The 210,957-nt window shown below is 45.9% G+C and overlaps 1 protein-coding gene, 2 long non-coding RNA genes and 5 gene segments (V, D, J or C); 3 read left to right on the top strand and 5 right to left on the bottom strand.

The window, feature by feature from the left end:
• Window positions 1-16,304: 16,304 nt before the first annotated feature.
• Window positions 16,305-17,405, top strand: LOC125160512 (T cell receptor beta variable 30-like). The segment is given in 2 exon segments: window positions 16,305-16,500; window positions 16,873-17,405. Coding segments are annotated over 2 exon segments (357 nt in total).
• A 10,246-nt stretch (window positions 17,406-27,651) lies between these two features.
• Window positions 27,652-209,641, bottom strand: LOC125160503 (T cell receptor beta constant 2-like). The segment is given in 7 exon segments: window positions 27,652-27,886; window positions 28,152-28,258; window positions 28,393-28,410; window positions 28,982-29,368; window positions 33,343-33,399; window positions 209,104-209,397; window positions 209,501-209,641. Coding segments are annotated over 7 exon segments (933 nt in total).
• Window positions 36,451-78,823, bottom strand: LOC125160504 (T cell receptor beta constant 2-like). The segment is given in 7 exon segments: window positions 36,451-36,712; window positions 36,978-37,084; window positions 37,219-37,236; window positions 37,801-38,187; window positions 42,073-42,124; window positions 78,370-78,659; window positions 78,775-78,823. Coding segments are annotated over 7 exon segments (924 nt in total).
• LOC125160511 (anionic trypsin-like) lies at window positions 48,931-50,343 on the bottom strand. Its single transcript, XM_047849506.1, has 3 exons — window positions 49,877-50,343; window positions 49,378-49,514; window positions 48,931-49,084 (listed from the first exon to the last, which is right to left on the bottom strand). The coding sequence occupies exons 1-3, from the start codon at window positions 50,004-50,006 to the stop codon at window positions 48,932-48,934; spliced, it is 420 nt and encodes a 139-aa protein (XP_047705462.1). The 5' UTR covers window positions 50,007-50,343; the 3' UTR covers window position 48,931.
• Window positions 96,058-100,868, bottom strand: LOC125160513 (T cell receptor beta variable 24-1-like). The segment is given in 4 exon segments: window positions 96,058-96,156; window positions 100,256-100,414; window positions 100,541-100,633; window positions 100,757-100,868. Coding segments are annotated over 3 exon segments (225 nt in total).
• LOC125160514 (uncharacterized) lies at window positions 117,204-125,581 on the top strand. The gene is made up of 4 exons (XR_007150269.1): window positions 117,204-117,344; window positions 117,460-117,821; window positions 118,783-120,269; window positions 125,418-125,581. It is a non-coding gene; the product is annotated as an uncharacterized LOC125160514 (long non-coding RNA).
• On the top strand, window positions 130,267-136,631 carry LOC125160515 (uncharacterized). Its single transcript, XR_007150270.1, has 3 exons — window positions 130,267-130,597; window positions 132,027-132,654; window positions 135,220-136,631. It is a non-coding gene; the product is annotated as an uncharacterized LOC125160515 (long non-coding RNA).
• Window positions 131,619-132,479, bottom strand: LOC125160509 (T cell receptor beta variable 18-like). The segment is given in 2 exon segments: window positions 131,619-132,064; window positions 132,362-132,479. Coding segments are annotated over 2 exon segments (477 nt in total).
• Window positions 209,642-210,957: the final 1,316 nt, after the last annotated feature.

Genomic DNA, 210,957 nt, shown 5'->3' with positions numbered 1-210,957 from the left:
AAACTGTGGATATTTAAAGAGATAGTCTTGGATATGGAAAGGTGAATATAGAATTATTAGACAGGTAGGTCCAGAAATTATAGAATGAAGAGAGCTTGAGTTGAACAGGTGAAATGACTATCCAGATGTGCTTCTGCCTTGAGCTTTTCTGTAAATTTAAGGTCTTTGGGATGAAAAATTGCCTGAATGGAACATTTTATTTTAAAAGCCTTATTTTCTTCTTCCTCTTTTCTTCCTTTTCCCTCTGCTTTCCTGTCTGGGGTGCATCCTAGTCAGTGAAATGACACCATTGTTTTGCATCAACGGTCAGCTCTAAAATACATTTGACTAGGAATGAATGCCACTAGACTTACTCACGTGATCCTCATGTCCTGCTTTGTTTCCTACATCTGTGCCTGGAAATCAACTCTGAGCATCTATCTTCCAAGTGTTGTCTTGTGAAGTAAATGAGGTAGGCAGGTGTCAAAAACAGGAGTGTCCTTTTTGAGTTTATATCAATTAGGTTGTGCATTCTTCTGCCTGTAGGAGATGTTCAATAATCAAACAAAACTTCCTTTGTTTTAATTTACATAGAAGAAGCCCAGAGTGAGGCAGCAGAGAGCTGGTAAAAAGACTGCGGGGGTGGTTTGGGCAAGAAAGAAGTTTATTCTCTTTTGCATGAAAGCCTGAATGTCAGTAGTTCCGGGCAGTTGTAGAAGCTGCGCAGAGCCTAGGACCTGGAACAACTTTCTGCTTTGTGTCCCCAGAGCACTCACTCGTGGTCCAAACGTGAGTGAAGGCATCCCGCTCCGTCACCAAGGAGCAGAACAAAGAAAGGGATCAACTTCCTTTTAGGACTGTCAGTGGAAGTTGCCTACCACACCAGAGCTTACATCCCTGTCACATGATTCGCTATAAGCAAATCTGGAAAAAGTGCTTTTTTAATTCCAAATTTCCATCTGCCCAACTAAATTTAATTTTGGTTTGTTAGAGAAGAAAAGTGGAGAACAGATACTGGGGGACAACCCGCAGTTTTTGCCACAACGGAATCATTTACTGGTAGACCGCAAGGAGAAATAAAGGGAAAATATGACAGTTAGTCAACCCGCCTAAAGAAAGGAGAATTCTGATTCCAGTAAAACCAATAAAAGTTATACAAGAGAGTAACTGTAATTATGCCTGTATGACTTTGCAGTAAACAATTATTTATGAATTCATGACAACAAACACTATTTTAACTTTTCAGCTTTGAGAGTTAAGTTTATAGACAAAATACATAATACTTGACCATGCTACAGAATAGAATGTGGATGGTGTCAGCCTTCGCAATGTGACGGTGAAATTATAGATGACAAAGGTAGTGCATGGGAGGAAGGAGAAGAAACAAAGATGAAATTTAGGGTACCAGGGATATCACATTATGAAGTGAGGAGTCTAGGGATAGTATGGATTTTTAAGGGATAAAGGAATACAGATTATAAGGATGTGCCAAGTGCGAGTATTGTTTACAGGTGCAAAAGTAATTAATAGAGAATTTATGGAAACAATAATGTAATTATGTGAGGGTATTAGGCTCAGTTAAGAGAAGGGATAAGTAAACTAAATATTCATCTACGAAGACTGTACCACCACACTCTGGTTAGGTCTCCCTTCCCAGGTGAGGATGTCCATTGTTTAATATGACTGCAAGGGGGCCATTCTGCGGACTGAGGAGATAGAAAGCAGGGTGTCACCGTGATCTGAATGGATAAGATAAAAGTTATATGCCGGATGATGAACAGATGAAGGAATGCAGAAATGAGTGAGCGGTTCCTAATGCAGGAGAATTCCTCTTGTTCAAGTGGATGCGTCAGATTAACCAGTGGGATATAATAAACCGTCTGAGCCACCTGTACTCCTCCTATGACTTTCCAGTTATCGTCTGCCTTCCTACAATGCCTTCTCCCAAGGAAACTAAGTGCTGCCTAAAGAGCAGTTCCCCGGAACCCACAACTATTTTATTTTTCATTATTGAATTTTAAATTCACAGGTTGGCATTCTAGCTTATCGAGCAACCTTTGAACTTGAATAGCCCATGAGAGACTGATCCACCTTTTCTGTGCTGGTATGAATTTACGAGCCTGGAAAACTTGGGATTGCAACTTGGGCCACAAGGACTTCACTGAGGGTATGGTGGCACCACAGAGAGATCGTTTGGTGGTCACCAAAGCAGATCTCCTGGAGATGTCCTTACCCTATTACTTCCTTCCTGTCATCTACCTAGTGTTTTTTTTAAGGGAGTTAAACCATTACTCTCATAAAACTGGGGAAAGCTGGCTTCTTTGAAGTTGTCTTCTGCCATTGACCAGATGATCCCTTTCTCTGTCCTTCTTGGACATTCTGAGTCCCTTCATATGTCTGTTTGGAGCCAAAGCCTCCTTACAGGGGGGAATGCTTTTCTTTCCTCGTTGCCAGCCACTCCTGTCTCAACTACCCCTTATCTTAGGTTCTCAGGCCCTAATTTCTCACTCCATGAATGCTTGGGTTCAAGTCCTGGCTTCACCACTACCAAGCTATGGGTGTCAAGAGACAAAAATTACTTAACAACTTTAGGACTCCTTATTTTCATCCATAAATATAATGGATTGACCTTAATGAACTATGAGGACCTCGCCATTGTGGGAATTAATGAATCTATGGGCTCATAGACAGACTTAGCTAGACAAACAGTTCCCAATGTAATCAACTAAAGACATGATTTTATTTTCGCATACATTTAATTCAAGGGTTCAAAAATGACAGTAATTGTTTTGTTTATTTATTCTAGAGACAATAGCTAATACTCGGTGATAATTTCCCATGTTAGGAGCCAAGTGCTCTCCCTCTTACAGGCCCTGGTGACCACTGCCACTCCTTTAACAAGATCCTCGCAATCACATCCTCCCCAGATCTTCTCTTAGGTGCCTGTGTTTGCTGCCCTGCCTTTAGTTGGAAACTGCTCTGAAGGCCTGGCCCTCTGCCCTCTGCTGATGTGGTTAGCATCACTTGCACCAGCTGCTTTCTTGCTTCCTCCCTCCCTCCCTCCCTTACTCCTTCCCTTCCTTCCTTCCTTCTCCTTCCTTCCTTCCTTCCTTCCATCCTTCCCTCTCCTTCCTTCCTTCCTTCCTTCCTTCCTTCCTTCCTTCTCCTTCCTTCCTTCCTTCCTTCCATCCTTCCCTCTCCTTCCTTCCTTCCTTCCTTCCTTCCTTCTCCTTCCTTCCTTCCTTCCTTCCTTCCTTCTCCTTCCTTCCTTCCTTCCTTCCTTCTCCTTCCTTCCTTCCTTCCTTCCTTCCTTCCTTCTCCTTCCTTCCTTCTCCTTCCTTCTCCTTCCTTCCTTCTCCTTCCTTCCTTCCTTCCTTCTCCTTCCTTCTCCTTCCTTCCTTCCTTCCTTCCTTCCTTCTCCTTCCTTCCTTCTCCTTTCTTCTCCTTCCTTCTCCTTCCTTCCTTCCTTCCTTCCTTCCTTCCTTCTCCTTCCTTCCTTCCTTCCTTCTCCTTCCTTCCTTCCTTCCTTCCTTCCTTCTCCTTCCTTCCTTCCTTCCTTCCTTCCTTCCTTCCTTCTCCTTCCTTATTTCCTTCTTTCCTTCCTTCCTTTCTTCCTTCCTTCCTTCCTTTTTTCCTTTTTTATCCTTCCTTTCTTCCTTCCCCTTCCTTCCTTCCTTTTTTATCCTTCCTTTCTTCCTTCCCCTTCCTTCCTTCCTTCCTTCCTTCCTTTCTTCCTTCCCCTTCCTTCCCCTTCCTTCCTTCCTTCCCCTCCCCCCCATCCCTTTCTATCTATATTCGGCACATTTGGGTTACATTTTATCTAGTCATATATATGCCAGAAGTCACTAACTTATTTATCTATATTGAGCACATCTTATGAATACTGCCAATGTCTCGCAAACTACTTACCTCTACACTTAATTTCTCTGCTTGCTTTCTTGTCTCTCTAACAGATTCTAATGTTCCCATAGTGTTAGATATAAAACGTATGGAAGTGTTAGATATGTGCCATTTGTAGGTAGTATGGCACATGCACATTACAAATTGTGTTTTAATGCCTTCTCCCTTGGTTTTTCATTCCACTGATATTTTTGAAGTCTAGACCAGTTGTTCTACACCACCTTCTTTCTTTATCTTCTTATCCTTTACTTTCCTTGGACTTGGGACATTGTTCAGAAGAAATATGGGAGTTCACCTGATCTAGACCAGCCTCTGCTATTAGTAAAAATGCCACAACAGGGGCTTCTTCTTCATGTTTTTTTTCTTCTCTAATTATTGTTTCATTAAGCCTAGAGGTAGTGGCCACACCTAGGGCTTTTATGAAATATGCAGAAGCCAGCTCTCCTTTTCTCTCTCAGGGTGTGTGTGTGTGTGTGTGTGTGTGTGTGTGCGTGCACGCTTGTCTTGTTTTATATATAATCAGCAGACTGTTTCTGTGCTATGTCCTTAGAATCTTGTTTTGTATCTAGGATCATAGACTCTGAATCATTCAAAGAATAGGCATGATGTACTTAATAACATTTTTAATGAATTGCAGTTAAGGAGATATTATTGGTCATTTAATCAAATCTTCCGTCCATTGTTTGTTGACTCTATCTTCTGGAGGTGGTTCTGAGCATGTTGGCTGATCGCTCTCATCCAGGGGAACATGCTGTCTATAACAATGCCCTCTGCATATAAATGTTTAGGAGGAGGAGGAGAAGGAGTATTTTTGTAGTCTGATTCAACTCACTTTGAACTTTTTTCTCTTTCTCATATTCCCTGATCTCTTCACAACTCTTCCTTTGAGACTATTTGGCTTCGCTGAGAGACCCTTAGTCCACAAAGTCATTTAGTAATCCTGGAATTCTCAATTTCTGTGAGATACCCCTGTCTTTCAAATACCTGACATTCTTAACGCTACAAACGTATACGTCAGCAGAAAAGTCAATCTTGTTGCTTTGTCTTTTGGCTGTCCAACACTCTTGTGAAGAGGAGAATTAAAAGTATTTCATCGCTTGCTTCCAATCCGAGCTTTTTCTTGATTCTCTATCCTCGGGGGAAGCAAAAGCAAGCATTTACCCCATGTGGCTCTTTGGAGTCAGACTACCTCGGGTTGGCCTCTTCGTTCAACTACCCGCTCATCTGGTGGCCGTGGGCAGAATTGTGTAAGTCCGCTGTGCCTCAGCTTTCTTACCTGTGGAGTGGGGTTGATAAGAAAAGCCCCTGGAACGCAGGGTCTTTGTCGGGATAGAGTCCTTAAACATCTCAATGATGAGAACGGTGCCCGACGAAGCGTAAACACTAACAGGCAGCCGGGGAGGCCTCCGTGCCTCTGCTCAGTGGCAGTGTTGAGTCCCTGCTGTTCTCGCTCCATAATGAGGATTAATGCAGTGGAGTGAATTGAACACACGAGCTTTGTAGTCAGTCGGCGTTAGACCAGCCCAGATGATGCCTGTGTTGTGTGACCTTGGGCAAGGGATTTAGTCCCCTGCTAGTTTTTTTTTTTAAATATATGAAATTTATTGTCACATTGGTTTCCATACAACACCCAGTGCTCATCCCAAAAGATGCCCTCTTCGAAAAAAAAAAAAGATGCCCTCTTCAATACCCATCACCCACCACCCCCCTCCCACCCCCCCATCAGCCCTCAGTTTGTTCTCAGTTTTTAAGAGTCCCCTGCTAGTTAAATGGAACACCAACTACCCCTCGGGATGACTCAGCTTTACTTTCGGGGCAATAATACGTGAAAACAACTAGCTCGCACCTGAGGCCAGCAACTCCTCACTCTGTGTTATCTGTTAGAAAAAAGAAATTGCCCATGCCCTATACTCTTTAATCCAGCAACAAAAACACTTGTTTGGGGGATTTCTTTGTCCTTTATTTTCAGTGTGCTTAGGCAGCTTCTTGTACTTCCTAAGACGTTTTCTTTAGTAAGTCTTTACTTTCCGGAATTGTTTCCAACTCGCCTCCGTCTCAACTTGCGTCAGTGAGAGAAACCCCATTATCACGGAGGACCTAACTTTCAACAGAGCGCAGTGAGGGCTGAAGCCGAGGCGTAAGCGCGGCTTTGTCACATCCTCCCAGCTCCCAGGGATGCAGTCAGGGATAAACATCCCTGACGGGTCACGTAATCGTTGCTACTGACGTGACTCATCACAAGTCTGGAGTCTCAGGGTGTGCGGAGAGATGGGGTGCCCTGGCCTCTCCCATCCTGAGCTCGAGTTTTCCACTTTGGGGCACCTGGCTCTGGGAGGGACAGCAGCCGGGCGCCCAGCTTCTCCTTCTGCCTTTCCTCTGAACGGCCGTCCTTTGTGCCTCCTGCCCAGCTTTCCGTGACCCAGGGAAGCCACTCCTGGAGCCCAGGGCACCCTCTTCCACCGCGGCATGACTCGATTGTCACCCTCCATCCCCTTGGTAGCACACAGGCTCATCCCTGTCGCTGTTGACTCTATGCGGCTGGTGTCTGCTCTGTTGTATATAGTTTTCTCTTTCTGTCGACCGTGTCTTGACATTGGCACCTTTGCCCCATCTCGCCGTCCTCTTTGGCCACGCTCCCTCCCGCCTTTCTGTCCCCTGGCGAGCTCTCAACAGCAGCATGGCAGGAGTGGCCCCGGAGGGTGGCGGGCGCGTCTCCCACCCTGCCTCCGCTCATCATCATCTCAAGTCCACACTCCTCTCGAAATGGTGCTCTGCTGACCCCTTTCCATTCTAGAGATTTGGTGGCTATTCGTGTTCTTTTCTCCAGTGCCCCTCCCCGCCCCCACGTCCATGTAGGAGCTCAGTCTCTCTAGTGCGGAACCCCTCAAGGTCTTAAATCTCACACCTCTTGGGCCAAGCACGGATGCCTTTATTTTACAAGACAGTTCGTCCTCAGCATCTTTTCTCTCAGCACTTCCCATCCACCTATCGTCTCTCCCTGCCTTGGATCATTCGCTCATGCCATCCCTGGCGCCTTTCCCCTAGGGACCTCCAGCTGGACCACCCCACGTCCTGTGAGTGTGAACTATTCTGGCACCTTTTTTAAGATGCTTTTCTCAACAGGTTTTACTATGGACTGAAAAAAAGAAGATGGGGTTCGAGCCTAATGACCTTAATTCATTTAGTTCCCTGCTCAAAATAAGCGGAGTGAGACTCGGGCTCAGTCAATGGTACTCGGTAAGTGTTACATAAATCCCTCTACCTCCAAAAACACAAACCCTGCAAATCAAAGTCTCTCTCGACATTTCCCTCCCCTGCTTTATTTTTCAGAAGCGACTATCATTACCAGTCTGGTGTGCATTTTTCCAGCCCTTTATCTCTCTCTTTATTTGCATCCCTTCCTAACATATAAGCCACAGGGGAATGTATAGCAAGCAATCCATTATTACTGGTTGAATGAATGTGTCTGTGTGCATATGCATACACACGTACAGAGAAGAAGCTGCTTTGTGTATGTTTGTGAGTGTGTTTTGATATAATTCATATTGCTTTATATATATTATTCGGCAACTTGGTGTTTTTTTCTTTTTTTTCACTTAACAGCCTATCTTGGGACAATTTCCATGGTACAACACATTGCTTTATTTCATTCAACAATACTGCTGCATAGTATGGTATGTTATGGATAGTTATTTCCCATTCCTTTACGGATGGATACTTATGTGTTTCCTACGCCTTGCCACTTATAAGCAACGCCGTAACGTAAATCCTAGCAAAACTTACTGCCTGCAAGTACGTGTGTTTTTACGGAACAGTTTCTTTGAAGTGAATGGTTCCGTCAGTGTTATGTGCATTTTTAGTAAACATTGCCAAATTACCCTCCACAAAGACTACTGCAGTTTACTTTCCAGCTGTGAAAACTGAGTGCATTTCCCCACATGCCCACCAGAGTCAGATATTACTGATTCTTTTCATTTTGCCACTTTGCTGAGTGAAATGGTGTTTCTTCGTTTTTTTAAAGCTTCACATTTCACCGATCATTAGATTAGGCATCTATCTGTACGTCTATTGACCATCCTCGTTGCACGTCTATCCGTTAGACATTTTGTGGTTTTTTTTTTCGTATTTCTTGGGCCTCTCCTGGGGCTCAAGAATTAATTGCCTCGTGCTTGCCTTGTGTCTCAGTGACCTTCTCTCTTCAGCCTCTTCCATTTTCCTGTCTTCTCAGATTTCCTCCTCTTGGCTTTCGAACATACCCAGATTGCAATTTCCTTGGGATAAAAGACTTGCCTCAACGCTTCTGCCCCCTTTAACCTCTCCCTGTTCTCTCCGCCCGCCTGCTATCGTTCGGGAATGTTCACATCCACCGCCCTGCCCTCAGCACCTCTCATCAATGATACCAGTGGTTTGACTCCAGATTTTATTGACCTTTTTATGGCCTTTTAAATATTCTCACCCTCTCTTTCTGGCCACCATCTCCTCCTGGCTCCCAGGTGCCATCCATTTTTCTTCTTACTTCTAAGACTACCTGCTTCCTTTCTCAAGCTTTTTTTTTTTTTTTTTCCTTTCCTTTGTCAAAAAGTCTGGATTTTCAGCAATTCCTGTTTTTGGAATTGTGTTTGTTCTTTTCTCTCACTTGTTACTTTGGCGATCTCACCTGTTCCAGACCTTTCAATTATTATCTCTATGTAAGTACTCCCCAGTCAGTCCTGATATCTCACTAAAACTCTGGTCTTTCACTTGGACTTTTCCCTGATGAATTGGGCCACTGTAACTTCAAGATCCGAGCACTAAATTACACTTATCACCCTCCCCAACGATCCTTGTAATTTTACCAATTTTTGTGGGTAACAACAAGGAGAAAAACCTTATTTTCTAACCAGCAGAATTCTCCCTAGATGGAGACTTAACTTTGTCTACTAGAAGTTTGATGAATCACTTTCAGTGAAGGGGGACAGGGGAGTGGTTAATGCCAGAAACCATGAAGCGTGTGTAAAATGAAGTGATGATGGAACTGCTTTCCAAGGCAAGCTGACCCACGGTTCCACTTTTACAGGCTACCTCTCTTCATGACCTGAACTGTCTGGGACAGTAATGAGGATGGCTGTGGACAGAAGAGGGAAAAGGTAGCTGGCATCCAGAATGGAGATCTGGCAAAAGAACAAGCACATTTAAGAAGAATTTTATGAAGCTTTTCACTTGGTATGGAATTATAGATTTACACTATTTTTCCTTTTTTTAAAAAAATTATTTATTTAAAAAAATTTTAATGTTTTTATTTTATTTTTGAGAGAGAGAGAGAGAGAGAGAGAGAGAGAGACACCAAGCATGAGCAAGGGAGGGGCAGAGAGAGGGAGACACAGAATCTGAAACAGGCTCCAAGCTCTGAGCTGTCAGCACAGAGCCTGATGTGGGGCTCAAAAGCACAAACCGTGAGGTCATGACCTGAGCTGAAGTTGGACGCTTAACTGACTGAGCCACCCAGTCTCCCCTTGTAATTTTTTTCCCTTCTTTCCATCACTCTTCTTTTGTAGGGGGGACTCTAATTACAAGTATATTAGGACATTTGAAGTTGTCCTATACCTCACTGTTTATTTTTCAAAAATTCTTTTTCTCTATTCCATTTTGGTTTGTGTTTAATGCTATGTTAGTTCATTAATAGTTTTTTTTGTCTGCACCGTCTGATAGGCCATTCATCTATACCAGTGTATTTGTTTTTCATTTCAGATGTTGTAGTTTTCCTCTCGAAGAGTTTGATTTGGGGCTTTAAAAAAAAGATCTTCTATGTCTGTCCTTAACATGCTACATTTTCCCTATAGGCTCTTGAACATATGGGATAACTTGTAATAGCCGTGCTAATATCTTTGTCTTTTAATTCTCGTATCCGTGTCATTTCTGGGTTAGTTCTTGTTGATTCATTTTTCTCCTCATCGTGAATTATATTTTTCCTCTTCATTGCGTGCCTGGTAATTTTTTTATGGCATACCACGCGTTGAATTCTACTTTTGTATTGGGATTTTTATATTCCTATAAATATTCTTGGGCTCTATTTTAGAACACAGTTAACTCACTTGGAAACAACTTGGAAACACTTGATTCTTTTGTGTCTGGCTTTAAATATTTGTCAGGTGGGACCAGACCAGCATTTAGGCTAGGGATAATTATTCTCCACCCCTGAGGCAAAACACTTCTGAGTTCTCTACACAATGCTCCGTGAATTTTAAGGTTTTCTGATCTGGCTGGTGAGAATATGCACTATTTCTGGCCCCATGTGAAATCCAGTCACTGTTCTCTTTAATCCTTTTGGATGGTGGTGTTTCCCGTCTCAGATAGTTTCTTTGCATCTGTGCTCTGATCAGCACTCTGCTAAATACTAACGATGTGAAGATCTCTCAAATTCTCTTTCTAGGTGGCTCTCCCTTCGCAGCTCAAAGGGGTTGCTGGTCTCCGCCTGGGTTTCCCCCCTGTTTGCAACAGCCCGGAAATTCTCTCAAAGGAGCAGCTCCAGCAATTATAAAATTCACCTGACTTTTCCTGTTCTTCCTTGCCTGATGTCTAATGTCTTAACCACTATTGTTTTTTTTTTTAATTTTTAAAAATTTATTTATTTATTTTGAGAGACAGAGAGAATGAGTGGGGTAAGGGCAGAGAGAGGGAGAGAGAATTCCGAGTAGGTTCTGCACTGTCAGCACAGAGCCCGACATGGGACTTGAACTGATAAACCTTGAGATCATGACCTGAGCTGAAATCAAGAATCTGACACTTAACCAACTGAGTCATCTAGGTGCCCCTAACCACTATTGTTTGTTTGTTTGTTTATTTATTTATGTATTTGAGAGAGCGTGCAAGTGGGGGAGGAGAGAGAGAGGGGGACAGAGGATCCAAAGCGGGCTCTGTGCTGACATCAGAGAGCCTGATGTGTGGCTTGAACTCACAAACCATGAGATCATGACCTGAGCAGAAGTCGAATGATTCACTGACAGCCACCCGGGGACCCCCTAGCCACTATTGGTTTTTATATTTTGTCCCTTACTTCATTTTGGTTGGCAGTAGAAAATCAGTTATTTTTTAAAATATTTAAAAAATAAAAATGTCATTTTTACATTTATCACATATTTAGTATTGACATTTCGTCAGTCATATTTGTAGCTGGCTTGCAGTTTATGAGACCCAAATGTTAAATATTCGCAAATATCATGTGCTAGTTGTTAAACCATAGACGGAGTGACTTTGGCCCTGGAGAAAATATTTGTGTTCATGATATTAGTGCTGTACATGTAAGCTTTTTCCCTCCTTTTTCATCCTAGCCCCCAGCCTTCCCTGACAGCTGCCTTACCGACTCCATCTGGACTTTTCTATTTTTTTCATTCTGCCTGAAAGATATCCTTTAACATTTCTTGTAGTGTGTGTCTCCTAGTACTGAATTGTTTTCGTTCTTGCAAGGCTTTTGCAAGATCTTTTCACCGGCTCCAGGGTCATTGCGGGTGCGATCAGTTGAGTTAGGATGAGGTCCTAGTGGAGCAGCGTGGGCTCCTGATCCGAGAGGACTGGTGTTCTGAAAAGAAGACCGCCATGTAAGGGGGGATGTGCAGGGACAGCACCATGTGATGACAGGGGCAGAGTTGGAATTTCGGAGGTAGCTACCAACCAAAGGAGCACCAAACATTGCCAGTAAGCCAACAGAGGTAGGAACGGGCAAGAGAGAATTTCCCTCCACGTTTCAGAGGGAGCATGGCCCTGCCGTCATCTTGATTTTGGACTTCTAAACTCCAGAATTGTGAGACAATAAATTTCTGGTGTTCTAAGCCACACAGTGTGCAGGACTTGGTTACAGTGGCCCAAGGAAACTCATACAGGGGACTAATTGGATACTAGTTTCTTCATCATAGAGGGAAGCAGAACTCTCCAAACTCCTTTACCATTTGCCGTCTGAATGACTTTTCCACCTCTTACCTTCCTCGGTGGATATAAGTTATCGGAAGGCAAGTATCACATCTTATTTATTTTTTTTGTTTTCCATAGCACCTCTTTAATGTTGAAGTTAACATGCATGTAAGTTGGCAATGAAATCTGGGACCCCAAGTATGGGTAGGCAAAATAATTTCATTTTCTAAAGTTAATATCATTTTATTTTATTTTTATTAAAAAATTGTTTTAACATTTATTATTTTTGGGGGGGAGAGAGAGACAGAGAGACCCTGTGAGTGGGGAGAGGCAGAGAGAGGGAGACACAGAAATGAAAGCAGGTTCCAGGCACTGACTGCCAGCACGGAGCCTGACATGGGGCTCGAACCCACGAACTATGAGATCATGACCTGAGTCGAAGTCAGATGCTTAACCAACTGAGCCACCCAGATATCCCAATACAATTTTATTTTTAAGTCCCCATTCCATCGGGATACGCCTGGTTTATTTGGGGGTTTGTCAGGTAGGCCATGCTTTTCTCCTCATCCTTCTTCCTGGTGGTATCTAAGTTATGGAGAACTTACAAAGTGTCAAGGAATTGGAGTGCCTGGGTGGCTTGGTCGGTTAAGCGTTCCACTTCCGCTCAGGTCCTGATCTCAACAGTTGGTGAATTTGAGCCTCGCGTCAGACTCTGTGCTGACAGCTCACAGTCTGGAGCCTGCTTCGGATTCTGTGTGTCCCTCTCTCTCTGCCCCTCCCCTGCTCGTGCTCTGTCTCTCTCTGTCTCTTAAAAATGAATAAACGTGGGGCGCCTGGGTGGCGCAGTCGGTTAAGCGTCCGACTTCAGCCAGGTCACGATCTCGCAGTCCGGGAGTTCGAGCCCCGCGTCAGGCTCTGGGCTGATGGCTCAGAGCCTGGAGCCAGTTTCCGATTCTGTGTCTCCCTCTCTCTCTGCCCCTCCCCCGTTCATGCTCTGTCTCTCTCTGTCCCAAAAATAAATAAACGTTAAAAAAATTAAAAAAAAAAATGAATAAACGTTAAAAAAATGAATCGAGAGATGTGTTCTTTAAAAAGTAAAACAAACAACAAAGTGTCAAGGCATTGTCAGGCAGGGTACTCGGTCTTTGGTCATTGTTCATCTTTTCTGCAGAATTCTCATTCATACTGGGTGTTCACCATCTGTCTCCACCTATGTCTGCTCCTCTTTGGTGTGTCTGTTCCTCAACCTCTGCTGATCCATGCAGGACGCTCTATGTCTTTCCTATTTCAACCAGGAGGTCTCTCCAGTCTTGGTGGCTTCTCCCAGTTCATCTGTTCTGACACGAGTGAGAGCATGGCTATACTGGATCTATCCTGAGTTCCTGGGGGTCCTTAGAGACTGTTTTGGGTCTCTCTGTCAAGAAGCATTGTGGAGACATGTCTTTGTTTTCCATTGCTGCCGTAATAAATTGCCACAAACTTAGTGGCCCAAAACAACGCACATTTATTATCTTACAGTTCCATAATTCAAAAGTTTGACGCAGGTTTTGCTGAGCTAACACCAAGGTGTCAGCTGGGCTGAGTTCCTTTCTGAAGATTCTAGAAGAGAATCCATTTCCTGGCCTTTTGCCGTTTCTAGAGGCCATCTGCATTCCTTGGCTCGTGGCCCCCGTCGGCCTTCAAGGCCAGAAACATAGCATCTCTCCGACCCTGTTTCCATCAGCAAACCTCTTTCTCTTCTGTTTTCCCCTTCCACGTTTACGATTCTCGTGCTTACTTTGGGCACACCTGGATAATCCAAGATAATGTCCCTATTTTACACAAAGCTGATTAGGAACCTTAATTCCCCTTTGCTGTGTAACCCAACATATTCACAGGTTCTGGGAATGAGGACGTTGACAACTTGGCAGGAGCATTACTCTGCTTACCACAAGCCATTTCTACTTCCCAGTCTGTGACACAGGGGGACCGGGGACCTTGTAGTCCTCACCCTGGAAATTAGAATCACTGTCATCTGCAAGAAACTTTGAGCTTCTGATTCTGCACCTGTCTCTCATTTCTTTTCCTGATCAGGATGTAGAGGCCAGGGCACAGAGAGAGAGAGATCAGAGACGTTCAGGAACATCTCCTTTGTTGACTCGCCTCCCTTTCCATTAGCCCAAGTAATTTTTCACTCCTTTATAGAGGAACAAATAGATCCTGTAAGAATCTTTCAAATCCATCATTTAGGGAGAGATTTCAGTTTTAAAATGAAAAAGAGAAGAGTTCTATTTATTGTCATTCTCCTCACGCATAAAGCTATATCCTGTCAGTAGTGATTCATTAAGAATCTAGCATGGAGAAAGAAACCCAATATGGTAGCAAGAGGATTTGAGGCGAGGCTTGCCAGAGAGGCGGGCGCCCACCTAAGAAAGTGCCCAGAAGGGCAAGGAGACAGTGTAGTTCAAGCCAGCCTTCAGTTCAGCTTGTCTGGTTGACACCTCCTCGTCTGGGCCGGAGATATGGCTGGTTCCTCCCGCTCGGAGATGGGCGGAAACAGAGCAGAGGACTTGTATTCTCATGCACATTTCAATATATGAATGAATTGGATGAACAAGGAATATTGCAGATGGGGATGGAGAGTGAGGGATATTTTTCTAAGGCATGAACCATATGGAAGGAGCTCCAAGCTACTGAGTTGTGACAGTGATCAGGGAGTCACGCACGAGCCAGCTGGCTGCCCTGATCTGGAGGACACGTCTCTTCGCCCTCCAGTCTGTGGTGCCGTCTCTAGGGAGGAAGGCGGCATTGCTCTCGTGCGTGGTGCTGACACTGAGCCAATGCGGGCGATGAGTTACGTCCGCTCTCACGGGCGTGCGGGGCCCACACGGCCTTAGCTGGTGTGAAAGCCTGCCAGCCAAATGAAAAGATGATGCAGCCTCATCAAGAGGGAGAACAGTTCCCTTCTCCCTGTATCTGCGGCCCCTCTCTGTCTCCCTCCCTTCACTCAAGCAGTACAAATGCTGGGAGCAGACAGGAAGGAGGACAGGAAGGGAAAGAAAAGGAGAAAAGAGGCTGTGGGTATGCCTGGGGGCACGTGTCCATCTTGGGCTTACTCCCTGCAGTCCTGACTTGCATACGTGTCATACTGAGTCCTGTCAACAGACATAAAAATGGAGATTGAACAACTAATTGGCTACAGCAATTTTTCATGTGTTCTAAATGTTCACAGGATGCATGCTATGCTTACCACTTGCTTTACCATTATTTAAATAAATACTATAAAAGGATTCATTCAACTGAAAAGGATTTTTTAAAAAAACCCAGAATACAGTCCCACAAATACAGTGTGGCAGCTGAAACTCTGTTAGAAGCCAGAACCCCAGCGTGAACTTTGAATTGTGTTACTCGACCCTGATGAAATGGGACGCATCACAAATGCCCAATGTGCTGCAGGCTCACTCTCCCTGTTGGGTCACTTCTACTGCCTCCTTTCCTAGGTGCTCACCTTAAACCACTCCATCACATGCAACCCAAAGTGATCATTGTTTTGAAAACGAATCGTTCAGGGGACAGAGCACGGCAAAGGAAGAGGGCAGAGGAGGTTCTGAGGCACTCGTCGGCCGTCTTCCCGCCATCTTGGGGTCTTACGACTCATTTCAGCAGAATGAGGTTCTACCAGCTGCCTAGCAGATTCTCAGCCTTAGCTATTATGAACTGATGGTCTGGCATTGCTTCTTGCGTCTCTGTCATTCCCTCAGCCCCCCACCCCCATCCCACCCCACTGTAAATCTTCTCGTCTACTGCAGGCACAGGCTTTCCCTGGACTTCAAAAAACAGCCAACCCTTGTAAGAGTTGCCTGTACCCGGCAACATGCATCTGTCAACCAGTTTGTAAGTATTATACTCCTTTTACTTTTATAGATGACAGAATTGAAGATCAGGACTTTCTAAGAGTTCCTAAACCAGAAAGAGGTAGGGCTGTGATTTGAACCCCAATCTGTTTGATCCTAAGTCCCCATGACGTTTTCACTACTCGTGTTGCATTTTGGAGCATAAATTAGATCTAGTGAGGTCCTTAGAGGCACACAGAACCCAGGTTCTAACTTTGATGGGTTCAGTAGTTGACTCTGCCTGTCCAGGTCTCAGATTCTGTCTGCCAGGGACGAGGAGGTTGCAGATCCCTCGGTTGGCTGTCAGAACAGCTTCCTTCCCTCAGAACTGAGCCTTTTTTTGCTTTGAATACCCTGAAGACCTAAATCTCTTGAGCTGTGATCCGCTTTGGTCTCCTTTCCAGCCACCCAGGTGACATGTCCTAAAGCCGGTTTCCAGCTTCAGAGACTGAGATCTCTTTTCATCATCCTGCCAGGGTCACACTTTCTCTGACGGTTTCGAAGCTTCTCGATGGTCTCTAGGGGGAGCCAGAGAGTCATCTGTTGTTTACAGGGAAATAATGAGTCATTAAATATATTTACATACTAGGACTTGCAGGATTTCAATAAAGATAACCAGTGCAGGGTAAAGCTGGTTCCCAGGGAGGATGGGGTGATTCATCACACACTTAAGAAAAGACCAGCCTCATTTCCGCCCCAGCTTGAGGGGAAATGAGGGCTCTGTTCTGTGGCAACAGGTCTGCGAGAGGGAGGGGCCCCACAGCCACAGCTCTGGCCCAGATGAGCCCACCCGTACCAGATGAGCCGAGGCTGGCTTGAACTATGTCCTGCTGCCTCCTTGCCCTTCTCCTGGGCACTTTCTTAGGTGGGTACCACTCTCTCTGGCAAGCCTCCCCTCAAGCCCTCACGCCAACCCCATGCATCCAGAGCCTCAGCTGTCAGATTGACCTCTTTGGTACATTCCTTCCATTTTCTGGAATAAATATGGGACTTGAATCCCAGGGGCTGGCGTGCTGAATCTTAGTTTTCTCTATCCTCTGGGAAGGAGTTTGCTCTCGTGGTCTCCCCTTGTCCGGTGTCCCTCTGCGCCCTTGGCCAGAGAGAGGGTGCAGTCTACTCTTTTTGATGGATCCCACGTGCCCGAGCCATGGGAGGGCCTGAGCCTCCCCTATGTCAGGCAGGAAGGCAAGCTTGGCTGGGATCCTCCACTCTAAGTGGCCTTTCACATTTCCCTCAGGTGTCAGCGCTCAGACCATCCACCAATGGCCACCTGTCAGCGTGCGGCTTGTGGGCAGCCCGCTCTCCCTGGAGTGCATAGTGAAGGGGGAATCAAACCCTTATCTGTATTGGTACCGGCAGGCCGAGGGAGGGCCCCCCCAGCTGCTCTTCTACTCCCTAAATATTCACCAGGTAGACCCTGAGGCACCACGGAACTTCACAGCCTCCAGGCCCCAGGACGGCCAGTTCATCTTGAGTTCTCAGAAGCTCCTCCTCAGTGACTCTGGCTTCTACCTCTGCGCCTGGAGTCTCACACCGAGCCGGGCAAGGTAGACATCTGTGCAAATACCCCACCCTCTCCGGGAGCCCTCCCTCTGGGGTTGGGCGGAGGATATTTGGGTTTCTGGTTGTCAGCCAATGTGAGAACAACAGAATCCAGCCAGATTCTCCTAAAGAACTTCACTAAGTTCTCAGGGAGAAGAGAAACGTATTCACGTGCGGGTCCCGCGAATCGCACACACACGGTCAAGTCCCCAGTGTACGGATGCCTAAGCCTAGGCTGTTACCCTCCAGCCCTCAAAGTGAGCTGGACCCTGCCTCACACCCTGTTGTCTCAAAGTCCCGTCTGTCCACACTGGGGAGTGAGAGAGTCGGGAAACACCTGCAGCAGGATGTGGTGTGGTGGCGGACAGGTGGACAATTACGAAGATGCCGACTCAGGTGACTTACTTGGTTAATTTCAGTCACCTGGAGAGTCTCCTTTTGTTGATCTTTCTGTGGTAAATAGACATCTTGGGGGAGCTTGGGTGAGGCTCTGCGGCGGGGAGGAGCCGAGGCGTTCAGCCGACTGTTCTCGTGTCGGCTAGAAGTGCGCATTTGTTAGTGGCAGAAACCACACTGAGGGATTTTGACTATTGATTTGGATTTTAGGCTTTTTAATTCGTGTTCCACTGTGGCTCATCCCTTGAAGCGAAAGAGGGAGCAGAGAAGCAGATGGTGACCAAAGAGATACAAGAGACAGGAAAAGGATGAGGGCACGCGTGTATGATGCTAAAACCCTAAAAAGAGAAATTATTTGGATGAGCATGAAGGAGAGGAAAAGGCTTCTGGGGGTGGCTGGGAAGAGATGCCACGGTTTCCCTGGCAACCAAACTTCCTTCCTCATCCCTGAGTCCCTCATTCGTCCCTCGTCCTCCTTATTCTTAACAAGGTTTTCTTTTCTAATGTCCCTTGTGCTCCACGAGGGGGCACAAGAATCTTAAAATACTCTGTCCCTGGGATCACTTCATCTGGGACAATTCAGACATTTGTTTTTATTTTCAGCATCATTCGATCTGCAGAGGGAAGTCTGAGACAGAGACGCGTAGTGTTGGAGATGGTATTTAATAATGCCCCGGGGCTCCTATCGCCCCTTCAGTATCTACTTACGTATTAAGCAGCTATTATGTGCTGGGCACTCTGAGCCATCACAGGGATCAAAAAAGAAAAAAATGGAGTGCACTCAAGACGGTGCTGGGCCTAGTCACAGCATGGTTTTAATCAAGGCTCTTGGTTTGCTTTTTTCCCCATGTGTGAGAATATTAATTGACGAAAGCAATCAGTAATGCCATGACCACAAAAGGAAAGATGCTTTTACGGCACAAGTTTGGTTCACAATGAAGAGTAAACGATGTTTCAAGCCAATGTTTATTTGTTAACTGATTATTGAGCGTTGGTGGAATTGGATCTCTCCCCGAAACAGTGCTGTCTGATAACTTGGAGTTAATAGACTTTAGAACAGGCTTAGTTTCACATAAAAACTGAGCAGATAACAGAGAAAGTTCTCACATTTGTTCCTCTGATCCCCCTGTTTCCTGTTATTAACATCTGACATTGGTGTGGTATATTTGTTACGTTTTTAAAAAAATTTATTTATTTTTGAGAGAGCGCGAGAGAGAAACAGAGTGAGAGTGGGGCAGGGGCAGAGAGAGGGAGACACAGAATCCGAAGCAGGCTCCAGGCTCTGAGCTGTCGGCATAGAGCCCGATGCAGGGCTTGAACCCATCAACCATGAAATCACGACCTGAGCCGAAGTTGGACACTCAACTGACTGAGCCACCCAGGCGCCCCTGTTACATTTTATGTCTTACCTGTCTATGGTTTTTGACAAATATGCTGTGTCCTGTATTCCCCATGGCAGCGTCCTGTAAACAGTCTTACTGTCCCAGATCTCCTGCACTTCACCTGTTGACTTCTCCCCTCTTTCCCTGATCTTTTCACTGTCTGTATATTTTTAAGGCATTTAGTTTTTGAGGCTAAATTTACTAGTTGTCTTAACCTTGGGCGAATTATATCATTTCTCTTTCCTCAACTGTCAAACTGATTGGATTAAGTATATTAAATGAGGTGATGTCATGTTATAAAGCCCTATTACAGGGTCTGATTTTCAACGGATATTATTTTCCTCTTTTAGCTTACAAGATATTTTGATTCCAACTCACCCAAAAGAAAGACTTATTTAAAAAAAAAAAAACATTAAATTTTAAGCTATGTATTAAATATTTTAAAATGCTGAGCACACTCAGATGGCAAGCCCGCGAAATTTTCATCCTGTGTGGTACCCATTCTGATAGGGGTGCTTTCTGGTGGGGTTTTATGCAGCTTCAGAATCCTTCCTAACTGAAAGGGTTCCAGGTAATCACCACTCATCAGGTGGAGTTGGTAGGAGGGTTAAGACAGATTTTTCATTCCTATAAGATATTCAGAAGTTCTGGAAAACCTCATGAGGGGGATAGAATTTTAGCGAGTGTTAGGTTTTTAGGAGTCTAGTATTTAGATAAACAGAATGTCATTCTCAGCCAGAGTCTGTTTCAGTAGAAATGTGGAGGTCCCAGTGGATATCGTGAGTTCCAGGAAAGCCGTGAGTGAACAGCTCTGATCATTGCACCGAGCGACAGAGAGACGAGAGGACATTAGTAGGTCAGGGGAGGCTAGTCGAGGAGAGACTCGAAAACCATCCAAATTCATCAAGACAAATTCCTATCCTCCATGTTCCTGCCCTAGTCATGACTATGAGTCCTCGTCCCTAACGGTTTCCCCATGTCTAAGGGCTCAGAGATCTACAGTCGCCTTAATTTCAGGGGACAGAGGAAAGCAGCCCAGACACCATCTCCTGCCACGAAGTCACCAGTCTCACTTACGCCTGGGGCAGAGGAAGCTGCCTCCTCTCTAGGAGAGGTGCCAGGACCCCGTTCTTGGCGGACTCTGGAGGTGTGTCAGGAAAACCATTCCCACGCTTGTCATTCCTAGGCCACCGACGTGTGGAAGACCCCAAGCTACACGCTGGTGGCCAGCAAACCCCCACGCACTCCTGGGACCGATAGGGAGAAAGCCGGGGCCTCTCTCTAGTCAAGGAAGATGGGGAAGGCCCAGGTTTGGGGAGCTGGTGACACTGAAATTGGGCTGCTTCGTCTTTTTGTCCAGGATTATATGCTTTGGGTTGAGCGTGTCCCAGCCCTGTGAGCTGCTGCAAAGCCGGCTTGGCCTGTTGTAGAGCCTGTCATTTCCTAGTCCCTCCTTCAGGGTATTGTCTCTCTCTGGTTTTCTGTTGTCTCTGCACTCAGGTCTCCCTCCTCCTCTTTCCCAGATGGGGTAGAAAATATCTGTCACGCAGACCTCGCAGACCTTAGCAGTAGGGGACGATGCTTCGAGAAACCCAGGGAGTCAGGCACACAGACACCTGCCCAGATACCCAGGGACCGTCCATTTTCAGTCTGTTGATTATCTAGGGCTTTTTTTCCTGTGACTCATTAGCCCCTCTCATTAGATGACTGGAAGGAAGTTGGGGGGGGCACAAGCGGGGGTGGGGGGCCCATTTAGGGGACAGGTGGGAGGAGGGAGTTGCCTGAGGGATGTGGGGCCAGAAGGGACCCCAGTTGGGTCAGAGCAGTTTTGCAAGCTGTTTTCATTCCTCACTATCTCCAAGGTGCCCCCTGCGGCCTCTGCTGGGGCGGGGGGTCGGAGGGGGGGGGTCCGCCTCCAGCAGGTGTAGATGCCGGGTTGGGGGCGGGGAGGGCTGCATGGGACGCTCAGGTGCCTAGATTCCCCCTCCAGAGGGGTTTTCCTCTCCTCTCTGTAGCTGTATTTTCCACCGCCAGGGTGCTCGTCTGAGGCCCAGGTAGAAAGAGTGGCAGGGAAGGGGTGGGGGCGGGATGGGGATGTGGTGAGTGTGGTTCTCGTGGTCCTCAGAGGGCGGGTGGTGGGGGGAAGGACTTTCACAGGCCCCCAGATGCAGGACCTGGTAAATGTCAAACCACATCCTGTTGTGAGTCCCTGAGATGCTCCAGGGGCAGGTGGGTGTCTGTTGTTACTTGGGCTGATGTTGCTCAGAGATAAACAGCTCAGCAGCCCGCACTGGGCTCAGACACCCCCAAACCTGCCCCAGTTGTCTCCTCAAAGACCCCAACCTGCATCTCTTTACTTCCTGCCTTTGATTCCAGGCCACTGTCCTTTCAACACTAGTTTCTTCTCCTCCTTCGGGGCCTGGCCTCTTTCCTGGAGAAGGGCCAGGGAACAGGTGTCAGGCTCCAGGTGCCGGTTGTTAGCACGGGGTTCCCGGGTCAGCCCATCCCCCTCACACCAGAGGCAGCCTCTGAGGCTCGGTGGCTCAGTGAGTGATTTGGGTCTGGGGAGAACTTAGATCCCCTGAGTTATCTCCCTCATGGTGATTCGGGGCCTGAAGACCTCGGATCACCGAATCAGAAGAGCAGAGTTTGAAGATTATTTAGACATCACTCTACCCCATCTCGTTACTTCACAGCCGAGGAGATGGAGGCACAGGAAGCGACATGAGCTGTCCAGGGCCACGCGGCTGCGGACGGAGGGGGACCAGAAGCGAATGCTCTGCGTCAGAGCAGCTCCTGGATCTCAGACGAAGCTCAGAGGAACGTGGGCTCCATACTGAGCTGTGATCTCGCTATGAACGTCATGAGCCACTTGTGTAAGGACGAGAAAGGCGCAACGGTCAGACCTGAGTGGCAGTTGGAGGGAGGGGTGAATACGATGACCACAGCTTTAGACTCCTCAGAAACTAGACCGGTTGGAGAGATGAGCTGACGAACTGCGATAAAATGAAACAAGTCTTCCTGTTTCCCCTCCTCCGCCTGCCTCCCTGCCCCAGAAAGAGAAGAGCAAAGGTCTGCACACAGGAAAGCAGCATATGGCTCCTTTGCAAGACCTGTGAGAAAGACCCAGGGTCTGAGTCAAAAGTGAGCTCTGCGAGCGGGTACAGGATGTTGAACATTGCTCTAACGGACCCAGTGTGGACGGCATCGAAACTGAGGAGGCAGAGCTCTCTCTCTCCCCTATGTAGGTCAGAGCCCACCTGGTGCTGCCTTCCGGGCCGAGCACCACGCTTTTAGAAAAGTGGGAGGGTAAAAACAAACATAAATGTTTTCAGAAGAGGGTGGCTGGGCTGGGGAGAGTCGGAAGTGCTCCAAACTGGGCCACCTGAGGAAAACATCCTGTGCATTGCATAGCGTGTGCGTTAATAAGATGAAGCCACCTTATGAAGTCAGGGTTGTGATTCAGCCCATTTTATAGGAAGGGAAGCTGAGTGTCCAACGTGATCGTATAGCTGATAAGAGCAGAGCTGAGGCTGGAACCTCGGTGTCTTTGGCTTAAAAGTCTATATTCTTTGTTGTCATCCTGTTCTCTCTCTGCTGTATGCTTTCCCTCCGCTGCACGCTCAAGCTTTTAAGGGTTCTGTTCATTCTGTCTCTCACAGACGTGTGGACTCAGCTGGGGTGGGCTTGCTAGCTGTCAGAGGAAGTGTTCTCATGGGAGCACCATGATGGCCAACGAGGGGCACTACAATGGGATGGATGGATCCGCGAACAGGATAGAATTCTTCATGAGAGCCATCCGGTGATGAAATGGCCTGCTCAGATAGGGGGTTCTCTGTTCCCAGGACAGGTCAAACATAACTGGGGGGGGGGGTGGGGTGCAAGACTGCAATGCATGCTCCCTTACCACACAGAGTGTATATGATTCCCAGCCCCAGTCAAGAAGAAGTCTTACCGTGGGAGTGAGGGTTCCAGAGGACCGAGCTGGAATCGCTGGAGTGGCCCAGGACTTGGGCAGGAGTGGTCATGCCCAGGACCACCCTCAAGCCACTATCTTAAAAACCGCTTCTTTATGTCAATGAGTTTGATCGGGAAGCAGTAGGGCACTGGGTCCACAGGAAGCCCTGGGGTTCAGTCTCCTGTGAAGACCACACTTCATGCTCACGGAGGACAGCTGAGATAAGTTAGAGCTGGCTGATGACACTATCCTGGGGAGATAGTCACAGCCGTGGGCTCATTTTCAGGTCCTTCTTGTTGACATACAGATCCACTCACTGATCTCTGGGACCCCATGTTTCCCAAGGAGGGAACCCTATTAGGAGTGAAGTACAAAAAAGTAAAGATAGTGGGTGGAAATGGAGGAGAGTCCCAATGTAATTGGGACTGTGGGCATGTGGTGAGCAGAGACTATGTCCTCTGTTGGAAGGACATGATTCAGGACATGGTTCGGTGCTGTCACAGTAAACCCTAAAGAGAAACAGACAGGTATATTATGTTAAGGAACCCGGGGACCTCAGCTCCATAAACACAGCTCGAGAGAAGAAAGTCTCCAAGATGGGAGGGGAGGATATCCAACTGTGGACTGAGGCAGGAAACATTTTGTTTGGTTAACATCTCAGATTATGGGGTTATCGAGGCCAAGCAGTCACCCTTCTGGTAACTATGGGAGTCTGCCACAAGCAATGGGAATGAACCATAATTAAAATTGTTGCCCAGGCTTGATGGCCTTCCAGGCTCTGTGTCTTATACGGGCATAGAGTAATTTCCATGGACGGGGCAAAAGTGAACCGGGTGATGACAGTTTGAGAAGAGGTCAGTGGGTGAGCAGAAGAGCAATCCATCCATATGTCAGGCGTCATGCTGAGAATTGATATGGGTGTTGTAGCCATTTGTGATCTCCACCAGCATCTGCTAGCACCCCTAAATGAAAATATGTGTAGGCAGGAGCGTGTTTTTGTGGTACACGTATAGTTTCAAGAGAGGGCTCAAGTACCAGTCCTCCGTTCTCACATCCATGATCTCACGAATGCTCCTCCTACATAGGACATTTAGGGCTGTGTGTCACACTGACTGTTAGGGGCTGAGATCAGTCAGGCTGCCCTTCCCTGGGTCCCTATGGAAGAAGAAAAATAAGGAAACGTCTTATGGCAGGAAATGGATATATTAGTATCTATCAGGATCTTCCCCCCACCTTGTTCTACAATCCTATTCTCTTTCTTCTCCCCCCTCCCTCCTCCCTAGTTATTTACTTAAGAGAGAAAAAACATCTTTGTCTCTTGGATGGTCCCAGCACCTTCTTCCCCCATCCCCGTTGCCCAGCCTGTGTAGCTTGGCCATGAGCCATGCAGTAGGAAGGTGTGTGGGTCTTTGCCGGATACTTGTGCTGATAGAAAAATTCTTCTGGGCAAGTGACGGTGGCTTGAGCAGCACTTCTCCATAGGAATCTCATCCCCCACCAGGATGTTCTTCTGATTACATGACCAGTTGGATGCTCCCTTTTCCCTCTTAATTTCTAAGTAAATCTCTAAAGGTCACAGGGTTGAGGTTCTTCTCCTGGGGAGCTGCCCATGACGAGTCCGGCTGTGTCCCAGCGATGGTGAGAACTTGGGGGCCCTAGACATCCTCCTAGAGATGTTTTGCTTCTAAGTTTCTTCATTCAGTAAGCATGTTTTGCCCCTGTACTGGTCTCACTTGTGGAGTTTGTCCCTAGATTACCTTCTGCCCACAGGTTTCTTCAATGGGATGAAGTTTAAGTGAACCTTGAGTTGGAACAGGCAGACAGGCCTGGGCCAATGATGAGTTGCTTCAGTGGTGTCCCATTACAGGGATAACTCTGAACCCAGAAACTCTTTGGGGGCCCCTTTATTTTTATTTTTTAAAAAATTAAAAAAATGATTTATTTTTGTGAAAGAGAGAACACAAACTGGGGAGGGACAGAGAGAGAGGGAGACACAATCTGAAGCAGGCTCCAGGCTCCGAGCTGTCAGCACAGAGCCCGACGCAGGGCTCAAACTCACAGACCACGAGATCATGACCTGAGCCGAAGTCGGATGCTTAACCGACTGAGCCACCAGGCACCCCACTTGGGAGCCCCTTTAATTGGAAAGGCCACATATCCTACTTTGCTGGGACAATCCTTATTCACCTCCTTTGTCCCAGAATCCCGTCTCTCGCTCTCAGTAGTGTCCCCGTTCATGCAATAAATGTTAGGATTGCCTTACATCTAACCTGTCTTTGCTCAGTTTCACCTGGGGAAGGATGGATGGGATGCGCAGTATTGGTTCCGAAAGACCTACTTAGAAACCAGAGAGAGGGACAGAGGCAGAAGAAGTTAACTTCCTAGTGCTGGGAGTTGAATACTGGGGAGCTGGGGGTGTTGTCTGAGGGAGACAAGGAAGCAGCTGTAAAGATTTGGGGAAGGAGGCTCTCCTTGGGTCAAGCGGGCTGTGGGGTGGGGACTAGATGACATTTGTAACTTTCTCCATCTCTATTACGTCTCCTGGAGCGGGCAGGTAGAGGCTCATTCATCTCCAGAGGACATTCCTTGGGTCCTCACCTCCGCCCACATCCTCCCAGCTGCCAGTGCCCCTGCTCAGCAGGCCCCTTATGAGGATCACCAAGCCTGCAGGCCCCATTTCCTATGGGGGGGGTCTCCTCTTCCCACCTCCCCTCCATCTCTGTCCTGCTCTTGCTCAGTCCCCCTCACTTCTCTGCACTCACAAATGCCTGTCCTCGATGCCCTGTCCCCGGCCACCCCCTCTGGCCCACACAACACCCTCCTCTCTCTGAGGCACGTTCTTGTCCCTTCTGTGCCTACTGTCCCTGGCCCACCTTTGTGAGGAAGAGCCATGCCTGTCTAAAGCATGGGAGGTGCTGCTCTTGTAGGTACTGGTCTAGGACCTAAACCCCCCCATTTGGGGACTTCTTAGTCATTATAAAAACAAATGAACAACAACTAAAAAACTGCTGCTGTTTGAGAAATCTAGAAATAATTACAACTGATGGGAAATTGCAGGCGTGTGAGGCATTCCCAGGGTCACCCCCGCCCTGGGCCATGTCCTTTCCCGGCCTGTGTGAGCTGGGTCTAGAGAACCCTTAACCACCCCCCTCCCCGGTTCCTAGACACTCAGTGCAGTGGGATGAATAGCATCCCCCCAGAATTCATGGCCACCCAGAACCCCAGAATGTGACCCAATTTGTAAACAAGGTCTTTGCAGATGTAAACTTTTCATCTCGGGATAAAATCCTTCTGAATTCAGGGTGTGTCCTAAATCCAACGACTCATGCTGTAATAGGAAAAAATAAGGGGAAAATCCAGGCCCAAGAACATGGGAAGAAGGTGATGTGCAGACAGGCCTAAAGTTGGAAGGATGCTGTCACAGCCAAGGGCCACCAAGAATGCCAGAGGTGGGAAGAAGAAGAGAAGATTCTCCCCCTGGAGCTTCTAAAAAGGGATGCGGCACTGCCCACGCGTTGGTTTTGGCCTTCTGGCCTCCAGAACAGCGAGAGAATAAATTTCTACTGTTAAAACCATCAAGTTTGTGGTTCTTTGTTACTGCAATGCTAAGGAACAAATAAACCCAGGGATCAAGGTCCCTTTACTCTGTTACTGTGGGTCCTGGGCTGGAGGTTGGGGGCAGCTACTCCAACGTCACCCGGGAACAGTCACACCCCTCTGGCCACTACTTGGAAAAGCTTCCTGAATTTCCATCTTCAAAAGAATGTGCCGCAGTTTCCCGGCTTACCAGCCATTTGATCTGCGAACGGTGGCTTCCTTACCAGTGGAGTAGGGAGAATGACACCTGTTTCTAGGGTCACCGTGGGGATGAACTGGGGCACCTTTGTGCCTCGTCCAGCCCCAAGTCTGGAACCAAGCAGGCTACCAAAAAGGGATGCCACCTTCCTCAATCTTTCTCAGCTTTCAGACTTCCTTCTCACCCCTGACTTTCTGCCTAAGCCAGCTTATCTCTGGTCTCTCTCACCAGTCTGTGCCTTCTTTCCCCTGGTGCATCCCTCCCTTCCCCTGGTGCAATGTTCTACCACAGTGACTGTGATTTGCTTGTGAACCCAGAGTTTGCCCCAGGAAGATAACTGTCTCTGCCCAGGCGGATGTGCTTGACAGGCTGCATTTGGAGTGGCCTGCTCTCCATCCCACCGAGCGAAGGGTCACTCAGGTGTCACACCTCAGCCCCTACCGGACCCCACCTCCCCCCCCCCCCCCCCCCAGGGCCTGCCTCCACATGCCCCACTTCTGTGAGATCTCTGGACTTCACTTATCAGGGGTTTCAACTCTGTGCCTTCTTCGGGATTCTTCTAGATAGGCAGACTGGAACTAGGTCTGAAGGAGGCATTAAGAACAGACGTGGATAAAACCTAAATGCATAATAAATGAAACTTGAGTCTCGAATTGAGAAATGACCAAGCATTCCAACACACAGGTTGCCCTGCCCTATGCCCCATGCCAAGGTGGGGTTAGGGCTCTCTTGTGCCCAGCCCCTTACCCTGCAGACCAACCCCACACACCGGGAGCCTGGGATGGCTGGTGTGGATCAGGGAGCCCATCCTCCCTCAGGATGAACGGGAGGAAGCAGCATCGCTTAGGAAGAAGGGTCAGTGGTTTCATGTGCCAGAGGGCTGGTGCCTTCGCTAGGTCTTTGGAGGGCAGAACTTCACAGACACTTCTGAGACACAGCCAGGCCTGGCACGATGCTTTTTATTGTTTTAGTCTCTTTCAGTGTCAGGGCTGAGGAGCTCAATCCACAGGGAAGTGGGGCGAAGGGACAGATAACCCGGCAGGAAGGAGATAAGAGGCGGAGAGAGAATCACGCTTTTAGAAACACAGGCTGGAAGCATGGAAAGGAGAATCCGGGGTGAGGATTATGAACTCAGGATACGCTTTTGGAGCTGGCCTCAGGAATCCTTTCTCTTGACCTGAGGAAGAGAGGGCATTGTCAGGGTCCCAGGGGCCACGAACAGTAGGAGAACCTGACTCTGCGCCCGGCTTGGGGTACAGCCGCTGGCTCTCCCCATCCTCTGGTGCCGCATCCTGTAACGTTCTCCCCAGTCTGGCAGCCACCTTATAATTTCTTTGAGATGCAGGAAATATCAGGCCCGGGTCGGGCTCTGCGGTCCCCTCACATTCCAGGTTCTACCCTCTCCCTCCAGCCTGCCCGCCCCATCCTGCCCGCCTCTGTACCTTGGCCATCAGCGCGAGGATGCCGACCAGGATGGCATATAGGGTGGCCTTCCCCAGCAGGATCTCATAGAGGATGGTGGCTGACAGGACCCCCTGCTGGTAGGACGCTGTGGGCGGGAAAGGACAGCACAGAGCTCCCTGTGAGCCAGTGCCCCTGGCTCCCCCTCGCCCCCAGGGTCCAGGGGTGCCCCAGCTCTGGTGCCAGGGAGGCAGAGAGGAAGTGGGGGAGAGGGTCACTCACCCGAAGTGAAGCCACAGTCTGCAAGAGAAAAGGGGGAGGGAAATGGATGAGAGACCCCACCTCCTAAGGCAGAGGAAGAGCTGCTAAGTCGGGCACACCTGAAACTAACCCGGTGTCACCTGTCAACTGTACTCCAGTTAAGAACGACACGAAGGTCACTAACATGACAGGCGGAGTCCGCCTCGCAGGTGGGCACGGACTCCCAGGCTCAGACCAGCCCGCTCTCAGGCTGGACGGTCCCTCCTGTGCTGAGCCAGCGCAGCCTCGTCATCCCTGAAACCCGTGGAACGTGGTGGCACGGGGGTGGGGGCACCCCGCTCGGAGCTGAGCCCCACGGGCTGGGACACTGAGGGGCCCCAGCGGCAAGGCCTTGCGGGGCTGAGGATGCGGGGGGGGGGGGAGGGGGAGAGGGGGGGAATGAGCCCGAGGGGCCCACTCACCCTCAAAGTGGGCTTTGGTCTTCCCTCTCTGCCCCACCCCACCCACCCCCCGTTTTCTGCATCCAGTCTTTCTGGTCTCCTGCCTGCCTGCACCCCCCCTTTCTGTGCCCCAACTCACCCCCTGCCCATCCCCCCGGCCCCCCACTCACCTGCTCTGCCCCAGGTGTCGGCACTGACGTTCTGGGTGACGGGTTTGGCCTCGGGGTAGTCCCACTGGTCATCCTTCCCGAGCCCGTGGAACTGGACCTGGCAGCGGAAGTGGTTCCGAGGGTTGTGCCAGAAGGTGGCGGAGACCCTCAGCCGGCTGCTCAGACAGTAGCTGGACACATTCGCGCCGGACTGTTCCTTGTAGGGCTCAGGGTCCGTGCTGACCCCGTCGCGCACCTCCTTCCCGTTCACCCACCAGCTCAGCTCCACGTGGTCGGGGTAGAAGCCTGTGGCCAGGCACACGAGCGTGGCCTTCAGGGTCCGGGAGATCTCTGCTTCTGATGGTTCGAACACTGTGACCTTGGGAGGGCTCACCTTTTTCAGATCCTCTGCAAGGGAAGAGGGGTTGGGGCCAGGCCTGGTCTGAGAGCTGTCTGGGTTTGGAAGGACAGTGTGTGTGTGTGTGTGTGTGTGTGTGTGTGTGATGGAGAGGGAGACAGAGAGAGACAGAGAGACAGAGACAGAGAGAGCTGGAAATGGGGTCATCCTAAAGCAAAATTATGGAGTTGTAGGTCCTGTGTGTTTGGGGGTCACTGTCCCATTCCTCTGTCATTGTTCTCCTGCCTTTCCTGTCCTTTGTAGTTACCCTACAGACATTTTGAGTAATGTCCCTTCTTTAATGTTATTTGATTTCTTCTCCATCAGTAAAAGCTCACCTGTCTACATTTCACCATATTATGTAGTAGTTATTTCAGGGGATGAGCACAGGATTGGAATCAGAATAATAGGATCCAAATCCTAAAACTTGACGTTGCCCACCACTGTGACTTTGGGATGATGTCTTAATTTCCCTGCATCATTCTTCCTTCTTGTGAAGGGAGGATTAGGACATTGACTCTCCAGAGGGGCTGGGGGGTTTACGTGATGTAAACATTCAGAAGGCTCCCGTCCTGAGCCGGTGAATTGCATCTGAATCTAAGAGGCTCAGGTGTAATGGGGAACTGGGGATAAGGGGGGCATTTGGGGGCTGGGGATTTTCTTCAGATGACAATATACAGATGGCATAGGGTCGTGCACCTGTGTGAGGGTACACTTTTGTTTTATGGTGTGCTCATGAGAATGTGAGATTTTCTGCCTTTTTTTTTTTTTTTTGCGGTTCATGAGGTCATCCTGGCCATTCGTCTGCCTTCGGGTACCCCCCAAGGTTCCTAAGCTCAGACGGAGAGCAATGTCTCCTTATGTCAAATTCAAGGATTCCTCAACCTTCTTTGCTCTTTTGCTTCCAAATGTTATCCTTTTTTTTCTACCAGTCAGCTCCCTAAATAAGCATCTGAGATCCTCAGAGCAAATTCTTGCTAGCAGTTGCTTTGAGACAAGTTTTGTCCTGAGCGTCTCCTCTGCAGAGTCGTGGGTAAAGGCCCAGGCCACCTTCTCATCAGCCTGGCTCACTTCTCCTGGGCCTGCTCTCCATTCATTGTATCCCACTCCTTTGCTTTCTGCTGATTTTTTCGTTTGTTTCTTGGCAATTCTGTTAAAATGCAAAATCTCATTCTTATGAGAATCTAGTTTAGCTTGGAAGATGGAGAAAATGTTCTTCTAGGGGATGCTTCACATTTCTAGGGCTCTGACCTAACTTCCAGGGCCAGCCTCATGGGTGTGTGACCCGTGTTCAGGACCCCACGTTTACAAAGGCCCCACTCTTGGCTTCCCGGCTGCTGTCACCGTCTTGAAATTCTTAACAAGAGCCTGGCATTTTCCTTTTGAGCTGATCTGGCCTCCCAACCTGTCAGCTTCCTCTCCCTGCAAACGTCTACTTGCTAACTGCCCCTATGTCCCTAGGTTTTTCCTGGCTGACCCAGCCTGAAGTACTAACAGGCTAACTAATAGCTATACTGCCCGGCTCCATCAACCTCCCTGCTCAGCCTGGCGTCTTCAGTCTTGTCTCAAAGACCCTGGCTCTGGAATTGTACCAGCTTTCCTGGGGCACCCCTCTGACCCCCTCATTGGCAAACACTCAGTCCTTCCTGCAAAATTAATGATGTCCTTTGAGCCACGTGTGATGTTTACTGGCAGGACAAACAGGACCTGGACGGCACTCTAGGGCGCTGTCTACACAGCTCCTTGTGAGGCCGGGTCACTTTATCCTTCCATGTTTGTGAGTCCCTGCGGGGTGTGGGTGAGCTTGCCTAGGTGGGTGTAAGTTTGGTACCAGTGAGCCTCTGTTTGTATCCGCTCTGTGGGTTGGACTAGCCTCAGGCAGATTTGTGAAGTTTCTTTCTTGTTCCCAGTCCACCGTCACATATAGCCAGCCCTCCTCTCCATTATCCACAGGTCAAATCCTGTCCCTCCTCTGGCACTGGGCTCACCCTCTGCCCTCACCCCCCAGGGACCACCTAGGGGAAGGGTGGGGAAGAGAAGGGCTGAATGATAACAATCCGCCATTGCCGAGTACTTGACATACAGGGTCCTATGTCATCTGCACAGCAATAGTAAGTGGTAGGTATTGGTGATGACATTGTAGAGGGGACCCAGCTTCACACAGATTCATCTGCCCAAGGTCACCCGCTCACTAGTGAGCCAGGGATTGGGACCCAGTTTTCTCTGGCTCTAAAGCCTGGTCTTTTCCTCACCCCTGCTGATTGCAGGAATCTGGCCTTTCCTTGGGACAAAGTTTAGCCAAGCCCCACTGGCTCCAGCTTAATGACAGTCTAACTCCAAATGGTGCCTGCTGTCATCAGAATAGTCCAGGTTCCTGTACCAGTCTTGTGAGTTTCTTCCCCTCTGTGGCCTCAACATTCTCAGCACCAGGGGATGTTCCATCCAGGTGCTTTCCAGATCTAGGAGCTTGGGATCCCCCTGGGAAGTTTTCTCAACCCACAAACACCAAGTCTGCATTTCAATGTATGTTTGGGACAAATGAACTCCTGCCCACCTGGGCTGTTGAACTTGGTGTGAGGTCTGAGATTTCAGGCTGGGGTGGGGGTGGGGGCAGAGGGAGACATGGGGGGGGGGTGAATGCACCCCCTGGGGCTGAGGTTCCAGTCCAGCCCAAGGCAGGACTGGTGCTGTAGGCACACCTCAGGGGCCTCTCGCTTAGGAGAGAAAGGCAGGGGGTTAAATCTAATTTTAAATGCTGAACAGTAAATCAGGGAACCCTGCTTGTTTGATGCCTTCCTTCACTATTTTTCTGGCCTCTCTCTTCCTCTCGCGCTTTTCATCCCTTTCCCCCTCTGTCCAGCGGCCTCCCTCCATCGACCCCTCCCAGGAGCCGGCTAGGCCGGGTGCCCGCCATCGCTTGCTGGCCCTGCTTCTCCCCCCTACTCCCCTCCGGCTCCTAGCTCTGCGTAGCAGCTACACCTGCGCCTCCCCCAGCCCGGGGTTTCCCTTCTCTGTCTGGTCCTCTAATCCCGTGGCCCTGAGTCCTAATCAACCCTCTCGTCCCCCACTCACCCTGGCCCTAAGTACCTCCGGAGCAGGAAAAGAGACCTAAAGCCCGCTTTGCCCTCCGCCTGGTTCGCGGCGCGGGAGGACCCGGTCCCCGCCCCCCTTGCAGGGCTGACCCCGCCGATGGACAGCGCGCCCCGGCCCACCCGCCCCTTCCACGGGGACAGAGGGGCTGGGACGGGGACGCCGGGGGGGGGGGGAGCAGACTCCCCAACCTTACCTAAGACGGTGAGCCTGGTGCCGGGGCCGAAATAGAGCTCGTAGGAGCACAGAGGTCCAGCCCCGCACGCAAACCCAGCAGCCCCCACCCCGCCTCGCAGCCCGGGCCGGCGCGGGGAGCCCGGCGGGCGCCCAGCGGGTGCCCAGGGGGTGCCCAGGTGGTGCGCAGGCGGGACCGGCCCCGGGACCCGCCGCCTTCCCTCCCGACCCCGCGACCACTCACCCACGACGCTCAGCCGGCTGCCGGCCGAAGGTCGGGGCGGAGGCTGCACAGCCCCGGCCCCCCCTGCCGCGCACCCGGCCGCCCCCCGCCGCGCTCACCTAGCACTGACAGCCGGGTTCCGGGGCCGAAGTACAGAGGATTTTGGCTCACAGCCCCCGGGCGCGGCACAAAAACAGGCCCGCCCCCCCTACCCCGCCCCGTCGCGTTCCCCGGCGCCCCCGGGCACTCCCGCTTACCTAGCACGGTCAGCCGGGTACCTGTGCCGAAATACTGAGTTTCTGTGCTCACGGCCCAGAGCCCCAGGACAAAAACCCGGCGCTGCCCTCTCCCGCCAGCCCAGCTCCCTTGCGCGCCCCGCACCCCCGGACCCAGGAGTCCCGGCCCTGGCGCTGAGCCCCGCCTCTGAGCGGGACCCCCAAACGGAGCCGGGCAGCTGCCCACCTCTCCATCCCACCCCGCGGAGCGCTCGGTCCTTACCCAGCACGATCAGCTTGGAACCAGCCCCAAAATACAGCTGCCCGGTGTTTGCACGGCCTTGGGAACCCAGACTCAAACCTGCCTTCCCGGACTAGGGCCCAGGAGGGGCCAGCACCCACTCCTTGAGAGCCAGGGTCGGTGGGGGAGGTGTCCAGGCTGGGCAACGCACCCTCCCTCCCACCTGGAGCTTTCTTACCTAGGACAGTGAGCCGGGTCCCTGGCCCAAAGTGCTGCTCATTATTGTAGCACAGTGGGCAGGGGCTGCCAAAAATTTCTGCTTCTTCCTACTTCCTTTGGCACGAGCTGAGGGCGCGCTCTTCTCCTTCCCGGGCTTCTGTCTCCCCACTTACGGAACTAGCCTGACATAGTAACCTGGATACTGCAGGAGGTCATGGCCAATTTGCAGAGGAGAATCAGCTTGGCTTGGGGACAAAACAGTGGAGGTGGAAAATGAATGGGGATTGGTGAAGGGTGGTTTGGGCTGGAGTTGGGAAGTGTTCCAGGCTAGACCCGCGTCTCTTAGTACTTATAGGGCCTGCAACCTCTCTGGCCTTAGTCCCTTCATCTGAAAAATGGGATAACATCTCTCCCACGGTGTTGTTGTGAGTTCTTCACAAGTAACTCATGTGCAAATACTCTGTCAAGGGCGAGGTTTGTGAAAAGTGCTGTGTGATGATTCCACTTTGACACTTCCTGGGAAGCTGTCTGCAACAGGGAGATACAGAGGCGTTCCCTGAGTCCAGGTCCACGCAAGCGCCCGTCAGGGACCAGCTCCAGAGACCTCTCCCAGCCACGCCCCATCCAGGAGTGTTCCCTGGGCTGGGTGGGGATATTTGCTGAGGCAGAGCTTTTTGTAAAAGCACCTCCTCTACCTGAATCATCGTGTGCTACTCCCACCCCCACAATGTTACAGCGCGATACAAAAATATTTCCTTCCCTCTGGCCCCCTCCCCCAACCACCGGGCAGAGACAGGAAGCACAGGTGGCAGAGGGCTGGTGGGGCAGAGAGGCCCCTTCACGGAGGCACACACCACTCTGAGGAGACCTATGTCGCCGGGTCTCCCCTCTGGGACTCACTGTGCCCACCTGCACAGACTGGCATTTATAGTGAGGCGGGTGGGAGGGGCCAGGAGTGGAATCCACAGAACAGGTGATGGCAGCTTGCGGCATGGGGACAGACAGCTGGGAAACCTCTGTAACCCCCAGTGCTCCCTGCACAAAGTCCAAGCTCCTCGTCCTTGGTGTATTCCACACACAACACGAGCACCTACTATGTGCCAGGCCTCGTGCTGTTTGCAAGGACCTGAGCCTGCCCTCAGATGAGCCTGCACCGACCTCCCTAATGTCTTTTCCCTGCATTCCCTGAACCTCACCTCTGGCTAAGCACCCACGAGCACCTGGCCCTGTTGTTTCGGCTCTGGTTCATGCCTCTGACTGCCCACCACTACCCACCCACGCAGACGATCAGACCGACTCTTCTCTGAAGGGTTTGCCACCTTCCCAGACTCCTCCCTGATGATCCCAGTGGGAAACCAAGAGCTAGCCTCTGGCTGCATGTTAGCAGACAGCTCACGTTGCCATTTCAAAGCATCGCTTTGTATTTCAACGCTTTCTATACATGAGTTCCCCCCTCATGGTCAGGGAAGTGACTTGGATATCTTTATTTTCTTGGGGGTTAATAGCAGAACATTGCAGTGATATGGGCTTAATGAGTGAGTTAGTGCATTTGCACTATTAGTGCACTATTAGTGCATTCATACATATCAGCATATATATATACAATATATATTATATATGTGTTGTAGATACTAAAGGTCCCTAAAACCAAGTATCAGCCCTATCGCTATTTCTAGAAATCCTTTAAGAGGTCTTTGTTGTCTCATATATATGTATATATAATTGTATGTACATGCGTGTGTGTGTGTGTGTTGTATATGTGCACACACACATCTGAGTACCTCATGTGTTGCAACACAGAGAGAAGGCTGTATGTCACAGCCCTGTGAGTGTGGCTACTTCAGACAGGCCTTATGGTGATGTCTTCTCCTGAACTGGGTCACTTGGGGCCCACTCCTTTATGCACTCACTTACTCAAAGATCGTTTGTTGTGTACTCACACTGAACCAAAGTGCTATGCCATATCCCAGGGACACTGTAATAAAACATGTCCTTGTTCTCAAGGAGCCGAGTGTCAGACGGAGACGCTTGAAGGGGTGAAGGGGCAGTGCCCTTCAAGTGTGGCATGTGTCTCATGAAGGCATGTGCACTATGGTAGCCAGGTATAGGATGCATGTGGGCCACCCTCAGGGAGTAAGGGGCAAGGAAGCTCCTGAGAAGGCTTCTTGGGGGGCAGATGTTGGAGCTAAAGCTTTAAGAATAAGTAGGAGTCAGAGTACTAGGTCACTCCTGGTAAAGGAGGGCAAAACAGTCCGAGAGCACGTGGCTCAGGGATGCAGGGGGAGACGAGTGAGGTATGCGTGGAGCAAGGAGGCAGAGGACCACTGCCGGGTCCCCTGTGCCATCCTCAGGACAGTGGGCCGTGTCACCATGGTGACAATGAGACCACCAACAGCTCTTAAAGGATTTCTAGAAATAGCAATAGGGCCGATTCTTGGTTTTAGGGCCTTTATTTTCTACCCTCCCAGGAGGGATCAGGGGACATTTTCACACCGCTCTGCTACTGAGAATACATCTCCAAGTCAGCGTGTTCTCTTCGCGGCCGGGAAGCCTGCTTGTCAAGTGAAGACGGTCATGTCCTCAGTGAGAGGGCGGAAAGGGAGCTGGCCGATATGTGTGAAAGCAAGCTGCATTAGCCGGGGCGACCTGACCAGTCGCGGGTGGACACGCCTGTGGGCGTGGGCTCTTTCTCCGAACACCTTTGTCCAGGGGGGACACGAAGTTCCTGTAGGAAACGTCACCATTTTTCTGGGCTGTTCCCGAGTAAGCCTCTTTTCATCTCATCGCTACCATTCACATTTACTAAAGTTCTCCTGGCAAGGGAGGAGGATTGCCGACCACAGGTTGGGTCCCTCACTTTCCTCGAATACCTGACACGAGTCACATGGGAAGTCAGAGATGGGCAGAAGAGATATCCCGACGCTCACAAGGCAGAGTCAAGCCAGAACAGGCCATTTTTATTGATTCAGTCAATTTTGTCACGCGAGGCCCCCCGGGTTAAGGCAAGTTGAGTCGTGAGCGACCGCGTGTGCATGCACATAAGGGGTAGCTACTGGGGTGAGCAGAGGGATGAAAACAGCTCTTCAGAAGCACTGGCTATAAGTGGGAAAAGGAGGATCCATATTGGGGCAATGGCAGACTGGAAGCTCAGGACTCTTCCTCCGAGCTGGCTTCAGGAATCCTTTCTCTTGATCTGAGGAAGAGAGGGCATTGTCAGGGTCCCAGGGGCCACGAACAGTAGGAGAACCTGACTCTGCGCCCGGCTTGGGGTACAGCCGCTGGCTCTCCTCATCCTCTGGTGCCGCATCCTGTAACGTTCTCCCCAGTCTGGCAGCCACCTTATAATTTCTTTGAGACGCAGGAAATATCAGGCCCGGGTCGGGCTCTGCGGTCCCCTCACATTCCAGGTTCTACCCTCTCCCTCCAGCCTGCCCGCCCCGTCCTGCCCGCCTCCGTACCTTGGCCATCAGCGCGAGGACAATGACCAGGATGGCATATAGGGTGGCCTTCCCCAGCAGGATCTCATAGAGGATGGTGGCCGACAGGACCCCCTGCTGGTAGGACGCTGTGGGCAGGAAGGGACAGCACAGAGCTCCCTGTGAGCCAGCGCCCCTGGCTCCCCCTCGCCCCCAGGGTCCAGGGGTGCCCCAGCTCTGGTGCCAGGGAGGCAGAGAGGAAGTGGGGGAGAGGGTCACTCACCCGAAGTGAAGCCACAGTCTGCAAGAGAAAAGGGGGAGGGAAATGGATGAGAGACCCCACCTCCTAAGGCAGAGGAAGAGCTGCTAAGTCGGGCACACCTGAAACTAACCCGGTGTCACCTGTCAACTGTACTCCAGTTAAGAACGACACGAAGGTCACTAACATGACAGGCGGAGTCCGCCTCGCAGGTGGGCACGGACTCCCAGGCTCAGACCAGCCCGCTCTCAGGCTGGACGGTCCCTCCTGTGCTGAGCCAGCACAGCCTCGTCATCCCTGAAACCCGTGGAACGTGGTGGCACGGGGGTGGGGGCACCCCGCTCGGAGCTGAGCCCCACGGGCTGGGACACTGAGGGGCCCCAGCGGCAAGGCCCTGCGGGGCTGAGGATGCCGGGGGGGGGGATGGGGGGGCAATGAGCCCGAGGGGCCCGCTCACCCTCAGAGTGGGCTTTGGTCTTCCCGCTCTGCCCCACCCCACCCACCTCCCGTTTTCTGCATCCAGTCTTTCTGGTCTCCTGCCTGCCTGCACCCCCCCTTTCTGTGCCCCAACTCACCCCCTGCCCATCTCCCCGGCCCCCCACTCACCTGCTCTGCCCCAGGTGTCGGCACTGACGTTCTGGGTGACGGGTTTGGCCTCGGGGTAGTCCCACTGGTCATCCTTCCCGAGCCCGTGGAACTGGACCTGGCAGCGGAAGTGGTTCCGAGGGTTGTGCCAGAAGGTGGCGGAGACCCTCAGCCGGCTGCTCAGACAGTAGCTGGACACATTCGCGCCGGACTGTTCCTTGTAGGGCTCAGGGTCCGTGCTGACCCCGTCACGCACCTCCTTCCCGTTCACCCACCAGCTCAGCTCCACGTGGTCGGGGTAGAAGCCTGTGGCCAGGCACACGAGCGTGGCCTTCAGGGTCCGGGAGATCTCTGCTTCTGATGGTTCGAACACTGTGACCTTGGGAGGGCTCACCTTTTTCAGATCCTCTGCAAGGGAAGAGGGGTTGGGGCCAGGCCTGGTCTGAGAGCTGTCTGGGTTTGGAAGGACAGTGTGTGTGTGTGTGTGTGTGTGTGTGTGTGTGTGATGGAGAGGGAGACAGAGAGAGACAGAGAGAGACAGAGACAGAGAGAGCTGGAAATGGGGTCATCCTAAAGCAAAATTATGGAGTTGTAGGTCCTGTGTGTTTGGGGGTCACTGTCCTCTGTTGTTATTCTCCCACAACTTCACGATTTCTTTTCTGGGTTCCTCCATGGATGCACACACTTAGACTCCCTGGGCTAAGGTAGCAATGGGTCCTGATTCTCTTGGCTGTCTTTGCAGAGTCTCTTAAACAAGGCCTTGTTCCATATCTATCAAAAGAGTATATGTGTCTCTTTTTCTTCCCCATTCAAAGTCCTCTTCGCCGTGTGACTGTCTCTTGTTTTAGATGGAGAAGCAGCTTTAGTAGAGCTGAATGAGACCGGATTGTGAGGCAGAGGGTTCTCTTGCTAGCAACATGATCCTGGAAACTGAGCTGACTTTTCCTAATTGTCATTGTTCTCTTGTACAAGGTGTTGAGTGTCCGTTTAGGGAGGGGGAGCAGGTACTAGAATTAGCCTTTGTTGTCTAGAAGACTCACTGTCCTGTTGCGTCTGACTATACTTTTTCCTAAATGCTTCTTTTCCCAACTCACTTTTTTTCCTTTTCTTCCTTCCCTTTTCTCTTGCTTTCTTTCTTTAGCATAGAACCTGCTTGAGGAGCCATGAAGTCTCTGGCTATTATCAGATGCTCCACATTCGCTGCACTTATACTGGGGCACATGGGGTATGTGCTAGCTTGCCCGGGTTGGCTATAATCCCATGAAAGATATTGCTCATGGATTGAACCCTTTTTTCCTTCCAATGCCCAGCAAGCCTCCCTGCCAGCTTTGGAAATCCTAGTTCACAGCCAAGCTTCACATTTTTAAAAGCAGCAAAACCTTGCTGGGTATGAACAAATTCCAAAGTCCAAGGGCCATTTCATCTGAGCATTCATGTTGTAAAGTCCTGGGCCCTTTTACATGCCTGACAGATAGGGGAGAATTTCTGGAGTTGTTGGAAGCCATGACCTCATGTAAAGACACACAGGGATCAAAGAAAACACATCCATCTATTAAGCTTCCTTTTTTTTTTTTTTTTTTAAACCAGAATGGACTCTGCCATCTATGGCTCTATATTGACCAGAGGAATGATTTTTTTGGAGCGGAAATGTGGGGAACCCGGATGTTTCCACTTTATCCAAATTTGAAAAATGTTTCTAATGGGAAAATTGAGACAGAGGTTGGAAAAAGGCCAAACTCTGACACGTGATGATGACCGCCAGGAGCAGAAAGGATTATCACGATGAGGTGAGCCTTTTATAAAGGTGTCCGTAGAAGTTAGTCCCTAACAACTTAACACCCCCAGAGGCTGACGCTATTACCCCCATTTTATAGATCTCAGAGATTCTGAGATTTCCACTTTCCGATTGTTCAACCTCCCTCCGCCTCCCCCCCCCCCCCCCCCCCCCGCCAACTATCCCTTGAGCCCAGGCATTTTGAACCTCAGTAATTTGTACTTTCTAATTATTACACTCACCGGCATGTGCCTCTGTCTCTGCAGGACAGAGTCTGCTGGAGCCAACCAATCTGGTAGGACCAACTCTCCCGTTCTTCCCGCCTTGTCTCTGTTCCCAGCCCAGACTCATCCCATCCCTGCCCTCCCCTCCGCCTGCCCCCCTCCTCCGGAGCATGCCAATGGTGTGTTAGCGTTTTGTGATGGGCCCCTTACCTTACCATCCCAGCACAGGTCCTGAGGTTTGAAAAATGGGGCCTCAGCCTCTTTTCTCTTCTTTGTACCTTATCTGTTACTAACGTGGCCTAAGTTTCCAGTTGTATCAGAAAGTTTATTCACACCTATCTCCTCGGATCCTGCCAAGCACTATGTCCCTCAGACACCCCTTGCAGCTTTCATGACACTGCGACGCGCCTTCTGTCCCCGGGGCTCAGAAATATCTCTTAAACCCCAGCCTCGCCAGTCTATACACCACCCCCTGTGCCTCCAAAGCCCTAGATCCCTTCAGGAAGACACACATGGGTCTTTGGAGACTGGTGGAGATGGAGAAGGAGGACAGGGAAGGCAAGGGTGGAGTTCTGAGCAGGTGGATGGTGTTAGAAGGATTTTAACATAGAAAACAGACCCATTCGCCCAAATGGAGTCAACCATGAAGGACTGGAGTTAGCTCAGGAGGGAAAATGGAGAAGATCTGACTCAGATAAAGAAGGGAAAGTAAAACAACCACCCCTGAAAAAGAAGAGAGTGAAAGAAGGCGGCCCAGAGAATGAGAAAACAGCAAGAAAACACAAAGCCCCCAAGACCAAGTCTACCCCCGAGGGTCTGAGACAAGCACAGCAGAGCAGCCAGAGAAACTCCCGGAGGGAGGGGGCGGCTCAGACTCCTGTCCGTCACCCCCGTCTCCTTCCTGGACTGATGGGTCATGCATGGGCACCCTCCCGCCCGGAGCGTGGCCCCCAACCTGTCACGGTGAGCCTGGTGCCCATCCCAAAGTGGAGGGGTAAGTTATAGGAGCACAGCTGCAGGGAGCTGTGGTAAAACCTGGGGCAGGGGTCTCCTGCCAGAGGGCAGGTCCTAGCTCCCAGGGAACGGGCTCTGCCACCTTCTCCGCCTGGGTGCGTGGCTCTGGACCAGAGAAGACCTGGAGAAAGGTCCAGGCATATGATGGGGAAAGAGGAGAAGGCTCAGGGTGGGAAGAGGCACACACATGAGAAGGAAGGATGAACCGAGGAAAGAGCGAGGAGGTCACATCAAGGACTGAAGACCCAGGGAGGACAAATAGAGGGTCCAGGTGAGCCACACCAAGAGCAATGGCAGCCACAGCTCCCCGGAGAAGGTCCCCAGGATAAGAGAGTTTACCTGACCCCTGACAACCAGCCGTGGGAAGAGACAGGGCCCCGGGTCCCAGGGACCACAGCTCTCCCACCCTGGTCCTGCTCCTTACCTGAGACAGAGTTGAGTCCTGTCTCCAAAGTACTGTGCCTGGTTGCTCCACAGCACAGCAAGATTGTGACAAACCCAGAATTGCTGCTCTGGGGCCTTTCCTTCCAGAAGCTACCATCCACCCAAACTTCTGGGGGCTCTAGCACCTACTCTGTTCCCCACACTCTCTGTGCCTTTTCCCGCTGTGCCCCCGTCCCCACCCTGTCTCCGGAGTCCTTCTGGGACTGTACTTTTCCAACACACTACCCCCCCAGGGAGGCTGCTTGCTTCCCCAAGACAGAGAGCTTGGCTCCACTTGTGAAAAATTGTCATTGTTACACAACACTGCAGGCTGGTAGGAAAACTGCCCACCTGCGTCCAATTCCTGCCCTTCCCAAGTGTACCTGCCTGCTCTCTTCTCCCTTTCCGTAGCAGAATTTTGGCACTGGGAGGGGGAGAGGGGGCACGCATATGGCCTGAAATGTCAGGGGACCAATGTGGCCATGTGACCCCCACCCCTTTCTCCCGTGTCCCTCTCTTTTCTGGACGAGGGGGGAAAACAGCAGGACGAAGCTAGCTCTAAGGCTAGAGGCTTCCCATCTACCGCGGCCATGATGGGGTGCGCTCCAAGGAGATGGGAGATGGACACGGTGACCCCAAGACGAGACTACTTGCCTCCCAGCACGGGAACCCAGACTTGGCACGGCCAGTCTGTGAAATTACCAGGGATGGAGGCCGTCCCCTCCCGATCGCCTCAAGGCAAGAATTCAGATCTTTCTGATAAAAATGTGCTTTAAGCTAAGCCCCCAGAACAGAGGCTCCATCTGGAGCCCTGCCCCTCCTTGTAGGTTCCCAGCCCTCCAGCCTCGATGAGCTTACCTACAACAGTGAGCCGGCTCCCTTCCCCAAAATAGAGGGTCTCGCCATAGCACAGCCTCTCAGATCTGCTTCAGAACCTCCCCTTGTCTGCTGAGCTCAGCTGGGATTCAGGGACAGATCGGGGTGTTCGTGGATCTCTTCGCTCACAGAGACACCAGCCCTACTTTGCATATCCCCGTGCATATCCCCGTTCATGGACAGTCAGAAAAAAGGAGACAGCATGGCCTCCTGTGAAATCCAGAGCAAGGGAAGATATGAAACCCCTGCAGAGAGTTCCAGTCAGTGAGGAAGGTGGGCCCGTGTCAGGGCTCATTGATTGCCTTCTGGGCTCTCTCTAGGTTTTCTCTGGCAGGTAACTATTCAGAGGGGGCAGTGCTATCTCCTCTCCCTCCTCTGCCGGAACCACCAAGGCTCAGCTCTGAGTTTACAGAGGACCACCGGTGGCTACGTGGATTTACCCTGACCGGGACCCTCCCAGGTACTGGTTCCCAGATGCCCGCATGACATCTCCTTGCCCAGGACCCAGGGGCTGGGTGATCCCTTCCCTCCCACACTTTCTGGGATAGAATCCTCCCGGTCATGCCCTGCCCGGAGTCCCCACCGCCTTACCGACGACTGTCAGCTTGGTCCCTGGGCCGAAGGTATAATCATAGCACATCAGAATATGGCCACTCTAAAATGGACCTGGCATTTTGGACCTGCTTCCCCTATGAGGGGCTTGGAAAGACCCAGAGTCTAGCTTACCTATAACTGTGAGCCTGGTGCCTGCTCCAAAGAAAAGTTCAGTGTTCACACAGTGACTCCAGGCCAGGAGGCAAACAAATTTGAGGCGTGGAAAGAAACAGAGGCTGTAGTTGGTGTCTGAGGATGCTGGGGTCAGAAATCCCTGCCTGTGTTTTACCGATATTGCATAAAACATTTTCAACTCTGACTCCTGGGGCCACAGAGCATGGCCAGAGTGTATCCAGAGTAGAGTATCCACACTACTTTCTTGATTTTTTTCTGAGGGTCCATTAAAAGGACGTGGATCTGGAGAGAAAGGCAGGGTCCTAGAGCCAGTGACCATATCCACAGAGAGTGGGGATATCTCTGGCTTCTTCCTCTGTGGAGTGGGTCACCTCCCATGCACCTTCCCACTGACCTTGTCCTTGGTTCTGTGGGGCTTGGAGTGAAGGAGTCTCCTGAGTCCTTCACCCAAGGGGCCACTGAGACATTCTTCTCGCATCTGGGCTCTCTGCCTGGAAGATTCAGTCCCGATCCAAGCCTGTCCTTATCCATGGTCTTGGCTTGACAGGTGAACAGGGGTGAGGCAGAGGCATTCTGACCTGAACCACCCTCAGGCCGGTGACCCAGGACAAAAGTGGAGAGACTGTGGGTTGGGAAAGGCAGAAAGGTTTTTGTAAAGCTTTCCCGTAGAGTTGAATCACCGTGGCCCCCCCTGTCCCCACAATGTTACAGCTTTGTACAAAAAACGACCCCTCCCATGGTTCTGCCCATCAGAGCTTGGGAGAAACCACCAAAGCAGCTGCTCCTTCAAGGGCATTGGAGGGCAGGTCAGTGACATCACTCCCCCTCGTGCGAGGCGGTGGCAGGGGTGCAGACCGGGCCGGGGAGGGGCTCCTCCCCACCCCCATGCCCTTCCTTCAGGATGTTCTTGGCTTCTCAGAGCTGTGTGTCTTTGCAAGGCTGGCTGCTGCAGGGCTGGTTTTCCCTGGTTTCCGCCCCTCTGCAAGATGTCGTCACTGTAGGGACCCACCCTCCCCACCCCCCAACCCAGCAAGAAGCAGCAGCCCCCTTTCAGCCTCAGGCCTGCCTGTGGCTCTGTCACTCAGAGGCCACACCTTTCATCTGGGAATGGGATCCCGCAATACTCAGACCCTTTGGCCCAACTTCGAACCCCTAGGGTGGTCTGGAGGGGAAGTGACCTTGAGCTACACTGCAGGGACGGGGTGGAGGACAGGGGCGTGTAGGGGTCCCTAGGTAGAGACAAATAACAGCTGAGAGCTCCAGCATATTTTCAAGTGGGTTTGGACATGGGAGGGCTCCTGTGTGCATCAGCCCCCCTTCTTGTGGACTTCAGACGTCAGGTTAGGAAAAGGGAGTTGGGGACATGGAAGTGAATAGTCAGATGCATAAAGTCGCAGGAACGCTCAAATGCAGTCATGGACACAGCCTTCTCCTTTTTATCCCTGAGGGGCAGATGCATTTAAGTTGCTGGTAGATGTTTTACTTTCCTGCACAAGAAGACCTTGAAATTCAACCTCCAGTTGAGTGGCCTGGATCTTATTTCACTCGATGGTGTTTCCTTTTATTGCCTTTCAAACTGTGAAGTTTCAAACTCTTAAAATCTGGAAGAAAAAAAAAAAGACAAACTTCACTCCTTAACGATGACACACTTCCGTGGAAAAATAAACGCAGAATCCAAAGAGAAATGACAATATGGGGAGAACATTTGCAATCTTCCTCATAAGGGCTGATCTCCCCAGTATATAATGAACTCCTAGAAATCAGTAAGAAAATAATCCAGCAGCACAATAAAAATGGCAAAGAACAGATGGTTCAGAGAAAAAGTAACGCAAATGGTGCTTCACCGTAGGAAAAAAATCTTGCAAAGAAAAAGCTGCATTGAAATATCTTTGTTCACCAATGTGACTGACAAAGTTGAATTAGGGAAGACATTCTATTAGCTTGTGCGTCGTGGGATATGCATTTCTACACGTGAAAGGATACCCATCTAAGTGGGGACCAATTTGGAAATATCTATGAAAGCTACAAATGCATTTACTTTTTCACCTGGACATCTCACATCTGGGCATTTATCCTGTAGTTATTCTTGCAGACAAATAAAAAATGTTTGTAAAATATTTGCGTTATCTGGGGGTAGCAAAGAGATTGGGGAAAGTCCAGTGCCCATCAGGAAGGGACTGGATAAATGATCTGTGATACATCCACAAAATGGAATATTGCTCGATGCTAAAAAAAAAAAAATACAAATGTTTCATGATACTACAGAAAGCTCTCTAAGATACATTGTTAAGTGGAAAAAAAGCAAGCTGCAGATTAGCATTGCTGTACATTGCCTTTTGTCCCGCAAAGGAGGGGAATAAGAACTGCTTGCTTGGTTCTGCATAAAGATACACCAGAATGATACAAAAGAAACTGATCAAAGTAACTGCCTACTAAGAATGACCAGAGGAGACAGAAACAAGGTAGAAGTAAAAGTAACATTTTTCGGTCTCAACTTTATTGTATTGTTTCAGTTTTTGAGCCAGGTGGCTATATGATCTATTTAAAATAAAACTTTAAAATTCTAAAGAAAATACAAAGAAAACATTGCTTTAAGTAATATTTTGAAATGTGCTACTTAAAAAAGAAACCTACTTGTGTAATTTACAAACTCATTATTTTCTCCAAAGAAGATCAGTTTACCTAAGAAGATATGTTATGGTCCTGACTTGACATACTGGGTCCCCAATCACTCAGGAAGCTTGTGAAAAATGCATATTTCTCAGTAGTCCTTAGGATACGTTGTGTTAAAAATCTCTAGTATTGGAGTTATTATGTATTTAAATAAACAAAACAAGCACAAAGTTACCCTGGGTATTTCCATTTCAGCACGGCGCTTGGGATGCACTGCTTGCCCCCTGACCAGGAAAAGCACAGGTGCGAGCCATGAAGAATGTCAGAGTGCTATCTGGTGGTGTCACAAGCTGGGTACAATAGTGTGGCTCTGAGAATTTAGGGAAAAAAGGAAAAGACAGTCTGTGCCTTTTACTCACGAACAGTGCTGGATCTCACAACACTCTGCCAATAACCTGAATAAAAGGTCACGGATGGCCTTTATCGAGTGGAAAGTGGCAAGCTTCCTTCTTTATTCCTTTCCTACACTGAGGATCTCTTTCGTCGATGTAATGATTTATTTTGATCTATTTCCATTTTCCTGCCTTATTGCATATCAGTAATATACCCTCTAGGTAAGTTTCCTTTCGGCCATTTAGCTGGGGACTCTCCACCACACCGGCCTTACAAAGAATACCGCTCTGCCTACTTCCAATCCTGATGGAGTTTGCCCCCCATTTGCTACTCAGTCACACTGCCAGTGTGCGTAAATGCCTGTGAAGTTTTTTTTTTTTTAAGGTTTATTTATTATTTTTGAGAGAATAAGAGACAGTGTGAGCCAGTGGGGAAGGAACAGAGAGGGAGACAGGGAATCTTAAGCGGGCTCTGCTCTGTCAGTGCAGATCCTGATGCAGAGTTTGATCTCACAAACCGTAAGAAGCAACCTGAGCTGAAATCAAGAGTCCAACACTTGCTTAACCAACTGAGTCACCAAGGTGTCCCAAAGCTTCCCCCCCCCTCCCCCCCCCCCCTGCTGTGAGAGGAGTTTAGCTGGTTAGGCAGGTGTCCAGTGGGGTCATTCATCATCTTGGGCAGCAGGGGGCAGCCTGTCCTTATTTATTTTAGACGGAAGTCCTTGCCATCTCAGCGTGGCCACTTGAGGGCGTGAGAAGAATGTGGTTCCTGCTGGAGGGGAGCCCCCCCCCCCCCCCCCCCGCCCCCAGCGGGAAACTGGGTTACCTGCCTGCCTTTCTCAAGGCTGAGATGTGGGAAGCAGATAAACAAATTGCATCTCACATGTGTGTAATTCTTGAAACTTTTCAAGTGAGTTCTAGATTCATCTAAACCCCAAATGTGTCTCCTGATTTCCTCAGATGAAACTGAAATCTGAAGAGGCTAAATGAGTCGCCCCAAGTCATACATAATGAAGTGACAGCTGGCACTGACACCCAGCCCTCCCTAAGTTCTAGGGCTCTGCTGGGGCCACTGCAGGGCACTGAGGCCTCCACCCCTCAAGGAAGCCCGCCTCCTGGAGCCAGACTGCCCGAACTCCCACCCACCCAGGCCCTCTTCTTATGTCTGTGAGGCCCTGGGCCAGTTACCAAGCCCTTTTAACAATAATACCACCTACCTTATGGAGTTCTTGAGAGATCTGAATCAGATAATACACATAAAGCTTCATTATGGTGGCTGAATATAGTCAGCAAACACGTTAGGGACTACTGCTTTCACGGAGAGCACTGGCCTAGGGATACCTTTGCTGCATTGGTTCTCACGCTTTAGCGTGCGTCACAAGGACTTGGAAGTCTTGTAAAAATGCAAGAGGCCAAGTTCCATCGCAGAATTTCTGACTCAGGAGATGGGGGAGGGGCGCCAGAATTTGTATGTCTCCTAAATTCCCAGGGGATGCTGGTGCCGCTGGTCTCCCGGTCTGCACTTGGAAAACCATTGTTCTGGAAGGCGCTTTCTTTCTTCTGTACATTTCCCTCCAGTCCTAGCTCATACTTGAGTCATTCAACCACTGGGTGCCTATTCTATTGTAGATGTTGTGTAATCACTAAATGTGCCAGGATGAGTAAGACAAGATTACTTGCCTAAGGAGCTCACCGTTGAAGGCCAAGTAGATACAACCACAATTATTAGGCAGCAGGAGCAGGACTGACTGCTGTAAGCATGTGGCAGGAGGAGGAGGAGGACTCCTCGCTCAGACCACAGGGCCAACGGGGCCAACACAGGGCTGGGGGAGGAGGATCCCGGAGCAGGAGGCGTCAGAAATGACTTTCCTAAAGAAGGCGAGGGGGCAGGTAGGAAGGCATCAAGCCAGCTGGACCAGTAACACGCAGAGCTAGAGGTGAGAGGTCCATGGCGTGTCGGAGGAGCCACCAGGATCTCTGAGCACAGGAACAGAGACAGAGAGGAGAGGAGAGGAGTGGAGAGAGACCGAGGAAGGAAATACAGGCGGGGCAGAGAAGGAAGACCCTCCCATCTGCAGGGTAAAGAGCTCAGGGTGTATTTTAGAGGTTGTGGGAGGTCGGGAGCCGATGTCACATGCAGGACCTCTGTGACTGCAGTGCTGGGAGATGGTCAGGGACCAGAGCCCCCGTGAAGCACAGGGAGGCAGGGAATGGCCCGCAAGTCTGTGAAAGAGCAGAGCCCACGGCCAGGTAGCGTCTCAGACCCCAGCAGCAGCAGGAGAGACAGTGAGGTGGGTAGAGAGAGCACAGGCTTCGGGGCCAGGCTAACGAGGAGCCCAAGTCCAGATTTACTATCTGCTGGAGGAGGGGCCTGATAAGCCAACAACCTTCTCTGAGCCTTTGCTTTCTTGTCTGTACCACTGGAATAGTAACCACTTCAGAGTCAAGAAGGGACTAGATATAAAAATGTCTGTAATGTGCCCAGTGTGGTAGACACGTGTGGGTCTCATTACATGGGATGAGTAAGAGGCAGATTTCTGCAGAGTGTGGGGGCTGTTGTCTCCCTTAGACACAGGAGCACGTTGTGGGGGAAGGGTCCAGTGTGGCCTTCTGCTGCCGGGAGGCAGTACGACCTGGGCTAGAAAGAGTGTGTGTACAGGGGGCTCAGCAGAGGCCAAGGAGATTGGTGCAAGGGTCTCCGAGGTGATTAGCTCTGGGTCCCAGTGAAAGGAGGTAGTGAGACCCTGCAAACTAGGACCTGTGTGGCCCCACACGAGCCCTGTAGTCCAGACCTGGGGGAGTCCCAAGATCAAGGAACCTCTTTAGCACAGCCTTCTGCAAGGTATTGTTCTCTAGTAAATAGCCCCCCATTGCCCCCTACTTGTAGGTTTTTAGATTCCTTCTCTTCACATGCTGCTAAACCAGTATTCCATGGAACATATCTCGGGAGCTGGGGAATTCTGTTCGTCTCTAAGGGGTAGAGCCCTGTCTGGCCTCAGATGGGAGGATGTCCACAGAGCGAGGGGGCAGGAGGGAGCAGGTGCAGACACAGGCAGTTGTGAGAGGCTCACTTTATTAGGATATGGATGGCAGGGGGCCTGGGGGCTTTAGCTGTTGGCAGCTATCGTCTCCTTAATCCAGTTTGTAAAGTTGCACACCTTGGTGTAGACGCCAGGCTTGTCCTTCTGGGCACAGCCATAGCCCCAGGAGACGATGCCCTGGAGCTCTCCTCCGCAGACCACAGGGCCACCAGAGTCACCCTGGGGAGGAGGCAGACGGGACAAGGGTTAGAAAGGAAAAAAGGGTAAATAGAGCCACACACACAGTCTGAACCTTAAAAGACTGTGTTCTGGTCAGATCTGTGGTTCTGCACCCCTCCCATGGTGGCCCGTTCTCTGTTCTCACTCGAAGATGACTGTCACACAGACAAGACTTCCTCGCTTCTTTACAAGTCCACTGCACGGAGCCCTCCTCCACCAACCCCACAGCCCTGGCCGGGTGTTCCAATCCTGCTGCTGGGCAAAGGTCTCAGCGTGGGAAGGGGTCGAGTCACCTGGCAGGAGTCCTTGCCTCCCTCAAGGAAGCCAGCGCAAACCATGTTCTCCGTGATCTGCCCGGGGTAGGCGGCTTTACACTGGTCCTGGCTCAGCAGTGGGGCGTCCAGGCACTGTAGCAGCTCGGGGTAGTTGGCTTTGAGGAGCAGGAAGAGATCAAGGAAAGGAAAAATGGGAGTCAGGCCAGGAAAGGGGACAGCCATCCAGTGTTGAACATGGAGGGCGGCCAGGGGAGGACTCCAGGCACGTAAGCCCCAGTGAGGGACAATGGGGTTCGGTTCCCAGAATGATCGCTGCTGACCCCCTCCCTGGACGCGACAGTAGAAAGGGCTATATTTGTTCTATATTTCGATTCTAGGGAGTCAACTCCTTAAAGCTTTGCCTCTTTCTAGCACCCAGCCCTGAGCTTGGAGTGTAGAGGGGTTCAAGCTCAGGGGCATGCTTGGTTCTGGGAAATGCGGGGAAGTCAGAGGGTGAAGCAGTGGGGGTTCCACTCACTGCCAGAGCTCAGGGTGTTGCCCCAGCCAGAGATGAGGCACTGGGTGCCGGCGGGGGCACAGGCGGAGGGCAGCGATATGGTGGACACCCGGCCAGTGAGGGCTGCAGGTGAGGAGAGCTTGATAAGCATGATGTCATAGTCCAGGGTCCAGCTGTTAAATCTGGGGTGGCGGATGACCTTGGCCGAGTTGATGAACTGCTCATCCCCCTCCAGGACTTCGATGTTGTGCTCTCCGAGCCTCACTTGGATGCGACTGTTGGGAAGAGAAGCGTGGGGAAACCCTCTTGTCCATATGCCCACTTTTCCCCAGGGTTCTCCAGGTTCCTGCTCATGGGTAGGACTGTAGCAATATCACCAGGCAGGAGAGGGGTGGTGGGTCAGTGCAGGTGTGAGACCAAGAACTTTCTGCTTGAGAGGTGGGTGGTCATGGAGCAGGGATGAGGTGAAGGGACCCAGTGGGGACTGCTCCTCAGCCTGCTTTCCCCAACAAACCCCCATGCACCTGGCACCACAGGCACAAATGACCTGCTAGAAGCTTCCCATGCATCCCTCAGCCTCTGTCATTTCGCTACCTACACGCAGCGACCTTATTCCCTCCCTTCTCGGTCTGGTAAGTGCCATCATCCTGTATGAGCTCACCCAGTGGTTCTCAAACTGTTGCCCTGGGACCTGCAGCCTCAGCATCACCTGGAAACTTACTAGAAGTACAGAGGGTTGGTCCCCACCCCCGCCCCCACCCCCGGATCTGCTGAATCAGAAGCTCTGGTGTGGGACCCAGCGGTCCATGGTTTAGCAAGCCTTTCAGGTGATTCTGATGGAGAACCCTTGGTCCAGGCAATGATCCTCAGCTCTGCCACAGGGTAGAGTCACCAGAGGTGGAGAGCATTAAAAACTCACCAGTGTTCAAACCCCTCTTCCTGAAAATTCTGAGTTAAGTGCCCTGGGATGGGACCCAGGCGTCACTATTTTTTGAACAGATCTTAGGTGGTTTCAATGGGTAGTCAACTGGCAGAGGAGACTCGTGCAAGGTCCTTGCTGCTTTCCCATTGGACCTCACCACCCCCAAAAGAGTCCCTCCCTACTTTTCTGACCCAGAGCCTTTGCTGTGTCATCCGTTTGTTTTGGATGGGAGAGGCTTTCTATCCAGTGCCCCTCTTTGCCCCCTCACTTCTGTGAGTGGGTGGCTGGTGACAACCTTGCCTCTCCATCCACCCATCTTCTCCAACCTCTGCACTCCCGGGCTGACCCAGCACCCGAGAGGGCTCTGGGTGTGAGGGGACCCAGCACTCACGACTTGTAGCAGTGAGCCGCAGACACCACCCACTGGTCACTGATGAGGGAGCCGCCGCAGAAGTGGTAGCCCGAGTTCAGGGACACCTGGTAGGGGATGGAGTTCTCCTCACAGGTATAGCCCCCAACGATCTTGTCATCGTCGTCAGTGGGGAAAGCAACTTGAACGGAGAAAGGAAGGGAGAAGCCAATTCAGCGGATGTGGGCAGGGGGAGCCTGGAGCCCTGTGGTTGGATCATGCTAATCAGGAGTCCTCAACAGGCGCAGAGATGACAGACTGGCAGGCAGGGGGCGTTACATCCCCAGTAGGTGCCCCAAGCGTGTAGCTCTCTCCTGAGCCTCTCCGTGTGTCTGCAGGGCACATAGCCCGGTGCCTGCTGGGGCTCAGGCCCAGACCTCTGCCAGGGGCACCGGGCGAGAACACAGGACATGCCTCACACTGCACTCGGTGTGACACAGGTCTGAATGTGGTTTTCTCATCCACTGAATGCTTCTCATCCATCATTACTCTACTCCTCATGGCTGTTTGAGCTCCAGATTGTCAGGATGGGTTGGCCTAGAGAGGAAAATCTGGCTAAGTAGCCCTGGCTGTACCCAGCTTTTCCCATAGCTAAAAATCTATAGGAGCCCCCAGGCCCATTAGGCAGGACAAAGGTAGACCAGCTGTTATTGCCTAATAGAACAGTGATTCCCAACCTTGGCTACACACTTGGGAATCCTAAAGTCTTTTAGGAAATTAAAAAATTCAATACACAGGGCTACTGGGTGACTCAGTCACGTAAGTGTCTGATTCTTGATCTCGGCTCAGGTCATGATCTCACAGTTGTGGGATCGAGCCCTGCAGAGGGCTCTGTGCTCACAGCACAGAGCCTGCTTGGGATGCTCTCTCTCCTTCTGTCTCTGCCCCTTCCCTGCTCACTCTTGCTCTCTTGCTCGCTCTCAAAGATAAATAAACTTAAAAAAATAAAAAATAAAAAAATTCAATGCACAGGCCACACACCAGGCCAACTAAACCAGAATTTCTAAGGATAGGACTCTGGCATGAGTATTCTTTCAACTTGTCTAGGCATACCTGAGGTTGAGGACAGCTATAGGAGAGCTATCCCAGAGTTGCCAGAATTAAGCCTCAAGACCCCCGGTTCATTTCATGGATGACTGACACCTGGTCTCCCTTTCCAGCCCCTCCCAACAAAGTCCTAAATGGGTCGATGATGGGGTTGGGAGTGAGGTCAGCACAAGGCGGGAGAGTCTTACAGAGAGCCCAAGAATGAGGAGGAGGGCTCCCTGGCAGGGGAGAGAGACTATCAGAACCCAGGTAAACACACAAGAGCGGGAAAGGTAGAGCAGGTGTCTCTGCCAGGAGAGGGGCGAGTGGAGCCCAAGTCCACGCGTGGGACTCACCAGCAGCTCCCACGAAAGCAAGGATCAGGAGTGGAGTCATGGCGGCAGAAGTAGAACTGAGTGAGTAGTGGGGACGCTTTTATACCTCCCCAAATGAGGGCGAGGGGTGTGTGTGAGGGTGGAGGGTCACCGCTCCTCCCGGGACAAACACACCTGTAACTTTCCCTTCCCGGGGCCTTGCCTCAGCTCTGTGTTTGGCCATCTGTGGATTCGTGACCCGCTGGTGATAAGAAAGCTTACCTTGTGAGGGGAGAGAGGAAGAGCAGCTGACTCCTGGGAAGGTTCTGGGGTGAGGGGAAGAAGCCAAACCCCCATATGTCACAGCTGGACCTTCTTGAGATGAGAGGAGGAGGAAGAATGGCCTGGGCCCTCTGACCTCATGGAGATTTATTGAACTCTAAGCAAGAGCTGGTATTGGAAGCAAACTTGGCTGCTGGTAACCTGAAGCCCCCACAAGGGGAGAGAAGTCTTGTCTAAGTCTTGTTATCTGTAAGCATGACCACCCTTCTCCCAAGTCTAAACCACTGGGTAGGAAGGCCACACTCAAGGGAACCAGCATCCCAATGTCAAGAGCTGATGAGAAGGGAGAGGCAGAGTTTCTTGGGAATCTGGGCTTTCAGCTGGCTTTCCTTCCTACCTAGGCTTGTGGACAGGAGCGTTTGGAGGGAGAAATGAAGTAGGCATTTGCCTGATGTATTTGGAGGACAGAAGGTCAACACCATATCCCTCCTTGTCGGCCCTATCACGATGCCGATCTTTCTCATCACTCACACTGTCTTGGGTTTTCTCTAAGCAACCTCTTGGTTGCCCTGGGAAGCTGCTCCCGTGTGATGAAAACTTCCCCCGCCTGCTGGGGGCTGGCAGCCTGAGGTCCAATTGTGTGCTCCAGATCAGATACTAAAAAGGGGTTTGAAAGTGGTAAACGTGGGTTCTGATCAGAGAACCAGCAGTAGGTAGAGAGATTAGCACATAGTGAAGGGGTCAAGTATTTGATCATCGGGAACAACAAAGGAATGGGGGAATTCTGGAATTTTCTATTTTAGATGCAGTGGGACTATTGTACTGGCCTCAGCCCAGAGTTCATTTTCCCAGGAATGACTTCAGTTTGGGACCTGCCACCACCCACCAAGACACAACCTTGTAACCTATTGAGGCATAACCTGACCAGAGGGGACTAGAGGTGGAGCCGGTGTCTGTGCTCAAGTGTAATTATGTGAACCAGGTGGAGAAGCCGTCTGGTGAAGACACTTCTCCTTCTCAGCCCCTCTGAGCTCCAGGGTGGTGAAGAGCTGGAGCGGGCATGGTCCATGTTCAAATTCTCTGAAAGGTGGAAGCGAGGAAAGTTTCTGGCGTTGGTGAGCAAGGTGAAAAAGGCCGAGGAGTCTGGTGGTGAGACAGGAAGTAGGCTGGGGGAATGGAGTAAATGGAAACTGGCAGAAGTTGGGGAAAACACTATCGTGGGACTCGTGGTGTTGGGAGTGGCCCATAGGCCGGTCCGGTGCCTGACATGGCTGGAGGCCAGCTTCCCCACAATAGGGGAGCCGCTGCTCAGAGCTCTGGCCTTGCCTGTGGCACCCCCTCTCATCCTGGTGGGCTCACACCTCTGGGGGAAGGTGCTATATTTGTACAGTGCCTGACAGCTTTTAACGAGCTTTCACACACAAACAGCAGTGGCATGCTGAGCTTCGTTTGTGTTGAGTTTCAAATTTGGCTTTTCACAAATGTTTTAATTGTGAAATGTGCAGAAAGAAATTATTTCCATTCCTAGAGGAAGAGACTGAGAATCAGCAAGGTTCAGTGTTGCCCAAGAACGTACATCTAAAAATGGCAGAGCTGGCCTCAAGGCTACTGGAAGATGTGGAAAGCATTGGAAGTCTGGGAATTGCTGCAGGTGCCATCTAAGGGAATGTCGATTTGGGATCGAGCCAGAGGCTCCCAGAGGACAAAACGTACCTCCTGATCCCTCCTGATGCTTGGCTCCCTGGCAGAAATAGAAGATTAATTAGTCCTCTACCTGGCACCCGGTCTCAGAGCCTTACCTTGCCACGTCCAAGGCATGGATGGCATATCTCTCTGTGCTCCTGGGTGGCTGCCCCCGGCTGTGGAACCTTGACAGTAGGGGCTTTCCCCGTAACGTCACCAAATATGCTATTTTATCCCTTTGTTGTGGGGTGTTCGTAGGAAGCCCTGCTGTAGTGGATAAAGAGGAACACGTCCAGTGTTCCCTGGAGAGGTGCACTAGGAAAAGGGGATCCTTGGTAGGAAACTGGGGAGGAGGGAGAACATTTCTGGATAGGTGCTTGTGGCTTTGACTCTGTCTGAAAGGGAACACCCAAGAGCTTGAGGACTTTCTGTGTTTAAAGCCTCAAGACCAGCTTTTTCCTGATATTTTGTGCTCTTCCTCAGAATAAACTATTACACCCACAACACAGCACGAAGTCAGTTTTCTTGAACGTAGCAGGAATCACCTTCTAGGCAGAGAAAATAGCTGTAAGTGACACTATTACCTTATGCTTTAGGCTCAGGCATGTAGGATGGATTCAGGTGCCCCTTTGCCCAAATTCAATATGGATAAGTCTGTGCAGCTCTTACACTCTTCATTCTGAGCATTTCTCTAAGACATTCTCCTAGTTCGTATTTCACGATTAGCGTATCAAACCACCGGCTTTTAATTACGGTAACAGTGAATAGCTTCCTCGTGCTTACTATCCCAAACATTGTCTCAGTCTTTCATGGACCTTTTTGTTTCACTTTATTATAACAACTACCCATGAGGTTGCCCATTTTGTAGATGATGAAATGAGCCATGTAGAGGTGGAGTAACTTGCTCAAGGTCACACAGCCAGTAAGTTGTAGAGATGGGATTTAAGCACGATAGTTGACTCTAGAACCCGCCTGCTCTACCATAGAATATTCGCTTCCCTTCTTTATTTGATCCGCAGTGCAGCCTCATGAGTTAGGCAACAGACACCGTTTTCTCTGTTTTACCATAAAGAATCTAAAGCTCAGAGGTCAGTGACTTCTCCAGGGTCACTTGGCTGATGAATGTAGAGTTGACACCAGAGGCTTTCCCTACACAAGCTAAGTTATTTCCCATTGTGTTGCTACACACTGGGGTCTTTGGGACATCTCAGTGGTCTGAAAAGTAGATTTTGGTCAGATTCCAAGTCACTAGTTGTGGGTTTTTTTTTTTTTTTAACACTTTTCTCCCAAGCCCACCCCTACCCCCCACCAGGCTCAGGTATTTCTCCTCTGCTTGTAGTCAAGTCCCCCTTCGGCCCAGTGTCTTTTACTGATCTCCAACCACATTGTCCAATTCCGAGCTGTCTTCTCTTTAAACTTCCAGCTTTTTTCTTCCTCCATTATTTTTTTCTAAACCACATATTTTCACCATGGCACAATTTCTCATCCGGTAAGAACTGCTTTCTTGAATATCTGAGCCTGGGAATCACTGACTCTTGATAGTGAAGGGGGGCACTTTGTGTGGCCCAGAAAAACATGAAGGCTGAGACACAGGTGTGGAGGCATAGGCTGGCCATAGCTGATTGGCTAAATGGGGGTATCCACCCTTTCTCTCCCCCTTGTCCTTCTCCCCACCTTGAAGCCAAGGAAGATCAAGTTTTGTGCCCAGAGCAAGGTTCCATTTGCATATTTTATCTATTCTTCAGGTTTCTTTAGAGGGGTAAGTGGGAAAAGTCTCTGGCAATTAAGGCTTTAACACTAGCTAATGAAAGACTGGTTCCTGTAATGTTACGGCCTTCCTGTTCACATTCCCACCCCTCCTTGTCTCGTCCCTGAGCCTATTAGAGCTGCTTAAGTGGCTCCAGCATCTATTGGAGGGTAGTAAGCAGAAGAAAGGCAGGAGAGAGTCCAAAAGGAGTAGGCATGTGGGCTGTTATTATTGTAGCAGTCATGACTTGTCCCATGATACTCAGATTTAATTAATGGCATGTGTATTTATCTTTCTAAGTCATATTAGATCCCGATTGAGCTCCACAAGCAAAGTTCAGTGATAAGCCCAATCAGTCAGTTGGGCTCTGTCCACTCATTTGGATTATAAAAACTCTAGAATGTGTTGTCCATTTGGAAGGCAGCCGCTAATTTGTCCACTTCTTATTGGCCAACCTGCCCAGAGGATCTCCAAGGCTCAGCACGGAGTGCTCACTTCACACAGGCACCTGTACAGTTCCAGTTTGAGGACAATCCACTTCAGAGCCACTGTGTTTGAGCAGGTTCTGGGCTTAGGTCTCTAGAACCCATCACATCTGTTCCCTTTCCCCGCCTTGGGAATGCAGCAGAGGGGGCTGGCACGTTGTGGGGCCGCCTTTCTCTTCAAACATAAAAGTCAAAGCATCAGTTCGTCCCTGTTAGAACAATTCAGTTCATTTGCTTATGGGATTACATTGTTTAAGCTCTTTTTCTCCTGGGAAATCCATACTGCCTGGCAAAATTTCCTCTTTTCTTTTGAATCATATTTATTTACTCAATATATTCGTTTGCTAGGGCCACCAAAGCAAAATAATACAGACTAGGTGTCTTAAGCAACAGAAATCTACTTTCTCACAGTTCTGGGAACTGAAAGTCTAAGATCAAGGCATCAGAAGGATTGGTTTCTCCTGAGGCCTCTCTCCTTGGCTTGTAGATGGCCTTCTCCTCACTGTGTCCTCATGTGGCCTTTCCTCTGTGGGTACAATCCTCGTGTCTCTTCTAGGATGTCCTAATCTCTTCTGATAAGGATACCAGCCAGATTGGATTAGGGCCATCCTCATGGCCCCGCTTTTAAGTTAATTAGATCTTTAAAGACCAAATCTCCAAATATAATCACATTCTAAAATACCGGGACTTAGGGCTGTACTTGTACGAATTTTGGAGCGCAATTCAGTCTGTAACACTCAGTAAATATTGGCTGAATTCCTGAAGCATTCCTGCAGTTTTTCTAAGCTGTAGGGAAATAGCAATGAAGAAGATAGGAAATGTCTTTTCATGGCATTTATGTGCATTTCTGGGTGTGGCTACACATATGTGAGGAGGTATATTTATATCAGATTATGGTACTTAGGTATTGTTAAAATAGGATAGAGTGGTAATAAATGTGAGCGGCTTCTGGGTTCGCAAGTGCTATATTAGGTAAGGGGGTCAGGAAAGACCTCTTTGGGGGAGATGAGATTTGAACTTGAGACCTCACATAAGAAGGAGCCAGTCATGGGGTGCCTGGGTGACACAGTCGGTTAGGCGTCTGACTCTCGATCTTGGCTTGGGTCACGATCTCACGTTTCATGAGTTTCAGCCCCGCATCGGGCTCTGTGCTAAAGGTGCAGAGTCCGCTTGGGATTCTGTCTCTTCTTTTCTCTGGACCTTCCCTGATTGTGCGCTCGTGTTCTCTCTCTCAAAATAAATAAATCAACTTTAGAAAAATAAAAAAGAAGGGGCCAATCATGTAAAGGAAGAGTAGGGAGGGCTTTCATTATTCCCTGCTGAGTCTGTAACAGAAATAAATCAACACACACACCATTGCTTTTTAAATTAAACAACCCTGTCATCTAGCATATGATATTTACCTTGCCATTGGTTTTAATTGTAAAAATTGACCATCAACATATTGAAATGGTCTTACAAAACTTAATGTAGATTTTTTGACATGAAATGGTATTTGTGGAATATTAAGAGAGTAAGTTATAAAGCAGTATGTGTTGTATGATCTAACTTTATTTAAATGAGTGAGTTTATGTTTTGCAAAAATATGCATGGATTTTGTGATTAAAACAGCTAAAAGAAAGAGAAACAATGGCAATAATAAATAAAATGTTCCCAGCGAGGGCAATACCTAACCTTGAGGAAAGAATTACTAGTGGTAAAATTTCATATATTATAGTGAGAAAGAAATTTTAGGCAGGACTAAATTAATTGTCTGTTTTGTCTCTATCAGGCATAGTCTTCTGTGTTTTATGTGGATGATTTCATCTCATTCTCAATTTCTACAATCATAAGCCCAGGGTCGTGGGATCAAGCCGTGTGTCCGGCTCTGCACTGAGTGTAGGGCCTGCTTAAGATTCTCTCTCTCTCTCTCTCTCTCTCTCTCTCTGCCCCTCTCCCCCCTTGCATGCTCTCTATCTCTAAAATTAAAGAAAACATAAATAATAAAAATAAAAATATACAAGGGCAAGATGCTTTCAAAAATGACCGCTCATATTTGTAAAAGATCCAAGTAGAATTTCTAGAAACAAAAATATAGTTTAACTAGACAAGGTCAACTGAAGAGTTAAATGGCTTATTGGAACTGAGGAGTGAATTAGTAAACTGGATGCTGGTTCCAAAGAAATGACCCAGAATGCACCACAGGGAAGCAAATAGAAGGAAAATGTGAGTGAACAGTTAAAAGGTCTAAATGACAGTGTGAAAGAAATGTGAACACAGGTTAGAACTACGCCTCAGGCCATCTTTCCTCCCATAAAATGGGAACACCTAGATTTAGAGGCTGAAGTTCTGGCCCCTTGAGATGATCATCGTCACCACTCCCTTTCCGACCACACTTGTGTGGCACTGTACTGATGATTCCAGGGAAACGTGTCACCCGGGCCAGAACACGGGCCCAGGGTTTTTCAGCTGGAACTAGGAAACTCCCATGCAGCCTTGGGTGTGGATTGATGGTAAAGACGGGTGGGGTCGGAGCAACCCTGAGACTCACGCTTGTTTTTGAGAGTGAATTGAGACTGGGCTTGTGTATCTACTCTGTGCACGTCTAGCTTTACAGATCCAAGGGGCAGCTAACACACAGTTCTGACTGCCATGATGCGACGTGACACAAAGATCTAGGGTGCTCTCCAAAGGAAAAACAGCTGTTGGCAGATAGAAGAGTGTGGCTTCACGCTAAAACTCCTTGCATCTGCTCAGTGCGTCTCTTACTGGGGAAGGCTGGGGCATTCCCGTCCTGCCACAGGGACTTGGAGAATGATGGACCTGCCTGGTATATGGCCCTAGGCAGCTTTAATCACCGCCTTGTTCTGTGGAACCCCCTCTCGCACTTCCCTCACCTTACAGATTACACAACAAATGGACAAGACTGGCACACCCAACTGTGGTATATGGTAACTCCCAAGTCTAGAGAGGCCCTCTCAGCATCACGCCTCTCTCCTTGGCAGACAGTATAAGGTTTAGCAGCTAAGAGGGTATAATCAAACACGTCCCAGACCTTGGACCACTCAAAAGCTCATCAATGTGGCAGGTCCCTGAACTTTTGCAGATTTTACGTTGGTCTGGCATGCATATGGCATACTGAGGCATCTCGAGGGCTTTATGAATCCAGGTCACCAAGAACAACCAGCAAAATGCCATCAGTCTAATGGACCAGTATGATAGCAAGATGGCTAAGAGCCTTCTGAAGTATATCAATAGAAAACGAGCCAAATAGAGCTTTGAGATAAAATAGTTGAAGGGGATTTCTGACCCTGCCCCTTGAAGGCAAACTGTGTCCAATGGTCTTTCCCGAGTACTTCTAAATACTCTTACGAAGGAAATTTTATCCTTAGCCTCCTGACACACTTCCTGTGTCTGGCTGGAGTCCCCCTCCCCCACCCCACCCCCAGTTCGTCCTGCAGATTCTCTCCCTGTGGCCAGTCTTCCCCTTCACACCCAGACCTACCCACAAGCACAGGAACAACCAGAGCTGTGGTTTCCCCCTCCCACCTGCCTTGGCTGGGGCCTTGGGTTCATCCGGTGGGAGCCAGACAGGAGGGAGCTGGCTGAGGTTCTTGCTCAGACCTCTGATCCGTGCTGAGTACTGTGTCTCCGGCACTACAGAAGTAAAAGCTGCTATCTTCAAGGCTCACGTTGCTTACGGTCATAGTTGAGAACACTAGGGTTGGGCGGCTGATGGGAAACTTGTCCTTGGTAAATCCACGTTCGTAAGTGGCCTCCAGACCCTGGTTTGTGGTTGCCATCAGCACCAAGCTCTGTCCTGGGAGCTGATGGTACCAGAACATTAAGGTGAACTGGATATCGACCTCACAGTGGATTGTCACGGAGGTCCCGCGTTGACAGATGTCTCTGTGTGGCTTCTGAGAGAGGAGAGCGCTGAACACAGTGTCTAGTTTCAGTGAGAGAGAGAGAGAAAGCTGACAAGCTCGTCCCCAGGCAGGAAGGTCTTTTCACTATTTGCTTTAATGTCACTTTGGATCCCTGGCACGGCCTCCATTTTGTTCTTCCAACTGTTATACCATCAGAATCCACTAATCCACTAATCCAGTTCCCTCCTCCTCTGATGGGTGGCCTCAGACCCTCTGCTCCTCCACTGGGCATCAACATTAACCCCAAACTTCCCAGTGGGATCAGACTCATACCTTGTCCCAGGAGAAGTAGCAGGCAAGTCAGCATTTTAGGTGATAACCTCTCACCTTCCCTGAGAAAAGGCACTGAGAAGGCAAACTCAAGTTCATCTCTCCTCCCCAGCGTGGTCTTCCTTTCCTACTGCATCTGTTTCCCTTCTGTAGTAGTAGGAGGAGCCTCTGCACAATGTGCTGAAAATCCATCTGCCCCCTAGTGGAGCTGTGTGGCTCTTCACTTAGGATGGATCTTCACTCCCAAGGCGTAACATTCACCTGCCATCCATCCGCCACGTATCCACCGCGTCCCCACCTGTCATTATGGAGCACCACATAGGTGCTACCCTTTGGGTAATTGCCACTGGTGAAGCCTGAAAGATCACACATAGGCTTTCAACCATTTCTCACCTTCTCACAGAACCTTTGCATTTCCATATACATTTTAGAATAAGCTTTCTAGTTAAACAAACAAACCCCACCAAAACTCAGTTGGTTCAAGAATTAGGATTTTGTTGAATCCATGGATGAATTTGAGGAGAACGCTCATTTTAACAACATCCAGACTTCCAATTTGTGAACATGATCTATCCCACGTTGCAAAGTTGTCTTTCGGGGCACCTGGGTGGTTCAGTAGGTTGAGCCTCCAACCCTTGATTTCAGCCTCTGCACCTCCCCCACTCATGTGCTCTCTCACTCTCAAGATAAATGAAGAAAACCTAAAAAAAATAATAATAAAGTTGTCTCCCATTTCTCTGAGTAACACTTTTTGCTTCTCAGTATACGTGTCTTGCATGTCTTTTGTTAAATTTGTTCTTAAATACTTTGGGCTTGTTTATATTCTTTTAAATTCAAATTTTAAAACTCATTTATCCCATTGTTTGCCATAGCATATAAACTGCAGTTGATTTTTGCATGTTAATATTATAGCCCATGCCCTTAATAAATTCACTTATTAATTTCATAATTTTGTAGTTTCTTTTGATATTTTAATATAAATGGTGATTTCATCTCTTAAAAGATTTTACCTTATCATTTACTCTTCAGCCTTTTCGTCTTTTTCTTGCCTGGATGTGCTGCCTAGTACCTCCAGTAATGTGGGACAGAAGTGCTGTGCGTGAACGTTATTGACTCGTCTATCATGTTGGGGCTAAAGTGTTGAATATTTCTGCCATTCATTATGCTTTTAATTGTTGGCTGCTTGCAGATGTCCTTCGTTAGACTGAGGAAGTTTGTCCTGTTCCCACTTCTCTGAGTGTTCCTATCAACAATGGATATGGAATTTTATTAAGTGTTTTTTCTATCTCTAGTGATAACTGTTGTAGTTTTTATACATGTGCTAATAAGGTAAATGATAATGACTTATTTTTTTAATTTTTTAATTTATTAAAAAATGTTTTTTAACGTTTATTTATTATTGAGAGACAGAGAGAGACAGAGCATGAGCAGGAGACGGGTAGAAAGAGGGAGAGACACAGAATCCGAAGCAGGTTCCAGGCTCTGGGATGTCAGCACAGAGCCTGACATGGGACTCGAACCTGCAAACCACAGGATCATGACCTGAGCCGAAGCCGGACGCTTAACCGAAGAAGAAACCCAGATGCCCCTAATTTTTTAATTTCTATTTTATTTTTTTTAATGTTTATTTATTTTTGAGACAGAGACAGAGCATGAACAGGGGAGGGTCAGAGAGAGGGAGACACAGAATCAGAAGCAGGCTCCAGGCTCTGAGCTGTCAGCACAGAGCCCGATGCTGGCCTCGAACTCACGAACCATGAGACCATGACCTGAGCCAAAGTTGGAGACTCAACCGACTGAGCCACCCAGGCACCCCTTTAATTTCTATTTTAGAGAGAGAGACTGAGAGTGCGTGTACAAGTGGAGGAGGGGCAGAGGGAGAGAGATCATCTCAAGCAGGGCATCCCATGCTCAGTGCAGAGCCAAACCTGGGGATGGACCCCACGACCCTGGGATCATGACCTGAGCTGAAATCAAGAGTCAGACACTTAACCAACGGAGGCACCCAGGCGCCTCTGCAGTGACTGATTTTTGAGTATTGAGCAAGCTTGTTCCTGGGATAGACCCTATTTAATTATTTGAAAACAATCTATTTTGACTTGTTAACTATTGACATTTCAGGTATCTCTCTATTTTTTTCTTTTAGTGATTGGCTGAAAATTATCATACTCATTTTAAACTTTTTACAGTATACTTATGATTAATATCGTAAAGATTCATTGAAAATATAAAACTTTGCGACTACGTGGGCCTGTTCTCTCCAACCTCATCTTTTGTGGTATTGTTGTCATCTTTATTGTGTCTATCTGCCACATGCCCGGCAATGCAGTGCTGAAATTTTTGCTTTCACCGGTTGTGTGTACTACAAGGAATTAAGAAAAATCTCTAATATGTATCTACACTTCACTATTTCTTGTGCTCTACATTTCTACCTCAAAATCCAAGTTTCCGACAGCTATTGTCTTTTGATATTTATCTATAGACCACTGGAATCTGTTATTCTTTTTGCACATCCCCCCCTGCCCCATTCGCTAGACACTAAAATTTCTATTGCCATAAATTCAAATTTACTGAATTTTTCTTCTGTTATCTCTAATCTGCTCCAAGCTCATTCAGTGAGGTTTTTTTTTAAATTTCAAATATTGCCATTTTAATTCTCAAATTTCCATTTATTTCTTATAGTTTCCATTATTGTGTTGTGAATTCCCATTTGTTTTCTTCATTACAGTAATATTTTCTTTTATGTCCTTGAACATGCTTTAAGTCCCTGTTCATGAATTCTATCATCCAGGTAAGCTCAAAATATGGCTTCACATCAGGAGTTCAGAGCTTGGAGCCAGGCAGCTGCCATACTGATGTTCTTTTGACTATAGGTCATGTTATTTATTTTCTTTGTATACCTAGTAATTTTTTCATTGCGTCTTAGACACTGTCAAGGGTATGTCTGGATTTTGGTTATCTCTCTGAGGGGTGATTGGGTTTTTGTTTTCACTGGCATTTAACTTGCTAAATTCAACCTCTGAATTCTGTTCTCTTCTGTTTGACAAAAATGGAAATTTCTGTTCAGTTCTTTTACCCTTAGCATGGCTGATTGGAGTGTTTCTCTCATGCATAGTTCAGGCATTAACCAGAGACTGGGACAGATTTGCATGCAGAATTTTGGATTGCCATTTTGTGGATATCATTTTTCTGAGACATCCTCGCTAACTTTTTGGTCAATTCTTCATGGGTTTCTACTTGACTGCGATCTATTTTTTGGCAAAAATCTATAGAAACAGAAAACTTACCTTTCATCCAAGTGTTTACTTCCCCGTAGATTCTGCCTTCTTTTGGTTGCTTTTCAGCCCATTAAAGATAAACTTTAAACTTTTTTTTTTTTTTGGTCCAGAGTTCATATTTGTGATTTGTGAAGGATGAGTCTTACAGGAGTTATCATGGCATTACAAGAACTGCCTCATTCTTTTGAATGGCTCTTAGGTAATCAGCAGACTTTTATCGTTTGGTTGGTACCTATATCTGAAACCTCTGAGTCATCTAGATTATTTTAAAGGAGGTCATCTTCTCCAGGCTGGATCTGGGTTTCTGATCGTGTGAACTGACGCTAGATGATGTTCTGGATGAGTTTCTCATTTAGTGTAGCCAACAGTCTGTGTTTTGGCAGTAGCTGAAAATTAACCTTGGAGTCTTCCTGCTTCAGTCTGGCCTGGTTGCTAACTCGTTGCTCCATACAGTTGTTATCCTGATGCTTTTTTTGGTTGTTGTTATTCTGAGTCAGATTCCCTATTTTCTGAATCCTGCCGTTCCTTCCCTTTTCGACTTTCTCCTGTCGTTTGCTGATACACATTATCCAGGAACTTCCTTAGGAAGAGTGAAATGGAAATAAAGGGTTTAGATCCTGGCAGAAATGAAAACTGCATTTGACTGGTAGCTTGGGTTGGTTGAGAAACATAGGCTGAAAATTGTTTTCTATCAGAGTTTTGCAATTATCTCTTACACCGCCGTGTTCTAGCATTCAGTGTTGCTACTGAGAAATGTGAATCATTCTGTTTCTCATTTCTTTATTTATAACTTGTTTTGACTTTTAACATTTTTCTTTGTCTTGCATCACTTTAGATAATTTTGTCCGCACTGTTCTGAAACTGAATGAAGATATACCTTAGTTTCAGTTGTTTATATTCATCAAACATATCATTGGCCTTTTTTAATGGCCATCTTTACTTGTCCATCACTAGGGTGATACCGTTTCTTCTGTCAACACTTCATCGTTCTACTTCAAGGTGGAGGTGTTGAAAGTATATGCTACATCATGGAAGACGTCTTTGGTGCTGGCTATGCTGCTGGCACAGAGGTAGGAGTCCCAGATATTTGGCTGTGTGAATTATATCTTTCTACTAATGGTTGGATTTGAGACCCATTGAGCTGAGCTTGGAAATTTACCCACATTGGACTCCATTATCTGATCATTTCAAAAGCAGTATAGGAACACTTATCTCTGCCATTAACTTTCCAGCTGTGTGGCTTTGGGCAAGCTACTTAGATTTAGGTTTTTCATTTATAATTAGTAGGCAATAATACTTGTATTTCACAGCTGTATGTTACAATAAACTGCTTGGGATATCTCACGCTTGTCTAGGAAAAAGGGGAGATGTTCTCTTCTCTTTCATTGCCTCTGTTTATTAAGAGGCTATCCCCTGGGGCGCCTGGGTGGCGCAGTCGGTTAAGCGTCCGACTTCAGCCAGGTCACGATCTCGCGGTCCGTGAGTTCGAGCCCCGCGTCGGGCTCTGGGCTGATGGCTCGGAGCCTGGAGCCTGTTTCCAATTCTGTGTCTCCCTCTCTCTCTGCCCCTCCCCTGTTCATGCTCTGTCTCTCTCTGTCCCAAAAATAAATAAACGTTGAAAAAAAAAATTTAAGAGGCTATCCCCACTTTTCCATCATGTCCTAGCAAAGCCTGTTTATATTTTCATTTAACACAGAACAATTTGCTGTATTTACCCAAGTCACAGAATTTTAAACCTCTCTTTCTTGGAGATTTAGGATGGCATCATTCCTTCTATGAATTTTTCAGTATCTTAATGTGATGTACCTTTATCCAAAATCATGGTTTACATTTTCCGAATGCTTCCTTGTACTCTTATGGTAAACATTAGTAATATTTTATGTGCTTTTAAGAGTGTATTCTGTGAACTCTCTTTGGGACACTTTTTTTTTTCAATTTATTTCTAAACTCAAGCCTCTTATCCGAATCTACAATCCTTTCAACCTCTTTAGATGTCTTGTATAATTCATTTGATGTATGATATTCAATCTCTGCATATTTTTCATTTAAGTCATGTGTTCTACCTCTCTGCTTGGGCGACAGCTCCTTAGCAAGGTAAGATGCCTTTGAAGGAGCAAGTGGCAGCGTGTAAGGACTGAAACCTGGTCTGGGGTGGCGCTCTTTCCACCAGGGTCTCAGTTTAGTTGGGGATGGTTCCAGAAAGCACTGGGAATGCTCATATCTGTTCCCCTCTCTTGAGGTTGATCTTCTGGGTTGGTGCAATGCTTGCTGTGGGAAGTTAATACTTTATGAGAAATTATAGGACTCCCAGACACCCTGAAGGCCCACCGAAAATAGATGTTTGCAGATGTGTTCTGTCGTTTCACACTATTCTGCGAAGAGGTGCTTTCTCTGTTCTAGATGTCGACCTCCATTGGGAGACCTATGATCCCTATCTTTTTTTAGAGAAAGAATGCCACCTTTTCATTCCAGCAGGATCTCTCACAAGAATGTTGCAGGATATTTCTTACTTTTAATACTTCCTCTTGCCTTTACTTTTTATCTAAAATCAGCTCAAACTGGGTGCTATATGTAAGTGATGAATCACTAAATTCTACTCCTGAAACCAATACTACACTATATGTTAACTAACTTGACTTTAAATAGAAACTCCGAAGAGAAAAAAAAAATCAGCTCAAGTCTTAGCTCTCATGTGAACTTAATACTGAATATTGTAATGTGATCGATTTACTTTTTTCTCTGAGTTCTACACCGTAAAAACTTAGCACTGAATCGAAGCATCTAATATGCCTGTTTTGTCTCGTTAATACTTTTGCACTGACATTTGGATTTCCAATATCCTTTACGTTTCTTTTTTATTCCCAAAGCAGAATAGGCTCAATTCATATTTTCTGACAGGATAGTGTATGTTTCATTCCTAAAACAAACAGATATTTTCTCCAGAGGATTGTGAGTACAGATATAGCATGACTAATTCTTTTTTTTTTAAGTTTTTTAATTTTTATTTTGAGAGAGCTCTAGAGAGCAAGAAGGGGAGGGGCGGAGAGAGAGGGGGAGAGAGAATCCCAAGCAGGCTCTGTGCTGTCCACACAGAGCCCAACGCAGGGCTCAAACTTACAAACCATGAAATCATGACCTCAGCCAAAACCAACAGTCCAGACATTTAACCGACTGAGGCACCAGGGTGCCCTTAGCCTAATTCTTACCACCTTCTGCATCAAAGTGTATTCCTTCCCTGATCAGAAATTTCCAATCAAATATCATCGCACACTTAGAGAAACTTAAAAAGATCCATTTTTGTCGGTTTTTCTCTTTCTCAACTGAGTAAACAGAAGTCAAACTCCACAAGCTTTCTCTTGAATCAGCACAAAGACAAGAGCATTTAGCTAAAAAGTTTAGACTATGTGAGCGCCCTCTAGCGAAATGTCAATTAAGAGCATAAGGTGATCCAAGTAGCAAACAGTATGAGGGAGGAGGAAAGATTGATAAACGGTCATAGGGCAGGGCCGCTCCAGTGTGAATAAGTGAGAGACTTCTCCTCCTGGTTGGGGTGGGGGTCTCATGAATTTAGGTTGGGGATGACACATACGGTGGGGCGGGTTAAGTAAGTTCAGAAGGGGCCCCGACTTGGGAAACGGTGATGAGTGGGGCCTGAAAAACATCCATGCCCTCCTAGCCAAGATGCGTGTCTATGGCCTTGGTTCCCCTTAGAGGCTGCCTTACTTCTAATTGGCACAAATGTGCCGTGGGAGCCAGTGCAGCTCAGCCCTGAGTTGGGGTCACTTCCCCCTGATATCTGCCCTTTTTGAGCAGAGAGGATGTGGCTGTGAGGCACTGTGGCTTTGCTGCTGGCACAGAGGTACACAGATGTCTAGTTGGTGCTGGCAGAGTCCAGGGCCCGGAGGAAGGCGTTCTTCTTCCTGGAGACCCTGTACCTGTCAGGGGCATCTCCTTTCTCAGTACTGTCAATATTATATGACCGATGGAGGAGCTGCAGCCCCAGACCTGGGTCTTGTCGATACCAGTACATTCTTTCGTGGTCCATATTCTGCAAACATTCCATCAAAACTTTCGTTCCCACTTTCTCGATGAGATATCTCGGAGTTTGGGTTCCTTGTGTGTCCACAAAGCCTAAGAGGAAAGGACAGATGAGGCGAGAAAAGAGGCCAGGAAGCCTGCTGAGGGATAAATCTTGTACTCAGGGCCTAGGAATAATGGCACAGGGGTCTGCTGCCAACTCCCCAGACTCACCGACTCCCAGGAAACAAAAGGCCACAGCACAGAGGAGCCTGGGCCCCATGGCAGGCTCGAGGCAGGAGTGGCTCTTCTCTCAGGCTCCAGGTTGGTTGTCTGTGATGTCGCTGTCCCTGCCCACGCTCACGATCCCTTAGTCATCTTCTAGATGCTGGAGACTTTAGAGGTGCCAGAGTGAAAGCCGTCTCTGTTCTGCAGTGTGTGTGTGTGTGTGTGTGTGCACGTGTGCATGTGCTTGTGGGTGCTTGTGTGTGCATGCATGTGTATGTGTGTGCACGAATGTGTGTGCATGCATGTGTATGTGTGTGCACGAATGTGTGCGCATGTGTGTATGTGCATGCACGTGTGCATGTGCTTGTGGGTGCTTGTGTGTGCATGCATGTGTATGTGTGTGCACGAATGTGTGCATGCATGTGTATGTGTGTGCGTGCATGTGTGCGCATGTGTGTGTGTGCATGCACGTGTGCATGTGCTTGTGGGTGCTTGTGTGTGCATGCATGTGTATGTGTGCGCGCGAATGTGTGTGTGCATGCATGTGTGTGCACGCATGTCTGTGTGTGCATGTGTGCGCATGCATGTGTGTGTGTGCATGCACATGTGTGTGTGCACATGTGCGTGTGTAGAAAACAGCTGGCAAGGTAGGCCTGAGATGGCCATCCTTAGAAAGACCGGCTTGCAAGGCAGGCATCTGGGCGCTGGGACTTCAGGAGCGTTCCCACCACCTAGTAACTGGTAAGTGTAGATCGTTTTGCCTGGACTGCTTGCACAAACAATGTAATATGTGCTGAACACCTGCTTTGTTTCTTTGGGTGTGGAATTTGGGTACGTATTAGGTAGAGAGTGCCTGTATGGTCAGCCGGATTACTTTTCCTGGACTGCCAGGGTGTTCCACAGACTGAGTGACTCTCCCTACGGAAATGGGTTTTCTCGATGTTCTGGAAGCCAGAAGTCCAAGATCAAGGTGTGGCCGGGCTGGTTTCCTCAGACGCCTCACTCCTCGACCAGCAGGTGGCCTTCTTCTCCCTCTGTCTTCAGTCTTTCCTCTGTGTGTGTCTGTGTCCTAATTCCCTCTTCTTATGAGGACACCAGTCAGATCTAGAAGGGGCCGCACCAGTAACCTCATTTAATCATCTCAATTAATTACATTAATTACCTCTCTAAAGAGCTCATCTGCAAATATGGTCACATTCGGAGGTCCTGAGGGCGGGGATGTCAACACAGGAAATTTGAGGGGACACAGTTCAGCCCATAACACCAGCTGCCCCACACGGCTGGGATGCTGTGTCTCTAACGGGCCCCCCCTGGGCAGAACCCTTGCTCGTAGGCTCTGCGTTTTCCTTGCAGGGGAAGGTATGCATCTTCCTGGGAGGGAGAGAGCATGAGGATGTCTGCATGGATGTGTCCAGACTCCACCTTGTCTCTTTCCGCCACCGCCTGCCTGTGTATCCTAACTCGGTCTGTATGGTAGAGCTCAGCCAGGGGTCCTGATGTGCCGGGACCTCCTAGTGAGTCTCAGGAAGTGAGTCTCCAAGATGGGGACTTTTTTTCCCTGACTAACTCTGATGGGGGAAAACATTATGTTCTCCCTCCCTCTCTCTCCCCACCCCCTCTTTCTCTCCTCTCCATCTCTCAACATACATTTCCTTCACAACAATTTTAGTTTTTCATACGATCTTACTGAGTAACAATAGTTACCACAATTAGCGCACTGGTTACAAAGGCAGGCTGTGGAGCTAACTGTCTGGTTTGAAATCCGCTTTGTCGTTCATGTTACTGGCTGTGACCACAGGCAAATTCTGGACCTCAGTGTCCTTATATGTCAAATGGGACTAATAACAGCACCAACCACACAGGGTGAATGCAGGAAGGAACAAGTTGGTACCTATGGACCGATCATAAACTGGCAGGGCTCCGTAAGTGTGGCTGGTCAAAGCACTGACTCATCACCACACCGTTGTTTACTGAATACTGATTCTGTGTCAGACAGCATGTTAAAATTCTTCACCCACATGATTTCTTGGACTCATCTTTATGTTCCCCTTTTGGGATAAATCTTTGTCTAAAAAGACTTGCTTTCCAAAATATTTCTCCAGGAATTGTTTTCCCAAGAATTCAAATCGACAAAACCAAAACCGCACTTGCTGTTGAACTCTTGATATTATACTCTGGTTCATTACCAAGTGTCCTACACCAGCCCTGCTGTTTCTTCTTTAAGCTTCATGATACTTCTGTAATAGGGACTTCGCCCAGGCAGTGTCCGATCCTGCTTATCTGCTAGGAAGGAAAAGCTTCAAACTCCAGAGTAATTCTGACTCAACCGTCAGTATCTTTCCCCTGAATTCCCATAACCAGAAGCGGCCAGAAGAAATACGTCTGACTTCGTGTTCTGGTTCAAATTCCATCTTCCTGTTGTGCTGTTCTCTGCTTTTGAAATGATTAGCTTTAGTGTTTAGGGGATTTTATCAGATCCCTAGTAGCTCCTTGCCATCCTGGGCACATCCTTATATCCAGGTGGCATCTCAAATTGCAAAGGATCACCAGTCCCCGAGTCCTCATTTCTACATGTCCATCCTTAAGGACACATGTAGTACGCTGAAAGTATTTAGTTGTAGATATTTCTTTTATCTTTTTAATGTTTATTTATTTCTTATTTTTGAGAGAGACACAGAGCGTGCGCGGGAGATGGGCAGAGAGAGAGGGAGACCCAGAGTCCAAAACAGGCTCCAGGCTCTGAGCAATCAGCACAGAGCCCAACGCGGGGCTGGAACTTAACAAATTGCGGATCATGACCTGAGCTGAAGTTGGATGCTTACCTGACTGAGCCACCCAGGTGCCCCTAGTTGTAGACATATCTGTTCTAATTGTTATGATTTGCTTCCATAGATGTAGGGACATACAGAGATGTGATTCTTCCCATGAGTAATAGGCTAATTCCTTCATAAAACACTTGCCTTTTCTGTCCTCTGTGTTGGTGGTGGAGACACAGTGGTGCCAGTGCCCACACGTGCAGGTCCACCTGGCAGTGTAGTGGACACCATGGGCGACCAATGGTGGAGTTCAGGTGTGGCTGGTTCCAGGTGCAAGCACTAGTGTTACCGGAGGGTGGGAGAGACGCTGGCCCCTGTCTCACGGAGTCAAAGGATGAATCTTGCAGACAACAGAGAGTGAGCAAAGCGGTAGAGTTTATTGAGAGAGCATATAAAGCTCTCAAGAGTGACAGGGTCCCGACTGTGTAGCCACCAAGGATTTTTGTCCCTGACTTTTTATTGGGACCTTGTCAGAAAGTTCGTGAGACTCCACGCATGGCACCTAGCCCAGGCGGGTCTGGAATACCTTCATCTTTTTTCTCTCCAAACCCCTCCGTTTCTTCAGCCTCCCACTTGTCGCTGCAACCTGCCTCCCCGAGCCCCCCTTCTCTCTCCCTGCCTAGTGTCGCCCTTCCCCATTCACTAGGAGTGCACTGTCTGCAGAGAAGTAGAAAAGGACAAAGAAGAAGGGGAGTGGGAGGGAGGGAAAAGGGAAGGAAGAAGAACTTCAGAGACATCACAAGCAAATGCATAAGCAGGTATTTAAAAAGGGCATTTTCAAGGTAATAGGAGAAATGTGAATATAATTCTGGCAGTATATAATAGTAAGGAATTACAAATAATTTTGTTAGGTAGGTAATATGATATAACAAAGTGTTATTCTTTTTTAGAGCTTACTAAAATCTGGAATAAAATACTGTGATGTCTGGGAAATTGCTTCAAAATGTATCAGCCCAAAATGCTGGGGAAATGGACGATGTGGTGGGGGGAGGGGAGTAGCAAAATGTTAATTATTGAATCTGGGCGATAGGGCTCATTGTATTATTCCTCTCTATTCTTGTGATTAAAATTTTTCATCATAAAAAGCTTGAAAATGTAATACGAGGGGAAACATGGAAAGCACAAATTATTTTCATCTAACACTTCACCTCCAACATGCTTTACCACAGTACTAAATTAAGTACCGTTTTCTGTACAGTAACTGTTTATATTCCTCCAAAGTATTGACTTACAAAGGACAGCCTGAGGAGAGGTCCAGAGTAAAGAGTACAGGGAAATAGCTAAATACAGAATGTAATTCTGGATTGGAATTACATGGGCCTGAATCTGTTTTCCTGTTTGTTATAAAGGAATCATTTGGACAATTGCCAAATATGAATAATGAAGCAGATACTGATGTAAAAAAAAAAGACAATAATAAAATCCAATTAAAAGTTGTTCTGCTTGTGTTCCCACCATGTGCCAGAAATTCTAAACAACTTTGGTGATAAAAGACTCCTTTTGTGTAATATCTGCCCTTCGGCGACTGCCTTATTTCACTTAGCCCAGTGTCAAATACCTAGAAACAGAAAACAAGCAGTTGCCGGGGCCTGGGGGAGGGGAAGTGGGGAGTCGCTGTACAGCAGGTACAAAGTTCCAGTCTTGCAAGATGGTTACCTTCTAGAGATCTGTCTACAACCTTGTGCCTGTAGTTAACAGGACTGGATTGTACATTTTTTAATGTTTATTTATTTTTGAGAGAGAGAGAGAGAGAGAGAGAGAGCAAGGGAGGGGCGGAGAGAGAGGCAGACACAGAATCTGAAGCAGGGCTTTGGGCAAATCCAGGGCTATCAGCACAGAGCCCGACACGGGGCTCGAACCCACAAACTGCAAGATCATGACCTAAATGACTGAGCCATTCAGGCGCCCCCAGACTGGATTGTACACTTAAATAGTTGTTAAAAGGGATTCGTGTTAAGTGCCCTTATCACAGATATGCACACACACACACACACACACACACACACACAATTTTAAAAAATAACCCTACAGAACAAAACAAATCCTCAACAGGTGATTTTGGGGCATGTTAAGATTTGTAATTATTACATGACTGTTAACAAAAAAAATATTGTGTAGAGGAGGGAATGCTAAAATATTATTTGCTCTGGCCGTTGAATAGGCTTGATACGCCGTGGGCAGGAGGCAAAGGATTATAGGACATTTCTGTTACTCATTATGAAGAAGAGAAATCCCAAACTGAGACATACTCCAGTAAAGCTTACTTCCACAGTGCGTCTTTGTCACAGTCTTCTTCCTGAACTCACAATAGCAATTTGGGGCAGAGGGTCAACACGTCGGCTCTGAGCTCAGTGACCCCTGCAGTTCCCATGAAGGGTCTTTTCTCGGGAGAGCTTGCCTCCACCCTCCCGCCCCCCCCCTCCCCCCCATGTCACCATAGCTCCTCTCTGAGGCTGGAGGTGATTATGGAGTCTGTGGCTAGAAAATTCTGTCCCTGAATCTTTAATGGTGAAGCTGTTGCAGAAATGGGGCATGGCTAGCTCAGAGATCAGCAGCATCTATGCTTAATAAGAAAAGCTTGTCTCAGAGAATTTATCCATAAGATTTGTCATCTAAGCTGCTTATTAAAAGGGTGCTTAGCTGGAAAGAGAGATCAGGAAGACAGATCCTGATTAGAATTCTCGAAGGCCTCTTAGAATCCTTGTATTGATATTTCTCGAACGCTTGCTATGTTCCTGGCCCCGGGAAGGCCCTCATGGACCACAGAAGCATGCTCCATGCCTCACGGAGCTTCGATTGGATCCATGGATCCATCGTGCAGTGCTTCAGGCACAAACTGGAAAGGTACATTACCTTAAATCAAAGAACAGATGGCCCTAAGGAAAGATTTAGAGCAAACAGTAACAACACGGTGAGACGATTGCAGAACTGAGATGTGTAGAAGGTGTGTGTGTCCAGGAAGTGACCAGGGACATTTGGGGGAGCGTGGGAAGCAATCAGGAGATCAGGAGAGCAAGAGGGAGCTTGCCAGGCAGGCCTGGCAGAGGAAACGTCGTGTGCAATTGGATGTTATCCTGGCAGAGAGGTGGCGGTGGCAGCTGAAATGCAGTTATAAAATAACGCCGAATACAATGTTGAGCCTTGGAGAAATGAAGTCTAGAGGCCGACACCTGAAATTAGAAAGGCAGTTTGTCTAGAGATGGAGTGGAGCTGGAAAACGAAATGTGGGTGATGGGGGAGGTAACGGGGCAGTGCAAAGGGCCGGACAGCCGGGGGTCCTGGAAGGAGTCCCTGAAGCCCCGCGTGTCTAGGTGGAAAGAAGCTCCCTCTAGCAGGTGCTTGGAGGGAAGCCGAACTGACCGCAGGGGGATCTTCTCAGGTTGCCTGGGCTGCGGAAGCTATGTACAAACCCCGAGGAGGAGGGAGGGAGAGAGGACTGTGACAGCTCATTCCCAGGTGCTGTCCCCCCTTACTGTCTCCCATGTGGGTGCCACCTCCCTGATGTGACAACCCTTCTGGAGCAGAACGGAAGTGGCTGGGCAGTGCTGTGGGTTAACCGCTGGCAGGCGTGTCTGAGAAGGGCTGGACGTCTGAAGGTTGGGGAGAATGCTCGGTCTTATTTATAAGACACCCTGTCTCTTAGACTTCCCATTTGTTGGTACCCCTGGCACTGAGTAAAAGATTAATTGTAGCCTCACTCCCAGCTCTTGTCTGAATCAGCATATATGGGTCATGGTATGTATTTTGGTCACATCACAGAGTCACCCTTCGTTTCTGACCCTGGGATTTCAGTGGTGCTGGCATTCATGGGCACTGTGGATTGAAAGAGAGGGTACCTGAAGAGAGAGAGCTTAGGAAGGACGCCAATGTATGACCACCAGAGAAAGGCCTAATGTAGTGGTCTGGCCAACCAAGTTCAAAGACACCTACTGTGCCCATGAACCATCTATCCCAAGGAGGATATCATGGCAGGTGAATTCATGGTAGGGTGTCTGTGTTGGCTCTGCTGTTAGTGTAATGATACCTGGGTACCCCACTTTTAAGGGAAGAACATAGAAATAGTAGTCCACCAAGGACATTGACCATTAGTGAACAAAAATTAATGTAAAAAAAAAAACGTGACTAGGATTCTAAATCTGAAAATTCTCGAACTCTTGTAGATATTTCTTTAGCATGAGTGAGATTGATTGAGGTGTGATTTATGCATCAGAAATAGATTCCATAAAGCAGGCTGTGGGTGCATCCTCTAAGGAATGGTTTAGAACCAGAAATCTCCTGGTCCTAGAATTAAGGGTAACAGAGTAACCTGGTGCCTAAGGCAGGTCCAAGTTAAGAATAAGGGCATCCTAGCTCAGATCCCTAGGTCCTATAATAGAGGGCTAGGTGTGTGGGACTCTGTATAAGTATGAAGGGGTCTGTCTACATCCTTGTCCCATGGGTTCGCATGGGATAAGGGGTCACTTGAGATGACTTCCAGGAAAGAGGTCATTAGATGGCAGAACCATTTACAGGAAACAGTCTCTCGTCTTATAATCTCCATTTACATCTCCGATTTAATTAATATAATTGTATTTATACTGAGGATGTGATCAAAGGTATAATGGAAACTCAGCTTAGACTGGAGAAGGAACAAGTTTTGTAGTTTAGAAATGTCTGGACAAGTCTTTCAAAAAGGAGGGATTGGTCCACTGGAAGCCTATGTGAATAACAGCGTAAGATGCCTCCTTGAGAGAGCTCATCCTTCCGTAAGGGGTGGGGGATTGGCAGGGTGGACCAACCCAGCAATGCAGCCGTAGTTCTTGGAGGGATGAGTGGATTCTGAGCTCAGCTGTTGTATTTTGTCTTGTTTTGTCTTGCCAGATTCTGCATCCTGGATGAGGTTCTCTGTGTTCCATTGTTCCAGGGTGTAACTACTATTTTGCTGGTTGGTGAGGAATGTATGTCATTGAACGAGCCTTTGTGCTAAAGTCTGTGTAAGAGATTGGGGATCAAGGGGCGCCTGGGTGGCGCAGTCGGTTAAGCATCCGACTTCAGCCAGGTCACGATCTCGCGGTCCGTGAGTTCGAGCCCCGCGTCGGGCTCTGGGCTGATGGCTCGGAGCCCGGAGCCTGTTTCCGATTCTGTGTCTCCCTCTCTCTCTGCCCCTCCCCCGTTCATGCTCTGTCTCTCTCTGTCCCAAAAATAAATTAAAAACGTTGAAAAAAAAAATTTAAAAAAAAAAAAATAAAAAAAAAAAAGAGATTGGGGATCGAGATACAGAACTGTAATTTTGCCCTCCAACACAGAGAAGGGAAGGGAAAAGCCCGGGCAAAATGTTTCCTCTTGTGCTTCATTAATAGAGGTGTCACTCTGCAGGAAACTACCTGGGAGGGATGACGGAGCCCGCTGGCCCCGTCTGGCATATCGTACCGCTTGGCAAATGTAATGGTTCGGAGCAGAAGCAGCAGCGGTGGTGGGCAGGTGTTTTAGGGCCCATCAGAAGAAGAAAAGGATCCTGTGGACACAGTGGTACCCGGAGAGGCAACATCCTTGTCAGGCTGACATATAGTACAGAGTCAACAAGGGGCCGGAATATAATAAAAAACTCTATTAGAGCACATGAGTTGTCTGGCTTGTCTACAGATGTGAAAAACCCTGGAATCTCCCCAAACTATGTGTAGGAGAGAAATTTGCAAGGGGTCTAGATACTGGACTAGTCAGAGAGGCTTTAGAAAGAAGGTCTGAGAGAGGACGGAGTCACTCATTTACTTAACAAGTCAATGGCAAGTATGGAGATAAAAAAGGTAAACAATATAGGCATGATCCTTGTTCTCATTAACCTTAATATTTATTAGCATAAACTTAAAAAAAAAGTTTATTTTGAGAGAGAGCACGCATGAGCGAACTGGGGAAGGGCAGTGAGAGGGGGGCGGAGAGAGAGAGAATCCCAAGCAGGCTCCTCTGCTGTCAGTGCAGAGCTTGACGTGGGGCTCGATCCCATGAAACACGAGATCATGACCTGAGTCAAAATCAAGAGTTAGACGCTCAACCGACTGACCCACCCCGGTGCCCCAATTGTGTAAACTTTAAACAGTAAACAGTTGAGCACGTTGATTGCCTTGAGGCTAGTGTGTCAGGCTGTCATAAGAGCAGGGGGCAGAGGCCTCACCCAGCCAGGGCTTCCAGGAAATCTTTCTGGAGGAAATGACTTCTGAATTAGCATGCAGAGGAACGATTGGTCAGCTCTCCGGGTAGGTGGGGAGAGGAAGGGGGCTCTAGGTAGAGTGAACGTTACTGGTAAAGACCCAGCAGTGAAGCAGCAAAGGGCATGTGTGGGGACCTGTAAGAGATGGAAATGCCCCGTAGTTGTGAGTGAAAGAAAGGGGACTTTCACGTTAGGAAGGTAGAGACAGGTATGCAAAGACCACATCATGGAGAGGCTTGGAAGTCTCCAGTTTATACCGGCGACTTTGGCCAGGTTAAGAAAAGACACTGATGGGTTTCAAGCTGGAGACAGTGGCTTCTGGATGGGGGCAGGTGGCAACCGGGAAGTGGGGGGTGACTACTTGGAAGGTGGTTGAGGAATCCAGGTGAGAGGCATTTGGTGGGCCACACTATCATCGGTGAGGTCAGAAACATTGGTAGAATTGGTGAGGGATGGAACATCTAGAAATCTGCGGGGGGTGCGACGGATGGGGGGGTGGAAGGATGGGATGTGAGAGAGGGTGAGGCTGACTCCTGCATTTCTGGCTTGGCCGTCTGGGTGGATGGCGGGACCATGTGCTGAGATGAGGAAAATGGGAGACGGCAGATTTTGTAAACAACCCAGAACGTGCTCTTCCTTCCAGTGGCCAACATCCGGGAACAGGACCTGGAATGTGGGACAAAAGTTTGCGGAGCCACTGGAGTGAAGATGGAGGGCTCGGGTTGGGCAGCCCTGAAGCCCGGTGAGGACAAAGGGCTGCAGCCTGAGCTTGGGAGGAGCTTGTTTAGGGTCCCCGGATGTGGGGAGTCAGGGAAGGACTTCTGCCCACACTGATGGTGGAGGGAATTTTCCTCCTGCTTGTGTGTGTGTGTGTGTGGGGGGGGGGGGCTCCCCAGGAAGGAGCCTCCTTGATCTTGTGGTCCTCTTTTTGTGCAGAGAGGATTTACTGCTGGCACAGAGATACAGAGGCATCTGACTGGTGCTGGTGGACTCCAGGGTCAGGGGGAAATTCCTCTCCTCCTTCCGGGAGACAGCGTACCCGTCGGGGACGTCTCCCTTTTCAATAAAGTCAACATTCCTCGAATAATAGATCAGCTTCAGACCCACCCCTGGGTCTTGTCGATACCAGTACAAAGCATCATGGTTCATGTCCTGAGAACAACGCACTGTCAACCGCTTTCCAGTCCCTGTGATGAGGTGTCTTGGGGTTTGGGTCACCCTGGCTACCACGGGGACTGTGAGGGAGGGAAACAGAGCTAGAGACAGCCAAGGAGGGCATCTGCGGCTCTAGAAAGGACTTGAGCTGAGACCTGCAAGCTATGGCCAGGTTGTGCACGTCCCGAAACTCACCTGCTCTCAGGAGACAAAGCACGACCCAGCCCAGGGGCCGGAAACCCATGATGGCTTCACACAGGTGTCTCCTAGTCCCCGGGGCTCTAGTCGGTCTCTGTAATGTCTCCATCTCTGCAGCTTCTTGGCCCTCATTTTCAGGGGTGAAACCACTCGCCTTTCCTCCTAGGGCTGGAGTGAAACCCAGGCAGTCAGTACCGGCCGCTGCGGTCGCTCTCCTTTGAGACTGTGTATTTCTGCGCACCGGACAACGTCTCATCAGTATCCTCTTGCCCAGCTTGCAAATATTGGTGTATTTTAAATCTTTATGATGAAAACTGGTATAACATGTTGGTCACTCAGATATGCAAGAGCGTGAAACGCTGTCATCAAAATTGCACTTTAGAAGTCTTCACTTCTACTCTGCAGAGAAAATTCCAAGTGTTTTCCTGTCCTTGTGTACCCACCGACTAGCCTCCACCGTTTACAAGAGGCTCACGCGTAAAAATCCCGTCAGGTCCCCAGGGCGGATTATTTCACCCATCTGTATCCAGTTCAACATGTTAGATGCAGGACCCTTTCCCCGTTAGCACAGTACACGTAGTTGTGGGCGCGAGTGGCTGCTTTCCTCAAGGTTGGTGTTAGGCATACCTTTCTTCCTTTCCCTCTTCTCTCTCTCCCTAAAGGCAGGGGCGACGTCTGCTGACTTCAGTGACCTCACATACTTACCAGCCCACATGGTTTCTTTGTCTGCTATAGACTTACAACCTCTTTCTTGCGGTCTCCTCGTGCCGCTCCGCACGGAAGCATGGATATGTCCCGGATCCTGGCTGCGACTGGCTGTCTATCTGAGTCATGGAAGTTCTGTCTGTGGCTGGGGCCATCGTGGTGTCTCTTCTGAGTTCCTGCCACACATACTGCTCCCTTTTCCGGGTCACTGTGTCCTTCCTGCATTGAGGTGACTTGCCTGGGGTTGTCCCGAAAACTTCCCCTCTTGGACACCTTTGAGTTCGTTTGTGCTTTGTTGGAGCCAGAGTATTCTTGAGGGGCCCAGGGGAGGAAGAGTGAGAAGAGACTGCCTCATCTCCCCGAAATGCTTCCATCCATTCCGTCCATCTCTGGGAGGCTTCCAACCATCCATCTCTGGAAGGCTAGGGCTTCCCAGAGATTTTGCCAAATCATTGTCATCCCCAGGCAAGACGTGGGCCCTCATCCCTGTTTGGGGGCAGTGCCCAAAACTCAGAGATGGCTTTCTTGCCTGAAGTCGCCCTCAAGCTGGGGCTCCAAACTGTCACCATTCTAGGCCAGCGAGAGAGGCGTGCTTGCTCTCAGGACGGTAACTCTTCTCTAAGGAGGCGTGTTCTGTCTTCGTATGTCGCTACCAGTTCTGTTCCTTCCAGGAAAAGCATGGCAGGGAGCAGGTTTGGCTCCACTTCAGCCCTTGGTGTTTTCCATTGTCCTGAGAGTACTCAATATCCTAGCTGGGAGACAGGTGTTCTCCAGGAAGGGAAAGCAGTTTTCATTCTCAGGAGCCCTCCTCAAGCCAACAATTTCCTTGTTACTTAGTAAACCTTGTCGTCCTGAATTTCATCTTTAGAAACCTTTCACAGTTTACCCACCTCCACAAAACTAAACCCACTATTTACCTCCCATCCAGTGGGTTTTCCCAGGTTCCATGGTGCTGCCCACATCATAGAGGTGGATAATTACAATTGAAAGATTTATAGTTCATCCCAAGCATTCTCCATGTTAGATTAACCCAAGATTCAGGAGGTATCTGATTCATTTTCTTAAAAATGTTTATTTATGAGAGAGAGAGAAAGAGCAGGGGAGGGGCAGAGAGAGAGGGAGACAGAGGATCTGCACGGATAGTAGAGAGCCCGATGTGGGGCTCGAACTCATGAGCCATGAAATCACAACTTGAGCTGAAGTTAGATGCTTAACCAACTGAGCCACCCAGGCACCCCCAGGAGGCCTCTGATTCTGTCGTCCTTTCCCCCAGTAGCTAATTCACTCTCCTCAGACACAAGCCGCTCCCCTCCACCACACCCCATGGCCAGTGATCTGGTCTCTCTTTTCTTTCTCTACATCAACCCAAGACTCTAAAGCAATGCCACTAACCTGAGTTCCTGATACCCTTAGATCACGAGCCAGTTCCTATACCTTCCCACCTTTCCTTCTTGAGGCTTCCTGTGACCTTTCCTTCCCAAAGGCCACCACTTTCAAGAGTTTGGGAGCTTTCTCCCAGTGTGGGGCAAACTTCTATGTCCCTAACAAAGAGACTGGAAGAAAAGAGAATCCTGTAGATGGCCAGGAGCCCTGAAATATCTCCCTCGTCTTTTGTACTTTAATGTAATGCATCTTGCTCTGTGCTGTCCATCTGTCCATGGACTTCTTCGGTGTCTGCTCTCAGCCCCCTCCTCGGGCACACTACTTAGGAAATCTGCATTTCCCATGCATTCCTTCTGGGGTAACAGTCTCGGGACAATAATACTTATGCCTGCCTCTGCCACTGAGGAGCCATTTCTTAAAAAGCCCTGTAAGGGAACACGTTTATCCCTTTAAGTGCATGGCAATATTTTTTCTATGGGTGATCCTGAGCCCACATATAGGCTGTAGAATGGTTACCACACTTCAAATCCTATTTTACTTATGCTGCAGCCATTTTAGTTCTGAGGAATTTGCTCTGCCCTATATCTTTCCCTATTATATGATTAACCTTTGAAAGACCTCATGAGAGATATTTGTATACTGGTTCTCTTTAACTGGTGATACAGTGTTCAGTTTTATCAGATTTTCTCATTTATCATTATTTGAAATGTAGTGTTCGTAATAAGGAATACGCTAGTGCCCTCTAGTGGAATCTTACTGCAATTGCCAGAAAAATAGGCTCAGAAGTTCACACCCCATAAAATGAAAATGTTCAGAGTAGATTACAACAGGGAATTAAGGTTGTAGATACAATGAAGGTTACTAATCAGCAAGCCTTGATCGAGGAGACTATCCTGGGTTATCTGGGAAGCTCAGTCTAATCACATGGGTCTTTAAAAACAGGGAAACTTGGGGCGCCTGGGTGGCATCTGACTTTTGACTTTGGCTTAGGTCATGATCTCGTGGTTCTGAGATCAAGCCCCATGTGGGGTTCTGAGCTGATGGTGCGGAGCCTGCTTGGGATTCTCTCTCTCCCTCTCTCTCTTTGCCCCTCCCTCTCCCTCTTTCTCTCAAGATAAATAAACAAACTTTAAAAGCAGGGAATCTTTTGCAGCTGTGTTTAGAGGGAGACGTGAATGTGTAAGAAGGGTCAGGGAGATAGATAAAGATAAAGTGGGGAGTAAAGGTAGAAGCGTGGAGTCACAAGGCAAGGGTGCTTGATTTTCTCCTAGAGCCTTCAGAAAGAAATCAAACTCACAAACCGCAAGATCATGACCTGAGCCGAAGTCGGACGCTTAACCGACTGAGCCACCCAGGCACCCCAGGTATTGGACTTCTAACCTCCAGAACTGTAAGATAACAAATTTGTGTGTGTGTATTAAAAAATATATGTACTTATTTATTTTGAGAGAGAGAGAAAAAGAGAGAGAGCGAGTGAGTGTGGGCAGGGGAGGGGCAGAGAGAATTCTAAGCAGGGCTGCTGGGCCACCTTGTGGGTGGGGGTGGGGCTCACGAGGGCAGAGTCACCATGTACCTTGGGTTTGCCATTTTTTTTGTTCAGAGGATGTGGCCGCATTGATAAACTGCTGGTGCGGAGGGACTTGGGTGTCTCGGTTACTGCTGGAACATTCCAGGGACGGGGGAGCTCATTCTTTTCCTCCTTTCCCTCTCTCTCCTCTTTCTGTCTCCTTTTCCCTCCCTCTTTCCATCTGCATGCTTGAGTGTGTTTGTGTGGTCACCTTGCAAGTGGGTGGAAGCTTCAAAGCCAAGGGACTTCTGCTGAGATTCACCATAACAGCACATTCTAATCTCCTGCTGTTTGGAATGTGACTTCCTGTGTCCCATGTCACAACCTCCCTGCCTTCTGGGCAGCAGCACCTTGGTGGCTCTGAGCTACTCCGTGCTGGCTGCTGACTGTTCACACCAAAGGCAGAATTCTTTCCAAGAGAATAGGCCCCTGAGGCTGGCAGTGACTCTCTTCTGGAACATTCTGGTCCAAAGCCTGTGCAGAGGAGGCATTTGCAAACATGGAGCGCGCCAAGAGCAGGAACTGGCAGCATCTGCCTTTAAAAATGGCATCATCTGATTCAACCTCCTGTCCTTATTATCCCTCTGCCTCTTCTTAGGCTTCTCCCGGAGTGACTTTCTTCAATAGCAGCCTTCTTTTAGGGGCTCAGGAGTGGGGCTCTCTCTGTGTTAGTTTCCTGTCACTGCTATACCAAAGTATCACAAACTCAGTGGCTTGAAACAACGTATGTTTAGAAGTTTGGGTTCTCAATGGGTTGAAATCAAGGTGTAGCAGGACCCTATGCTCTTCTGGAGCCTCTAGGTGAGAATCCGTTTCTTTGTCTTTTCTGGCTTCTGGAGGCTACCTGAGCTCCATGGCCCCTTCCTTCCTCTTCATTAAAAAAAAATTATTTAATGTTTATTTATTTTTGAGAGAGAGAGAGAGGGAGCAAGCATGAGCAGGGAAGGGGCAGAGAGAGAGGGAGACACAGAATCCAAAGCAGGCTCCAGGCTCCGAGCTGTCAGCACAGAGCCTGATGTGGGGCTCAAACCCACAAACCATGAGATCATGATCTGAGCCGAAGTCAGATGCTCAACCCACTGAGCCACTCTGGCGCCCCCTCCATCTTCAAACTCAGTCACAGAAGGTGGAGTCCTTCCCACATCACTCTGTAAGGACCCATGGAACTGCGCCCACCTGGATAATCCAGAATAATCTCACCATCTATCTCAAGGTCAATTGGTGTGCAAATTTAACTGCATCTACAGATGTAATTCTCTTTTGTCATGGAAGGCAATATATTCAGATTCTGAGCATAAGGAAATGAATACTTTGGTGGGGGGGGCATTATTGGGCCCACTAGGAACCCTTAACCAGAAAAGGAAGGTAAGGTTGGGAACTGTTTAAACTTAAGGAATGTAATTTTCAGGGGGAGAAGAGGAAGCAAGCCCAGGACCCAGTCACTGTGGACACTGCTGAACCATTTATCCTTTCCTTTAATGGACATAGAATGAATACCAATTGGGTAGCAGGTTTTAGACTATCTTTTAGACTATGGGAATCCAGGCACGAACAAAAAGGACAATGTTTCTGTCTCTAGGCTGATAATATTTAATATTGATTGTTCACGGTACTTGTATCCCAAGCACAGAGGAAAATTCTGGGGAAGGACTGATGCAATACGTGTCTTCTTACATTGAAGATTTTGTAGTCCAGTGGGAAGTTAGCCATACCAATAATCATTTTAACTTGGCATCTGCAGGAAGGAAGAATTGTGTAAGTAAGGTGTAGTGAGAGTACAGAGGAAGGAGCTCACGATCTTGGGAAAACAAAGCACATTTTAGATAGTGCTATTGTAAGTGAGATTTTGAAGAGCAAAATGAGTTGAGGTCATTCAAGGGAAATGCTATGTGCTGCATGTTTGGAAATAGCTGGAGTTCGATGTTGCTAGAGTCAAGTGTGTGAGAACATGAGTGCCGGGAGCTGTGGGTGGATTTTCTAGAAGGGCTGTGATCACACCTTATATATGCAGGAAGTTTTGTCCACCGCCACACATCTCTGTCCTGGGGATTCACTTCTGTGTCTTCCGAAACCCACCACCATACCCAGGACTCTCTTGACCCTTATCAAGCTTGAGAACTAGAAAAAGTTTTAGTAGATGGAAGGAAAAAGAGCACTTGTCAGCATAGTACACATGTGCTTTAAGAACTGGTAAACCTAGGAAGACAGAAGGGCGGGAAATATCTCGAGTGTCATTTGGAGGCCGGATCTGGTCAGGTCACTTGGTTTCCTCCTCCTGTGAGAAGACCTGAAGATTCTGAAGCACGGACCTCTTCCAGGTACATACAGCACATGGGTAGGTCTTCCCTAATGCCCAACTGTGATGGACCTAATGGAAAAAGAGATCCATAACTCAAGAGGGAAAAATAAAGAGCTTTTTATCATTATTCTAGACTCTAATGAGAACTTGACATTCTAATGCAAGGATATCTTTCTTGTAAGGTATTTAGTTTCCTTCCTTTCAAATTGTTTAAAAGGATTGTCATACATTTTTTTCCCCATGCTAATATATTTAGCTTTTATGTCTGATAGACCACAGAGAGCCACGGACGGATGCAGTGGAAGGGAGTGACATGGCCGGGTTCTTGCAGTCAGGACGATGGCACTTGGTACTGGGAGGCTTATACCGCATTAGATGGGGGAGGCTGGAGCTGGAGAAATAGCTAAAGAGGCTACTAAATTTACCTGTGGAGCTGATTAGAAGAGCATGAACATGGCAGTGGTTGCACTGAGAGAATGGATGAAGAGAAAGGTTATGTAGGAGTTAGAAATCAAAGCACTTGGAGACGGATTGGGTGTCCAGGGTAAAGGAGAACGAGAAATGTAGGACAACTTCAATCTCATGCAAGCAAATGCCTCACGAGTCAATTCACCAAATCGGCAAACCAGAAGGGTGGCTGTGGGTCAAAGGTGACACGTTGTGTTTAAACTCCAGGAGGGAGTAGTCAGTTGGTGTCCTGAATGGACTTGAGTTGAAATTAGTAATTGGGGTGGAGGGGACAGATCTAGAACTCATTAATTACAGAGTGGGATTCTTTATGCTCCCAGCCCCCATCTTGGGATGGTGGAAGGCAGCCACCTTGTAGAGAAAGACAAAAGACTGATAACTTCTCAGAAAGTAGCTTTTCTGTCTAAGAAAGTAACTTTTCTCTCCTCTTCCAATGATCACTCTCCATCTATGGCAGCAGGTGGAATTCAGTCCTGCTTGACTCATTAGTACTTGGGTTGCCCTGACAAGAGCTCTGTTGTCTGATCATGGAAGAGTAGGTCAAGTCAGGAGAAAAACAATTTGCTGCCCGAGACACTGATCAGTATCCAGATGATGCTCCAATTTCTTCTCCAGGAAACTTTCACAAAGTGGCTGATAACAAAACTAAAATCACATCCAATAATGTCCTGCTAACTGGATCCTGATATCTGTTGTTTCCCCGAGGCCCCACATCAAGGATGTTCACTTTCTGACTCATTGGAATTTCAAGAGATTATACTACCTCCCCCAAATAATCAATGAACTGTTAAGTTATTTCCATGTCAGGTTACCTCAAAATTCTTAGTAACGAAGCTTATTACAGATCGCTTTCCCTCTGCCTACCGAGTTTATTCTCTTCAAAAAAGTTCTCTCAACTCTCACTCCATCCTTTTCATGGGCAGCTCTTCTGGTCTCATCTCTTGTCTCTTTTCTCAACCCAGAGACTGAAACGATATGGTTCTTTAGCCTGAGGCTTTGGTGTCCTTCCAGTAGGAACTAGATCTTTCTTCTTCCCCATTCCTTCCTGTAACTTCTCTTTGCTCCCTTTACCAAGGGCCACTCCGTTCTACTTTTATTCTGTGTCCTTGATAAAACAATAGGAAGAAAAATTGATCTATTGTGTGTCCAAGACTCAGAAACATCTTTCAAGTAGTTCTGAATTCTAATTTAGTGTATTTGGTTGCATGCTCTCTGAATTTCCTGTCCGGATACTTTTGGTATTTGTTCTCCTTTGGTGTGGTAGACGGAATGCTAAGAACAACGCCCAGGGTCCCTTGCCCACGTATTAGCCCCTCCTCTTTGGGCATAGGTGGTACCTACAGATATGACAACTTGTCGCTCCTATGATTGTTTTACAGTATTTGGCAAAAGGGATATTATCCAGATGACCCCATCTTACTCTAATCACATGAGACCTTTCAAGGCACAGTTTTCTCCAGCTGGTAGCAGAACAAGGGGGTCAAAGAGCTTTCTGGGGGCATAAGTAGGATTTGATGTGCATTTCCGTCCTTGAAGTTGAAGGGGACCAGAGAGAGAATGCAAGGAACTGAGGGCGACCCCAAGTGACCACCAACAAGGAAACAGGATCTTATTCCTACTACCGAAAGTAAGTGAATTTTGCCAATAATAAGAATGAGCAGGGAGGAGGAGTGGGCTCCAGAAGGGAGTGCAGCCAGATGACATGGTGGTTTCAGCTGACCTTGAGCAGAGAGCCCAGCCCCACCACCCTCACCTTCCCACATGCCGAGGTGTGGGATGATGAATCGGTACTGTTGCAACCCGTCTAATTTGCAGTGATTTGTTACACCGCAACAGAAAACGAATACAGTTGATTATCACCCAACATTTGCCTTTGGGGAACTGCGCAATGAGCCTGCTGCGTCTCTGATCTACCTACTCAGCACCACACGTTTTCGTTTTCAACATGACACCTGCATCTACCCAAGTGAGGTTCTGCTCCCTAACTATCCCTGTGAACAAACACATTTTGTGTCTCTTATTACCTACTGCTCTCCCTTCCACTAACTTTTTCTCCTTCTCGGTAATCCTGAGTTCACGAGTTGTCTGAGAACTTGTCATCACCCTCTGCATCTACATTACTCACGCTCAGGAGTTCACATCGGAGGAAGCCCCCCTCCCGACTTATTTTCCTGTATGACTCAATTATTGAGAGACGCCATCGTAGAATCTTTGAAGGATCTTTGCAAATCTGAGGGTCTTTTTCTTTACTTGATCAGGCTTCAGTTTTATCAAAATTCCCCTACATCTGTATCTGAAAATTGAAGTTCGCATTAGGAAATATTCACTTTGGGTTAATGCCCTCTGGTCTAGTGTAATATCAACCAGGGGTAAAGATTTTGATTATGACAGGAAAGATGTCTTAGAGGGACAAGAATGGGGGAAAAAAAAGGAAGCAAGGAATATTAAAGTCAAGGCAGGGATTCCATACAATCTCGTGTGATAACTTTCCCTAATTTGGGTTGGGAATCTTTTTTTTTTTAAATTTTACAATTTTTATTCATTTTTGACAGAGAGAGAGAGGGAGAGAACGAGTGGGGGAGGGGCAGAGAGAGAGAGAGAGAGAGAGAATCCGAAGCAGGTTGGACGCAGGGCTGGAATTCACAAACCACGAGATCACGACCTGAGCCAAAGTCAGAGGCTTCACGGGCTTAGCCACCCAGGTGCCCCACGGTTGGGGAATCTTGAAGGCAGCGTCCCCTCCCTCCTTGGTTCGCCTCTTTCTTGTGCAGAGAGGATGTGGCTGTGCAGCGCTGTGGATAAACTGCTCGCGCAGAAATACACAGATGTCTGATTGGTGCTGGCAGAGTCCAGGGTCAGGGGAAAATATGGCAACTCATTTCGAGAGACGTGATACCCCTCAGGGACGTCTCCTTTTTCAAAGGCTTCAGTACCAGTTGAGTAGTAGATCATCAGCTGCAGGCCAGATCCAGGGTCTTGGCGATACCAGTACATTGAAAAGTGATTCATATCCTGTGTGCACTGGAGGGTTAATTTCTTTCCTGTCCCCAAGATCTTATGTCTTGGGAACTGTGTGACTACAGCATCCTTGAGGCCTGTGGCAGAAAAAAAAAAGTGGTCAAATAAAGGCAGAGCCTGGGGAGGGGAGACTGATGCTACCGTCCTGAAAACATGTTCTCTGGGTGGAGCCTGGGAAGACGGTGACAGGTGCCCAGGACTCACCTGCTCTGACGAGACAAGGGACAGCACAGCAGAGGAACCTGGTGCTCATAGCAGGACCTGATGAACGGTGCCGTCTGGTGCTGTGATGAACTTAGTCTCTGAGGCCCACACTTTTTCAGCTGCTTCCTGGCCAGAGACCACACCCTCCTCCCTCACTGCTTCAGAGGAGAATCAAAAGCCCCTTAGGCTTAATAGAATGTGGTTGGTTTCCTTCATTTAGGTCACACAATCATGTATGATGTTCTCTTAAAGCATTAGCATGGCAGGTTTTTTTTGTTTTTTTTCAGTTTTTTTACCTCTATGAATTCTAATTTCCCTTATACGATATATCCTTTCTGATATGGTGGGTTCGTGTTTTTAGAATTTTTACCAGACCCGGGGAACCTGGGTGGCTCAGTCAGTTGAACGTCCAACTTTGGCTCAGGTTGTGATCTCATGGTTCATGAGTTCAAGCCCCACATCAGGCTTGCTGGGTGTCCCCCTGTCTCTCTGCACCTCCCCCAGTAGTGCGCGCGCTCTCTCTCTCTCTCAAATAAAAAATAAAATCAAAGCATTAGAATTTTTACCAGACCATTATTGTGAGTTGAGCAGTGTTGCATGAACCCTTGAGGATTTTCTCCAAACACTTCTCTGGAAACTCACTTTCTCATGGGAAACCATGGTACCTCTCTCCGCAGCTTGAAATTTTACTGTAAAAGTACTCTGATTTTAGCCAGGCTTAATGTCTTCATTTCCATGAATTTCCACTATATAATCTCGGCATGCTTTCCCCATAACGCCTGTGTTTCCTGGGCTGTGAGCAGGTTGTGGTGGAAGGAACGGAACAGGAAAAGGTGCACAAACACAGGAAAGTCTGGTAGGTGCCTGGAACATGCTCAGAGGTGGTCTGGATCTGTTGTAGGAACCCGTTTTACCGGAGGTTTACCAGTGGGGACAAACACTTTGCAGGCACTGGTAGTTGTTGATCCCTTTGGGTGACCTCGTAACTGCTCTCAAAACTGCTTGCCTGGGGAAAAAAATTTTAGGGAAATTGTGGGATGTGAGTCACCACAGATGAACTGAAGTTCCAATGTCATAGATGTGGCTTTCCGCCGTTTAACGCTATTTCTAGGAAGATTTTTTTTTTTCTCAAATTCTGGGCCACCTGTGGAGGTGGCTGTGGATCATCATAGAATGCTAGCACAGAGCGCAAAGATGGGTCCAGGGCCTGAAGAAACCTCCTCCTTCTTCCAGGAGGCACTGCACGCATCAGGGAATCTTCTTCGGTGCAGCCAGCAGCAAGTGAGCTGTGGATCAGCTGTAGCCGCAACCCTGGGACTTGGTCACTCCAGAACATTCTGTTACAAGCAAAGTCCTAAAGACATTCAAACAAAAGCTTCCCCTCCCCCCCCCCCCCCCATTCTGGATTTCCTGAATATTCAAGTGACCTGGGAGAGAAGGAGGCAGAAGTGATAGGCAGGGTCCACCAGGAAGGTCGTTTTGGCCATGAAAAAAAAAATAAGGTTTATGCCAGAGCCTAGAAATCCCAGTGTGTGAGTTTTCCTTGCGCTGCATGACCTCACCCGCTCCCAGGAGACAAAAAGCTGGTTCCTCAGAGAAGCCCGCTTCCCAAGGCATGATAAAAGAAGGGACGTGTCGTCTTCCAGCTCTCATCAGCCTGTAGGTGGTTTGCCTGTGATGTCACTGTCCCACCGACGCCCATGGTCCCAGATCCTGCAGAAATGGAGTCCTTCCTTCTCATCACAGAGCATCACCCAGCTAGGCTCCACTCCTCTGGGCAATTCAGATGGGGAGACGTGGTTGTTCTTTTGGGTTTATACATGCTATTCCTTTGCGTTCTTTCTGCCACAGACATAGTTTTTCATCGCCAGCATTCTTTGACGACCACTACTGCCTCTAGGTTAGCGGTTACTATGGAAGGCTCTAGAGGGAAACTGCCTGGATTCGAATACTGGCTCCGCCGCTTACTTTCATCGTAGGTGAGCAAACGAACCGTTTTGTGCCTTAATTTTACTGTCACTAATTCGTGCCAATGAAAGCGTGTGCCTCGTGGAGATGCTGTGAAGATCGAATGGGTTAAAATTCAAACGTTAAGAGGTTGTAACAAAGCCCCGTATAAAGTACCCACTCATTAAGATCGAGCTCGCAAAATGGTTAACTAGAAGCGCTGCTACTGATGTTACCGCTACTAACATCATCATTTATTATTGAGTCAAATTTTTGTGCTGGGGGTTGCGTTAGGCAGTCCATGCACGTTTTCTCGACTAAATAAAAACTCTGGGAGATACATATTACTGACTCCATTCTATAGACTAGGAAATGTCTTTAGAGAGGCTCAGTACCTTGGTAAAACTAGCAAGTGGCCAGGTAAGTCGAATTCCAAAACCTGTATTTTCAACTATTAATAATGAATTTCTCAAGGTTTCTCTCTCTCTCTCTCTCTCTTTCTCTCTCCTTCTCTTTCTCTCTTAAGAGTTTGACTGGAGTCTTATGCCTTCAGGAATTATTTTTCAATTTACTCTAACTTCTAAAACTAAAAGCACACTTAGTATGCTATCTCCATCTGCCTGAAATGCAAAATATTCTTTACTCTCTGGTGTCCTAGGCTAACTCTGTCTATTCTTGCTGCAAACCTTGAGCATACTTTCGGCAGATGGCTTGCTCAAGCCCATTTTTTTCTTTCTAAATTCTTGGTGGATCTCTTTTCTTTCTTTCTTTCTTTCTTTCTTTCTTTCTTTCTAAATATATTTTTTAATTTTTTAATTTATTTTTGAGAGAGAGAGACAGCATGTGAACAGGGGAGGGGCAGAGAGACAGGGAGACACAGCATCTGAAGCAGGCTCCAGGCTCTGAGCTGTCAGCAACGGAGCCCAACGCGGGGCTTGAACTCATGAACCTGCGAGGTCGTGACCTGAGCCGAAGTTGGTTGCTTAACTGATTGATCCACCCACGTGCCTCCTATTTCTTATTTCTAAACAAATATCTTCAGCCTTTAGCAAGTCTGAAGTGATTCCAAGTACTTTCTTATCATGCCGAGGCATCCTTGTTAACCAGGTTGGGCTCTTATTATGAGAATTAGGATAGAATTCTGAAGAATTTTGTCTTCATGTAAACATTTCTGTTTATAGTAAATACTTCATCCAACTGATATTTCTGTTGTAGCGATTTCTGTTCCGTTGGCTACCAGTTTGCTTCCAGTAAAGGAGAAAGTTGCAGGGAATGTGATTCTGGGAATGTGCATGCTGCTAAATGCCCCATAAACTCTCTTCCTACCTTTCATTTTTATTGGGGCTGCTTTGTTGCTGGGATGGTGATGGTGCATGTATTTCTCTTAGGACCATTAGCCACTGTTCTGCTTAGACTTTCTATCTGCATTAGAGTCAGTTTTGTTAGACTGCATTTTCCTAAAATGTGATCCATTTCATTTAGGCTTTGAAGTTATTTGTGGAGAATTGTACAAAATACTGTTTTTAAAAATGTACTCTATTTTGATGATTTCCCCTTGTCATTCCTTATTTAGTATATTTGTTCTCCCTGTCTTTTAGTTGACAAGCAATTTTCTATTTTTCCCAAGAACTTATTATGTATTTCTTAGTTCTACTGTTTCAAAATTTTCTACCACATTAGCTTCTGCTTTTGTGTTTATCTATCAATCTATATCTATCTATCTATCTATCTATCTATCTATCTACCTACATACCTACCATTCCCTTTATATTGACTTTTTCAGGTGCTTTTTATTTCTTCCTGTGGATTCAAGGTACTGTCAGTGTGTCATTTTCTTTCAGCCTGATGGCCCTAAGATTTTTCTGTAAGGCAAGCCTGCTAACTAGTAATCTCCTATTTTTTGCTTATCTGGGAATGTCTTTATTTCACCTTTGTTTCCAAAGGGTATCTTTGTTGGGTATAGAATTCTTAGCGACTTTTGTTTGTTTCTTGCTACATGTCACACTATCTTCTGACCTCCATCATTTCAGTCATATTGCTGGTCTCCTACACATGATGAGTCATTTTTCTCTGGTTGATTTCAATATTTTCTCTGTGTATTTTGGCTTTCTCAAGTTTGACTATAATGTCTAGATGAGTATCTCTGTGTTTATTGTACTTAAGAGTCATTAAGTTTCTAGATTCTCTTGATTAATGTTTTCAATAACTAGAGAAATTTTTGGCCATGAATTCTTTGCTCCTCTTTCTCTTGCTCCTCTCTTTCTGAGATTCCCACTTTGCGTATATTAGTAAAGTTGGTGGCATCCAATAAATTTCTAAATTTAGTCCATTTTTGTGTAAAGAGCATTTGCATGGGCAACACTGGGGTGTCTCCTGACACATAGCAACAGAGTTCCAAAATGCATGAAGTAAAAACTGACAGAAATGACAGAAGACATGAACATATCAAAACTATAGTTGGTGGTTTCAATACCCTACCTTCAAAAGATTAAAAAAATTTTTTTTTTAATGTTTATTCATTTTTGAGAGACAGAGAGAGACGGAGCATGAGTGGGGAAGGGGCATAGAGAGAGGGAAACACAGAATCCGAAGCAGGCTCCAGGCTTTGAGCCGTCGGCACAGAGCCTGATGCGGGGCTCGAACTCACGTACTGCGAGATCATGACCTGAGCTGAAGTCGGACGCTCAACCGACTGAGCCACCCAGGTGCCCCTCTACCTTCAAAAATTGATTGCACCAACTAGACAGAGAACAAGTCAGGGTAAAGAGACTGAACAACACTATCAACCAAGTTGATCTAACTGATGGTTTTAGAACACTCTACTCAACGACCAAAGAATATGCATTCTTTTCAAGAATGTATAGAATGTTTTCCAATATAGACCACATATTATGCCATAAAATAATCTCAGCATGTATAAAAGGATCGAGAGAATGCAAAGTATCTTCTCAGATCAAATTACTTAGAAATAAACAACAGAAAGAAATTTGGAAAATTCCCAAATACTTGGAAATTTAACAACATACTCTTAAATGAATCATGGATTACAGAAGAAATCTCAAAGAAAATTATATTTTTTTAAAAATTTTTTTTTAACTTTTTTTTTTTTGGGGGGGGGGGACAGAGAGAGACAGAGCATGAACGGGGTAGGGGCACAGAGAGAGGGAGACACAGAATCGGAAACAGGCTCCAGGCTCCGAGCCATCAGCCCAGAGCCTGATGTGGGGCTCGAACTCACGGACCGCGAGATCGTGACCTGGCTGAAGTCGGACGCTCAGCCGACTGCGCCACCCAGGCGCCCCTTATATTTTTTAACTGAAGAAAGAAATATAAAATATGAAATCACATGGAATGAAGTAGTGATTAAAAGAATATTTATAGCATTAAATGGCTACATTAGAGAATAAAAAAAAAAACAAAGGTCTGCATTCTAAGCTAAATTTCTTCCTTCAGAAACTGTAAAGAGAAGCAAAAAGTATACCAAAAGTAAGAATAGGGAAGGAATAATAAAGATCCCATTTGGGGTCAAATAAACAGAAAACAGAAAAACAATGAGGAAATCCATGGAACTAAAAGTTTGTTTCTTGAAACAATCCACAGAAGTAATGAACCTCTAGTTAGACTGAATAAAAACGCAGGGGACAAGTCAGTCCTCGAATGCGGAATTGGCCATTCTCCATCTTCGTAGAGACTCACCCAGGTTTAGTTTTCTACCCACACCGTCATTCAGACCGCACTGTCTTCTCAGGGCCAAGGAGTCTGGGAAAATCTTCGGTGGCTTTTGTAGTTTCAGATGAGGTTAAGGTGGGGCTTCCTCACTTTTTTATGCAGGCTGTAGGTGCCTGTGTAGCACTGTGGATTCACTGCTGGCACAGAAGTACAGAGATGTCTGTGAGGGGCTGGTGGACTCTAGTGTTAGGGGAAAATTCTCCTTCCTTATTCTAGAGACGGTTGATCCAGAGGAGGCCTCTACTTCCTCCGTGGTATTAATACCATATGAATAATGGATAAGCTGTAGTGCCTTTCCTGGGTCTTGACGATACCAGTACATGTTCTCATGGCCCATAGTTTGAGAACATTCCAGAGTAATCTTCTTTCCTGTTCCTGAAACATAGTGTCTTGGGGTCTGGGAGACACTAGCATCCACGAGACCTGAGAAAAGGAGACACAAATTGATGACAGGGTCCCGGGTGGACCTTGATGCTGGAACCAGGTTCAAAGCCAGAACAGGGGAAAATGATTCTTTCTGATTTTAAAGAAATCTGTGTCAGTGACTTACCAGCGCCCAGAAGGTAAAGGGCCACGTAATAGAAGAGCCTGACAGCCATGGCACAGTTAGAGCAGGAAGGGTGTCTCCCAGTTCTGGGGAAGAGGGGTAGGCTCTTGATGAAGTCACCACGTGACAACACAGTCCCTGCAGATCGTCTGGGCCCCACAGCCATCCTGTTGACATAGCGGTGTCATCTGTCTCCCTTTACCTATCAAAGGACTGATATTTCTGTTTACTTTTCTCATGCCAAGTAGGCTTGATGCTTTGCTGGTTTATCTTAAGTCTCTACTCTTTTTGCAAAACATTAGATTGCAATCATATCACAAGCTACGAAAGGGAGGACTGCAGAGCTTTGAAAGACCACAACAGGAAGATGTGATCTAGTTGGGAAGGTCGGGAAAGGAAGGGCTGTTTGGGGTGAGCTGAAGGATGAGCTGGAATGGATGCTGCAAAGCTGAGAGAAGAGCTCAAAACCAGGGCCCAGGGAACAGGGCGGCTGGATCAGACAGGGCACAAGAGACCGTGTTGGGAGGATTACACGAGGGAACACATTTAGGTCACACGTGGGAAGGGCTTAGGGCGGCAAGCAACATGTGCTGAGTTCTCCAAAAAATGTACGGTCATTGTCAGGTGCTAATTACATTGCTTTCTTGGTCTTGTTTCTCATGGACTTGGGGTCCAGATTTTGCTGACTTTATCAACTTAGGCTCCATTTTATCAAGTCCATCTTTCTCTTCACTGCACCATCAATCATGATAGAATAGAAAATTCAGACCTGCAGTTCTTTCTAATACATGCTTTGGTAACACTGGCTAAAATATTTTGGGTGCTGTCGCAGTAAACAGCATCCACACCAAGTACTGTCCTCTTTCCCCCATTTGTTTTCAACAGAAAAGTCTGTAGCTTCAGTCATGAGTCACAAAGATTAATCCCAGGACCCCTTCCCCCTTCCTCTGCCTCTTTTTGCCCTGGTTCACTGGGATTCACAGGTGACAGTCACTCAAAATCTTGCTTAGCTGCTGCTGACCCAGGATTTGGAGCTGACGGATGACCTCTTCAGACTTTATGCATTTTTTTGAGTTTATATATTTATTTTGAGATAGAGAGAGAGAGAGAGAGAGAGCTTGAGCATGATCAGGGGAGGGGCAGGGAGAAAGGAAGAGAAGGCGAATCCCAAGCAGGCTCCACACTGTCAGCGAGAGCCTGATGTGGGGCTTGAACTCATGAATTGTGATATTGTGAGATCATGACCTGAGCTGAAATCAAGAGTCAGATGCTTAACCAACTGAGCCACCCAGGTGCCCCTGGTCTTTATGTATTTTATGTATGACACTGCACACTCGTGTTCACTCTTGGTCTCTCATACATCCCAAAAGAATATACCAATTTTGACTTACCAAACCCTGACATCTTCTTGTCCGTGAAAGCCTTCCTTTAGACAAGGGTGATCATTAAAATTGAACAACATTCGGTCTTTGCTTTTACTTTGAAAGCTGGTCTTGCCTTAATAGGTAGCATCTAGGAAGAAAAAAGTAATAATGCAATTTTACTGCCCCCTGCTGAAAAAAAATGTGAAAAGGATGAATAAACACTTAGAGATTTGGGAAGGGTTTTCTGATGAATTTTAAAGAAATAGGAAGGGGGGAGGCCCCAAGTTGTTCTAAGTGTGAAGATTTAAGAATGAGTGATGAACGGATGAAGACGCCAGCAGTAACTGGGTGTAAAATCTGATTCTCACAGAAGGAATTAAAGAAAGACAGAAGAACTTGGGGCAGGTCTTGGGCTGGGGCAGATATGAGAGGCTCGGGTCCTACTCGGATGAAGGAGTATTTGAAGGCAGAGATGACTCTCCAGCCCTCATTTCCAGGGCAGGAATAATCCATGCATGGCCCACCTTCCTGGCATAGTTCAGGAAGTGTCTGGAGCAGCTGCTGAGAATTTCTCAGTGTCAACAAGGAAGGCCACAGCAACGATCAAAGACAATTGTTATGTATGCCTCCATACTTTGGGTCCAGTAAAGCACCTTCTTTCATTTTCCAATGTTCTTAGTCTTCCTCTAGCATTATGTTTAACCAAACTTATTCTCTTTCTTTTGAGAGGACTTGTAGGTGGGGAGTGTGGTGGACTTAAGTAAACATGCCCCAGAACTCAGAAAACGTGCTGCTTGCAAGAAAATCCCAAAGAACGACTTGGAAGACGTATATGAGTCTATTTTTCTTTCCTTCCTCCCTCCCTTCTTTTCTTCCATCTTTCCTTTGCTAAGTCAGACATTATACACAGTTCTAGGGATATAAAATTGGAGGGACATCAGTCTTCTTTCAAAAAAAAATTTAAGTTGATTTATGTATTTTTGAGGGAGACAAGAGTGTGAACAGGGGAGGGGCAGAGAGAGGGGAGAGAGAGAGAATCCCAAGCAGTTCCTGTGCTGTCAGTACAGAGGCCAATGCGGGGCTCGAGCTCACAAACCATGAGATGATGACCTGAGCCAAAAATGAGAGACTCTGAAACCAACTGAGTACGCAGGCACTCCTGGAGGGACATCACTCTTAAACTAGAGAATATATAGACTCGGTGAGAGTCAGTCTAGAATACAATAAGTATAGTATCTGGAAGGGATAAGAGCTGAATCTTCTCTGTCCACGGGAATCACAATAGCCGTTACAGATTAAGCTCATCTCTGAGCTAAGAATTAAAAGCTGTGCAGGAGTGAGCCAGCAGTGAAGAAGTAAGTCCATCTCGGATGAGAGGGAACATTTGCAAAGGTACAGTTGTCCAACTGGCCTTGGCCTCGTCAGGGAAATGTAAGGTGTTTCAGCTGAGCTAGAGTCTAAAGGGCTGAAGGGAACGTGGATGATTTGGCTGCATTTTCAGACACAGATCTTTTCATGAAAGGCTTTGTGTACCGTGTGAAGAATGCCACATGCAATCAGGCTGGTGGCAACATCTAAGACCGAGTAAAGCAGAGGAAGTAAGAGGCTGATAGACCGTCAAGAAGGGCACCGAGGTTTTTTTCTGGGGAGTGGATGATCAAAGTCTGCACTGGAGTAGAAGCGCCAAGGAAGGAAAGGAGCAGCTGAATCAGATAAACATGTGTATTGAAGACTGACGTGTCCCCTGTATCTCCCTTCAGGTGTGAAGGACAGTTTCCCCATCCATTAGGGGTGCTGCTGGCTGACGGCCCTCCTTATGAATGGTCTCAGCCGTCCCCACCACCTGCGGGCGTGCCCTTTCTCAGGGCAACACATTCACACTGACATTGTTGCAAGGAGAGTGGGGTATAAGACCTGGCCCCCTCACCTCCACCTCGGGTGGTTCTCAGGGCCACCCTATGGCTCAGCTAAGGCTTTTGCTAAGGTTGCAGAACAGCCCGGCTTCTCAGTCCATCCTTCCTTCTTTCCCTTCTTATGTTGATCACAACGGCATTTTTTTTCAATATATGAAATTTATTGTCAAGTTGGTTGCCATACAACACCCAGTGCTCATCCCAAAAGGTGCCCTCCTCAATACCCATCACCCACCCTCCTCTCCCTCCCACCCCCCATCAATCAACGACATTTTCTAATAACCCACCGAACACTGATCTCCCCTAACGAAGTCTGCTTTCTAGAAAACCAAACCTATGACAATATGAAATACAGAAGTAATAGATTTGCAAATGGATTTAATGAGAGCTTATGGAAGGAGGAATCTAGAATGGTGGTTTAAGACTGAGAAGAAACACAGGGTTTGGGCCAGAATGGGTGCATGTGGGGGAGAGGGGATGATACATTCAGCAGTAAATCACTTGAGTTTGAACTGTAGAGCAGGTCCAGGAGACAGTTGAGTCTACCAGTTTGGAACTTGTGAAGAAGTTGGCATGATCATGAGTGGGAAGGTTAAGGATGCATATCTATACTAAGAGGAAAAGAAGGCAGAAGAAAAAGTCCTAGGAAAATCTACTAGACATATCTAGTAAATAATTAAAGGGTACAGTTAATAGTTTATGAGAGAAGAATTATTATTACAGAATGAGGCTTCGATGAAGTGTGCATAGAAAGCAGAGAACAAAACTCTAGCAAACTGACCTTTTAAAGGGAAAGCAGATGAGCTAGAACTCATACAGGAGATTTTTTTTTAAAAAAAGGTGTGACATTCTTCTCAGATCAGAACATGTAGAAAATGAAATAACTTGGGTTCTTTGAGTGAACTGTCACTGAGTCATGGATTCTTTTGCCAAAATAATTGAGGCTCGTGGAGTACAGAGACAAAGCACATAAGAAAGTCCTCAATTTGATTCTTAGGCAGGTTTTATGCTATGGAGCCCTTGATTGAGTATTTTTGTGCCAGGAGTTCGCTGGCTCCCAGGAGGGTCCCCTCCGCAGGGGGCTGGAGGCTTATTCCAGGGCCTTTGAGAGAAAGAGGAATCTCCAAGCTCCGAGATTTGGCTCGGGAGCCAAAATGTGCTGGGGAGAAGGCACATTTTGGGGGGATCCAGTACATCCAGATAATGACACGGTCTATCTGCTCCTGCAGGTTAAGATTATTCTCAGCAGAGATCCACATGTGGGGCAGTGGATGAAAGATAACTTTTCTAGATCCCAGTCCTGGTACTTGACAAACTTCACCTTCTGAGTCAGATTTAAATAGTAATGAAATTTATTTAGGATGAAGTTTTAGACAACAAGGTAGTCGGTTTGTTCCTGGTCTAAAGGCACTCAAATACAGAGCTGAAGAATGGCTGGCACTTGGAGGAACCAGGACAGAGAAGGGGACAGCAGGAGGAAGGGGCAGTCGGTAGGAACAGAGTGGAGAGGGGCACAGTGCAAAGTGGGCAGAGACAAAGGCAAAAGAACCATGAAAAACCACGTTGTGTTTGAGCTAATAAGAGATGTTCTTATTGAAAATCATGGTGGGGGCACCTGGGTGGCTCAGTTGGTTGAGCGTACAACTCTTGATTTCAGCTCAGGTTATGATCCCAGGGTCGTGGGATTGAACCCTGCATCAGGCTCCTTGCTAAGCATGGAGCTTGCCTAGGGTTCTCTCTCTCTCTCTCTCTCTCTCTCTCTCTCTCTCTCCCTCCCTCCCTCCCTCCCTCCCTTCCTCCCTCCCTCTCCTTCTCCCTCTCCCTCTTCTTCTCCCTCTCCCTCTTCCTCTCCCCACCACACCCCAAAGTAAAAGAAAAAGAAAAACAGAAAATCATGGTGGTATTGACAAATGTCAGGTTCATTCTAGAATGACACTATCGGGCTAGCCCCACTAGAATACATAAAGAGTGTCAGTGGGCAGGGAGATAGGTTCAGTCCAGCCTGTGGTTTCAGTTACCCCATGGCCTAGGGACATTGATCTAATGTGCCCTCAAGCTTAGATTGAGGCACATGGAGCATAGAACTACTGAGACCTCTAAAGATCCCCACATCTCACACGGGGGAAGCCTTCTGTGCCCCTCTGAGCAAATGTGCCTGTCTTTCTGTATAGAAAGCAGGTAGCCAAGAAGCACTGTGAAAGTCTCTGGTGGCACAGAAGTAAAGAGCTGTCTGTTTGGGAATGGCAGTCTCTAGGAACAGGGAGAATTTCTCTCGCTCCTTTCGAGAGGCACTGTACCCATCGGAGACCTCTCCTTTGTTAATATTGTCGGTACCGTAGGATAAGTAGACCAGCTGTAACCCCAGTTCTGGGTCTTGTCGATACCAGTACATATAGGCATGATCCATAGTCTGAGAACACTCCAGTACAATGCTCTTTCCTGTCTCTATAATCCCATTCCTTGGGGTCTGGGTAATGCCAGCATCCACGGAGCCTGTGAGAAAACAAGACAGAAACTGGAGCCAGAGCTCAGGAAGGGTCCTCTTGCCACAGGCTCAAGGGAAAAGCTTCAGCCAGGACCTGGGAGATGTAAGGACTTCCCTATGTTTCCCAAACTCACCTGTTCCCAAGAGACGAAAGGCCACACAGCACAGGAGCAAGAAGAGGTCCATGGTGGGGAGAGAAAAGACGGAGGTGTTTCCAACTTGGAGTGCTGGGGAAACAGGGCACGGAGATAGGAAATGGGAAAAATTCAGTCAGTGATGTCCTTGCCCCTCACAGCTTATCTGGCCTTGGAGAAAGATGCAGCCACACCCCTTTCCCCACCGGGCCTTACCTTCGCTCCCTTATTACTCAGACAGGTGGTGCCTTGGTTTACTTACTGGGGGTCCTACCAGAGGATGTTGAAACTCTTCAACTCCCCCCTCTTCTCTTCCTCCTTCTTCTCTGCCACCGACCAGAGACTAGTCTCTTCCTCTTCCCACGCCTTAGCTATTTCAGTAGCTCAAGGGCGTGCCCTCATCCCCGTTGAACAGGCTATGGAGTAAATCCAGATTGCTTTCACATAAAGAGAAACTAGTTCCTGTGGAGGTTGTGACACTGTAACATTTCTTTCTTTCTTTCTTTTCTGCATTTATTCATTTTTTTTTCTCACTCAGGTCTAGGTAGGCTATGCAATTTGAACATATTCACCATAAAGTTTGAGAGTTTTGTCTTTTCCTAGGGGACCAGCACTATTAACTTGGTTCCAAATTTACATTGCTCTTCAATGATGCTCTTGTTCTGGTCAATGTTTCCTGGGCACAGATCTTTATGGAAAATACAGGCTAATTGTAGGAAGATATTCTCTTAATGTGGGTATACGCTTTAGAGAATACTTAGCACCTTCCCTCACATTTGAATGATCTGAAAAGAGTTCCGTGAAGAGGTAATTTTAGCTCAACGTAAATTGTTCCTGACTTTAGGAGGAAAGTCTTCAGTATTTCATTACGACAAAGTACAAAGACAGCACAACCACGGGCATTGAGGACGGCGCCCGTTGGGATGAGCACTGGGTGTTGTACGGAAACCAATTTGACAATAAATTTCATACTAAAAAAAACAAAACAAAACAAAGATAGCGGAACCACAAAGATCATGTGAAATATTGATGTGATCAGTTAATCTTCTTTGCCCCTCCAGGTCTGTGCCTCTCCTTGTTCCTTATCCAGGGATATACCAGAGCCTCCTACACTAATCGGTTCGGCTGTATATCACATCAGGAACGTCTCCTTTTTAATAGCTTCTCTTTTGATTATGAAAATTTATAACATGTATAAAACAGATGCTGTCATGATACAATGAGCCTCCCCGTACCCCCACGTTACCTGGCTTCAATAATTACCAACTCATGGCCTCTCTTGTTCATTTGCCACCATTTCTCTCTCTCGCCTGTTATTTTGAATACTCATTGCTTTATTCAGAAGTATGCAGGCACATTTTGCAGCCAGAGTACACGTTCTCTATGACATATTCCAGTGTTCTCTCCCTTCTCTCTCTTTCTGGATAGAGTTCTTCATTAATCATATTCGTAGAAACTGGGTTTCCCCCCCAATAAATTGCTTATCCAGGGGCTTGATTAAAAGAAACAGGACAATTGTAAGAATGATTGTCATTTGGGTTTGTCCTTAGTGGGAAAATCATCACCCGAATCTGCAATTCTTAACATAAACATGCTGCTTTGCTGCTCCCCCTCCCCGCCTGCTGTGGGCAGTGACTGGAGTGGGAGAGATTTGGGAGGTGAATGTAAACTGTTTTCAGGGGTCCTGTCCGTTGAGGGCTAGTGGAGTCTGACGGGAGAAGTGTGCAGACGCGTGGCAAAGAGAAGAGAAACATACATCGTACTGGGAGCAGAATCTGTGCCAGAGGAGGAGTGAACGACCATCATCAGAGGAAGGAACACAGGAGACACATAACTGGGTGGGAACAGAATTAAAAAAGACACTCCAATTTCTGCACACCCCAGATGGTCCTTGATGGCATGGACCAGTATTCCCCCTCCTCTGGGATGGCTCTTATGGCTCTTAAATCTTATTCACAACCCACTTCTCCTCTGACCCATCCCTCACCACAGGCAGAGCACACATCTCTCAATCTCCGCCCATACCCTGCTTTTCACAACGTGCTGTGTGTTCCTGGGTGTGATCCTAGGGACACTGGAAGCTCTTTTCTCATTTGTGAATTATTGATCTGTAGACACATCCTTGGGCACAAAGAATTTTTACTACTGGTTAGTGCTTTCTGTGTTGTAAGAAAACTCACAAAGATGTTTTCCTGTTTTCTCCCAGAAGGTGTGTAATTACAGCTTTTATACTAGGTCTATGACCCATCTCAAATTGACTTTTGTTTATGGGATGAGGTATCAGTCAAGTGTATTTCATTTTACATGATCATCCAATTGTTCCAATGTTATTTGTTGCAAAAACTGCTATCTTAATGCACTGAAATTTCCAATCCATAGACATGATACATCTTTCCATTTTTAATATTTTCTTTAATTTCACTTTGTGATGTTTTGTAGTTGTTCACTGAACATCTTTTGTTAAATTTATTCCTGTTATTCTTACTATCGTATATGGTATTGTCTCCTAACATTTCTTTTTCAATTGTTTGCGATTAGCATAAAAACACTTGATTTTTTTTATATTGACGATGTGTCTTGTCTTGCTACATTCACTAATTATTTCTAGCTGTTGTTTATTGAGTTCCTAATGTTTTTAATATACACAACCATGTGAACTGAAAATAATCATAATTTTATTTATTCCTTTACAATAGTTAGGACTTTTTATTTTTTTTCTCTTATTTTTTTTTTCACTTGTCACAGGCCTGGTTAAGACCCCCAATCTAATGTTGAAGAAAAGTGGTGAGAGTAAACATCGTAGCTTAATCCAACCACAAGAGGAAAGTGTTCAATATTAACCATTAAACAGGACGTTCGCTGTGTGTTCTTTGTTGATCACTTCCAACAGACTGGGAAAATTCTGTTTACCAGTTTGATAAGAGTGCTTACTTTGAACGAGTACTGGATTTTGTCAGATTTTTCTCAGCATCTATTAAGATGATCAAATGAAGGGCGCCTGGGTGACTCGGTGGGTTAAGCGTTGACTTTGACTCAGGTCATGATCTCACAGTTTGTGAGTTTGAGCCCCGCGACAGGCTCCGTGCTGACAGCTCAGAGCCTGGAGCCTGTTTCAGCTTCAGTGTCTCCCTCTCTTTCTGCCTCTCCCCCATTCATGCTCTGTCTCTCTCAAAAATAAACATTAAAAATAATTTAAAAAAGATGATCAAATGATTATTCTTCATGATTCTGCTAATAATTCTCCTACAATAAACCTACTTGGTCATGATGTATTACCACTATATATGGATATACACATATGCACACACATCCATATGTATATGCATTTGGATTTGATTTGTTAATATGTTGAAAAGGATTTTTTTTTCATCTACAGTCATAAAAATATTGTTCTGCGATATCTTTGCCAGATTTTGGCATCAGGTTTTTGCTAGCTTCACATAATGAGTTGTGAAGTAGTTCTAAACTAGTAGTTCTAGTTTCTTTTCTTTTCTTTTTTTTTTTTTAAATGTTTTTATTTATTTCTGAGACAGAGAGAGACAGAGCATGAGTAAGGGAGGGGCAGAGAGAGAGGGAGACACAGAATTGGAAGCAGGCTTCAGGCTCTGAGCTGTCAGCACAGAGCCCGACGCGGGGCTTGAACTCACGTACCGTGAGATCATGACCTGAGCTGAAGTCGGACGCTCAACCGACGGAGCCACCCAGGTGCCCCTAGTTTAGTTTATTTTCTAAAAAAAGTTTCTGTAAAGTTGGTATGATTTTTTTTCCCCCTTAAATGTTTGCCAGAGTTCACCAAGAAATGAATCTGAGTCTGTAGTTTCCTTTGAGGGGATGTTTTTGATAAGTAATTCAATTTCTTTACATTTCTAATTCCACCCTGAATCAGTTTGGTAAGTTTGTGTTTTTCAGGTAATTTCGTCTAGTTGTAATACTTATATATGATATTCTATCATTTTAAGGTCTGTTGTGTTTATGGAGATATTCTCTTTTTCATCATTCATATGGGAATTTGTGTCTTTCCCCCTTTTGTCTTGACTGCTATGGGTTAATCACTTTTATCAATTGATCAAATTATGAACACAGTTTCATGTAAATCCTGGAACATATTTCTATAATAATAATTATTTAAAATCTCTTGTCTGAAATTTCTGTGTTATTTCAGGGTTGGTTTCCATTGCCCATTTCCCTTTATGGGGGATATTTTCCCATTTCTTTCCATGTCTAGTACTTTTTCGTTGCATGACTGAAATTGTGCATGCTGCATGGTTGAGAGTCTAGATTTTTCTTTCTTTCTTTCTTTCTTCCTTTCTTACTGCCTTTACTTAGCGAGTGCTATGCAATTTTTCTCTAGAAGCCATTTAATTTATTGACAGATCAGCTAGCTCCCAGGGAGGCTTGTTGAAGTTTGTTAGGGCAGTTGTAGAATGGCTCTTGCTCTTGGACCTGGGTGGCCTCCTTCTTGAAGTGTGACCCCCAGACTTGAGGTGCCAAGTGTATTCCCAGGGGATTCAGTGGGATCGCTCCTCTCTGGCTGGTCAGGATTCACATGGACCCCTGGACTGTGTGGCAGCCGGAATCTCCAGCCCTGCTCTCTGTCAGGCTTCACTGAGGCTCTCTAAGTGTCTGCTATTTGATGTTTGACCCCTGGGCAATATTGGAGCCCTCTGTCTGCCATTTTCCTTCCCTACAGCAGCTCAGCCCTGAACTCTGCTCTCTGTCTCCCTGATGTTGCTCTGCTTGGGTTCCATGCTCTCGTGCTGCAGTTTAGAAGCTGTTCCAATGCACAGACCTGGGGCAATCATGACACCCCCTTTCATTTTCCCTCCTCTCTGTGATGATGGCCCTTCACTGCCTGCTGTCTGATGCCTGAGAGCTGCCTTAAAAAATTCCATCAAGCTTTACAGTAGCTTCTAGATGTAGGCAAGTATGGTAACAACTGTCTGTTCTGACTTGAAGCCAAATTCCTGTTATTCTCATTAAGGTCATATAATTATGACATTGTTTATTGCACTTTTAAGGTTCTGATCCTCTTGTCAAGCTGACACTATTATAAGAAGTTTATAAGAGTAACCCTCTGATAGGGTTCTTGATCAAACTGGATAATACAATTCATCGTTTAAGGGTTCTTAAACACTTTTCACAAGTATTATTTATTTCCAAATTTACATGAGACTTTTTATATTTATATTTTCTCACTCCTTGTTTTTTTTTTTTTTTTTAAATTTTTTTTTTTGACATTTATTTATTTTTTTTGGGACAGAGAGAGACAGAGCATGAACGGGGGAGGGGCAGAGAGAGAGGGAGACACAGAATCGGAAACAGGCTCCAGGCTCTGAGCCATCAGCCCAGAGCCTGACGCGGGGCTCGAACTCATGGACAGTGAGATCATGACCTGGCTGAAGTCGGACGCTTAACCGACTGCGCCACCCAGGCGCCCCTCTCATTCCTTGTTAAATTGTTGGTTTGATCCTTTTCTTAAGTTATTATTATTTTTAATATTTTCCTTTGTGTGATTTTTTTAATGTGTTTTTTGAGGGGCGGGGCACAAGTGGGGTAGGGGCAGAAAGAGAGAGGGAGACACAGAATCCAAAGCAGGTTCCAGGCTCTGAGCTGTCAGCACCGAGCCCAGTGCGGGGCTTGAACCCACAAACTGTAAGATCGTGACATGAGCCGAAGTCAGATGCTTAATCGACTGAGCCACCCAGGTGTCCCCTTTTCTTAAATGATTATATCCATCTTTATAGTAAATGCTAATAGTTTTCTGGGTATCACTTAAAATTTGTTTCCCTAAGTTTATTCCTCAGGAATTTGTTTTAATTTGTCCAAAGAAAAAGTTCTCCCCACAGAGCATATAACATTCTCATGTTTTTGGTAAAAAAAAAAATCTATTTGCCAGAACTATACATGTTATTTGAAATACACGTATCGTGGCTCTCTTTTTACGCTTCTCTCTTCCCCAGAGACTAAAATTCCACGCAATGTAACTAAAAAATTCCCAGTCTTTTTATGTCTCAGTGACTTAAAATGGTGAAATTAATGTGAATCAGCTATCATATCAAGAGCTCAATGAAATTGGTGATTGCCCTGGATGGCATTTGGTCCTGAAATAGACAATCTGAGGACAAATGTTAAGTCTTTAAGAAAAATGTGTGAGTTTTTACTGCTCCTTGCTGTAACCAGCCAGCAGAATCCGGTTAGAAAAAAGAGGGAGAAAAATTCATTTGGTTTACTCCAGGGGGCAAAAAGCATAGCCGAATGGAGTGAAGCATTTTCTTTTCATTTCTGGATGAAAGGAGGTTGTTGATGGGTGGTAAGCAGTGTGGGGGGCAGCAGTGGTTGGAAATGTTTGTGTGATACCCAATGATGGGAGTAACAATGGGGGAGAAATAGTGGTGTCTTTCATGTAATGGAGGTAACGTGCACCTGCTCAGAGGAGACCCACCTGTTTCTCTCCATACCTACTGGCTCTTTGAAGTTTGAGACAGTGGTGCACCATATAGGGAGGCGATATTTCAGCTTTATTCTAAAATAAAAAAGGGACTGATATCTACAATCCTTTGAGAAAAATACAGAACTCTCAGTAGAGAAATGGCCTAAGAATACAAATAGACCATTTCGAGAACAGAAATCCAGGACCACCATCTAATGAGGAAGGGCTCAAATTCATTAGCAGTCAGAAAAAATGCAAATGGGAGAAGTGGGGAGGGAGAGACCACCATCCAGCTTTCTAGATTGTTGCCAGTTGATAGTATAGGAGTGTAAAGTAACTTCTCTCTCTCTTCCTATTAAATTATGGTTTTATTTATTTTTCTTAAATTGTCATCTGCATTTTTAAGGTAAGCACTGATGGTGTTCTAGGAGAAGGGGGGTGGATGAGAGATTGGAATCTCTTTACCTTCTTAGACCAATAATCTAGACAACTGGATAACGCCATAAGAGGGTAGGGGATATGGGAAGCTTTATGTACTTTTAAGTGAGATTTGAGACTCATACACCAACCTGCAGGGCCCTCTGATGGTATCTAGATACAGAAAATAATGTACACAAATGGTACTCGGTGTCTCAGCAGTCATGATTCTGGGTGTACAATCCTATAAAATGATCCTACAGGTCCAGGAAGGGTTGTATACAAGCATACTCAAAGCTGGCATGACATCAGAGGAAAACTGGGTCTATTCCCGGAGAAACAGGCATGGAGCGCTGTAACTCACTTAGAAGCAACAGACTACAAGTACATACAGAAGAATGAAGCGTTTCACTCACCTGAGCTGAGTGGGGAAAATCTAAAAGGCAGAATTGCATGCATAATAAAGATTTACATGATTTTAAATACATGCGTGCATGCACACGTGGTAAAGGTTGAATGCTCTAGGAGAAGGCTCGTGGTTGGATCATGACCAGGCTATTGTTCCTCCTGGATTTGACCCCAGGTTTAGAACGAGGTGAGCTGGTCGGTAGCATTGCGGTGGAATGATGGCAACTGAACTCGTGACCTTCAGTTACCATCTCATCCTCACCTTCCACCGTGAGGACTGGAAGAAAAGAGAAAGACAGAACACAGGGAGAGAAGAACATGAAGTGGACGAAACAAGAAGAAAAGTGAGCCCCGAGAGGCAGTCATTCCAGCCCCTGGCCCAAGTGGTGTTTTTTTCCAGAATTGTCCATCACTCCTTGATGGCTGCTGAACATCCTTTAGCCTCGTATTAAAGCCACTGTGGCTTAGGCTAGCTCCAGCTGACTTGTTGCTTCCTTTCAACCAAATTCGCCACCCGCTTCCTGAGTGGGGTCCACGACGAGTTTGTGCACTAAGAGGAGCTAACACTTCCACGCTCTGCGATAGCCGCAGAAGTACAGCGCTGAGCCTCCTGGTTCAGAGGACCGGCTTTCCAGGCTGCAGGGTGAGTCTGGGGGACATTTAGCTGAGAATCGCTCCTTGAGCAAGTCGATTTGAGTAAGCACTTGATTGTTCTGAAAGTAAATTAAAAAACTTAAATTTTTTTTTCTGGGTCTGTTGATATCGGGAAACAAAAGTATGTCCTTTTTCGGGGATACAATCCATCCTTGTTTTCTGTCCTTTGCCTTTGACCAGATGTCCTGGAGTCTGGGTGACTTTGGCATCAAGACAGCCTTTAAGAAAAAGACACAGAAGCTGTAGACAAAGCCCAGGAGGGATCCTGTGAGGGAAGAGCTTGGGGCTGGGAGTCGACAAGCGGGAACTGGATTTTTCTTTTGTGCTCAGGACTCACTGGCTCCCAGGTGACAAAGGGCTGCACAGCAGAGGAGCCCTGAGCCCATGGTGGCATCAGAGTAGCAAAAGGATGAGGCTTTTTAAGGCTCCATCAACAACCTTCCTGTGACGTGATTGCTTTGCGGACTCATAATCATCATGAAACTGCTTTGTGTCAATGAGCAAAAACACATCATGGCATCGGAAGGAAAGCTTTTATCCCAGCTCAGTAAATACACCCGGTTTGTGTTTTATTCATTTAGAAATATTCATTTTATTTACTCTTTGTCTTTTTTTCTTTTTTGAGAGAGAGAGAGTGCAAGCAGGGGAAGAGGGGCACAGGGGGAAAGAGAGAGAATCCCAAGCAGGTTCTGGCTCAGCACAGAGCCCGACGAGGGGCTCGATCCCACTACTGTGGGATCATGATCTGAGCTGAAATCAAGAGTTGGATGCTCTACTGACTGAGCCACCCAGGATCCCCTAGAAATATTCACTTTAAAAAAAATTTTATATCTAGTTTTGCCAACAGAAACAACATCTATTTTTTAGAAAGTTAGAAAATAAAGATAAAACCACATGACTGCCAAAGATGATGCCTGTTAACACCTTAGTGATGGTCTTTCCAGATCTCTCCTTTCCTCCCCCACTCTGCGTGCATGTGTACATTCTCTTTGATAAAAAGTATATCATTCTGTAAATGCTGTTGTATAACCTTTTAAAAAATTGTATTAACTTAATATAATTTTCATAATCTTTCACTATCGATGCATTTTAATTTTATCTACTACCCAATTTTTATTCAGAGTTTAGGAGCTGTTTGAAAAAACCCTTTTACATGGATTTAAACACAGTTTCTAACCCAAGACTGGGCATTGCTTTTGATGATTAATTATCTAATTATCTTTCCACTTAATACAGGCCCCTTTTGTTACTGTTGTTTTTGTGATTCTGAGACTAAACACTGCTTTGCAGAATATTTCACCTTCTTGATATTTTTGGTATGTTTTGGCTTGTTCATTTATTGTGAGATAATCTCTCATTTTCTTCTCTGATTTTTCTATCAACCTTTAATTTAAGTAGTACACTTCTTTTCTTGTGATCTATTTTTGCTTACTTTCTTCCTTCCTCCCCATCCCCATTCTAGGGAAGTAATGTTAACAGCTTAATGTATACCTTTCCATAGGCTTCTCCTTTCCCCTTCAATTGTTCAATGAGGTAGTTTTCTCCACATTAAAACACTGATATTGAATATATATCCAATAATTTGATAACATATCAATACAATAAGCACTTGAACAAATAACCCCACTCCGGAAATAAAATATTGCCAGCGTCTTTGAAATCTCTTGGTTTTCCCTCCCAGACCTCATGACCTCCCAATACCACCGCTCTATTCTATTCTATTCTATTCTAATTACTCTCTTCCTAGACTATTAGCTCCTGGCAGAAAGGATGTGTTTCCATTCAATTTTGTATCCTTTGCATTCAGAAAGGGGACCAGACACAGTAACATCTCAAGAAAAGACAGATAAATGTAAAAGGAGTGATTAAAACCCGGGAGGCACACAGAATTAAGTGTATCCCCTGGGTCTGTTCTCTTGAGTGCTTGATTAAGAATCCAGAGAGAGGGTGCCTGGGTGTTTCAGTCAGTTAAGTGTCTGACTTTGGCTCAGGTCATGACCTCACGGTTTGTGAGTTCAAGCCCTGAGTCTAGGCTGACAGCTCAGAGCCTGGATCCTGCTTCGGGTTCTGTGTCTCCCTCTCTCTCTGTCCCTCCCCCACTTGTGCTCTGTCTCCCTGTCTCTCAACGATAAATAAGGATTAAGAAAAATTTTTTTAAAAATTGCAAAAAAAAAAAAAAAAATCCAGAGAGTGCAGGAAGGCTACTCGGCAGAGGGGGAGTTTAGAAAGATTACAACAGTGGGGCCGCAGGGCTGGAGCAGGTGTGCGTGCAGGTGGCCAGTGGCCGTGCTCCACTGTGGTGCGCTTCCAGAACAGAGGTACAAGCCTGTTTGGCTGGTGTGTGCCAGCTTCACAGTGAGAGGAAGTGAGAGGAAGTAGCACCTTCTCCTCTCTAGAGACACTGTGGCCTTCAGTTACGTCTCCCCTCTGAACATCTTTTTCAACCGTTGAGTAGTAAATCAGCCTCAGACCTCGGCCTGGGTCCTGCCAGTACCAGTCCATTGCATTGTATCGCAAGTTCTGTTTACGCTCCAGGGTCACATGGCGCCCAGCCCTGCTGAGCAGGACTGCCGGCGTCTGGTAGATTTCAGCATGCGTGAGTCCTGTGGGGGAAAGGCTACAAAGGCTGAGGATAATGTCCAGAAGGGGGGCCCAATGCTGTCGTAAGAAGAAGGTAGCCGAGGGGCGCCTGGGTGGCACAGTCGGTTAAGCGTCCGACTTCAGCCAGGTCACGATCTCGCGCTCCGTGAGTTCGAGCCCCGCGTCGGGCTCTGGGCTGACGGCTCGGAGCCTGGAGCCTGTTTCCCATTCTGTGTCTCCCTCTCTCTCTTCCCCTCCCCCGTTCATGCTCTGTCTCTCTCTGTCCCAAAAATAAATAAACGTTGAAAAAAAAAATTAAAAAAAAAAAAAAAGAAGAAGGTAGCCGAGTGGGGGACTGCACACCCAGGATAGGAATTTGCTGACTGGGTGTTGGGCTCACCTCTTCCCAGGAGAAACAGGGCCACGTAGCAGAGGGCGCAGCTGCCCATGACAGGGGTAGAGTCTTTGTGAAGGTCTAGACACGGACTGAGAGAGCCCAAGGGAGGGGACTAGAACGTAGGGCTCCCCCTGACTTAGTATGCAGAAGTTATCACCGCTAGAAGATGAATGACTGTCAAAGCTCATTTTGCAGATGGGTACAGTAAGGCTCAGAGATCAAGTCGCTTGCGTCTTCTGCCTACGCAGCTCTTTATATCCCTTCTAAAGGGACAAGGTCCTGAGTGGTGAGAGGACCAGGTTCCCCGTTTCCCGGTCAGTCACACCCGATACACCCCGTGCCTCTGTGCTCACTGTGACAAGAGCTTGGAAAAGAAATGCCTGCAATTTTCAGAGTCTATTGCTTGTCTATCAACTGCCCTGTTCCTGTCAATACTGTTGCAGATACAAGAACATGTTCGAATTGTTCGTGCTTATAAGATAGAGCCAATTCTGCCCATCCTCTGTATTTCTTATAATTGATACGGTAGATGGAGCACAGACTCCTCGAGTGATTTTGGCCATAGCAAAGGGTCCTAAGCCCACCCTCCCCTGGGGCCCGGACTAGGGCCTGGGCTTGCGTCCCGGTCCGGGCATTTAGTAGTTACCTAAAGGTGGACAAGTCTCGTGCTTCCCTGTAATTTTATTTTCTTATTGGTAAGATGGGTATCATGAGTACCTACTTCAAAAGTTGTTGTGAACTTTATATAAATAAGGAATTTAGGATAGTTCTTCATACAGAATAAGCACCATATTTGCGTTTGCTATTATTATTCTCTGTACCTGGTGTTGTAATCCATGGGATTTGTGGAATTAGTACTATGTCAGAGAAAATCAGACATTTACTGACACAGAATTGTGCTAGCTAACTAAAATATCAGTTTCCAGTATTGAGTTGAAATGTATGCAATTAATGTAAATTCATTGCATAGCATAGTTTCTTTTTGAGAGTTTTAGATAAATGAAAATAAATAATTGCAGGTTAATTATTTCTTAAATGCTATTATTTTGGTAGATTAATGGTTTCTTTATTTTTATGTCTGAGGTCATCTGTAATAAAAGACAATTTCATGGGCACCTGGGTGGCTCAGTCAGTTAAGCGTCCAACTCTTGGTTTTGCCTCATGATCTCGCTGTTCTGGGTTCGAGGCCCTCACCAGACTCTGCGCTGACAGTGTGGGGCTTGCTTGGGATTCTCTCTCTCTCTCTCTCTCTCTCTCTGCCCCTCCCCTACTCATGCACTCGCTCTCTCTCTCTCCATAGAAATAAATAAACTTAAACTTTAAACTTAAACTTTAAAAAAAGTTATTTCCATAGAAATAAATAAACTCAAACTTTAAACTTAAACTTAAACTTAAACTTTAAAAAAAGACACTTTAGGGTGCATGGGTGGCTCAGTCAACTAAGCGCCCAACTCTTGATCTCAGCTAAGGTTAATGATCTCACAGTTTGTGAGTCTGAGTCCCACATGTGGCTCAACATTGATGCCTCGGTGCCTGCTTTGGATTCTGTTGCTCATTCTCTCTGCCCCTTCTCCCCTTATGTGTGCCCTCTCTCTCAAAATAAATAAATAAACTTTAAAAAAATTTTAAAAAGACACTTTTATGATGAAGCTTAGAAATGGTTGCTGCCTGCTCCTAGAAGAAAGGGGCCTGTGTGTTTGTCCGTGTGTGTGTGTGTGTGTGTGTGTGTGAGAGAGAGAGAGAGAGAGAGAGAGAGAGAGAAGGGGAAAGGCAGTGGTATAATGATATAGAATTAGGACCATCAGAAAGTGCAGCAGTGAGTGTAGAACTCGGAGAAAGAATTGCCTCCAATGACCAGGTCTAGGCTTCAAGTTCTCAATCACATCTGCAAAGCTGAGGATCTCATTCCTCATGCAGGGACTCTTAACCTTATTCATACATGGACCCCTTTGGACATCCGGTGAATCCTAAGGACCATAATGTATTAAACCCACGAAATAGAATATATTGTATTATGAAGGAAGCCAGTTATTCTGAAATGTAGTTATCAAAATATTTTAAAATAAATTTATGATATGTTAATATGACATCTTTAAAAGTTATTAAAAAATATATTCTGGTGAATTGAAAACTACCCTTATTCAAAGTAGTAATAAGAGTAAATGATATTTATTTTATGTAGTGAGGTATAAAAATATCTATGACTTTCATACCAACTGTAATATATGCAAAATATCTTTGATTTCTATTATTGCCTTTGTCCAGGTACTGTGAATAGTGCTATGTTTATTAGTTGTATCTATCATGAACTAAGGTCTATAGTTTAGTTAGAGGTTAGTGAAGATAAAGATAACATTTATCCCATTCAAATTCATGGATTCCCTGAATTCCATCTATGCACACTTTGGAGGTCCATGGGTCACAGATTAGGATTGCTGCTTTTTTAAATTTTTTAATTTATTTTTGAGAGAGAGAGCGAGCATGAGCAGGAGAGGGCCACAGAGAGAGGGAGACACAGAATCCGAAGCAGGCTCCAGGCTCTGAGCTGTTAGCACAGAGCCCGATGTGGGGCTCAAACTTGTGAACAGCAAGATCATAACCTGAGCTGAAGTCAGATGCTTAACCCACTGAGCCATCCAGGTGCCCCAGGATGATTGCTTTGAAAGAGGATATGATTCGCATTGCAATATGTGGAAGGAAGCATTAGGAAGCTCATATATTCCCAGAAATAGTTGGCCCACAAGCTCAGATTTGTCAAAAATGTCCTGATTTTTTTTTTTAAAAAAAGAAGAAAAAATGTAAAGCACTTTAGACTGATTTGCAGACCTAAATTTGACCATCATGGGTACTTAGTGTAGTTGTATTCTAGTCCTGAGAATGTGATACAATTTCTATAATCTAGCTTTCTATGTACCATATTCAATATCAGCTACCTTCCACCTCCCCTTCCTCCTCCTCCTCTTCCTCATCTTCTTTATCACGACGTATATGTGATTCTTGATGGAACTTACCGGAATAGAGAGTGACAGTGACACAGTGTGATAGAGATATAGTTTCTTGCATGGAAGAGTGAGGCTTTATGCAAAGGAACTCTGCAACTGGAAATAATATCTCCAAAATGGAATAGCAAAAAATCTACACAGTATAAACTTTAATATAACCTCTTACAATAGCAAACATAACTAATTCTGAGACACGTCAGATCCCAATGAATGGTAATATATGTGTGTGCATGTGTGTGTGTGTGTATATATATAGTCTTCTTGTTGACCAAATTTAGACCATTCTGGTGCACTGAAGATCCTTGTCACATTCATTGCTAAGCTGTGTCAGGTTTCAGAGGCAGCTCAAAGGAGTAAATAATGAAAAGTCGTATTATTAAACGTCTTTTCCCATATTGCAAAAGATTCCATGACCTGTTCCCATTCCATGCCTTTGGTGAGGTACTTCACCATCTGGGATGTTTATATATTTTCTTATTTAAAATTTTTTTCTTTATTCTTATAATTTTTTTTAATTAAAAAAAATTTTAAATTTATTTTTTATTTAAATCTAAGTTAACATATAGTGTAATAATGGTTTCAGGAGTAGAACTGAGTAATTCATCACTTACATATAACACCCAGTGCTCATCCCGACAAGTGCCCTCCTTAATGCCCATGCCCATTTAGCCCATCTGTCCACCTACTTCCCCTCCAACAACCCTCAGTTTGTTCTCTGTATTTAAGAGTCTTTTAGAGTTTGTCTCTCTCTCTGTTTTTATCTTATTTTTCCTTCCCTTCCCCTACATTCATCTGTTTTATTTCTTAAATTCCACATATGAGTGAAATCATGTATTTGTCTTTCTCCAACTGACTTATTTCACTTAGCATAATAGATTCTAGTTCCATACGCATTGTTACAAGATTTCATTCTTTTTTGATCACTGAGTAATATTCCATTGTGTGTTGTATCTATCATCTATCTATCTATCTATCTACCACATATTCTTTATCCATTCATCCATCGATGGACATTTGGGCTCTTTCCGTACTTTGGCTATTGTTGATAGTGCTGCTATAAACATGGGAGTGAATGTGTCCCTTTGAAACAGCACACCTGTATCCCTTGGATAAATGCCTAGTATTGCAATTTCTGGGTCGTAGGGTAGTTCTATTTTTAGTTTTTTGGGGAACCTCCCTACTGTTTTCCAGAGTGGCTGCACCCATTTGCCTTGGGATGTTTATATATTTTCAAAACAAACAGTGAAAGAATAAGCCAGGAGAAAAATAAAAATGGTTACCTAGAAGGGGAAAGAAGAAATAGGGTAAATGGAACACATAGGAAACAATAGCAAGATGTGGCATTTTCACTCAAATATATTAATTCTATTAAAAGTAAGGGGTCTAAACAATCCAATCAAAAGGAAGAGATTGCTGATCTGGATACTGAAAGCCAGGAACACTGAACTGATTGGGTAGGAAGGAGAGGAGAAAGGTGACCCTGTGCTGCAGGACCAAGGACCTGACAAAATGGCCCCTGAGGGGAACAAGAAGAGGGTTCCCGGCGGGACCAGCAGGGCTGCGGCGCCCCAGCTCCACTCCAAGTCACGTGCTGCAGGTAGAACACACCCTTCTATTATTCTTAACTCCCGGCTTATTTCCACCACCAAACCTCATCTTAGAGGGCACTCTGCAGAAGTTTCGCAACTTTTACCAGTATGTTTGAACTAGTATGTTTTACCTGACAGCAGAGCAGACTGATACTTAAGTGGTTCACAGAGGAGGTGAGGTTGACATTGTGAGCTCACATACACCTGCTGGTGATCGACCGTCTTCTCGAGAAGGTCTGTCTTTTACGTAATGTACTTACGGCGAGGCATCAGCTGAAAATGCAAAGACTAAACTGAATTGGGCTAATGTGAAATCTTGGTGGAAAATATTTGAATAAAGTTCTTATGAATATTAAAAAGCACATTCACAGTACATTTCTTTAAAATGAATAGGAAAAATTCAACAAAATACGTGCAAGGCGTGTCTGATAAAAAAAATTCATAGTGGTGCTGACAGAAATTAGCAAAGGCCTCAATGAAAGAGTTTGGGGGAATGTTTTGGGGAGTAGGAAATGTTCTGTATCTTGAATGTCGTGCTGGTCACATGGGTGTCAAAATTGGTCAGAAAGTTTTGAAATCCATACTTAAAATGGATACATTTTATGGTGTGTATGTTATGCCCCAAGAAAGTTGCTTTTAAAAGTTGCATAATTGTAGTATTCTGGAAGGAGGGGGTTACTGAGTTTCCTACCAAGTTTCTAGGGAAGGGGCAGCTGTGAGGAGTTATGAACCCTAACAAGTCTCTGGGTCTGGTTCAAAGAAATGTGTTGGCCCAGGTGGTCAGGGTTCGCATGAAAGATGGGTGACCTACCCATTATCCTTTGCCAGGTAAAAGCACAGAATTACATTATTTTCATAGAGACTGTTAAAACTCCACCAGATTCATGGGGAAAAAAAGGTATCTTGGGTCTTTCCTTCTTTTCTTTGCCAGATATCCTGCAAAGTGGGGAACCTGAGCCCCTTTTTTACACTTTCCTTCTCTCTCCTTGGGTTTCTGTCCCCATCAGCTGTTTTAAACATCCCTTTCTGCTCACCTAGAGTTGCTGTCTACTGTTTTTACCTTCTGGTTTATGCTCCTCCACACTGGGTTTCTGTTAGTTCCTACCTACCTAATATACCACATATTTCCTGGGCTGGGTCCATGATGTGTTTGTGTTCTAAGAAAAGCTGACATTCAGCACTGTGGATTCGCTGCTCGCACAGAAATACAGGGCTGAATCCCCTGGCTCAGTGGAGTTGATTTCCAGGCTGCAGGGTGAGTTTTTGGGGCATTGAGCCGAAAACTGATCTTCAAACTTCTCTATCTTATCAAGAATATCTTCATTCTGTAAGTAAACCAAAAACTTGAACTCTTCCAGCTTTCGTCGATACCAATAAACATAACTGTGTCCTTTTATAGGGATACAACTCATCTTTGCTGACTGTTTCTTCCCTCTGACCAGGTATCTAGGACTCTGGGTGACCTGGGTGTCCATGGAGCCTGTGGAGGAAAGAGACAGAAACTGGAGAAAAAGCCCAGGAGGCAGACTGATACGACAGCCACGGGAGAAAGTCCAGAAACGGAATCCAAGAAGCTTACCTGCTCCCCAGAAAAAAAGGGCCACACAGCAGAGAAGTCTGAAGCACATGGTGGGGTCAGGGGAAAAGCAATGGCACACAGCCTTTGCTTTAAGGCTTCCCCGTCCCCATCAGAACCTCCCTGTGACGCGATCGCTTGCCGTTGCCTTCACAGCCACTGTGTGTACGAGTCCAAAATATTTCACAGGATGTGGGAGGGCAGGGAGAGCTGCTGAAAACCACTAGGGTGAGTTTCAACCTGCTTTCATTTTCTTTTTCCCAGACTCTGTTCTTTTGCTACTTTTTATAAAGTCACTTACACATTATTCACTTCTTTGCTTTTTAACTTGTCAATTTGCCTTCTCCCTTTCATCTCAGGCAATGAATCACATAGCGTCGTGTATATCAATCATAGTTTTGCCACACTTACACAATCGCTGAGCAGTTACTTTATATGAAAAAATGTTGAACTATACAAAACAATATTTATGACAAACGCGTGATGCATCTAGGGAAACAATAGAATGACTACTCTCGCCTGAGGCAATCAGCTTAGGAAATGGGTTACGAAAGCATAAGAGACTGTTAAAAACTGAGAACAAACTGAGGGTTGATGGGGGGTGGGAGGGAGGAGAGGGTGGGTGATGGGTATTGAGGAGGGCACCTTTTGGGATGAGCACTGGGTGTTGTATGGAAACCAATTTGTCAATAAATTTCATAAAAAAAAAAATTAAAAAAAAAATTAAAAAAATAATCAAAAAAAAAAAAAAAAGGAAATGGGTTACGATTAAGAATTTATATTCTTCCAGTTGTCATTGTTTTTCTCACCATGTCCAGGTCTCCATTGCCCTTTAGTTTATATTTTTATTCTCTGGCCTTTTGTTATATTTGTAGTACTTAAGTAAACATCTATACGTTACAGATTATTTAATGTTGTATGTCTTTGAAATTTATCTCAGGGGGATCATTTTGTTCATATTTTCTCTGTGACATGTTCTTTTTTCCTTCAACATTAAGTCTGTGATATTAATCTATGTTGATGCATATGATTTTAGATAATCCGTTTTCACTAATATGTAGCATTCTACTCTACTCCACTCATTTGCTAAAATTCATTATCCATTCTTGAATAAGCGTTTGTTCTATGGTTTAATGCTACTACAAACAGTGCTGCATTTTCGTACATTTTCCTACATATCTCGGTGCAGGATTTCCTCTACACCTGGGAATTGAAGACTGAGCTTTAAAGTGTCCATGTCACTTACATAATGTGGCAAGATGCTTTCCACATTAGTCAAGCCACATAAATGGTCCCATCAACAGTTCGTGAGTGTTTTCAAGTTCTCCACATCCAAGACTTAAAGAGTAGCTAATATCCTTTTAATGTTGTCAGGTTAAAATGGATCCCGCTACACTTCCATTTGGCATCTTTCTGATTGCTAAGGAAGTTGAGTATATTTTTCATATTTCTAGACCATGAGTGTTTTCTGTAAATGGCTCTTTGCTCATATTTCTTTGTGGTTGACTAGCTATTATTTATTTGTAACAGTTCTTTGTATATTCTGGGAACCAAACCTTTGTCAGTTGTATATGTCATTAATATCTCAATCTGTGGCTTGTGTTTTCATTCTCTTTGTGATTTTTTTTGGTTGAATTTCTTCATTTGGTAGAGTCTATCATTCTTTTTTTGGGGGGGGCATACATTTTTTAATTTTTTATTAAAATTGCTCCCATAACCTAAGTTCATAAAGATACACTCCCATTTTATGTACCAAAACAATGAGCATTTAGAATTTTTCATTTAAGTGTTTAATTCATCTAGAACTTATTTTTGCTTATGTTGTAAAGAAGGGTTTCAATTCATCTTCCCTTCTATGGATAACCACTTATTCTAGAATAACTTACTGTCTCTTCCATCATTCCCTTATATTCCCACAATGATGGCTGTCATATATTAAGTGCTTTATAGGCATTTAATCTTCATATTATTTTCTTTTTTTTAAATGTTAATTTTGAGAGAGAGAGCACGAGTGGGGGAGGGGCAGAGAGAGACAGAGACACAGAATCCAAAGCAGGCTCCAGGCTCTGAACTGTTGGCACAGAGCCTGACATGGGGCTTGAACCCACAAGCCATGAGATCATGACCTCAGCTGAAGTCCAACGCTTAACTGACTGAGCCACCCAGGTGCCCCAAGTCTTCCTGTTATTTTCAATTTGTCTATTTATTCATGCCTTTCCCATTATATTAAGTTATAAAATAATTGGGTGATTGGTGGGGCAATCTTTTGTAAAAAGCAAGAGAGTTATATGATCTGAAGAGAAACCAGAGTATTGGTAGGGCAATCTTGTGATTTTAATTAGTGCTGCATTGATGATGATACTGCGGAAACTGGAACACTATTCCTTTTGGGTTTACTTATTTATTTTCATGGTACGTACCTCCACTTATTTCAGATTTTTAAATTTTCTGCTTCTAATATCCTGAAAATCACCAGGATATTCTTCCAACCAGCACCGAAAGTACCTCACCTGAGGTACCAAAAGTATCGACAGCTTCTTAGATGGAGGAAGATCTATGCTTGCTCCTTACGCAGCGGAGGTTATTTTACAAGAAGAGCCACATCACCCCCTAGTGGTCAAAGGGGCAAATTCATCAGCCGACCTCTGATCCCTCCCTGCCTTCACCTGCTAGGAGGTGAGTGGGGGTTGCTGTTTCCACGTTGTGAAGGAGCAGCCAAGCACCTCCAGTATTAGAGGGGGACTAGGACCCAAGCAGCCCTTGGTGTGGTAGCCTGCCTCCACACCTCACAGAATTGTTACTAGTAATTGCTACACATTTACTCAGTTATTAATCTAATATTGTTTGATGCTTTATTGGTATAATTTGCCTTCTCAGCGTTTTCTAGCCGCCATTTAAGTGCGAGTCCTCCTTCAGTTTCTGTCCTAGATTCTCTTCTCTTTGTACATTCCATCATCAAGGATCGTATGCTTTCATTCTTCCAGTTTTGCTAAATATCCCAAAGTTTTAGCTCTCTCCTGTCTCATCTTGTACTCACCCTCTTCCTTCCTCTTTGCTCATGCCTCCCTACTAACTGCACCTTTCATTAATCACACCAATTGCTTTCCTAGCTGAAAAATGTTGCACCGACTCTTCCAGGCATGCCTGTCGGTTCATTATCCCCAGTTCCACTTAATTAACTCCGGCTCATCTTTAGGATGTCGTCTTAAAGACAACGTCCTCTAGAATCTGCTCTGTGGCTCTGTTAGGTCTCCCTGTGTCATAGGCAGAGGCACCTGGGTCCACACAATACCCTGCCCGTGCCTGACTTATACAAGGGCAGAGACACCAGATCGCAACACATATTTTTTTCCCATGACTTTGAAACTTTAACCTAGACAGGAGGTAGTGGTTGCTGAGGCTTTTTATGCCTCTTTCAGAAAGAAGATGTATGAGCTCCTGTTGCTTAGGAACACGGGGCTAGGGTTTCTGTTCTCATTAAACTGCAGTCAGTTGTCTCTTTTCTCATCCTCTGAGCTCATCAGGGCATCCAGGCAAGCAACCAATTCCCTTTAATAAGTTAAGTTAGTGGGTTAGAAAAGGGGCCCCTTCCTCCTGTATCGGATTTACTTTCCTTTTATTTTTGAACAGCTTTATTGAGACATCATTGATGCACAGAGAGCTGCACATATAAAATGTATAGAGTTTAATGAGTTTGGAGATAGGCATATACCCACGAATCCAGCACCACAATGAAAGTAACAGATGTATGTGTTAGCTCCAAAAGTTTCCCTTTATCCCTTTGTTTTGTGTGTGTGTGTGTGTGTGTGTGTGTGTATGTGTGTGTTTTGGTGGCAAGAACAGTTAACATGGGACTTACCTTCTTAACAAAGTTTGAAGTGCACAACACAACATTGGTAAGGATAGGCACTACGTTGTACAACTGTGTGAATAGCAGATCTCGAGCAAGTCTCCATCTTGCATAACTGAATTTTATATCAATCCAACAAATCCCCATTTCCTTCTTCCCATAGACCTTGGCAATCACCATTCTACTTTCTGCTCCTGGGAGTTTAACTACTTTGGATACTTCATGTAAGTGGAGCAATGCTTTACCCATCTCTCTGTGACTGGCTCATTTCACCTGGCTTTGTTCTCCAACAACATCCATGTTGTTGCAAATGGCAAGATTGCCTTCTTTTTTAAGGTTCAGTAATATTCTATGATATGTATATACCACATTTCTTTATCCATTTGCCTATTGATGGTCATTTGCGTTGCTTCCATATTTTGGCTGTTGTGAATAATGGGGGTGCAGATATCTCTTCAAGATCCTGATTTCAGTTCTTTAAGCTAAATACTCAGAAAAGGAATTTGTTGGGTGGTAGTGTTTAAGTTTCTTTTCTTTTTAAAAAAATTTTTTTCAATGTTTATTTTATTTTTGGGACAGAGAGAGACAGAGCATGAACGGGGGAGGGGCAGAGAGAGAGGGAGACACAGAATCGGAAACAGGCTCCAGGCTCTGAGCCATCGCCCAGAGCCTGACGCGGGGCTCGAACCCACGGACCGCGAGATCGTGACCTGGCTGAAGTCGGACACTTAACCGACTGCGCCACCCAGGCGCCCCTAAGTTTCTTTTCTAACTAAAAAATTTTCTTTAAATTTTTGGTGGAACCTCCATATTGTTTTCCATAGCAGCCCCATCATATAGTGTATGAGGGTTCCAGTTTCTCCACATCCTCACCAGTACTTATCTTCGTTCCTTTAATAATAGCCATGGGAAGTGATATCTCATTTTGGTTTTGACTTGCATTCCCCTGATGATGAATGGTCTTTCATGAGCACCTTTTGATCTAACTGCTGTCCCTTTACATGTCTTGAGGAATGCTTATTCAAGTCCTTCGGCAATTTTAAAATTGTTATTATTTATTATTTTTCAATTTGCTATTGAGTTGTAGGAGTTTCTTATACATTTTTAGATACTAACATTTTATCAGATATGTGGTTTGCAAACATTTTCTCCAATACCATACAAAGCTATAATAATTAAAAGGGTATTATACTGACATAAAGACAGACATATAGACCAGTGAAACAGAATAGAAAGCCCAGAAATAAACCTACCTTGACCTTCGACAAGGGTGCCATAGTGGGAAAGGACAGTCTCTTCAACAAATGGTGTTGGCAAAAGTGGATATCCACATACAAATGAACGAAAATGGACCCCTATCTTGTACAATGCACAAAAAAATCAATTTAAAATCGATCAAAGACTGGGGCGCCTGGGTGGCTTTGTTGGTTGAGCATCCGACTTTGGCTCAAGTCATGATCTCGCGGTCCGTGAGTTCGAGCCCCGCGTCAGGCTCTGTGCTGACCGCTCAGAGCCTGGAGCCTGTTTCGGATTCTGTGTCTCCCTCTCTCTGACCCTCCCCCATTCATGCTCTGTCTCTCTCTGTCTCAAAAATAAATAAACATTAAAAAAATTAAAAATAAAATAAAATAGATCAAAGACTTAAACATAAGATCTGGAACTCTAAAACTTCTAGAAGAAAACACAGGAAAACTTGTTGACTATGGTCTTGGCAATGATTTTTTTATCACCCTAAAGGCACTGACAACAAAAGCAAAAAATAGACAAGTGGGACTATATCAGAATAAAACGCTTGCTTTCCTTTCAAACAGTGAATTGGAAGTTTTTTACAAGAATCTTAAAACTGTCTAAGAGATTTTCTACTGGCTTTTCAGTTTCTACCCAAGACACTCACTTGTTGTCTATCCTGTTTTCAGCCCTCTGCTTGTAAGAGGCAAACAGTGAATTGGAAGTTTTTTACAAGAATCTTAAAACTGTCTAAGAGATTTTCTACTGGCTTTTCGATTTCTACCCAAGACACTCACTTGTTGTCCATCCTGGTTTCAGCCCTCTGCTCGTAAGAGGATTAATTTCAAAAGTCTGAGCCCTCTCTACCTGCACCCCTTTGGGGATAGTGAATCTAGAGGTTTTACTTACAATCAAGTAACAGCTTCGAAGGTGGATGTTATTTTGATTGTTTTTATGAACATTTTTGGAGCAAGGAAAAATGACAACCAAAGCATCTAATCTTAATTTCGTTAGTTATTTGAAGTGGTTTATTTTATGACTCTATGCTTTCAGAATGACTACAAATATGTTCCTCAAAAATAATTTAGACTGGGATCTTTCAAAGGATCTTGTAAAACATTTTCTTTTTGCCCTATATTCTTATAAGGAGAAAACAATGTGTCCGGCTAAAAGGACTCATGGATCTTGATATTAGGAACAATATTTAATGTTTTTTTTCTTATACCTTTTCTTTTTTTTTTTCAACATTTTTTAAATTTATTTTTGGGACAGAGAGAGACAGAGCATGAACGGGGGAGGGGCAGAGAGAGAGGGAGACACAGAATCGGAAACAGGCTCCAGGCTCCGAGCCATCAGCCCAGAGCCTGACGCGGGGCTCGAACTCACGGACCGCGAGATCGTGACCTGAGCCGAAGTCGGACGCTTAACCGACTGCGTCACCCAGGCGGCCCTCTTATACCTTTTCTTAAAAGGAGGATAATCATTAAATCTATAAAATCAGGGGCTTCAAATTCTCAAGGGAGTAACTGATCAAGAGTCACCTGGAGTAAATTAGCCATAGTCCATTTTTCTTATAAAAAATAAAAGAATCTTAACTGATTAAAAATGTTTTTAATGTTTATTTATTTTTGAGAGAGACAGAGCATGAGCAGGGGAGGGACAGAGAGAGAGGGAGACACAGAATCTGAAGCAGGCTCCAGGCTCTGAGAGTCAGCACAGAGTCTGACACAGGGATCGAACTCACAAACTGTGAGATCATGACCCAAGCTGAAGTTGGATGCTTAACCGACTGAGCTACCCGGGTACCCCCTTAGTTGATTTTTTTAAATGGCACCAGAGAGTAGATTACAGATGACACTCGGATATTTAGAGAAAGTTTTAAATGGACATTGGTCAGTCAGAAGTAGTCAGACTGCTTTCCATATTCCAGAATGGAGGAGCGACCACAGTGGTAGGAGGTTGTGATAGGCAGGAGCCTATCAACTGCTCACTGCCACGCCTGAGGTAGGGCATGTGCTGTAGCCACTGGGTTGAGACTCCTGTAAACTACTTCTGGAAATTATGTTTGTGGGACGTTGAATTACAGAGCCAGTAGACTCATAACCTGGAAAGTCTCTCATGTATAAGATAGGAAATGGACGCTCAGAATGGGCGCATCCAAGGATATTGGAGACTTAAGGAACCCTGACTTCCTAGAAGCCTGTGAAGTTCTCCCAGTGATGTCTCCATTGCTGGGCAGTGTTGTGCCTCTGTGGAGTGTGCATGTGTGTGTGTGTGTGTGTGTGTGTGTGTGTGTGTTGGACAGTCAGGAAAAATACCTAGGTTTTACAGCTTTTAGCCCAGGGACATTTCTATGTAGCTCGGCCAGTTTATAGGCTCAGCTCTGTTTCCATCTTGCTAGTTATGAAACAACTCCATACTCAGATATTCTCTCTCTCTCTCTCTCTTTCTCACACACACACACACACACACAAGCTCACAGATGTCTCAGTCAGAAAAGCTGTGGTTTTTTTCTCTCCGCAATTCCTTCCACAAGGCTCCAGGAGTTCGGTGAGGTGGGGAAGAGGGCGACTGTTGACAGGGTTCTTGTCTGGGTCTCTGGTCTCTGCCCAGCGCTGTGTTACTAGCACTGCAGAAGTAGAGGCTGCTGTCTGCAGGTTTCGCACTCATCACCGTCAGAGATGAAAATGTTGTATTTGGATGGCTAATGGAAAACTCGGTCTCAGAGAAACCTTGTTCATATGCAGCTTTGGAGGCCACATTAGAAGTTGCCATCAGCGTGAGACCCTGTTCCGGGAACTGACGATACCAAAACACAGTTGTGGCTTGAAGGTCCACCGAATGGCACTCGATCATCACAGAGGTTCCACTCTTACGGACAGCTGTCCTTGGATTCTGAGAGACGAGAGCACCAAGCCCAGAACCTGCTGACACAGAGGTCAAAGAGGTGAAGGAGGCCTGTACCACAGGCGGAAAACTCACGGCACCCAGAGATTCCTGCTGTTCTGTGAAATCTTCCTATTAGACCCCCTAGGACCATAATCCCCCACCTCCCCTGCCTGGTGACTTCTTACCTTACCCTTCATACCTCCAGAGAGCAAGAATGTCCCCCCTCATTTTGATCCACATAAAATAATCCACAACCTCTGCCTACTGCTCCACTCATGCCATTACACACACACACACACACACACACACACACACACTTGCCCCAACTACTCAGATTGTAAGGCTCATACTGGGCCCCAGGAGCAGCAGAAGCATGAGCATCTTCAGATACTGGCCTCATATCACACCTCTCACTGTATCTCATTCTCCCTTTCTCCACCCCTAGAAGGATGGGCCACTGCTTACATATTCTTGAAGATGCTCCAATCTGCCCTCTTGTGGTGATGTTTTTTTCCAGTGATGCAGGATCCATCAAAGAGCTGAAAGGGGCCTCAGATGTTCTAATTCTACTCCTAACTTTATAGAACATGCGCTAAGACCCAGATCATTGAATTGACTTAAAGAAGTTTCTTAGCTTTACTCATGAAAAAAGCTGTATGTTTGTGCATTAAAAGGAATTATCGCCTCTTCTTTACTTCTGTAACATATCCTCAAAGTAAGTCAGACAACTGATGATTGTTAGTCACTAACAATCGTGGTGATAAAAAATCATGAGTGAGCATCAGAAATTCTAGGCTATAAGTTCAATGTTTCTTCATACTGATGATAAAGACAATTTCTCATCTTCTAAATGAAGTATTTATTTCATGACTATCTCATGCCGGTCGCCGTCATATGGATGGTCTTAATACTAAACATAGCTATTTATGGTAGTTTGCACATCTCTGTGTAAATCACTGTGGAGGCTACGAGGATAATTTGTTTACAGCTATTTCCCCATGATACAGGTCATAGGCTAAGTATTGGCCAGTGGAAATAGGTTGTAGGAGATTTAGGGAATTATTTCTGCTTTGAACATGCTGGAATATTTGTTTAAATGGCTCGTGCTTAGAAATGTATAGCAATTTCAAAGAAACTGAAGATTTTTCTCCCAAACATTATACTTTTATTCTTATAACAACCTCCCAGTTTTGCTTCATGAATATTTAGTTATGTATATCTGGAGTGAGTAACTAAGGAAGGTGGGATTAGGACTTGATCCAACAAATTATGTTTGTAGCGTAGTGACATAGATTTTTATCATAGTGAATATAATATTGTGTACTAAAGATTACTATGTGCAAAATACTGATGTATGTATTAAAGGGCATCTGATATGCTCTTGTGGCTGTATTTTTTTCATGGTGGGGGCAGACCGCATTACGATAAGGCCGCTTCTCACCATAACTGTACTTTTTCTGCAAAGAGTAGGTGAATGTGCCTTGTAATGTATTACGTCTGCACAACATTATGATGTATAAGGGATGAAGTGTCTGGAGGCCCCTGGATCAGAAGAAACTCTTTCTACTCTTCTTGAGGACCAGCAGCCATCAGGTATATATCTATGGTGTTTCATACTCCTCGTCAACTGAACTATGGAAGAAATGCATTTCCCGGAACTTTCTTTGTGTTATAGCTCTTGATTAGAGTTGACCTCAAGAAAAATATTTGCAAATGAAGTAGCTGTCATTATACTCTGAAGTCATCATTGGTCTAAAAGCAGTGAGGAACAGGATTAGTAGTACCAATTTATTACATTCTGGTAGCTACTTCTCAAAGATGGCACCCAGAAGAACCATCCTTCCCAGCATTCCCATTCCTATAAAGATCTGGGCTGACTTGAATGTGGGGGAAGGGACACTGTATGATTTTCATATGTGGCTTTATAGATTCCACCTGGGTCTCTTGAATGCTCACTCTTGGGGAAACCAGCCAGTATGTAATAGTTTTAGCTACGCCGAGGCCACCGTGCGGTGACGAAACCTACCTAACCACATTGAAGGGCTCTGTGGAGAAAAGAGACATGCTGGGTGGTCTACAGCTGCTCCAGCCATCCCAGGTGAGGTATCAGACATGGGCATCAGGAAGCCACCTGGGATGTCCAGCCAGGCTGAGCCTTCAAGTATCTCCAGCCCCAGTGACTATCTGTCCGTCATTACATGAGAACCCCCAAGTGGGCACTGCCTAGAAGAGCCCATTCAACCCACAGAACCATGAGAGAGACTATATACGTGTTTTAAGTCAGTACATTTTGGGGTGGTGGCAGTGGTTGTTTTTCTAAGCTTTTAAAGGGAGACATATAATCCATATAGTAGATTGCACAAATCTTAAGTGTACAGCTTCTTGAATTTCAGAATGAATGCACTTAGATAACTACCAGCCAGATCAAGATATAGGACATTTTTGGAACCCCAGAAACCTCTCTCATGCTTCCCTCTAAGAAAATTAAAAATGCCTCCACATGCAGCCACTACCTTAACTTCATACGCTATGCACTCTTTGTTCGACGTTAGGTCAATGAGATTCAGCCATGATTTGGCAAATAATATTTGATTCTTTTGCTATATTTTATTCTAGTATATAAATGTCGCACTATTTATCTATTGCATTACTGATAGATGTTGGGGTGTTTTTCCATTTGAAGTCATCATGAATAAAGCTGTTGTGATGTTATTTTTCTCCCATATCCTTTTCTACTTCCTCAGAATCCTGGAATATTCCCTGAGTGTGCATACAATTAGAAAATTGGTTTTCTGGCTAGTCTAATTTACTTTTGATTGCTTCCAGTATATTTTTAAATTCAGAAATTATGTTTACTGTACCCAAGAAACACTACAGCTCTTTGATTATACTTTTCTATAAATTGCCCTTCCTCATTAATAGACGTAATGGCTCCTCAAAACTTGCTAAGGAAAGACCTAGTGATATTTTGACTTTTTGACTTCCATTTCATATAATAACTCTTACACTTTGGTCATGGGAATGGAGGAAATAATAATGTAATAGGAATTATTATGAAACTTCACAGCTAAGCAGTTCTTTTTAGTATCAAGATCACTCTGAAAAGGTAAATGGTTCAATAGTTTTAGAGTGGATGTTTTAAAATCTTGTTAAGTCTTTGTTTTCTAAATTTGTCAACTGACAGGAGGAAATCTGTATCCTTTCAAGTTGTATCCAAGATAATAAAGAAAAGCGAGACTGTCTCCTACTGTCCTCCCTTTAATTTCCTTTCTTTCATTGGACAGATAACCTCACCCCATTCTATCACCTCTGGAATATGGTTTGTACCCATGGAGGAGCAAACTCTAGGGACTGTGTCTCCTACTGGTCCATGACTGTATCAGCCTGCTCAGGAAATTATTGATCGGAAGGTATCAATGAACATGGTCTGGACAAAGTAAAGCATCTTAGATCCATCCCGTTTCAGATGGTTTCTTTACTATGGTCCAAGGGCATTAGTTGCAATGAGGGCTAGTGTTCATCACACCATATTTCAGGGTTGTAAATCCTATTCGTAGGTTAGTGTCTCTTTCCCATTTCTGTTTCCTCAGTATTTTGGCTTCTGTGTGAGGCAAGCTTCCACAGACTACATGAGAGAAGAAATCCAAGGTTAACAGTTCAGAAAGGAAACCAAATAAAATGCACGAAGCCCAGGCTTATACGTAATGGTCAGGGACTCCCCACATCTTCCCAGAAATTGCTTGTCCTGGGAAATACAGGGCCTTTCAGGAGAACAGACTAAGGTTCTTAACTGCTTCCAAGAATAATTAAGAATGTATTTCATCCAGCATTTTTAGTTACATGCAGTGGATGGGACAGTCTGAACAATATAAACTGTCATTCATTTCTGCAAGCAGAATTATGTGATCAAATAAATATTTGTAAACAAATGAAGTCCTAAGAACTAACACCATTAGCCTTTTAATCTGATAGATTGGTGTCAGACCACAGAGGGAGAAACCATACAGACAACATAAAGAGCATTTGTAAACTAATACTGACCTCCTGTCTGATGATTAATCATGCAAATATTTCTCTCAAGTCCAACTGTCTCTCTCAAGTGCCAGGTGTACATTTACATGGGCTTACTAGGTATTTCTATGCAGGCATCCAAAGAAGGCCCACTGGAAATAGAAACTCAACTCTCTTAACACCCTCGCTCCACTCGTTCCTCCAAATCATCTCCTGTTGCCATCTTCTGGGGGTGGAGGTGACCATCTTCATTCCTGACTTTAGCTCATCACTCCCTCCTGCCAGTTCCCTAAGCCTGTCACTGTTGGTGCTTGTCTACCTCATGAAAGTCTACTCGTCGTTGAAGTTTCATTTCATGGTTTTGCATTCTCTTTGAAGCCCTTCCTGGTGTCACCAGACAAAATCGGCCATGTTACTTCCCATAGACCACTGACATCTCTGATTAAAACACACATTATATGAAACTTGACCACAGTGTTTGTCTTCTATTCCTCTTTCTCCCTCCTTGGCTTTTATTATTCTGAAGGGAGGGACAATTTTCTGTTCATTCGCGTTTTCTAGTATTTGGTAAGAAGAGCCAGGATGTAAAATTAACATCTTTTTTCTTTTGTCTATTTTCTTTCCGCCTCCCCACCCCCGTCCTCCTCCTCCTCCTTTCTCTCCCTCTCTCTGTTCTGTCCCTCTCTGATACAGATACAAAAAGATATAGACGTAATTTTAAAAACTAACTTAGTGGATCACTGAGGTGTCTTGTCATTCCGCGAAGCACGTTGATGGCAGCAGCTGCTTTGAGCGTCTGGTGAAAGTGGAAGAAAGCAGGGAGGTGAGGGCACTGAACACAGAAAGACCCTGCCACCTGGTGGGGAAGCAGGGCTTGAGACGCACTTCTGCATAGAGAGGAGGTGGCTGTACTTCACTGCGTCTCTACTGCTGGCACAGAGACACAGAGCTGTCTGGTTCTTTCTCGTCGATGTCACAGTGAGAGGAAAGAATGGCTTCTTGCCTCGAGAGACACTGTAGCCTTCAGGTATGTCTCCTTTCTGAACATCAGTTACTACTTGTGAGCGGTAAAGCAGTCTCAGCCCTTGCCCTGGGTCCTGTCGGTACCAGTACATGGAGTCGTGATCAAAATCCTGTTCACATTCCAGAGTCACGCCTTGTCCTTCCTCTCTGATCAGGTATTTTGGGGTCTGAGTGATTCTACCATCTGCTGTGCCTACAGAAGAAAGAGAGGCTCTAGAAACACAGCCCAGGAGGGTGCCTGATGCTGCTGTCATGGGTAGAAGGACTTAGATCTGGAGCTTAGCACCTTTGGGACAGGAATTTGCTCCCTGACCCCAGGACTCACCTGCTCCGAGGAGACAAAGAGCCACACAGCAGATCACCTGGTGACCCATGATGGGAGAGGGGGCTCCCTGGAGTGCTAAGCACCTGTTGGAAGACAAATGATGGTAGAAACTTAGCTCTGGGGATCCCCCTGGCTTAAAATGCAGAAGTTGTCAGAAGGCTGGAATGGTTAATTGGAAAGGATCCCACAGGTATTCTGGACGGGGTCTCTAACTTTGCAGATGAGGAGACAGACAGGGGACCTGAAGCATTTGCACCCCCTGGGACCTCCCTCCCCAAACTGTGTTCAGCCTGCCTGAGTGGGCGGGCAGGGCCAAGGGTGCGGGCCAGAGTCTCTCTCCGATTGGCTCACTGCACCCTGAGCCAGACAGCCTGGGTTTGTATCTTTCCTCTCTCTTTTGAGCTTGCGGAAGAAAAATGAACTCGTGAAACCGCATTTGCTTTTCGCTCATGTTGCAAAAGACAAAAATATTTCCTTTGTCTGATTGTCTTAGATGATTAAATGAAATTCTCTATTTAAAGCTTGCAACAGAGAACTTGAAATAGAGTATAAAGTGAAGAAAAGAGAACTTTTGCTCCCTAAATATCTAACCTGAAAAATCATGTCCGGTTTTAAAAATCTTTACCTTTTTCTGGTGACAGTCTTAGTTCCTGAGCATGGGCTGGGATGTCTCGTGATACTTCCACCACCATCCCCTATTTCCATGCTCGCCCTGCAAAATGCTTTCTAGCGAATATGTTCATTAATCCAACTACACGTGCCCTTCCCTTCCCCAGCCCGTGGCTGTTTCTGGGGCGGGGCCTGGAGGGTGTTCCTGCATTGACAGGATGGGACTCTGCACTGATGTGGGTAAGGAGCTGGCACAGAAGTACACTGCAGAGTCTCCCAACTCTGCCAGCTGGATCTTTAAGACACTGGGTCCCTCTTTGGGAAATTCAGCAGAAAAGCGTTTTGTCGGCATTCCGGAGTCATCTATGATATTTTCCTTCTGGAGGTAAACCATGAATTTCAGACCTTCTCCCGGGAGCTGCTGATACCAGTAAACGTAATTGTGTTCTTTCTCTGGGCTGCATCTCAGCGTTGCTTCTTGTCCTGTCCCTCTGACCAGGTGTTCTGGGTTCTGGGTGACGCCAGCATTCATGGGACCTCAGAGGAAAAGAGATTACATGAGACAGGGTCATAATGGCGGAGGAAGTGCGTGCGTGGCCATGCAGCAACCCAAGGCGAGTGCGAATATCTTTTAAGTATCCCATGTTCGAGTGAAAACTCACATGAATTTTGCTTTTTGTGCCATGATGCAATTATTTGTTTTCATTTAGATGTCAAAAAAATCAGAAAATCTTTCAGAAAATCTTTGGGCAACATGAAGGTCCAGGGCCTATTTGAGACACAGAGAGCCACAGACAAAGCCCAGTGATGCTGATCCATTAGCCCAGAGCTCACCTGCCCGCAGGAGCCAGAAAACTACCCAGCAGAGGAGTCTGGTGTGCATGGCAGAGATGGCATGAAGAAGACCCACAGGCATGGCCCAGGAGGGATGCTCACTGTATTAGCCCAGGGAGTTAGACTTCAAAGGCCCCTCGTCTGAGGCGGGTCTTCCTGTGAAGTCACCATTTCCGGGGAGCCTGTTGTCTCTGGACCTAATCTTGTACATCACTTGAATGAGACATCTTTTTTTCTCTACTGTAAACACATCCTGGCCTAGTATGTGTTACTACGGGGACAGCATTGCGCAGGTATGTGGAGTGATAAACACCTTCATGATTGGTCCCCTGGCCTTCCGAAACATTTTTACCACTCCCCTCTCTACTTCTTATCTTTAGTTCCTTTATTTTCTTTCATTGGCTCATATCATCCCTTCATTTTCTGTTGTTGAGTAGAGGCAGTGACTAGGTATGATGTCTAGCTACACACGTTGAGAAACACGGAAGTGGAAGCCAGGGTTGCTGGGAAAATATTAGAGGCAGGAAATGATTTGATTCTGGTTCCTTCTTTCTTCCTCCCCCTCAGCTAAGCAATGGTTACAAACATCTTCAGGGAACCTTATTTTATGGTTTATAACTCAGTTTTATTTTTCTTTTTCAAAAAAATGTTTGTTTATTTATTTTGAGAGAGAGTGTGTGAGTAGGGGGACAGGCAGAGAGAGAGGGAGAGAAAGAATCCCAAGCAGGCTCCATGCTGTCAGTGTAGAGCCCGATACGGGGCTCGATCTCACAAATCATGAGATCATGACCTGAGCCATAATCAAGAGCCAGACGCTTAACGGATGGAGCCACCCAGTGCTCCACTCACTTTTCTCATCTTTTGTTGTTCTGCCTGAATTTTTGATGTAAGCAATTCAAAGAAGAGCCATTAGGAAAACTATAAGCTCTCCCTCTGACCTTGTGTCCCCCAATTCTATTTATCTATCTGCATTATTCTCCTTAATCATGGATGGGATGCCTGTTTTTGAGGGGTCTTCCTTCCTTCCATTCTTCTGTCCTTCTTTCCTAACCTGCAGGGTTAAATAAAAATTATGTGAAAACCTTCTTTGTTCTAGGCATAGTGAAAGGAAGAGTAAGGCACAGCCTACCCTATCAGAATGTACAGGCTCCCTGGGAGATAAAATCTGTACAGCTAGGATACTCCAGGCTTTGAGTAATGAATAAGATCATCTTAATTTTTAGTGTCCAAATCACAGTGGTTTATGACCTTCTCTTATTGACAGCAGGGTCCCAAGTCCTCCCTCAAAGGGTCTCCATTATTTTGGTAAACAGTTAGTAGGCTTCCCAAAATGTACACTTGAATCAAAATACAGCTGCCATCACCACTTAGAAGCACCTCAGTGATTTTTCTTGGAGATATTCCTGTTGTTCACTAATGCTGTTGATGAAAATGCCCCACACTAAACACCCATGCCCAGTCTGAAGGGTCTCTTCCTGGGTGCTGTTAGACACTTATCCTCAGTCAGCTAAGGCAGTGGTGGAGTTGACACAGATGTGGGGGAATGAGTTGTCTCCTCCTCATCAATGAGGTGTCCTTGTTACTTAGGGCTCAAAGGAAGCTCTGCCTGTGTGCAGAATCTCACCAAGGAACTTGTGAACGGTTCCGTCAGCTGCTAGTTACCAGTCTTCCCTCTCTCGGCTCAAACCCAATAGAAGGGGTTAGATAAGGAGCAGGTGACTTACCATTCTCTCTCTCTCTTTTTTTTTTAATATAATTTATTGTCAAGTTAGCTAACATACAGTGTATACAGTGTGCTCTTGGCTTCGGGGGTAGATTCCCATGATTCATTGCTTACATGCAACACCCAGTGCTCATCCCAACAAGTGCCTTCCTCAGTGCCCATCACCCATTTTCCCCTCTCCCCTACTCCCCCATCAACCCTCAGTTTGTTCTCTGTATTTAAGGGTCTCGTATGGTTTGCCTCCCTCTCCGTTTGAAACTACTTTTTCTCTTTCCCCTCCCCCATGGTCTTCTGTTAAGTTTCTCAAGTTCTACATATGAGTGAAAACCTGTGATATCTGTCTTTCTCTGACTGACTTATTTCACTTAGAATAATACCCTCCAGTTCCATCCACTTTGCTGCAAATGGCAGGATTTCATTCTTTCTCATTGCCAAATAGTATTCCATTGTATATATAACCACATATTCTTTTTTTTTGTATTTATGCCTTTTTTGGATATGAAATTTATTGTCAAATTGATAAACCACATATTCTTTATCCATTCACCAGTTGTTGGACATTTAGGCTCTTTCCATAATTTGGCTGTTGTTGAAAGCACTGCTATAAACATTGGGGTACAAGTGCCCCTATGCATCAGCACTCCTGTATCATTTAGATAAATTCCTAGTAGTGCTATTGCTGGGTTGTAGGGTAATTCTATTTTTAATTTTTTGAGAAACCTCCACACTGTTTTCCAGAGCAGCTGCCCCAGTTTGCATTCCCACCAACAGTGCAAGAGGGTTCCCAATCCTCCACATCCTCGCCAACATCTGTTATTTCCTGAGTTGTTAATTTTAGCCACTCTGACTGATGTGAGGTGGTATCTCAATGTGGTTTTGATTTCCATTTTGCTGATGATGAGTGATGTTGAGCATCTTTTCACGTGTCTGTTGGCCCTCTGGATGTCTCCTTTGGAAAAGTGTCTATTCATCTCTTCTGCCCATTCCTCCACTGGATTATTTGTTTTTTGGGTGTTGAGTTTGGTGAGTTTTTTATAGATTTTGGATACTAACCCTTTATCTGATACGTCATTTGCAAATATCTTCTCCCATTCCATCGGTTGCCTTTTACTTTTGTTGATTGTTTCCTTTGCAGGGCAGAAGATTTTATCTTGATGAGGTCCCCATAGTTCATGTTTTGCTTTTTTCCCCCTTGCCTTTGGAGACGTGTTGAGTCTCCTGTTCATTACTGCATGTTCCAGACCAAACCTTTCCCCTTTGGTCTTCCCTACCAATCAGTCATCATAATGAGAGTCAATGAATGCAAGCAATAAATTGTGTGTTGGGATGTGAGGAGTTACAATGCAGTGGTCCTGGTGTCCTGAAGAGCCATGGTGAGACTATGGTCGACGATGGCAGGGCCAACACCCAGCTCAGCAGCTCTGGAGGCTGCAGGACGACCGCTACAGTGTATGTAATCATCTTTGGCGCCTGGAACTTACCTGGTCAAACTTCCAGACCTTCAAACTTGGCTCTTCTGGCAAAACTGTAGGTCTCTTCCCTCCCCGTGGAGCATGCAAAGGTTAAAAATTCATCCCAGGGGCTAAAGCCTCATTTCCTCCAATTTAAAGACCTCATAATGTGTCCCTGCCTTCAACTGAGAGAGCACTTCTTAAGAGGGTAAAACTTGGCTAAACTACAGACAGGTCAGTAGCAAAAATTAATGCAGAATAGAAAATGCCATTTAAGTTCACTCATCTGTCTCCAAGCAGATAAATTATTGGCTTAGACACTTCATCGAACACTTTTGGATTCCCTTTCCTGTTATTACTATTATAAACTTCAAAGTGGCTAAGACACTGGATCTTAATTGTGTTCACCACAAAAAGAAATAGTAATTAGGTGATGTGATAGAGGTGTTAAGGAGCACAATGGTGATAATCATGCTATGATATATAAATTTATCCAATCAATATACTGTACATCTTAAGCTTACATAATGTTTTATGTCAATTATAACCCAATTAAAAACAGATTTATTGAGGTATAATTGACATACAAATCAACTGCACACATTTAAAAAGTTTTGATGTACGCATGATAAAAGAGGACTATCACCACAATCAGGATAGTGAACATATCCATCACCCCAAAAAGTTTCTATCACGTTTTAATCCTTCCCTGCCAATCCTTCCCACACCTGTCCCATCCCTAGGCAACCACCGATCTGCTTTCTGTCAATATAGATTTGCTTGCATTTTCTAGTTGTTCATATAAATGGAATAAAATAGTGTGTTTTTGTTTGTGTCTGGCTTATTTCCAACACTGTAATTATTTGAGACTCATCTATATTATTATGTACCTCATAGTCAGTTAATTTCTTTGGCCACTTAAAGAGTGCATTTACTGAGAAGTTTATAAAATGTTTTATAATTTTAGAAGGTTCACAAATTCATCAAACAAGTTGGTACACAATGCAAATTATACAACACGTTCCTCTATTCACGAGGGTATCTCTTGAAAATATGCTTTTCCCCCTGACATTCAACCTACAATATTTGAATCTTTTTAAGTTCAGCTTCCAGATCTTTTTTAAAATTGAGATAGTAATTCATGTGCCGTAAAATTCACCATTTCAAAATGTAAAATTCAATGGCTTTTAGTGTTTATTAACTGGTGCAAACAATAATGCCATATGATTCTGGAACACTGTCATCATCCCCAAAGAAACCCTGTACCAATTAGAAGTCACTGTGCATTCACTCCTTTCTGCAGCCCATGGCAACCGTTAGTCTACTTTTTGTCTCTGAGGTGTACCTCTTCTGGACTTTTATATAAATGGAATCTTGTATTATGTGCCTTTTTGTGCTTAGCTTCTTTCACATAGCATTTTTTTTCAAGGTTCGTCTATGTTACAGCATGTATCAGAACTCCATTCCTTTTTATGATCGAATAATGTTTCATTGTATGCATACACCACATTTTGTTAATTGACCAATTGATGAACATTCAAATTGTTTCCATTTTTTGGCGATTATGAATAATACCCAAATAAGGGACTTGTATCCAGAATATATAATTTTCAAGGTTTTCTGGATGCAAGTCCCTTGCAAGGTATATGATTTGCAAATATTTATCTTATTTGGGGGGTGACTTAAGCTTTCTTGAGAGTGTTCTTTGAAGCCCCAATTTTTTGATGTATATTTGTTTTTGAGAGAGAGAGAGAGAGAGAGAGAGAGAGACAGCACAAGTGGGGGAGGGGCAGAGATAGAGGGAGACCCAGAATCTGAAGCAGGTTCCAGGCTCTGAACTGTCAGTACAGAGCCCAACGTGGGGCTCGAACCCATGAACCACGAGATCATGACCTGAGCTGAAGTCAGATGCTTAACCGACTGAGCTACCCAGGTGCCCTGAAGCTTAAATATTTTTTAAGTTTGAAGAAGTCCAATTAATCTTGGTTGCCTGTGTTTTGGTGTCATATTTAAGAAATCGTCACCTATCCCATGGTCAGGAAGATTTACACTTGTGTTTTCTTCCAAGAATTTTATACTTTTAGCTCTTACATTTACGTCTTTGATCAATGTCGAGTTAATTTTTATATGTGGTATGAGGCAGTCATGCAAATTCATTCTTTCGCACATGGACATCCAGTTTCCTCAGCACCATTTGTTAAAAAGACTATTATTTCTCAATTCAATGGTTTTGGCACTCCTATCTAAAATCAATTCCCCATAAAGTTGTGGCTTTATTTGAGGACTCTTGATTCTGTTTCACTGATCAATGTGTATTCTCTTCCAATACAACACTGTATTGATTTCTGTAGTTTCATAGTAAGTTTTGAAACAGGCAAGTACTGGGATGCCTGGGTGGCTCAGTCGGTTGAGTGTCGGACTGCAGCTCGGGTCATGATCTCACAGCTCGTGAGTTTGAGCCCCGCATCGGGCTCTGTGCTGACAGCTCAGAGCTTGGAGCCTGTTTCGGATTCTGTGTCTCCCTCTCTCTCTTCCCCTAACCACTCTCATTCTGTCACTGCCTCTCTCAAAAATAAATTAAAAAAAAAACATTAAAAAGTTAAAAAAAATAGGCAAGTATGAATTATCTAACACCTTTCTTCTATTTAAAAATGCTTTGGCTAATTTTGGTACCTTAGACTTTCATCTGAATTTTAGCATTTACTTGTCAATTTCTGGGGGAGGAAAGATAGCTGGAATTCTGGAATTTGATAGGGATTTAGTTGAATCTGTAGATCAGCTGGCGAATTTTGCCATCCGAAAAGTATTAAGTCTTTCAATCAACAATCATGGTATATCTTTCAATTTATTTGGGTCTTTAATTTCTTTCAAGCAATATTTTGCACTTTTCAGTGTACAACTTTTTGATTTCTTTTGTTAAATTTAGGCTTAGATATTTTATTATTTTGATGCATTGGCTCCCTGAGAAACTCTAATTGGCAATTATATGTCCCTTAATAGTAAAAGTGGAAATATGGATTAGCTTTTACTTCTCCAGAACAGTATTCTTGTTGGATATAACAAGTTAGTTAAATGGGGTAATAAGACAAAATTGTTACTGAAAATAAAGCCGATTAGACTGCTTTTTAAATCTGGTAGTGCCCTCTTCTGGGGAGGAAAAGCCGATGTGTACCTCTACATGGATGTCTTCGTAGGCATGGGTATGTATGTGCATTAGAATGTGTATGTGTAAGCCTTGAAGTGTGAGGTGGTATTGGGCAAGGCCACTGGCCATGGAAAGAGAGAAAAGGAGTTTCTTTTAGTTTTAAGGATATTCATGTGGATGCTTCAAATGTTTCTTATTTCAAAATGACCTTTTATTGAACATTCTCTTTCATCTTTGATTTCTAGATTTGTTGACCGTCTTTTTATTCTTAGTCTGTTATTTTTAGTCTCCTTCATCTCTTATAATGGATAAGAGTTAAAATTCTGTCCATTCTGTATCTCAAGAGTCCATTCTCCCCTTTTTCTGTTTGGTCCCATTCTTGGGCAGTCCTCAAGAGTCTAATTTTAGTCAGAATCCTGCTAAGGTGGTTAGCCAGCATACCTTCAATATCTGAGTGCTCTTGATGTAAGACCAAATTCCTATCCCCGACAACTATCCCCCAGATGATTTCTGATCATCCTGGAGGGCCTTCAGCAAGAGTTCTGCTAGGACAGTCTAGCCAGAATCCTCCCTTACCCTGATGTCTCCTTTTTGTAATTCTCCATCCAGTTCCACTCCCCCTCCCTGCTTCTTGGCTATAAACTCACTTTTCCTGCTTGGAGTTGGAGTTGAGACCAATACGTCTTCCCTACCACAGTTCCCCATTGCAGCAGTCCCCCTGAGTGAAGTCTGCCTCATAGTTTGAGTTATAAGTCTGAATAACATTTTCTATAACAAAATTCACTACAATAGTAATAAACAATTTATTAAACATCTCTTTTAGCACAGAGATGTTATGGTTTGTGTCATCATCAACAGTAGCTTTCTTAGTTTACTGTCTGAACCGGAACCCGTTAATATGTGAAAGAGCATGCTATTAATAATTTTGCCAGAACAGCAAGCCTGAACCAGGACTGTCTTGGGAGCCCAGAGTGCTTGACTGCTCTACATGGTCGACTCTCTGACGCTCGCCTTTATTGTCATCGGGCAGCAGTAGGGGGGATGGGAGGAAATAATTGACCATTTTTTTTGTCATGACCTCATTTCAAGACTACATCAATGCTGGGGCATACAGGGATGATCTAGAATGCCCCTTCCAGCCAGATCTTCCCTGGATCTGTGTTAGCTACATTTACAGTTTCCTCAGTTATTGCCAGATGGTAGCGACATCCCCGGTGGTCACACATGTGAGAAACGTGGAGATATATCCTGAGTCATACTCATGTCAAATCTTGGAGAGCAAACGGTGCGAGTTTCTAATTTTAAAGAGGAGAAAACTGAATCATAGAGCTAAGAGGGCACTTGCCAACACCTTACAGTTTAAAAAAAAAAAAGCCAGAGTTTGGATTAGGAAGCAGGTATCCTGACTCTCATTCCACTGTCTGTGGATCCAAGATCTCCAAGAGAGAGAAGGGACCCACTGAGTGTACGAAATCACAGAGTCAAACTCCACGATCCCCTGGATTTGAGACTTGAATTTCCTGAAGAGTCTCTGAATGGGGATTACTAATCAGTGTTTCTCCTGTTTCCTTCCTTTCTAGAGGTTTGTGGTTGCTGTTCCCTCACATTATTCCACGTTGAATCACTGCCCTGGAGAGACAGTCAGTCTTGTGGGGGAGGCAGATCTGTGACAAAAGGAGGAGAATAAATCTCTAGCGGTCAACATTCTGTTGTTCCACAAACAAGGAAGTCATTCGTGTCTGTAGAGGGAAAGAGTCTTCAGAGGGGTCGCGTTTGAGATAAAATCAGTAGTAATTTCTTAGAGTTTTGGTAAGTTAATATCAACTTCAAATATCCAGTTTCTGTAGTTCAAAAAAGTTTGGGGGAGGGAATGGGGGCTTTATTCTGAACTTGAGATCCACAGACTACCCAATTCTGTGTTCTTTTTAGGCATTTCCAAAGCCCATGTCCTGAAGCATGGCATGCCCACTATGATAATTTAAGAGCTAATTTGTAGCCTTGCCCTCTCCCGCTTGCACGTGGAGCCACAACTATCCACCTGCCTCTTTCTTTCTTTGAAGCACAAGACTGACAAGTGGCCTTCTCAAATGCCTCCCTAGAGCTCAGGGGAGAGGAGAAGAGCCAGTGAGTTTGCACGCTGGACAGAACTGGTTCACCTGCACTATTCCAATGCCACCAGCATGGCGATCACAGCTGAGCCCGCCCGCTCTGCGGCAAGATGGGTCTTAGGGTGGAATATGTCCCATTGGGTCTTTCAACCGACAGTCGTTCCTTGGGCATCCCAACTCGGCTGCAGTGTTTTGGTATCGGAAGGAAATCAGAAATTCCATCTCTTGCTTCAGAGTCTGTGGGCACCAGTAAACAAGTATATGACCAGAAATTGGATCACATCTCAGATTCCCTTCTGTCCGTCTTTGTGATCCTGTGGCTGCGGATCTGGCTGACTGCAGGGTCTGTGTGTCCTGTGGGACAAGACGGAAGCCATAGAGAGTGGGCCTGGGAAAACATCTTCTACACAAATTCCCACACACTCCCAAGCTCACTTGCCGCCAGGTGTCCAAGGCAAGATCACTGGCAGGACAAGCTTCCCCAGCAATGGTTTCTGATGCACAGCAGCAGAGAGGAATGGAAGTTTTGGGTTCCCTTAGCCCCACAAGGTAGAATCTAGCCATGAAATCACAGTCCCTGGGAACACCCACAGTCTCAGGGCACCTTCCACAGAGGGGATCATTGGTCCAAACGTATGACCTCATGTTTATTTTGGTACATGGATGATGTAAACAGGCTCCAAACCCACTTGAGCATTCTTAGGAAAAGAGAAGTTCAAGGAAGGCACAAGAGGAAGAGGAAAAGGAGAGAAGAGAGTAAGAATGGCAAGAACAAGAAGAAAATGATGGAGCACCGTGCTAGAGTTGCTATTTTACCAATCTTATAAAGATTGGCAGAAGTTCTCAAAACCCCACCAGGGGCTTGATAAGATGAAATGTATTCCTATAACCCACTTCTGGAAATTTTGACTCGAAATTCTGATCCTGTCCTAGAATATACCTGTGTAACCTGTCCCTCGGGTGATACCGAAGAAAGAAGTTGTTTCAGACAACAGTTTCAATCCCTTCTGAGTAGACATTTTGAATATCCCAAACTAACAAAAGAGAAAACTTCTTAATGAGTTAGATTAGAATGTTAAAACTTAAATAGAACAAGAATTTTCCTAGGACTAGGAATAACTAATGGATAGACTTCAGTTCTGGAAACTCCATTTACAAAAAAGAAGAGGTGGGAAATTGAAACCTAATTGAAAGTGAGGTGAGTGACGTCAAGGGAAGAGAAGTTTCCAGGGTTTAGGGGACAGTCAATATTGTCAAATGCTTCAAAAAGATCAAGTAGGCAGAGGAATGAAAGTAAGCCTTCGATCCAGCAAGTTTATAGTTTTAATATTTAGGAGAATAGTTTCATAAGAATGGGACCATTCCATGAAAGGAGGCCCCCGAAGCAATGATTCCTCTGTGATGAAAGCAAAGGTGTGGGTGATGGATTGCGTGTTGTTACTTGGAGAGGAACAGAAATGGACACTAAGGAGGACTCACGTTTGAGTGCTGGAAAGAGAACCTGAAATTAGAAGCCATAACGTTGGATACACCAGGAAGTTGAGAGCTTCTGTTTCAAAGGGTCAGAATGATGTTTGTTTGAGAGATGAAGTAAATTTGGACTTCTGGGGGTAAGAAAACCAGGTTCAGCTTATACTGAAATAAGAACAGACGTGACTAGAGAGAATATATAAACTTCTCTAAAGCTGAGTGGTAGGTGGTGGGGAAATGAACAATTTTATAAACAGGATGGATCATCAAATTTTAACAGAGGTATTTTGAATTCTATGTCTGTTCTGTGTACCTGCAATGACCTTCCAAGGTACAGTTGACGCCATAATATCTCCTTTACTCCCATTGGTGTTGATTGCATTGTCCCTCAGTACAATTTGGATCACATAACTGGGGATTTTCAATTGTCTGCACATCAATTTTCAATTGTCTGCACATTAGGTGTTTTCCCGCTGAGGTTAATCTGTCCCCTCCCTCAGCTCCATAGAATTAGCTCCTACTAATTAGTGACTTAGGTTTGAATTGTCATACTGAAAATTAATGTGCTTTTTGTATTACCTGGATTTAACTCCTTAAAAACAAATTAACCAGAGTCTTCATTTGGTCTGACCAACTAAGGATCTTGGTCCCCTTTCACATTCCTTCTTCTTTCCTAGGTTCTCTGTTTCTGGCACTACTTTTCTGTGATGGACACCCATCGGGTGTCCTGCCCCTAACTGGAGAATTCCTGTCTTTGAAATCTTTGATCCATAAGGCCAGAGTGATAGGCCTCCAGCTGCCATGTTGTTCCAACTGACCCCCTCGGCTAATGTTGAATTTTCCAAGAGCATGTTCTTAACTAAAACAGGATCAGTTTGTTTTCTGTTTTTAGGCTTTGTGGTCTTACAAGAGAGAAAGTCAAGTTGGTCCTTCCCAACGTGCCTGGAAGACCAACATCTCAATCTATAGTCTTTTGCTCTATGAGATCAAAAAACTGGAAACGACAATTTCTACTAATGGGGAGAACAATGGGGCCAACAAGGTGGAAAAAGAAATAAGAGTTGTCGAATCAGCCATGTCAGGGTCCCAAAGATTTCATTCCAGTTTGTTCCTGAGAAATTGCTGTGTTCTTGTTTTGGGTTCTATAGGACATACATGTAGCCTTGTGATAAATACCCGTTTGGCTGAAGCTAGCTCTAGTTAGATTCTGTTATTTCCTTCTACCCTAATATGCCAGCTGCTTCCTTAGCTGGGCCCAGGATGTTTGTGTATTAAGATTAGCTAATATTTAACACTGCAGATTCACTGCTAGCACAGATACATGGCTGAATCCTGCAGCTCCGTAGTCTGGGTCTCTAGGCGAGAGGGTGAGTTTCGGGGACACCTAGCTGAAAATCCCTCCTTGTGCATCCCCGTTTTATCGATTTCATTCTGGAAAGAAATCAAGAACTTGAACTCTTTTGCCAGGATCTGCTGATACCAGAAAACGTAACTGTGTCCTTTTATCGGGACACGGTACATCGTTGCTCTCTGTCCTTTTCCTTTGACCAGGTGTCCTGGAGTCTGGGTGACTTCTGCATCGAGGGGGCCTGTGAAGCAAGCAGACTGAAGTTGGAGGCTTAGCCCCGGAGGGAGTCCGGTGACAGGAACCAAAGGCTGAGAGCTGGGGGGTGGGGGGCTGAGGAGTTCAGAGAGTTCAGAGAAGGGGCTTACCTGTGCTCAGGGGACAAAGGACCACGGGCAGGTGAATATGAGGCACATGGCCGCATCAGGACCAAAGAGAGGCAGGTGGCTTCCTCTTAGGCTTTGCCTCCCCCACGTTACCAGCTACTCTGTGACGTGATCACTTCACAGAACCCAATCGTCTTGGGTGTGCTGCTCTGTACAAGTGAACACACAAAGCGGAGTAGATGAAAGAACTGTACTCGGTCGCTGGAAAACAGGCAGCTCAGGACTGGGATTTTTCTAAAGCGAGAAAGAATAAGACGATGTCCGCAGATGGCGAGGGGGAGACACTGAGCATGGCAAATTTTCTCAGTTGAGGAGACAGAGGTTGAATGTTAGAGGCCACACAGCAAGGGGAACTCACGAGGAGGACGACCAGGGAGGTGGAAGATACCCAAAGAACCCCGGAAATGTTCAGAGGGATCGTAATGAAGTTTCGTCCTAACAGGAACCCGTGTCTGTGTGAGATGAAACTTTAAGAAGCACCAGAGACGAACCCCAGAAATGAGTCACCGGCATCCCCAGAGTGGCCATGCTTTTGCAGTAGGACAAAATTTGGTTAGAGCAAGAGGTGGTAACTGACAGCCCAGGGCTGGCCACCTGTTCACGTACAGTTTTACTGGGGGTGAGATGCACTTCTGGAATGGCAGCATGAGATTTGAATACCCTCTTCCCAGAGGAAAAAAAACCAAACAAACCTAACTTCTGAAAATTTAGAAACAATGATTTAAAGGGCACCTGGGTGGCTCGGTTGGTTAAGTGTCTGACTCTTGATTGCGGCTCAGGCCATGACCTCACAGTTCGTGAGTTCGAGCTCTGCCTCAGGCTCTGTGCTGACAGCGCGGAGCCTGCTTGGGATTCTCTCTCTCTCTCCTTTCCTCTCTGTTCCTCCCCCAGTTGTGGTCTCTCTCTCTCAAAAATAAATAAAGGTTAAAAAACCACAACCATTTAAAGCCTCTGAACATTGTCCCAAGAGCATACGACAAATGAAGAAACACTTCTTGGAGAAAATTGAAATCTCAGTGGGGCCAGTGAGACTCGGTGGCATTTGAGCCTCTCTGCCTCCTCCATCAACCTAAGCTCGGGGTGATGGACGCTCTATGCTCTGCGGATGTGGTCGAGGACACAGGGCTCCCGCAGCTTTTCCTGAGGAGGCACAGGCTGCCAGCAATTCTCATCCCCACCAGCTCCATGATGCAGAAACTCTTTTCCATAGCAACTGCAGCTCAGGGGTCTGGGCTCCCTTTCTCCACCCGGCGCCCACTCGTGGGGTAGACCCTGTATTCCAGAAACAGCAGGCCAAGACTGCTAGGCCCCAATATTCCTCATTCTGGCCTGCTCATAGCGTGGGGGTTCCACAGTGGGAGATGCGAGTCAAAAAGACCAGGGCTTACCACCCCACCTAGCGACCCCTCAGAGTGCAGCGGTGTCCTTCCAGAAGAAGTGGGCCAGTGTCCCTAGCCCCAGCTCTGGAGGCTTGATGCAGAGTTTCCGTCCATGCGGGAAGGGAAGTCACAGAGCTGCATAGCTCTGCTTTGACCTAAGGACCCTCCAGCCTGGCTGAGATTTGCTTGGAATTGTGCGGTAGCCCAAGACCTACTTTACTTCCTGCCTCTTCCCTCCCTTTTTCTTCCTCTTTTCCTTCTTCCTTCCCTCTCTCCTTACAGGGGTCGGATCCACACCGCGACCTGACGGCCTCCCAGCCTCCTCCATCTTTTGTCTCATTTTCTCCGCTACATCTCCTGCATGACTGACCCACCTTGGCATCTACTTCTTGGAGGACCTGAAATAATGCTTCTTTCTTAGGTGGGTGTGGGGCCTTGATAGGGGTCACAGTCAGTAGTCATCTGTGCTAAAGGAACTGTCAGTTCCAGGAAACAGTTGGTGCCTGTAAATCCATCTGATGGCACTGGATCTTCACAAGGTTCTGCTCTTACAAGATGTCCTCATTTGGCTGTTGGGAAATGAAAGCCCTGAGCATAAGTGGGAGAGATCAAAGAAGGCCGAGGCTGGGATGAGCCATGAGCCCAGAAAGAAAGCCCTCCTTCCGGTATAAGTGGGATCATCCAGTGCCTGTCCTTCTGTGACCGGCTTAGCTCACTCAGCATAATGTTCTCAAGGTCATGTATGGCAGGATTTTGTTCTCTTTTAAGGCTAAATAACATACCATTGTATGCACACACCACATTACACAAGATTTTAAAAGGGTAGATCTCATGTTAGGTGTTCCGGCCACAGTGAAGTGAAATGAAATGAAGTGAAGTGAAATGAAATGATAAAATAAAATAATATAAAATAAAATAATAAAATAAAATAAAATAAAATAAAATACAACATTCATGCTTGCTCCCCAACTGTCTTTAAACTCCCAGAGCATCCAACATTCCCTTGTGTCTGTTTTCCGGTTTTTTCTATCAGATTCTCCAAAGATTTTCATTTTCTCCTTCCCTAAGTGTGCCCTCACACTTTGGGCGACCATACCTGCTAGAGAACAAGGGGATTCTCTGCTGCTCTGCTTCGCTACAGCAAATCCCACCCCCTTCCACCTCCTCCTCCCCCGGCTGGGTATGAGGATCACCAGGAGCAGGACTTCATCTTCAGTCTCGAGGCCTCAGCTGTTATCTGAGCCTGGAATGGGGTAAGTCTTTGCTCTTTATTCCTTGCCTACCCAATCCAAGAGGACGTTGGGTATTTACATTGCCTAAAGAAGCTCTAACCTGCCCCTGGGTTGGATTATTTTGTTGTTTAGCTCAAGATGCGTCAATTTCTTAAGCCTCATCATGGAGCCACAAATGAAGAAAGAGATATGACCCCAACATCTCATTTTACAGAAGAAAGTTTTGAAATGTAGGTAGAAGCATAGAGATACACTTGTGAGGAACAGAGTACGGACGGTGGTGAGCAAAAGAGAGAGGAAAAGCAGAACACTGTAGTGACGGTGGGTGGCCCGGATGACAGTGGTTAGATTCTCTGAATTTCATTTAGTTATCAAATCAGGTACTGGGTGGTACCTCTTGGCCTCTTGATTACAGAGTTGGAAGCATATGGCATTGTTGATGACTCTATGAGGAGATGTAATAAATCGCTGCATGGTAGGAATATCTTTGTGTTCTTCAGAATTAAATGAGGACTTCGTCCTATCCTCTGAAGCGGGCATCTCACAGCTGGCGGATGCTGGTTCTTTCTTGCACTGATGATACATGTATTTTTTCGATCGGTTATCGTGAATACTTCAGTCTCTTAAAGGCCATAAGATACATACTGGCTTTCAGAAAGCAGTTCAAATACGTTCCAGAAATCCCTTTTGCTTGAAAAAAACTGCAGTACTTGATATTTTTTATTAATATTAAAAACATAGGGCAAATCTAGTAATTTTAATATATCTTCTAAAGCACAGCAGCTGGGTTTTGATATGTGTCCTATCTACGTGCCACTTAAGTGGTTTATAGGCAAATCTATATCATGCAAAATAGCTAAATGCATTGTGAATAATTCATGTCCTAGGCAATTCATTCATCTTTGAATCTGGCACAAATTTTTAGCAGTTCTAATTTTCCTTACTCAATAGGAAAACCGTGAGATTGCAGCAATGCCTCTGAGGGCACATTCTTCCCTTAGGGCAAGGATTCATGACAGTGAGGCCATCTCTTGCCTGGTCCTGCCCCTTGTCATATTTCTATGTCTCCAAATTATATTTATTTATTTTATTATTTATTTTCTTTTTTTTTTCTAAAATTTTTTTTTCAACGTTTATTTATTTTTGGGACAGAGAGAGACAGAGCATGAACGGGGAGGGGCAGAGAGAGAGGGAGACACAGAATCGGAAACAGGCTCCAGGCTCCGAGCCATCAGCCCAGAGCCCGACGCGGGGCTCAAACTCACGGACTGTGAGATCGTGACCTGGCTGAAGTCGGACGCTTAACCGACTGCGCCACCCAGGTGCCCCATATTTTATTATTTATTTTCTAAGCTTATTTATTTTGAGAGAGAGAGAGAGAGAGAGAGAGAGGAAGAGCCTGAGAAAGCAGGGGAGGGGCAGAGAGAGAGGAAGAGAGAAAATCCCAAGCAGGCTCTGAGCTGTCAGCACAGAGCCTGACACTGGGCTCAATCTCATGAAGCGTGAGATCATGACTTGAGCTGAAATTAAGAGTTGGATGCTCAACTGACTGAGTCGCCCAGGTGCCCCTCCAACTTATATTAAAAAAAAAAAAAACTACCTAAAAAAAAAAAGTCCCTATTTATCTACTGAAGAGAACAGAATGGGCAACTAAGGTGATCCTGGGAAAATACCACAAACTGTATGTTGGGTTAATGTAACCACTTTTCCATTCTTGGCATAACTGTCAGTGGTTTTTGTAGGCTTCTCCAACTTCTATGTAGAGATGAGATGGCGACAGCCACAAACCCACATCCTACCATTGCTGTAGGGTGGGAGGGTGGTCTGTCGAAGGATCTTGGATCTGGGAAACAGAGGTTTATGATCAGGGGAGAGGTAACACCCTAGCTCTGTGTCTTTGCTGCTGGCACAGAGATACACTGCTGTGTCCTCGAAGCCAGCCAAGGTGATGTCAAGGGAACAGAAAGAAGAGTTATCCCGCCTGGCTTTGAAGTTATGAGAGGTGTCTTTTTCGGTGTAAAGGTTTGTATCATAGTAGTAGAGCAGCAGCTTTGGGGCTTGGTTCGGCTTCTGTTGGTACCAGTACATGGCATCATGATTCAGATTCTGAGAACAGCTCAGAGACACTTGTTTTCCGATCCCGGTAACCTGGTATCTTGGGCTCTGGATGACCCTGGCACCCGTGTGACCTGCAGAGAGAGAAAGAAAATACAGAGACAGAGCCAAGGAGACTGTTATTGCTGCCATAAAATAAAGGTACAAAACTGAGGACGAGATCACTTTCTCAAAGATTTCCTTTCTGACCAGGACTCACCTGCCCCAAGGAGACAAAAGGCCATACAGTAGAGCAGCCGGGGACCCATGGCAGGGCCACAGCAGGAACGGGGCATCTGTGTCTTCTAGACTCTGACTCTGGGTGGAGAGATGGGAGTTCAGAGAACCTGGTCCCTGATAGGTAAATCTGTCTGTGATGACAGTCTGCCATTGGCTTCACCGAGACAAGGGTCACTCCTTTTTGTGATGTTACACACAGCTTCCTGCTTGGCAGTGGGACCTGGGCTTGGCTGGATCACGTATGGAGCAGATGCCGTGTTACCTCATTTGCCCCTTTTCCTACATCTGCCCCACGTTCATCCAGGCTTCTCTGTCTCACTCCTCATTTCCTACACCCCATAAGCAGTTCAGGGGTTCCTCAACATAAGAATAGTTTTTGCTAAAGTATCATTTATAAACCTGTTGAGAAAACGTCTTGCTGTCTACATCACAGATGGGATTGATGGCTGCAACCTATCCTCATCTTTTTTTTTTCCCCGTATATTTCTGATTTCAATGTTTATTAAGCACAGCACCAAAACAAAATTGTTTGTGTGTGGGAGCTAAATTCTCCAAGATGGAATGTCTGAGTCAGGATGGCAGGGTGAAAATGGAGGTGTAAAAATAGCAAGACCAAATCATCTGCTCATTGTTTCCCTAGTCTTATGCCAATTTTTTTTTTTAAATTTACATCCAAATTAGTTAGCATATAGTGCAACAATGGTTTCAGGAGTAGATTCCTTAGTGTCCCTCACCCATTTAGCCCACCTCCCCCACACTCCCTCCAGTAACCCTCAGTTTGTTCTCTATATTTATGAGTCTCTTCTGTTTTGTCCCCTCCCTGTTTTTATATTATTTTTGTTTCCCTTCCCTTATATTCACATGTCTTGTCTTTTTAAGTCCTCATATGAGTGAAGTCATATGATTTTTGTCTTTCTCTGACTGACTAATTTCACTTAGCATAATAGCCTCCAGTTCCATCCACGTAGTTGCAAATGGCAAGATTTCATTCTTGTTGATTGCCGAGTAATACTCCATTGTATATATATATACACCACATCTTCTTTATCCATGCATTCATCGATGGACATTTGGGCTCTTTCCATCCTTTGGCTATTGTTGATAGTGCTGCTATAAACATGGGGGTGCATGTGTCCCTTCAAAACAGCAAACCTGTATCCTGTGGATAAATGCCTAGTAGTGCAATTGCTGGGTCGTAGGGTAGTTATGTTTTTAGTTTTTTGAGGAACCTCCATACTGTTTTCCAGAGTGGCTGCACCAGCTTGCATTGCCACCAGCAATGCAAAAGAGATCCTCTTTCTCCGTATCCTCACCAACATATGTTGTTGGCTGAGTTGTTAATTTTAGCCGTTCTGACTGGTGTGAGGTCGTATCTCATTGTGGTTTTGATTTGTATTTCCCCAATGATGAGTGATGTTGAGCATTTTTTCATGTGTCGGTTGGCCATCTGGGTGTCTTTGGAGAAGTGTCTATTCATGTCCCCAAAATTTTTTTAATGATGAGAGATTTTATTTCATTTCTTCTTTTGGAGATGATAAGAATTCTTTTTCTTTAAAAAATTTACATCCAAGTTAGTTAGCATATAGTGCAACAATGATTTCAGGAGTAGGTTGCTTAGTGCCCCTTACCCATTTAGCCCATCCTCCTTCCCACAACCCCTCCAGTAACCCTCTGTTTCTTCTCTATATTTAAGAGTCTCTTATATTTTGTCCCCGTCCCTGTTTTTATATTATTTTTGCTTCCTTTCCCTCGTGTTCATTTGTTCTGTGTCTTAAAGTCCTCATATGAGTGAAGTCATATGATATTTGTCTTTCTCTGGCTTATTTTGCTTAGCATAATACCCTCTAGTTCCATCCACATAGTTGCAAGTGGCAAGATTTCATTATTTTTGATTGCCCAGTAATACTCCATTGTGTGTGTGTGTGTATATATATATCACATCTTATTTATCCATTCATCCATCGATGGACATTTGGGCTCTTTCCATACTTTGGCTATTGTTGATAACAAACTATCCTCATCTTAATACAGAAGTCAAGCCCTGCAATCCTCTGTTTATATCCACACTTCATAGAATGCCAAAAACATTCTCTACAATTTTTGGCTATCAGTGACACCATAATGCCTCCTTGTGGCCAGTAGAAAAGTATCTACAAGCATCCTTCTTTCACTTCTTGTATTTCCAACTTGAACTCTGACATCAGGGAGCTCACCATGCTCTGCCTGGGTCTCCTCTCCTGGGCCCCATCATGGCCTCCCTCCAGGTAGTGAGGTGGATGGCCATAGAGCTCATATTGGTTATTTCTCATCTCTCGGGGATCACCGTCTTTTGTTGCCTGATTTATAATGCTTTGAAAACTGTTGTTTCATGTATTATGTTTGTTTGTTTTAGCTGCTTTGAGCAGGTTAAATCAGATTCCTGTTAATCCATCTGGGTTGGAAGCAAAAGTCCACTCCAGGGCCGTACTGAATTTCTTACTCTTGGGTCCCCAAGGGTTTCAATGGTTGTAGACCTTTTTTTTTCAGTTTCTGAGTGTGTGGTTTCCATTTCACACAACATTGGCAACATTTTATTCCAAAACGTGTGAGACACAGTCCAGAATTTCAATTTCTCTGCTAACTTTTCCCTTTTGTCTAGCACTGAAGGTCCTGACCAAACACACAATTCTCTAACTGCATTTCTGGGTCTTTGGGTTGTAACACTTTTAGCCTGTGAAGGCTGTGACCATTTTGAGACTCCAGGATTAATGTAGGAGTTGTTATTATAGGTCCTGTGTCATCTCTATTATATGGGCATTGGAAACCTAGATCTGGTCTGAAACCTGCTAAGTTCCTATACCTTTAGCTCTTCCTTGCTCTGCCTATAAGTTCTCTCTTTTTTTCTTCTAACTGGTGAATTTCTTTTTCTTTTTAGATTACCTATGTATCATGTAGAGGTAAAGGGTATTTCAAATTTAGAAAGAAAAATGGGCTAAGACAAGGGTAATGATCTTTCTGCTCTTCCTCTGTAGCTTTGTCCTAAATAATCAGTGGTACATTTTACCACTTCTGCCTTCCTTGTACAAACATGTAAACGTATATAAACTTCAACAAGGGGTTTTATTGATTTAATTATTCTTAAATAACCTTACATACTATGCATTATTCTGCAAATTATCTCCCCCTTGACAGTTTGCCTTGATCATCCCTACAAAATAAATAAACATGCTATTTGGTTTTCTTTTAATTTCTTTGTGCCTGTAAGGTGAAGCACATACACATAAATGCGATCAGATCATACATTCTAGGTAAACATATGTTTTCTTAGTGTTTTTGTAGTCATCAAAAGTTTAACTATGATTGGGGTGTCTGGGTGGCTCCATTGGTTAAGCATCTGATTCTTGATTTTGGTTCACGTCATGATCTCACAGTTTGTGAGATGGAGCCCTGTGATGGGCTCTGCACTGACAGCTCAGAGACTGCTTGGGATTCTCTCTCTCTCTGCTCCTCCCCTGCTCATGCTCTTTCTCTCAAGATAAATAAAGTTAAAAAAAAGTTTAACTATGACTGATGGATGAAACTAACAAGCAATAAAAAACAACAATTCTTTTAATAAAAGTCTACGGCCTCCTATGTTCAGATGGCCTTACAGACTTCGAGACACAGTCTGCAACTGTAATGCTGCTTGGGGAGAGTAAGGAACCTTTCAGATTCTCTGTGCCACTCAAAGATCCAGAGAGCAGACACCACCCCCAACTCCAGGTATGAAAAGTAGTAATATGGTAGAAGGAAAGAAGAGAAGTGACATATGAAGTATTACAGTTCCTAATGGGGCTGAAGAGTGGCTTCAGGGTAGAACCAAGGATGAGATGAGAGGAGGTTGTGGGAGAGACTAGGATGTTTGAGAGATTGATTTTGGAGGCAACTCAAACTATTTGTAATTACAAGACTAGGATATGAAGAATGGAAGTGAGTATCTGAGATGCATTGGAAGAAATGATTATTGGGGTGAGCAAAGGAAGAAACTGAGTATCATCTAGGTGCTGCAATCCACTCAAGATGCTGGGAATTTTAAGGTAGGAGAGACAAGAAATGGTTGAGAAGCAACAATGGAAAGCAAAAGGGACCTCAGTGCTGATGAGGGTCACTCACAGAAACCAATAATGCCACTGATTAATACCAGCAAGAGGAACGAATTTTTCCACCACTCCATTTCCATTGGGAGGTCAGGATCTGGGAACAGCAAATCTCCGACTATGACAATAGATTTGTGGTCATAGGACAGTATTCACGTGATCCTAAATTTCCAGAGAAACTTCAAACATAGACTTCTTAAAGCCAAATGCCACCGAAGCGTTGCTGACTACATTACAATCTTACGTGTACGTGGGCTGCCATTGGAATGGCTGTATAAAATAGCTTGACAATTAGCACAACCAGAATGAGTTGCAAGAAATGTCTATGAATTCCAAGCAAAATCCAGAGAAGGGTATGTGGTCTTGTCTCTGGCAAGAACATGCCCAGAGAAGTCAGTGTGTACACTTGGAACCGGTAGAACTAAGCACGTTGGAGGAGACATCATTGGGAACTTGATGTTTTTATGAATCACGTGGCCGGCAGTGGATTCACAGTTTTCTGAACGGCTGACCCTGCATCAGACAGCCGCAACGAGTGATGATTACACTGAAGAGGCAGATCCCCAGTTGGATGAGGATAGAAAGAATTCAAATATTCTAAAGGGAAGCGTACCAAAGCATCCAAAGAAAAGAGTATTTGAACCTACCGCGTTTGATTTTCTGTTCTTTTGGTCCTTTGCACACGTGTTGTGGAAATAATAAAATGGCATGTCGCATGTAAATTGAAATCACTGGATGAAAAATGAATCTCTAGGAGTGTCAAATAGTACAGCCGTTCTGGAAAATAATTTGGCTGTGTCTTTAAAAAGTCAGAACACACTCGGGGCGCCTGGGTGGCGAAGTCACTTAAGTGTCTGACTCTTGATTTCAGCTCATGTCGTGACCTCAGGGTTTGTGAGATCGAGCCCTGTGTCAGGCTCTGTGCTGACAGCATGGAGCCTGTTTGGGATTCTCTCTCTTTCTCTGCCACTCCCCCACTCTTGCATGCTCTCTCTCTCTCTCTCTCTCTAAATAAATAAACTTAAAAAAAAGTCAGAACACACTCACCGTGTAATCCAGCTACCTCACTCCTGGGCATAAAAGTATCCCAGAGAAATGAGACCTTGTGTCCTCACAGAATCCTGCACACAGATGTTTATGTATAGACACTGTATTTGTCATAGTCAAAACTAGAAACAACCAAAATGTCCTACGATAAGTGAATGGTGAAAAAAACTCTGGTACACGCATGCCCCCAGAACAAAACTCAGCAATAAAAGAAATGAATTATTGCTAAATGCAGCAACTTGGGTGAATCTCAAGGGAATACGCTCAGGAGAAAAGCCCATCTCAAGGGTCACCTACCATATGATTCCACCTGTAAGACAGTCTCAACGGTCTCAATATGACAACATTACAGATGTAGAGACTAGACCAGTATTTCCCAGGGGTTACAGATGGTGTGTGTGTGTGTGTGTGTGTGTGTGTGTGTGTGTGACATTATAAAGGGAGATTTTGTAGTGTTGCAAAAGTTCTGTATCTTGACTACAGTGGTGGCTATGTGAACCTACACATGTGACAGAAATGGCTTAGAACTGCTTCCACACATGGACCCAATGTCAACGTCATGGTCTTGCTAACTTTAGTATGATGATGTAAGATCTAACCATTGGCAGACTGGATGATGGGTCTCTGGACCCTTTTGATCTACTTTGCATCTTCCTGTGAATTTACAGTTATTTTTATTATTTATTTTTTAAATGTTTATTTATTTATTTATTTATTTATTTATTTATTATTTTTTTACCCGAGATATTTTCATTTTTTTTCAATATATGAAGTTTATTGTCAAATTGGTTTCCATACAACACCCAGTGCTCATCCCAAAAGGTGCCCTCCTCAATACGCATCACCCACCCTCCCCTCCCTCCCACCTCCCATTAACCCTCAGTTTGTTCTCAGTTTTTAAGAGTCTCTTATGCTTTGACTCTCTTCTACTCTAACCTCTTTTTTTTTTTTCCTTCCCCTCCCCCATGGGTTTCTGTTAAGTTTCTCAGGATCCACATAAGAGTGAAACCATATGGTATCTGTCTTTCTCTGCTGGGTCATAGGACAGGTCTATTTTTAATTTTCTGAGGAACCTCCACACTGTTTTCCAGAGTGGCTGCACCAACTTGCATTCCCACCAACAGTGCAAGAGGGTTCCCGTTTCTCCACATCCTCTCCAGCATCTATAGTCTCCTGATTTGTTCATTTTGGCCACTCTGGTGTGAGGTGATATCTGAGTGTGGTTTTGATTTGTATTTCTCTGATGAGGAGCGACGTTGAACATCTTTTCATGTGCCTGTTGGCCATCCGGATGTCTTCTTTAGAGAAATGTCTATTCATGTTTTCTGCCCATTTCTTCACTGGATTATTTGTTTTTCGGGTGTGGAGTTTGGTGAGCTCTTTATAGATTTTGGATACTAGGCCTTTGTCCGATATGTCATTTGCAAATATCTTTTCCCATTCCGTTGGTTGCCTTTTAGTTTTGTTGGTTGTTTCCTTTGCTGTGCAGAAGCCTTTTATATTCATGAGGTCCCAATAGTTCATTTTTGCTTTTAATTCCCTTGCCTTTGGGGGTGTGTCAAGTAAGAGATTGCTACGGCTGAGGTCAGAGAGGTCTTTTCCTGCTTTCTCCTCTAGGGTTTTGATGGTTTCCTGTCTCACATTCAGGTCCTTTATCCATTTTGAGTTTAGTTTTGTGAATGGTGTGAGAAAGTGGTCTAGTTTCAACCTTCTTCATGTTGCTGTCCAGTTCTCCCAGAACCATTTGTTAAAGAGACTGTCTTTTTTCCATTGGATATTCTTTCCTGCTTTGTCAAAGATTAGTTGGCCATACTTTGTGGGTCTAGTTCTGGGGTTTCTATTCTATTCCATTGGTCTATGTGTGTTTTTGTGCCAATACCATGCTGTCTTGATGATGACAGCTTTGTAGTAGAGGCTAAAGTCTGGGATTGTGATGCCTTCTGCTTTGGTCTTCTTCAAAAATACTTTGGCTATTCGGGGCCTTTTGTGGTTCCATATGAATTTTAGGATTGCTTGTTCTAGTTTCGAGAAGAATGCTGTTGCAATTTTGATTGGGATTGCACTGAATGTGTAGATAGCTTTGGGTAGTATTGACATTTTGGCAATATTTATTCTTCCAATCCATGAGCACGGAATGTTTTTCCATTTCTTTATATCTTCTTCAATTTCCTTCATAAGCTTTCTATAGTTTTCAGCATACAGATCTTTTACATCTTTGGTTAGATTTATTCCTAGGTATTTTATGGTTCTTGGTGCAATTGTGAATGGGATCAGTTTCTTTATTTGTCTTTGTGTTGCTTCATTGTTAGTGTATAAGAATGCAACTGATTTCTGTACATTGATTTTGTATCCTGCAACTTTGCTAAATTCATGTATCAGTTCTAGCAGACTTTTGGTGGAGTCTATCGGATTTTCCATGTATAATATCATGTCATCTGCAAAAAGTGAAAGCTTAACTTCATCTTTGCCAATTTTGATGCCTTTGATTTCCTCTTGTTGTCTGATTGCTGATGCTAGAACTTCCAACACTATGTTAAACAACAGTAGTGAGAGTGGACATCCCTGTCGTGTTCCTGATCTCAGGGAAAAAGCTCTCAGTTTTTCCCCATTGAGGATGATGTTAGCTGTGGGCTTTTCATAAATGGCTTTTATGATCTTTAAGTATGTTCCTTCTATCCCGACTTTCTCGAGGATTTTTATTAAGAAACATTGCTGAATTTTGTCAAAGGCCTTTTCTGCATCGATTGACAGGATCATATGGTTCTTATCTTTTCTTTTATTAATGTGATGTATCACGTTGATTGATTTGCAAATGTTGAACCAGCCCTGCATCCCAGGAATGAATTCCACTTGATCATGGTGGATAATTCTTTTTATATGCTGTTGAATTCGATTTGCTAGTATCTTAATGAGAATTTTTGTATCCATATTCATCAGGGATATTGGCCTGTAGTTCTCTTTTTTTACTGGGTCTCTGTATGGTTTAGGAATCAAAGTAATACTGGCTTCATAGAATGAGTCTGGAAGTTTTCCTTCCCTTTTGATTTTTTGGAATAGCTTGAGAAGGATAGGTATTATCTCTGCTTTAAACGTCTGGTAGAACTCCCCTGGGAAGCCATCTGGTCCTGGACTCTTATTTGTTGGGAGATTTTTGATGACTGATTCAATTTCTTTGCTGGTTATGGGTCTGTTCAAGCTTTCTATTTCCTCCTGATTGAGTTTTGGAAGCATGTGGATGTTTAGGAATTTGTCCATTTCTTCCAGGTTGTCCAGTTTGTTGGCATATAATTTTTCATAGTATTCCCTGATAATTGCTTGTATTTCTGAGGGATTGGTTGTAATAATTCCATTTTCATTCATGCTTTTATCTATTTGGGTCATCTCCCTTTTCTTTTTGAGAAGCCTGGCTAGAGGTTTATCAATTTTGTTTATTTTTTCAAAAAAACAACTCTTGGTTTCGTTGATCTGCTCTACAGTTTTTTTAGATTCTATATTGTTTATTTCTGCTTTGATCTTTATTATTTCTCTTCTTCTGCTGGATTTCGGCTATCTCTGCTGTTCTGCTTCTATTTCCTTTAGGTGTGCTGTTAGATTTTGTATTTGGGATTTTTCTTGTTTCTTGAGATAGGCCTGGATTGCAATGTATTTTCCTCTCAGGACTGCCTTCACTGCATCCCAAAGTGTTTGGATTGTTGTATTTTCATTTTCATTTGTTTCTATATATTTTTTAATTTCTTCTCTAATTGCCTGGTTGACCCATTCATTCTTTAGTAGGGTGTTCTTTAACCTCCATGCTTTTGGAGGTTTTCCAGACTTTTTCCTGTGGTTGATTTCAAGCTTCATAGCATTGTGGTCTGAAAGTATGCATGGTATGATTTCAATTCTTGTATACTTATGAAGGGCTGTTTTGTGACCCACTATGTGATGTATCTTGGAGAATGTTCCATGTGCACTTGAGAAGAAAGTATATTCTGTTGCTTTGGGATGCAGAGTTCTAAATATATCTGTCAAATCCATCTGATCCAACGTATCATTCAGGGCCCTTGTTTCTTTATTGACCGTGTGTCTAGATGATCTATCCATTTCTGTAAATAGAGTGTTAAAGTCCCCTGCAATTATCACATTCTTATCAATAAGGTTGCTTATGTTTGTGAGTAATTGTTTTATATATTTGGGGCCTCCTGTATTCGGCGCATAAACATTTATAATTGTTAGCTCTTCCTTATGGATAGACCCTGTGATTATTATATAATGCCCTTCTTCATCTCTTGTTACAGCCTTTAATATAAAGTCTAGTTTGTCTGATATGAGTATGGCTACTCCAGCTTTCTTTTGGCTTCCAGTCACATGATAAATAGTTCTCTATCCCCTCACTCTCAATCTGAAGGTGTCCTCAGGTCTAAAATGAGTCTCTTGTAGACAGCAAATAGATGGGTCTTGTTTTTTTATCCATTCTGATACCCTATGTCTTTTGGTTGGTGCATTTAGTCCATTTACATTCAGTGTTATTATAGAAAGATATGGGTTTAGAGTCATTGTGATGTCTGTATGTTTTATGCTTGTAGCGATGTCTCTGGTACTTTGTCTCACAGGATCCCCCTTAGGATCTCTTGTAGGGCTGGTTTAGTGGTGACAAATTCCTTCAGTTTTTGTTTGTTCAGGAAGACCTTTATCTCTCCTTCTATTCTAAATGACAGACTTGCTGGATAAAGGATTCTCGGCTGCATATTTTTTCTGTTCATCACATTGAAGATCTCCTGCCATTCCTTTCTGGCCTGCCAAATTTCAGTAGAGAGATCGGTCACGAGGCTTATAGGTCTCCCTTTATATGTTAGAGCACGTTTATCTCTAGCTGCTTTCAGAATTTTCTCTTTATCCTTGTATTTTGCCAGTTTCACTATGATATGTCATGCAGAAGATCGATTCAAGTTACGTCTGAAGGGAGTTCTCTGTGCCTCTTGGATTTCAATGCCTTTTTCTTTCCCCAGCTCAGGGAAGTTCTCAGCTATTATTTCTTCAAGTACACCTTCAGCACCTTTCCCTCTCCCTTCCTCCTCTGGAATACCAATTATGTGTATATTATTTCTCTTTAGTGCATCACTTAGTTCTCTAATTTTCCCCTCATACTCCTGGATTTTTTTTATCTCTCTTTTTCTCAGCTTCTTCTTTTTCCATAATTTCATTTTCTAGTTCACCTATTCTCTCCTCTGCCCTTCAATCCGAGCCATAGTTGTCTCCATTTTATTTTGCAACTCACTGATAGCATTTTTTAGCTCCTCCTGGCTGTTCCTTAGTCCCTTGATCTCTGTAGCAAGAGAGTCTCTGCTTTCCTTTATACTGTTTTCAAGCCCAGTGATTAATTTTATGACTATTATTCTAAATTCACTTTCTGTTATATTGTTTAAATAATTTTTGATCAGTTTGTTAGCTGTTGTTATTTTCTGGACGTTTTTCTGAGGGGAATTCTTCCGTTTCGTCATTTTAGATAGTCCCTGGAGTGGTGCGGGACTGTAGGGCACTTCCCCTGTGCTGTCTTGAATAACTTGCATTGGTGGGTGGGGCCGCAGTCAGACCTGATGTCTGCCCCCAGCCCACCACTGGGGCCACAGTCAGACTGGTGTGTGCCTTCTCTTCCCCTCTCCTAGGGGCAGGATTCACTGTGGGGTGGCGTGGCCCATCTGGGCTACTTGCACACTGCCAGGCTTGTGGTGCTGGGGATCTGGTGTATTAGCTGGGGTGGATCGGCAAGGTGCACAGGGGTGGGAGGGGCAGGCTCAGCTCACTTTTCCTTTGGAGATCCGCTTCGGGAGGGGCGCTGGGGCACCGGGAGGGAGTCAGACCCACTGCTGGAGGGATGGATCCACAGAAGCTCAGCTTTGGGTGTTTGCTCGGTGCCAGCAAGTTCCCTGGCAGGAACCGGTTCCCTTTGGGATTTTGGCTGGGGGGTGGGCGAGGGAGATGGTGCTGGCGAGTGCCTTTGTTCCCCGCCAAGCTGAGTTCTATCTTCCGGGGCTCAACAACTCTCCCTCCCATTGTCCTCCAGCCCTCCCATTTTCCGAGCAGAGCTGTTAGTTTATAACCTTCCAGATGTCAAGTCCTGTTTGCTGTCGGAACACACTCCATCCGGCCCCTCCGCTTTTGCAAGCAAGACTTGGGGACTCTGCTTGGCCGGCGGGCAATGTTTATTTATTTTTGAGAGCAAGAGAGAGAGAGCCGGGGAGGGGCAGAAGGAGGGGGACAGAGGATCTGAAGCAGGGTCTGTGCTGATAGCAAAGAGCCTGATGCAGGGCTTGAACTCACCAACCGTGAGATCACGACCTGAGCTGAAATCGGATAACCGACTGAGCCACCCAGGTGCCCCCCCTACAGTTATTTTTAAATGAAAAGTTAAAATAAATGAGACTATGAAAAGAATTTTACTACAATTAAGGAAGACTGTTATGGGAAACTGAGAATGAGAAGGGTTGGAAGAAATGGGAAGGGCCGGGTTGTTCTGTGGAGATAACCACTCTGGGTCAACCATTCTTATGAAGGCAAAGGTGGGGGGTAGGAGGGCCGGAGGAGCACAGATCACTAACTGAAGAGAACTCAGGCTATGCTGTGGCACAGTTGTGAGCTTACTTAATCACTTGAAAGCCCAGTGGGTGACATTCACCCTCAGTCTTGAACTCAGTCATCCTCTGTGAAAATTTGTGAGGAATGTCAGAAATCAACCCCCTATTGTCTTCCTACCCAAAGTTTTCTACTGATCTGTTCTTGCCTTCCCCGGGGACATGTAGAACACCAGATTCACGTCCTTGTGCTGAGAGAAGAGAAGCCTCGAAAGACGGCCAAGGACAGCTGGGGGCTGGAGGGAAAAGGGGAAACCTGAGGGTTTCTGTGCAGGGAAGGGGTGATTCTGCAGCGCTGTGTCTTTACTGCTGGCACACAGGTACGTGGCCGAGTCCCCAGGTTCTGTGCCCTGGATCTCCAGGGTGGAGAATGATCTGTCAGGCATCTTGGCTAAGAAGCGGCCACTGGACATTCATGAGTCATCTATAGTGGCTTGATTATTGAAGTGAATCAGCAGCTTGAGTCCCTGCACTGAGGTCTGTCTGTACCAAAAAAGGACTTCATGACCAGAAATAGGCTCGCATCTCAGAGTTATTGTTTGTCCCATCATTGCCACCTTGTGCCTAGGTGTCTGGGTGACTCTAGTATCTGTGGGCTCTGTGGAAGGGGACAGAATTTGGGGGCAGAATAAGGGACATAAACGGAATTGTAATCAGAGATATCAGAGATTGTTTATTTCTGGGGACCTCCTCCCAGGAGACAAAGGGCCAGACAGCAGAGGAGCCTGGTGGCCATGGCAGGGTGGCCAGGAAGGGGCTTCACCCAGATGAGGCCCCTGTGGGCATGAACAGAGGGGTGGGGCATTCTAACCCCTCCCATTTCCATACAGTAGAGAATGGCCTGACAGCGATATTGCTCTCTGTCACTGCTCATGGGACCTCCTTCCAAAAGTGAGCATTACTTCTCTACAGAGGATTGACTGGACTCGATCATAACTACCCCAGGATGTGATTGGCTCATTCAAAGCACCTTCCTCAATTATACCTCCCACAACCCAGGCCTCCACCACTCTACCCTCCCAGACACATCACGTATCCACCATCTACTGGATATTTCCACTTGGGTGTGCCACCAGTACTCCGGATTCCGACATCGATAAATCACTTTTTGGGGCTCCTGGGTGGCTCAGTCAGCTGAGCGTCCAACTCTTGATTTCAGCTCAGGTCACGATCTCATGGCTTGTGAATTTGAGCCCTGCGTCGGGTTCTGCACTGACAGTGCAGAGCCTGCTTGTGATTCTGTGTCTCCCTCTCTGTTTGCTCCTTCTCCATGTGTTTTCTCTCTCTCTCTCTCTCTCTCAAAAATAAACACTAAAAAAAATAAATTACTTTTCAGATCTCAGTACTTTTCTTCTTCCTCTCGTGGGCAATCCCTATCGTGATACCAAACACAAAATCAAAATCGTTCCTTGCTCAGTTAGGGCTTTGCCTCAGATCCTTGCGAAGAAGCACTTTGACTTGGCCACAGTGCTTGGGGGGGAGAGGCCTAAATGGAAGCTCTGGGAAGAGACAGGATTGTGAAGACGTTATTCTTGGTGAAGCCTAGAGACCAATGCCCTTGTGCTGTGTGATCCCTGGCCCCCTGCCCACATCACAGTGCTGCTAGTATTTCTGCATTTCCACACATAGGGGTCCCATTTGACTTCTCTGTGGTGAAGCCCAAATTTGTGCTAATCCTTCAGGCACTGGTGTGGATTGTGTGTGATAAATGAGGGCTTTAGTTCTCCTTGAAGATCCACAATAAAGTGTCCCCGGTTAATCCTCAGCTCCTAAAGTTTCCTCAAAAATGAGTGCCTGGCTCTCTCCCTATACTAAGCCAACCAATACCCACAAACTCTTTCTGCGGGGGGGATGCAAATCTAGAAAATGACCTGGTTCTTGGGGTGTGAATAGTGATAAGATTTCTGTCCATGGAGAAGGTGGAGCACGTTTGCTCCCAGGTCTCTGCTGTTGGCACAGAGCTACACTCCTCCCGTTGCCCAAACTGGGAATATGTCAAGATGAGAGAGAAAGGTATGATTAGCCACTTGGAAGTTATAACAGTATAACTTTCTTAACAGAAGAGAATCAGCAGCGTTCACACCCCAGTCCTGTGTTTTCTTGTTTCTGGGTAGCATCCTGCAGCCTGGGGGTGAAGAAGTCAGAGCTGCATACAGACCTTAGGAGGTGCAATATTGACAGAGATGCATGGAAAGCATCCTAGATCAGGGCATAGCATTGCAGTGGGGATTTTCTTACTCCTCCGCAGGATCTATCTCCTCTGGGAGACACAGGGTCATAAAACAGAGAAGCTGTGAGCATGTAACAAGTTCAGAGGGTGAGTGGGCTAGCTCCTTCCTCAATACTCTGATCCTTGGTTGAGAGAAAAGTCAGACCTAAAGTCACTCCAGGTCCTGGTGTTGTCAATGTATTCGTGGACTTCTGAAGGTTCAGAGCCCCTCGACTTAGCACAGTGTGGCCATCCTCCTCCGGGCCCTGCCTTAACCCCCTGCCCAACGCCATCCCCAGCAGTAGGCTGGGACCAGGTTGGGATTAGAGGACTGTGCATGTCAACAGCTTCTCTGATGTTCCTGACTCGGCTTTGTTTTCCTTCTAGCAGGACACGCAGTCTTATCCACGCAGCCCCTCGCCCCCACATCCTGTGCTGGCTCGGAGGTGCCCACAGAGCAGAGACAGATGGCCTTGGGGGCTCATTTCCTAAATCTCTTCAGTAACATAGCAGAGAGCTGACTCGATGATTTGTACCAACTTAGAGAACAACAAGATCCTCTTTTCTATCAAGGCATTTCTGCCACCGGGAAGGGGCTTCCGTTATTACGTAGTCACAGAAATGAACCCTGCCCGGCCCTCCTGTCCCCATGCAGGGAATGGGCCCCCTCAACAGAAACTCCGCCGTGATTTTGCAGTCTACTTCTGACCCACCTAAACACACACCTCTGTGGGTCCACGAGACTTGGGTCGGGGGAGGGAGGGGATGGGAATCCTATGTGCTTGTTTACTCCTCCACAGTGTCTGTTTGCCCAACACACATGAAAACTACTTTAGTTTGGACTCTCTGGTACCTCTGGGGTGTGAACTTGTGGCCCCCGTGTATGATGCCCATTCACAACTTGCCTGCAGTCCCATGCTCCCTATTGGTCTTAACCCATCTGCGCAAGAATAGAAGTCTCTGCGCCCTCGTCTTCTTTCCAACACTCAGCCGGTGTCTGCAAATCAGGTTCACGATTCAGCTACCAAGCCAGTGCTTCTCACTAAGGGCTGCTGCTGTTAGGCAGCGCTCCCAGCTCCCCCCAGAGCCGCTGAGTGGTAGTGGAACCACAGTGCCTCCTGGCGGCCAGTGGGGCAGAGTCACTAGAAATGAGCCTTTTTTTTTGGTCAGGATCCAAAGTGCCCTATACTGTGTCCCATGCCTACAGGGGTAGAGCGGAGTTAGAGCTGTTGGTTTTTTAGGGGTTTCGGAAATACCAACCCCTGTTTCTAAGATCGAAAACATTTGAGAGGGAGATACTGACGTCAGAGAAACTGAAAACCAAACTGCAGCTTTGGCGCTGGTGCAGGTAGGACTGAAGAGCGCAGCTACGCGGGCAAGCGAGCATTCCTCTAAACTGAACGGCCCATCACCCTGACTTCCTACTTCCTGAATTGGGTCTGCCTACTAATTTTACTATAATTTCAAGGCAGGAAAACAGAACGTGTCTTCCCCACAGGCTGACAAATACAAAGGTCCAAGCTGGAGGTCGTGAGCTGAGCCTGCTCAGGTCCTTCCTTTCCCAAGTCCCCCTCGGCGAGCTCTGCTCTCCTGCCACCCAGAAGAGGGAGGGGAGGGGTGGCGGCTGGGAGCACTGCTCTGGAGGACCGCCCCTGTAAAAGAGAGTGGTGAATAAAGGTGCCTGGTATGCAAACTCTTTGCCTGTGAGCAGCAAGAAATGAGCATCTTTTAGGACAGTTCTGCTCCCACCTGGAGGCATCTCCCCCAATATCATCCCTGCTCCTTAGGATACCCTCCTGGAACCAAGGCTGTGCAATTAAGCTGGGCCTTGGAAGACAGGAAAAGGTTCACAACAGTATAGTAATTAATTCCAAGTCCACACTGGCTGAAAAACTGAGAACTAGCTCTCTATTCTCTCTTCCCTCCCCGATCCGTCCTGCCGTATTTCCCATGATGCCACAATGAAATGACATCGTAATGAACTACCAGTAATAAAATCCCAGAGATGCCCTGAATCTGATATGTATTACTTTCATTATACAATTCCTTATAAGGGACCAGGAAAGTCCAATCCAGTTTTTTTTTTTTCATCAGCTCTCTTGTTCAAATATGGAATGTTCCAGGATTTGATTCGTATTTATTTCCATTACACCTTTTTATTGCTACAAGAACGATACAAATGTAATCATTTTATTTCCCTCGGCTCTTACCTAATCCTTTAAGAAAGATTGGGTTGAATTTCCAGGAGTTTAAAATGCTTTGAAAATTCATCCTGTTCCTTCTCACAGTGATGTTAGTAATAACCACTGGAATTGAATGTGTTTTCAAAATTCTATGTTTGCATCCTGGTCCAAGTCATAAATCTTTCTAATATAATCTTGATGTTATCTCTGTAATCCTTCCTAGTGAGATCTGTGGCATTAACAACGTCTGGGTCTTCTAAGACAAGCACCATTAAAACAAATATTGCATATCTTCAATTTCCTCTGCTGAGTAATCCTGTCTACAAGGTATTCTCATGTTTTACCTGTTTCCTTTGTAATATGCCCCATTTTTCATAAGACTTTGCTAAGATTCATAATTTTATATTTATAATATGTTTTTTAAAATATTTATATATTTTATACATAATAGACATGTCTTTTAGGCCAGACTATAGCTGGCACTCACAGAATAATTTTAGTGTTTTCAACTGATCTTTTAGGCCTCCCTATCAGAACTATCCAGATCATATGTAGCCATTTTTTTTTTTTTTTACGTTTTATTTATTTTTGATAGAGAGACAGGGCACAAGTGGGGGAGGGGCAGAGAGAGAGACTGAGACACAGAATCTGAAGTAGGCTCCAGGCTCTGAGCTATCAGCACAGAGACTGATACGGGGCTCGAACTCACAAACCACAAGATCATGACCTGAGCTGAAGTCAGACGCTTAACTGACTGAGCCACCCAGGCGCCCCCATATGTAGCCATTCTTACAGGTATGGTTCTGAAGGTCATCCTCGTCTTTTGGGGAGACATTCCAATGTGTCCCCTGAGGTCCTGTACTATTTCCTCTATTAGGATTCTTTGGGCCCAATTATCTGATCTGCCTCAGAAACAAGAACTCCTTTGAGAGCAACTGAACCCCAATGCCTTCCCTTTTCCCTTTAAATCTGTCTTTCCTAGCCCTCCGGACTCCCTTTTCATTTCACACGAGAATACGAAGTCTCCTAAGATTTTGGCACTTCTCCCCAAAAAATCTCTAGTTGAAATTTCTTTCTCTAGTTGAGTAAATCTGGACTTTTAATTTTGTTTGCAATAGTTTGAAAGGCAAATAGTCCTTTGTATTGCGTTTTTTGGAAAAGGATTATTGTTGAATTTGTAATTACGTGTCAAAGATTACCAGGGATGATGAATTGTCTCTGTAAAAGATAATGGCCACACTTATGCATGACTCAGAGACACTAGAAATAGTTCATAAGGTTTGATACACAAGCAGGAACTGCAGAGACCACGGTCTATTCAACTCCTAATGAGATATATCTCTGATCACTGACATTGGACACATTGCAACATTTGGCCACTTAGTTTTAAATAGAGATAAATAGGGGTGCCTGGGTGGCTCAGTCGGTTGAGCGTCTGACTTCAGCTCAGGTCATGATCTCACGGTTTGTGGGTTCGAGCCCTTCATCGGGCTCTGTGCTGACAGCTTGGAACCTGGAGTCTGTTTCTGATTCTGTATTTCCCTCTCTCTCTGCCCCTCTCCTGCTCATACTCTCTCTCTGTGTCTCAAAAATAAATAAATGTAAAAAAAATTTTTTTTAAAGAGATAAATAATGGCAAAAAAAATTAAGCCCCTCTTTACCACTCCCCTGGGTTCTTTCTTTTTCTCCATTGTGTAGCCATTATTTGGGGGTCAGTAAGTCTATGTCCATCTTTTTTTTTTTACATTTTTTTTTGCATATGGGTTTTTATCCAAAGCCAACAGTCAGAATAAATGGCTATAGGTGTTGAAAGCTTTTATGTACTTTTCATGGATTAATTTATCTCTTAAAAAACACCACAAGGCACATATCACAATTATTCCTGCTTTAAAGATGAAAACATTGAAACGATGAGACATGGAGTAATTGTGCACATGGTGACATACTTATTAAATATATAAATCATGTATGTGATGACTAAGTCACCAAGACTGATGACAGGCTTTGTGGTAGAGCGAACAGAAGGGGAAGGAAAGGCCTGATGGCAAAGAAGTCAGTGTGACACTCAAGAGTGATATTCTAATGCTATATTGTGTAAAGGAGCCGAGTTTTAGGGCAGGTGAAGAAAATAGTCTGGGAGCAGCAGGGAAGAGCCAGAAGAATAAAGAACACATGAAATCAGACACGGAAACAGATTCTGTGTCAGTGTAAACACAATAGAAACGGAATTTACTTTTTCATGGTTTCCATCATAAAAGTCAGGACCCTGGAAGGGCAAAAAGTGGGATAGCGACAAGTGGAATTTGGCTGTATATGCAGAACTCATTCATGTAACCCTGAATTTCCTTGGGCAGTCAAAATATAGGCATCTTTGCACCAGTTGCCAAAGATGCTTTAATAAGGGGTGAGGAAGGATCAGTACATAAAATAAGACCATAGAAGAGAGTAATCATGACCATGCAGAATGGAATGGGAGTTTCTGGCATAAATCAGAAGAAAAATATAGGTTTGGGTGTTCAGGATGTATGATCAAGGAGAAAAGCAGGCAAAAAAAGTGTGTACGGGTCAGCACACTTTTAGATATTCGGTGTGGACTCCATATTTATTGTTCCAGAGCAGGGCAGCTGAACAGGCCCCACCCAGCCTCCAGCTGGCACTGGCCTCTGTTGTCTATCCTCCGTCAGGCCTGGGCTCTCCTTTGGCAGGACAGAGACAAATAAATCCCAAGATTCCAGGAGTGGTAGCTTGAATCTCATGTGTGAACCTGGCTGCTTTACCTATATTTGTGATGTTCTTTGAATGCAATGAAAAGGCCTCACATAAATGTTAACTTGTATTAACACTAAGGAATGTCTACAATGACAGTAAAGAGGTTTCTGTCACCATCAGGAGAACTTGTGGTGGGTGGCAAAATTCTAGAAAAGAATGAAGAAGACTGAGTAGCTCTGAAGACACCCATTGGCAGGAGTGCCCACCATTCAGATGGGGATGGCCAAGGCAGGAAGGCAGGGAAGTCTACAGGGCGGGTAATTAAAGTTTATCTTACATGTGTGGTGAGTTTTGAGCTCACAATTTGAGAGGAATCCCTGAAACCCATTTCCTATGTCATTTCCTACGTAAGATTTTCTACATTGATACCTTATCACTTTCTGTCCTTGTCGTGCCTCAAACCCACTCATTGCTTTTGTGAAGGAGGAGCAGGAAAGACCTTTACTCAGGAGGGAGAAGGGGAAGCGAGGGTTTCTGCACAGTTTGGGGATGACTCTACAGCACTGTGTCTAAACTGCTGGCACACAGGTATGTGGCCGAGTCTCCAGGTTCTGTGCGTTGGATCTCCAGGGTGGAGAGTGATTTCTCAGGCATCTTGGCTGAGAAGCGGTCACTGGGCATTCCCGAGTCATCTATAGAAGCTTGATTGTTGAAGTAAACCAGCTGCTTCAGTCCTTGCCCTGAGGTCTGTCTGTACCAGTAGAGGGAAGCATGGCCTGAAATAGGCTCACATCTCAGAGTTACTGTTTGTCCCTTCATTGTCACCTTGTGCCTGGGTGTCTGGGTGACTCCAGCATCTGTGGGCTCTGTGGAAGGGCACAGAATAAGAAAAATATTGGAGTCATAACAGAGAAACCCAGAATGAGGATGCTAAATTTTCTGGGGACTCACCGACCCCTAGGAGACAAAAGACCCCAAGGAGACAGATGGCCGGAATGCTCATGGCAGGGTGACAAACACACGTGGAATAGCCCAGACCAGGGCCGTTGTGAGCATGAGCAGAGCAGTGAGTTTGGGGACAATCTATCTCAAGATGTGTCTGTCAGTGACATCACTAAATAAGCCACCCCCCCCCCAAGTCAGAAGCTCACTTGAAGTGAATCGGATACACCTGGACCCAATTACAATTGATGCGAGAGACAGATTCACACATCCAGAAGCTACTCACAGGTTTGTTTTGAAACTATCAATTCATAATGCCCTCTCTATACTATGTCTTCATTAGAGTCTGCCAACTATTCCCATTTGAACCTACACTCCACGTATTTAAAGATAACTGCATGGTCTCCCTGCAAGATAGCTTCTCTGCAAACTCTCATATTCCCCTCACTGGTGGCTAAAGGCTCCTGGTCATATGACCAGGATATATATACACACACGCTCAAAACCATCCATCAGTTAGGAGCTGGGCTCTGAGCTCCCCAGGAAGAACAAGAATACTAACTGCGTGGTTAGGGCTCCAGGGGCTGAATTGATGCTCCCAGGACTGATTGAATTTGAAAGCTCTTATTTGCAGTGAAAAACCGAGTTTATTCATCCTTGAGCTCTATTAAATTCTCAAAGCCCATAGGATAGAATCTCCCATATTGCTGTCTCCCCACCATGAAATAAGTGAAGGATTTTCTTGTTCTTCAAGACTTACAAATAAAATTCTCTAGAGTTTATTTAAATATTATTCTTGCTTCTAGAAAAGCTCATTGGTTTCAGATCAATAACACCCAAGCCTTTCCCTCCAAAAGGGGTCTGATGCCTCAAACCCACTTCCTCTCATGGTAGAGATTATGGGGAGCAGAGAGAAGCCTGTTTCAGGGGTTGGTCAATTAAGTTATTTGTTAACCAAGAAGAAGGACCCATTCAAGCCCGTATTTATTTTGTGGTACTGCTGAGTCCTCTGAACCTGATGGCCATATACTAATTTTAAGGAGCAGATTGTTTATAGACTGGATTGTTACCTGAGGTATCTGTTTTCCTTGTGGGGTGTGTTGGACCCAGAGCATAAAACTGTGGCCATCAGTCTATTTCCAAAAAGATCATTGGTTGTTCCTTCCTTGTTACCATGTACCTAGGTGTGATAGACACAATGATGGCTCCCCAGAGATGTCCAGGTCTCATCCCTGGAATTGTGGTTGTGTTATATTACATAACAAGAGGCAATGAAAGTTCCAAATGGAGTTAAGGCTACTAATCAGCTGAACTTAATATAGGGAGCGTATATGGAAATTTTCAGGTGTGCCCAACAGAACCACAAGGGTCCCAACAAGAGGAAGAAGGAATCAGATCAGGGTGATGTGGTGTGAGAACAGACTCGACCGGTCATTGCTGGCTTAAAAGATGGAAAGTGGCTATGAGCCAAGGAATGGCAGTGGCTTAGAGGCTGAAACAGGCAAGGGAACAGAGTGTCTCTAGAGCCTCTAGAACCCTGCTGACTCCTTGATTTTAACCCAGTTAAATCCATTTCGGACTTCTGGCTTTCAAAACTGTATGATAATGAATCTTTATTCTTTCAAGCCACAAAATGTGTGGTCGTTTGTTAGAGCAGCCTAGGAATGGAATACATTACGGTGTCCATGCGCCTTGGGCAGAAGAGGCAGTGGCTGGATACAAGATACAGGCAGGGGAGAGACTGACACACAATCGCACAGAAAGAACTTGAAATCAGGCAGAGGGAAGTCCAGGCAAAGCCTTCTTATCTCTTATCCCCAGACATCATTTGCTTTCAAGGGACACATGGGAGTCTGGGGCAAATGGCAAAGTCAGAACTACATTGTGGCCTCTTAGTGGTGAGAACAAAAGACCCTGGGGAGAAATTCTGTTGTTCTGGCCCACCCCAGTCCCTGCCTGAAAAGTGGATCTGCTGGTGGTGTCCCTGTGACTTGCCAGCTCCCTGGGGCTCAGGTCCCTCTGATGTGGTGCAAAGTATCACCTGCAGGTCTCCCTGCTTTATCCTCTGCAGAACCACAGAGCAGGTGGGCTGGCCGGGGCTGGTTTGGGTCAGGCTCGCTAAGACTCCTCTGACACTCAGCTTTTCCCAGAGCCCAGAACATGCAAGCCTCACCACCCCCAGCTCTGTGAGCCGCCACATCGTCAGCAAACCACTGCAGGCATGCTTTCTGTTCAGAGCCCAATTCAGAGCAAAAGTCATCTCCACAAAATAGAGGAAGAAGGCTTGGTCTCTAGTTCCTTCATTCTTAGCCAGCATTCAGGGCATCTGCAGCTCCCTGAATCTAAACCCAGCCCCCTGGTTTAACTCTTAAGCCCCCTCCTTCCAGGGAGCTTGTTCAGCCCTCTAGACTCTAGATGACAGCGAAGCCACAGTGCCTCCTAGTGGCCAATGGGCGGAAACAGCACCTATGTGGTCTCTTGCCAGGACATAAGGGGAGTTGTGCTTTGTGTCACTGAGTACAGGGAGTATGGGTGTTCTCATTTGCTTGCCTTAGAGGGTCAGCAAATAATATAGTCTTATAACCACCTGAGAGTTAGACATTGGAGTCACACAGGTGGACATGATAATGCCCTTTCTGATTTGGTAAATAACGGGACTCAGATGTGAAACCCAGTGGGCTGGCTAGCAGTATACCGAATCAGAATTTAACCCATTTTCTCTCCCCTCCACACTGCAGGCTACCGTGTATGGAAAAGAAAGTTCTCCACTAATCTTAGTGCATGTTGAGAAACCACCAAGGAATTGATCTCTTCCCTAGGTACTAGGAGGAAGCCACAAAGATGAAGAGAGACTAAAGAAAGATGAAGAAATTAAACAAGATCATTCATTTCCCTTCCCATAGAGAAAGCTTGGTAAGGAATAGGAAGATTAGAATGGGAGAATTACTTTAGGGAAGCCTCCCAAAATGGGGAATGTGGAATAAAGTGTTGTCCCAGGAGACTGGTTTAAGTGGGGAAGACAGAGTCACTTATCAGTTATTCTCTCAATTCCAACCACTGCTCCTGGGAGTACTCATGAAAAAACAGTTCAAAAGTGTCACGACAGCACCTCAGTTAAATGAATTCCAAGTCCACTTTGTGCTGTCTGACCAAATCTAAATATTCACTCCCTATTTTGTTTTCCAAACTGCCAAATGGTTCAAAGGCATGTCAGAGATTATGCGATAAAAGTAAAAAAGAACATAAAAATACTCCAATAATAAAATGACAAAAACCAAATGTCTCAACTTGATTGTAAATACTCTTTAAGTTCTTTTTTCTTAAAAAAATTTTTTTAATGTGTATTTATTTTTGAGACAGAGACAGAGCGTGAGCAGGGGAGGGGCAGAGAGATAGAGAGGGAGACACAGAATCTGAAACAGGCTCCAGGCTCTGAGCTGTCAGCACAGAGCCTGACGCAGGGCACGAACCCACGAACTATGAGATCATGACCTGAGCAGAAGTCGGATGCTTAACTGACTGAGCCACCCAGGTGCCCCAATACTCTTTAAGTTCTTAAAAAATTCTCTGATTGAAATTAAAGTTTAAGTGTTACATCTCTATGCCACATAAGTCAAATACAAAGAAATTACAGACTGAGAATCTAACATGAATGAATTTTTATTTGAAATTCCTTGACCTCAATCCTGTAATTACAAATAAGAGTGCTCAAATCAATCCTTCTGTTGTTATCTAAACAGATGAGACAAATAACAATATCAAAAACCTCAGTTAATTAATGTCCCCCCAATATAGTGAGAGACACAAGGCTGGAGCCTTGCAGAAAGTGAACAGCTGAAAAGGAGAGCATAATAACCTCTTTGCCTTTGGGGTCACTTGCCTACCCTCACTCAGGACTCACGAAGCTGACTCACAGGCCAGGAGAAGTCAGTCAAGAATGTATCAAATGTGGAACATTAACAGAATCAATGTAAAGATGAGTGAGAGAGGAATCTGTTCTCTAGGTGATCCAGGCCACCTCGGGCCTTGACTTCTGAATCAGCAGCCCCAGGTTGTTTATACCCACATGCAATCGGCAGAAGCAAAATGAAATTCTCTCTGGAGGAAGATCCATCCATCCTAGACAAGAATTTATTTCCACAAATCTAGTGTCTGGCACAGAGCCAAAGAGAATCAGGCTCATAAGGAAAAATACAAACATCATGGCTTGGGAAGCAGCAGAAAAAATCAACAAAAACAGCCCGACAAAGACGTTAGATGTGAAAATTATCAGGCTGACTCAGGAGCAACTAGATTTCCTAGGTGTGAGGAGACAAAAGACATGTTATCAGGGTAATCGTAGCCATAAAATATAGCAAACGAACAAAGAAAAGAAGAGACCAACAAAAAACCAGACTCTCAAATATAGAGAACAATCTGGCGGTCACCAGAGAGGAGGTGGGTGGGGCGGTGGGTGAAAGAGGTGGAGGGTAGTGAGAGTACACTTATTAAGATAAGCACTGAGTAGTGTGTAGAATTGTTGAATCACTGTTGTATACCTGAAACAAATATAACACTATATGGTAACTATACATATATATATATATATATATATATGATTTACACACTTTTATATATAAATAAGTTGATATATTAAATATTTATAATATAAATATACATAAATATATAGACAATAAATTTATAAATACAAATATATAAAACAGCAGACTAGAAAAAGAACCCAATAAAAATTCTGGCAAGGATATGGTGGATAGCGGGATTCATCAATGACTGAGGTTTTCTCAGCCATGTAAATTGGATGAAGATACGGGCAGAGGAGGTGATACGGGCAGAGGAGGTGATATAGGCAGAGGAGGTGAAGGGATATGCAGTAGTTAAACGGACACAACTGATGAGTTGCCTCTTGGTTGGATAAAGAAGGAAGGGAAGCCAGCAGGGGCGGAGGGGCAGGGAATTTCAGGGAAATCTCAATTAACTGCTTTCCCGACAGTTCCAACCAGTGGTTCAGAAAGCTATCCAGTACTATCTTAGAGAATCCAGCAGAATTTGTAGTAGAGGAAATGAATCTCAACACAAAGGGCATTAGAGAGTTCATCAGAGGGCATAAGTGGGCAACTGACTGTTTCAGAAGTTCTCACTAAGGAATATTGAATGCACGGGGGAGCTATTTTAATGTACTAAGGCAGACAGCTGGAAATGCCCTCAAAGCCCCTGAGCTGACTGGCTCAAGCCTGGGCACAGTGCTGAACTGTGTTGGTCACTTTGAAGAGTTACAGCACTCTGGAGAAAGAATCCGTTTCAGAGCTAAGATTTGGGACCAAATGCCAGGATATTCGTTTGTGTGTATTCCTTTCAAGTTGGGAAAGGGCTGAAGAGAACAGCTGAAATCATCATCATTACCATCATCATTAAAAACATCAGGAAAACAGGAAAAAGATGCTTTCCAAGCACACGCTGCGTTGAGACTTCGATGCAGCAAACTTCCCACAGCAGAGGAGAAGCTGGAGAGCAATTCGAATCATTTAGACGGTTTTAAGAACCACAGAGGGAGAGCCTGCTACTCGCTCCTCTCGAAGACCCTCCATCTGTATTATTAAAGTTTATTGTACGTGTTTGGTGATTGCATATTTTATAGGGGAACAGCCATCACTGACCCCTGGTGGCTGAGTGTGTGACTAGTCACTTTTAGTTTGGGATCCTTGAGTTGTCACCAAGAGGTGCTTCTGAACCCTGAGTCATAATTATTTTCACACAACATTTTCAGTCCTTATGTCTCAAATAAGCCATGTCTTCCCTTTATATGAATCATAACTTATCTCTGCAAACCTGCTTCTATCCCTTGCATAATGAGGAATAAGGTAAGGCCTCTGTTCAGAGCCTCCAGGAGCTGAATAGAGAGAAGAATCATAATGTTTTGTGCACAGAAGGGAAGGGCCTCTGTGATGCCATGGCCAAGGTGCTGGCACAGAAATACACAGCCGAGAAGCCCAGCTCGGAGGCCAGATCTCGAGAATAAAGTCTATTCCTTTGGGCCTCTCTCTAGATTCTCAGGCAACTGTGAATCATCTAACATGGCCTCATCCCCAAACCGAATCAGGAGCTCCAGGCCCTGTCCCAAGGTCTGTCAATATCAGTAAAGGGTTCTGTGGCCAGAAATAGGATCATACCACAAAGCGACAGCCTGTCTTTTTTTCTGTGATCTTATGTCTGGGAAACTTCTCCATCCAACCCTCGATGTGCGTCCTGACCACCGCTGGTTCAGGGCCGCTGGGCTGAGGTCCTTTGTCCACGGCTCAGGGAGCCTAGTGTAACTACACCACCTGCACTAGAATCAGGCTAGTATTGGACGGTGCTCATGAGGTGACAGTGTTCATGAGGGACAGCATTTGTGAGGGACACTTCTCACGAGGGTAAATCCTTCCAGTTCCATCTGATTCTCTTGTCCCTCCCATATTAGGCAGATGCATGCTGTTCAACCACAAGTTGGGGACACGCTTCTTTTCTTCGGTCTACAGTCAATGAACTTCCCACTTTGTGAGTTTTTCACTAACCTTCAGGATGCTTGGACTCCCTTGGCACAGAGAAGCCTATACATTTGCTGAAAGGCCTCTTGGCATTCACCACTGGCTAAATTTTGTGCTCATCTCAGAGACATAGAGCTGTTTTGTCCTCAAACTATGAACTGTCTTGCCTTTCAGGACGTCTTTTCAATCATAGCCTGTCTCCTGTGGGGAAAGTACGCTATAGGGCTGTAAGAGGTCTTCTCTTACACTTTTATTTTATGGTCACTATAGGATATAATAGAGATTAAAAATGAATATGGGACGCCCGGGTGGCTCAGTCAACTAAGCATCTGACTCCCGATTTCAGCTCAGGTCATGATCTCACGGTTCACGAGATCAAGCCCTGCATCAGGCTCTGTGCTGATGGTGAGGCGCCTGCTTGGGGATTCTTTTTCTCCCTCTCTCCCCCCATGCCCCCCAAATAAATACATAAATCAATGAATATGATAAATACCTACCATCACACTAAAATAATGCCAATATTATGGGGTCTTAAGATTTTTCCTCCAACTTTTCACCTATGGGAAAGTTGAAAGAATAGTAAAACAAACAGAATAATAAGTGGAACAACAATACCCTTTGTTGACATGTTGTAACATTTGTTTTATCTCTTTGTATATATTTTACCTTTAACTTCCGGAACATTTTATCCTTAATAATTCAATTCGCCTCTCCTATATAAAGACGGCATTGTCCTACATAATCACAAATGCCATCATTACAATTAAAACAGTTAACATTCACATAATATCATTATCTAATATACACTTCACATTCAGCTTCCTCTAGCTGTCCCCAAAGTGTCCTATTTTATAGATTTTGACTTTTTTCCTGGGACAAAAATCAAAGATCAGTTATTTCACTTGATTGCCAGGTCTCTTCAGTCACTTTTAAAATAGGCATGTCTGTCCTCACCTTTTTTGTTTTTTATGACCTTGAGATTTTGAAGAGTCCAGGCCAGCTGACTGGTAAAATGATCCACAATCAGAATTCCTCCATTGTTAGATATTGTTAAATATCTATCTATTGTTAAATATCTTTTTTTTTTTTGTTAATTTTTTTTTTCAACGTTTATTTATTTTTGGGACAGAGAGAGACAGAGCATGAACGGGGGAGGGGCAGAGAGAGAGGGAGACACAGAATCAGAAACAGGCTCCAGGCTCTGAGCCATCAGCCCTGAGCCTGACGCGGGGCTCGAACTCACGGACTGCGAGATCATGACCTGGCTGAAGTCGGACGCTCAACCGACTGCACCACCCAGGCGCCCCTCTATTGTTAAATATCTTGGCAAGTACACACTATAGATGATCTGTAGATGATGCTCCTGGTACTTTTCCTGCCCTGGATCTGGAAGAATCAATTTCAGCTCTGTTATTTCTATTGGGGAATAACATTTAGAGATCAAATATTTGGCAACAGTGTTGCTCATTGGTGCTGGAAGCACAACCACGAGGAAAATAAAACAATTAGCCAGTTGGCTTTTGAGTTGTTTCCTAGACCCTTCCATGGATAGAAGTAGGAACTAGATCATCTTTTTTTTAATGTTTATTTTATTTTTGAGAGAGAGTGTGTGAGCAGGGGAAGAGACAGAGAGAGAGAGAGAGAGAGAGAGAGAGAGGATCCAAAACAGGTTCTGCACTGACAGCAGCAAGGCCCACAGGGGGCTCGAACTCACAAACCGAGAGATCATGACTTGAGCTGAAGTCGGTGCTTAACTGACTGAGTCGCCCAGGCGCTTCAGGAACTATATCATCTTTAAAATCATAAGTTCATACCGGGGGCACCTGGGTGGCTCAGGTCACAATCTCACAGTTTGTGAGTTCAAACCCCGCATTGGGCTCTCTACTCTAAGTGCAGAGTCTGCTTTGAATCCTCTGTCCCCACCTCTCTCTGCCCTTCCCCTGTTCGTGCTGTCTATCTCAAAAATAAACATAAAAAATAAAATCGTAAGTTCATACCAATACCTCCAATTCAAATCAGAACAGATTTCTTCCTCATCTTTCCCTGTTTTTTTGTTTTTTTTTTTTTTCATTACAGCTCCCTTCTCTTAGTAGGAATCCTGGTTTCCCACAGTATCAGTAAATTTACTCTTTTGTGTCTTCCACAGTATACTACAAATGTTTCAGAAGTACCACGTGCACTAAAAACATTGGGAACAAATCTCCCAAGTGAACTTCGTCGTCAATCTCATTTAGCCTCACCACAGTAAAAGTGCTAAAATATAAAGACAAAGAGAAACTCTGAAATGAAAGACAACCAGACAAAAAAGACATTACTTCCAAAGATTTACAAATGGCCAATAAGTACATGAAAAGATGCCTAACACCCTTAGTCATCAGGGAAATGCAAATCAAAACCACAGTGAGATTCTGCTTCTTACCTACTAGGATGGCCGTGGAAGGAGAGGAGGAGGATGAGGACAGGGAGGAAGAGAAAAACAAGTGTTGGTGAGTATGTAGAGAAATTGGAACACTTGTACGTTGCTGATGAGAATGTAAATGGTGCAGTTACTGAGAAAAACAGCTTGTCAGTTACTCAAAAAGTTAAACATAGAATGACCATATAACCCAGAAATTATGCCTCTAGGTGTATGCCCCAAAGAATCAAAAATGGGAATTCCAACAGATACTCATAGGCCAATGTTCATTGCAGAATCACTCACAATAGCCAAAAGGTGGAAACACTCCAAATATCCATCAGCTGATGAGTGGATATACAAATGTGGTCTATCCATACACCGGAATATTATTTGGCCATAAAAAGAAATGAAGTTCTGATACAACATGGACAAACCTGGAAAGCGTTATGCTGAATGAAAAAAGCCAAACATGAAAGGAAGGATATTGTATGTTTTGACATTATATGAACTATCTAGAACAAGAAAATTCATACAGACAGAAACTAGATTAGAGGTTACTAGGGCTTGGTAGGAGGGAGAAGTGAATGGGTAGCTATTGCTTAATGAGTACAGAGTTTCTGTTTGAGGTGATAAAAAGTTTTGGAAAAATATAGTGGTAGTGGTTGCACAATATTGTGAACGCATCTAGTGTAGAGTAAGAGGATTTCCACTAATCTATATTTTTACTTGAATTTCAGACTGTTAGTCTTTAAAAAATTTTCCAGTCTGATAAGTTTGAAGTCATAACTTATTTCAGTTTGCGATACTTTGATTCTAGGCAAGGTTGAGAATCTATCCACATGTTTAGTGGTAATTCATGTTTACTCTTCTGTGAATTACCTAGATTTTTTTCAAAGTTTATTTTGAGAGAGAGAGAGAGAGGGAGAGAGAGCATGCACATTCATGCACAGGAGTGGGGGAGGGGCAGAGAGCGAGGGAGAGAGAGGATCCCAAGCAGGCTCCATGCTGTCAACACAGAGCCTGACATGGGGCTCAGTCTCACAAACCATGAGATCACGACCTGAGCTGAAATCAAGAGTTGGGCACTCAACCAACTGAGCCACCTGGGTGCCCCTGCGAATTACCTAGATTAAGTATTGCCATTTTTATTGGGTTTTCTTTTTTATTAAGTAATAAGAATTCTTTATTCCTTCTGGATACTATTAGACAAAGTCAACTATGCTACAGAAAATGAAAGAGATCCTAACATTTCAGTTGTTTAACTCTATGAAGTTCTATTTCCCATGACTGTAAAGCCCAGTGTGCCATGAGCAGCTTTCTTCAGTGATTGTCCACCAAATTATGATCAAGTGAGCCAAACTGCTTCTAATATTATCATTAGACAATCTATAACTTGTACCTTTCAAGTTCACCATGGCATGGGAAAGAGACATGAAGGGTGTCTGCGCAGAAAGCAGTTAACACAGCCTGAGACGGTCGTGCTCAGAAAGCCTTATAAGATGGGTCTTTGGCTGGCATCTGGGAACTTAACAGGTAGACAGTTATCTGTACTGATACCGACTTTTCCCAGCTGAGAAGGATGCCTAGACTGTTAATGGAAACACACAGTTTATGCTGAGCACCATAGACTTCTGGGAAACCACATTTTTAGTACGTGGTGAGCAGTGGGTGCCTATATAAACAGCCCCCAATAAAAACTTGGGCGGGAGCACCTGGGTAGCTCAGTTGGTTAAGCGTCCAACTCTTGATTTCAGCTCAGGTCATGATCCCAGGGTCCTGGGATTGAGCCCCGCGTCAGGTTCTGCGATAGGGGTGGAGCCTTCCTGAGAGTCTCTCTCTCTCTCTCTCTCTCTCTCTCTCTCTGTCCCTCCCATGCTCATGAGCATGTGCACGCACTCTCAAAAAAATGTTTTTTAAGATTAAAAAAGACAAAAAGATAGTAAACAAACAAACAAACAAACAAACTTGGGTATCAAGTCCCTAAGGGGCTCCTGTGGCAGAAACATTACTGCCTTTTTGTCAGGGGAAAGTGTGGGCTCTGTGTGACCTCTCCAAGGAGGAAGAGAGCATAAGAAAATTTGCCTGTGGATTCCTTCAAACTCTGCCTGTGTCTTTTCCCCTTGTGATCTGCCACTATTTACTGTGTCACCAATAACTCTTAGCCTTGACTACAACTACATACAGCTCCTGTGAATCCTCTTAGCGAATCTCCAAACACGGGTGTATACTTGGGGACTCCCAACACAGCGCCGCAGGATATTTTACAAAGCAAGCCTTGGAATTGACTTAAGTCATTTTTATACACATCTCATTGTTCAGAACATGGTTGTAGGTCCCCAACCCCTTAACTGCAAGTGAGGCCGGGAATCCCAGTGGCGAGGCTGGGAATCACTGGGGAGCAGGAATGGTATCTGTCCCATGGGTTCCTCATCATTTGTACTTCTCCTGTCTTTTCCCAGTCTGTGCCTTACCTTTTCATTTTTATGGTGTTTTTTGATGGAAAAGAGTTTAATTTAATGCAACTGAAATTATAGTTTTCTTTGTGGTTTGTGTTCTTTTGTGTCTCCACTTAAAAAAAAAAGATCTTTCCTCAAATAAATGCCTAAAAATATCTTTCTTAATCTCTTCTAGTAAAATTTAAGTCTTACTTTTCGTAGTTAAAAGTAGACCTGAAATATATTTTCATATGAGGGATGAAGTAGAGATCCAGGAATAAGAGGGAGGGACATATGTTTTGTGAAGAAATAGCCTGTAAAAAACAGATCCCTATGGTGGAGAAGAACGTGGCGTGTATGAGGGAACAACTGAATGTACATGAGTGTGGACTGGGTAGAGAGAAAGCCGGGGGAAAATCATCCAAGCTGATGGTGGAGAGGCAGGGGCAGGACAGACATTATAGGACCTTGTAGTGCTATCTATCGCCTCACAGAAGAAAGGCAGCCAGGAGCAGAGACCATATGAGTGAAGGTCTATGACTGTAAGCTGAAGGGTAGTAGAGGGTGGGGAAAAGAGTGAGGAAGTCCCTGAAACCCATAGCGGGAGGGAGGAATGTGGGGGCTCTGAGATTGTCAAGAGACTCTTCATGTACCTCAACTAAAGGTGTATTTTTCTTTCTGCCAGCAGAAAGAGAGACCAGCAGGAGAGAGAAAGAACAAACCAAGGATGTTAGGGTGACTTCCAGTCGGGGTGAGACTGGCCGAGGGATGGACGGCAACACTGGATGCTAAGGTCTGGGCCAGGCCTTGCGAGCTCAGGGTAACTCAGTGTTTCTAACCACCCTTTATGTGCAGAGAGGAGGCAGCTGTGTGTCACTGTGGAGTAACTATTGGCACAGAAGTACACAGATGTTTGGGAGGAAGTGGCCGATTCCAGTATGAGGGGGAAATCCTCCATATTTTTTCTAGAGACAGTGTACCCATCGGGGACATCTCCTCTGTTAATGCTGTCAAAACCGTTTGAATAGTAGATCAGCTTCAGCCCGTGCCCCGGGTCTTGTCGATACCAGTACATATAATCATAGTTCTCAGTCTGGTCACATTTTAGAATCACCCTCTTTCCTGTCCCTGTGACCTTGTATCTTGGGTTCTGGGTGATTTCAGCATCCATGGGTCCTGTAAAGGAGAGTGATACAGACTGAAGTCATCTCTGGAGGAAGGCTTGTGTTGGGTGTCGGGGACTCCAGGGAATGGAGCCGTTCCGTACTCACCTGCCCACAGGAGACAAAGAACAGCCCCAAAGAAGAGCCTGGTGACCATTTCTGGTGAAGGGCAAGATCTTCTGTCTCCCAGTTTTGTGTTGGGGACATAGAACTGGGGTTCTCGGTCACTCCGTGACATCACTGTCCTTGACAAATGCTCAAGCTGCAGAGCTACCCTGCCCCACCCCTTCCCCACAGGAGCAAATCATTAACATATACGAAGTTGAATGTCTCAGCAAGGGAAGGATTTGTAAGTGTGCTTTTTGAAGAAGTCTTACAGGTGTATATGCTTTTCCTCTGCCTTTTAGTAAGGAAACTCGTTCTTCTATGAAAAATGATATAATTCCTTACTTGTATATTGTAGCAATTTTTCATACAATTTCTGTAGACTAAGAAATAGTATTATAATGCTCTTGGTACTTTTGTGACTTTTCTGCTCAAAATTTGCCTCCAAACACCTTTCACTAGTCTTTCTCTTTGCCTTAACTCTAGATAATTGGGTGTCAGCCTATGGTGTTTGTTTGTTTTGTTTTGTTGTTTTGTTTTGTTTTTTTGGTTTTGTTTTGTTTAAAATAACCCTGCCCGGAAAGTTTCCAAAGTATCAAGGTCAGGGTCGTTGGAATTTGAAGAATTATTTTATGTTGTCTCACAGATCACTGATCGATGGGAGCCCTGCCATCTGTATCTAGGTCTTTGTGCTGTCATGAGTAGGATTCCTCCTTTGTTTCAGAGGAGGCCACGGGGCACTGGACCACTTCAGTTCCATGGCTGTGCTTTCTTTGAAAAAAAGAGGGAGCTCATTAGCCTCATGGATGAGATCCTCATCGAGCAGTACACATGCTTGATGTTTTGTCTCCATTCAGAAGGTCTTGCACCCACCACATGGGTGAATATTGGTGGGATCCTAAATTTGCTGCAGTGTAAAACTTATAGGTAGTCAACCCCAGTACGTAGTGTTATTTCATATGTCGGTTGTTTCTCGGTGTGAAGCTTCCCTATTTCTGTGACTGCATGTCTTACATACTCTTGGTGGGTAATTCCTACAGTCACACAGTAACGAGAAAGGACATGGAATAAGAAATCAGACACGGGTGGAGGCTGTGTAGTACCACACAGAAAGGCTTGTGGCTGGGGCCTGGCAAACCCAGGAAGGACTTTCCCCTGTACGCCCAGGACTCGGTCCCGTTAGCCTAAGAACCACACAGCAAAGAAGCCTACTTCCCATGGCTAGGTCAGTGCAAAAAGGGGGAGTGTTTCCATCAGGACTCACATTCTTGGGCGTAGGGTACATGGAATCCCATAGATCTAAGGATTGTTCTTACGATAAAGTATGGTCCACCCAGAATATCGGTATTCTCAATGATAGCTAATTTCTTTAGGGAGTTAAGCATTTACCATGAATATTTCTTGTCAAATTTATTTTTAAATTAGTTAAATATTGAGTCACGAATTCATCACAAAATTTGCTAAAAATATAGACCTCATCTCGAAGCTTTGTCTGTGTTTTTGTTTTGTTTTGCACTTGTGTTTCCCAAACACTGGAACACTTCGTACACATGGTGAACAGTCAAGGGTGGGCTGTCCGTGAAGTTAATGAATAACTTCAGGCCCTTCTCATTTGCCTAGGACCTTTCTGAGACTTAAAATAAAAATTTCTATCCTCTTTTGCAAAGAGCACCCTGAAATGTATAAGGTTTAGGCTCTATAAAACCTGGATCTGCTTTGCACTGGCATTCAATAAGTATTTGTTGAATTCATGAAGAAAGTCCAGGCAGACTCTCCTCCTATAAACATAACCCTAGTCTATTCAGTTTCTGATAGCTTTGGAGCTTCAAGGGAGCAGAGACCCATATGAGTCTGTTGGGAGTTCAAAATGAACCGAAATGAACTGGGAAAAGATTCATTCCTATATGTTACTATAAGACTTTGAATGGATGGATGGCAATATGAATGAAAGAAAAATGGCCATCTCTTCCAAAGGGAAAGGTCTTGTGATGGTCACTTCATTCTATCACTGTCAGAGAGCAGCAGGATGAAACAGGATAAAGGTACAATATTGAGGATGTGTTGGGGCAAGAGGAGACGGATTGCACCGGGACCTTCTGAGAAGCCCATGAAATGCCTCCCTAAATTTTCCCCCTGAATGCGGACACTGGAGCTTTCATGTCTGGGCTCGTGTTGCTTCAGGAGTATCGGCACCCCTGCGGCTCTGGCTGCCCTTCTGTATGGGCTAAGCGGGCTCCTGTGATGTCAGACGGCCTTGGGGCAGAAAGCAGAGGGATCCCGGGATGCATACGAGGGGTGCCGTCAGCACAAGGTGAACAGAGGCAGACTTGCATGAACGTACTGTGCACAGCAGTGGAGGCTGAAATCAGAGGCGGGGCAGAAGGCACTAGAGGCTCCACCATACCGGACTCTCTTGAATGAAACTGTCCCTTTCTTTTTTAACGTTTATTCATTTTTGAGAGACAGAGAGAGACAGAGCACAAGTGGGGGAGGGACAGAGAGACAGAGAGAGAGGGAGACACAGGATGCGAAGCAGGTTCCAGGCTCTGAGCTGTCAGCACAGAGCTCAACGTGGGGGTCCAACTCACGTCCGGGGCCGAAGTTGGACGCTTAGCCGACTGAGCCACCAGGGCACCCCTGGAAACTGTCGAAACTGTCCCTTCCATCAGACCTTTTGTGTGGCCACCGAAGCCACAGCTTTTTGGAAGCACCATACCTTCCTGCATATCAGACTTAATATCAAACACCAAGTGCTGTCATAGGCCTCATTCTTGCATTCCCTTAAGTGGCACCTCTTTGAGGCGAATTTCACATAATAATGTTCAGACGACTGTATTTACGTTTCAGATGACTTTGTGTCTGGAACACAGGTGAGTCAGGCAAGAGTAGTCCGTGCCGCCTTATGATCCCACAATTTCACCCAGTAAATAATTGTGCCAGACCAGAGATTTATCAGAGTTAGCAGAGGAACTAAGACTTCTTGGACCTATGCTTTGTCTTGGGGAATTTGTTTTATTTTTTTCCTTGCATAAAGTCTCTGCAAGACACATATTATTGGCGTCAGTTTACAAGTGGGAAAGCCCAGCCAAATATTTTCCCAGGTCGCCTGTCCAAGGCAGGTCAGAATACGAACAGACAGAAAGTAACAAGCATCCGAAGTCCTCCTCGGCAGGTAGCTTCCCAGCTGAAAGGCGAGTCAAGGACTGTGTCAGCACCGGTGTTTCTGAAAGGCACTTTTGGGCCAATGTTCCAGTTGTGAAGATGTCTCCCTCTACCAAAATGCAGAAGGGGCAGCGGTAGGGTCGGCGTGGCCTAGGCTGGTGTGCTAATTCGCCATCTGCGTGCTGTGCCTCCTTCAGCAAATCACCTGAACTCTAACAACCGGCATTTTCACCTGCAATGTGGGTAAATTGCTCTATCTCACATGGGTCTTAAGAAAAATAATTGAAATAATGTACTTAAGTATAGGGCACCTTGGGGCGCCTGGGTGGCTCAGTCGGTTAAGCACCCAGCCTCCGCTCAGGTCACAAGCTCACGATTCGTGAGTTCGAGCCCTGCACTGATGCAGGATGCACTGATGCACTTTCTCCACGGAAAGTGCATATGTAGCCTGCTTGGGAGTCTCTCTCTCCACCCACTCTCTGCCCCTGCCCCACTTGTACTTTCTGATTTCTGCAGGTACCGACCTGGGCAGAAGTCGCAATTTCAGCTTTTCTGACCGAAAGGGCTAGGTGTGGGAGCGAGCAGCAGCCTCCGGAGACCTCCCCGCCTTCCAGAACTCCCAATGGCTTAAAAGCACTCCTCCCCTGTTAACTCTCGTTCTGCTTAAATTTCCCAGAGAGCTCTTGTTTCCTTGGCTGAATCCTCTGATAGGCTGGGAGCCCCCTAGTCACTTAGCTCCTGTACTGGGGGATACTCTGGCCCCACTCTAGTGGAACTAAGACAGGACTAACACAGGACAAACACACATTCTCTGGCTGGAAGCTAGTCCTAGAAGCGGGGGAGGCAATAGCCACGGTCACCCCACATCGTGACGTGTGACCTCCCCACCACAGCTCAGCTGGTCCTGAAGTGGAAGAGACGGTGCTCTGCTGCGTCATAGTGACTAAGGCCCAGGAGACGCCATGGAATTTTAGGGAAATGTTGATTTCGGAGGCACGGAGACGTAGATTTGACTCCTACCTCTTCTACTTGAAATACGACATCTATGGAAAGCCCATGAGCTACTGTTTCTTTCTTATCTATAATATGGCATCTGGAGAATTTCCTCATCTGTGAAACAGACACACTAATGTCTATCTTGCATTAAAACATGTATCGTACGCAGACACTCTAGCACAAACGCAGCAGCTCCTCACACTGGCTAGGGACCGTGAGAATATTCACGGAATCTGGGCCCCAAAATGTTCAGGAGTGCTCCGGCTGAGCTCAGCAAGGCAGAGTGCTGGGAAAAAACTGGAAGCATCCCTGGAAGTTGGCTGAGGCCCCCTTCCCCCCTCCCTCTTACATCCTCAGCTGGGACAGGAAAGTTTGAGTACGGAGAGCCAGTCATGCAGCAGGGCTGTGCCTAAGCTGCTGGCACACAGATACGAGGCTGAGTCTCCCAGCTCCAGGGAGCTCATGTTCAGCTGGGAGCTGTAGTCACTGAACTGTTCAACGGAGAAGTGACTGGGGAGGTTTCCTTTCTCTCTCGTCTCCTGGTCAAAGAGCTCAATGAGGAACTGGGGGCCCTGCCCCGGGGCCTGCTGGTACCAGCTCACACTTCTGTGTCCAGACATAGGATGGCATTTCAGGACGGCCTTCCCCCCGCTGCCTTTGACCAGGTGTCTGGGGGACTGGGTGACTCCAGCACCCGCTGGACCTGTGGAGGAAGGAGATAGCGGCTGACAACGTGGCCCAGGAAGGAGTCTGAAGATTCTAGCAGCAGTTCAGGGGGTGTCCCACCTGAACTCAAGACTCACCTGTCCCCAGGAGACAGAGGGCCACACAGCAGAACAGCTGGATGCCCCTGGCTGACTCAGGCAGGACAGGACCCGCCATCTTCCTACTCAGGGCTCCGGTCTCCTCCCTTTTCTCTGTTTGGAGGGCTTGCCTGTGACGTCACTGTTCTGGCGTCACTGTCCTTGTGTAGGCTCCGGCAGGCACCCTGCACTGCCTGGACGGGCTCAGCGGATGCACGGCCCCATCCGTCTTGTCCAGAGGCCTACTGGGCAGGCGTGCTGGCCGTGCTAAGCCGGGCCGGGCAGGGTCGGGCCAGGTGGCCATCCCCCGCAGCTTCTCTGTTTTCCTCCGTGCTCCTCTCTCTGCACCTGGCTTGGATTATGCAGGCTGCATCCCTGAAGCCGGTCACACTGCACCAGTGGAGGCTCTGAGAGATGCCTTTACACCAAGAAACGTGGAGTTCGTAGCTCCCTGTTGTGGCATCAGTTCCCATGGGAAGATTCTGATCAGCCCTTCCCGTGCCAGCACTAACTCCGATTCACCTGCTATCTCCTGATGCCCACCAGGGCACCACTTCCCCTCAATCCTCCCGCTCCCACCTGCTGCCGTCAGTGGCTCCCTCAGTGGCTCCCTCAGTGGACCCGCAGCGCCGCCAAGTGGCCCAAGCAGGCCACGTACTGTCAGAATTGGGCCCCAGGATCCGCTAGGGCAGCACAGCTCTGGGGGATTGGACGTTCAACTGTATCAAGCTCACCCTTTGCACGTGACCACGTGGGAGGCATGATGCAAACCTTTTCCGAGAAAAGAATAAATATTCTAAATCTCATCAGTTAGTGTTCTAGGAAAGGGGATACCAGCCAGTCATTGGATGCCTGCTGCCCTGGAGAGGGATAGGACTTTGGGCAAAGTGCTGTCTTTAACCAAAGAGAATTCCTGCAAGTGGCTGACGGGTAGAGTTCTAGCAGCCAAAAAATCTAAGCAGCTGGGGAAATAAACCCATCAATCCCATGAAGAGGGAAGTGCCTATATATATACTATATATATATATAATATATATATAGTATATATATTATATATATAGTGTGTATATATATATAGTGTGTGTGTATATATATATATATATATATATATATATTAAATACCCTGTTCACATCTTTTGCTATTTTTTAAAAATTGAATGACTTGTCTTTTCATATTATTGACTTTTCATATTATTGGCTTCTAGGAATTCTATACATTGTGGATACCTGTCCTCTCTCAGATAGCCATCTATCTATCTTAATATCTTTTGATGAACAGAAGTTTTAACTTTTTGATAAAGAAAAATTTACCTTTTCAAGAAGAGAACATTTTTTTTGTCCTCTTCAAGAAATCTCTGCCCCCTTCAAGGTCAGGGAGCGAATGTGCTATGTTTTCTTTCAGAAGCTGTATAGTTCAGAAGCTGTAGAGGTCATTGAGGATATTGACCCGGCTCATAATAATTTTCCTTTACGGCAAGGCCAGTAAGCTTTTTCTGTAAGGGGTCAGAGAGCACATGGCGTCAATGTGGTGCACTAAGGTCCCCGTTCTCACCACTCAGCTCCATCTTAGTGCAAAAACAGGCAGAGACGTCTGTAAAGGAAAGGGCATGGCTGGTCCTCCAACAAAACTTGCTTTATGGATACTGAAATCTGAATTCCATGTAATTATTGTCTGTCCCAAAATATCATTCTTTTTATTCTTTTTAACCATTAAAAAATGCAGAGACCATTATTGGCTTTGGGGTCACATAAAAGCAGGCAGCCAGGGCGCCTGGGGGGCTCAGCTGGTTGAGCGTCTATGGCTCAGGTCATGATCTCACGGTCCCTGAGTTCAAGCCCCTCTTTCAAATATAAATAAACATTAAAAAGAAGTTTAAAAAAAAATGGTAGGCAAAGGCCATGTTTGGGTTGTGGGCCTTAGTTTACCCACTCCGAATTTATGGTGTGACAAGAGTGTTGAGATTCATCCTTTTTCCATGTGGATTTACAGTGCCTCTAGCGCCATTTGTTGGAAAGACTGTTTTCCTCTCTGTGCTACTTTTAGGGTTTGGTCTGGGGATTACAGAAGGCCATCTTTAACTTATCATAGTCTACCTGCAAAAGCAGTAATTGTTTTCTTTTTATTCATACCCTTTATTAGGGGAAGGAAGTTTCTAATTCTCCTTATTTGCGAAGACTCTTTATCAGCAATGGATGTTGGATTTTTCAACTATTTTTTGAATATCTATAGAGGTGATCAGATGATTGTCCTTTTTTAGTATTTGATATGGTAAATCACAATGATAGTTTTCTTAATTTTTAATTTTTTTTTTTAGAGAGAGAAAGAGAGTGAAAACTTTAGAGAGGGGCAGAGAGAGAGAGAGACAATCGTAAGAAGTCTCCATGTTTAGCACAGAGCCCTATGCAGGGCTTGATCCCATGACCCTGGGATCATGATCTGAGCCAAAATCAAGAGTCAGGCACTCAACCAACTAAGCCACCCAGGATCCCCCATTGATAATTTTTTAAATGTTTAGCCAACTGCACGTTACTGAGACAAACTCCACTTGGTCATGATGCGTTACCCTTCTTAGATATTGTTGGATTCCTTATACTAACATTTAAAAGGATTGTTAATCTGTGATCATGCGGGATATGGGGCTGTAGTTTTCTTGCAGTGTTTTTGTCTCATTTTGGTATCAGAGTAGCGCTGGCCTCAGAATGAGTACAGGAGGGTTCCCTATCCTTCCATAGTCCCCCCCAGGACAACTTTAGTATTTTATAATTTATAAACACTTTATAGTTTCCCTTTTCTTTCACTCTTTGTCCCATGGTCAGAGAACATACTTTGTATGACTTAGATTCTTGTAAACATATTGACACTTATTTCAAGCCCAGAGTCTATAGTCCATCTGGGTACATGGTCATGTGCATTTGCAAAAAAGATATATTCTGCTGCTGCTGTTATGTGAAGTATTCTATTAATGCCAGTTCAGTCAATTTGGTTCAGAGCGTTGACCTTACTGACATGTGCGTGTTAACTTGTTTAGTCAGTTACTGAAAAGTATTACAATGATGGTCTTAGTTGTGGACCTGCAGCCCTACCCATTTGCTTCAGGATTTTGAAGCTCTGTTTTTAGGAGCATAAACATTTATGGTTGTTACACCCTCTTAAGAGATGGCCCCTTAGTCATTAGAATATGAAGCTGCTTTATTCCAGAGGATCTTCTGTGCTCTTAAATTTACTTTGTCTGGTATCAGTATTGCTTTCCAGCTTTATTTTGATTAGTGTTATCATGGTACACCTTTTCTATCCCTTTACTTTTTACATTCTGAGTCTTTATTGTGCATTTCTGGAAGGTAGCATGTGGGTTTTTTCATTCAATATCACAATTTATTCTTTCTAATTAGGGCCTTTAGACTATTTAGATTTGATGTCATTACTGATCTGGTTATGATCATGTCAATCATGTTGCTATTTATTTTTATTAGTCTTGTCTCTTCTTTGTTCCTTTATCCTTTTTTAAACATCTTATAGATTAATTGAGCATTTTCAAAATTATTTTATTTTTGTTTTTATTTTTTATTTAAATCCAAGTTAGTTAACATACAGTGTCAGAATGATTTCAGGAATAGAATCTAGTGATTCATCACTTACAAAGAATACCCAGTGCTCAGTCCAACAAGTGCCCTCCTCAATGCCCATTGTTTAGCCCAACACCCCATCAGTAACCCTCACTTTGTCCCCTGTATTTAATAAGAGTCTCTTATGGTTTGTTAACTGGGCATTTTTATAATAATTCCATTTTATCTTTTTTGTTGCCTTTTTAGCTATGCGTTTTGTCATTTTAGTGGCCCTAGGGGTTGTGGTATACAGTATTCAAGTGCTATTATACCACTTCACATAGATTATGAAAACCTGACAATAATGTGACAATTACGCATTTTCTCCCTCCCGATCTTTATGGTATGTTATCATGTATTTTACTTATAACTCCCCCCACGTCGGAATTATTTTGGCAGATACACCCAATTGTCCTTTAAAGACATTTACGTTTTTAAAACCTTGCCTTTGGGTCATTACGCATTGGACTCCTTGAAGTTTCCCGGTAGCTCACCAGTTCCCTTCTCTCTCCATTTCATGATGAATCGTTTACGATTACGCCTTCGAGACCATTCATCTTCTCTCCCATCATGTCTAATTTGCTACTAATTCCATCGATTGTGTTTTTCATCACAGAAATATATTTTTATCTCCAAAAATTTGATTTGGATTTTGAGTTAATTTTGAACACATAGGATATAGTTATAGCAACTGTTTTAATATCTTTGTCTACCAGTTTGTCATAAGGGGGTTTGTTTCTGTTCGCCGATATTCCTCCCCATCATGGGTCATATTTTCTTGCCTCTTTGCATTCCTATAATCTTTGATTAGATGCCAAACATTGCGTATTTAACATTTTTAGGTGCTAGATGTTTCTATACTTCCATGGCATTCTTAGCTTTATTCTGTGATTCAGTTAAGTTACTTGGAAACAAAAAGCAAATAATTCCTAGCAGGCATTTACTCTTGAAGAATTTGGCAAGATTATTCTAAACATGTATGAAAACTACACAAGGGTCAAGAGTGGTCAAGAACTCTTACTAAAAAGGAGCAAAGCTTGAGAAATTAGACCTCAAGATATCGAGCACTATTATAAAGCTATAGTAATCAAGACAGTGTGTTATTTGCACAGGGACCGACGAAACAGACCAACGTAACAGATTAGAGATGTAAGAAAACAGACCCACACATATACAATGACTGATTTATGACAAAAGCGGTATTACAGAGTAGTGAGGAAAGTGTTCTTCAACAAACAGTATTGGGTCAGTTGGAAAAAACATATGGAAAAACATAGTGACTCCTTCCCCATTTCATACACAAAGAATTAATCCCCGTTGGGCTGCAGATCTAAATGTAAAAGGTATAAAATAGAAAGAATTTAGAAGAAAATATAAGAAAGCATGATCATTCTGAAGTAGGCAAAGATTTCCTAAACTGGACACCAGAATACAAAATGGAATGATTTTTGATTAAAATTTTTGGTTTATCAAAAGATACCATTAAGAGAGTGGCAGAGCAACCCACAGGGTGTGTGCATATGTGCACGTGTGTGCATGTGCACATGCATGGGTGAGCATGAGTGTGTGTGGGTGGGTGCACGTGCATGTGTGCACCAGCTGGAACCCTCCAATAGTCCTGGTGGGGGCATCATGTGGCAAAGCTACTTTGGAAACCTCAGAGTCCCAAATGGCTGATAAAACTGTCATTCAGATCTTCTCTGAATCACTTCCTTTCACCACCTTCTCAAGTGGAGTTATATTTTACGAAAACCAAGCTGGGCTTCTATTAAAAAAAAAAACTAGAGAAGAAAGAAATTAAACACAGAATCGTCAAGAAATAAAAAAGGAACAGAGGAACATATGTTAATGTGCATTGTTGTGGCTGACGGTTGTTCTGGACAAATGATATCAGTGGCAATAGTTACTAAGGATTCTAATGTGTTTATCTTTATGGCTGGTAGCTACATATGGCCTTAGCAGTGTTCCATATCGGCTGGCCCACCCCTGGGCAGAGCGTGGCCCGAATTAGTGACACTGAGTAATAGTTTATTATAAATGTGCTGAAACTTCATAGTTTTACAAAAGGCTATGTCACTATACCTGAGTCTAAGCTCTGACATTCTATCCCAATTATAGAATCTGTTTTTAAAAAGTCTATTTATTTTGAGAGAGAGAGAGAGAGTGCTAGTGGAAGAGGGGGCAGAGAGAGAGAGAGAGAGAGGGAGAGAAAGAATCCGAAGCAGGCTCCTCACTGTCAGCACAGAGCCGGTGAGAACTGTGAGAACATGACCTGAGCTGAAATCAAGAGTCGGATGCCTAACTGACCGAGCCACGCCGGCGCCCCTAGAATCTTGAACTGTATGAAGGAATCCCAGGAGCACAGGAGCCAAAATTATTATAACCCAATAGATGTTCTGGTATTTTGAAGGTTATTTCTTGACCTTTTACTATCAGAAGAAGAGCCTAAGTCCCAAATCCACATGTTGCCCCTGATGAAGAAGAAGCAGGCAACTCCTTTGTGCGGGGATTCTGTGAACTATGAGAAGTAAACACATGAGGTTGGTGAAGAGGAAGGAGGTGGCTGTGCCCCACTGTGGTAGGGCTGCTGGCACAGAGGTACACAGCTGAGTCCCCCGGCTCCGCACGCTGGATCTGCAGAATGGAGTAGGACCCCTCGGACCTGTTCACCTGGAACCGATCGTTGCTGGGCATCCCTGAGGAGTCTACTTTGTCCTCGTTTTGGAAGAAAACGAGAAACTCCGGGCCTTGCCCCACGGCCTGTCGGTACCAGTAGAGGCCAGCATGACCAGAAATTGGGTCACACCTGAGGTCCACGTCCCGGCCCCTCTTTGTGACCTTGTGCCGGGGGGACTGGAGGACACCAGCTCCTGTGTGACCTGTGGAGACAAAGTTGGGAACAGCGAGGAGGAAATCGACTGCAATCATTGCATGTATTTATCCCTCACGCTCACACACATGCGCTCACTCGGTTTTCTGAGGACTCACCTGCCCCCAGGAGACAGAGGGCCACGCAGCAGAGGAGTCTGGTGCCCATGGCAGGGTCAGGACAGGGCTAGGATGTTCACCACATCAGGTTCTCCTGAGCACGAGCGGAGGAGGAGGGAGGCCCCTCATCCACACAAGGGAGTTGGCTTAGTGACATCACTGAACCTCACGTTCAGCTGCTATTAATGAATTAAATCTAAGGTTCCAGCCACCTCGAGATGCACCATTCTATCCTGACCATTAAGGAAGAAAAAAGATGAGTGTCGCTCATATTCAGAAATGTTAAAAGGGAAAAAACTGTGAGGCATAGAATGAATGGAAACTGGTCATTCGAAAGTAGATGGACACGGATACACGGATTCTGTTCAGTCCACTGGTCGTGAGCCCTCTGGCCACAGCGCTCAGCTGCTGGTACCCGCACCGGGTGTGTGGCCTTCCCCTTGTCTTGTGACTTCTCCGTGTGTATGTGTGTGTGTGTGCATGGCACCTCCAACCTGACGGCTGGAATGCTGGCCTCATCACCTCCCCCTGCATGCTTCTATTTCGACCTCAGCCCTGCGTTTGCCTGGTCGAATCCACGGTTTGGGTATGGGAGTTGTGGGGGCTGAGGCGGCCACATCTTTGTCCGGAAAACATTTCCAATTCACAGTTCAGAGCTGCGTGATGTCAGGCTCCACAGATCTTCCTAGCACTGCGTCCAGTCTGAAGATGGTCCTCCCAGTGACCTTGTGGTTCCTGCCCCTCCTCCCACACAAAGACGAGCAGACTGTCCTGTATAATCTGGTTCCAGCATGTGTTAGCTCAGCCTGTGCACAAGGCCATCAACCCCCGCAAACCTGAGCCTCTTCATCTGTAAAGCGGGTTAACACCCCCTCACAATGTCTTATGAGGAGGAACTGAGAGATTGTGTAGTTTCTAGCAAGTACCCACCCCTTTCTCCCTCTGGTCTTGTCTTGTGAGGGGGTGTGGCTGGGGCTCTCAGACCTCCAGGACTATGAGTGATGGAAACACTGTACTCATCAAGAAGGAGTTGGAGTCGAGAACGTGGGAGCATCAAGAGGCTATTCCGTTCCCGGTCAGGGAAGCTTTTCTTCTGGGGCATCTGGGTGGCTCAGTTGGTTAAGCAGCCGGCTCTTGGTTTCTGTTCAGGTCAAGATCTCGTGGTTAGTGAGTTCGAGCCCTGCCTGAGGCTCTGCACTGACAACCCGGAGCCGGCCTGGGATTCTCTCTCTCTGGCCCCCACCTAAACATAACAAGTAAATAAACTTTTTTTGTTTTTAAAGGGGCTGTCCGATCACTTCGGGAAAGATCAATCAGGAAGGTGTAAGACAATGATGACAGAGTCAACGTATCTGTCACCCCATCGTGCAATCTGAAGATGGCACCAAATAGGAGCCAGTTAGGTGTCTATCAACATGGACAAATAGAGTCCAAAGTAGATTAAAGGGGGAAAGTATGCACGTGGCAATGAAGGTGCACAGGCGGTCCCACTTTTTGTAGATGTGTTTGGGTGGACAGGTTTGCATGAGCCCAGAGGAGACAGCTGGTAGGAAACACACCGGGGTGTTCATATTGGTTTCCCACCTGAGGTAGCGACAGATAGAGGTGTGTTTGGAGAGGAGAGAGTGTTATTAACCTTAAATATCTTCTTTACACATTGTTGGTGTTTAAATTACAAAACATAGCTTAACTGCATGACAACTTTACATTCAGACCCTTGATCGGGTTGCAAGACGTGTGGGGTCTAAATGGACAAAGTCCAGAAAGGCACGAGCCATGGAACACTTATAAATGCCCATTTTCTTTGAATACGCCAAGGGGAGACTGTTGCGTAAAAGATCACAAGCCCTCGGTGCACATGAATGGCCTCTCCCTGGCGAGGAAGGTGGGCAGTGAGGTTCGCACACTTGATGTTGCCTTTAGCTGGTGCCGACTGTGAATTTGCACGGCTCCTATCTCTGAAAGACTGACCACCGCCACGGAGGGGAGGTCCTGACTCCTCATTACAGAACAAGCTTTGAAGAATCCCTTGATTTGAAAAAGAAGGGGCATGAGCGCCCTCTAGTGCCTGCATTTCCAAACTCAGTAAAAATAAGTTGGCGTTTTTACAAGCTAGAAATGCCTTTTTTTTTTTTTAATTTAAATTCAAGTTAGTTTAGCATATAGTGTAGTAATGGTTTCAGGAGAATTTAGTGATTCATCACTTACACAGGACACCCAGTGCTCATCCCAACAAGTGCCCTCCTTCACACCCATCACCCAGTCATCCCCCACCCAACACCCCCCAGCAACCCTCAGTTTGTTCTTTGCTTCTAATTCAAGCAGCGTTGTTACAAGCTGATTGTGATGTTGTCCCAGGGTCTGTCAACAGGTCACAGCTTCCTCAAATAAAGTCTTTGCAAATGAGTGGGAAGAGAGGCTGTCCCCAGGGAAGATGTTCTGACTCCGGTCTTTGTCAGGTTTGACTCTTTGAAATAAATAGTCTATTTTTGGTCTTCCCCTGCCTTAGGAGATGAAACTGTATTAGTCTTTAAAGCTTTGATGTGAATCATTCAGGCAAACTGGGGTTTCAGTCTCTCCTTGGGCCATCCTAGGCAAGCGGTTCATTATTTCCACCCAGAAAGACTCTTACAATTCTTCAAGGACTAATACAGGGCCTCTCCCTATAAATAGAGCCTCTGAATTCACAAACAGCCTTATTCATCTGGCAAAGGAAGGGAGCCGGGCAAGGGTCCTGAACCCCGTCCACAACACTGTCAGGGTGCTAGCTGGGGGACGCCGGGGCGCAGGGTTGAGGGACCCTCAGCTCGGTGACTCTCGTGTTGCCCAGGGATACGTGGACGTGGACATCCATGCCATGGTTCAGGGTTTTAGGCTGGTTACTTTGGCCCCTAACCTTTCCCATGGGTATGTGTGCCTTGGGAATCACCCGCCCCCCCCCCCCCCAACAGAATAGAGGAGCCATTTTTCTCTCTTCTCCGTCACCTTTGAATACCAGTGTTTGACATCCTGTTTCTGATCATGCTGCCATTTAGGGAGTCCAGGAGAGGCTTCCCTGGGACGACATCTTCCCTGATGGGGACAGGCCCACCTGTGTCTTCTGCTGGCCTGTCTGTGCAGGGAGGTGGCTGTGAGGTGACGGCTGGAACAAGAGGACACAGAGGTCAAGGATGGACTGTCAGACACGAGGACAACACCTGTGGCTGTGACAGAAAGTCACAGGCCTGTCGGGGATTTCTCCTTTGTGGGTGTGATACTATATCAGCTTAGCTCTGTTCGGGGTCCTATTGATACCTATACATATAGTGCAGATGACAACCATACGCATCTCAGTGTCCCTTTCTGTCCCGTTCTTGTTACTTTGGGGGTCTGGGTAGTTCCCGTATCCGTGGCACCCGAGGTTGAGAGAAGCTGAAGCAGGAGACAGTGCCCAAGAGCGACCCTGATAAAGTAGACTCAAAGTAAAGGCTTAGAATAGGGCTTAGTGTGCCCCAGGACAGGGCTCTAGAGGGCTCACCGGCCCCAGGGGACAAAGGGCCACACAGCACAGGAGCCTGGTGGCCATGCAGAGTCGCAGCAGAATGGGAGATGAAGGGGACATTTCTCCAGCCTGGGTGTTGGGGAAATAAAGAGCTGGCTCTCAGTGGAGCCAGCCAGTGACTCCCTCATTCACCTCCCACCTTCGTCTACCCTCAACCACCCTCCACATCCAGACGTAGACCTTCACTCATATGGTCTCTGCTCCTGACTGCCTTTCTTCTGTGAGGTTATAGCATTATAAGGTCCTATACTGTTTGCCCCCCACCTCCCCCCTGGCTCTCTCTGTCTCAGCCACGCTCAAGCGGGTCCAGGTTTCTCCTTGCACGTGCCGTGCTCCTTTCGTCCCTCAGAATCTTTTGTTACAGGCTATTTCCTCTGCCCCGAATGAATATATGTCCCTCTGTCTTATTCCTGGATCTCCACTCCATTCCTCACATGAAAATATATTCCAGGTACACTTATTCTTTCTTGTGAAACGTAAAATTGTCACTTTCCTGGAATAAATTAAGGAAAATACTTTTAGGCTTTCACTTAAGGAAGAATTTGTTTCGTGGAGACACCAAGAAAACTGTCATTTCAACTGCATTACATCAAACTCGCGTGCAGCAAAGCACCCCGTAAAAATGAAAACGTAAACTACAGATTAGGAAAAGACATGAGGAATGGGTACAGATGACGAGGAATCCGTGTGGAATTATACGACCCCCAGAGCTGCCACGGAACAGGCCACGATGGTGCATGGACTTTCCATCGTGGCTCAGCGGGGCCGCAGGGGGCTCTGGGGGTGCCTGGGCCTTTAACTACTGATGGGGAGGCTCAGAGGCTATGGGTGGGGGAAGGGTACGTGGGGGAAGCTGGGGCTTGAGAAACACAGACAAGCTGACTTCCCAGTTCTGCCTCTTCTAGACCAGGAGACACGTGGGAAACCACTTAGCCTCCTCACCTCTTTTCATCTACAAAATGTAGAGGAGTATTTGATTTGGATGATCGTCACAAACTGTTAAAACGTAGAATATATACAAAGGATCTAGCCCACGCTGAGGGCTCGGTTGCCCCTCCTATGCTGGAGTCACCCAGGACTTGACAAGCGCCTGGTGCTGTGGGGACAGATGTGGAAACGCTCAGTCCGCGTGCGTGCCCGTGAGCCTGGGTTCTGTGTGGGTCATGCTCTGAGCTCAGGGGGATGCAGGAAAGGTCTTCGAAACGACTGAAAAGCTCCCTGGAAGGAGTGAACCCTGGGTGGAAGCCTGTGTGCTCTGTCGCTGTTGGAGCAAGCAGGGAGGTTTGTGCACAGAAGGCTGGTGACTCTGCAGGGCTGTGCCAAGCTGCTGGCACAGAGATACACGGCCGAGTCCGTCGGCTCCAAGGAGCTCACATGCAGCTCAGAGGCGTAGTCGTGGAACTGTTGCCCTGAGAATCGATCCGGGAAGTTTCCTTTTGTTCTTTGTGTATACTCAAAAAACTCAAAGATGATCTGGGGACCCTGATTCAGGGCCTGTTGATACCAAGATACGCTGGAGTGCCCAGAGATAGGGGAACATCTCAGTGTCCCTTGCTGTCCTCTTGCTTTGATCAGATATCTTGGAGTTTGGGTGACTCCAGCCTCCACTGGCCCTGTGGGAAATGCAGACATAAAATGAGCATGGGAGAGAGCCTGATGGCTTACCCAGAAGGTAAAGTGGAGGATTCAGGAATCAGCCAGCTCAGAAGACCGATGCTTGTCCTTGTTCACGGGACTCACCTGCTCCCAGCACACAAAGCATCACCCAGCAGAGGAGCCTGGAGCCCATGGCAGTGCCGTGGCTCTTGTGCTCAGGGTTCTGGTCCTGATGGGTAAGAGCTGAGCTCTCGGGTTCCCTTTTCCTGGCTGGAAGATGATTCTGTGATGGCACTGCCCTGTTGGCATCACCCCACGGACAGCGGGGCCCGGCACACCAGACTCCCCTCTCAGCCTACGGGCAGGAAGGCGGGCCCACGGGGCTGCGCTGATGTTTCTCTGAGGCTGGCCTCCTCTGATGCACCTGCTGACCACCCCTCCCCCCCATCGACCCGCCCTCCCTACCCCATCTCTTCTCCGGCTGGAGCTCGCCCACCATCGCACCGGCTGGGGTGACGGGCTGTGAGTAAACTCTGTCCCCACCCTCCCTGTGTGTCCTCAAATCCCCTGTCAGATGTTAGGTTCGAACCAAGCTTTGTCTTTGCGTGTGCCTTTCCCCGACAGCATTCCCAGCCCCTCGTCCTGAGTAGCTGGTGCTGCAGAGTCACCACGATTCAGTCCATCTGATTGGATCCAGAGGAACCTGGGTTGCCTATAAATTACTAGGAGTGAAGATTCCCCAGAAACCATTCCGTGACTTTATCGGCTTATAGCACAGGCTTAGCCACCCTGGGGTTTCTCACCCTCGAGGCAATCCCAGGTGTAATGTTCTGGATCGTTTATGTTTATCCCTTCAGATCCACCCTGTCCTAAGAGGCTGACCTCTATGGATGATAGTTACTGGGGTCCTTTCTTTTCGACCTGGCAGTTGGGTTGTGTGTGTGGGACATAACGGCAGGGGAGAACAGGGGACGGGGTCACCGACTCTTTGCGAGATCTGTTCCCTCAGCTCCCTTCTCGGGGCTACGTCTCACAGTCAGTTCTTTTCCCTCCAGAGGCCACAGCACCAACAGGCTTAGCCACGGTGCCTGAGTGTCCAGGGACCCACACGTGTCACTTCCTTGGGCCCAGTTGGCTCAGGGATTAAGAGCCACCCACTTACCCCAGGCCTAGGATGATGCTTCTTCCCTTACTACTTTCCCCTAGCCCCGCCACACCTGTGCACTAACAGACATAACAAGGGAAAAGGAGGTCTGGAGACGGTATCTTGGCTTAAAAAATAAAGCAAAAAAAGCCCAAACATTCTGCAATTAGCTCTGCTGAGATACTCGGCAGAAGCGTAGAGAAACGTGAACATGAAAATGAGCAGTGTGACTCGGGGACAAAGAATCCAGAGGCTTCAGGGAAGAATGACTATATTCCTCACCTACTCTCACCTAGGCAAGTTCAAGGCAGGCCGGTTTCTTCACGTAAGTGGTAGACAGCATGGTGCTCTGGGGAGATCCCTCTTCAGGACCCTCACTCTGACCCCCCCCCCCCCCCCCCCACGGTTGTTGTCCTTCACGGGACAGTGCCCTTGGCTTTTGATTTAAACAGCAAGAAGGAAAGAAACGCAAATTTTAAGGTGAGTGAGAAAGGTTTGAAATATTAGACACATGTTAGATATTTGAAGGCTAACAAGAACACTGGAATCTCAAAGCAGGGATGCAAAGGCAGGTAAGGTTATTAACCAGTGATTTATCGCGATACTGGTTCGTGCAGGTGTGTGGCTCATTAGGATGGCACTCGGCTGTCGCTGTGAAAAAGAGAGATCAGTGCATGCAACTCTGGCTTGGTTTCTGCGATGTAAGGGCAATCTAAGAAGATCCTGGTGGGAGAGTGAAGATGGTTTGTAAGGTTGTATCAAAAGAATGTAACATCATTGAATTTACCCTAGTGTGAAGTAATGAGACTTTGGAAGGACCCCAGGGAACAGGAAGGAAGCATGGATACCAATGGATAGGAGATCCCAATAACGTCAAGGAACAAGAGGGATAAGAAACTGTGGGCAGAGAGTGCGGTCATTACCTTGTGATTTTGGAGGTGGAGCATTTTCAGCTGATGACAGAGAACAAGGAATGGGACAGCCACAGCAGAGCAGAGCAGGAAATAGAAAGGAGAGACTCGGGCCACCTGGGTGATTCAGTTGGTCTCTTGATCTCACGGTTCATGGGATCAAGCCCCACATCAGGCTTTGCACTGATGATGTGGTGCCTGCTTGGATTCTCTCTCCCTCCCTCTCTGCCCCCCCCACGCTCATGTTCTCTCTCTCTCAAAATAAATAAATAAACCTCAAAAAAAAAAAAAAGAAGGAGGAAAAGGCTCAACTTTGGGGTAGGCAAACATGTTTTAGACAGGATGCAAAGGGCACGAGATGGAAAAGTAAAAAAAAAATACATAAATTTCTTTTTTTAACAGTTTTATTTTTAATTTTTTTAATGTTTTATTTTATTTTTGAGAAAGGGAGAGAGAGAGAGAGACAGATGACCCAAAGCAAGCTCCGTGCTGACAGCAGAAAGCCCGATGCGGGGCTTAAACTCACAAACCTTGAGATCATGACCTGAGCTGAAGTCAGACGCTTAACTAACTAAGCCACCCAGGTGTCCCAAAAGTAAAAAATTGTAAATGAGACTTTACAAACATGTAAAACTTGAGCTCATTGAGAGGCAACATCAGGCAAGCACAAGGCAAAGCCACTCCAGGAAGACAGACTCGGCATATTCAATGGTCAAAAGACTCCTATCTAGAACATAAAATATCTCCCACAAATCCATAGTATAAAAACCACCCATTTTTTTTAAACGAACATATATAAGAGCAGGCACTTACAAAAGAAAATAGGAACATAGAAATGGCCCAAAAGCAAACATCATTACTCAGTGGTGAAATGTAAACGAGATACCACTACATTCCCCACGGAATGGATAATAATAAAAAGATGGAGGTCACCAAATGTTGGTGAGAATGTGGAGCCAGGGGACCCCCATCCCTCGGTAGTGTAAATTGGCCACTTTGGAAAACCGTTCAACTCTTTCTAATGAAGTCAAATGTGTACCACCCTGCGAATCAGTAATTCACTCTTTTGTCTATACCTGAGGGAAATAAATGCATTTATCCACAACTATTTGCCCAAGAATGTTCAGAACAACTTTATCCATAACAGCTGAAGACTGTTACAAGCCTGGTATCCAAGCAGAATAGAATGGAAAAACAAATCTCACTGCATTTATACAATGGAATACCACACAGTAATAAGAAAGAATAAACTGCTGGTAAACACAACAACGTGAGTACATTTCAAAAATATTAATTTTTGAGAAAGATTAAAGCCAATTAAAAAAGAGCATTCATTATATGGTTCTATTTATGTAGCTGTCAACCTAAATAAAAAGGAAAACTGAGGCCAGATCAAAATTGTCAAAAAGATGAGCTTGGGGAAACCTCAGGGGAAGTACTGTTCAGGACAGGAAGACTGAAGCAAGCTCCAGGGGAGTCCGCCGAGGGTTGGGGATGGGCTGTTCCCATGGGCAGGGGATGGGGAGAGGAGAGAGCTCAGTTAGGCCTGTTAGAATTGAAAACAAAGGGAGACCAGCTTTGAAAATACAGACAAAAACCAGTCCAGTCAGGCAAACAAAGCTCAATTCAGCCTCTTTTGCAAGACCAACATGACCTGGGTCATTTCTCGGTTATGCCTCTGGAAACCATAAGCAAAAATCTCCCGAGGGCGATATGAGGCAAGTCCTGACCAACTCCCTATTATTAAGAAAATTCCAACATTAGCAGTTTTCTATAAATGAGGCATTTGTGGGAAATCAGTCTCTCAGTCCTTACGTTTTGTTTTTCTGAGGGTTCACATGCATGAGATTTTTTTCAATGTATATCCTCTGGTCCCATTTTAGATTGAAATTACTTCACATGAAGTTCAAGTATAGGCAAAACTATGGTGATAAACATCAGAAAAGTGGTTAGCTCTGGGAGAGAAATTGATTGGGAATGAGGATGAGGAAACTTTTCTTGGGTGATGGAAATGTTATCTTGATTTTGGTCAAGGTCGCACTGGTGTATACATTCGTCCAAATTTACCAAGCTGTGCCTGTATCATGTGTTAATTTCAGTATTTTACTCTCTCTTAATTATACTTTAATAAAGCGTTACTAAAGCATAAGTAAGTTTCATAAAAGGTGGGAGACCTACACAATTTTATGCTTGCATTCCACATAGTCTGATTTGGAAATAAATCACACGCAAATAAGAGAAGACAAGAGCACTCACATACATGAAATACTGAAAATGTTAGAAGTTCTCCAAGAATGAAATATATAAGCCTCCAAATTTGGCATCAAAATAAGCTTGACTAACAAGTTTGTTAAGAAACAGCTGAGGATCAATGGCTGAGATTTCGAGGGTCAAAACCTTAAAAAAATATCCTCCAACGCTTTAGAAATTCCACGAACCCTAACGTGCTGTAAGCCCCATTGTTTGGGAAATTGGTCATTTGTTAGTTTTGCCACCCAGCATTTCATTTCAGCTTTCAGCAGATTGTCCCGTCAGTGAATTGATTTTTATGCCAGGCAAGCAGCCTTCTCCCCTCTCTGTGAGCACGTCGTGGGTGAGCCTGCAGCAAATCACAGGTACAGTCACCTTGTTCAGAGTGGACAAGGGCAGTGCAGGACCACACCCTCCTGGGGTCTGCACTTCCTGTAAAGCCCAACCATGGACTGCCCACTGTTGGGAGTTAATGGATGCCAAGCCAGGCCACGTTGTTCTTGGGTTCGGACTTTTACCTACAGGGACCCAAGGAGGGAAATGGACTGTGGGGAGAATAAAATGATTGCCCAATATCATTTTGTAATATTTTACAAGAAAAACCCTGAGGAGCTTGTGGATTTCAGTGTAAACCAAAGAGATGGTAAGAACTCGGTTCCTTCCTTAAGAATTCGAACCCTCCCGAGCCCCAGAAGGTTCAGAACACTAGGCGACAACCACAGACAGAAACTTAGTTTGTAGTCTCTTTGGCTGTAGCGCTGCTGTTTAAAGCCTTTAACATTTCCCCTGAGCGGGAAATTTCCCCTTATGTGTTTTATACATTGTTATTAACAACTTTTTTTTCCTCCAGAGAATTTTTGCAGGGTGTGCAGTGTTTTTGAAGCCTGAGATTTTATGTAGTAGTTTTAGATCTGGAGAATCCCAGACCATCCAGGGAGTTTCAACCTGCTTAGCTGCTTTCTGCTTTGTTCCTCTCCATTGAAAAGAAAGTGAAATATACATTTCATGTTAGATGCTACTGTTTCTGTGCTTGACTCAATTACCAGAATATTCCAGATCGAGTGGACTAACATTAGGTGCTATTTGCTTCTACTTACACACCCCCCTCCTGTAGTGATGGACCTCAGTTCACACCAAGGGTCCCTGGAAGAAGGCCCCTCGGCCTGAGATCCCATCGCTGGGAAGTCAGGCGAAAGCCTCGAAAGCCTCGGTAAGGGCTGTTATTCCCCTCTTGAGGCAAGGCCTCAGGCAGGAGTGTCCTTCATGCCTGTGGCTGAGCTTTTTGTGCAGAGAGCAGCTGGCCACGCAGTGCTGTGGTCTCACTGCTGGCACAGAGGTACAGAGAGGTCTGGTTGGTGCCGGCAGCCTCCAGGGTCAGAGAGAAATGCTCCTTCTTCCCTCGGGAGACCCTGTACCCCTTCTGGGACACCCCCTTTGACGGAGGTGCCCGTACCACTTGAATAATGGATCAGCTTCAGCCCCTGTCCTGGGTCTTGTCGATACCAGTGCATTGCAAAATGGTTCTCATCCTGAGTACATTCCAGGATCATCCTGGTTCCTGTTTGTATAATATGGTATCTTGGCGTCTGGGTGATTGCAGCATCCACGGGGCCTGCGGGAGAGGGAGACAGAGGGTCGAGGCAAGGCTGAAGGCGTGACCTGAATCTGCAAAGCAAAGGGAAAGGCTTGGAGCTGGGACTTGGCAAAATCATGGCTCGGGGTTCCAGCTGAGTCCAGAACCCACCTGCTCCCAGGAGACCAAGAGTCACACAAAAGAGGTTGAGGCTCCTGGCAGGGGCAGGGTGAGAAGGGTGCTGTCCCAACTAAATGCTGTCATCCGCAGGACTGGGAGAGCGAGCTTGGAAGCTCTTCAGTGGACAAACGGGTCTGCCTGGGATGTCACCGCCTCCCACCTCTCCAACTCTGCCTGGCCCAGGGTCCCTTCTGACTTGGCTCAGGAGGGGTCAGCTACTCCTCACGTAGACGTTGCTTAGCAAGGCCTGCAGGGGCAACGGGGTGTGGCCGCGGTGCACTGAGTTTAGGGTGCACCCACCCCCTTGGTTTCCCATACTCCTCTGAGACAGTTGCTCCTCTGTCTGCACCTGCCCCTGACATCAAGCCTGCCTCATCCAAATCCTTCAGCTGTGGAGCTCATTAAAGTTTAGAGGGACCTCCCACCTCTTCCATAGCTGTAGGTAGCCTAGCAATAACGGAAAACTTCAACATCTGCCTGGTATTGGATCCACGCCTGTTTTTCTTAACCCTCTCCCTCCCCAGGCTGCTCTCCCAGACTTTTCCGAACCCCTCAGATCTCAGTGGCATCACAGTGCCATCTTGTGGCCAGTAACTGAAGTTGCATCATTGTTTCTTCTGCAATGGCCCAAGGGATGCTGGGAAGTGTCTGCATAGTCAACAGGGAGAATATTCCAGAAGTAGCATCTTGCAAACTTTTTTAATAAAAACATTTTTTTAATGTTTATTTATTCCTGAGAGAGAGAGAGAGAGGGAGAGACAGAGCATGAGCGAGGGAGGGGCGGAGAGAGGGAGACATGAATGTGAAGCAGGCTCTAGGCTCCAAGCTGTCAGCGCAGAGCCCAACATGGGGCTTGAACCCATGAACTATGAGATCATGACCTGAGCTGAAGTTGGACCCTCAACTGACTGAGCCAGCCAGGAACCCCAGCATCCTGCAAATTTTATGCTCAACTTCTTTAAGCCCTAATCCCAACACCAATCCGAACCTTGACTCTACTCCTTTGAGATGCCATGCTTAACCTCCCGCCCTCATTCTACTTAACTGCTGTCACACATCTGGCAGTGAGAGTCCAACCAAAATCTTCTCCCTTAAAACTATCTCCTGAGACAGAGAGGGACAAAATGGGAGGAATGGAAGAAAATAGTATTTAGCCTAAAACAGGAAGAAAAGTATGGGAGATGAAATATAAGAAGGCTCATTTAACTCTGTTACTAAAAGTAAACAAAAATGCCCCTCTTCCACCACCAAAGGGGCAATCAACCAACCGTACCTCCAAAAGACAGATCAGCTGAGGACTAGGAATATAACGAGACTACCTTCACAATGGGGTCCCGTGTGTGCAAATAAAAAGTAAAATTGAAATATAAGAAAAATATGGAACATCTTACAAGACAATAGGCAGTCATGGAGGATACAGCGTCTAGTGGGAAAATAAGGAGGGACGGAATCAAGGTGAGCCAGGGACAGGCGACACTCAATGGAGAGCTTGTACAACGTGCGTGTCCTGATTTAGGCAGCAAGGAGGGAAGATGGGACTGCCAGGGTCACGTGGAGAATGGTGGCACAGTTGGAAACAGGGCCTGGGAAGGAAGTCTCTGGCATGGCCTTCCAAGGATAAGGGATTCCCAACGGGGCCCTAGCCTGGCTCACTTCCGGAGACACAGGGAAGCAGACTGAGCAGTGCTTTGCTGATGCCACATTGAAATAAGACCAGGACTGAGGTGCCCGGGTGGCTCAGGTGGTTGAGCATTGGACTCTTCATTTCAGCTCAGGTCATGATCTCACGTTTTTGTGAGATCGAGCCCCGCGTTGGGATCTGCTCCGACGGTGTGGAGCCTGCTTGGGATTCTCTCTCCCTCTCTCTCTGCCCCTCCCCATTTGTATGCCCTCTCTCCCTCTCTCTCTCTTTCTCCCTCTTTCAAAATAAATAAATAAAAATGAAAAAAAAAAATAAGACCAGGAAAACTCTCTTCCAAGAACACCCATTCTCTGGGGAAACAAATCTGGTGTCCTGAGACACCACAGTTTCTGATAAGTGGATTTGGGATGATTGTAACCCCCTTACCAGCTGTGAAAGGCTCAGGGCACCTCCATCGTTGCTGAGTCTGTGACAGTGTATCCCAGACTCAGGGTCCTGGACTATCTCTTAGGACACCCAGAAACTCATGATCCATGAGTCTGTGAGCTCTGACTTCATAGACTGTGAGCTTTTGACTTCATAGATACAAACCACAGCTTCACCAGCGGGTGAGTGGAAGATGTTATAACTGCATAATTATTTATATTTATAACAAGTAACATATCATGATATATAATGCAGCAAATAAAATAAGTAAAAAGGAAATAGGGGCATTATTATCAAGAAAATATCCTGTCTTCGTGAATCAAAGAATTCAAGGGAATTTTTTCAAATGAAAAGGCCAGTGCATCAAAGAAAACACTGCGTCTTTAAAAATTGGATTCACTCAGGGCATCGAGGCGAGCCTGGGGAAGCTGTTCAAATGTGCTGCACTCTCACTACTAGGACCGCACACGTGGGAAAATGATGACAGAGAGAGAAAATGGCGTGTCCAACCTGGGCAGAGGATGGGACATCTCGTCGTTATGATCCTTCTTGTCCCGTCACCACCACGAAAGCAGTAAGGACCTGGCTTCATACAGGAAGACAGACTTGCTCCTGTGTTGCTCAAGCTTCCAAAGTTTCAGGGACAGAGAGGCTTTAGAAGTAAGAATATGGGGGTGCCTGGGTGGCTCAGTCAGTTGGGCGCCTGACTGTTGATTTCGGCTCGGATCGTGATCTCACAGCTTGTGGGTTCGAGCCCCACACTGGACCCTGTGCTGGCAGCCTGGGGCTTGCTTTGCATTCTGTCTCTCCCTCGTTCTCTGCCCCTCCATGGTCTCTCTCTCTCTTTCTCTCAAAATAAATAATAATGAAAAAAAAAAAAGAAGAATATGTCAAGAATGACACAAACTTCCCAGATGGGACCACAAATGCAGAGAAGGAGGCACCGCCCACTACACGGAAAGCCTCGGGTCTTGCAGAAGGACCACTGTGTCCCTGTTGTTCAGTCCTGGCCTTGGAGCCTGGAGCCAGCCCTGGGAGTCTTCCAACCCTATGGGCCATAATTATTTGATCCACCCTCATTTACATTCCCTTCAGGAGTTCAGTGTCTTTTTCTACCCAAGGACAGCTGAGAGCTGATATCCAAATCTACATCTTGTGATCGGGGAACGATGAGTAGAGACAGCCTGTTTACGGTCTTCAGGTGCAGGGAGAGAGAAGTCTGAGGTTGGTGAAGAGGAAGGAGGTGGCTGTGCCCCACTGTGGTAGGGCTGCTGGCACAGAGGTACACAGCTGAGTCCCCCGGCTCCGCACGCTGGATCTGCAGAATGGAGTAGGACCCCTCGGACCTGTTCACCTGGAACCGATCGTTGCTGGGCATCCCTGAGGAGTCTACTTTGTCCTCGTTTTGGAAGGAAACGAGAAACTCCGGGCCTTGCCCCACGGCCTGTCGGTACCAGTAGAGGCCAGCATGACCAGAAATTGGGTCACACCTGAGGTCCACGTCCCGGCCCCTCTTTGTGACCTTGTGCCGGGGGGACTGGAGGACACCAGCTCCTGTGTGACCTGTGGAGACAAAATTGGGAACAGTGAGGAGGAAATTGACTGCAATCATTGCATGTATTTATCCCTCACGCTCACACACATGCGCTCACTCGGTTTTCTGAGGACTCACCTGCCCCCAGGAGACAGAGGGCCACGCAGCAGAAGAGTCTGGTGCCCATGGCAGGGTCAGGACAGGGCTAGGATGTTCACCACATCAGGTTCTCCTGAGCACGAGCGGAGGAGGAGGGAGGCCCCTCATCCACGCAAGGGAGTTCACTTAGTGACATCACCCTCTCTGTCCATCCCCTCAACCTCAGGGAGCAGGATTTATGTTGTAACATACTTGGATGACTAAATAAGTATTTGTAACCTCCTTTCTGTTTTTGAAATTTATATATTTATTTTTAATTTTTTTTTTAATATTTATTTTTGAGAGAGAGAGAGACAGAGTGTGGGCAGGGGAGGGGCAGAGAGAGAGGGAGACACAGAGTCTGAAGCAGCTCAGCCTTCGATGTACGGTTGTCAGAGAAGTTTGTCTTTATGAAACCAGTACTTTAAAACCGATTGAGAGAAAAGTCTGGAAAATCTAGAACAGAGATACACCAGCTGTGTCCGCCATTCCCCTGGAAACAGGTGTGCCCAGAAAGGGCAGGCCACCCAGGGTGACCTTGAACAGGAGCATGAGTGGGCATCAGCCATTGCAAGAAGGAAGGACTCATGCCCAGTGCAGAGGAAATAGCCCTGGATGTCCTTGAGATGGGAAGGGACATGGCAGAATTGAGGGCCTAGCAGTGTGGCCAGAGCCGAGGGCCAGCGAGCTGTGCGAGCTGGGCCCAGAGGCAGCTGGAGGACAGACCCAGCAGGGCCTTGTTGGGGCTGCCCCTATGGAAAGGCTGGGGGGAAGCAGGGTCCCTACCCGGGCATCGGAGAGCAATGCACTGAGGTGCCAGGGGGAGACAAGGAGGGGGGCGTCTAGATAGATCTGATTTCATAACACATTGTTAATAACACATTGTGTTGTTTACCCAGTGCAAACAATTTCCATCCCGGAAGCATCAGACTTAGGCAGGGGGTAGAACAGTCAGAGCTGGGGAAGCACCTTCGCAGCCAGCCAGGCGGCTCAGAGCACAGACCAGAGGTGGAGACACGGCTGCCTGAGGTCTGGTCGGGTCCAGGCCAGGCTGTCAGTGCCTTGCAGACGGACCTCAGCCCACACCGAGGTTCACTCTGGGCGCTTGGGCCCCTCGGGGCTCTGGGGCTCGGGTCAGGGGGAGGGCCGGGAGTGTGCCAAGGGCTCTGCTGAGTCCTGGGGCGCAGGCCCTCCCCCTGCCTTTTTTTGTGCAGAGAGGAGACAGCTGTGCAGCGCTGTGCAGTCACTGCTGGCACAGAAGTACACAGATGTCTGGGAGGGAGTTGCGGACGCCAGCGTGAGAGGGAAGTTCTTTGTATTTGACCTAGAGACGTTGTATCCGTTGGAGATTTCTCCTCTCTCGGTGGTACCAGCACTGACGGAGTAATGGATCAGCCGCAGCCCTTGTCCAGGGTCTTGTCGATACCAGGACATGTAGTCGTGGTCCTTGTCCTGTTCACATCTCAGCGTCATGCTCTGTCCTGTCCCCAGGATCTGGAATCTGGGGGTCTGAGTGATGCCAGCATTCACGGGCCCTGTGGAGAAGGAGACAAAGCTGATGCCACAGACACCACAGAGAGGCCTAGAGCGGGGACCTTGAGATTTGCACTCAGGAAAGGGACGCTGCTCAGGACTCGCCTGCCTGCAGGAGACCCAGGGCCACACAGCACAGGAGGCCGAGGCTCATGGCAGGGGCAGGGCGGACGGAGGGCTCTTCTGGGAATGTGTGCTGAGGGACGGGGAAGGAGGCTCTCGGGGGAGTCGTTCTGAGACGTCACTCTTCCTGCCTGGGCCGAGCCAACCCTCGCAGGGGGCCGCAGCCCTTCGCCAGAGGGTCAGATAAAAAGCTCCACGTACACGTGAACAGCTTAGGATGGGAAGAAAGGACTTGTCTGAACTGACACAAGCCTTCACTTTTTTGCGAAACAGTTTGTAACCTTATGTAATGTTTTCCTCCCGTGATAGAATTCTTCATCGATGCACTGGTTCTGTGTGTCTGCGTGTTTCTGTAGTGCTGAATTGGGGAAAAATCATTAAGGGCTTCCCGATGCCTTTTATGACTTGTGCGTCCCAACTCCTCCTCCAAGTATCCGTTTCCGCTTTGCTTAATTGACCAGCGTCCTGTTAACATCCTTCCAGCGACAGTTCTCCTGATACTGGGTTTCCAAACCTCAAGGGCCGGCTCATCAACTCTTGGGGAACCGTTTTGCTCTGTTTCTTACCGAGTCAGGACACCTGCCAAAGGTAGCAGAGCACCCGCCTCCCTCGTTTGGGCTGAGACAGCGGCAAGCAGAAACACGTCGCACCTGTGAGTGACCTTTCCTCGTGGCAGGACAATGGCTACTCAGTGGTGCTGATGATGTGTTAGCACAGAGGTATTCATGTGTGTGAGGGACTGTGGGGAAGTGGCCGCCTCCAGGGTAAGTGAAAAATGCTCTGTTATTTTCATCTGAGACATGCATTCCACGGGGAATAGCTTCTTGTGGAGAACGGCTGGCATTAATTAAGTAATAAGGACAGGGGAGCTCAGAAACGATCGTGTTGCCCACAGTCCTCCACTTAGAAAGACCCCACACCCTGGCTTCAGTGCTCTGCTGTTGTGATCTTCAAATTCTTAATAATATCTGAACCATGAGCTCTGCAAATTATGTAGCTGGTCCTGGGTATATAATTTTGTGTTTCCTGTCTGTGGTCACCTTCCTGTCTGCTGGTTTCCCTTTAGCATGACCACATGTCTGGAGGCTCAGTGAATCAGCATCTCTGGGGCCTTGAGAAGGACACAGGCACTAAAGCTGGAACCCAAGGGGAGCCTGATGTTATAACCACAATATCAAGCCTTGAATTGGGGCCATGCAAACCCGTGAGTGGGTTTCGCGTCTGTGCCTGGGACGTCGCTGGCCCAGGAGACAGAAGAACACACAGTGCAGAATGGTGGCAGGCCAGAATGGAAAGGGGGATCTTCCAGTTCAACGCTTGTGTTTTGAGGGTTCGGCACTGGGTCCAGACAAAGGGGACCCTTCTTCCAACATGGAATGACCTCTCAACAAAGCCACAGTTGCCCTTGGTCTGCTCAGCCCCAGCACACAGTGTGTGAA

Source organism: Prionailurus viverrinus, chromosome A2, assembly GCF_022837055.1.
Source record: "Prionailurus viverrinus isolate Anna chromosome A2, UM_Priviv_1.0, whole genome shotgun sequence".
Taxonomy (NCBI): domain Eukaryota; kingdom Metazoa; phylum Chordata; class Mammalia; order Carnivora; family Felidae; genus Prionailurus; species Prionailurus viverrinus.
This window is presented reverse-complemented; position numbering and strand designations above follow the sequence as displayed.

Excerpts from the sequence above, each read along its gene's own strand:
- LOC125160511 (XM_047849506.1), bottom strand. The coding sequence starts at position 50,006 with ATGCTTATCAAGCTCTCCTCACCTGCAGCCCTCACTGGCCGGGTGTCC. Across the intron at positions 49,515-49,876 it reads CAACACCCTGAGCTCTGGCA|CCAACTACCCCGAGCTGCTA; the intron begins GTGAGTGGAACC and ends TGCTCCTCAAAG. Across the intron at positions 49,085-49,377 it reads GAGGCAAGGACTCCTGCCAG|GGTGACTCTGGTGGCCCTGT; the intron begins GTGACTCGACCC and ends CCTCCTCCCCAG.